This window comes from Cinclus cinclus, chromosome 30 (assembly GCF_963662255.1).
Source record: "Cinclus cinclus chromosome 30, bCinCin1.1, whole genome shotgun sequence".
Taxonomy (NCBI): Eukaryota; Metazoa; Chordata; class Aves; order Passeriformes; family Cinclidae; genus Cinclus; species Cinclus cinclus.
The window spans coordinates 2,564,519-2,844,473 of NC_085075.1; the positions used below are offsets into that span (position 1 = coordinate 2,564,519).

A 279,955-nucleotide genomic window follows, 5' to 3' on the forward strand; every position below is an offset into this window, starting at 1 on the left:
TCTGCTGGCCCTGTGTGCCCGCAGCAGCTGGAATTAAATCCGTCAAGCCGTGCCCGTGGCCCAAGTTCCCCAGCCCGGGATCCTCCTGCCTGTTTTAGCAGCAGCCCCAGGTCGTTATGGCAGCCCTGAGAGAGCCCAGGGAGGCTGGGCACAGAGCTGCAGGGTGCCGAGGGCAGATCCTGCAGAAGCAGAAAGGTGATTGATTGATTGATTGATTGATTGATTGATTGATTAATTAATTAATTACGGCCCTGCGGATGAGGGCTCCGTGTGTGCTGGGGTGATGCCCTGGGCTGGGGTGCTGGGGTGGGCCTGGAGTTTGGGGTGTTCTCCTGGAGTTTGGGGTGTTCACCCTGGAGTTTGGGGTGTCCCCAGACTGGAGTTTGGGGTGTTCACCCTGGAGTTTGGGGTGTTCATCCTGGAGTTTGGGGTGTTCTCCCTGGAATTTGGGGTGTTCTCCTTGGAGTTTGGGGTGTTCTCCTGGAGTTTGGGGTGTTCCCCCTGGAGTTTGGGGTGTTCTCCTGGAGTTTGGGGTGTTCACCCTGGAGTTTGGGGTGTCCCCAGACTGGAGTTTGGGGTGTTCACCCTGGAGTTTGCGGTGTTCTCCTGGAGTTTGCGGTGTTCTCCTGGAGTTTGGGGTGTTCACCCTGGAGTTTGCGGTGTTCTCCTGGAGTTTGGGGTGTTCTCCTGGAATTTGGGGTGTTCACCCTGGAATTTGGGGTGTTCTCCTGGAGTTTGGGGTGTTCACCCTGGAGTTTGGGGTGTTCTCCTTGGAGTTTGGGGTGTTCACCCTGGAGTTTGGGGTGTTCATCCTGGAGTTTAGGGTGTTCACCCCGGAGTTTGGGGTGTTCACCCTGGAGTTTGGGGTGTTCTCCTGGAATTTGGGGTGTTCACCCTGGAATTTGGGGTGTTCTCCTGGAGTTTGGGGTGTTCACCCTGGAGTTTGGGGTGTTCTCCTTGGAGTTTGGGGTGTTCACCCTGGAGTTTGGGGTGTTCATCCTGGAGTTTGGGGTGTTCACCCCGGAGTTTGGGGTGTTCACCCTGGAGTTTGGGGTGTTCTCCTGGAGTTTGGGGTGTTCATCCTGGAGTTTGGGGTGTTCCCCCTGGAGTTTGGGGTGTTCACCCAGGAGTTTGGGGTGTCCCCAGACTGGAGTTTGGGGTGTTCTCCTTGGAGTTTGGGGTGTTCACCCTGGAATTTGGGGTGTTCACCCTGGAATTTGGGGTGTTCTCCTTGGAGTTTGGGGTGTTCACCCTGGAGTTTGGGGTGTTCTCCTGGAGTTTGGGGTGTTCCCCCTGGAGTTTGGGGTGTCCCCAGACTGGAGTTTGGGGTGTTCTCCCTGGAGTTTAGGATGTTCTCCTGGAGTTTGGGGTGTCCCCCTGGAGTTTGGGGTGTTCTCCCTGAACCTGGATTTTGGGGTGTCCCCCTGGATTTTGGGGTGCCCTCTCCGGTCAGGATTTTGGGGTGTCCCCCTGTACCTGGACCTGGATTTTGGGATGAGATGCTGACATTTCCTCCCTGGATGGAAATCTGGAGATTTTCTACCTGGTCAGGGATTTGAGGTGTCCTCCCTGCTCTGGGGGCTCAGATTTCCACCCTGGAAGGAGATCCTGGGGTTAGGCACTGAATAACTGCAGGGTTAGAAATAGAATAAAAATAAAAATAAAATAAAAATAAAAATAAAAATAAAAATAAAAATAAAAATAAAAATAAAAATAACATCCTGAGGGCTGGACAAGAATTGGTGTCAGTACCATAATATAATATAATATAATATAATATAATATAATATAATATAATATAATAATATATAATATAATATAATATAATATAATGTAATATAATATAATAATATGATGATATGATATAATAATGGGACAGTAGCAGTGACACTGGGTGTGGGGTTTAGAGTTCTACACTGAATAACTGCAGGGATAGAAATAATAGAAATAATAGAAAAAATACAAATAATGTAAATAGTAGAAATAATACAAATAATACAAATAATATAAATAACACAAATAATACAAATAACACAAATAATGCAAATAATATAAATAACATAAAATCCCAAATCCTGAGGCACCAAACCCCAAAGGGCAGCAGAACCTTTGCGTGCAGATTTTCCCCCAGACGTTTTTCAAAAATAATATTGTTGAAGAATAATATTATTTAAAAATAAATAATACTGTTAAAGAAAAATATTATTAAAAATAATATTTTTTTAAAATAATATTACTAAAAATTTCCTGTTATTCTTTAACATTTTGTGTTTTATTGGGCAGAAACTCCGTGGTGGCAGGCTGAGGTGTGTAAAACCCCTGGATACAATATTTGAATATTTATAGGAATATAAGCGTCAACTGTGTGGTAGAGATGTAAAATATAAGGAGAGGTGAATAGACAGATGTAAATAGAAATTGAAACAGAAATTGAAATAAATAAATATAGGTGTAAATGATTGTGTATTTATATAGATAGTGATGTGTATTATAATTGTTTTATAATCTGGGCAATCCCAGGGTGTAGAAGGTGGGTGCTGCTCCATCCCCAAAATCTATCCCCAAAATCCATCTCAAAATCCATCCCCAAACCCATCCCCAAATCCATCCCCAAACCCATCCCCAAATCCATCCCCAAATCCATCCCCAAAATCCATCCCCAAATCCATCCCCAAACCCATCCCCAAATCCATCCCTTCAAATCCATCCCCAAATCCATCCCCAAATCCATCCCCATATTCATCCCCAAATCCATCCTCAAAGTCCATCAATCCATCCCCCAAAATCCATCCCCCAAAATCCATCCCCCAAAATCCATCCCTCCATGCCACCACAGGTATCCACAACCTGGGGTGTGGGTGAACCCAGCAGTGTGAGCAAAGAACGAAGCCAAAAAAGAAAAAAAAAAAAAAAAAAGGAACTTCTGGAAAATCCATTAGTGAATGGAGTGCGGGAGGGAGCTGGGCTTTTCAGAGTGGGGTGGTGTTTGAAAAAAGGAATCCCAGAGTCAAAAGGCTTGTGAAAACAAGAGGAGAGGAGAGGAGAGGAGAGGAGAGGAGAGGAGAGGAGAGGAGAGGAGAGGAGAGGAGAGGAGAGGAGAGGAGAGGAGAGGAGAGGAGAGGAGAGGAGAGAAGAGGAGAGGAGAGGAGAGGAGAGGAGAGGAGAGGAGAGGAGAGGAGAGGAGAGGAGAGGAGAGGAGAGGAGAGGAGAGGAGAGGAGAGGGATAAACCTCCGGCACGGTTTGGTGGGGCTGGGATGGGTCCCCCAGGGGTGGGAGCGGGATCCATCATCCTGGGGGGCTGCGGATGCTCGGAGAGGAGAGCAGAGATCACGGGAATGATGGAAAAGAGCGGGATTAGCTCAGCCCTTTCCCGAGAAGGCTGCGAGGTAGAAAACACAACAGGGCTGGGAGGTTCCCCAGCATCAGCTTTAATTAATATTAATACATGGATGGGCCTGGGAAGTTCCCCAATATCAGCTTTAATTAATATTCATTCCTGGATGGGGCCGGGAGGCTCCCCAGTACCAGAGTGAATTAATATTAATTTGTGGATTGTGCTGGGAGGTTCCACAGTACCAGCATTAATTTAAATTAATGATTTATATTAATGAGGACAGGCTGGGATGTCCCCCAGGGTGGGTTGTGACATTCCCGGTTGTCATGGTCAGGTTGTGACATTCCCAGTGTCACAGGTGGTTGTGACATTCCTGGTGTCATGGACAGGTTGTGACACCCCTGGTGAGTTGTGACATCCCTGGTGTCACATCCCAAACCACGGTCAGGACTGGCGGTGTCACGGTCGGGTTGTGACGGCCCTGGCAGGTTGTGACACCCCCGGTGTCACGAGTGAAGCGCTGAAGGCTGCACAAGGAGGCACCAGACTCCCTTGTGCCGTTTCCTCACCCGAAATTCGCAGAGCAGAGTTCATCCCTCATAGGGGAGTTCATCCCTCATAGCGGAGTTCATCCCCTCATAGGGGAGTTCATCCCTCATAGGGGAGTTCATCCCCTCATAGCGGAGTTCATCCCTCATAGCGGAGTTCATCCCTCATGGCGGAGTTCATCCCTCAGAGCGGAGTTCATCCCTCATAGCGGAGTTCATCCCTCATAGCGGAGTTCATCCCTCATAGCGGAGTTCATCCCTCATAGGGGAGTTCATCCCTCATAGGGGAGTTCATCCCCTCATAGCGGAGTTCATCCCCTCATAGCGGAGTTCATCCCCTCAGAGCGGAGTTCATCCCTCATAGCGGAGTTCATCCCCTCATAGCGGAGTTCATCCCCTCAGAGCGGAGTTCATCCCTCATAGCGGAGTTCATCCCCTCATAGCGGAGTTCATCCCTCATAGCGGAGTTCATCCCTCAGAGCGGAGTTCATCCCTCATAGCGGAGTTCATCCCTCATAGGGGAGTTCATCCCCTCATAGCGGAGTTCATCCCTCATAGCGGAGTTCATCCCTCATAGCAGAGTTCATCCCTCATAGCGGAGTTCATCCCCTCATAGCGGAGTTCATCCCTCAGAGCGGAGTTCATCCCTCATAGCGGAGTTCATCCCTCATAGCGGAGTTCATCCCCTCATAGCGGAGTTCATCCCTCATGGCGGAGTTCATCCCCTCATAGCGGAGTTCATCCCTCATAGCGGAGTTCATCCCCTCAGAGCGGAGTTCATCCCTCAGAGCGGAGTTCATCCCCTCATAGCGGAGTTCATCCCTCATAGGGGAGTTCATCCCCTCATAGCAGAGTTCATCCCTCATAGCGGAGTTCATCCCTCATAGCGGAGTTCATCCCCTCAGAGCGGAGTTCATCCCTCATAGCGGAGTTCATCCCCTCATAGCGGAGTTCATCCCCTCAGAGCGGAGTTCATCCCTCATAGCGGAGTTCATCCCCTCATAGCGGAGTTCATCCCTCATAGCGGAGTTCATCCCTCAGAGCGGAGTTCATCCCTCATAGCGGAGTTCATCCCTCATAGGGGAGTTCATCCCCTCATAGCAGAGTTCATCCCTCATAGCGGAGTTCATCCCTCATAGCAGAGTTCATCCCTCATAGCGGAGTTCATCCCCTCATAGCGGAGTTCATCCCTCAGAGCGGAGTTCATCCCTCATAGCGGAGTTCATCCCTCATAGCGGAGTTCATCCCCTCATAGCGGAGTTCATCCCTCATGGCGGAGTTCATCCCCTCATAGCGGAGTTCATCCCTCATAGCGGAGTTCATCCCCTCAGAGCGGAGTTCATCCCTCAGAGCGGAGTTCATCCCCTCATAGCGGAGTTCATCCCTCATGGCGGAGTTCATCCCCTCAGAGCGGAGTTCATCCCTCATAGGGGAGTTCATCCCTCATAGCGGAGTTCATCCCTCATAGCGGAGTTCATCCCCTCATAGCGGAGTTCATCCCCTCATAGCGGAGTTCATCCCTCATAGCGGAGTTCATCCCTCATAGCAGAGTTCATCCCTCAGAGCGGAGTTCATCCCTCATAGCGGAGTTCATCCCTCATAGCGGAGTTCATCCCTCATAGCGGAGTTCATCCCTCATAGCGGAGTTCATCCCTCATAGCGGAGTTCATCCCTCATGGCGGAGTTCATCCCTCATAGCGGAGTTCATCCCTCATAGCAGAGTTCATCCCCTCAGAGCGGAGTTCATCCCCTCATAGCGGAGTTCATCCCTCAGAGCGGAGTTCATCCCCTCATAGCGGAGTTCATCCCTCATAGGGGAGTTCATCCCTCATAGCGGAGTTCATCCCCTCATAGCGGAGTTCATCCCTCATAGCGGAGTTCATCCCCTCAGAGCGGAGTTCATCCCCTCATGGCGGAGTTCATCCCTCATAGCGGAGTTCATCCCCTCAGAGCGGAGTTCATCCCCTCATGGCGGAGTTCATCCCTCATAGCGGAGTTCATCCCTCATAGCGGAGTTCATCCCTCATAGCGGAGTTCATCCCCTCATAGCGGAGTTCATCCCCTCATAGCGGAGTTCATCCCTCATAGCGGAGTTCATCCCTCATAGCGGAGTTCATCCCTCATGGCGGAGTTCATCCCCTCATGGCGGAGTTCATCCCTCATAGCGGAGTTCATCCCCTCAGAGCGGAGTTCATCCCCTCATGGCGGAGTTCATCCCTCATAGCGGAGTTCATCCCCTCATAGCGGAGTTCATCCCTCATAGCGGAGTTCATCCCTCATAGCAGAGTTCATCCCTCAGAGCGGAGTTCATCCCTCATAGCGGAGTTCATCCCTCATAGCGGAGTTCATCCCTCATAGCGGAGTTCATCCCTCATAGCAGAGTTCATCCCTCATAGCGGAGTTCATCCCTCATGGTGGAGTTCATCCCTCATAGCGGAGTTCATCCCTCATAGCAGAGTTCATCCCCTCAGAGCGGAGTTCATCCCCTCATAGCGGAGTTCATCCCTCAGAGCGGAGTTCATCCCCTCATAGCGGAGTTCATCCCTCATAGGGGAGTTCATCCCTCATAGCGGAGTTCATCCCCTCATAGCGGAGTTCATCCCTCATAGCGGAGTTCATCCCCTCAGAGCGGAGTTCATCCCCTCATGGCGGAGTTCATCCCTCATAGCGGAGTTCATCCCCTCAGAGCGGAGTTCATCCCCTCATGGCGGAGTTCATCCCTCATAGCGGAGTTCATCCCTCATAGCGGAGTTCATCCCTCATAGCGGAGTTCATCCCCTCATAGCGGAGTTCATCCCCTCATAGCGGAGTTCATCCCTCATAGCGGAGTTCATCCCTCATAGCGGAGTTCATCCCTCATGGCGGAGTTCATCCCCTCATGGCGGAGTTCATCCCTCATAGCGGAGTTCATCCCCTCAGAGCGGAGTTCATCCCCTCATGGCGGAGTTCATCCCTCATAGCGGAGTTCATCCCTCATAGCGGAGTTCATCCCTCATAGCGGAGTTCATCCCTCAGAGCGGAGTTCATCCCTCATAGCGGAGTTCATCCCTCATAGCGGAGTTCATCCCTCAGAGCGGAGTTCATCCCCTCATGGCGGAGTTCATCCCTCAGAGCGGAGTTCATCCCCTCATAGCGGAGTTCATCCCCTCATAGCGGAGTTCATCCCTCAGAGCGGAGTTCATCCCCTCAGAGCGGAGTTCATCCCTCAGTGCGGAGTTCATCCCCTCAGTGCAGTGTCCGGCCTGGGCTGAGCTCCCGGCATGTCCAGGATGGTGGAGCTGAGAATGGATTTGGGAAAGGGCCTGGAGGCTCCAGGCTGACAGTTCAGCTCGGGCAGAGGGAGCAGCGCCTGACTCAGTGTGACAGCAGCCTGGTGGCCATGGAGCTGTGGTGACCATGGCTATGAATGACCACGGCTATGAATGAACATGGAGCTGTGGGTGACCACGGAGCCATGGATGACCACAGAGCCATGGATGACCATGGAGACTTGGATGACCACAGAGCCATGGATGACCACGGAGCCATGGATGACCACGGAGACTTGGATGACCACGGAGCCATGGATGAACACGGAGCCATGGATGACCACGGAGCTCTGGATGGCCATGGAGCCATGGATGAACACGGAGCTATGGATGGCCACAGAGCCGTGGATGACCACGGAGCCATGGATGACCACGGAGCCATGGATGACCACAGAGCCGTGGATGGCCACGGAGCCATGGATGACCACGGAGCTATGGATGGCCACAGAGCCGTGGATGGCCACAGAGCCATGGATGAACATGGAGCCTTGGATGACCACGGAGCCATGGATGACCACGAGCTGTGCCCTGGCAGCTCAGCCTGGCACCCAAGGCCTGGGATGCTCCCCGGGAATGCTCCAAGGACACTCCTTGGCCATGGGCTGCCCGAAGGGATGAGACCCACCCGCATCAGTCCCTCCATGAGCCAGCCCCTCTTCCTGGGGCTCGGGGGAATTGAGCTGCGTTTAAACCCCAGCTTTAGTGCACCCTCAGCCCAAGTGTGTTTGCTCTTCTCTCCAAACCCTTCGGAGCCCCTCTTGATCCCCCCAGGGATGCGGGGTGGGCACAGCCATCTGCAGATGCTGCCTGGGGCTCATTCCAGTGGGATTTTTTTTTTTTCCCGGAATTTTTATACACCACCACCAGCTCCGTGTGCTGGTGGCAGGGGATTGAGAACGTTTTACCCACGTGTGCGTGCACAAACGTGCTGAGGACGCTCTGTCCCTGCTCCAACAGAGCTCCGTGGTCATCCCACACCCCACAGCCTCATGGAAAACCTGGAGTTTTTCCCAGGGGGGAGGCAGCGCACCCCATCCCCACGCTGAGCCGTTGGACACCCTCAGCGCTTCGCCCGCTAAAAACCCCCCGAACAAAAGCCCAGTTCAGACTCGCTGCTGAATAGATTAACAAGATTTCCATAATTAGGGCGGGCGGGAACAATAGGATTCTCCCTGCCCAGCCCCCCCCTGCCCGCCTTTGTCTTGTGCTCGGGATAATGGGGCAGCAGCGAGGGTGGGAACCGGCCCGGCCATTTGGTCACTGGACAGTAATTTTCTCACACTGCCAAGGGGAGCATTGAAACATCTGTCCCGCTCCGCCACTCATTCACCAACCATTTCAACCCTGACAGCTCCTCCCTGCCCGCCGCCCTCCCCCTCCGAGGGTTTGCCAGCTTTTCCACGGCTTTGGGTTTTTCTTCTGTGTTGGAGATTGTGTCTGTGCATCCCCCAGCAGCTCTGGGATGCGGGGATGGAGGAGCTGGGCAGTGGCATTGGCCACCCTTGTCCAGGCTTTTAGCGAAGCAGTTCCATCACCAGGCCCGCCTCCAAATGCCATTTTTCAACTGGTTTCTGAGCACTGAGGGTCATCGTTGCTGTGGGCAGCTGCTCCCTGTCCTCAAAAGCCTGGGGATGCCTCTGGGATTTGCTGCTGTGGTCAGACATCTCTCCTGGTGTCCCCCAAATCCCCGAGTGCAGCCTGACATTCCCAGGGGTCAGAGCACTCTGCACCCACTGAGCAAGGAAAGAAACTCCTGGTGTTTTAATTCCTTTAAAAAATTACAACTATGAAGGGAAATGCTTTATTCATCACAGAACCAGCCAAATGCTGATTTTTCCCTGTAGAGTTTCTGGGTGCCTTTCTACCAGGAGCATCCCCTGTGGTTTTGTCCATGAGGAGCACTTTGACAGCGACTGTAAATGCAGGAGGAAGCGAGCTCAGCCCACACGGAGCCGCTGTCTGCATCCTCCTGCGGAAGTTTGACATCCAGAATGGAAACACAAGCGCCTCATAAGTCAATTAAAGCATTAAGTAATCTTATTGTGCAGAGTGGATGAAAGGCTGCGGGGCAGTGGGGAGTGGGGCGCGAGGTCCCTGCCTGGCTCTGGGTGTGGGGCTGAGGGGGGACAGTGGGGTGGGGAGGGGGGGACACTCCCAGCCACCACCGTGAGCAGCTTGAGGGCTGGATCAAGAGACAGAGACATCAACCTCAGCAGGAGGTGCCCATGGTCAGGGGGATTTTAGAGTGGAAGAATTCCTTCAGAGAAAGCGTTTTTGGGCTGGATTGGGCTGGGCAGGGATGTGGTGGAGTCACCGTGGCTGGAGGGACGGCTGGACGTGGAACTCGGCGCTCTGCTCTGGGGGGTGAGGTGAAAGCTTGGACTCAGTGATCTCAGAGGTCCTTCCCAACCTCGCCGATCCTGTGAATATCCAGAGTTAGGTGTTCACAGTCCGGGGGTGTGGTGGGGTACAGGACAGGGCAGTTTTTGGGGGTGCTCCTGTTTCGCTGCTCTGACTGCGCTGTCCTGCCCCCACAGCTCTGTCGAAGATGCACTGGTCACCAGAGCATGCCCAGTCCCTGAACCAGTGGCCGGAGCAGCACCTGGACGTGTCCTCCACGACCTCCTCGCCAGCCCACAAGTCCGACCTGTACCCCAGCACTCGCCAGCGCTTCAACTACGCCTGGGCCAACGATGACATCTCGGCTCTCACGGCCTCCAACCTCCTCAAGAGGTACGCCGAGAAGTACTCGGGGGTGCTGGACACGCCCTACGAGCGCCCCGCGCTCGGCGGATACGGGGACGGCGCCTTCGGCCCCGTGAACGGGCAGAAGGGGGACGGAGAGCCCTGGCCGGGGGCGCACGGCTCTGACGGCGCCTTCCCCCTGACCCCCATCCACGATGGGCTGGCCGGTGCCAAGGGCGTGGTGCCACCGGCCGTCCCTGCCGGCGGCGGGGCCATCGGGCTGGGCGGTTCCCCGGTGGTGTCGGCCAACCTCAGCGAGCCCGTGTACCCCGGGAATTCCTGCGGGGCTGCTGCTGCCGGCTCCGGGGGCCTCGGGGCATCTCAGGAGTACCCCTCAGGCTATGGTGGCACCTACTTGCCCTCCAGCTACTGCACCCAGCCCTCGGCGGCGCTGCCCCCTCCTCACCCTCCTGCCCTGCACAGCTCGGGGCTCCTGCAGCCCCCGCACCCCTCGCCCGCGCTGGTGCCGGGCTACGGCTCCTCGGGGCCCATGTACAACTATGCCAGCGGCAGCTACCCACCGCAGCCGGGCTACGGGGGCATCCACCCGCCTCACCCCTCTGCCTCCTACCTGCCCTCCGGCATCGCCGCGCCCACCCCCATCCCGGCCCCGCCGCCCACCGCCCGCCCGCCAGGGGTGCCCGGTTACGGCTACCAAGGTGCCGGGTTGGGCCCCCTGGCCGTGCCGCCGCTGGGCACCGAGGCGGCGGGCACGCTGAAGAGGAAGGCGTTCGACATCGGCGGGGAGGATGATGGGGAGGGCAGGTACAGGAAATACAGCTACGAGCAGCCAAAGTCTCCCTACCCCCTGTCGGACAGCGGCGAGTGCCGGGGCAACGGCTTCGGCAGCAGCGGCGAGTCCCCCCAGGTGGCCTTCAAACCTGGGAAGAGGCCGGCGGGCGCCGGGACCACCGAAGAACACACGGGCAAGTACGGCGGGCAGCAGATGAAGGGGATGGTGTCGCCGTCCTACGGCGCCAGGGACGCGCCCCTGCGGCCAGCGGAGCCCTTCGAGAAGTTCAGCCCTCCCATGGCCAACGGCGAGCGCACGGCCGAGCCGGGAGCCGCGTTCCCCCTGCGGTTGCCCCCCAAAGCTCTGGGGTTCGGCGGCGCCGCGCTGGAGGAGCAGCCCAAGAACGTCGACCCGCTGGTCCTGGAGCTGGTGAACACCAAGGTGGTGGAGCGGGGCCCGCCGGTGCAGTGGTCGGACATCGCCGGGCAGGCGTCGGTGAAGGCGGCCATCGAGGAGGAGCTGCTGTGGCCCATCCTGAGACCCGGCTCCTACAGCGGCACGAGCCACCCGCTGCGGACCCTGCTGCTCTTCGGGCCCCGCGGCACAGGGAAGACTCTGCTGAGCCGCTGCATCTCCACCCAGCTGGGCTCCACGCTGCTGAGGCTCAGCGGCACCGCCCTGCTGTCCACCTGGAAGGCCGAAGCCGAGAAGATCCTCCAGACCGTGTTCTTCGTGGCCAACTGCCGGCAGCCCTCCGTGGTGCTCATCACCGAGGCCGAATCCTTGCTGGCGGCGCGGGCGGGCGAGGACGGCGGCCAGGTGAGCAACCTCAAATCCCAGCTCCTCTCCTACCTGGACAACGTGGCTACCTCATCCGAGCAGAACGTGGTGGTCATCGGCACCACGGCGCGGCCGGGCAGCATCGACGAGGCGTCGCACCGGCGTTTCGGCACGCGGCTGTACATCGCTCCGCCCGACGGCGCCGCTCGGCGCCACATCCTGCGCCAGGCGCTGGCCCAGCAGAGCTGCTGCCTGAGCGAGCGGGAGCTGGCGGCGCTGGCGCAACGCACCGAGAGCTTCTCCGGCGCCGAGCTCCTGCGGCTCTGCCAGCACGCCGGGGCCGCGCGCCGAGCCCTGCCGGGACCCCCGACCTCCTACCAGGAGCTGGAAAAAGCGTTCTGCAAAGTTCGCCCCGCCGCGTCCCAAAAGGAGCTGGACTTGTTCCTGGAGTGGGATAAGATGTACGGAACCAGGCACTGATGGCGGCGGGGGATGGGGGAGTGGGGATGGATTTGGGGTGTGGATTGGGGTCCGCAGGGCCTCCAGGTCTGAGTGGGGTCAGATCCCCCTGTGGATTTGGGGTCCAGATCCCTCTGTGGATTTGGGGTCAGATCCCCCTGTGGATTTGGGGTCCAGATCCCTCTGTGGATTTGGGGTCCAGGGGGGCTCTGAGTCTCTGACTGGGGTCAGATCCCCCTGTGGATTTGGGGTCCACATCCCCCTGTGGATTTGGGGTCCAGATCCCTCTGTGGATTTGGGATCCAGGGGAGCTCTGAGTTTCTGACTGGGGTCAGATCCTCCTGTGGATTTGGGGTCCAGATCCCTCTGTGGATTTGGGGTCCACATCCCCCTGTGGATTTGGGGTCCAGATCCCTCCGTGGATTTGGGATCCAGGGGAGCTCTGAGTTTCTGACTGGGGTCAGATCCTCCTGTGGATTTGGGGTCCACATCCCCCTGTGGATTTGGGGTCCACATCCCCCTGTGGATTTGGGGTCCACATCCCTCTGTGGATTTGGGGTCCACATCCCCCTGTGGATTTGGGGTCCACATCCCTCTGTGGATTTGGGGTCCAGGGGGGCTCTGAGTCTCTGACTGGGGTCAGCTCCCTCCTGGCAGCCCTGCGTCCCTCACCTTTCCCATGGCATTTCCCCCGCTGGGGTTTTTGGGGAGTCTCACCCCCGACTCAGGATAACCTATTTATTATTTTCCCCACCCTCCGTCCCTGGAGCGGCGATGCCAGCGGGGCTGGAGGGGCCCTGGGAGATTTTTGGCATCGGGATCCGCTCCAGGCTCGGATCCAAGAGCTCCCCCCATCCACCCAAAAGCTTTATTGTTGGTTTTTGTAATTTTAATTGCTTTTGTTATTCCCAACAAAAATACCTCGGGTGTCTTTGGAGCCCCTTCTCACCTTGATCAGGGAAAGGGGGAGACGCCCAAAACCAGGGAATTTCACCCCAAAACAAGAAGGTTGCACCCCAAACCTGGGGGTTACACCCCAAAACCAGGGGGTTTTGGAGTAAAATGCTGTAGATTGTTGAATATCCTAGACTTGGGTTTTTATTTTTGTAAGGTCTGTAGTATTTTTGTTTGTTTGTTTGTTTTTTTTTCTTTTTAACTACTCAGGAAAAGAATTACCTCAGAAAAACTAAAGAATGTTTTTTTTAAAAACACTTTTTATCTTCTCAGAAAAGGAAAAATGAGATTTTTTAAAGAGTTTTCCCACCTGGGACAAAGCTGCCTCCTGCATTTGCTTCCAAAGGGGGTGAAGAAAGGAAGAAATAACAGGAAAAATAAACTTGAAGCTGTTACAAAGATGAAATTTGAATGTATTTCAGGTGCTTTCCACGTATATTATGCCATAATTTTATTTGAAATTTTGTTGTTGTTTTTTTTTTTTTTTAACATCGTTTATTGTAGCGTTTGGTGGAGTTTCGTGTCTTCAATGGAAACTTTAGTGCTGTAGGTTGGGAGCTGTCACTGGCACCACTTTTTGGAGCAGATTGGGCAAATCCCTTCCCCTCCCCTCCAAAAAATAAAATAAAATAAAATAAAACCCCAGCAGGGCTGAGTGAGGGGCTTTGCACAGAGCGTGAACCCCCAGCCCATCCCTCTTTACTTCACGGGGGGAGGTTTTCCCCTATTAAAAAATAATAATTTTAATTATTTTTAGTGCTCTAAAGGCCCCCCCTTAGAGCAGCCCCCCCAAACCTCAGGGTCTGCACGTGCAGAGAGAACAGATCCCTCACTGGGCTCCCCCCCAGAGGTGTCTGCCGGGTTTTTTCCCATTTTTTTCCTCATTTTTCCAGTTTCCTATTTCATCCAGGGCATTACCCTTTGCCTCCCACCTCCAAAAAGTTGTGCTGGGTTCCTGAAGACTTTATTATTAATTATTATTATTATTATTATCCTATTTGTACACTCTCTGTAACCATTTCTACCTCATTTTGCAACATATTGTACATGAAATTATTTAATTCATGTCTTATTGATGTCTGAGACAGACAAGCTCTAGGGCTGGGATGGTCTACCTCAAGAAATGCTGTATTTTAAAAAGAAAAAAAAAGGAAAAAAAAAAAAGTATTACACAGTATTAAAGAGATTACCTGAAGTGCTGCTCCCTTTGGGGTGCTGGGGGTGCTGAGGGGGGGGGAGGGGTCCAGGAGCTCTGGGGGGATGGGGATGGGGAGGGGGGCTGGGAATGATGTGGGGGGATGGGCAGGGGTCCAGGGGTGTGTGGGACCCCCGGGCTGGGAGAAAATTCTGGAACCGGGGTGTCCAGGACAACTCAGCTGCTTTTTTTTTTTTTTTTTTTTTTTTTTAATCAGAAGGTGAATAAATGATGTGAACTGAAATGGGAGGGAAGGCTCCTCCTTCCTCATCCTCATCCCCCCCTAAAGGGCGCCTCTGCCCCTCCCCGTTTGTGCCAGGATTTTTTGGGGGGGGGGCTCCGGGAGAAATCGGGATCTGTCATCGGTTACGGGGGCAGCTCTGGTGGCACCTCGGGGGCTCTGTCGCGACATCGGGGGCTCTGTCGCGACATCGGGGGCTCCGTGGCCACCTCGTGGCTCCCGAGCGGAGCCCCCCGGGCTCAGCCCCGCTCGGCTCCGTGCCTTTGGGGTGGGACAGGAGAGGGGGGTCCCAAGGGGTCCAGGGGGGTCCCAAGGGGTCCCGGGGGGTCCCGGGGGTCCAGGGGGGTCCCAAGGGGTCCCGGGGGGTCCCGGGGGTCCCGGGGATCCTGGTCTATCCCAGGGGGTCCCGGGGAGTCCCAAGGGGTCCAAGGGGGTCCCGGGGGTCCCAAGGGGTCCAGGGGGGTCCCAAGGGGTCCCGGGGGGTCCCGGGGGTCCCGGGGATCCTGGTCTATCCCAGGGGGTCCCGGGGAGTCCCAAGGGGTCCAAGGGGGTCCCGGGGGGTCCCGGGGGTCCCAAGGGGTCCAGGGGGGTCCCAAGGAGTCCAGGGGGGTCCCGGGGGTCCCAAGGAGTCCAGGGGGGTCCCGGGGATCCCAAGGGGTCCAGGGGGGTCCCAAGGAGTCCAGGGGGGTCCCGGGGGTCCCAAGGAGTCCAGGGGAGTCCCGGGGGTCCCGGGGATCCTGGTCTATCCCAGGGGGTCCCGTGGGTCCCAAGGGGCCCAGGGGGGTCCCGGGGGGTCCCGGGGGTCCCAAGGGGCCCAGGGGGGTCCCGGGGGGGGTGCTGGTGCTGCTCCCCTCGCCTCGGGGGGGACAGGGGAGCTGCTGCCGTGTGTTGGGGGGACAGGAGCGGGGTGGGGGGGGGGGGTCCCAAGGAGCGGAACCTTCCCCGCGCCGCTGCCGCGGGGGCTCTGGCAGGGAGGGGGACCCCGGATGCTGAGGCCGGGCGGTCCCAGCTCCGCCGAACCCCGCGGGTGAAGGGCAGGGAGCCCCAGGACCGGGATTTCGGGTTTGGGAAGCGAAGGCTGCGGTGCACGGACAGCAGGACAAATGTCGCCGCCGCTGCGGCTCCTCCTGGACAGCGGCAGAGGGCTCTGCTTTGTCCCTGCTGGTGATTAGGGACTCATTAGGGACACGCGTGGTCCGTGCCCAGATTTGGTGCCCCGATTCCCACGTTAGGGAACGGCAGGATGGCAGGAGGGTGGCCGGTCCTGGAATGTGACGGGGGACAACGGAGCCGGGGACAGGGAACGGGCCCCGGGACTCGCTGCTCTGTGAGGTCAGGGGGTTCCAGATCCCCGGGACACCCCGAAACCGAGAGCTGAGTCCACCCGAGCCGTGCTGGCGCTCCTGGGCCTCTCCCTGCTCTTGCTGGCCCTGCGTGGCCACTGCGATGACACGGTGGCCGCCACCGTGGGCCGGCACGCCATGGGCCGCATGGGCGAGCTGCTGGCCAGCTCCGAGTGCCAGCAGCTCCAGGCAGAGCTGAGCAGCCCCGACGAGGAGCTGGGGATGCTGGAGCCGGAGGAGCCCGGAGCCGTCCCCGAGGGGAGCAGCCCCGTCCGCCGCCGCCGGGGCACCCGCGGCCACCGGGGATGCTCAGAAGCCCTGCGGCACTGGCTGGTGACGGCAGGAGAGGCGACGACCTGGGACCGCCTGGTCCGTGCCCTCCATCAAATCGGGCGTTCTGACATCGCCCGGGAGCTGGGGAAAAACCTGAACCAAGACCGGAGCCTGGAGCTGCGGAGGAACGTGGAGGGGTACAGCCGGAGCGTGCGGCACCTCGGATCCGCTCAGCTGCAGCCGGCGGGGCCGCGGCCCCGGAGGGCTCCGCTCGCCGGGGAGCTGCTCTTGGAGCGGCACCGACCCCCCCAGTACAGCCGTGACCTCCTGGGCTGGGTCCGGCGAGTGTTTCTGGGCGTCCTGGGAGCCTTCCTCACCTGCGCGCTCCTCGCGATGTACTGCTGCCACTGGGGGAGGCTCCTGGGCGCCTGAGGCTGGGATGGCTCCGAACTGGAGCATCCCAAACTCCCAGCAGAGGTTTTATCCCAGTAAAGCCTCCTGGAGGGATTGACACCCGGAGAGGGACTCGGTGTGTTCTCGTCCCTGGCTCTTCCAGGCAGCACCAGCAGCCCCAGTGCTGCGCCGGAGATGTCCCAGTTTGGCGCTGGGCGCCAGAGCTCCCTGTGCTGGGGATGGAGCTGGCCAAAACTCCCTTGGTCGCCTCCTCACTGCAGCCTCGGCGTGGGTCCCCCCAGGACAGGAGCTGCCAGGGCTCCTGAGAGCACAGAGGAGCCAAAAAATCCCTGATTCCAGGTGAAAAAGAAAAAAAGAAAAAAAAAAAAAAAAAGGAGCAGAATGCCAGTACCAGAATTCTCTGCTGGGTTGTCAGGTTGAGCCAGTACCTGGGGCTAGCTGCTCATGGCGAGAGGTTGATTGTGACACCCATGACCCGAGCAAGGGCTGTGGCAGAAGCATTTTGTGCGGCTTGGGGTCATTTGGGATAAACAGCTTTCCTGAAGCCGGGGGCTTGGTGGGGCTCTGGGTTTGTCTTTTAGTGCGGGTCGAGGTTTTTGTCTTTTTTTTTTTTTTTTTTTTTTTTTTTGGCCCGGGGATTCCCATGAACCCCCCCAAATGTTACAGCGAGGCTCAGGTGGGAGGGCAGGACGGGACCCGTTGGAGAAAACTGCAGAGGGAAAACTCTGAATACCTGAATGTCTACACAAGGTGTTGAACCACCTGCACTTGTTGTGTGTGAGGATCCTAAACCCACGAAAGCAGGAGGACCCCAGGTGCAGCTACACCTGGCTGGGATCCATTGTTGGGGCTCTGGGGGCTCTCCTGGCTGCTGAAATCAAACCAAGGCGAAGGTCTTTAGGTGTGGCTGTCATTAGAATTAAGGCTGCATTTTGAATTAAGAAATGGTGAGCATCAATCCAACCAGTGCCCCGTGAGCCCTGGAGAAGGAAGGGAAGGACGAGGGAAGCACAAACAACCCTGAGTGCAGCTTTCAAAGACCAGCAGATCACTTTAAATGTATATAACTTACATAATGCTCTTCGCCCCCCTAAATAAAACATTCCCCGCGGAGTGGGCACCGGCAGGGCCAGCTCCTGGCACCGAGCTGTCCCCTTGTCCCCTGGCGTGGCTCTGCCCATCACCGAAGGGCAGGCACAGCGGCTGCTCTGGCTCCTCGGTGCTGCCAGGGCTCAGGGGCTGCTCTGCCATCTGTCCCCTCGCGTCCCCTCCCGTGTCGCAGCCCGAGCTCAGCCCCAGTGCCAGGGGATGGTGGCAAGAGGAGGATGATGCTGAATTGCTGCAACGGGAGCGACATTTTCTGCGTTAAATACTAAGTATTAAAAGGTAAATTTAAAATTTATTTGCGTTTAAAAGGTAAATCGGGCTGGGATATTGAGGATGTGGTCGGAGCCACCCAGGGAAGTCAAACAACACCTTTGTTGCAACCTTTAAAATTTAAATTGGGAAAAGACGGGGTGACCCAGCAGTTCCTGTGTACCCCAAAACAGATCAGGGGGTGTTGGATGGAGCGCTGACTCTCGTCCCCCATGAGCTCCAGGCAGCAGATGCCCCTGGAGCAGCCTGGGTGTGCAGAGCAGGGGTGGTGCTGGCAGGATGCGTCCCCCAAAGCAGCACTCGAGCTCCCCAGAGCAGGAGCCAGAACACCCCGGGATGGGGCTGGGATGAGCTTTGAGTCGTGCCTGGGTCGGGGGGGGGGTTCAAAGCCCTGAATGCCTCCCCAGCCCCCCAAAATAATTCCTGGATTCTCCTTCAGGGCAGGGACTGGGGTTGGATGCCCACATTTCAGACTCCACCACTGGAGTCCTGCCCTGCCCCAGGACCTGTCTGAGCCGAGGATTTTTGGGGGAGTGAAGGTAACAGAACGACAGGGCAGCCAGGAGAAGTTGTTAAAACAAGATGGACATAACTTCTTTATTGCAAATTCCAAAGTAAAAAGATGTACAGTACAAAGGAACTCAAAAGTTCAGCCATGGAACTCCCAGCCCGTCCCTCCACCGCCTTCCTCCACCCTCCCCCAGCTCCATCCTCCTCCTCTCCCCAGGTAGAACAGAACAGAGAGTAAAACCAGGGGGGGCGTGGGGGGCACGAACAGCACGGGGAGAACACCAGTGTGGCCTGAGCGGGTGTCAGAGGGAAGAACTGGGCCTGCCCCGCAGCTGGACACAGCTGGACACAGCTGGACACAGCTGGGCGGAGGGGACGGGACTTGGAGAGCAGCGTTTTGGTCACCCCCCAGTGCTCCAGCGCCCCACCGTGCCTGCACACAGCTCCCGGGACCCTCAGTGCAGCCCACGCGGTCGCCAAGCGAGCCTCACAACACCCCTGTGAGGTAGGGAACGAGCCACAGCATTCACAGACGGGGAGAACTGGGAATCCTCCATCCCTGCGCCCAGTTTAAAGCAGCGGTACCAGTGTGTGTGTGTGTGTGTGTGTGTGTGTGTGTGTGTGTGTGTGAGACACGGGGAGGTGCAGGACGGCACAACCGTGCTCTGGCTTTGCTTTAACCGGCCTCAACCGAGCGGCAAAATCCACATTTTGTTTGTTTAACCAGAATTCACAATTGCGTTTCCTGCGCAAAATGATTTCCCGAGCGATCAAAACTGAAACACGAAAAGCAATTCCAAGGTGAAGCCTCGGCCACTGAGCTCTGGATTAAATCCATTAAATCATGCCCAGCACGGTCAGGAGTGGGAGCGGGCGCCAGGCTGGTGCTGGGGGGCAGCTGGGGGGTCACAGCCGCAGTTCAGGGCCCTTCAGGAATCGCCACTGGGGCCCAGTGCCCCAGTCCCTGTCGCTGCAGGGGGATCCCCCAGGCCCTACAAGGGAAGGGAAGCCCAGAGCAGGGGTGGGAGGCAGGGTCTGACAGCGCTGGGAGCACTGGGGGGGCAGCAGGAGCCCCCAGACCAGCCCCGCACGGAGCTGCTGCCCCAAAACCCCCAGGGAAGGACTCAGGGGGGCTCTGGGTCCTTTCCTGGGGTTTTTAGTGCAAGTGATGGGGGCTGTGGGTGAGGGGCTGAGGGGTGAGGGGGAACAGGTAAGAGGATAGAGGATGAAGTGGCACAGGTGAGGGGTTCCAGGTGAGGGATTACAGGTGAGGAATTACAGGTGAGGGGTTTCAGGATTTGGGGTTCCAGGATTTGGGGGTACAGGTGAGCAGTTTCAGGCTGAGCCATCACACAACAACGTCCTCCCCTGTCAGAGCAGATCCAGCACAGAGCATCCCAAACTGCCTGGAGCTCACCTTTCGGGGATCCCCACCTTTTGGGGATCCTCACCTTTCGGGGATCCCCACCTTTAGGATCCTCACCTGCCTAGAGCTCACCTTTTGGGGATCCCCACCTTTCAGGATCCTCACCTGCCTAGAGCTCACCTTTTGGGGATCCCCACCTTTCAGGATCCTCACCTGCCTAGAGCTCACCTTTTGGGGGATCCCCACCTTTCAGGATCCTCACCTGCCTAGAGCTCACCTTTTGGGGGATCCCCACCTTTCAGGATCCTCACCTGCCTGGAGCTCACCTTTTAGGGGATCCCCACCTTTCAGGATCCTCACCTGCCTGGAGCTCACCCTTTGGGGGATCCCCACCTTTCAGGATCCTCACCTGCCTGGAGCTCACCTTTTGGGGATCCCCACCTTTCAGGATCCTCACCTGCCTGGAGCTCACCTTTTAGTGGATCCCCACCTTTCAGGATCCTCACCTGCCTGGAGCTCACCTTTTGGGGGATCCCCACCTTTCGGGATCCTCACCTGCCTGGAGCTCACCCTTTGGGGGATCCCCACCTTTTGGGGATCCCCACCTTTCAGGATCCTCACCTGCCTGGAGCTCACCCTTTGGGGGATCCCCACCTTTTGGGGATCCCCACCTTTCAGGATCCTCACCTGCCTAGAGCTCACCTTTTGGGGGATCCCCACCTTTCAGGATCCTCACCTGCCTGGAGCTCACCTTTTGGGGGATCCCCACCTTTTGGGGGATCCCCACCTTTCGGGATCCCCCACCTGCAGGCACGGAGCCCCAGGGGCTGAGCCGCCCGGACAGGTGAGCCCTGCAGAGCTCCTCCCGCAGCTCCTCCGCTCCGCCGGGCAGCACAGAGAACACAACCAGGGAAAGAACTGGGACACCGAGACAACCTTCCCTTGTACCGTGAAAAGGGTAACTTTTATTTCCGTTTTCTTTTGCCTTATAGTAATTGTTAATCATGTTGGGTAAGACCGGTATGAGCCACCATGCAATTCCTAATACACGAATCTTCACTATTGAGCTTTTACAGCTTGAACACTTGGGTGGGTTTGGGATTTTTTATTTCTTTTTTTTTTTTTTCTTTTTTTTTTTTTTTTTGCAGCAGAAAAAAAAAAAAATCACTCAAACTCAGGTGTGGCCTCTAAAGAACACCATGGGGTTACCTGAATTTTTATTTTTTTTTTTTTCCCCAATGTTGGTTTCTGTATTTTAAGAAAAGGTGAAGAGGAAAGTGAATAAAGCAGCTTGGACTGGGTATTTCATTAACACCCTCCCCTCTGCATTTCTGGAGTCACAAATTAACTCAAAAAGGAGATTTTAGAGGTGGGGGAGGGAACTCCTTGTGGTCGGGAATTTTGGCTACACCTTTCTAACAACTCCCCCCCCCCCGCCCCCCTTAACTTGGCTCCCAAAACCCCAAATCCAGAACAGGAATTCCGTGCTGGGATTTACAGATTTGGGAGGGGGACACAAAAGTCCCTGAGACTTTTTACCCAAAATTTCCTCCAATTTTGGCTTCACTCAGTGAAGACCCCGAGGGGAGAAACATCTGCCCTGGGGAGGAAACCAAAAAAAAAAAAAAAAATTAAATTAAAAATAAAACAACCCCCAAACACCCTTGAACTTTTTTTTTTATTTTTAGCAGAAAAACCAACTCCAGCCAAGATCCAACTCCTCCCTCCCCTTCCTGCTCAGGAACCTTGTGTCCCATAACGATAAAAACCTTAAAAAAAATTAATATGCATACAGAGTTTGAAGAGATTTTTTTTTTTTTTTTTTTTTAAATTTTAAAAGTCGTGGAGCAGCTTCATGAGTTGCCAACGCACCAAGACTCAGCCCAGCCTAAGAAAAATTTAAATTTTAGCCAAATCTTGCATAGAAGTGGTCGACTTATTGCACATTGGAACCCAAAAATGGACACTTTTGCTGCTGCAAAACATCACTTGCAATAAAGCTTTTGTTAAAACCTATTTGGAGGGGATTGGGTTTTCGTTTGGAATTTTTTTGTTCTTGTAGTTTCTTTTTTTCTTTTATTCTTCGGGGGATATTTCCTGGCTATCTAAAATCTAAGGACAACAGAAAAATCTTAAAAAAATAAAAATAACCATGGACAATGGCATAAGCCAGAAGCCATTCTATAATTTTTGTAGTTCTTTGTATTTACAAAAAAGGCATGCCAATAAAATAAAATGATATATTACAGTATTTATAATATTCTCTTAAAAAGTTCAACCACACTTTTGAGCTATTTTTTTTTTCCTTTTTTTTTTTGTGTTTGTTTCTTTTTTTTTTTTTGTGCTGTTTACAACGTAGCCTGTACATATGTATGTAGATTTTTTGTTGTTGTTGTTGTTTGTTATATTATTATTATTATTATTATTATTATTATTATTATTATTATTATTATTATACATCCCATCCTAGGAGCAAGAGGGGCAGGGCAGGGCAGGTCCCTGCTGTGGAGCAGAGCTCTCCCCTGCCACGGCAGCCCCGAGGATGCCAAGGTGGCACAGATGGCTGCTGGATGGCTTCCTGCTTGGGTTTGGTTCATTTTAGGTGATTTCTGGCATTTTCTGGGTTTATGGGATTGTGCAAACTGAGATTCATCATCGAGCTCTGGCGTCTTGGGTTTTTGGTTTGGTTTTTTTGGGTTTTTTTGTTGTTTTTTTTTTTTTTCCCACTAGTTTGGGTGATTTTTTTTTTTGTTGTTGTTGTCTGTTTTTTTTTTAATGTTGTCCCTTGTGTGAATTTTGGTTTCACCTTGGTGGTGTCACCACCCTGGTCCTGAAGGGACACCCCAGCCTGAGGGGGGCTGGCCTGAGAAGAGGCTGGGGACACCCAGGACTGAGGTGGGGACACCCAGGACACATCTGGGACCCCCCAGGACACATCTGGGACCCCCCAGGACAGAACTGGGGACACCCAGGACAGAACTGGGACCCCCCAGGACAGAACTGGGGACACCCAGGACACATCTGGGACCCCCAGGACACATCTGGGACCCCCCAGGACAGAACTGGGGACCCCCAGGACACATCTGGGACCCCCCAGGACACATCTGGGACCCCCCAGGACAGAACTGGGGACACCCAGGACACATCTGGGACCCCCCAGGACACATCTGGGGGTCAGGAACCTGCTGCCCGTGGCTCGTGCTCCTTCTGCTGCAGTGGGGCCACCCCAGGGCCAGCTCTGCTTGCCCCCAGCCCCTGGGCTGGCAGATGGGGGGGAAGCTGAGGGCACCTGGACCCTCCTGGGCTGTACCCCCCAAAATCCCCTCCTGGCTGCAGCCCAGCACCCCCAGGTCCATCCCCCCAGCCCCACCTTCCACCCCAGGACTGGGGGTGAGCTCCCCAAATTCCTACCAGCAGAGGGAATGTGCTGCTTTTGGGTTTTTTTCTTTTTTGTTTTGTGTTATTTTGTTGGTTTTTTTTTTTTTTTTTTTTTCTTTTTTTTTACCATTCATCTCTACCAAAAGAAGCGTCCACACTGCAGGATGGAGGCTGAACAATAATTAATATTAATGCTGAATATTGCAGGATACGACTGACCTTGCTTGGCTGGTTGAAGCCCTAGGGTTTGGATTTACAGTGACATGGATAACAAGCCATTCCCACATTTATCCTCTCCCCTTTGGCGAGGTCCAGAGCAGCATTTTGAATTTTGTACTGTTTCAGGGCGCACAAAAAAAAACTAAAAAAAAAAAAATAAAAAATAAAAAACCAAAAAAAAACCCCCATGGCTGTATGGAAAAGAAAGTCAAAGTCCTTAAACAGACACACACAATTCATTCACCAGCTTCTTGGGTTTTTTTTTAACGTTGGGGATTTTTTTTTTTTTTTTTTTCCTTCAACTGGCAGGTTCATGGAAGATTTTTTTTTTTATGAACTGGGACTGGTGGTGGGCAGGAGCATCACTAAGATTTCTCTCCAAATCAAGTGTGCAGTACTCAGTGGAGTGCCTGGAATTTATGGCTTAACACACCTGTGTGCACAGGTGAGTGTGTGTGCCCTGGGTGTGGTTCCTCATGCATGGTTCCTGGTCATGCCATCATGCAAAATTCGCTTCTACGTTAACGAGCACTTTTTGTTTTTTTTGGTTTTTTTTTTTTAATTTGTTTTTGATTTTGGTTTGTTGGTTTTTTTTTTGGGTTTTTTTTTTTTTTTGGGGGGGGAGGGTGATCAGCCCGAGCTGGCTCCAGGCTGAAGGTACCCGACTGCCCCATCTCCCAAACCAATAAAGCCCATGAAGAAAGTAAAATGCAAATAAGAAACCTCAAATAAACCGTGATAACTCGGTGGGCTTAATGGGTGCTCTGGTTTTCTTTTTTTGTTCTACTTGTTTTAACTCTTTTTCAATTTTTTTTTTTTCACTTTTTTTTTTTTAATTTATATATTTTTTTTTTGCTGCTTAACTAAATGCAAATCTAGTTTTGCATGAACAAACCCATTACCATTGTGACTTCTGGGTTTTCCTTCTGAGAATAATCAACAAAATGGGAAAATAAAATCCATTTGGGGCTGCTTTGGAAAATACATGAATCCCAGCAGCAGGTTTTGTTTCTCTCTGTGTGTGTGTGTGTGTTTATTTTGCTTGTTTGTCCTAAGTTGCATTGACTGATGTGGAACATGCAGTATCCACCTGCCCAAACAATAGAAAATCCTTTTTTTTTTTTTTTTTTTTTTCCTTTTTTTTTTTTTTGTGTTTAAATGTTTGTTTACAGGGTCCTTTAAACAGGTGGTAGGTCACTGCTTTAGATGCAACGCTGTCACACAGTAAGCAGACTATGTTTGGTATAAGATCTTCAGGTAAGTGTCTCCACAGCTCTTCTGTATTGATATAATTCAGGAAAAGTTTGTAAACAATCTTTTTTTGTTTGTTTGTTTGCTTTTTTTTTTTTTTCCCCGCTTGCAAATATTTTAATAATTCATACAATTCTACTATTTTTCTTTTCAATTCTGTGTGCGCGCGTGTGTGTTTTGTGTGTGTGTTTGTGTGTGTCTCAACACTTGTGTTCCCTGGCGTCTTTTTGTCTCTTTGCCTTTTCTCTCCTCCCCTCCTCGGCCCGTTGTTGTTTTTCCTTCTCGGGTTTGGTGACGCTGTCGTAGGAGGGCAGGGACGCCGTGGAGGGGGTTCCTTCTTTTTTCTCCCTGGTAGCTCCCCCGTTCTCCAGTTTGGTGGTGGCAGACCTTCGGCTGATGAAACCCCGCCGTGCCAAACGAGCCCTGTAAGCCCTCTGGATCACCACCGCCGACACCTCCTCCTGCTTGCGCCTCAGCGTGGTGGTGATGGGCTCGTAAGACACTTTGGAAGGGTTGGAAGCCACAAACCTCTCCTCCATTTGTTGTCTCAGGATATCCAGCTCCCCGCTGTCCCCCAGCACGCGTTTGGTGAAAGCGAACAGGATGTCCAAACAGTGAATCCTGTCTCCACTTACCATGGGCAGGTCCATGGCGATGAGTTCGATGGTGTTGGGTTTTGGCACGCGGAGGGGATGCTCCAAAGCGTCGGCGAAATCCGCCAGCTTGCTGTACTCGATGAACTGCGTGGCGTCGGGGTCGAACTTCTCCCAGATCTCGTAGAAAGTCTCGAAGTCGTCCTCGCTCAGCGGATCCGCGCTCTCCTCCGTGGCCACGCTGAAGTTCTCCAGGATGATGGCGATGTACATGTTGACCACGATCAGGAAGGAGATGATGATGTAGCTCACGAAGAAGAATATCCCCACCGAAGGGTTGCCGCAGTCCCCCTTGAAGCCGCTGCCCGGGTGCTCCTTGTCCAGGTCGCAGTCCGGCGGCCGGTTCAGGATGGGCAGCAGGAGCCCGTCCCAGCCTGCCGAGGTGGTGATCTGGAACAAGCAGATCATGCTGTTGCCAAAAGTCTCGAAGTTGAACATGTCGTCGATGCCGGCCTCGTGCTTGACGTAGGCGAAGTTGGACATGCCGAAGATGGAGAAGATGAACATGACCAAGAAGAGCAAGAGGCCGATGTTGAACAAGGCGGGCAGGGACATCATTAAGGCAAAAAGCAGCGTGCGGATCCCTTTGGCTCCCTTGATCAACCTCAGGATGCGGCCGATGCGAGCCAGGCGGATCACTCGGAACAGGGTGGGCGACACGAAGTACTTCTCAATGATTTCAGCCAGGAACATCCCTACAGGAGACAGGCAACAAGTGTGACAGGGGAGACGCTGCTTCCCGTGAGCCCCAGCGAGGGATGGGGCACGTGGAACGCCGCGGTTGGGTTTCCAGAAGGTGTTTGGGAACGAAGGGTCTCGTGCTCAGGCAGGGAAAACCTCCCGAGGGGCAGCTCCCATCTCTGCTCCCTGCGACGGGGACAGGACACGAGGGAAGGGCTGGAGCTGTGCCAGGGGAGGGTTAGCTGGGATATCAGGGAATGCTTCTTCCCCCAGAGGGTGCTGGGCACTGCCCCAAGGCTGCCAGAGCTCCAGGAGCGTTTGGAAACCACTCCCAGGGATGCCCAGGGTGGGATTTTGAGGTGTCTGTGCAGGGCCAGGGGTTGGACTGGATGATCCTGGTGGGTCCCTTTCCCGCTCAGGACACTCCATGATTCTGTGATTTTAGGTCTTAACGCTCTGGCTCCCAAAATAGTTCTGGACAGAGAGGGGAAGAGGTTCAGCTGCAGAAGGATTCATCCCTGCTGGGTAAGGAGCTGATTCTGGGAGCGTCTGCTCCCAGTGCCTGACCCTGCCGTGGGAGCCAGGCTACAGCCCCTGCTCTGACTCTGGTAAAACTGGGTGAGATAAACCTGATTTCAAGCAGCAGAACAAACTGGGGCTGACTTTTAGGCTGTGGGATGGTCTGAAGGCTGCTGGGTTGTCACTGTGCCTTGTGCCCTGCCAAGCTTTACTCCTGTTCATTCCTGAGGCTGGGCATTTTTTGGAGGTTAGATGCTTAAAAAAAAACCTCAAACCTGTTGGAGGAAACACGGATTTAACATTCAAAAAAAAAAAAAAAAACCCTGCAAACTGTGGTAGGAAGCCCAGCAGGGCAATTTTCAGGGGTTACCGAGCATTGAAATGATCAGAGTGTTAGTGTGGAAACACAATCACAGGATGATTACATGCAGGTGCTTTTACTGAGAGCTCTGGGAGTCGGGGTAAAAACCCAAATCTGACTCCGACATGGATTTGAGATGAACATGTTTTTATACCCTTTTCATTATATAACTATCTATTAATTCTTAAACCCATCTTGTTCTATTGTATACACCTGTCCTGTAATTTTCATCAGGTGCCCCAAACACCTTTTCTCATGATTCTTATTACAATTAAACAATAACTATATTCAACTACCAAACAATCGTATCATTTATCAATATGATGATTACACAGGTGCAGTTTCACCTGATCTAATTCATTCCCAGTTCCAGATCCCCTTCCCAGTTCCCATTCCCAGTTCCAGTTCCCTTTCCCAGGCCTAGCTCCCATTCCCATTCCCAGTTCCAGTTCCAGTTCCCATTCCCAGTTCCCATTCCCAGTTCCAGTTCCCTCTCCCAGTTCCAATTCCCTTTCCCAGGCCTAGCTCCCATTCCCAGTTCCAGTTCCAGTTCCCATTCCCAGTTCCAGTTCCCATTCCCAGTTCCCATTCCCAGTTCCAGTTCCCTCTCCCAGTTCCAATTCCCTTTCCCAGGCCTAGCTCCCATTCCCAGTTCCAGTTCCCATTCCCAGTTCCCATTCCTAGTTCCAGTTCCCTTTCCCAGCCCTACCAGCCCCAACCTTTCCTACCACCCCCTAAATCTAAAATTCCCAGGATTTTAGAAACATTTTAACCCTATGCTATCAAGACGGGGCAGATAAAAACTTCAATTTTTACAAGACAGATAAACTTTGAAGTGATTTGCTCCACACAACTGGAAAGGAATTTCAGAACAGAAGGGGGAAAAGGACATCAGGAAAAATTCTTCCATGGTGCCTTCCTAAAGAAGCTCCAAGAAAACCTTGAGATTTTGTACCCTCTGGATACCAAACCAGCCTGGCACTGAAGACCCCAGTGCTGCCCTCACTTACCCACGATGGACAGAATGACAACCACGAAGTCGAAGATGTTCCAGCCGATGGTGAAGTAATAATGGCGCAGGGCGAACATCTTGAGCACGCACTCGCAGGTGAAGAAGATGACGAACACGAAGTTGATCCAGTAGAGGATGTCCTCCATCTGCTTGCTTTGAGTGTCTGTCTCCACCATCATGGTCACCATGTTGAGGCAGATGAGCATCATGATGACGATGTCGAAGGCTTGCTGGGTGACGAAGTCGAACACGGCGCCTTGGACGCGGTTCTGCGGCACAGCGGGGACAGGGAACAGAGGTTGGGAATGGGAAGATCCCCCAAGATTGCTGTTGGTTTGGAATGGGAAGATCCCCCAAGAGCACGGTGGGTTGGGAATGGGAAGATCCCCCAAGAGCGCCGTGGGTTGGGAATGGGAAGATCCCCCAAGAGCGCCGTGGGTTGGGAATGGGAAGATCCCCCAAGAGCGCCGTGGGTTGGGAATGGGAAGATCCCCCAAGAGCGCCGTGGGTTGGGAATGGGAAGATCCCCCAAGAGCGCCGTGGGTTGGGAATGGGAAGATCCCCCAGGAGCGCCGTGGGTTGGGAATGGGAAGATCCCCCAAGAGCGCCGTGGGTTGGGAATGGGAAGATCCCCCAAGTTGGTTGGGAATGGGAAGATCCCCCAGGAGCGCCGTGGGTTGGGTTGGAGATGCCCTCAAAAGGGTCTCAGGTCACGCAGCCCCTGTCCTGTCCAGCCCGGCTCTGGCGCAGACTCCGGGCCCAGGGTGGAATTCCCCCCTGATTTATCAGCAATCAGTGAATTATTTCAGCACTGCTGGAGGGAGGGATGAGGTCTGGCAGTACTGAACGAAGCCCTCACGGCAAACCGGGCACGAGTCAGCCTGGCCAGGGCACAGGCAGGAAAATGTCATTAATGGCACCCCAGTGTGCTACTCCGGCCCCTAACAGAACAGCTTCCTCTATATTTATATATTTATATATTTATATATTTATATATTTATATATTTATATATTTATATATTTATATATCATTAATGGCACCCCAGTGTGCTACTCCGGCCCCTAACGGAACAGCTTCCTCTATATTTATATATTTATATATTTATATATTTATATATTTATATATTTATATATTTATATATCATTAATGGCACCCCAGTGTGCTACTCCGGCCCCTAACGGAACAGCTTCCTCTATATTTATATATTTATATATTTATATATTTATATATTTATATATTTATATATCATTAATGGCACCCCAGTGTGCTACTCCGGCCCCTAACGGAACAGCTTCCTCTATATTTATATATTTATATATTTATATATTTATATATTTATATATTTATATATTTATATATCATTAATGGCACCCCAGTGTGCTACTCCGGCCCCTAACGGAACAGCTTCCTCTATATTTATATATTTATATATTTATAATATTTATATATTTATATATTTATATATCATTAATGGCACCCCAGTGTGCTACTCTGGCCCCTAACAGCACAGCTTCCTATTTACATTTATTTATATTTATATTTATATTTATATTTATATTTATATTTATATTTATAGTTACAATTATATTTGTATTTACATTTACAATTATATTTGCATTTATATTTATGTTTATATTTCTATTTACAATTACATTTACATGCCATTATTCACAGCCCTCCTAACAGCACAATTTCCTTTGTTTTATATTTTTACATTTACAATTACATTTACATTTACATTTATATTTATATTTATATTTATATTTATATTTATATTTATATTTATATTTATATTTACAATTATATTTACATTTCTATTTATATTTATATTTACAATTATATTTACATTTCTATTTATGTTTATATTTCTATTTATGTTTATATTTCTATTTACAATTACATTTACATGCCATTATTCACAGCCCTCCTAACAGCACAATTTCCTCTTTTTGAGCCTCTCCAGCCACAGCTGGGGAAAGATGTTTTATCCAGAAATCATCTCAGGGACTGAAGCCAAATCCATCTTTGCTTTTGTGAGAGATGGAGACTTTGACAGAGCAGGGGAACGAGCTCAGCCCAGAATGGAGAATCCCCAAACACCCACTGCTCCCACCCCAGTCACATCTGGGGATTATTTTCTACATCCCACTGATGAATTAATGAACACCAAACCCAGCACAAATATCTGAATTTTTTTTTTTGATTTTTTTTTTTTTTTCCCCCCAAGAGCGAGGTGGAGTCCAACAAGAGCTGCAACAAGGGATGGTTTTGGAGAAAAAAGCTCCTTTGAAATCTACTCCAGTTTGGTTTTTTATTTTTTTTTTTCTCTAATGTACTCACCAGAGGTCGGGGAATGGGTTTTTGAGGCTTCTTTGAGCCCAGTTTTTTCATGGCATTGTAATACTTCTTTTGTTCTTCTGTCATGAAAATATCTTGACCTCCAAAGTAAAGGGGCGAAAAAAAAGTAAAAAAAAAATAAATTGTTACAACCAGTTCATAAAGCAGAACAAAAAAAAAAAAAAAAAAAAAAAGGAGCAAACCCCAGCTCAGACAAGAAAGAAATAATTCACATTAATTCCCACTGGTCTTTCTTTAAAAATGAATTTTTTTTCCTATAAATGATGTTTCACTGCAGTGCCTCCTTCCCCATCCCTCTCTGTGAGGTGTGAGGGAATTTACAGGAGCCAAAATTTCAGCTGGAATGGGAAAAAACAAACAAACAAAAATAAAAAGGATATGGGAGGGAGAGGTAAGGAGGATGTCTTGTTTCCAATTTATATTTTAGTCAAGGCATAAAAAAAACCCACAATGCATGAAAATGGAATCTAAGGAAATGATCCAATCTGTATTTTAGTCAAGGTATTAAAAAACAAACAAACAAAAAAAGCATGAAAATGTAATTTAAGGAAAATGTTTAATGTTTATCCAATCTATATTTTAATCAAGGCATTATAAAACCTGAAAATGGAATCTAAGGGAATTATCCAATCTGTATTTTAGTCAAGGCATAAAACATAAAAATGCAATTTAAGGAAAATATTTAATGTTTATTGAATCTGTATTTTAGTCAAGGAACAAAAAATCTCACCCAAAATGCATGAAAATGCAATTTAAGGAAAATATTTAATGTTTATCCAACCTGTATTTTAGTCAAGGAATAAAGCATGAAAATGCAATTTAAGGAAAATATTTAGTGTTTATCCAATCTGTATTTTAGTCAAGGAATAAAACAAAAAAATGGAATTTAAGGAAAATATTTAATGTTTATCCAATCTGTATTTTAGTCAAGGAATAAAGCATGAAAATGCAATTTAAGGAGAATATTTCACCTGGCTGCAGTTTAACCAAACCTGTTGTGCTCAGCAATTCCTGCGAGGCACCAAGAGCCCCACAGCTCTGATTAAAAAAAAAAAAAGAGATTTGTGCCCTAAAATATTTTTATTTTCAGAGAAACGCAGCTGGAGCAGCTCAGAACCAGCAAACAAAGATCACTTATCTTTTTCTTTTGTTGATTGAAGTTGTCGATGATGACACCAATGAACAAGTTCAGGGTGAAGAAGGACCCGAAGATGATGAAGATAACAAAATAAATGTACATGTAAATGTTGTCCTCGTACTTGGGTTGTTCTTCTTGCTGAAGAAAAGCAACAAATGACATTTCAAAGATAGCAAAAGTACTGGCAAAATGAGATTGCTTGTGTTTGCAAATGATTTCTCTTTGAAAATGTAAGACCAAAAAGATGAGAAAACAGAATATTTTCATTTTTTCCTGGCACAGAAATATTTGTTTCAAATCCGTATTCAGTGCAGGACAAGAAAATCCATTTTAAAACCAGAACTTTTCTGTTTCATGTAGAACCAAGAGAATACAAAGGGGGGAATAAAATCAAAAGCAAAAAGGAAGTTGGGTATTTTCATGATTCCAGCATGCAAGAACCAGACAAGTGCCTGAGGATTAAACTCCAAGCCAGACAAAATTCCACAGCTGGATTCACAATAATGCTCAGACATAAAAAATTCACGGGGGATCTTCTGGTTAATTCCTCCCCATAATTTATTCTAATTATTAAATCTGTAACTTCAGTGTATTCTTTCCTTCACTGTGTTTTTACTTCAGTCGGAGTAGAAAAAAGAAACAAAAAAACCCAAACGACAATAAAACAAAACAATTAAAAATAAATTTAAAATTAATTTTAAGAAAATAATCAAAAAAGAAAGAACAAGCTGCTTTTTTTGGGATTTTCTTCAGCATTTCCTCTCGATTTTGCCAAAGTAAAAGAGCATGGATTTTGTGGTTTTGCATTTTACCTTTCTGGAATCTACAGCTGCATACATGATGTCCATCCAGCCCTTGAACGTGGCCTGGCAAAGAAAACACAGAGACAAAATTCACCCCAAACACAAAACCAACAGAGCCGTGCCAGCTCTGCCAAGGCACCCTTCATGGCCCCGTATCATGAATTTTAATATCACTTCAATGCTTCTCTTTTCATTTAATTTAAATTACAGAAATCAAATGGGAACCTCATGAGTTCCAAGGGAAAAGTGGAAAGACCTTGGGCCCCTCGCTGTGCTGGGAGGAAAAGGGAGGAAAGAGAAGAAATAGAAAATGATAAATCCACTCCAGCCCCAACCCCAGTGGGGCTGTATTTCAGACACAGGGAAGCATGTAAAATATATTGCTTTTTAAACATATATATATTTTTTTTTTCCTTCTTGCCAGGGTTGGGATTAAAGGTGTGAAAGACGGAATTCTGTGTTTGGAGTCAGATGTTTATTAATTCTTATCTGTGCTACGGTGAGTGCTGCAGCTGAAAAAAAAAAAAAATAAATGCAACTACTTCTAGCTAAAAAAAGCTAAAAATGGTGAAGTGGCCATCAATCTCTCTCATTACAAGGCCTTTTAATTGTCCAATTAAGAACTAAATTATTTTTACTTTTGACCCAGTGACCAAACACCCGCAGTGTTTGGAATTTTCTATCCAATTAAAAAGCACCACCATGAAGAAGAAAGTGAAGAAGAAAGAAACCTCCACCCTAAACTTCCATCTTGCTTTCCACCTGTTACTCTATCCCAAAACCCCCAATTTCAAATCCTCCACCATGTGGTACTACACACTTCTATTCAAACCACACACCAGTGATTCTAGCTCCATCACTCAATTTTAAAAACCCTTCTCCAAAACCAATTCTTCCTCGAAGGGCAGAGAAAACCCAAAAGTCTTCAATATCCAAGTTTCCACCAAAAAAAAAAAAAAAAAAAAAACAAAAACAAAAACAACAAAAAACCACAAAAAAAGAAGAAAACAAACCGGGAACATTTTACATTTCCCACTACCAAAACGATAAAAAAAACCCCCAAAACTTACAACTTGCAGAAGAGCCAGATATCCCGCCCCAACGTTGTCGAAGTTAATTTTCACATTCTTCCATCGGATCTCCGTGGAGTTGGGAGGCATCAGAGCTTCGCAGTCTGTCTTGTTGTTAACAACATCTATCTCAAAGCGATGCTCAGCTGTTTCATTAAAGCAGTAATGATATTTCCCGGCAAACAGGTTAACCCCCATAATGCTGAAAATCAGCCAGAAGATAAGGCAGACCAACAAGACATTCATAATGGAAGGGATAGCGCCAACCAAGGCGTTGACAACCACCTGTGTTGGAAGGGGTGGGAAAAAAATTCAGTATAAAACACGAGGCAGGAGACAGCAAGCATCAGTACAGCTGGTTTTTTTTGGTTTTTTTTTTATTATTTTGGGGAATAGGGGATCGGGCCGCCCAGATGTTGGAATTGGTTGTTTCATCAGAAGTTGTTCCGAGTTTTAAATTCTGTTTCAAAGAAGCTCTGGTTTTCAAAAGAAAACAGGCTCACGTCGTTGGGTTTGCAGAGTTTGGATTGTTCGTTCTTCAATAAAGTCATTCTTTAATATCAATTCTTTAATTTAATTCTTTAACGTCAATTCTTTTAATTGCCCAGAGGCAGAGTGAGGGCTCAGACTCTGTTGTAACAAACAGGGCTCCTGGATGGGATTTTCTGAGCCAAGTGTGAATTTAGGAGTTTGTGAATTTAGGAGTTTGTGACTTTGGGAGTTTGTGACTTTGGGAGTTTGTGACTTTGGGAGTTTTCCAGAGGCAGCCCCTCCAGCCATTCCCCACATTCAAACAGAGCTGTTTCTGCACTGCAGGGCCTGCTCCTGCTCCCACCCAGGGCCCCAGCAGCGGGGTCAGGACCAAGCCCAGCACCACCGAGGTCACACAAAGCACCAACACCAAGATCATCCCGTGGACCAGGCAAGGCCGCTCACGCAGTCCCAGGCACAGAGCTGAGCATGCAGCCTGGCAAGCTCCAGAGGACACAAAAGCCATGTTCCCTCCTCCAAACAGCCCCAAAAACCTCAGGAACGGGATGGGTTCGGGCAGAGATCATCTCTTCCTAATTTTAGCCTTTCACAGTTTGGGAGCGCTGTGTCCCTGAGCATCCCTGGCCAAACGTAAGCTTTTATTAGAGGCAGGTCAGCAGGATATTAAATCTTTTATTACCATCTCCTGATTTAGATTCCTTTAATAGATGAACAAAACCTCAACTGTTGTTGCCCTCCCTTCGCCTTGGTTTTGAAAGATAACTCGACCACGGCAGGACTGGGGAGGTCCCAAGGGTGGAGCAGGAGCCACAGCTTGTCCTGGTCCCTGCACCTCCACAGCAGCCCTTGCTGGAAGCCACCACCACACACACGGCCCGTGGCCACCACAGCAGCTCAGGGGGCTCGTGGCCACCACGGCAGCTCAAGGGGCCACAGCAGCTCAGGGGGCTCGTGGCCATCACGGCAGCTCGGGGGGCTCGTGGCCATCACGGCAGCTTGGGGTGGCCACAGCAGCTCAGGGGCTTGTGGCCACCACAGCAACTCGGGGGGCTCGTGGCCACCACGGCAGCTCAGGGGGCCCGTGGCCACCATGGCAGCTCAGGGGGCTCATGGCCACCACAGCAGCTCAGGGGGCTTGTGGCCACAACCACATCCATAGCCTGTGTCCACCATGGCAGCTTGGGGGGCTTGTGGCCACCACATCCAGCTCAGGGGCTTGTGGCCACCACAGCAGCTCAGGGGGCTCGTGGCCACCACGGCTCAGGTGAGAGCCCCAGGCTGCAGCTCTGCTCTCCCTCTCTCCCTTCATCCCAACAACTGCTGGACACCAGCACCACATCAGCAGCACTTTTCTGGGTCACATCCTCCTAGGAATACATTGATTTATTCCAGCTACCACATGAAGAAAAAAAGGAAAAAAAAAAAAAGTAATATGTTGATATGCTCCTGAAATATGATAATTTATGGTTCATTAAATCTACAGAGCTTTCCAAAAGGAGTGAAAGGAGGAACATGGCTTTTGTGACAAGAACACATGCATGTCTCACAGCATCACTGTCAAACTCCCTGACCCAGCTCAGAGCAGAGCAAGCTCCTGGAAATGCAGATTGCTATGGAGGAGAGAAAAGCAAAGAACCACACTTTCAGTCTCCTTTGCAAAGACATTTCAGGTCTCTGTTCCCTGGCTCACAGGAATTGGTTTGCTTGGATGGGGCAGTTCTTGTTCTCCAAGTCAAAACAAAAGAGAAATAAATGGGTTTAGGTAGCTGACAGGTCTAAATATCAATCTTCCCCTGGTGAAAATCCCCCACTTTAAGCATGAGAATTTCCTGATTCTACATCAGAAATCTTCTCCCCTGTGTGGCTTAAAAACAGCTTGGAGTTTGTCCAGGTTTAGTGCTAGGCCTGTTCTTTGAGACCAAACTTCTGGGTGGGACCCAAACCCAGCCCAGCAAAAGCTCCACCTTTTTGAGAATGGAAATTTTTCTCCCTTTGTGCCTCCGCTGTGGATTCAAATCTAGAATTAAACTACAGACACAAAGAAGTAACAGCAGGAGAAGAAACACCTCCTTTGGATTTGGAGCTCACAAATTTTATTTCTTCCCAGGGAATGTGAGGTCCCCTGCTCCTCTTGTGCTGGATTTTGGGTTCAGTTTACACTGCAGCAAATCCAGAGAACAGGAGGATCCAGGTGGAACTGCTCCAGAAGGATCCACGTGGAATTGCTCCACTCAAACCCTGAAGTAAAACTGTGACTGCTATTCCCTTCTGTTATTATTTAAAATACATGATTTTCTCTCTTGCACTATCTCTGGTTATCTAACTGGGATTTAGCACAAAACCCCACGTTCCTGTTCTAACAGCACCTGGAAAATCCATTCATGCCAAATACCCTTCATTTCAATTTTTGTACTAGACAATTTTTTTTTTTTAATGTTCTTAGGAGACTATTTCAATCCCAAATGGGGGAAAAAAAAAAGCACCAAAATGACAGAATATTAGTGACAAAGCAGTGAGACACTGCAATAATTGAAACACCCAAGGCAGTGGTGCCAGCACCAATTTTCAAGGAAAGCTTTTGTTCAGTTCAGTGCTTTGCTTGTGCTTTGTTCTGGTTCCACAGCGACAGGACAGGGACCAAAAAAGCATGGAAAAAAAAGGAAAAGGGACAGAAAGGAAAAGCTTCACTACCAGACAAGGCTGCCAGTCACCACCAGACTGGACTGAGAACAACAAGGTGCAACAAGAGGAATGAAACCAAAGTTTTCAAATCCCCCCAGTCCCTTCCTGCAGTGACCCATGGGAGGCAGCAGCTTTTTCCCCCCCCTCCCCAGTTACTTATTTTTTTTTAAAAAACCCCCTCAGACAGAATCTTTCAATCCAATTCCACCAACAGCCAACACCTGGAGAGAACCCTGAGGTGGTTCCAATTCTGCTTCTTTGCACCTGGTGATTCTCCCTAGATTAAAAAAAAAAAAAATGAAAAATAATAACAAAAAAAAAAAATTAAAAATAAAAAATAAAAAAAGTTCCAGCTGAAGAAGCCCCTCGGATGCTCGAGGTCAAAGCCAGGCCAAATGAGAACAGCCAAGTGTGCTACGAATGGCAGGTGGTTTGGGCCATTAATTAATGTAATGAGGCAGCTTAATGCATCTCCCTTTGTTAGAGGGGAGGGTGCAGCGGTGGGCAGGGTGAGGGGTACATCCACGTAGAGAGGTGATCAAGTCAGCAGCTGCATCATGATTCTGTTTGGAATTTTCTTTCCACCGGTTTTGATCAGTTCTAGCATGCTTTTTTAAAATTTTTTTTTATTATTATTATTATTATTTTTTTTTTATTTTTTTTTTTAATTAAAAAAAAAACAAAAAACCGCTCCACGGGCATGCAGAAGGATCAGCTGCTAATGGCATCTTACCCTCATCCCCTCAAATCGGGACAACGCTCTTAAAGGCCTCAAGGCTCTTAGTGTCCTAAGGGATTTTATGGCACCTAGTTCCGAGTAGCCCAGGGCATTAGCTATAAGGCTGACTAAAGAGACCTACACAGAAAATAGAAAAAAAATAGAAAAAAGAACCAGAAAAAAATAGGAGAAAAAAAAAATTAAATTAAAAAAAAAAAAAAGGCACAAAAAAGAAATTAAAAAAAAAAAAAAAAAAGAAAAAAAGAAAAAAAAAATGTTCCAGACTGTTAGATTGGATCCCCTAACCCTGATTGCCCAGCCCAGGAGCCACCTGGGCCGCCCCAAATACCGAAGCCATGACACCAGCTGCCTACTTCACTTGACTGAACCGACCTGGAAGGAAATAATGCAATTGAGAAAAGAACAGAGGGGAAGAGATCAGTGAGAGAAGAGAGAAAAAGAGAGGAAGAGGCAGAGACACACACGGAGAAGGGGCTGTTGGAAGGAGGAGCCCAAACAAAAACCTTACCCTCGCCCTGTACCGGCTGCGGGATCCCGGCGGCGCTCATGAAATTTAAGCCAGACAAATGTTAAAGGTACCTAAGAGAAAGAATACAGATAAATACACACACTGCACACCTGGGCCAAGCTCTTCTCTCTTTCACTCTGGGAATTCTCAGCTTGATTCCAGCTCTTCCTGCTCCAGCCAAGCACTGGGGGTGGCTTTTTCTGCCTGGCGTGTTTTCATTTTCTGCCTGTTCCAGGTAGCGATGCTCGGGGTTGATTTTGTTCTGTGGTTTTATTGGATTTGTGTCTTGGAACTCCAGGATTTGTGATCCGCTTCCCAAAGGGTTTCTGATCAAGGAAACGACTGGCCCAGTACAGCCCAGTATAACCCAGTATAACCCAGTACTTCATTCACTGCACGCTCCTGCGGCTGCTCAAGTTGGGATTTGGGGAAAACCAGGGGGAAAAAAAAAAAACAAAAACAAAAACAAACAAACAAGAAAAACTGGGGAAATTTGGGATCAGATGGGATGGGGGAAATGGGATAAAATAGGATTGGGATGGGGGAAAATGGGGAAAATGGTCACCATGCCTGGGGATTCCCAGGAATTGCTTTTCCCAAGGTTGTTTTCCACATCCCAAAACCAGAATTTTCCCCATTTTTTTCCCAATCCCAGCTCTAGCATCCTCCATTCTCCTCCATTCCAGGTGTCTTCCCTTTTTTCCCCCCATCCCAATCCCAGCTCCATTTCTCCCCATTTTCCCTCATCCCAATCCTGTTTTATCCCATTTCCCTCCATCCCATCCCCATTTCCCCCCTGTTTTTCCCCCAGTCCAGACCTCAGGAGCGTGCTGTGAGGTACTGGGATGTACTGGGTTATACTGGGCAACCTGTTGAACCTGGAGTCAGGCTGTAAACCTGAATTATCAGAGATTTTTAATTTTTAAACTCACCAAGCCACAGACACAACCTGGCCACGTGTAAACAATTACAGACACATTAATTCCCATTTTTTGCTGCCATCACACTTCAGACAAGATAAAAAAAGAGACATAAAACCCTCTTTTAAGGGAAAAAAAAAAAAAAAGACATCCATATACAACAACAAACAAAAAAACACAGGACCTCCTCCTGGAACAGGAGGTTTCAGCTGAATTCTCAGAATAGGACACTTCCTATTTATCATTCTTTTATATATCTTTTTTTTAATATTAGAATAATAATGTAGAATTAACTATAAGGATGATTCGTATTCCACACGTATTTAAGGGAAATATCAGCTCTAGATTTCAAATCATAAACGTGTGGGGAAAAATTGAGGTTTCATCTTATTTGGGCATGTGGCTCATGGGGTTTTTTTTTTCCATCTTCATATGGAAGGTGGCCCTGTCCACAGCAGGGGACTTGGAATGAGATGATTTTAAGGTTCCTTCCAACTCAAATCATTCCACAGTTCTATGGTATCTTCCCCAAAAATGAGTGGCCACCAACAGTGCTTTGGTTTTTCCATCCCCATTTTAGAATTCCACTAATTTGAACCACGCCAGGGGTGTCCCAAAGTTTCCACAAAATCCCAGGGCTGTTCCCAAAAGGTTCCAACAAAACCTTTGGGAGGCAAAACCAGCTCAGCCAAGCCAGGACCGATTCCTTGGCATAAATCTAAATAAAATTAAATATAGAAATCTGATGGATTTGGAGATGAGGTTTATTTACCCTGTAAATAAAACACTGGAAGTGCCCCATCCCTGGAAACTGTCCCTGGATCCCTGGAAGTATCCAAGGAGTTTGGAGCAGCCTGGGATGGTGGAAGTGTCCTCCCTGCAGGGGTGGAACAGGATGAGCTTTAAGGTCCCTTCCAGCCCAAACCATTCCATGAACAAAGAATCCTCCTTTTTACAGCTTCTTCCCCTCAGGATTAACATCTTACTCCTGAGCAGGACACCAAGACCATGACAGAAAAAGCAGTTTTGAGCTTTTAGGGACCTTTGAGGATTTTTTGTTTGTTTGTTTGTTTGTTTTCCCTGAGGATATTCCAACAGAAGACACAGCAGGCACCGAGGTCGGACAAAGGGAATCCCAGAATGACTGAAAAGCAGAATCCTTCATTATTACCCAGTAAAAGTCTTCACAAACACACCCAGGAAGCTTTGGGGATGAGGAGGAGGGGAATTGGACAATGCTTATAGCAAACCTGCAAAATAACATCCAAGAGTGTTGTTAGGATGCAAAGGTTCATTCCCTGCTGCCCTGGCTCACTCCAGCCCCTTCCAAGAACACGCCACCAAATTTGGGTTAAAAAAAAAGTGATTTAACAGATACAGGACACAAAGCATTGCTGAGATTTTGCTGAGGCATCTCAAAAGTCATATTTCAGATTTGTTGTTGTTCAACTCCTCTGTGATACCAAGAGAAAACAGGAATTCCTCTTAAAGCCCTGGGAATTCCAAATCCTTCTACACTTGGTTCCCTTCCTGCCTGGGAAGTTCTTGATCTTTACTCCACTCCCAGATAATGGGAAAGAAATTAAAGCTTGTACCACCTCTGCCCATTAAACTGCATTTCATTCAAAACCAACTGGAATTAAACTTCAGGCAGTGAGAGAGATCCAGGGTTACTGTCAGAAAATAAAACTTTGAACGTGCAGGTTGAGTCCAAGGAAAGATGTTGACGGGATCAGAGAGGACTTTTTTTTTTTTTAAATAAAATTTCAATTTCCAATTTTTCTACAGGAAACACAGAGTTTGAGTCACTTCTGCCCCTGAATTCCAAGCATAGTTCCTTCCACCTACTCAGGAATATTTCCAGAGTGATAATGGTGCTGAACAGCAACTGAATCACACACAGAGTGTTCCAAAGGAGAAGCTTGGAAAAATTGGGAATTCTTTTTTAACATACTTGCTCTTGGGGCAGTCACCACTGAATCCCAGATGGATGTGATGAAACACTTTAAAATAATCCAAACGGATTTTAAATTTCATGGTTCAAACATTTTCTATTGAATTACACCATTTTCTACCACTGTGGACAGCACAAATTCCATTTGTTTTAAATTCCCTCTCTGTGCTTCAGAGCCAAATTAATTGCTGAAACTTCCCTCTGTTTTTTTGGTATGTTTCTTTTTTTTCCTTTAATCCTACAATTTATTATCTTTTTTTTTTTTTTTTTTTTATTTCTCAGATTTATCCTCCCTCCCAAGATGTTCTGCAGGTGAATTCCAGATCTCACTCTCTGCTGAGCTTTCTTGTTTGAGGTGATCCTGCTTCTTCTTTCCCGTTTCTTTTGAACACAAGATGGATGATGCTGGATTTCACTGTGCACAATGAGATTTCCAAGGATTGAGATTCCCACAAATCCAGCATGGGGGTGGTGGGATGGGGAGGTTTTGCTGCTTCATCACCCCCTCATCATTAATAATGCAAGAAAATGCTTACAGAGAATGTAACTCCTTGAAATATCACCAAGAAATGCCACATCTTTCCCCCTGGAAACACTTCCCAGTGGCTCCAGACACGGGCAGGTCTCCTAAAATTCTATTTTCAACAGAGCAAAACAAGGCTGGAAAATCCTCTTTGATCCCTGCAGGGCAGAAATCCCACAGCTGCACAGGAAAACCCAAAAGGCTTGAAGGTTTTATCCTCGATTTGGGAATTCACAGATATCTGGGATTGTTAAATCTGTGATGCACACTTAGGATTTGAGGAGGAAACATTGATTTCCCAAGCAGAAAAAAAATTAAAAAGGAGAGGAAATAAAAAAAAAAAAAAAAAAGAAAAAAGAGGATACATACAGCCACGATGAGAAAATCCAGCCAGCACCAGGCATTGGTGAAGAATTTCACAAATCCATAAGCACACCACTTGAGCAGCATCTCCAGGATGAAAATGTAGGTGAAGACCTTGTCTGCATATTCCAGGATGGTCCTGATGGTTTTCCTCTGCTCGATGTAAATGTCCTCAAAAGCCTGGGGAATAACCAGGGGTCATTCTTAGGGATTGACTGATTTATTTATTCCATGGTGTTATCCAGGAGCTTCAAATGATACTGAGGTGGCTTCAGTACACAGATTTATATATATATCTATCATCTAAATATATAGATTTATATTAAACATATAAATAAATCACAGAAAATTGATTTTGTTGCAGTCACAGGTTGGAGTTTATGGTGTTGGAGGGATTTTCCAATTTCAGTGATTCTGGGATTTTGGTGGTTCTGTGAGATCAGGCTGACTTTTCCCCAAATCCTCACATTTCCAGGATCTGAACCCAGCTTTGGAGTTTTTGTTCTTCATTTAAACTAAACTAAAACCATTAATAAAAGCTTTTCCAATTTCAGAGATTCTGGTAAATCAGGCTGACTTTTCCCCAAATCCTCACATTTCCAGGATCTGAACCCAGCTTTGGAGTTTTTGTTCTTCATTTAAACTAAACTAAAACCATTAATAAAAGCTTTTCCAATTTCAGAGATTCTGGTAAATCAGGCTGACTTTTCCCCAAATCCTCACATTTCCAGGATCTGAACCCAGCTTTGGAGTTTTTGTTCTTCATTTAAACTAAACTAAAACCATTAATAAAAGCTTTTCCAATTTCAGAGATTCTGGTAAATCAGGCTGACTTTTCCCCAAATCCTCACATTTCCAGGATCTGAACCCAGCTTTGGAGTTTTTGTTCTTCATTTAAACTAAACTAAAACCATTAATAAAAGCTTTTCCAATTTCAGTGATTCTGGTAAATCAGGCTGACTTTTCCCCAAATCTTCACATTTCCAGGATCTGAACCCAGCTTTGAACACTCTGTTCTTCATTTAAACTAAACTAAAACCATTAATAAAAAACTTTTCTACACTTCCACGATGGGAGTTATGATATTTAATTCCCACACTTTGCTTTTTTTTTTTTTTTCCCCCCCCAAAATTTCCTGTCTACAATTAGACATCCCCAAGCCCAAACACATTTTTTACTCACCAGAGCACCGCTGCTCAGGAGGATCATAAAGATGATGAAAGTCTCAAACCAATTATGCTCCACAATTAAGAAACAAGTTTTCCTCAAGGTCCACCAGGACTTTCCCAGCCCCTCCTCAATATTGACCTGACAACACTTGCAGCGCTGCATACAACCTGCAACAGGGACAGGTGACACCTTCACTCAGGAAAAAAAAAACCACCAGGATTTAAAGGAAAAAAAAAAACAGGATTTAAAGTAAAAAAAAAAAAAAAATTCCTTTATTTTATATTTGTTATTTTATAAATATTTATTTCTATTCGATTCTCGGTGTCTAGAAGCGGTTTTGGTGTCACCAATATCTGAGTGAGTTTTAAGATGAGTTAAAACTTTTGCTTTCTGGAGGATTTTGGGATTGTTTTGCCACTTCTGTGCCAGAATTAACATCAATATGGGAACAGATCAGCTCGTTCTATTTGGTGAGGGCCACGCTCTTGAGGAGACAAATGCAAATAAAATAACCTTGAACCATTTAAAGCAGCTTTGCCATGGGAATTCCTGTAACAGATCAGATCTCCAAAGATTTTGAGGCCAGTTACAGGAAAGGAAAAATACTTAAAGCATCAGCTGTACAAAAATCATCTAGTTCTACTACAGGTGGTGTTTAATTCTTTAAAAATTCTCCCTGTGAGGGTGGAATGGGTAACCCAGAGATCCCTGGAAGTGCCCAAGGCCAGGCTGGATGAGCTTGGAGCAGCCTGGGAGGTGTCCCTGTAATGGCAGGGGGATAAATCAGGATGAGTTTTAAAGTTCTTTCCAACACAAATTATTGAAGGATTGTGTGATTTACATCCTAGCAAGGGTAGCTGCATCTCTGAGAGCTTCACTTTATAAATTGCTCTGAATTAGTTCACCAGCTCTGGTGTCCCACAAATCCAAACCAGCTCTGGTGTCCCACAAATCCAAACCAGCTCTGCTGTCCCACAGATCCAAACCAGCTCTGGTGTCCCACAGATCCAAACCAGCTCTGGTGTCCCACAAATCCAAACCAGTTCTGCTGTCCCACAGATCCAAACCAGTTCTGGTGTCCCACAGATCCAAACCAGTTCTGGTGTCCCACAAATCCAAACCAGCTCTGCTGTCCCACAGATCCAAACCAGTTCTGGTGTCCCACAGATCCAAACCAGTTCTGGTGTCCCACAGATCCAAACCAGCTCTGCTGTCCCACAAATCCAAACCAGCTCTGGTGTCCCACAAATCCAAACCAGCTCTGGTATCCCACAGATCCAAACCAGTTCTGGTGTCCCACAGATCCAAACCAGCTCTGGTGTCCCACAGATCCAAACCAGCTCTGCTGTCCCACAAATCCAAACCAGCTCTGCTGTCCCACAAATCCAAACCAGCTCTGGTGTCCCACAAATCCAAACCAGCTCTGGTGTCCCATAAATCCAAACCAGTTCTGGTGTCCCACAAATCCAAACCAGTTCTGGTGTCCCACAAATCCAAACCAGCTCTGGTGTCCCATAAATTCAAAACCATAAATTCAAAACCATAAATTCAAACCCATAAATTCTTCATGAAAGAAGGGTTTTGAGATAAATCAAAAGCCAGCCCTGCTGCAGGCTGGCCTAACGTTGAGCTGAGCTCAGAGCAGTCCCAGAACATCCCAAAATTCTCCTCCTTCCCTCCCTGCTGACCTTCTGTGAAGCAGGCATCGGGGTCCAGGTACTCCTCCGGGGCCTCCACAGGGACTTCTTCCACTTCAGGCTTGATGTCAATGGTGCTGCCCTCGGAGGAGCTGCTCTCATCCAGCTTCTGCATCACAAAGCCCAACCCAAAATCAGCTCCTAAGAAATTCCAGAGTTCACCAAGACCCAGCCTTTTGTCCACCACCTCTCTGTTCATGGGAAGTTGGTTCCTCAATTTAATTGCTGAGATCCTGACCCGTGGTCTTTAGGTCTCATGGCAGCAGGAGACACAGCATGAAGTATTTATTGTTATTTATCAGCATTTATTAGCATTACTTTTAATTATTATCATGTATTATCATTTATTATTATTCTTATTATTATTATTATTTAACATGAAAGGTGGTTTATTAGCATTTCTCATTTATTACTATTTATTATTAAAGGTGTCCCTGTCCACAGCACAGGGGTTGGAACCAAATGATCTTTAAGGTTCCTTTCAACCCAGGCCATTCTGTAATTAAATCTATTTTACATTATATTTATGTCATTTGTGGCTTTCTACACATAAAAATATAGAAAGCATCTGTGTACATATATATATATACATATATATATATAAAACATAAAAATTACTATAATACTATAATATCATATATAGAAAATTACTATAATACTATATGTATTTTATATAATTACTATATATATTAATATAGAAAATATATATTTATAGAAAAATATATTTATAGAATAATATATTCATAGAATAATATATTTAACATATATAAAATAAATATATCATTACAATATTATATATTATATAGTACTATGTAATAATAATATAGCAAAATAATACAGTATAATTTAATAATTAATAAATGAATATTCTATATAAAATAATTTTGTGCTAATTAAAATTATATTAATTATATTAGTATATTGCTACATTATATGTAATATATAATAAATAGTAATTGGAATATTATTATATTGTTACTTAATTATTAATTATAATTATTTTAACATAATTTATCTATATATAAAGTATTTGTGGCTTTCTATGGAGCTACAAGCACAAGAAACTTCTGAGTGCAAAGAAAACAGCACAACATAAACTTAAGTTTAGTGCTGGAACTGAATTTAAAAGAGGTTTCCAGGCACTCACAGTTGGGTTAAACTTCTCAAATTAATTTTTAGCACTAAAATTTTCTCCCTGCCAAGAGAGGAGTCCACTGACAGAGGTCAAAACTTCTCAAATTAATTTTTAGCACTAAAAAGTTCTCCCTGCTAAGACTGGAGACAACTCAACAGTGGTCTAAATTTCTGGAATTTAATTTTAACACCAAACTTAAAATTTCTCCCTGCTAAGACTGGAGACCACTCACAGTGGTCTGAGCTTCTCAAATTAATTTTTAGCACTAAAAATTTCTCCCTGCCAAGAGAGGAGACCACTCAAAATGGTCTAAACTTCGGGAATTTATGTTTTAACACTAAAAAGTTCTCCCTGCTAAGACTGGAGACCACTCACAACGGTCTAAACTTCTCAAAGTAATTTTTAGCACTAAAAAGTTCTCCCTGCCAAGAGAGGAGACCACGGACAGTGGTCTGAACTTCTGGAATGGACTTCAGCCCCAGCCCACCTCCTTGCTGCCATCGGGATCCGTGTCGCTGCTGAAATCCTCCGTGTTGAGGTTCTCGAAGTCGGACTCCCCCACGGCGATGGGGACGCGCACGGTGAGGTTGGGGTTGTTGATGAAGGACATGTGGTCCTCGTCGATGATGTACTTCTCCACGCTGCTGCCGATGCCGCTGGTGGTGCCGTTGCCGTTCTTCTGGAAGTCGATGTCCCTGTTGATGTCGGCCCCGGTGTGGTTGGCGATGCAGTTCACCTTCTTGTCGTAGAGCTCGTCCAAGGGTTTCACCTCGTCGGCCTCTCTCTGCTTGAAGTGAGCCTGCATGAACTCCCTGACCTTGGCCTTGGTCCAGGCGATGCCTTTCTTGATGCGGATCACCGAGATCTGCAGGTTGTTCATCTCGCCGTCGTCGTCCGTGGCCGCCAGGTTGTCGGCGCTGAAGGAGCTCAGCAGCAAGGCCAAGAACAGGTTCAGTACCTGGAAGGGAAGAGGAGATGCTGGACGGGCACACGAGGGGGGATTCCCAAAGACCAGAGTGAGTACTCGGTGCCCAAAGCCCTGCTGATGGCCTGGAGCTGTCTCCAAACACCACTGAAAAACCAGCTCTGGTGTCCCACAAATCCAAACCAGCTCTGCTGTCCCACAGATCCAAACCAGTTCTGCTGTCCCACAAATCCAAACCAGCTCTGCTGTCCCACAGATCCAAACCAGCTCTGGTGTCCCACAAATCCAAACCAGCTCTGCTGTCCCACAAATCCAAACCAGTTCTGGTGTCCCACAAATCCAAACCAGCTCTGCTGTCCCACAAATCCAAACCAGCTCTGCTGTCCCACAAATCCAAACCAGTTCTGGTGTCCCACAAATCCAAACCAGTTCTGGTGTCCCACAAATCCAAACCAGCTCTGGTGTCCCACAGATCCAAACCAGCTCTGGTGTCCCACAGATCCAAACCAGCTCTGCTGTCCCACAAATCCAAACCAGTTCTGGTGTCCCACAGATCCAAACCAGTTCTGGTGTCCCACAGATCCAAACCAGTTCTGGTGTCCCACAGATCCAAACCAGTTCTGGTGTCCCACAGATCCAAACCAGCTCTGGTGTCCACAAATCCAAACCAGCTCTGCTGTCCCACAAATCCAAACCAGCTCTGGTGTCCCACAAATCCAAACCAGCTCTGGTGTCCCACAAATCCAAACCAGCTCTGCTGTCCCACAAATCCAAACCAGCTCTGCTGTCCCACAAATCCAAACCAGCTCTGCTGTCCCACAAATCCAAACCAGCTCTGGTGTCCCACAAATCCAAACCAGCTCTGGTGTCCCACAAATCCAAACCAGTTCTGCTGTCCCACAGATCCAAACCAGTTCTGGTGTCCCACAGATCCAAACCAGCTCTGGTGTCCCACAGATCCAAACCAGTTCTGGTGTCCCACAAATCCAAACCAGCTCTGCTGTCCCACAGATCCAAACCAGCTCTGGTGTCCCACAGATCCAAACCAGCTCTGGTGTCCCACAAATCCAAACCAGCTCTGGTGTCCCACAGATCCAAACCAGCTCTGGTGTCCCACAAATCCAAACCAGTTCTGGTGTCCCACAAATCCAAACCAGTTCTGGTGTCATACAAACTCAAAACCAACACACAGGATTTAAACTCAGCCTTCCTGATTTAGTCCCGGCTCTGCCTCAAACAAAATGGGGAAAATCTTGGCATTTTGAGTGATCAGTCCCAGCTCTATTTCCTCATCCACATTTAGTGACCATCCCCAAAACTCATTTTATCAAAACCCTTTGGCAAGACAGGACCTCTCAGAGAGAGCTCACAACTACTTTGAAGAACTGAGACTGTTCATGTGATTTTGTTCTTGCTCACATTTTCCTCCACAGACTTTTCTGCATGGAATTCAGGGCCAGAAGGAACCATCCTGATGGAGTCCAGCCTCCCACACAAGAGGCTGTGCCGTTCCACAGCAGCTCCTGCACACAGCAGCACCTCATGACTGAGCCCTGAGTGGGCTCAGGTTTTAGAAGAAACCTCCATCCTCATTTTAACACTTCAGGACCTTCCCCTGTGCACTAAATTGTTGAATTTTTTGGCTGTTAAAACGCCAGGTTTTGCTTCTTTTAGCTTCTTTATCCCCTCAGCTCAGGTGTAGGTCTGTCCTTACTTTAATACCTTCAGCTTTTACTGCAAAATGTTTTATTTACAGGTGACTGTTTAAGGTCTTCATCAAGGAAAAAAAAAACCAAAAAAAAAAAAAAAAAAACCAGAATTTACCATTGTGCTACCAAAATCTGTGGGACTCAAAGGCCAAGAGGGACCTCTCAAACCATCACTCCCTCATCCTGGCCTCTCCCCAAATCCTACCCCACCCACAAACAACCAAGAAATCCCATCAGTAACCATTTACTGACCACTAAATTTCCGATGACCATGACCATCATGAAGACAATCAAGCACATGGCCTGTCCTGCCACTTCCATACAATCCCACATGGTCTCAATCCACTCCCCACACAACACACGGAAGACAATAAGGAAGGAGTGGAAGAAATCGTGCATGTGCCAGCGGGGCAGCTCACACTCCGGATTGATCTTGCACACACATTCCTTGTAGCTTTTGCCAAAGAGCTGCATTCCCACCACGGCGAAGATAAACACGATGATGGCCAGCACCAAGGTCAAATTCCCCAAGGCACCCACTGAGTTACCGATGATTTTTATCAGCATGTTCAGAGTGGGCCAGGATTTGGCCAGTTTGAAGACTCTCAGCTATAAAAAGAGAAAAAAAAAAAAAAAAACAAGACAAAAAGAACCAAAACACATAAATCTTAAAGAGGAAAATAAAGCAGAACTTCCTAAACAACAAGCATCTTGTATTTTACATCAAGGTAAATTGATGCTTCTGTTACTGAGGTTACGGGGAACAAAGAATGCTTCATCTTTCTGGAAATTTGGGTATTTTGTACTTAGTTATTTTCCCTTCCCAAAGGAAAAGTCTCCCTTCCCTGCCCAAATGCAACAAGGGGCTCTCAGATCTCATAAAGAGCAGTCGTGAGAAAAGAAAATGGCACCACTCAATCTCTGTCCTCCCCAAAGCCAGAAAAAAAGTGGATCTTCCCTTGCCCTGTGTAAACGGGAAAAATTCCTTATGTGAGGGGAACAGCAGGAACTGTGTCGGGAGGGACAGGCTGGATATTGGGGAAAGGTTTTTTTTCCCTGGGTGGGCACTGAACAGGCTCCCAGGGAATGGGAACAGCCCCAAGGCTGCCAGAACTCAAAGGACATTTAGGCAACGCTCTCAGGGTGGGATTTTGGGGTCTCTGTGCAGGGCCAGGAGCTGGACTGGATGTCCCTTGTGGGTCCCTTCCAACTCAATTCTCTGATTCTAAGCTCTCTAGTAGCTCCATGACAGTAACAGAGAAAAAGAGCTGGAATATTGGAATATTGGAACATGGAATACCAGTCTGAAAGATCGCAGCACGGAAAGTCCTTCCACATCTGCCAAACTCAGCTCCATTAAACTGAGGGAAACAATAAACCCATCAAAGATGTTCCAGCCTTCTTGAAAATAATAGTATGGATCCATTGCAATGAGCTTCAGGAACATTTCTGCTGTGAAAATCCCAGTGAAAACCTGGAGTGGGGAGAAGAGACAAAGAACAGGCAAAGAGTCATTTTTGGTTTAATTTCTGATCTTCAGGCTAAGTCTCAACAGATTCTGAGTCCAAGTCCATACCAAGAATCCAAACATTCCACCAAGTCCACATCCAGAATCCAGAAATCCCACCAAATCCACACCAAGAATCCAGAAATCCCACCAAATCCACACCAAGAATCCAGAAATCCCACCAAATCCACACCAAGAATCCAGAAATCCCACCAAGCCCCAAGAATCCAGAAATCCCACCAAGCCCCAAGAATCCAGAAATCCCACCAAGCCCCAAGAATCCAGAAATCCCACCAAGCCCCAAGAATCCAGAAATCCCACCAAGCCCCAAGAATCCAGAAATCCCACCAAGCCCCAAGAATCCAGAAATCCCACCAAGCCCCAAGAATCCAGGCATTCCCAGCAGGAGATCTGTGAGGAACATTCAGCTCTGCTCTCTTCTCTTACCAGATTTCCTACGGAGAGCACGTGCTCGAACTCGGGGGTCATGGGGTGGTGCTCCATGGCCATGAACAACGTGTTCAGCACGATGCAGATGGTGATGGCCAAGTCAACAAAAGGATCCATCACAATTAAATTCACGATCTCCTTCAGCTTCATCCAGTAGGGGTGGCATTCCCAGATCAGGAACGTGTTGGCAAATTTGTACCAGCAAGGGGGACACTTCCTCTGGGACTCTTCCAGCTCTGAAGATACAAAACAAAACAAAACAAAAAACGAAACAAAACAAAGAGTTCAGGCTTCATCTCCGAGGCTGAAGAATTACAGACCTGTGAACTTTGTGAAAATGGCCACGGAGGTGACACGAGAGAAGAGCTGGGACAAGTTTGTGGGCAGGCTGGCCATCAGGAAGGAATTCTTCATGGGAAGGGTGGTCAGGCTTTGGAAGGGGCACCCAGGGAGGTTTGGAGTCCCCATCCCTGGAGGTGTCCAGGGAGGGACAGGAGGTGACACTCAGTGCTCTGGGCTGGCTGACAAGGTGGGGATCAATCCCAGGTTAGTCCCAACGACCTTGGAGCTCTTTTTCAACCTCAGGGGTTCTTGGATTCTGGGATTTCATTTTATTGAGCTTCTCCTTTGTCCCTACACAACACCTGCACCACATCACCCCAAGTTCTAACCCTGTGCTTCAACCCCACCAGGATGATTCAACGCAAATTATTCCCAATGAAGAGCTATATTTAACTGAGAACTGATCAAGGTAAAGCAGTTAAAACCAAAGTTACAGATTCCAAACTGCCTTTGGTGCCAGTTTTTAAATAACTGAGATGAATTCTGTGCTGAACACAGACAGGGTCTAAAAGAGGAAAGAGATGACATAACGCTGCGAAAGATCTTCAACAGGAATAACCTGATTAAGACTAACTACATCCATTTACAGAAATCAAACATAGAAATGCTGTGTCCATTTTTTGATTTTTTTACACTGGCTTATCTCAAAAAAAAAACCAACAAAACAAAACAAAACAAAAAAAAAAAAAAAAAACCTACAAATGAGGAGTTGCCCCCATTTGTTGACTTGCTGGTTCCAGTCAGGTTGTGCAGCTGTGCACCCTCACCTTTTATTTTTTTATGGGAAGGGAAAGGACCACTGTGCTCCCCTTCCCATTGGTTCCCTGGTTGCTTAGTATTTAGTTGCCTTGGAATTTCTGAAGTTAAAAAGAGACCCGTGGCACTGGAGCCCGTAGGCGTTTGCGCAGGAGGGGAGCGGCAGCGAAACCCTGCTCTGTTTCTAAGTATATTTAGTTTTCCTACAATTTTATTGCAGGAGACAGCAGGAATTTGAGATCATCAACTGCATGTGGCTGCTGTTCATGAATTCCTGCTGGCTCCTGCTCTAACACGTTGGGAAATCTCAGCTCTGAGTGCTGTCCATTCCAGAATTGCCACCATCCAGCAGCTCCTGTTTTATTTTTTTCTGGCAGCTGTCACGTTGCAGCTCTCAGTGCAGCTCCAATCCTTCTCTCTCTGCAGCAAAGGAAGGTTCTCTCCAGTGCTCGGCAGAGATGCAGAAGACACAACACCCGTACCTGGCACTGCCTGGCTCCTCTGATCTCCACTCTGCGTTCTCTTTATTGCCAAGTCACAACTCTTTGTTGCCTTTACCTCCATCTCTATGCAATTTCCAAGTAAAATAAAGTCCAATAAATATTTCTTTATCGATATTGACCCAAAAGAAGCAGATTTTGGCAAAACCATGTGTGAATATGCACTGCTCTAAAGCAGGGGGAGCTGAATTCCACTGGGCCAGGCTGCTCCAAGCCTTGCCCAACCTGACCCTGGACACTTCCAGGAATGGGGCATTTCCTCTGGGCAACCCCACAGGGGTTGAAGGGTTTGGTTGAGGGTTTCTTTTCCCTCACAGGGAAGAATTCGTTCCCAGTATCCCACCCATCCCTGCCCTCTGGCAGTGGGAAACCATTCCCTGTGTCCTGTCCCTCCAGCCCTTTGTCCCCAGTCCCTCTCCAGCTCTCCTGGAGCCCCTTTGGGGCTGGAAGGGGCTCTGAGTTCTCCCTGGAGCCCCATCCTGCGATCCCCAAATCCACCTACCCTCAACAAGGGTGTTGGTCAACCCAGTCATGACACTGTTGGTCCGGTCCTTCCTTCCATAGGATGCATTCACCTGATCCATGGAGACCAAGAGAGACCCGCCAGGCTTCTTCCTGATTTCAATTTCAGTGGTACCCTGAAAAGTTCACACGGTGATTAATAACACTCGAGTCTTCTCTGAGCCCAGAAATGCAGCACTTGGTCTGCATTTCCATATTCTGTATTTTCTATGTTCTGTGTGTCCCTCTGTCCTTTCCCACCTTCCTACAACATTTACGTGTTCAAACCAAAACTCAATCTCTTCTTTTTTTCTGTTGGACCAGTGCTTTGCAGCCTTAGACAAATTACAGGCTGTATTTCAGAGAATATTTCTAATTACATACAATGTAATTAATTCTCTGTACCACAACCAAACAGATGGGCAGCTTTGGTCAGAGTGACAACTCCACACCAACCTCACCTGAGCCACACAAATTAGTGAGGTTTATAAACTGACGGTATCGACATTTATTTCAAAATCCCCATCTGAAAATCAGACTAAAAGAAGCTCAGCCACAACAAGGAGAACTCATAGGGATTTCTCCCAGTCCAGCCCAGGATGGAGCCAGTTTTGTGCCACGACAGGGATGGAAATTCCCATTGTTCCACCTTGGGAAGGGTCACCTTGCTCCCCTTTTTTCAGAGCTGGCACTTCCAAAGGAACCTCAGTTTCCCTCTGAGGATTGCTCTGGATTGCCAGGCAGGGAAAATCCTGGGTACTAACAGATAACTGAGCTTTTTTTGTCTCTCTACACAGAGTTAGTATAATAAGTGCTAATTACTAATTTCTCTCTACACATGCACTGTGCTGGTCACCACATCCATGTTGTGTTAGAAAAAGAATAAAAAAAAAAAAAAAAGAAAATACTGCATTAACGTGCTGACTAAGGAAGAACAAAACCAGGTAGGTAACTGATGCTTAACATGATTAATTAGGGTCAAACAAGTTGCAAGAATTCCAATAACTAAAAATCAGCTTGGAATTTATAGGCTTGGTAACCAGGTTTTCTCAGAAATAATTGATTTAGGTCTCTCTCAAATGATGTTGTCTTCAATTGGATTCACATTTTTCTGTGCCCTACTAAAGTGATATTCTGTGTTTAGAGCTTTGCTTCTCTCCTGCACTCTGAAACGCTGATCCACTAAAAGGTTTTCTCAATGCCAATTCATTCAACTAATTAGAAAAAGCCACGAGAGAATTCAACAATTAAAAAAGGAGTATTTCACAAACTCATTATTTTACTAACAGCCGCCCCTTGATTTTAGTGAGAGCAAAAAGATTGCTTGCATTTCCCTTTAACCCTCAAATATTTTCTTATAATCAAGAATATTCACAACTACCTTTAAAAACTGGGTTGTTTTTCCCATTCCCATGATTTAAATAGCTCGGTACAAATCACCCCAACACACACCAAGGCTCCTACTATTAATAGTCCTTTAATTAAAGACTCAATTCCAACCTTTTTTTGTTTTGTTTAGGCTTTTTTTCTAGCAAGCTAGAAGGGAAGGAGGTGAATTGTTGAATTTGAGAAGGAAAAAAGAAATGGGTGCTGGAAGCTCAGGGTGTTTATCAGCAGAGATTAACCCATCCTGCTCTGCTTGGAAAGAAGGAGGATGATGAGGATGAAGAGTTTTGGAGTCTGAAAAACAGAGGCCTCTCTGAATTCTTCAGAGAGAAATGAGAGTGCGGGAATTGAGTTAAAAATCCAAAGGACTGAAGTTTATTAAGCCACTCATACATGAAAGAGAGGCGTAGGCTTCAGGTTTTAGTAAGTTTAAGTAAGTAAGAATATGTCTTAAGTGCTTCAAAAAGTAAAAGCCCCAGACACGAGTGCAGAAAACAAATCTTAAAAACAAGTGTCAGTGAGAAGTGAAAAATGTAGTCCTAGATATCAGTGTAGAAAACAAGTGTCAGTGAGAAGTGAAAAAATAGTTTCAGACATAACAAAACGCAGCGTAAAGAACTTTGCTTGCGTGTTTCACAAGAACAACACAGGCCACGTGTGCAGTTTGGGTGGAAACTTTTGTACTAGAAAAGTGCAGTTCTAACAGCTTAAGGATAAATGGTTTGGGTTTGTGCTTTAGCTCACTGGGTAATTAGTAATTAAGAATCTGGGCACTGGGGAGAGGTGATCTCTGCTCTCTCTTCTCTCACCATCATCATCATCATCATCATCATCACCCAGAAGAAGACAGGAGCTGCAGCTCCAACTTTGGCCTCTCAGGGCCTTGCACCAGGAGCTGCTTCTGCTTCTAAGTGAGATTTTTCTTTTATTTTGGGACTCTGAAATCTTTTAGCACTTTAACACTTGGGACTCTTTGCCTTTCCAGACTGATGTGGCTTAACGCAAGTTAAAAATTACTTAAAAATACTTATTTAATAAAACTATTTCTAAATAAATAAATAAATGTATATTTTTTGTTTTAATTTTATATATTTATTTTATATTTCTATATAAACCTTATATTTGATGTTTCTGTATAAATTTCATATCTATATATAAATCTTATCATTTATAAGTAATATATTAATATTGATATATAAACCTTATATTTTATATTTATAGATAAATTTTATCTTTTATGATTCTATATAAATCTCATATTTCTATATAAATAATGTATTTTATATTCCTATAAAATCTTATATTCTATATACATATTTGATTTTATACACAAAATTTATATTTTATATTATATAATTCAAGATTTATTGTCTATTTACATATAAATTTAGTACTTATATTTTCAGATTATATTTCTATATATATAATATTTTTACATAAATTTTCTATTGGTATTTTATATTATATTTATAAAGATTTATATATTTTTATATTTATATATTACATGTTTACTTTAATTTTTATATAAATTATATATATTATTAAATTTCTATATTTATATTTATATATACATTTCATATTTATATTTTCTATCACCTCCCTCCATTTATTTTATATTTTATATTAGATCCCTACATTTATTTTATATTTATATAAAAATTTCATATTTATATTCTCTATCACCTCCCTCCATTTATTTCCACCCCCACATCACCCTCCCCATTCACACCTCTCTGCCAAACCCCAAATCCCTCACCAAACCCCAAAACCCAACAACGCACACACCCGTCCCCAAATCCCTCACCAAACCCCAAAACCCAACAACGCACACACCCTTCCCCAAATCCCTACCAAACCCCAAAACCCAACAACGCACACACCCGTCCCCAAATCCCTACCAAACCCCAAAACCCAACAACGCACACACCCTTCCCCGATCCCTACCAAACCCCAAAACCCAACAACGCACACACCCGTCCCCAAATCCCTCACCAAACCCCAAAACCCAACAACGCACACACCTGTCCCCAAATCCCTACCAAACCCCAAAACCCAACAACGCACACACCCTTCCCCAAATCCCTACCAAACCCCAAAACCCAACAACGCACACACCCGTCCCCAAATCCCTACCAAACCCCAAAACCCAACAACGCACACACCCTTCCCCGATCCCTACCAAACCCCAAAACCCAACAACGCACACACCCGTCCCCAAATCCCTCACCAAACCCCAAAACCCAACAACGCACACACCTGTCCCCAAATCCCTACCAAACCCCAAAACCCAACAACGCACACACCCTTCCCCAAATCCCTACCAAACCCCAAAACCCAACAACGCACACACCCGTCCCCAAATCCCTACCAAACCCCAAAACCCAACAACGCACACACCCTTCCCCGATCCCTACCAAACCCCAAAACCCAACAACGCACACACCCTTCCCCGAATCCCTACCAAACCCCAAAACCCAACAATGCACACACCCTTCCCAAATCCCTCACCAAACCCCAAAACCCAACAACGCACACACCCTTCCCCAAATCCCTCACCAAACCCCAAAACCCAACAACGCACACACCCTTCTCCAATCCCTACCAAACCCCAAAACCCAACAACGCGCACACCCGTCCCCATATCCCTCACCAAACCCCAAAACCCAACAACGCACACACCCTTCCCCAATCCCTACCAAACCCCAAAACCCAACAACGCACACACCCTTCCCCGATCCCCTACCAAACCCCAAAACCCAACAACGCACACACCCTTCCCCGATCCCCTACCAAACTCCAAAACCCAACAACGCACACACCCTTCCCCGATCCCCTACCAAACCCCAAAACCCAACAACGCACACACCCGTCCCCAAATCCCTACCAAACCCCAAAACCCAACAACGCACACACCCTTCCCCAAATCCCTACCAAACCCCAAAACCCAACAACGCACACACCCTTCCCCGAATCCCTACCAAACCCCAAAACCCAACAATGCACACACCCTTCCCAAATCCCTCACCAAACCCCAAAACCCAACAACGCACACACCCTTCCCCAAATCCCTCACCAAACCCCAAAACCCAACAACGCACACACCCTTCTCCAATCCCTACCAAACCCCAAAACCCAACAACGCGCACACCCGTCCCCATATCCCTCACCAAACCCCAAAACCCAACAACGCACACACCCTTCCCCAATCCCTACCAAACCCCAAAACCCAACAACGCACACACCCTTCCCCGATCCCCTACCAAACCCCAAAACCCAACAACGCACACACCCTTCCCCGATCCCCTACCAAACTCCAAAACCCAACAACGCACACACCCTTCCCCGATCCCCTACCAAACCCCAAAACCCAACAACGCACACACCCGTCCCCAAATCCCTACCAAACCCCAAAACCCAACAACGCACACACCCTTCCCCAAATCCCTACCAAACCCCAAAACCCAACAACGCACACACCCTTCCCCGATCCCCTACCAAACCCCAAAACCCAACAACGCACACACCCTTCCCCGATCCCCTACCAAACCCCAAAACCCAACAACGCACACACCCTTCCCCGATCCCCTACCAAAACCCCGCGGGCCGGGCTCGGCGCCTCTACCTCGGGCAGGATGCGCCCCCCGTGCAGGCTGGAGGGGGGACCCCCGATGAGGGACACGACGCCGTTGCAGTCCACGGTGCTGTTCCTCTTGAGGCTGCGGCGCAGCGCGGGGAAGACGCGCGAGGAGCGGCTGGCCTGGCTGTAGCCGCTGTAGCCGCTGTAGCTGCTGCGCCGGTCGCGGCCGCGGATGGGGATGAAGAGCGAGTCCCTCCTTCCCTCGCTCTCCTCCACCGTGCTGTGCTCGTCGTCGGCGAATTCGTTCTCCGAGGCCGGCTCGCGGAAGCGACCCTTGTAGCTGAAGATGCTGCTCTTGCTGTTGTGGCGGGAGAGGAACGGGGAGCCCGGGATGCTGAGGAGAGACTGGAGAGAAGGGGAAGGATGGAGGGAGGAGGGTGGGCAGCGAGCACTGCCAGGGGGTGTCCTACAACCACAAATGGTTGGGTTTGGTTTGGGAAGGACCTTGGTGCTGTCTTAGAATCACAAATGGTTTGGTTTGGTTTGGGAAGGACCTTGGTGCTCTTCTACAGTCACAAATGGTTTGGTTTGGGAAGGATCTCAGTGCTCTCCTACAGTCACAAATGGTTTGGTTTTGCTTCGGAGGGACCTTAGTTCTTTCCTAGAATCATAAATGGTTTGGTTTGGGAAGGACCTCGGTGCTTTCCTAGAGTCACAAATAGTTTGGTTTGGTTTAGATTGGTTTGGACCTTGGAGTTTGTCCAGTTCCACTCCCTGCCATTGGGGTGGAAGGTTCCACCCGGATGCCTTGGGTTTTAGCTTTTATCCTTTTCAGATTCTCTGCTGCTTGGTGTGTAACTCTGAAACTTCCTGTTAGGTGTTAGTAAGTTCTCTGCACAGAGGAGTTTGACAGAAAATTCCTTTCTAGCTAGAGAATCAAGGACACCCAGTACCCAAAAAGCAGGAAAAAAATGGGAAGGGAAGGGAAGGGAAGGGAAGGGAAGGGAAGGGAAGGGAAGGGAAGGGAAGGGAAGGGAAGGGAAGGGAAGGGAAGGGAAGGGAAGGGAAGGGAAGGGAAGGGAAGGGAAGGGGGCTGAGACTTCATAGCCTGGGGTTGTGGTTGGACAATTGACCCCAAGATGAACCAAAATTACAAAAGTGCACAACTCATGACCGGGATCCATCTGGGATTTGATTTGGGTGCAGCCCTGGCTGGGCTCTTGCACTGCCCAAAGTTCATCCTTTCAATAAATCTCTATTTTATCCCTTTTGCTCTGCCTAGTCTCTGTTCCAGGCATCAGAACCATCGCCTCAAGCTGCTCCAAGCCCTGTCCAACCTGCCCTTGGACACTCCCAGGAATAGAGCTTCTTTGGGAAACCTGTACCAGGGCTTCCTCACCCTCACAGGGAGGAATTTCCTCCCAGCATTCCCCCTGTCCTGGCACTCCAGGTCCTTGTAAATGGTCTCTCTCCATTCTCCCTCCCTCTCCAGGCCTGCACAGACCACTGAGAGCTGCTCACTCCTGGCTGGCTGAGCTGCCTCAGTGCAGGAATTACCTGGATTCCTCAGGAACAATTCCAGCCAGGGGAAATGTGTGTGAGAGTCAAACTTGGGCCCTAAATCTTCTCCTGACCCAACACAGTTTAGGACAGCGGGCAGAACCCTTGAGGTACCTTGAGGAATCTAAAGTAGAATATTATCCTAACCTCAAGCAACCACAAACGTTAGTGAAGGAACAGAAATCTACCTGGTTCATGATGGAAAATTTCCTTCCCAGCCTGTTATCCGGCAGCCTGAAGGCTTTCCTCCTCATGCCATCCTCAGACTCTGACTTGAACACCTTCTCATTGTCACACTTCTCATCTCCTTCCGACAGCTCCTTGTCCTTCCGCTTCTTCCTCCTGTTGCGACGCTCCTTGGCACTCTTGGAACTGAGTTTGGAAATCTCTGAGGAGCTCCTGGACATCCTCCCCCCACCATCATCTTCCACAGCCTCTTCAGAGACCGTCCCTGCCGAGGTGACCATGGCAGCAGCCTGAGGGTGCAGGCAAGGGAAGGAAAAATCAATCACATCTTTCCACGATTAATGCTCCATTTGCTGCTTTAAGAAAGAGTTTACTCTTTCTTACTTACAAAGATCAAATACCTTGAGCTCTCCATCCACATCTTGGCTTTCTCCTGCTCAACTAAACTGTCTCAGCACTTCCCTTCCCTTGCAGGAGCAGAATTTTCCCTTTTCATGCACCCTTAATGCACCTGAGTAGAGAACTTCAGGGCAGGACTGAAATGTTTATTCCCTCCTTGGAAGAAACTTGCAGCCAGAATTTATTAAGAGTGTTTATCATCTGCTTGTGCAGGTGGTAAAATCAGTTTCTCTGACTACCTGGATCACCACCCTCACAGTGAGGAATTTCTCTTTTTCTCACCTGTGCTTCTTCCTGTTGCTTTTTCAATTGCTCCAACATGGCCTTGAATTCTGCCTCCTTCTGCTCTGCCTCCTCCAGGGTCGCCTGGTTCTGCTCCTCGTAGGCCATGGCCACCACAGCCAAAATCAGGTTCACCAGGTAGAAGGATCCCACAAAGATCACCAGCACAAAGAAGATCATGTAGGTTTTTCCTGCCGCTCGTAAAGTCTGGAAGTGGAAAAGAATGGCAGAGGGATTGGAAAAAAGGAAAGGGAAGCAACTTCAGGCTTCCCTGACATGAGAGATGCACGAACCAATCCCAAGTTTCTTGACCTGAATGTTTCTAAGAAAATCCAGCAGTGCTGAATATTCCACAGCTCAGCATTTTCCCTGCTGAGACACTGCACGTTCCTTAGGCATGAACACAAAAGGTGACATCCACCTTCCTCCCTTTAAGGGAACATCCAAGGGATACAAACTGAAAAGAATTCAGAGGCATAGTGTGAAACCCAATGCTCAGACTCCCTTAAAAACCAAATCAAGAAAAAGCTGCTTCAGCAAGGTCCCCAAAGCACCCTCAGGTCATGAGAAAACTGTCTGCCCTCCAAAGAGCTGAGCACCCTCTGTGAGCAGAGCCGAATGCCCACAGCCGGTGCTAAGGCTCCTCCTGAATTAATTCACAGCTCAGCTGGACCCACCATCCCTTCTGGACTTCAACACCTGCTGACAGGTAATGTCCCTTTCCTCCCCCCCCCAAAAAAAAAAATCCCACTGTGAAGCTTTACTTGCACTCACTCTTTTCACGAGAAGGAATAAAAAAAGCTTCTCCCATTTCCCTTTCCTGTTTTATCCCCAAATCCTCACCACGTCCAACAACAAAGCCAAGTGTTGACTTACCAACTGATACAAATTTTCCCAGAAGTCCTGAGTCATGAGGCGAAACAAAGCCAGGAAAGCCCAGCTGAAGGTGTCGAAGCTCGTGTAGCCGTAGTTGGGGTTCCGTCCTGCCTTCATGCACGTGTATCCCTCTGGGCATTGCCTGGGGAGGGACAGCAGCCAGGTCAGGGCTCTCTCCCCACGTCGAGGAAGGGCAGACAAGGAGACTGAGAGGCAGGATTTCAGGGAAGCCCTGCTACGCTACAGAAATGAGAGCTGCAAGGTGCAGCTTTACCCTCAGAGCGCACCCAAAGCAGGAGCTTGGGTCAGAAGTGTCTTCAGAGCTGAAGGTTGGGGTGGAAAACCAACAGCACGTGGCAAGTTCCCAATTCTGAGCCTCCATCCACCCTCCTCTGATGATCCCCAAGATTGGATTCAGATGGAAATGATGCCACCAGTAATTGGTGGCCAGACCTGCCTCCTGACAGGGAAAATGTTCCTTACTTGCATCAGCAGTGGATTCATAATTACATTAAAAAAATCTGAAACCTGGTGAATTAACACCAGAACCAACAGAGGAAACGACCGGGAATATTCCAAAGGTTTTGTATCAGCATCAGTGATAACTGATTGGTAATGAAGCTCAACACTCACCCTGCATCTGAGCTGTTACCACAGAGCAAAGGGTCAGGGGCGCCAGGAATGATGTAAAAATTTGCTGAAGATGAAAAAGAGATTACATTCACACACATGGGGAGTTAAGAGGATTTAATAGACTATATCATTATTAAAACCTTCAGTTAAAAGCCCCCCAAAGGCACTGCTGAGAAATTTTATCAGTAAAAATACATTCTGGACAAATTATTTAGCTAAAAGAGCACATCCAAACCCTTCTTAAGGATGAACTCAACTAGGAACATCTCAACAAGGTCAGATTAAAAAAACCACAACCTGAAAAACTTGTGCACATGGGGTTTTTTACTGTGAAAACCAGACACAGCACAGCATGAACCACGTTGGAATTCCTGGGCAGCTGCACGGAGCCAAGCCAGGAGGTTTTAGGGAGCCTCACTGCAGAAATACCTACACATATTGTTGGTGTATTCCTCCCAGTCAAAGCCCCTGGAGCCATTATCCAGGAAGGTTTCGTTGACATTAATTGGCCAGATCACACACTTGTTCCTTAAATTGCCCATGAACAGCTGGAGCCCAATGAGGGCAAAGACACTGAGACAGAAAACTGTCAGGATCATCACATCTGACAGCTTCTTCACAGACTGGATGAGGGCACCCACGATGGTCTTCAAGCCTGAGGAGAAGGAAACAAGACTAGAAATCACTCCTGTAAAAGGAAAACCCACTGAAAATCCAAATTAATACAGTACCTTAGGATGGTGGGAAAGGCTGTGGCTATAAATTGTGTAGGCTCCTGGCAACAACCGTGTGTGGTCAGGTTTTCCAGCCACTACAACACTGGGACTGGGGGTAAGGAATGGTCAGAAGAAACCAAAATCCCAGTGCTGGTCCCTGAGAATGCCTGAGCAGGACTGTGGAATGTGGGGAATCACGTCCCCCACACAAACAAGGATCAAACTGGGATTTGCTGCCACAAAACCCCTCTGGACACGTTCAGCTGGGTTTGAGCTGAGCTCACCGGCACAGGTTACAACAACTTCCAGAGATCAGATACCTGGAACTCTCCACATCTTGGGTTTCTCCTGCTCAGCTGAACTGTCTCAGCGCTTCCCTCCCCTTGCAGGAGCAGAATTTTCCCTTTCAGTGGTGGGTTTGGTTACAGCCAGGGCAGAGTTCCACCCAGAGCTTTGGGATTTACTGCGACCACCGGGATCATCAACAGGCTCAGGACCAAAAGTAAAATATTCCAAAAGGAATCCTGCTGGTTTCCCACACCAGTCTGGTCTGTGAAAGGCAGAACTCGTGAGTGGGGAAGAACTCAGCAATAATTTTTAGGTGACAGATCTAAACTAGGTAGAATTTTGGATGCAGAAACACCAACGAATGAAGCCCCTTTAACCAGACTTTCTGGTGTTAAGTGGGATGATTCTAAGGTTTATTAATGAGCAGTGAAGGGAGGAAGGAGGAAAAAAAAATATCACAGCAGGATTTGGGGTCAGTCAGATCCAAGGTTCCATCTGGGACCACATGAACATTTTGGACCAGAAACCTTGATCCCTTCCAACCTCCTCCTACAAAACCCTCGCAGACCAACAGAGGTTAGACCCACACCAGGAACACGAAGATTCCAGAACAAACAGCTGCAGATGCATTCCTTAGAAAGGAATTCTATTCTGAAGCATCATTTCCTTCCACTATCCAAACTTCTCACATTTTCTGACACAGAGCATCACCCCCAGCACCTCTTGCCATGCTCACCCCACGGCTTTGCTCTGCACATGCACCCACAAACATCAGCTTTGGGTTCCTGCTCTGGGTGCTGCTCTCTCTCCCAGCTGTGCCAGGAGAAGGAGCTTTGGAACCAGGGTAAAACTGGAGAGATCCCAGTCCAGGAACACTTCAACAAACACCACTCCAAAAACTTCCAGCTGCAGCCACCAGCCCCCCCCAGCTCTGCCTCCTGGAATCCAGGTGTGACCCAGGTGTGTCCCCATGTGGCATCAGATAATTCAAACAAAAGAACTCAAGTGCCAAAATAGAAAATTTCTGGAGAACATCACGGTTTCATCACCAAAAAGAAAAAGAAAAAAAAAAGACCAAAGGGATATTTTGGTGGTTTAGCTCATGGGTGTCACAGTTTGCTCCTGTCACACAGATCCACAGAGACCACGGAATTTTGTCCATGGCATGGCAAATTCTGGTAATATTTCCTATTTTTATCTTGTCGCCAACACACCTTAATTCAAGTTATTGACAGAAGGTGTAGATGGCACTCAAAACACTAAAACAAGCTGCTCAGTAGCTCAGCACAGAGTTAAAATTCCCATTCCATGTGCTGAAGCAGAAGGAAAACCCCTTTAGATTTTAACATTCAGCATATTCTAAAAAAAAAAAAAAAATCACCTTTTCCTTGCAAAATTATAGTGGTAAAACCCATGAAGAGCACTTCATGCTTTCATATTAAATAACCCAAAAGGCCAATTATTCAAATGTTTTACATTCCTCCTGCTGTCACAAAATGGAGGGGGCCAAGATTTGTGCTGCAGAAACACACCTGGACAATCCTCCCCCCAAAAACAGATATAAAACCCCAAAGTTTTGCCATTTCAGGCATGTTCAGTGCCCCCCAACACCCAAACAGGATCCCCTTGGCCGTGTGTGGCAAATCACTCCTTTTATTCAATCAAAATATGCAGCAAATTATCCCTCCAGTAAAAATTACAGTAAAAATGTGCTGAACTTAGCACAGCTCTCAGCCTCAACCCCTGCTATTTGAAATAAAACTCTGTTAAGTCTTGAATTGTACGGAGAGAATGATCCAAAACTGAGCTGTTCTGCTCCCTGCAGATCACAAGGCATGCTGTCACACAGCCACTAACCAGCTCCTTAAAGCTGCATCAGCTCCACTCTGCTACAATTAAAAAGAAAGCAAAACACAGGCAAAACTGGTTTTAACATGGATGCTTCTCCTCTGAGCAAGCCAGTTACTCTCTGGAGCAGGCTGAGAGAATGACAACTGCTAACAGCATTTACCAAAGGTTTGTGGTTTGTTTTGCTCTTAAATATCATCAGACATGAAGGAAGGCTCAGCAGGAACCAGCATGTTCTCAGTGGGTGCAAGGAAAGCAGGTGCCATGTAGGAGCATCATCATCATCATCATCATCATCAACAACATCATCATGCACAACAGGCAGGTACAGCTGATGGGGTTGGCAGTCTGGGATGGGACAAAAGGGATTTGCCCTACAATTCCACAGGCTAAGAAAGCAGAACACAACTCCAGTACCAGGGAATGCATGAGGGAACAAATCACAAAGGAACTGAGACCAAAACTCATCGAGGAGTTCTTCTGAAACAGCTGGAAATCACAAAGCTGGAGATGTCTGAGTGCCTGGGAGACCTGAGCCTTGAGCCTGACCTCAGAATTAGAGGCACTTTTGAGAAAGCACGTGCATGAAGCTTTTCTGCACAAGAATTCAGGATCAGGAAGTGTTCCAGGCCAGGCTGGACAGAGCTGTGATTTAAACTGGTCCAGTGAAGGTGTTCCTGCCCATGGCAGGAGGTGGAACAAGATGAGCTTGAAGGTCCCTCCCAACCCAAACCAGACTGCAATTCTGTGATTCTCAAGGTGTTTCATAATAAAGGAAGGGCCACTGCTCAACCTGTGACACCCAGCTGAGTTACAAGTCCAGAAGAAGCTTTGGGGAGGGTGGTCTGACCAATCCAGTTCTGGGGTGGCACAGGAAATGGGCAAAAAGGTTTTAATTTTAATCTTGGTTGGGTTTTGCTCTGCTGCTTTACAAAATTATTCCTAAAACAAAATTATTTCAAAACCACTGATAATAACAGGGCAAATCCCTGAGCCAAAAACTGTTCAGCCTGGGGAGGAGCCTGATCCTTTTCATCTGGAATTAAACTTTGAAGCCTGGCTTTAGTTTCAGAGATCAGTATGAAACGTTCATACAAAGGGACAGAAAAGCAAAGGGACAGAAGAGCCCGTTCATCCCATCATTTGATGGCCCAGCAGCTTGGATTTCAAACTGCTTTGTTACACAGACTGCAAATCCCATCCAAAAAAATCCCAGTGCCATTTCTGAGGAAGGAGCAGTGCAGGAGGGGAGGGGAAACACTGGGAGGGGACACACACAAGCCCAGCCTTTAATGCTGAATGGTTCTCACCTGGAATTACAGAGATAGTTTTCAAAGCTCGGAGAACTCTGAAAGTTCTCAATGCTGAGACATTCCCAAGGTCCACAAACTCTGTGACATATCTGCAATGAGGGAGGTCACACACAAAAAAACACCATGACAATACACACACCAAAAATAAAACAACAACTACAGACAAAGCAATACATCACTCACAGGGGCCTGTACCCGACAGCTAAACACCAACCGGGGCCTTACCTGGAATTACAGAAATAGTTTTCAAAGCTCTCAGAACCCTGAAAGTGCGCAGAGCTGAAACATTGCCTAGGTTTACAAACTCTGTTATATACCTGCAGAATTAAACCAGAGTTAATAGCACCGTTGGGGTCACCTTCCTTTGCATAAATTGTCTGCTTGTAGGAAACAGCTCGTGATTTAAAACGCTTCAGAATTGCCATTGAAAGGAGAGAGAGAGAGACAAAGTTGCAGAGGCAAAACAAGGTTTAAGTCTCTCAGCTCCTCAAGCAGCTTTGCCCAGGTACGTGGGTCAGGTACCCATCCTCACCTGGAATCATGGAGTGTCCTGAGCAGGAAGGGACCCACCAGGATCATCCAGTCCAACCCCTGGCCCTGCACAGACACCTCAAAATCCCACCCTGGGCATCCCTGGGAGTGGTTTCCAAACGCTCCTGGAGCTCTGGCAGCCTTGGGGCAGTGCCCAGCACCCTCTGGGGGAAGAAGCATTCCCTGATATCCCAGCTAACCCTCCCCTGGCACAGCTCCAGCCCTTCCCTCGTGTCCTGTCCCCGTCGCAGGGAGCAGAGATGGGAGCTGCCCCTCGGGATGAAGCTGCAGCCCCCAGTGAGTCTCCCCTCAGTCTCCTCTCCAGCTGAGCAGAGCCAGAGCCCTCAGCCACTCCTCCAGACCTTCCCCCATCCCCTTGTCCCTGCTCTGGGCCCTCTCCAACAGCTTCAGATGGTTTTGATTATCGTGCTGCCCCAAACTTCGCACAATCCTACGGAGAATTTGAAACTCTGCCAATCTCTGCAGAAGAAGGAAATTGTAAAAGTGCCAAATATTTGGAGATTTGGTGCCATCACCCTGGTCCAGTGGGAGGTGGAACTGGAGGAGCTTTAAGGTCCCTCCCAATGCAAACCAATCCATGATTCCATGACTGCACCATCACCTCAGATCAGGGGTTTCAGGTACATTCGCTTCACCTCGTGTTTTTAAGAAAACATAATCATCTTCTGCTTTTGATTAACATCCTTCAATTTAATTAGCAGCCTTCATTTTAATTAGCAACCTCCACTTTTAATCCTTTATGCTTCAATGTCCGTGAGCCACAGGAAGGTTTGATTCTCCTCTTTTTCCAAGAGGATAAACCCAGGATAGGCGGGGGAGAAGAGGCTTAGTGCAAAGTACCAGAGTTGGATTTTACCCCAGCTCAGAGAATATTCCCTCTGTGCTGCGTGGGGAGAAACTTGGTATGAGAAAGCAAAAAAATACTCAACATTCAAGATTTTTTTTCCTGGTGCAGAAAGGTTTCAAGGGCTTCCAAAAACTCTTAGTGCTGCTTAAATAATGCCCTTGACACAAAAAAGTAAATAATAAATTAAAAAAAAAAAAAAATAAATAAAAGGTTGTACCAGAGCCTACAGGCAAAGCCTGGCCTCTGGAAAGGAGAGGTTTAGGGACACCAGTGAGGGATTTAGGAGATTCCTTTCAGACCAGTGCCCTGAGCCCTTTAAAGGTGGTGGGATGATATCGGGTGATTTCTGGAGAAATTAAGGAACTGCCAATTCCCAGGTGGGATTTGATTTGAACACTGGGTGTTCACACTGGATCCCTGACTGCTCTGAAGTAAAACTCAGGTGTTGGGAAGCTGCTGGTTATTGCATTTTCATGGGTAATGTTCAGCTCTTCGAGTAGAATTTAAATAAACAGCTAAAAGGCAGAAAAAGAGCACAAAGTCAGGAACCTCAAACTGGGGTGCAGAATCCAGTAAAATATGATTAAAGTGAACCCTTAGAAATGCAGCTCCTGAGGCTTCCCCTGTGCTCTCTGCTCCATCAGACACTGGTGAACATAGCAGCCCAACCATTCCACATGCAAAAATACTCCAAAAATAACTGTAAAAGGGCAAAAATATTTCTTCCAGCAGCAGCTCGGAATACCAGTGACAAAAACCAGGTTTCCATCAGCAGGACTAAGTCTGAGGCAGGGTCAGCTTAGGGTAATATGGGAAAAAAAAGCCCAGGAATTTAGGGTGGATCTCCTGATGTGACTCAGACATGCCCATGATCCTCAGTATCAGCCCAATCCAGCACAAAAAGAAAAAAAAAAAAAACAAAAACAACCAAGAATGAGGAAGGAAAATCAAATATCTCCTTTCTGACACTGAAATGGGTTAATAACCACTGCTTATGAACAGGTAATTACTGGGTTAATCACTGTCCAACCTCCACTCACAGCCCAAGGGGGAAGGAGTGGAATAGAATGGAATTTAAAGAGATTTGGTTCCTACACTGATCTGCCCCTCTGGTGCATGAACCACCTCCAATCTTGCACGAATCAAGGTGGTTTTCAGAAAATCCTGGTTTTTTTTCCCTTGACAGCAGCAGCTCCACTGGCTCCACACTGTTACAGTTTAGAGCTGAAATCCCATCAGGCTAAAGGGGATTAATTGAAGTTTGCCTTGATTTTCTTTTTTCCTTCCAAACCCTCTTCCTAAGGCCTCCCCATCCTCAAAAATACCTGGAATAAATCAAACTTACGCCATCATGATCACGCTGAAATCCAGCCAGTTCCAGGGATCCCTCAGGAAGGTGAATCCATCTATACAGAAACCCCTGGCAATGATTTTCACCAGTGATTCAAATGTATAAATCCCAGTGAATGTGTACCTGCCACGAGGAAAAACCCTTTTAGTCGTGGGGAAATTAAAAAAAAAAAAGGGTGAGCCACGAAGATTTAATTAAAAGGGTGTAAAGGATAATGAGTTGGTGCTAAAAAAGAACAGGGAGGAGCAGGGTCCTCAAGGGAACAAGCTCAGTTTTGGGAGGGGTTTTTACAAACATAAATTGGTTTTTAAATGCAAATAATGTAAATAATTTGTACTTACTCCACATTCTTTGACCATTCTGGCGGGTTACTAAAAGTCATGAATACACAGTTGGTCAAAATAGTGCACATAATGATCATGCTAAATACTGTGGGACAAAGTCAAGGAGCAAAGGGACACTCTTCACATTCCCCAAAAGTCCCCAAAATCACTGCCTGAAGGAAAATTCAACCTTTGCCAGGCTATTCTCTGTGGGCTGCTAAGGGCTGAGATGCTTGCACAGTCATGGGAAATAAGATTTTTTTTTTATCTTTTTAATTTACTCTAGTTATATTTTTAATTTACTCTATTTATGTTTTTGATTTACCCTATTTGTATTTTTATATACTGTATTATATATAACATCTACATGCTATATACACTGTATTGTATACAATATTTATATACTATATACCTTTAATAAACTGCATTACATACACCTATATGCTACAGACACTAAATTATATATATTTATGTACTATATATCTTTAATAAACTGTATTGCATATATCTATATGCTATAGACACTATATTATATATATCTATATATTATATACAATTATAATAAATATATTATTATCTATTACATATAATTATATATGTTCTATATCTTGAATATATTGTTTGCATACATCTATATGCTATAAACACTATATTAAATATATTTATATATGATATATAAAATTATAATATTATACAATATTATATATAATATATATTATAATATATATCTTTAATATTCAGTATTACATACATCTGTGTTATATACACTGTATTATATATAACATATATATCTTTAATAAACTGCATTGCATACATCTATATGCTATATACACTATATTACATGTATTTCTATACCATATATCTTTAATATGCTGTATTAAATGTACTATTTAGATATTACACAAGATATTATATGCTATGTAACATATATAACTACATAAATAATATTTTCTGTCACCATTCAATGCATTCTGTTTTATATAAATTTAATATACTTTTCAGATTAATTCAATTTAAAATTATATTTTCTATATTTAATTCAGAGTCCTAAATGAAAATGTGTCCCCAAATCCATCCGTTCAGTAAAAAAAAAATCTTTTTTTGTTGTTAAAGTTCATGGGAAAGCAGTGCTGAAATCCAAATTCACCAGGATTTAACTTGGAGAAAATCAATATATTATATATGGATATATTCCATCTCATATTTTAGTATTTATTTCATTATGTTTGAATAGACAAGGTGGCTGTGGCTTGTTCTCCAGATAATAATTCTGTTTATTTCTAGACAATATTTTAGTATTCATTTCAATATATTTTAATTCAATTTAATCATTTCAGTAGCTCTTAAATCCTAGCTCCCTTCACATGAAATCACATCTGTTCCAAAATTCATCCACATGTGTGCACTGAGGGAAGAACAGGGAAAATAAAGGAGAATTTCCCTTCATTGGATGTGGCTAAATAACTGTGTAAATAATAAACATAATATATAAAATATATAATCAAATCATTTTTAATCCTGGATTTTGTGGATGTTCTGAGGCCAACCCACACCTGCAGGTGCAGGACTGGCATTGATATTTGTGAACTGAGCAAAAATCACCAGGAAAAGAGAATTTCAGTGACTACACAAAGGAAACTCAGTAATAAAAAGGATATGAATGTATCAAAATTTTAATAGCTATTCTTCTAAACAGATTAAAAGGACTTAAAATGTACAAGGCAGGTGTGGCACTAAATCTGAAGAGTGTTTTCCCTCTGTTTAGTACTACAAAGGTCTGCAGAGAAAAACAGAGAGAGAGAGAGAGAGAGAGAGAGAGAGAGAGAGAGAGAGTTAATGCAGGGAAACCACAGCAGGAACTGGAAAAAACAGACAAACAGGGTTAAAAATGGCATTTTCTGACTGGTTTTTAAAATAATCTCATTTATGAAGCTCCCATCATGGACATCACACACACACTGTGGATAATTCTCCAAATATCCATTTCTCACTGGAGATCTCAGACAAAACTTCCAGGGTAAAAAATGGTATTTTCTGTTTGTTCTTTTTAAAATAAACTCCTTTATAAAGCTCCCATTAGGGTACAACACACAACATCATGGGCACCACACACACACTGTGGATAATTCATTTTCTGTTTTGTTTTTTTTGGGATTTTTTGGTGTTTTGTTTTTTTTTTTTTTTTTGTTATATCTAATTGATGAGGTTCCCATTAGGGTACAACACATCTGTGCATTGTGGGCATCACCCACCCACCCACCATTAATAATCCTTTTCCAAACATCCATTTCTCACTGGAGATCTCAGGCAAAACTTCCAGGGTAAAAAATGGTATTTTCTGTTTGTTCTTTTTTAAATAAATTCCTTTATAAAGCTCCCATTAGGGTACAACACACATCATCATGGACATCACACACACATTGTGGATAATTCCTTTTCTGATTTTTTTTTTAGTATCTCCTTTATAAAGCTCCCTTTAGGGTACAACACACAACATCATGGGCACCACACACGAGGTTCATGATTTTATTAAGAACCTGTGGAATAATATTTTTTATTTTATTAAGAATTGTGTAAAAGTGGTGCAGAATTCTGCTGCTCCATCTCCCTGGAGCACCACAGGCAAACTGGGTTTGTGGGTGCTTTACACCAGCACACCCAAAGCACCCACCACAGGGGAAAAAAAGCAATTTATGCGCACTAGAGAAGCCAAAGCCCTTTCCCTGGCACCATTATTGTCATTTTTATCCTCTCCAGGATGGCCCCAGAGCACAGCTGGACTCACTGACATCTCCAAAGCTCGGCTGGCACAGCCCTGAGCTCACAGAGCCCAACCCAAGGGAATCCAGCAGGGCTCTGTGCCAGCACAGCCTTCCCCAGGAGGCTCCTAGAAAATCTGTCATTTCCATCCTTGTCAACCAAACAACAAATGAGACCGTTGAGCAGGAAATTATTTGCAAAGGAAATCAAAATCAGGTTGTGGTTCAGCACTGAGAGAGGGTCGTTAGCAGAACCACTAATGCATCCCCACCAAAAGCACTTTAAAGACAACCCTGGACAGCTCTTCAATTGCAGCATCAAGAATTAATGACCATATCACCCTGGCATGGACAAACCTTCTAAAAGGCCCCAAGTTTTGCAAACTTGCCATTACAGAGTGCTCAGGGGACACCCAATTCTAGGAATCAGCTCTCCCCCCCTTCCCTGACACCACACACTTTCCAGGACTCGCATCCCCTTCCTTTTTTAAATTTCTTTTTGCTCTGGAGCAAGACACTCATCCCACCAGGATTGTCCCAGGCTGTGCTGCCCCAGCACAGCACAGATCTCCCAACTCACCCACACTTTTTGGAGTAATGAAACCTCCAGCACGACTGGGCTGAACATTATCTGGGACAAGGTGAGCTGGAAGAAAACAGGAATTTCCCAAACCCCATTGAGCAGTTCCAAGATGTGGCTCAGTTTCACAAATCCCCGTGCAGGAGGCTGTGGCTGGTTCAGGCAAAGTCAGCAAACCAGGATTAAAACCATCCTTCCCTTGGAGACACAGGAACATGAGAACAGGAACAAAACCCAGAGCCAGTTAAACTCACCTGGGCAGGTGGATGGAAAATGGAAACAGCCCCAGATAAAGGTGGGAGCCCTTTTGTCCTGGCACATGGGAGGCATCACATGGAAAACTCACTTCCAACAGCTTTTTCACAATTTCAGGAAATTTGGCACCGCCTGCTGTAATCTCACAGAATCCCAGAATCTTTGAGGTTGAGAAAGCACTCCAAGATCATTTGTGACCAATCACCCAGCCCAGAGGGCTGAGTGCTTTCATAAAAAGAAGGGAAGTCCCAAAAGATCAATTCTCTAAATCGATCTGCAAAATGATGACTGTGCTTGGGAGAGCAACAGAAGCAACTGAGGGATGGCAAGAATCCTTCCAGCTCCAGTCATTCCCTGGATACCTGCAGGGATGGGGACCCCAAACCTCCCTGGGCAGCTCCCTCAATGCCTGACCACCCTTTTTTCCATGGAGAAATCAAGATTTCTTCCCACTGCCAACCCAACATGAGCTCCACTCTCTCCTTGCTCTCCCCACCTGTTACATGACTGCACCTAAGGCAGTTCCTTGTTTTGTCTCTGTGCTCTGCCCAGATTTCTCCTTTTAGACCACAAAACTTGTAGAATTTTTCCTGCCTGTGAAGCCCATCATCCCTGGGCCCTTCAGCACAGCCCTGACACCAAGAAGGTGTCACAATTCCAGTCTGCTCATCGATTACAACAGTTCCCAGATCCACCATTCCCCTGCGTACCCCATAAAACCCTGAGTAAATCTCCACTTGGTCTCATCAATAAAAAAAAAAAAAAAAAAAAAAAAAGCCCAAAAGTCAAGAAGTGTTTGGCAAAACCCTCTTTTAGTTTTTCCCTTCTGCTGATGACATATTAAAACTCCATTTCAAAATGGCTGCAAGCTCTTAAAACATTTTCTGGATCTGGGCCAAGAACATCCTTAAGAGCTTTTAAGACGTGCTGAAGCAAAGCCCAAAACTCAGAGGAAGGTGATACCTGGAAAAAGGTATTTTGCAGTGAGTTTAAGAGATGGCTGTGTCTGCTTGGACTTCCCAAAGCCTCCATTTGTTGTTAGAACTGTGAAAAAATTCCACCAGCTTTAGTTTCCATCAAGTCATCGGGATCCACCAAAACCTTGGAAACAGGTCTCATAAAAAGAAGGGAATAAATTCTCTAAATCAATCTGCAAAATGATGACTGTGCTTGGGAGAGCAACAGAACTGACTGAGGGATGGCAAGAATCCTTCCAGCTCCAGGAAGATTTAAAATATTCCTGCTTCCTGCAGGTTTTCCACTGAGCAGTTCTGTAATGGCTGAGGAGTGAGGGGGAGTGGGCAGGAGATTTCAGAAGAAAACAGCTTTAGGAACAGCCTGGGAACATATGGAAGCACATTCCTGCAGCAGTGCCACGATGACGCTCAGTGCTGAGCAGGGAGCGCGATGATTTCCTGGCGACACCCTGAGCTGCTGGAAAAGGAATTTACAGGAAACTCGGGCACCCTGTGGGCTGAAGAATTACAGACACAATCAGACCCTGAGAGCAGCCCTGAGGAGAAGGGGTTTAGGTGCTGGACATGCCCCAGGAACCCCCTGAGCCTGGGCCGAGTTCCCATCCTGTCCCCCTGTCTCAGGTGAGATCCCACCTCCAGCCCTGGGAGGATGTGGAGCTGCTGGAGAGAGTCCTGATTTTTAAGTTTGATTTTTAAGTTTTAATGACCTCACAATCCGCCTGTGCAAGGAAATCCACTCTGCCTCCAGGCCAGAAATAACTCCCCACCCTTTTCCCCATCACGAGGGGGCTGCAGTTATTGAGGAGATGGGAGCAGAGGTTCCAGCCCTGGCATTCCCTGATGCCAGCTCTGCATGCCTGGATCCACAGCACCAACAACCACACACAGCCAACAGCTCCATCACACTCTGCCTCCCCTCCAACACCTGGAGAGCACTGGAGGCAGCCACAGCCAGGGAATCCAATCTCCCTTCTTCACTCTTTCCCTTTCACACTCACTTTTCCTGCTCCTTTGAAGCCAACTGGACAGACAGAGCAGAAGAAAAAACACCACGAAGTGATCAAGACCTGGAAAAGGCAATGAGACTCTGGACATAAGAATAAAAAGCTGATTTTTTTAGATGGCTCTGACTCTTTCCTCTGTTTTGGTGGCTTCGCTGAAATGCAAACCCAGGAATGGTGCCGTGACCTTGCAGAGTCACCAGCTCTCCCTGCAGGCACCACAGGCACATCCCAGAGCCAGACGTGCCTCCTGCAGCTGGTCCCTCACATCCCTGTGATTTTCCTGGGCCAAGGTGACATTCTGGACCCACAGGGCCCGTTTCCAAACCTGGCATGTGACTTGACAAAGCTGCAAGTCACTCCCTTGGCACAAAGGCTCTGGAGAGATCCTCAGGTGCTTCCCTGGCAGCCATGGGTGACCTCAGACATCCCAGGCCAGCCTCAGACCTCACTCAGGTGTGGACATTCTTCCTCTTCCCATTGAAATCCATCCACCTCAACTTATCTACAGTCTCAGGTCTCAGAAAATCCAGGGATCTTCTGCTGCCTCAGAACTGGAAGAAGCATGAGCACCTCATTGTGCTGAAATTCCTGCCGAGGGAAATGGAAGGAGCTTGAGGAAAACAGCCACAACCTGGCAAACATCATGTTCAGAGGGGAAGAATGGGGTGAGATGTTTAGTAGGAGGGATGGGCTGGGCCACAAATGGATCAGAAGGAAAGAGAGGTGTAGAAGATGGAAAAACATTAAAAATGGAAATCCTGATAAGGCTGTGGAATGAAAGAGGAAGGTCCTGATGTCTTGCTCAATAAATACTGAAGGATTTTAAGGCTGTGAGGTTGCTCTGCTCCCATTGCTGGGGCTGCCCACACAGGGGATTTTCCCGAATTTTGTTTGCACATGTGAACAAGGAAGTTCATGTACCTGCTTTCTGGAAATATTAGTAGAAATGTTTTTGGTTTACATAATAAAAATGGGCAATTATCGTTCCCACCTCGTGCTTCAGGCTAGGAACTGGAAGGCCATTAAAAGTTGAAAAACAAGAAATTATGAAAAAATTCTTCCCGGTCCTTACACAGACACAAAAAGGAGCTAAAGCAGCTCCCAAAGCTGCTACCTGTGAGCAAAGGGATTCCAGATTTTCCTCAGAGTCATCACCTACCCCTCACCTCAAGACACTGAGGGGCTAGAATGTGCTCAGAGCTGGGAACCTGGAGCACAAGAAGTGGCTGAGGGAGCTGGGAAAAGGGTTCAGCCTGGAGAAAAGGGGATCAGGGGAGAGCTGCTGGCTCTGCACAACTCCCTGACAGCAGGGAACAGCCAGTGGGAGGATTTGGGATCTTATCCCAGGGAACAGGGACAGGAGGAGAGGGAACAGCCTCAGGCTGGGCCAGGGGAGGCTCAGGCTGGACATCAGCAGGAATTTCTCCATGGGAAGGGTGGTCAGGCACTGGAAGGGGCTGCCCAGGGCAGTGGTGGAGCTCCCACCCCTGGAGGTGTCACTCAGTGCTCTGGTGGGGATCTGTCACAGGTTGGACTTCCTGATCCCGGAGGTCTTCTCCAGCTTCAAGGATTCTGGGATTTTGGAATTCGCCATTTTGCAAAATGAAACTGAGCAGAGAAAAGAGCAGCACCTTGGACAAAACCATTGCTGGGCTACAGAGCCAGGACTTGTGACTCCCTGTGGCACGGTTCTGTTTCCAGGTCACACTGTTTCTCCTTTAAATATCAGTTTACAGGCACTGGGAGCTTCAGCTGCTCTGTTTAAATGCAGTTTCAGTTTCCTTAGACAAACCAAGATCACCGTGTCCTCCTGCAGGGAAAAGCAACCAGCTGATTCGTCCCTGTGCACGCTGCAAAAGCAAAGACCTGTGATGCAAAGTCTTCTGGAGAGTGGGGAGGAAAAAAAAAAAATCTTGGAAAACTTCCCATGATTCAAGCAGATTCACAATTCCTGATGATTCAGGGAAGGGCCTTTTTTAATGGCCTTAAAAAAAAAATAATTCTTTGTGGAAAGTCACTGAGTTTTGGAAGCAGTGAGGAGCACCTAAAGCATGGCCACGCTGAGATGGACACAAGAGGAAGGGAGCAGTGGGTTCAGGGGTTGTGGGGGGATTCAGGGATTGTTGGGAGCCCCCGTGGGGTCAGCAGGGCTGGGGGGATTTGCCTTCCATCTCCAGAACCTTCCCTGCATCTCAGCCTGCCAAGGATTCCACAAGGAACGCACGGCGCTCCCAGAGATGTGACAGATGCCTTCAGAGAGGGGAATGCAGCTCCTCTTTTTTTTTTTTTTTCCTTTTTTTTTTTTCCTCTAGAAATGAAAGGCTTATTAATAGCCTTGTGTTGGGAGGCAAATATGGAGAGGGATGCAGCAGGAGGGGTAAGGGGGTTCCCTGTGCCTCCTGCTCGTGGTGCAATGTTGAGAAGCACGGAGCTCTGCCCACTGCCCCTTCAGCACTGCCACCTACCTGAGCTAGAAAAATCAGGAATCAGCCCAATTGTCCCACTGACACCTCCCCTTCAGCTACACGGGCACAAAGAGGATTCAAAACTCGCCCAGACATTTCCTGACACCTCTGTGGTGGGTGCAAGGGGTCCAGAGATCTCGGGAGTTCTCTTGTGAGGGTGGGCAGGCCCTGGCACAGGGTGCCCAGAGAAGCTGTGGCTGCCCCTGGATCCCTGGAAGTGCCCAAGGCCAGGCTGGACAGGGCTTGGAGCAGCCCTGGGATAGTGGAAGGTGTCCCTGCCATGGCAGGGGTGGGACTGGATGGACTTTAAGGTCCCTCCAAACCCACCCTGTAATTCCATGACCTGCTCTCACCAGAAGCTGATTGGTTTAACAGAGAGAAAGTATTTGTTGAATAAATAAAAAGCATTCCTGAGTATTCTTCCCACAGCAGCTCCCCGTAACAAAGGATCACATCAGCTGGGCACCATGTTGCAACACACAGACCCCCAAATTTCACAGCCCTGAGTCAGCACTCAGCACTCTGGACACAAGAAACCACATTAAATTAATCTGTGAACACAGTAAAGAAGGGTCAGTTACACTCATCACTCCCCAAACTCAGCTGACTTCATGTGAGCAATGCCCTGCCAGTCCCAGAGTCACTTCTGAGCGTGGCACAAATGTCTGTCCCAACAAAAACTCATCCAACACTGGCTCCCCATGACACGGATTTCACATGTAGCCAGCTCTGCCCGAGCTCTGAACAGCCACATCACAGCTCCTGTCACCCACACAGCTCAATCTGCAGCTCCCCCAGAGGCACAGCTGAGCCTCACTCGAGCTGGTGACTGTCTCAGCTGCCTCTTGGATCAAAGAAAGCAACGAAATTAAACACTAAAGAACCTCAGTTTTAGCCTTCTAAACAAACCAGTGACCATGCTCCTCATTCCATCACCAGTGGATCCCTCCCCTTCACCCCCAGAAGAACTTGCCAACCACTCCCTTCATGACACCTCAAACACCTCAGCACCCTTAAATGCCTCCTGCCACAACACCTTTTCCAAATAAATAAAAATAAAGATGAAAGCGAGTTAATTTGTCTCCTTTTTTGCCATGATTCTGTGTCCCCGTGCTTCATAACCATCAGCTTCAGACTGAATTCCATGAATTCCACACTGAAACACTTACTGTTACCCCTCAATTAAATTCTTCTTATTGCCCTGATGGTTAAAATTGGCACATTAGCACAACTTGAACTATTTTTAGTTTCCAGAGCTTGTTCTCCTAACTCCATCCTTAAAGACCAATCGCATCATCTCTATTAAACCTCACAGAAAAATACATAAGAAAGCAAAACAACCAAACCAGCCCCATCCAAGACCCCCTTTTTCTTTGTCTTCTGTTCAAACCATACCCAAACCTGTAATTTCCCAAGGGAAGAAAAAAAAAAAAAAAAAAAAAAAAAAAAGCTCTTTAACAACTCCTTTCTTGCAGACTCACTTTCTGGGTCATATAATAAGGGTCAAAGTCCTCCAGTGGCACAGCAACCAGCCCTTTAGGGATGTCCCCGTAGATGAAAGGCAAATTCTTCCCTGCCTCAAGGTCACTGTTTGGTTTTGGTTTGCTGTCTTCATCGTCGTCCCGGTGGCTGCTGTCCTGCTTGGAGCGTTGCTTCTTCTTCAGCTCTGCAATGTGTTTCTCAATGTTGGCCAGAGACTCCGGAGTGAAGGGTTTAAAACTCTCGGGGCCTGGTGGTGCGAGCAGCCGTGCTGCCATCTTTTCATCCTGCAGCAGCTTCTTTAGAGATGTTGCACCCCGGGCAGGTCAGCTCTGTGGGGAGTGAAACACAGGCACGAGGTCAGAACTGCCACTTCTTGGAGGTCCTTAATTACATGCATTGGGTCACTGATCACGCTCTCAGGATTTCTGAGTTGTTGGCGACAGAACCCACTGTCTCTTGGTTGTTATCAGAGTTAATTGTTGCAATAAATGTGGAGTATTGAGATGGCCCCAGGTGTGCCAGATTCCACATCTGCACCTGACCTTGTTGGGGTCATTGTCATGCTGTCCATCCCTCCAGTACTGCCACTTCTCTCAGCTGCTGGATCCCCTCCTCAAGGGTTTTCCAGCACATTCTATGGTGGTGCTCCTGCATTCTCTCTCTGTGGACAAACCTCTCTCTTACACTCATTAAAAGCCACTCCCAGAGGGACAGGAGGCCTGGCTCCCTCACAAATACCTGATCCACACCTGAGTCCTGGGTCAGGGGTCCCAAATTCCTTGCCTCAGCGCCATCCAGTGTCACATCTGTACCCACAAGGTCCCAGACCCGCAGTAACCAAGCTGTAAAGCCTCACACCCCCATCACACAATGTCTTTTCACAGATTACAGAGAGTTTCACACGACAGGGACTCAGTGATGATCTCAACATCTGGCTCTCCTGCTGCTTGTGATCCTTTCTGATCCTTATTAACTGGGTGCTTTGATTGCATCCTAGATTTCTTAGTTTCCACAGGGGCAGCTGCTGCTGGCTGTGAGTGCCCTTGTGGTTCAGCTGGAACCTGGGCAGATATAACACCTGTGGGTTCCACTGCTGCACCATCAGACTGTCCCTCTTCAAGGCAGAGCCATGGGGAGCCCTGTCACTCCTCAAATCCCCAGAGTAATCCCCAAAACCAGCTCCAGGTATGTCCACAACAAGGCTGGATGCAGCTGAGCCCACTTGTCACTGGGATGCCTGGAAAGGCTGACCTGGAACAGAGACTAGGCAGAGCAAAAGGGATAAAATAGAGATTTATTGAAAGGATGAACTTTGGGCAGTGCAAGAGCCCAGCCAGGGCTGCACCCAAATCAAATCTCAGATGGATCCCAGTCATGAAGCTTTTTTTTTTTTTTTTTGTTCATCTACATCTTGGGATCAATTATCCAACCACAACCCCAGGCTATGAAGTCTCAGCCCCCTGGCTACCTTCCCTTCCCATTTTTTTCCTGCTTTTTGGGTACTGGGTGTCCTTGATTCTCTAGCTAGAAAGGAATTTTCTGTCAAACTCCCCTGTGCAGAGAACTTACTAACACCTAACAGGAAGTTTCAGAGTTACACACCAAGCAGCAGAGAATCTGAAAAGGATAAGAGCTAAAACCCAAGGTGCAACTTCAACGAGTTCTATGGCACAAGCAAGACCAGCCCCACTGGTGGCCACCCCAACTTGGCCCTTCCTGAACACAAACTACTCTAGAAAAAATATTCTGAAAAGCAACTTCATCTCAAAGCCACTATTTTCCTGCAAGAACAGTTTGACCGGTCACTGCTCTCAGCCAAAGTGATTCTTAGACAAAATTCCAAGCCAGCTCAAGTTGGACCAGGTGTTCAGCCAGGTAGGGCTGGGTACCAGCACATTCCTCCCTCTGCTAACAAGGTGAAGTTTAGTAAAGTACTCCCTGCTACACACAGGAGTAACTTGGGGCTGGGTTTATGACAGCACCAGTACCCACGTGAGCTGAGTACGCTGAGCAGTCCCAAAAAATGCTCCTTGGTGCTCTAGCAGGTGTGACTGCAGCTCTGAGAGCTCTTAATGACTTCAGCCCTGGAACAAGTGTGCAAGGAGAATTCTGAAAGCTCTTTTGGTAGGGCCAAGCCCTCACCTGCCTCGGAGCACATCACAGCTCTGGAAGTCAAATCGCACCCTTTCATTTTACAGATCTAGAAATTTATAAAGAAATTCCTCCCTTTGAGGGTGGTGAGGCCCTGGCACAGGGTGCCCAGAGAAGCTGTGGCTGCCCCTGGATCCCTGGAAGCGCCCAAGGCCAGGCTGGGCAGGGCTTGGAGAAGCCTGGGACAGTGGAAGGTGTCCTGGTGGGACTGGACAATCTTTAAGGTCCCTCCCAACCCAACCCATTCCATGATTCTATCAATTTTCAGTATTTCTACTAATCTGAGGCCATAAAAATTAAATGATTTTAAAATACAACCATCAGGCACAACAGTAATTTCTGAATTTCAATTTCTCTGATTATTTGGGTTAGACACAGGGTCCTGTTTGCATCGGACACACCACAAACGACAAAGCAAAGAGAGGGCACAGCTGAGGACAAGCTCCCAGAGCCTCCAGCCTCCCCTGGTTGGGTTTGCCCCATCCCTCCACCCACTGCCACGAGAAGCAGAGCTGGGAAGAAGTTGGTTGCCCCAAATGCAGCCACCCACAAATGCCCTGCAGCTCCTGCTCCTCGTGCCAGGCTCTGGCTCCAGAACCAGCAGCAGCAATCTTGCATTTCTGAGCTGCTGCTGCTGCTGCCTCGTCAGGCTGTTCTCACTCCGGGAGGAGGCCAAGGCAGGAGAGGGATGACAGAAACCCTGCACTGATGCAACAGCACTGCAGTGCTGCAGGCTGGAAGAGAACCCAGCCCTGCCACCGTGCTCGGGGAGGGACCCAAACACCAAACCCAAGAGGAGAGGCACAAAAACCGCGAGGATACGGCACAGATGAATCCCAAAGCTGCCCGGGATAAGGTCCCTCAAGCAAGGAAAAAGATAACCAGTAAGGTCAGATCTTTTACAGCAACACAGACACAGCATCCAAATAAATATTAAAGATCTGGAGAAAAGAATGAGTTTCAGATTCCTTGGAAACTCTGACATGGGGCTGAATTGTTAAAATTCAGCTATTTCAGCATGAGGTCAAGCACCCACAGCCTGCCCAGGCCACGAGGATTGTGCTCTACTCACGTGGGAAGCCAGAGCCATCACCAAAACAGAACCACAACTCTCTGGAGTGCAGTGGGCTTCAGGAATAAACACCCAATAAATAAATCCTTCCTTGGTCAGAATACCTGGAGATCCCAGCCCTGAACACAGCATTCCCAAAGCTGCAACCCAGGGAGGGATCTCAGGTTATCCCCTGCAGCTGCTGGGACAGAACCTTTTACACCCTCCCATCCACACACAAATCTGAAGCTGCACCACACACATAGGGCTTAGATGCTGTTTCCAGCCCAGGTTTTATTTGAGAGATCCAAAGAAGTCTGGAGTACAGATCTCCCTCCTTATGTAATTCCAGAGTGCAGCAGGGCCAGGATTTTCTTCCTGTAAACCTGACTGGGTATTTCCAGAGCAATAATAGTAAAGACTTAAAAAAAAGATGGCAAGAAGGGGAGAGAAGAGCCAGTATCTTGGTCACATTATCTGTGAGACATTACCAAATGGCCTGCTGATATTAAGGAAAATTAATTTATTCTATTCTTGCAGCATTTGCATGCATTTAATTACCAAATTTCCCACATACTGTGAAACTATAGAGCAGCATTGGGGATGTGGTCTAATTGAACGGCACAGATAAATATGTAAGGCCTGAATTTAGAAACCAAAGTAGCTCAGGGACACAGCATAAAAAAAAAAGGAAAAAATGAAGGCATGAAAGAATTTGTGCAAAATTACACAACCCACAACGGGAGGCACCGACTCAGCTGATTGGCAATTTAAAGGAAAAAGCACAACCAAACCCAACAAACCATCACCATTCCCCCAGTCTGGTTCACAGCTGCACACCACAGAAATTTCTCCACGTTTTGGCATTTTGGAATTACTTACATGGCTGTTTTTTGTGTACTATCAACACATGATTGTGACCTGAGGGCCTCACTCCTTGGGAAGCTTTTCCCTGTCCTGACTTCATTTCTTTTCCCAGTAAATTATCCCACATTAAGGTAATGCACAAAGTAAGATGTGTGGCTCCACCTCATCTTCACCAAGGAAGAACTTCCACAGCTGCTCTGGTCTGGCACTGCCTGGCAAAGCTTCTGGAAGCTAAAAAAACCTCATAAATGACATTTTCCAACCAGGATATGGATATATCCTAGCATTTATTTCAGCCATTCCCACATCAGGTTTTTCAGCCACTAACAAGAGAAATGTTCTAGAAATTGTGACACAGGCTCCAGGTGAGTTAGGGAAGAGGGTGTGTGGGTTATCCACGGATACCTGTACTGGGAATGACACTGCACTGCTGCTCCCAGCCAGGAATTCATCCTGGGAACTTGGATTTGGGTGCACACACACACACGCTGCTCAAATGCCAAAGATTTTCCACCAGAAACTGCTGCATTGAAGTGCCCAGTTGCTAAGACTTAATTATTTTTTCTAAATGTTCCCAGCAGTCCATTTACTGGTACATTATGAAATATTCCAATAAAATATTCAAGCCGATCATCAAAATAAATTTAAAAACACTTTTGAGGCAATTTCCTTGCTTTAATGCACTTCTTCCTTTATTAATTACCAAGAGTCAGCCATTCACTGCGTGTCTTTGAGAGAAAGAAACCTTCTGTGTGAATTCTTCTATAACCCACATGGACACACATGCCTTTTCATTCCAACATGAGCATTGAGGCAAGGAGGAAAACACGGTGTAGATGAGCAGCACCCTGAAATCCTGCTGCAGGAGAGCCTAAAAAGCTTCAAGCAAACCCAAAATATCCATCCACGGGGAAATCCATGGCTGGAAGTGGCCCCCAGTCCCCATCTGCAGTGAATCCTGAGTCTAGAACAGGCCAATTTTATCAATGAGAAGGGTCAGTGTTGTCACCAGCAGCAGGGAAGGAGGGACCTTCCCTTTAGGAAAGCTCTCATGGCACGTTGGATGCTATAAAGTGGAAGGAAAAGGAAATATTTCCACTTTTCTAGCAGCATTTATCACTTGGTGTTGGGTGTTTCCCCACCCTATGTAAAACCTAGTGGAAGTTCCCAGGTGCTTGGATCAACATGGGAGGTCAAGGGCAGAGCTGGGACAGGGCAGGGAGGTGCTCGTGGTCTTGAAATGACCATGCAAGATCTGAACTGGGACAGACACACCTCTAAAGGTAAAAAAAAAAAAAAAAAAATGAACAGAAATGTACAGAAGAGAAGAAGCAACCAACAGCAACAGAGAAATATCAGAATCATTGAATGGTTTGGGTTTGGAGGGACTTTAAAGCTCATTTTGTTCCATCTCCTGCCATGGGCAGAGGCACCTTCCACCACCCCAGGCTGCTCCAAGCCCCGTCTAAAGATGTGGCCACACAGAAAACATAATTATTTAACAACACTCTAATGAAAACCAACTAAAGACCAGTTCATGCAGGGTCCTCACTCCCTCCCAGTAGTTGTGTGGCTTCAGTAACATCCCTCAGTAAATCACAAGAATCAGAACTAGTTAATCCCAGTTAATTAATTAATCCCCAGCTCCCTATTCTGTCCTTACTCAAGGCTGATTCATGTTTATCTCCAAACTCACACAGAACCTGGAGGCTGACAAACTAAACAACCTGAAGTGCTTTGACTTCCCCCTTTTAAATTCAAACTTCTGAACAAAGAACTGTTCAAAATAGCTTTGGTGCAAGAGTTCAGCCACTAACCCAAATTTAATTCCTTGTTCGGTTCATTCAGCCCATCCATGACCCATAAAACAGGAGTCAGGGAATGGTTATTTTACACTGTAATTTTGGGGGAATTAATTTCTTGTTGTGGAGCACTCTGATGGTTTGAGTACAAAGGGGACAAACACGAAAGGGGGGGAGAATAAACAACCCTCTTCTAGTGCTCTGTTAAAAATTTCTGACGTGCTGGAACACAACCCAGGTTTCCCTGTGCAGTGACACTTTTCTTCCCTCCTAATCACTCCCTGAGTATCTGATCAAACATCTTCTCCTAATGTCAGTTATTCCTGGTTGTCTTGACATCCCCATCCTGCAACTGATTTCACTTAACAGATGATAAGAAGTTCCTCTCCCACTGGAAACCCCACTGGAATGGCTACATTTGTCATCCAAGCTCACGTTTCCAAAGCATTTTCCCAGCTGGGTGACAGAGATCTCACACTGAAGGGAAGCAGAGGAGGCTCAGCCTGAAGGAAATCCCCCCTTGAGCCTCCTTTTCTCACTCTCCACAACTCATTGCTCCCTTCTCCTGCAATCAAGGGTTTATTCCCACAACTTTAGGACCACCTGTATAGTTACTCCTGTAACTTTAATACCACTCCCTGGATAATTCAGCAGTGTTATGCAGTATTCAACAAACATTCCTCCCCATATCATCTCTCAGCAGATTTCATTATAAACTCACACTTTCCAGCTGGGGCAGAACTACAAGAAGCATGGAATGGGACTTGTAGAGGGTAGCAAGATCTCTGAATTTTTAATGGCTCTGAAGGAGCAAAGTCCCAGCTTTGCTACAGCCCAAGCTGTTTCTCCTCAAAATCTCCCATCTGCTGGAGTGCTCCACTGGGCAGGACATGGCTGAGGGAAGGGAAAGCAGAAGTTGCTCTAAATTTGGAACAGGATTTCACAACAGAACCCCAGGATCACTGCAGTTGGAGAAGCCCTCCAAATTCATCGAGTCCAATCTGTGACAATCCCCCTCCTTGTCACCCAGCCCAGAGCACTGAGTGCCATGTCCAGTCATTCTCTGGACTCCACCAGCCTCTGGACAGCCCCTTCCAATGCCTGACCACTCTTTGTGTGAAGAAACCCCTCCTGAAAAGGAGACAGTTCTTCCTAAGCCAGAAGAATATGTGAAGTGTTAAAAGCCAGACTGGAACCCGAGCTCATGGCAGGGAGGCTTTGTCATACACTCCTGCAGCAGGAAGCCACTTCTTTCCTATTTGTATTCTCCACCTCTGCACAAAAGGATAATGAGGCACAAGAGGGACAGTCCAAGCAGTCCTGAACCCCACAAGATTCCAGCCAAGGGTCCCACAATGACCAGCTCTCCACCCCACCATCACCCTGAGCCATCACACGGTTTCCTCTCTGTGGCTCCTGAAATTACTCCCCCTGTGCTTGTTCCCGACCTGTTCTGCTGTTTTACTGCTCCTGCTCTAAGCCAGCCCATTGCTCTGAACCCAACAATAAATTATCGATCCCAGTGTATTTGTCCATGTCAATGGAGTGGCAGCTGCTTCGGGGGAAGGCGATCGATACCCAAGGGTCACCATGTGACAGCAGGAGCCCCCACAGCCTGAGCCACTGGAAACCAGCAACTCTCCATCGAGATGGAAATCCAAATCAGCTCATTTTACTGAAAAAACACACCTGGGCAACCCCACCAGCACGCACAGACACGGCAACGAACAGGAGGAAGGTGATACCGTGATTTATGTTTTGAAGCTACTTCATTTCCATTCAATGCTGACTTTGTTTCTGCTTTATTTAACAGAATGAAGGCACGGCCACGCTCCATTTCCTGAGGCACGTGATCGCTCACCCTCCTGCCTATTAGAAACCTCCCACCCAACAGCCACAGGATTATACTTGTTCCACTGAGCACTACAGTATCTATACCATGATCTACATCCAAGCCATACATACAAGCTTATATAACTGATTAAATTATCTGTGATGGGTCCAGGTACTCCATCCTGGCTGACCAACACTGCAGAAGCACCCAAAAGCATCAAAATGATCAAAGAACCCATCTGTCACGTTGGTAGTTTTATATAAAACACCAAAGTGAAGAACAGGGACTTTCTAAGCACACAAAGGATGGAAAACCCGAGCACTGGAGCTCTGGGAGGCCTCAGGATGGATCCATCAGGGAAGAGTCCCAGCAGAGTGCAGGGGTTTGTTACTCCTAAAGGCACCAGCTCTCCAAGCCCAGGGCTATTTAGAGATCCTAAAGAGCTTCACCAACTTTATGTGATGGCACCTGTCCGTCGGGAGGGTGGGGATGGGACAGTAATGGGCACAGGGAGTGCCCCATGGGCCCCTCCAGCCTCGCCCACACCTTCTGCCCTGGAGCATCCACCGACCCCAGAGCTTCCCAGAAGCTCCATCATCCAAACAGGAAAACGGGACCATTTGCAGGCCCCATCCCTCCAAACCAGGACTGCTCGGGAAAACCACCACGGCCACGCTTTCCTCTCTTTCCACCTCTAAAGACAGCAGCAAGAGGGGGACAGGGACCCCGCCAGCCCCCCCACCCCCGCCCCGTTCCTCACAATTAAAGCTTCCCGGTGTGAAAAGAGGACGTCCCGGTCACGGCTCCCGGTGCGGGTGGAATGCTGCAGTGCTCCAGGGCCGGGTTCCGCGTCCACAAACACGGCACCGACACGACCGGAGCCGCCAAACCCGCCCCACCTGCGCGGCCCCTCGGGGGGCTCCCGCCGACCGCTGCGACACGGCACGGAGGGGACAAGAATGATCCTCCCACACCTGGGATCACCCTCCAAAATCCAGCTCAGGACCCCGAGGGTCAGGACGAAGCTGCTGCCCCTTGCACACGCTGCCCCTTCCCAGACTTTCCGACTTCACCCCGGATCATCCGCAGCCGCTGCCGTGGAGCATCTCCCGGCGTCCCCACCCCCACATCAGCTGGGCATCAGTTTGCACCAGAACGCAGGGGGAGGGGAGGAAGACACCCAGATTTTTTAATAGAAAAACCTCGTGAATGTGCAATTCCCTCCCAGCAGGAAGGCAAAAAATAATATAAACCAAATCTGCCCTCACCATCCCCCCCCCCCAAAAAAAAAAATCTGTGGCGGAAGGAAAGAGGGAAGGAAGAACCACAACCACGATGCTGACCGAACATCTGGGTCAGCTGGAACAGCAAAGCTGCCCCAAGCATCCCCCTGCCCGCCTCCCCACCCAAAAAATAAAGCCACCCCCTGTCCCCCAAGATCCCCCCTCCCTCCCCGGGCAGGGGAAGCTCTGCGTGCCGAGCGGTGGGAGCAGGGGGTGCTGGAGGGACAGGGCAGCGCTGCAGCGAGGGCCGAGGGGGAAGGGACAGCGAGGAGAACTCGGGCTCTCCCTTCCTACAATGCAAAGAGCACGGCCCCCAATTTGGGGCGTGGGAGGAGGGTCCCGTGGGCCCCCCAGTTTGTGGGGTGGAGGGGGGAATGGAGACAGGGATGCAGGAATAGACGGAAGGATGGAAAGACCCAAAAGGGCTCCAGGTCGAGGGTGGGAGCAGGGGGAGGTCGCCCCTTCCCAGACCCAGCTCGGGGGACGCCGGTACCGGGCCCGGCACCGTCCCCGTCCCCCCCAATTCCCCTCAGGGCCGGGGGCCTGGGGCTGCAGCGGACGGAGCCTCCCCGGCCTGGGCAGCGCCGAGCGGGCAGAGAGCCCGGCCCCCCGACCCCTTCCCCGGGTGCGGGATGACCGGGCATCCACCCGAGAGGGGGGCTGAGAAGGGACAAGGCTCCGGGACCCTCCTCAACGCGGCGGATTTTGGGGCTGGGGGCTCCCCAGGCCCTCCCCCCCCCCACCACCACCCCACAACCCAAGCCCGGGGTCCCCGGGGCGCTCCGGGCCGCGCTCTGCGGCAGAGCCCCCGGGGAAAGGGAGCGAAGGGCTCCGGGGAGGGGGGGGACGGATCCGGCAGCACGGCAAGAGAGGGGAGCCGCGGGTGGAGCCCGCGGGGGTCTCGGGGGCTGCGACTCACCGTGTCGGGCGGGCTCAGCGCGGCCCCGGCGCGGCGCTGCCGGACTGCGGCGCGGGGGGAGCTGCGGGAGGGACTGCGGGTGTCGCCATCTTGGTGCGCTCCCGGCGCTCCCCCCGCCCGGCCCGGCCCGGCCCGGCCCCCGCCCGCCCCGCGCCCGCCGCAGGGGGCGCTGCGGAGACACCGGGACGGGAGAGGGAGAGGGAGAGGGAGAGGGAGAGGAGAATCCCCCCACCCCCGGGCCATTATCATTATTATCATTATCAACCCTGTGTCCACCATCATCATCCCTGTGTCCATTGTCATCATCACCAACATCATGCTTGTGTCCATTGTCATCATCATCCCCGTGTCCATCACCATCCGTGTCCATCATCATCATCATCATCATCTTCATCATCCCTGTGTCCATCACCACCATCATCTTCATCATCCCTGTGTCCATCACCACCATCATCTTCACCATCCCTGGGTCCATCATCATCATCATCTTCACCATCCCTGGGTCCATCATCATCATCATCTTCTTCATCATCCCTGTGTCCATCACCATCATCATCACCATCCTTGTGTCCATCATCATCATCACCATCCTCATCCCTGTGTCCATCACCATTGTCATCCATCACCATCCTCATCCCTGTGAATTTCAGGAGCACCTCGGGATCCACCTGGGACAGCCCAGGAGTGCTGGAGCTGTGGAACAGAAACACTTCAAGGACACACTGGGTTCGGTTTGTGTGAGGAATCCCTGAGCCAGCAGCTTAAGGAATAAACAGCTCAACACCCAAGGGGGTGAGTAGGGATAAGAAACCACACAACAATTCCTTAAGGACCCCACTGATCCCATCAGACCCAGAGCAATCCCAGGGAAACACAAAGTCCTGCACAACACTGACACTTCCATCAGGACCATCCAGCTCATTTTCCCACTCGAGGTGAAGTGGAATGCCTGAAAAATGCACATGTTTAGAGTCTGTGTTTTGATTTTCCTCATCTGAGAAATGTGAATATAGAATCTCCTTCCCCACATATCAGTGAGAAAATGTTTATAAAGCATGAGATCTCCTCAGCAATGAGTGTCCCTGGGTCAGACACCAAGATATTGAAGAATGACAATATATTGAAGTATGTTTATATTAGAATCATGGAATGGTTTGGGTTGGAAGGGACTTGAAAGATCATTCTGTTCTTCCCCCCACCATGGCAGGGACACCTTCCCCTGTCCCAGGCTGCTCCAAGCCCTGTCCAGCCTGGCCTTGGGCACTTCCAGTGATCCAGGGGCAGCCACAGCTTCTCTGGGCACCCTGTGCCAGGGCCTCACACTCTCTGAGTATTGTACTGAAATACCAAAGTAACAGAAGAGTGAAATACTGAAGTGTTTGAAGTCTTTATCTGCCTTGTAAAGCAGATATGTATTACAACTCCAGTTATTAACTGGTTGGTTTTTTTGCATTTTTTTTTTGACCTGGAATCAGAACAGTAAATTAATAAATAACAAAGTTCTCCTCGAGTTAAAATAACAGAAATTCCCAGGGCATAGGCAGTAGAACTGGAATTCTGGAGCTGAGCTCTGTCCTGGCTCTGTAAGGAGCACAGAGCTGCTCAGGAATAAAACACAATTAAAATTGCTTCATAAGGATCCTGCTTTTTCCTTTTATCCCAAAAGCCCTCATATCTCCTTCCCCTTCAGTGCAGTGACCTCTACTAACATGTTACACCTGTGCTTAAACTGCATTTTCTACTCCAACCTCCATCACACCTTTTAAACACAGGCGTTTCATTAGGAATGATTTCCAGGAAAACTCCTCCAGGATACCAGGAGCGAGTGCTATTTCCTTGGCCAATTTAACCATTTCCATGACTCCCCGCAGTGCAGCAGCTAGGGTTTATAACCAGATTATAATAAAATAATCCATTAATGCCTGTATTTTGTGCAACACAGAGTAATCAAAGGTTGAACTCGATCTTGGAGGTCTTTTCCAACCTAAATCTTTCAGTGATTCCCACTGCTCCGTTTGTAGCTGCCACAAGGTGGAGGCATGAAGATACAACAGAAGTCATTAATGAAGCGCCTAATTGCTCCTGGGTTTAATTTGCTTTATTGCCACCAGAGGGAAGAGGAGACACACTGGTGGCTTTCCCCGGAAAACAAAACTCCCTGCACCCTCCAACAGAACTGCTCCGAGGTTTTTAGGGACCTCGGTTCCTCCCCACCTGGAGCAGAGGTGTCACCTGTTAATGGCTGATCCACGCTGCCTCCAAATCCTTTGGAAAACTCTGTCGACTGCAAAGCTGACAAAGTCTTCCAGAACGTCTTCGTGGAGTGGTCAGTGTTGATTCGATCCAAATGAAAACCCGAACTCCACATGCTGCGTGTAGAACTAACGAATGCATATTGTTTTATCTCTGTCCACGAATCCCATCAGTCTGGAAGATCACTGGGAGCCCGTTCTCGCCCACCAAAGGATTTAAGGTGTCCTCGAACTGCAAAGACTCAAAACTGCTGTTCAGAAAGAGCACAGAACTGCTAAGCAAACCCAGCGGCTGGAAAAAATCAACTCCCTAACAACTCTTGGAACCAAAACGTTAATCAAACCCCAACGAAATTCCTGCAGAGATCCAGAGCTCGGCTGAGCTTCCGAGGGCAGCACAGGCCGCTTTAAGAGACGAGCCTGCAGCCGGAACCGAAAGAGGGCATTTGGAGAACTTTGCCTGGGGTGACACACGAAGTTGTGCTGCCCAGCTTGGGAACAAAGTGGCAGCTCCTCCCCGGGCTCTGGCCGCCGCTTGGCTGCACCTGCACCGCTCAGCCCTGCCTGTGACCGGACTGAGAAATCCGCTGGAGAAAAGCGTCCACCGGAACAACCCAAGCACCTGGATGTGCTCTGAGAAGAAACGGCGAGTACATGAATACAGCCCCGAGCGAGCTTCCAGATCTCTGTCCAACGCCCGGGAGCAGCAGTTCTGCTCCCCGCGGATCCTCTGAAAATGCCAGAGCCCGGTGCGAGCGTCCTCCTGCTCCGTGCTTGCCTGGCCCTGCTGGCCTGGCCCATCTACCTGCTGTCCTTCCTGGGCATGTGGGAGCCTTTCTGCAGGAAGGTCTTTTTTCCTTTCTTCTTAGAAAAGATTGGTGCAGCTCACGAGAAGAAATCCAAGAAGCACAAGCAGGAGCTGTTCCGTAATTTACCCGATTTTAGGGGCCCCTCCGGGGAGCTGAGGCTGCTGGAGATCGGCACCGGCGGCGGCACCAACTTCCAGTTCTACCCAGCGGGCTGCAGAGTCACTTGTACCGATATCAACCCTCACTTCCAGGAGAGCCTCACCAAAAACATGAAGAAGAACCAGCACCTCCACTACGAGCAGTTCCTGGTGGCCGCGGGAGAAGACCTGCACCAGGTGCCCAGTGGCTCTGTGGATGCTGTGGTTTGCACCTTGGTGCTGTGCTCCGTGCAGAGTGTCAGCAGCACCCTGAGGGAAGTGCTCCGGGTGCTCCGGCCGGTGAGTACCTGCAAAAAACACTCCTTTCCTCCCTTCAGCATCTTCTCTAGAGGTACCAAGCCATGAGGAAAGGGGGGGGGGGGGGGGGGGGGGAAATAAAACAAAAAAACAAGTGAAAAATAGCTGGTTTGAGCTTAAAACCACACCAAAAAACGAAGTGAAAAGGAGTTGGTTTGAGCTTAAAATGCAGACCTAGGTTGGCTCCATGCAACTCTGTATGGCTGAGTGCTGCAGAGGGTACTGGGCAGGTAGTGTTGGTAAAGCTGGTACTGGTATAGTTTAGACTTAGAATCCTAAGAGCAATATTCTGCTGACTAAAAGTACTTACAAAGTTAGCAGCAATCATAGCCCAACATTTGAAGCAGAATGTGGTGCTGTCCCTCCCCACTCACCTGATTTCCCTTGGGTGGGAAGCTCTGATCAAGGATTAAAGCCTCGTTTTGTTTTAAATCGACTGCTTCAGTCTCTGTGAAGTGGAGCTGCTCTGTCTGTAGGGCCAGACCAGTCTAATTAAACACCTTATTGCCTTGGAGTTACTAATGAGCTGCAGATTAAAACCAGATTGTTTGGGTATTTTTTAAGTGGACTTTAAGCCTTTAAAGTGGCATTTTCATTGAACCGTGGAATGGTTTGGGTTGAGAGGGACCTTAAAGATCATTTCATTCCACCCCTGCCAGGGGCAGGGACACTTTCTACTGTCCCAGGCTGTTCCAAGCCCTGTCCAGCCTGGTCTTGGGCACTGCCAGGGATTCAGGAGCACCCACAGCTTCTCTGGGCACCCTGTGCCAGGGCCTGCCCACCCTCACAGGGAGGAATTCCTTCCCAATATCTTCCCAACCCTGCTCTCTGTGAAAAACTGATGTGTTGGAGCAGAATTTACACATTTATCTTAGTTTCCTTTGGAAAAAAAAAACAGTCGTGTTAGCAACTAATTGAAACAAAACCACAATTGCTGGAGTAAAAGAGGGATTAAATAAACCAGTCCTTTGTGCTTTTTGAATGGGCACTTTGGGCACTTCTTCCATTAATTCCAACTAACAGAGGGAAGGGAAAAGGGAAGGGAGGGGCCAGTGGGAGCCACTTGGCATGACCCCCACACCCACTGTAAGGAGACTCTGTGTTCCTAGGGAGGAGCTTTCTATTTTTTGGAGCACGTGGCCGCTGAGCATTCCAGCTGGAGGTATTTTTGGCAGCGGGTCTGTTACCCGACTTGGAAGCTCATCTTTGCTGGATGCTGCCTCACGAGAGAGCTGTGGAAGAATCTGGAAGAGGCCAAGTTCTCAGAGCTGAAGATACAGCACATCAGCGTGGCCATGCCCTGGATGCCCATTGAGCCACACATCGTGGGGTATGGGGTGAAGTAACCCCTGTCCTGCCCCCAAAATTCCTCATCGTCACCAACACACCTGCAGGGCACAGGCTCCTTCACATGTGCCCATGTCAGTAATGCAGTGAAGGACTTAAATCAGAACCCAAATTGTCAGCTGAGAGCAAAGGGTCAATTTTCTTTGTGTCTCTTGAATCACAAAATCAACAAAGTTGGAAAAGCTGTTTTGGATCAGAGTCCAACAGCTAACTCAGCACCAGCACCATGTTCACCACTAAACCATATCCCCAAGTGCCACATCCACACGTTTTTTAACACTTCCAGGGATGGGGATTCCACCACTGCCCTGGGCAGCCTGTGCCAGGGCCTGGCAGCCCTTTCCCTGAAGAAATTCTTCCTCTTCTCTAATTAAACTTTCCCCTGCTCTAACTTGAGGCCATTTCTTTCCTGATGCCCTGATACTGCTGACTCTGCCTTCCTAGAGCCCAGTGCAGCCAGGGAGGAGCCCAGAACAACAAAAACCAGCCTGGGAAGCAGAAAATAAATGTACTAATGGAAGGGGACTGCTGTCTGTGCCTGGTTAACTCTGGGACAGGGTTTTCAGGTGCTGCCCAGCTGGCACGGCACTGGGGTTCCTGCTGCTCTCTCCCCATGCTCCCTCAGGGCTGTTCCACCTGATGGAACCTGAGCCCCCAAACCTGACCCTTGGCCCAGCTGAGGGTGGGACCCTCAGACCTGAACCTTTGCCCACATGAGGGTGGGAACCTTGACTCTTTGCAAAGGTGAGAGTGAGACCCCTGACCCTGCGCCAGGGTGAAGTTGAGACCTCTAACCCTCTGCCTAGGTGAAGGTGAGGCTCCCTGGACCTCTGCCCAGATGAATTTGAGCCCACTGACCCTCTGCCCTGTGAGGATGAACTCCTTGACCCTTTACCTGGGTGAGGCCGAAGCCCTTGACCCTTTACCCGGGTGAGGGTGAACCCCTTGACCAGGCTGAGGCCAAACCCTTTGACCCCTTACCCAGGTGAGGCCAGAGCCCTTGACCCTTTATGTGGGTGAGGGTGAACCCCTTGATCCTTTACCCGGGTGAGGGTGATCCCCTTGACCCTTTACCTGGCTGAGGCCAAACCCTTTGACCCATGTGAGGCCAAACCCTTTGATCCTTTACCCGGGTGAGGCTGAACCCCTTTGTCCCTTACCCAGGTGAGGCTGAACCCTTTGATCCTTTACCCGGCTGAGGCTGAACCCTTTGATCCTTTACCTGGGTGAGGGTGATCCCCTTTGTCCCTTACCCAGGTGAGGCCGAACCCTTTGATCCTTTACCCGGCTGAGGCCGAACCCTTTGATCCTTTACCTGGGTGAGGCTGAACCCCTTTGTCCCTTACCCAGGTGAGGCCGAACCCTTTGATCCTTTACCTGGGTGAGGCTGAACCCCTTTGTCCCTTACCCAGGTGAGGCCGAACCCTTTGATCCTTTACCCGGCTGAGGCCGAACCCTTTGATCCTTTACCTGGGTGAGGGTGATCCCCTTTGTCCCTTACCCAGGTGAGGCCGAACCCTTTGATCCTTTACCTGGGTGAGGCTGAACCCCTTTGTCCCTTACCCAGGTGAGGCTGAACCCTTTGATCCTTTACCCGGCTGAGGCTGAACCCTTTGATCCTTTACCTGGGTGAGTCTGAACCCCTTTGTCCCTTACCCAGGTGAGGCCGAACCCTTTGATCCTTTACCCGGCTGAGGCCGAACCCTTTGATCCTTTACCTGGGTGAGGGTGATCCCCTTTGTCCCTTACCCAGGTGAGGCCGAACCCTTTGATCCTTTACCTGGGTGAGGCTGAACCCCTTTGTCCCTTACCCAGGTGAGGCCGAACCCTTTGATCCTTTACCCGGCTGAGGCCGAACCCTTTGATCCTTTACCCGGCTGAGGGCAAACCCTTCGCCCCTTTACCCGGGCTAGGGTTCCCTGCCAGCAGTGACTGAGGGCACGGCGGCCCCTGCCGCCCCTCGCCGGCTCTCGGTCCGCGCTCCCGCCCGGCCCCTCAGGCCCCAACGTCCCCGTGGCGGTGGCGGCGCCGGCCGTTCCCCGCGGGCTCCCCTCAGGCCCCGCCGCCATCTTCGCCCCTCACCGGCGATGCAGCGGGCGCGGCCCGCGCTGCCGCTACCGCTGCTGCTGCTGCTGCTCGCGGGAGCCCTGCCCGGGGCAGCGGCTCCCAAGGACCCCGTCGACGGTAGCGGGACCCAGCGGGGCCGAGCCGGGGCGGAGGGGTCGGGGAAGGGGCTGCGAGCCTGAGCGGAGCGGCGTGGGAGGGGGGGGGGGGGGGGGGTGAGGAAAAACCTCTCGTTTGCACAGAAATCTGGGGAATTCGCAAAGCAGCAGCGACTGAGCGTGCTTAACCGCAAATCTGTACACAAGAAATACACCTTAGTGAGATAAATATGCCGTGGTTCACATCGGCTGAGCAAGTCCCGCGATCCCCAGATGCTGCGATCTGTGAGGCAGCGAGTCCTGCAGTACAGAGATCCTGGATTGGTTTTGGCTGGAAGGGAGGGACCTTAAATCCCATCCGGTGTCACCCCTGCCATGGCAGGGACACCTTCCACTATCCCAGGCTGCTCCAAGCCCTGTCCAGCCTGGCCTTGGGCACTTCCAGGGATCCAGGGGCAGCCACAGCTTCTCTGGGCACCCTGTGCCAGGGCCTCACCACCCTCACAGGGAACAATTCCTTCCCAATATTCCATCCAGCCCTGTCCTCTGGCAGTTTAAAGCCATGGTCCCTTGTCCTGGCACTCCAGGCCCTTGTAAATGATCTCTCTCCCATCTTTCCTGCAGCTCCTTTAGGTACTGGAAGGCCACACTTAAGTCAACCCTGGTTTCTTCTTCCAGGCTGAACAATTCTCTGAGCCTTTCCTCACAGCAGATCTGCTCCATCCCTCTAAACAACTCAGTGGCCTCATCTCCAACAGGCCCATGTCCTTCCTATGCTGTGGTGATGCTGGACATCCAAAAATCCAAAACCAAACCAAATTTTAAAAAACCCCCAAAACCACCACCAGCAACAAAAAAGACTCACCAAAACCCCCAAACACCCAACCAAACAAAAACCCTGAGACAAGAGCAAAAAAGATCAACCAATAAACACATAGGTGCCCCAAAAGCTGAGTTTTTCTCCCCAGGTGCTCTAAGGAGCCCATTTTCTTTCTTTTTTTTTTTTTAATTATGTATTTTGCAGAGTGTCATCAGCAGCTGCCGCTGGCCCGGAGCGCCGCGTCCTGGATCGTGGGTGGCCACGAGGCCCCAGAGGGAGCGTGGCCAGGGGTAGTGAGCCTGCAGGTGCTGCGTGGTGGTGTCCGGTTCATGCACCTGTGCGGAGGTGTGCTGCTGAGCCGCAAAGCCGTGCTCACCGCCGGCCACTGCGTGGACGGCCGGACGTACGTACCGGGGCTGACCCCTGGGTACCAGTGCTGAACACCGTGGGCACCACGGCTGAACCCTCTGGGTACCACGGCTGAACCCTCTGGGTACCAGTGCTGAACACCGTGGGTACCACGGCTGAACACTCTGGGTACCAGTGCTGAACACCGTGGGTACCACGGCTGAACCCTCTGGGTACCAGTGGTGAACACTGTGGGTACCACAGCTGAACACCATGGGTATCACAGCTGAACACCGTGGATACCATGGCTGAACACCGTGGGTACCACGGCTGAACACCATGGGTACCAGTGCTGAACACCGTGGGTACCACGGCTGAACCCTCTGGGTACCGGTGCTGAACACTCTGGGTACCGGTGCTGAACACTCTGGGTACCCGTGCTGAACATCATGGGCACCATGGTTGAACACTCTGGGTACCAGGCTGAACACCATGGGTATCACAGCTGAACACCGTGGGTACCAGTGCTGAACCCTCTGAGTACCAGTGCTGAACACTGTGGGTACCACGGCTGAACACTGTGGGTACCAGTGGTGAACACTCTGGGTACCAGTGCTGAAAGGGAGTGTTCACATAGGCAGAATGGTAATGAGGTAGATTTGTTCCAGGAAATATTTACTATGGAATTCCCAATGTATATTCCTAAAGGTGGATTAGCAAAAGCAGACAGGGATGGATGGAATATTGGGAACAAATTTCTCTCATCACCCTGTGAGGGTGCTGAGGCCCTGGCACAGGGTGCCCAGAGAAGCTGTGGCTGCCCCTGGATCCCTGGAAGTGCCCAAGGCCAGGCTGGGCAGGGTTTGGAGCAGCCTGGGACAGTGGAAGGTGTCCCTGCCATGGCAGGGATGGGATGAAATGAGCTTTAATGTACCTCCAGTCTAACCCATTGCTGGATTCCATGATTGTATGAAAACAAAGGGTTAAACCATTGTAAAAACTCCCGTGATTTCTCTCGTAGGGATCCGTGTTCTTGGCGAGCCGTCCTGGGCGTGCACAACCTTCAGAAGCACGGCGCGTACACAGCAAGGAGGAGGATCAGGAGGATCATGGTGCACTCGCAGTTCAAGAGGGAAACCTTAGAGAACGACGTGGCGATGTTCGAGCTGAAATCAGCGGTGCGCTACAGCCGGTCCATCCAGCCCATGTGCCTGCCCCCAGCTGCCCTGGTCCCGCCCCTGGAGAACAGCTCCGACTGCTACATCAGCGGCTGGGGACGCACGGCAGAGAAGGGTACGGGGCTCTGGCACGGCTGGGCACACCCTCACCCGCACACGGCGGGGTACTGCCCGCTCCAGCTCCCCAAAAATCACAAACTCGCTTTGGATCTTAGAGGCCTTTCCTGATCTTTCAAGGGGGAATGGCTCCAAACTGAAGGATAGGTTGAGATTAGGTATTGGGAAGAAATTCCTCCCTGTGAGGGTGGGGAGGGTCTGGCACAGATGGGCCAGTGCAGCTGTGGCTGCTCATCCCTGGAAGTGTCCAGGGCCAGGCTGGACAGGGCTTGGATTAACCTGGGACAGTGGGAGGTGTCGCTGCCCCGGGCAGGGGGTTGGAACTGGATGATCTTTAAGGTTCCTCCCAACCCAAACCATTCTGAGATTCTGACTGGCTTTGCTCAATTTATGGTCATCTCATACAACATTCAACTCTGCAGTGAGGATCTGCTTTCAGGGATTTTCAATCCCACACAGCTGTAACCACAGGAATACATTTCCCAGCCTTTCTTCCAAGTATGACATGGAAAAAAAAAAAAAGGAAAATAAACTCAGCTGATTTCAGATTTGTGGCACAGGTCAATGTGGGCTGCTGGAAACAGCTTTTATTGAAAAGCAACAATTCTGATGCCACATGTTGTGAGCTGAGGGGTTCCCATGGGATTTAAGAATGACTACACCCCCTCCAGTTCTCCTTTTACTCCCACTGGGCACAAATTCAATGCCAGCTGGTGTCGTGTGTGGGAGCTTTGGGGTCAGCTGGGATTGTATGAGCCTGTTTGATAAGGCAGGTGTATTATCACTGATTCTTCTGAGGAAGAATTTAAAAATCTACATCAAACCCAAGTGTTCAAACCTTTAACCCACTGCACTTTCCAATTCATTTGGAACAGGCAGGGTCTGTGTCATATCCATGTCTAAACATGTCTAGGAACACACATAGGCTGGTGAAACAAAAAACAAAAACAAACATGGTAAAACTGCTATACACCCCAGCGTTTTTCACCTTTCTAAATTCCTCATTCTTCATTCAAGGTAAAACCTCATCTGTGCTAAAAGAAGCCCAAGTGGGAATCCTCCCTCCCAGCCTGTGCAACAGCTCCCAAGGGTACGCGGGGCTCGTGGATGACAAAGTGCTCTGCGCCGGCGCCTGGGCCGGGGGCACCGACACCTGCCAGGTGAGAAGGGACCTGCTGCCCCCTGCCTCCCTGCAACTCCCAAGCCAGAGGCTCAGCAGCCATCGTGGTTTGTAGCATAATTAATTAAAACAGCAGAAATACTAACTGGAAAACGTGTCAAATGCAAAGAAATCGTAGAAGGGTGGGATGGTGATTGTAAAACAAAAATATACAGAGAGGATCTGGTGCTGTTGGGAAGATGGTAGGAATAGGTGAACGAAAAGGATGAAGAATGCAACATATTCATGCCACAGAGGTGTCAGTAAATGATAAAAACGTTGGACACTGTACCATGCAGTGTGTGAAGCAGGTATGTCTCACCTGTTCTTACTCTGGGGAACAGCACTGGACATAGATAAGGCTCAGGGATAGGGCTCTAGGAAGCGGCTCAGGGACGTGGCATGATTTTTGTTTAAATCCTGAGCAATCACCACCTCTTTCTTGGAAAAGCCAGTTCTCGGGTCCAAAGCACTGGCAGAAGCTGCAGCACCAGCTGGGACACAGAGACATTTTTAATTAAAGCCCATAATGTATCCTAAGTGCTTTGTCTGATACACTACCTGCTTCTCTCAGCAGTTTTCCCTGAGCAGGTGACAGGGCCAAGACACAGGATGTGTTTTCCTTACTGCGTCTCTTGGAGCTTCCAGGCCGTGTGGACAAATTCCCCAATTAAGTGAGGAGTGAAGGTTTAGGTTTAGGCATGAAAAGGTGCAGAGAGAAAACAACAGAAGCAGAGTTAAAAGACACTGAAGCAGTGCAAGGCCTGGGGCCGTGTTCAGTGCAGTGTCCTGACCAGAATCAGGAGGAATTTCTCCATGGAAGGGCTGCCCAGGGAGGTTTGGAGTCCCCATCCCTGGAGGTGTCCAAGGAATGACTGGAGGTGGCACTCGGTGCTCTGAGCTGGTGACAAGGTGGGGATCAGGCAGAGGTTGGACTCGATGGTCTTGAAGGGCCTTTCCAACCTCAGGGATGCTCATTTTGTGTCTTTCAGCACCACCAGATTTTGAGTTTTCCACTCTACTGCCCCACACATTACCATCATTATAACTGTCCAGTTAACTGAGCTGCTTAAAATAAATCTAAAAAATAGACTGATCACTACCTGAATTATTCCCTGCAAGGAAACCCTTACAAGCTGCTGGTTTTTGTGGTGTTCATTTGTAGGGTGACAGCGGGGGCCCCTTGGTGTGTTACCACCCTGACAGTGACCAGTACTACCTCATTGGCATCGCCAGCTTCGGGGTGGGCTGTGGCCGCCCCAGGTACCCCGGGATCTACGTGCGCCTGTCCCAGTACAGAACGTGGATAAAAGCAAAACTTCTGCTGATTAACAAGACTCAGAACCCCGTGAGCACCGCACTCACCGTCCTCCTGCCTGTGGTACACACAGTGCTGGCACAGATTTTGTAAAGGGGTAAACCAACATCGTGTGGTCCTCGTGGAGGTCTGTCCTGCCTGAAAAAGCTTGGGAAAAACAAAAAAAACCAGCTCCCTCCTGACTCCCAATAAAACCAAGAGTCAAAGGATGTGCACTTACTTTTTAGGAGTTATGTTTGCCATTGTATTTTTTTGTTTCCTGCCTCTGATATCCACACTGACAGGAGACAGTAACAGCCTCGGCACTAATAAGGAAAATTGAACAGAGAAATGTCATCAACTGGAAACACTTTCTTGCCACCCTATTTCTGTGCTTTTTCCAGCCATCAGAGGGTTAAATACACTCAGTGACGCCACCAGGGTTTGGGGATGGCAGATGCTCCCTCTGCCGGGTAAAAACCAGCAGAGCACACGAAGGTTTTAATTAACCATTTAATTAACCAAACCTTAACTGTGGCTCAGCTTATTGAAAACTAAGAAGGTAAAAAAAACCCTGCAGGAAGTTAAAAGCTGCTCTGCACTCATGGTTTTTAGCACTGGCAGGTGTACACAAGTGCCATTTCATCCACTAAAACTGACTATTATTTATTCCTGGCTGTCGTATGACTCGATCCACACAGGTGTTCATACCTGGTTGCCACCACTGCAGCTCTAACTTCATTACAAATAAATAGGCACCATCAGAATTATAATATTTTAGCGACTTTATTTACCAAGATCAAAATTTGCAACCATTAATTGTTTCAACAAATATTTACAATTCATGGAAAGCACGGACTGTTTGGAACCAACCAGCAGAACAGCATCAGCTGCTGCATCTCTTACCCTCAGGAATGAGATTTTACTCTTTAAAATCGAGATTTGAAAGTAAATCCAAACTAAGAACTTGATAATCAGTGCTTGAAGAACAAACTCATGTTACTGTTTAATATTCCCATGATGAAAAACCAGCTGTTCTTTCCAGCACATGATTTTAAGAGTATAAAAATTGACTCCTGGTGTGTCTGGCAGGACAGGTGCTTCCCTTGCTGGATACAAGAAGAATTGGCCACCAGGTTTTTACAATCTTAACACTTGATAGTTTTTGTTTATTACTGTTCCATATTACAAAAGAAAAAAATAAGAGAACACAGTGAGGATCAGCTACCACAGAGTTCCCAAAGCAGTTCAGAACTGCAGGTCAAACCCTCTTCCACATGCCAGGTTACAAAGAGCTGAGGGAAGGTCCAGTTCTCTGAGGTGCACGTTCCAGGCTGTTCCATTCTCCTGGAATTCCTCCAAAGAACCAGGACACACCAACACCTCTCCAGGAGCAGCTCCCTCAGTTTAGGACTTTCCCAACCTTATTTCTGATGTACCACAAAGCTTTTTTTCTGACACGATGACGACCAGGAGTCACACTCTAGCCTGGCCTCAAGGAAACGCACTGGGACTCACGCCCACAACAATCAGAGACTTAGGAACTTCAGGGGAAAAAAATAAATCCTTTTCTAGCCCACTAACCAGGAGATTGTGGAATGCAGATTCCTCATGGCAAAGAGCTCTGCTTGCTACAAGTCCATTAATTTCCAAAGGAATCACAAATACTGATTGACCATGGGATAAGCATTACACATCCAGGGAGGGAGCACAGCTTGGAATTCCATCCAGATGTGAGCTAGCACGACACACACGGAGCTCTCACAGTCCATCGTGCAATTCCCGTTGACAGAACTGGAAGCAGGATTCAATCCCAGCATTGGAAATGGTTTTTTACTCATGCAAGAAGCACTGCAGTCACCTACAGCACCTGCCCAGGACCACAGCCTGACCACCAGGACCACGGCCTGACCACCAGGACCACATCCTGACCATCAGGACCACATCTTGACCATCAGGATCACGGCCTGACCACCAGGACCACGGCCTGACCACCAGGACCACATCCTGGCCACCAGGACCACGGCCTGACCACCAGGACCACATCCTGGCCACCAGGACCACGGCCTGACCACCAGGACCACGGCCTGACCACCAGGACCACATCCTGACCACCAGGACCACATCCTGACCACCAGGACCACAGCCTGACCATCAGGACCACATCCTGGCCACCAGGACCACATCCTGACCACCAGGACCACATCCTGGCCACCAGGACCACATCCTGGCCACCAGGACCACGGCCTGACCACCAGGACCACGGCCTGACCATCAGGACCACATCCTGACCACCTGGACCACATCCTGGCCACCAGGACCACATCCTGGCCACCAGGACCACATCCTGGCCACCAGGACCACGGCCTGACCATCAGGACCACAGCCTGACCACCAGGACCACGGCCTGACCACCAGGACCACGGCCTGACCACCAGGACCACATGCTGACCACCAGGACCACATCCTGGCCACCAGGACCACAGCCTGACCACCAGGACCACGGCCTGACCATCAGGACCACGGCCTGACCACCAGGACCACGGCCTGACCACCAGGACCACGGCCTGACCACCAGGACCACAGCCTGACCACCAGGACCACGGCCTGACCACCAGGACCACGGCCTGACCATCAGGACCACATCCTGACCACCAGGACCACATCCTGACCACCAGGACCACATCCTGGCCACCAGGACCACAGCCTGACCACCAGGACCACAGCCTGACCACCAGGACCACATCCTGGCCACCAGGACCACATCCTGGCCACCAGGACCACATCCTGCCCAGGACTGTGTCCTCACCAGGACCATGTCCTGCCCACCAGGCCCACAGCCAGACAGCTCTGGGGATCTCCAAAAGTGGAGATTCCCCAGGTAAAGGAGTTCTGATCATGTCAAACTTTTGATTTTCACCCAAAACGAATTAAAATTGTACAAACTGGACTCTTTGACACAATGAGATCTAATGTGCAGATATTTACTCTGGGGAGTAAAAAGCCCTAATTTTTTTTTCTCTTTTTTTTTCCCCCCAATATTCTTTAGGATCCATTTTTTCTGCAAGTTGCCTACAGACATACAAAATTAATTCAAGTATCTCCTACACCAAAGAGGATCTCATTTGACTTTGTACTGTCCATAAAAATATATCCTTGAAAATCTGGTTCACAAAATATTTCATTTGGTTACTAAAATGAAAGATATAAACTGTCAAAATAGGTATAGAAACTCAATTTCAGGTTTTGTAAAGATCACAATTTAGCTACAAAATATACCAACCATCTCCCTGTTTGCAATATAGAATTTGCTTACAAAGACACCATTACTTTGCAAAATAGCTCCTACCTTACAAAATTAGGCTGGAAATTGTAATTTTCTACTTCCAGCAATAAACCAGAGATTAGAACTTCATAACCCTTTGGTATAGATCTTCCATTTTTTACTACATCATTTTTCTTCTATTTGGTTTCACGTTCCAAAACCTGGGAGAATCCCTGGCCAGGACAAGCACTGAGTGTTTAAATATGATCAGCACACAGTTTAATTTTCAATGATTGATGTTTCTCATGCCCAGAACTAAGAACAAACTCTTGCAAAAATAAAAACTTTCAGAAGTTTAATCTCAGAAATTCTTGAGAACTTTTGTTACCAGTCCTTGTCCCTCCCACTGTGCTTTAAAATCACGGATGTGTTGAATTGTCTAAGAAAATCAACACAGTTTTCTAAGAAAATCAACACAGTTTTCTAAGAAAATCAACACAATTTTCCCTGCCTCAGTCATTTCCAGGACCAAGCCTCTTGCTGCCTTCTGCAGATCCTTCCCCAATCTGATAAACACAGCAAACATGGAAAAAAAATCATCCCAACTTTTTCAATTGTCATCTGAGAAAGAGTAAAAACATAATTTATATCTCGAGCAAAGTATCAGCTTTTTTATCATCTGTACCTGTAAATACCAACTTACAGGTTAAAATAAAAATATTTACAGACAAATAACTGAAGGGAAAAGGCTTGAAAAAGAGTAAGAAATCAAAACATACACTGGTTATAAACGTTACTAATAATGTCAGCTATGGCAAGGATTCTGTTTCATTCATGTTTTCTTTGCAACCAAATTTTACCTCCCTTATCAGAGGTATTCATAGGAATTTTCAAAGAAACTCTCATCACCTGCCTCGCCACATGTCCTTCCACTGTAGCTGCAATCTTGAATTTATCAGTTTCCAGTTGTGCCAGCAGGAATTTTGGTGAGGTTTTCTTGTTTCCTGTTTGTACTTTGTCACCAACATGTTGTAAAGAAAATCTATAGAGTCTTTGAGCTGTGAAATCTAGGTAGAAAAGTTTCATTTTTTGACCTTTCATCTAGTTTAAAAAATTCAGTATAAAAAAAAAAAATCTCCTCTGATATTTCACCAGTCCCCAAAGGTTTTTACCTTCTCTTCTTACACACTTTTATGACAGTAAAGATCTTTCAAAGTTTTTAGCTCTTCAATTAGAGTTTTGTTCTGATTTTCCAGGACTGCCACTCGATTTTCCAGACATTTCACATATTCCTTCTTCTTCCTACGGCATTCCCGGGCAGCTTCTCTGCAACAGAGAAGCAGAGTTCTTGACTTTAGCTGTGAGATCTATTTCCTAAACACGACAATATTGACCAACATGAGAGAGCTGGAAGTGCAGTGAGGAACAAAACCAAGGCAAAAGTGCCTGAGGAGAGCAGGGAGTTCTGCAGGATTTGGTAACACCCAAGGCAGCCAATCTGCAGGGGAAACCCACTTTTGGTTTCTCCACACTGTGAGACTCAAGGGAGCATGTTTGGGTCACCATCTCCCACGACTGGGTCACAGTCTCCCACAAGCCCAGGTGTGTTCAGGTGGGGAAGGAGGCCAAGCACACCTGGGCTGTACCAGCCATGGTGTGGCACAGGACCAGGGCAGGGATTGCCCCCTGTGCTGGACGCTGCTGAGACCCCTCCCTCACTGCAACACAAATATGGATGGGCTGGAGCGTATCCAGAGCTGGGAATGGAGCTGGGGAAGGGGCTGGAGAACTCCTGAAGGAGCTGGGAAAGGGGCTCAAGCCTGGAGAAAAGAAGGATCAGGGGGAACCTTCTCCCTCCTCACAACTCCCTGAAATGAGGGGCAGGGGGGTTGGGCTCTGTTCCCAGGGAACAGGGACAGGAGGAGAGGGAACAGCCTCAGGCTGGGCCAGGGGAGGCTCAGGCTGGACATCAGCAGGAATTTCTCCATGGGAAGGGTGGTCAGGCACTGGAAGGGGCTGCCCAGGGCAGTGGTGGAGCTCCCACCCCTGGAGGTGTCACTCAGTGCTCTGGTGGGGATCTGTCACAGGTTGGACTTCCTGATCCCGGAGGTCTTTTCCAAGCTCAGTGACTGCATGACCCCAGCACAGTAAACTCAGCACCCCCAGCAGCTCAGGTGCACTCACTCACCTGTTCTTCATCAGCCTGATCTCTCGTTTCAGCTGGGGATCATCTGTCTTGCTCGTCTGCGATGTCAGAGTGACAGGGGATGTCATCACCACGGTCTGGGGCAGGGAGGAGGTGGTGGGCGTGGTTCGGATCTGGTAGGTCTGCATGTCCCCGGAGGCAGCTAGGGCACACAAAGGGGCAGCATTAGCAGGTGGCACTCAGGCGACAGGGGTGTAACCGGGTCCCCAGGTGTACTCACTCTGCACCACCACCTGGTTGCTGGGCACCAGGATCTGCTGTCCATCCGAGGTCTGGGCGTACTGCAGGATGGTGGTCCCAGGCTGGGAGCTGCTGGTGTTGGCCATGGTCAGAGTCTGCAGCCCCTGCACCCCGTCTGCCCCCGGCCCTGCCAGCTGGAGCCCGTTGGCTGCGATGGCAACTGGGAGGGAAGGCACATGGACAGGAGGGTTTGTAGGTGTGCAGTGTAAAATACAGGTGAACACAGGATCCTAGAATGGGCTGGCTTGGGAGGGACCTTAAAGCTCATCCAGTGCCACCCCTGCCATGGCAGGGACACCTTTTCCTCTGTCCCAGGGCTGCTCCAAGCCCTGTCCAGCCTGGCCTTGGCCACTGCCAGGGATCCAGGGCCTGCCCACCCTCACAGGGAGGGGAGGAGCACCATGAACACCAAGTGGGAACATCAAAGGAACAATTCCTAATTTTTGTACCTCTCTGATACCACAGGAGCCTTTTAGTGCAGCCTGTGATATATATATATATATATACACACACATACATACATACATCACTGACATGTTGGATTAAATCCAGCCAAGAACCACTGTGTGCTCCATACCAACACCCCTAAATGTCTTAAATGTGCAATAAATTAAAATTACAAAGCACTGAGTTTATCTGAAGTCTGTAGATACCAGTCACTTCCGCGTACCAACTTTATTGACTGCTAAATAATAACCAACTTCCATCCTTCATATTACTCAAATATTTAATGAAACCTGTATTCTGAGGCAAGTTGAAGGAAAAAAGTGAGGAAATTTTGGGTCACGTACTGTACTGTCCAGTGCTTGTCTGGTAGATGGGAGTGGGAACAGACATGGAGGTGACAGTGGAGACCCCAGGACTTTCCTCATCTCCTTTTCTATCCCGTGTGTCTTCAGAAGAAAGATCCTTCAAAATTTTTCTGTGAAAAAAGGAGTTTGACATTTGACTGCACTCCTCACTTCATTAAAATGATACAACTGATTAAAAATTACAGCTGGTGAACATTCTGCCCTGTACAAAATCCTGCTGAGGTCAATCTCCAGTTAGCGGAGTCAAAGTTTCCTCACAGCAATGACAGCTCAGAACGTTCAGTGCATGAATACAGATTCACTGAGTGTTTCAAGGGAAAGGAAACAACCTGGAGGGCAGCAGAATGCTGAGAACCATGGGAAGAGGCTGCTGTTTTGGTTCCAAATAAAAACACCAAGTTTGTGTCACACCATTACCGGTAGGATGGACGACGAGCCAAGATGCCTCGAGCCTTCTGTGAGGAGCCAATGCTGTCTGAGGAATCCTGAGAATCCTCACTCTCAGATAAAGAAGAGACCTGGTGAGAAAGGGAACAGGAATACCAGTTCAAACACAGAAAGCACCTGGAATCTTTTATGTAGAAGAGGAGTAGTGGGGTTTGTTGGTGAGAATGTGAAAGTGCAATGAAAATCATATTTAAGGTAGCAGCATATCAGGGAGTAAATATGCAAAGTACTATCTACAATTTTCTTTATTCCACTGTGTGCTCATCCAGTTCAAAGTCTTATTTTGTCTCTGATGCTCCTTATTAGTGAACAAAACATTTATTTGTTCTTATCCGTGTGCCAGTAACTGAGTGCAGAGGAATGCACAGAGCTCTGGGAAAAGCCTCTCACTGAACTGCAGAGACAGAGCAGCCTATGATCAGCAGGGAAAAAAAACCTGCTTGCGTTGTACTTTTTTTTCCCCCCAACAAGGCCACAATGTTCATAAATTACAGAAAAGGAATGAATCCAGTCAGTGCAGACTGTGCAACCAGGGGGAAGGAAAAGGAAAGAGATTTAACAGGCACGAGCACCAAGCACCAGCCCATGCAGATGCTTGAGTGCTTTCAGCAGTGACACATTCTCCTCTCCCTGCCCTGATGGTTTTGTCAGCACTGACAGCTGGCAATCCCTGCCAGCTCTGCTTCTCATGGCTTATCGAGGGGTGTGGGACAAGGCTCAGGGACAAACTGCTGGGTTTTAGGGCAGTCAGGGCAGCCACTTCCCAGAGAACCTCCAGGTCCCCAAGGGTTCTGCAGCAGGGATTGAGTGGAGCAGGAACAGACTCACTGAACTCCCTGGGTACCTCTTGGAAGGGACTCTTACAAAAATCACATGGGAGGTGAGTAAGAGACACAAGCAGAGAGCTGGGTACCACCAGAAGGGAGTTAGAGCACGAGAGAGCACCCAGCAGCTCATTCCCCTTCAGGCAGCTCCACCTTTCCCAAACACTCATTTTAATCCACTGAATTATTCTCTTATTCCCCACTCCCCTCCTCTGAGTGTCAGACCCCACCTGACTGCCAAGGCACCAGCTACAGAGCTGTGGACTGGATGTTTTATTAAAGGGAGGTGACATCAAATGGTTTCATTTTGACTCCAAAGGAAGGATGAGGGATCCCCCAGGGCTGTCCCAGGATTGCTCACTGTCCCTTACAGCAGGGCACAGAGGCAGCTGGGTCAGAGAAGCCTCTGCACACCTTCTCACCTACATAACTGCAGATGTGGGGAACTGGAAGCCATTCTGGAGTTACCTGCACGGTTTGCACCTGAGGGGAGTGGATCACAGAGGAGGATTGAGCTGTCTGAATGACTCCCTGGACCTGGACTTGCTCTCCAGGAAGCTGAACCACTGTGAGGGGAGCAGAACCTCTGAGAGACATCTACAACAGACCAAAAAACATCAGTAAAACCTCTGAAACCATCAGTAAAATCTTTGTGCCACAGGATTGAGGAAGTGCAACACGTGTAGGAAAACTGGTGGAGAACCTGCATTAGCAGCTTATTTTAATTCTAATTAAGTCACCGAAGTACCTTTAAAGATGCACGTTTTTTAGACATTATTTGCATAAGAAAAAGGCTGAAACAGTTCATTATTTCCTTCGGTTGGAGAAAAATCAAATGTAGTATGGTGTCACATAATCAAATATGTGATATTATGTAATATATTAAAAACAGGAAAATGCTTCAGCTTCCTAGAGGGTTTGTAGTTCTGATGTTGAACTCGCACAAGTCTTTGCATTTAAATTCAATTTATATTGTTCACATTTCCATGTGTTCACAAAACAAAAATAATTCAAGTTGTAGATGTAGACTGTAAGTAAATAACCACCTCTGCCATGAAATTTCTTCACTACTTTTATTAATCTGAAATACATGAGAAGATGAAGGGATCATTAAAATACACACAGCTGAATTCCCATTTACTGCTACTTTTGTATCATAACTCACAATATTAAGAGACAATCTGAACTTTATATAAAAACAGATCAGGAAACCAGCCTGGAAACAAACATCAGGATAAACCTGCTGATATTTTCCCCTCTCCTATATCTACATTTTGCATCAAAATCCCAGTTGCTTCCACAGGATAAACAGTGGATGAGCTGCAAAACGTTGCTTTTCCTGGGGAAAAGCCTCCTGAAAGAATTCACTCTTTCACCAGTTCTAAGGGATTCAGGTTGAAGCTCTGACAGGGATGTTACCTTGGAGGAAGAATCTCAAATATTCAAGTTGATATGGTTTATTAAATATATTCATGTTGGGCTGAAATCCAAGTGTTTCCATGGTGCTGAGTACCCAGGATTGCTGCTACTACAAAAAGAGTTGGAAATGCTTTTTCTAAGGAAAAAAATTAAAGCAGACCCTCATTTTATTCCTGAGCAGCTCCTGTTGTTGACTACCCCTAAATCTGGGCTGCACTTCTGCACTGTACAAACAAAAACATTAGCTTTTTAACACTTTTGAATTAATTTTATGTCATCCACCATCAAACAAACCCATTTTTCTTAGCCTCTTTTCTGCTTTTTCTTCTCTGAGCGCTTCTAAAAACGTTTGTAGCACATAAAAACTGGCTCTGAACTCCCTGAAATGTTTGCTGAGATCCAGCCCAGGCTTTTTACCTGTTGAGCAATATGAGAGAGCTGAGCTGCCTGGAGGGTTGTACCTTGTACAGCTGAGGGCTGGGACGTAACAGAGCTGCTGCTGCTGCCACCCTTGTGCACCTCTTCCATCATCAGCTAGGAGAAAACCAGTTAAATCCAGTTAGAGATCAATTTGGACAGCAGACAGGTGCCCAGTTCCACCAGTGTTTTATACCCCAGTGCCTGATGATTCTGGGCTCACTGGGACATGATGAATGAGCTTTTTGCTCTCCAATGTCACCATTATTAAGGCACAGCCTGGATTTTTATCACTTCCCATCGACACCCCCAGTGCTTCTGTGCCTCCTCAAGGGGGCACTGGGGAGGGACCTTGCCCTGCTCCACAGGTGAAGCCCCACACCTGGGGTCACCTCCCGAGGCCTGGGAACAGCAGGAGTGCCAGGCAGGCATACAACAGGGCTGGTCTGTGCTGTACAGGACACACAGAACCGTGGAATCATGGACTGGTTTGGGTTGGGAGGGACCTTAAATCCCATCCAGTGCCATCCCCTGCCATGGTAGGGACACCTTTTCCTGTCCCAGGGCTGCTCCAAGCCCTGTCCAGCCTGGCCTTGGGCACTGCCAGGGATCCAGGGGAAGCCCTGGCCCCTGTGCCAGGGCCTCACCATCCTATTAATATCCCATTAATGTCCAATTCTTAATATCCCATCTAACCCTGCTCTCTTTCAGTTTGAAGAAAACCAAGATTCTTTACACTAAAGAATATCTTTAAGTAAGATAATTTCCAAAAATGTTTTAGCCAAGCTACCAGCCAAACCTATTTTAAACTATCTGAAGGTGTATAAAAACAAACCAGGGACTCAAATCAAAGTGAAGAGAACACAGTTTTGAATTTTAAGAGTCACTCTGTCTTGATGTAATGCAATCAGCAACACTTCTCTCATGTCTAAGGTTTTATATTTAACTGTTCAACGTCTTGCCAGCATCCCCCCTCGGGTTCTGGGGAATTCAGGGATGCACAAATGCAGGTTTCAGCTGGGGGGAGTGGGTGGACCAGCCTGGAGCATTAAAAGCTGATGGGTGAGTGTTAAACATTTTGTCACAGAAGGTTTGAAAGTGTTGAAAGGACAGTTGCTATGAGACTGGAAATTACATTTCTTTCTGTGGAAATGTGAGTCATTGATTTTTCCCTGCTGAGCTGAACCACAGCACGGCAGCCCAATGAACACTCCCGGGGGAAGAGTCAACCAAGAGCAGAGTCCTGCTCCTGCTCTGAGGGGTCCTGCTGCAGGACTCCAAAAAAAAAAAAAAATTACTAAAGAAGGGCTTTGTGAGGACAAAATTGGTGATAAAAGAAACTGTGACTGATGGAGCAGCTCTGCTGTGAGAATTGGGATTGTTCAGCCTGGAAAAGAGAAGTTCAGGGTAACCTAATTGTGCCTTTGCAGTACCTGAAGGAGCTGCAGGGAAGATGGACAGAGATCATTTACAAGGCCTGGAGTGACGAGAAAAGGGGGAATGGCTTCCCACTGCCAGAGGGCAGGGCTGGATGGGATACTGGGAAGGAACTCCTCCCCGGGAGGGTGGGCAGGCCCTGGCACAGGGTGCCCAGAGCAGCTGGGGCTGCCCCGGATCCCTGGCAGTGCCCAAGGCCAGGCTGGGCAGGGCTTGGAGCAACCTGGAATACGGGAAGGTGATCCAGGCAGGAGGTTGGAATGAAATTCCTTTAAGGTTTTCTCCCAGCCCAAATAAACCCATGGCTCCATGTGTCCTTTACAGCACAGACCAAACCTCCAGCCAATGATGCAGCTTCCCAACACCCTCACGGCTGCAAACATCAACCACTTCAACATCAGGAGCAGAATTCATGACAAACCTGCAACGGACACGACTTGGTCTGTACTCAAAAGCAGTTTTAACTTTTATTAAAAAAAGAAATCTACGTTTTGCACCTTGCAAAGTGTCCCAGGTAACCAGGGCCCCTCAAATCGAAATCCAGGCAGCAACAAAAATGACAATACATTTCCAGTGCTACAGAAACTCCATTCATTTCTGTAGTGCTAAACCACAGCCCGCCCTCCCTGCTCTCTGCTTTTAGTTTCTCTACCTTTCTTTCCCATAAAAGACTCAAAACAGCCTGCAAGAAACAGTGAAATCAATAAAACCCCCCCAGATAAACACCCCAGAGGGGTTTGCTGACCTTTCTCTCACTGGTGTGAAGTTGTGCTTACAGGAATAAAAGATAAAGTATTTCCCACTGGAAGTAGGAGTTCTGAGTTTAATTCATCGCTGCTTGCTCTGGAATATCTAATTTTTCATCCAACATCAATCCATAAAAAGATTTAGCACAAGGATTGCAACAAGACAGAAATTAGTCCTGCAACTCACAGCCTCTGGGGATGTGAGTGTCACACAAGATTCCCATGCTTTTATTTAACTCTATTTAGCTGGAAAACCAGGAATTTCCCCTGGAATTGCCACCTGCGAGACAGAGATTGGTATCTACCTGTCTGAAAGAGAGAAGTTCCAAGGAAAAACCTCAGCCTGCAGGTCTCGAGCTCTGACAAGAAGCACCAAAAAGGTTAATACCTGAGCACAGCCACCCCCAGGTAAAACTGCTCTGACAGCTGAACTGAATTTATTTAGCTGAAAGCAGATGCTCTCTTTGGGGTGAAGGAAGAATTTTGCTGTCACACAGCACTGACAACAGGAGCAACACCCAAGGTTTTAGTGTCCCAATCTGTACAAACACCACTTTTTTTTATAACCAGACAGGTAAGGGTGATGATTCTCACAGTAAACCCAAAGTCTCCATGCAGCTCCACCTCAAGTCATTTAATTGAAAGGATTTTGCAAAGGCAGCTCATAAAATTTGCTTTAAGGACTCCTAAAATTCTGGGCATCATCTCCCTCCAGCCAAGAAAACTCATCCTACTTCAAACCTGAGCCTCAAAACCACCTTCCTTTGAAACATAAACAGGAATGTCACGGTTCATCGGGGCACATTTCATTTCTCAAAGTTCACAGCCACCCTCCAAATGCCACGGGCCTCAGTGTGCATGCAGCACCACACAAACCCACCAGAAACACATTAATTAAAAAAGAGAAAACATTCTCACAACTTCCACTGATTCCCTAATTCTGTAAATCCCCCAAAATGCTACACAGAGCCCCAGAGGAAAAAAAAAACAAGCTCTGTTTTGCCCATGCAAACTGAGTAGAGGAAGGGTTTGAATGATGTTTCATCACTGAAATATCGTAAGAGCCAACTGATTATGTTTTTTATAATGTCAGAAATCAAGGAATATTTGACACAGAATTTTATTCTCAAATAGTGACAGGAATCAAATTCTGACATTTACAATTGTACAATGGGCTTTCAAAACGTTTTCTTAAATGACATTTAAGTAATCTGGAGGAATTTGGGGTCCTCAAAATCAGCTGCTCTCAGCAGTGAAAATATTATTTACCTAATCTTGCCATTAAGACACTTGGAGAAAATTTGCTCACCCAGAAAACTGACAGAATTCCATTCCCCTCCCCCCCCCCCAGAAATCAGTAAAAGACAGAGCAAAGGGCAGCACATCCCACCAGATGTGCCAGAGAACAAGTGAGCTGTCCCGAGTCAACGTGCCCGCTCCAGATTCCAGTCCACAAACACACGAAGTTATTCCTTAAAACTTAAACTGAGGTGCACTTTCCTCACAGCATTTCTCCCGCTCCCCACTCCCCCCCACACCCAGCACCAACCTGTGCAGGAACATCCCCTGACAGGACCTTCAGAAGTTAACACTGCAGCCTAAAAATGTCAATATTCTATCCGCGTCAGGGATCGCATGGTTGTGAGATAAAAACAGCCCAGAAATCATTTCTATCCCGCCGCCCTGGATCCACCCGACCCTCACCGAGCACTGCAAGCCAAGGCTCAGACAGGGGTCTGGGGCAAAATTCATAGAGGACAGGTAAGGACGCCCATTACCGGCGGTCCAGGTACGATAAAGCCGAGTTTGTCACCGGCAGGACTCGGGGATCAGCCACCGCTGGCCGGGACCGGCTGGAGCCGCTCCTCAGCCCCAGACCCCCCATTCCCGAGGGGAGCGGGACACGGGACACGAGGCGCCCCAGCTCACCCCCCAGAACCCTTTTATGAGGGGGAATACGGGACCGGGATGGGCCCCATCACCCCTAGGCCTCCATTTCTCCCCCCCATCCCTGAGGCGAGCGGGACACGGGGGGAGCGGGCGCGGGCCCGGCAGCAGCTCCAGGCCGCAGAGCAGCGCCTCGGGCCCGGCTGCGCTGGGAACTCCCCGCGGTTTCCGCAGCGGCCGCCGGGCCGAGGCCGCGGCCTGTGCCCGTCCCCTCACGGCCCGCGGGGGCGGACGGGGAAAGCAGCGGGCGGGCCGAAGGGGACGGGGCGGCCTCCCCAGCCCGCGCTTACCTCAGAGCCCCGCGGGGCCGCGCGTGGGGAGCGCCGGAGCCGCCGCCGGGTCCCGGCCCCGGTCCCGGCCCGGTTCCGCCTCAGGGAAGCGGCGCCGGCGGGGGGGGCGGGCCGCGACCATAGAGTGCGCGCCCAGGGGCCCCCGCCATAGAGCCCCAGCGGCGCGGAGCGCGCGGGCGCCGGGCTAGAGCGGCCGCCTGGAGCCGGCCCCGCCCGGCCGTACCATAGAGAGGAGGCGGCAGAGCGCCGCTCGCGGGCCCGGCGCGGAGACGGCGCCCCCCGCAGGTGGGAGGCCCGCGCTCTCCGCAATCGGGATCGCGCTCGCCGCCGAAAAAATCACGATATTGCCGATATTGCCGATATTGAGGGCCCCGCGCGGGGAACAGGGTAAAGCGCAGTGCGGCCGGGTGTTAGCGAACGCGGCCGGGACGGGCCGGGGCTGTGGGCGCGATTCCTTCGCGGGTGGGCCTGAGGGGGTTTATTTGGCCCCTCTCGGGTTTATTCCACAGCGGGTTTTAGGATCGCAGTAAGGGTTCGGCATCCAGTCGGCGGCCCCTTCTATCACGGGACGGTTCCTCAGCCATCCCTGGGAGCACAGGAAATTCGGTGTTCCCTGCAAAGCACGAACTGCAGCCAAGCACCTCCAGGAGCAGCGACCTTGCCCTTGATTTGCAAGGAATTCCTGAGACTGAAAAACCGCTCCGAGACCATCGAGTCCAACCGAGTGCCACATCCAGGAATTCCTTGGACACCCCTGGGCAGCTCCAGTGCCTGACCAGCCTTTCCATGGGGAAATTCCTGCCGGTGTCCAGCCTGAGCCTCCCCCTGGCCCAGCCTTCAGTTCCCTGGGATAAAATCCCAAATCCCCTCCTGTCAGGGAGTTGTGCAGAGCCAGCAGGTTCCCCCCGATCCCCCTTTTCTCCAGGCTGAGCCCCTTTCCCAGCTCCATCGGGAGTTTTCCAGCCCCTTCTCCCGCTGCTCCAACCCTTTCCTTAGCTCCACGCTCTGCTCTGAACCCCAAAAACCCAAATTCCCAAAGCTACACTGCCCAGCCCAGCTCCTTCACTTCTCGAAAATATAAGATACTTAAAAGTCTCCCTCTGCCCAGGATCAATTTTAACTCATGTTTTCTTCCTTAAAAATAAAATTCCTTCATGGAAACAGCGCTGGAAGGACTAAACAAGCAACCAGGCATCGATATTTATTAACACAAGACAAAGGAAACACAATCAATGCGTTAATGAGACACTGTCCAGCCAGGTGTTAAATTTAAAAATGAAACTAATCTAATTTTAAATAAATAAAACCTTTATACATAATTACAGAATGCCAGAGTCTGGATTGGACAATGGGAAAGAGGTTGACAGAAATAAAAGCGAAAAAAAAATGCATCTAGGGCTAAAATTGATCTGGTTTTTATAACCTTATTTTAGGACAGTTAGTAGGACACAGCTGAATTGATTTAAACCAGAAATGAAGTGCAAATTCTAACAAAACAGGACAAAACTGTCCTGTTCCCACAGCGTTTGCTCAGAGAAGATTCAGAAACAGTGAGAGACACACACAATGCTTTAGTCCAGTGGGAAGAATTCCCAGTTTTTCAGTTTCACTGCAGTTGTTCAGTTGTAACCTGAAGGGAGTAATGTGCCCTTTGCAGCCCCAGCAGCTGTTGTCACACCAGGGAGAGAGATTTCTTTGGGAAAAGCACCCAGCCCTGCCTACCTGCAGTGAAGGATCTTGCTTTGTTCCCCAAAAAAAATTATGGAAAGATCATCCCCAGCTACAGAGGAAGGAGTGGAATGAGCTGTGGAAGGCTCGTGGCAGAGCTGGGGGTGGAATTTGGGGATTCCAGAGCCTCAGCTCCATCCTTCCTGCTCTGCAGCACTGTGCCAAAACATGGACAAAAGCACTTGGGGAATGCCAGGGAATTCAGGGAAGCCAAACTGAGGAGCTTCTCCTTGTCCCTGGAATGTTCTCTCAATCCCATGGGCAGGGCTGTGTCCTGCAGCTCTCCAGCACACAGAAATGGAATGTGCTGGAAGATTTGGAGCACACAGGAAGCTTGCAAGATAAAACCTCAAACCGTAGGAAGCTATCAGTACCTATCCAAACCAAAAAATAAGGAGAACAAAAAATGATCAATCCAGTCACATTCAAAAATGCCATTTCAGGAATTCCATCTGCCACATTTGATGGAATTCATACACACGTTGTTTTATTTGTGAAAAATCATTAATAAAAGATAATCCTGGAATTGGACTTAAAATCTACTTCAGTGGACAAAAAGTGTTTGTTGAAACAATTAATGTAAAGCTTTGAGTAAAGAAAAAGGTTTAAGACCACCTGTTTTCCCTGGAAAAGTCACACTGGAATGAAGCTGCTTGGCCAGGCCTGAGCTGTGCAGGAAACACAAAAATGGTGACAAAGAACATGGAATAACAGGAATTTTCTGGTTGAAAGGGGAGAAGAACCTTTGTGCACTTCACACCCAAAATAAGCTGCAGGACCAACTGTTTTAGTCACAGCCTGACCTGCCACTGTCCCCACTTTGTGTTCAATTTGTTAAAACTAAATACATTGAAGATTTTGTGCATATTCTGCAGTGTTGGCTGATACTGTGGAAAACACAGACACGGTTCCAAAACGTGCCCCTGAAACACAAAGTGTCTTAAGCCCAGACCTGCCACAAAACTTCCAGTTCCTATTCCCCCACCAAGTATTTTTTAAAAATATCATTTGAAACTTCTTATCCCAGTTTTAGAGCTCCTGTTTTCAGTGAGGAACCACCAGGATGCAGCAGGAGCTTTTCAAGGACACAGCTGGGCTTTGCTCGTGGATCCACTGGACTCTGTTCCAGTAACTGCCACAGGATCTTCTAAGTCCACACCATAAACCTTTTAAAAACTGCCTAAAAACTTTGTGTGAGGTAATCTGGAACATTTGAAAAGTTTATTTACACTGTATACCACATCTGACTCAAAAAACCCTGTTGCAGGATCTGGTAGCAGCTCCCAAGGCTTCAAAAAAAATCATATATTAGCACCCAGAGAAGTGTAATTGTTTTTAAAAGATGAAGAATTAAATTAAAAAAAAGAAGATAATTCTGAGTCAAAGCTCAACCACCAGCTCTCCCCCAACCCGTGTGGAAATGCTTCCCAGCAGGAAGAGCTTGTACCTGCTGCTGCTTTAAGGCTTCTCTGTCTTCCCATTCCCTAAAGTTGGAGCTGACACATGATGTGGAAGGCTGGGACAGCAATTTTCACAATGTTAATTTAACAATGTGTTTGCCAGAATTCCTGTCTCCTCTTGGAAAAGAAAAAACTCTGTCCGACTTAAACCTGGAATTCTCCTGTTCTTTCAGGGAATGCTTTGAGGAGAGCATTTTTGTTTGCTCCCAGATTCCACTAAAGCCTTTTCACAACAGCTCTTGCTCTGTCTGCAGGAACCCAAAGCAATGGCACAAGCAGGGAATTCACCTGCGTGCCAGCCTCAGGAATGTTTTTCCTTTCCACACCTTGGTGCCACAGGACGAGGCAGAGGCTGTCCCTCAGCTCCTTCTGGGACTTGCACTGCCATTTCTACCCAATTCCATGCTGAATTCAGCCTCTTGGAGAAAAGATGTGCCTTAAAACCAAAGGGTTCTACACAATTCTGGCCAGAATAAAGATAAAAATGAAATCAGAAACCTGGGGAACGTGGGAGCATCTCACATTGTGTCTAAGCCAATGCCAGGATGCTGAGGACCACAAAAGTCACCTGTCCTTAAAAGCATCAACCTTCAGCTGTCCTCACTAGCCAAGTTAATTTTCTATCTAAGTGAATTATGTATAGTAATATTTACATATTTAAAATATAGGCAAAATTCTTTTTAAATTCCAGAAATCTCTATATGAATAAGTAACTCTGATTCTGTAAGTTATTGATTTGGTCATGGCACAATTGTCAATAAGTTGTGTGATCCATGTGGGGTATGAACAGCTCCAGATGCAAAGGAGATCATGGAGTAGGGAACTGCAGAACTCTGATGACCCTTTTCTTAATAGTTTATTATCTTAACTAAATAAACCCTCCCCTTATAGAATCCTAACTCGGGATTAGATAAAAATACAAATATGTACAACGGGTGAAAAAGTAACACTACTGTAAAGGCCTTGGGGATTTCATAGCTCACACAATTTCCCACTTTGCAGTTCTCTAAAGCTCATGGTTCAGTAAACTGTTACAAACGTTTGCTGCTGCTTCCCACATTTCCTTTTCCACCAGGACTAAAAACCCCAGCATGGGAAGGAGGGAATGTGGCAGCAACTTCAAACTTTAGATCAAGTATTAGTAAATTTTCACCAGCTTCACTTCCATAAGCACCCTCATCACTCTGTGGTCCCATCACATGTTGTAGGCCACGTAAATGGGGTCCAGCTGATCTGCCAGGAAACTGTCCCGGAGGTGCATCCGTTGTTTCTCGCCTCGGGAATTGATGGGGATGACTCCAGGATCCACCACCACCACCACACCCACAATCAAGTAATGTTCCTCCAGGACCACGTTGGTAACCAGAGGAACCAAATCCAGAGCCTCCTGCTCACAGCCACACAGCTCCACCACCACCACCAGCAGGTTGGTCCAGGTGAACACAGCACTGAAATGATAAAGGGAAAACAACACAACATCTGGTTATTGCCACAAAGATCCAAAGTTGCCAGTTCTTTATCCTTAGATGGAGGTTCCCTCCTGCTGTGGGCTACATTTCAAACCTAACTCCAACATGACTTGGTCCTGACATGATTAAAATCAGACTTAATCTCAGCACTACCTGTGTGAGACAGGAACCCAACGCCGCTGTCACTGACTGAGAAATGGCTCTTTACACCTCGGAGAAGGAATCATCATTTCTGTGTTGAACTAAGGCTTGTGACAAAACACTGAGTCTGTTCTCATCTGCAGATGGGAAACTGGGTGCATGACTTGCTAATGGCAACACAAAAAAACCCCGAATTTCTCTATTTTTTTTTTTTCCCAGATAGAATTCCGCATCCTTTTCCCAATTTATTTTTCAGATAAAACCCTGCGTTTTTGCCTCAACTGCTATATTTCAGCTGGGCTAGGATGGCTGCACTCCTCAGGACAGCTTTACCATTCAGCAATGCTCCTGTGGGTTCGGGACACCGAGGTCTCGATGTCGATGGGGTGGTAGCGCAGCCCCCGCAGCTCCAAAGTCTCATCCAGGGCTCCCACAACGTACAGGGCATCGTGGCGCTCTGGGGAGAGAGGGCAGGTGTCAGAAATGGGATTTGGGAAAAACAAGTTGTCTCTTGTGTAAGATAAAGAATCCCTGAATGGTTTGTACTAGAAGGGATCTTAAAGCCCATCCAGTCCCACCCCTGCCTTGGCAGGGACACCTTCCACTATCCCAGGGCTGCTCCAAGTCCTGTCCAGCCTGGCCTTGGGCACTGCCAGGGATCCAGGGGCAGCCACAGCTTCTCTGGGCACCCTGTGCCAGGGCCTGCCCACCCTCACAGAGAGGAATTCCTTCCCAATATCCCCTCTAACTCTGCTCTCTGACAGTTTGAATCCACTGCCTCTTTTTCTTGTCACTCCAGGTCTCTCCATCTTTCCTGCAGCTCCTTCAGGCACTGGAAGGCCACAGTAAGATCACCCAAAGCTCTTCTCCAGCCTGAAGGCAGCTCTGCAGGTGAGGTCTCACCTGAGCAGGGCAGAGGGGCAGATCCCCCTCCTCTCCTGCAGCCCATGCAAGGGTCTCAGCCCAGGCTCGGGGGGGGGGGGGTTCCTGGGGCATGTCCAGCACTGAAAACCCTTCTCCTTAGGGCTGCTCCCCCTGCTCATCCCCAGCCTGAATCAAACCAGGTGCAGCCTTGGTTAAACCATGAGATTCCCATGGGAATGTCCAGGCTGCCCAGGTCCCTGCCAGGTGTGCCCAGGTGCAGCCTTGGTTAAACCAGACAAGATTCCCATGGCAATGTCCAGGCTGCCCATGCCCCTGCCAGCTGTGCCCAGGTTCCCCTGCCAGCTGTAACCCTTGGTTAAATGGCACAAGATTCCCATGGCAATGTCCAGGCTGCCCATGTTCCTTCCACCTGTGCTCATGCCCCTGCCAGCTGTGCAGCCTTGGTTAAACGAACACAAGATTCCCATGGGAATGTCCAGGCTGCCCAGACCCCACCAGCTGTGCCCAGATCCCTCCCAGACGTACCCAGATCCTTCCCAGATGTACCCAGACCCCCACGAGCCGTGCCCAGACTCCACCAGCTGTACCCAGACCCCCACCAGCTGTACCCAGACCCCTCCCAGCTCTGCCCAGACCCCCACCAGCTGTACCCAGACCCCTCCCAGCTCTGCCCAGACCCCCACCAGCTGTACCCAGACCCCCACCAGCCGTGCCCAGACTCCACCAGCTGTACCCAGACCCCTCCCAGCTCTGCCCAGACCCCCACCAGCTGTACCCAGACCCCTCCCAGCCGTGCCCAGACCCCACCAGCCGTGCCCAGGTGCCCCCACCTCCGCTGGCCGCCGTGAGCTCCGTGCGCCGCACGAAGCCCAGGTAACCGGTGCGGGCCCAGAGCGTCTGCGCCGCGTCCCCGAAGCTCAGGCGGGTGTTGAAGTGGTCGGCCTGGAGGGTCTCGTTGTCGTAGATGGTGTAATAACCACTGGCTGTGTGGGGGCTGTTCACCCAGATCTGTGCAGGGAGGGGGGAGAGGGTCAGATCCTGGCTCTGCCCACCTGCAGCATTAGCCCAGTGGAGTGGGTAAAGGAACTGTAATGAAGTTCTGGTTTTCAGCTCAAACTTCCAAATACCCTGCAATGCATCTTGAGATCCTCCTGTGAGGATTCACCAAGTAAATAGTGGATTTTTAACATGTCAAGTTCAAAATTGGGTAATAATCCATCGACACAGGTCAATATACTGGTGTGTCGCTAAGATAATGAAAGCCAAATGTCAATTATACTATTTGGGAGCCAGTTTGCAAGATTTAGGGTGGAACAAGCTTCTTTTCAAGTGGGTTTTCTTTAAACTTGACAGTCAAATAATACCCAAATTCTAAATACTCCAGCAATAATTCATCTTACAGAGACCTGCATCACAGCTCCAAACTGTCCCCCAGCAGAGAAAAGCCCAAGGAGCAGCAGAAAAAGGTCCCCAAGGAGCAAAACCTGCACTTACCTCCCCAAGGTGAGAATCTCCCAGAGGTCCTTTTGTCTCTGGATTCACAATGACCACTTTGACTCCAGGCAGGATCTAAAGAGCACAAGAAGGAAATGTGCAATCCCTGTTGGATTATCTTCAGCATAATAAACCACCCAGGTTGTTCAATCAGGGCAGGATTTCACTAATGGACATCACAAGCAGGAATAAAACAGGCCAGGACAGCTACAGCAAGGCAAGATTAGGGTATAGGTGTAGTCTGTGGCTCCAGGGCCATACAGGTAAGATATTCTTGGCCTGTACATGTTGCTAGACCTTGATTTTGAAGAATTCAGCTAAAAAACTACAGGAAAACCTCTTTCTGTTAAGATATGAGGGAGTAAGAGCTACAGTAAATCTTAAATACAGGCTGATTTCAGGAATACCAGAGCCCACACTTCTGATATGGTTCATTTACTATAAAATGGAATAATTTCCCCAACAGTTCCAGCAAAACACACTCCCAAATCAAAGGGGAAATTCCTTATAAACCAAACTGACCTTCCAGAGGGACAGTCACAGGACTGTCCTTCCCAGCTACAGCACAAGGGAAGAGGGGACACATGAATTACCTTCCCAGACTCAGAAAGCAGCAGACTCTGTGGAGCTCCTCGTTCCACCAGACGGACTCTGAAGAAAAAGAAAAAATAGTCAGGAAAAAGAAAAAAAAAAAAAAGAAAAAAAAAAAAAAAAAAAAAAAAAAAAGAAGAGCTGTAGTGTCAGGAGTGATATGAAAACTCAGCACCACTACATGGTTTTATAAAGTTAATAAATTGGTTTTAAGTGAACTTACAGTACCTGTCATGTCTCAAGGATTTCAGGTCTACATACACCGTGGTGGGATCGGGCCCCGATGTTCCCTGAGGAGTTAATATTTAAAAATCATTAATGAATTCAGAGCAGTCAGGGTAACTTCTGCCTGAGCCCAGAAACATTTCCAGGGGTTTCTTGGGGCAAAATTCCCACTCATATTCTCCCACCTAAGAGAAACCCTTCAGTAAGCAGGTGACTTTCTGGAACACCTGTGTGGGAAGGAGGAGACACCCCAAGCCCTGAAAGCCACCAGGCACTGTTTATGTGGAAATAAACAGCTCAGATTCATGTTTCACCTGTTTGGAGCATCTGTGATACGATTTGGCAGCTGAAAATGACAGAAGCTGCTTAAATCTTGTGCCAGCTGTTCTCTACAGGGCAGATGTTGGGCTTCAGAAATGCGTGCAGACGGGGAGCGCGGAATAAAACCGAGCGTGGCATCTGGAATGTGGTACCAGTGACAACCAAAAGCCCTGGGAAGCCTTACCTGTAAACAGATGGCCACGTTGACCCGTGAGCCAAAGGTGGTGCTCACAGCTCGGGAGGAGAGCCCGATGTCCTTGAAGAGTTTGGAGAAGGAATGAGTGAGGGCAACGCGCGGCCGTTCCTCGGCCACCACCACGCAGGTCCTCACACAGGACAGGTTAATGCCTCGAGCCTGCACACAAACCAGAGCCAAAGGGCTGCATGTAAAGGTGGCACCTGCACCACTTCATTAGTGGCTTGTCTTGGTTTTCTTTTGTCTTTGCTCAGAGTCAGGATTAAAACACGAAGGAGATGATTTTTCTCGTGTTCGGGTTTGGTTGTTTATTAAAACTTATCTAAAATACAAAGAGTTCTGCAACACTTCTAGCTACCTGTTAAAAGCGAGCAAAATGGAGGTGAATCTAGCTAGCTAAAAGAGCTTGTAAAGCTGAACAGTCCAATAAAGAACTAACACCTATATTATTTATACTTTGGACCCAATATCCAAACTCCTGTGACCCAAAGTGCAGCACTATCTGTCCAACCAAAAACTACTACCTGAAAGCATGAAGAAGGAAGAACACAGAAAGAAACAACACCCAAAAATCCTCCATATTGTCCCATACCTATTACCACATTCTAAAAAGCCCAATCACACACTCCTATTTTAACTACACACCCATGATTTTAACTCCATCCCTCAAATTTGGAATCCTTCTCCAAGGCCTCAGGTCAAAAGCAGTGTTCTCCAGGGGGTCAGTGCCAGAAAGCACAGAAAGTTCAAAAATCCCAGGTTTCTGGGATCCAACAGCTGGAGGTGTTCATCTGTCCCCTCTCAAGAAGTTATGCTTGCTTCTTATCCCTTGAAATTACTCAGGAAATGCAGGACAAACTCAGTGCTTGTGTTACTTTCTCTTTTTCTGATTCTATTTGGAAGTATAAACCGTGTCTGAGCAGAGCCTGGAAATGCAGCCAGAAGAAGACATGGACTGACAGTGCTCCCTCCTCTGCCCCAGCTCTGAGCAGAGCTGCTCAGCTGAGACTGCACCTCTGAGTCACTGCTCAGACAGAGGGAAACCAAAGCCAGGCAGAATCAAGTCATCCACTGACTCCTCAACAACACTGGGACCTGAATCCATTTTGATTTCTGTGGTGAATGCTCTGGCCAGCACCAGGCAGGAGCTGCCACGTGCTGCTCACCTGGTGACACAGCCCAGGCACCTGCAGAGCTCTGTGCCACCCAGAGAACAGGGCAGAGCCTTGATCTCACAGAGCCACTATTCCAGGAAATCCCAGAGAAAAAGCCACCTCAGGCATGGCATGGAGCTATTTTTTGCCTTCTCTCATCTCCAAGGAGAAAACACCTCCATTGAGCAGCTCTCCTGACATGTGCTTTCCATCATGTGCTGGTCTGAGCCTCCACTGCAGACTGTTACATAAGGAATGTGCTGCAGAGCAGTGCTGGGATCCTCCCTGCTCAGGGACATTCCCTGACAGGTACTCCCTGCTCCTTCCCAACCCTCTCCTCTCCTGGGGCTGCAGCTTTTGGAGATTTGCTTTTGCAGCAACTCTAGCCTGGAGATTTGTGCAACAGGAAAATCTGTATTTAATGACTGTATCACTTTGCTTTACAAGAGCTTCCTTAATTTATGTAACATAAATTTCAGGAAACATTTCTTACCTTCAACATTTCAACTTGGTTTCCAAGTCCCTTTGTACACAGTTCCATGACTGAATAGGAACAGAAAGTGTCCCTTATTTTATACTGGCTGACAGTAGATAACCAGAGAAAAAGATTGGATTCCAGCTCCATAGGAGGAATTAAAATTGACTGATGTCCAGAATACACACTGTGAAGAACATTAAGGGAGAAAACATTTTAGTGAAGCTTGTAGTTATGTTTAATGTAATATTTACTGTATTTGCACATTACATTCCTGCTAGTCCAAAGGCAGGTTGTGGGACTGCAGCTGAGGCAAACTGGAGCAGCAGCATTTTAAAAATTCAACTTACTGTACAAGAATAACAATTTATCTACACACAAACACACACTGACAGTGAAGGAAGAGAACTGGCTCAACCCCACACAGAACAAGAACTTCCTCATTGTAACATGTAATCAAGGAAGAAAGGGAAGAGAAACATTCTGAAGCCAGGAATATTTGGCAGCACAAACACACATAATCAAGATGGGATAACATCTTGCTAATCTGCAGCAAAAGAACATGCTGTTGTCAGTTCAAAGACAAATTTCCCCTTATTGTAAATTAAGTCGCTCTGCAATGTCAGCATGTCTGTAATTACACCCAGAAGGGCCCATTTCCCATTTCCAACCAGCCAAGAGTTCATCTGCCCCTTTCCCCCCCCTAGAAAATCCTACCTGCAAAGGCACCAGAGCACAAATCCCAGCCCGCAGTAGGGGTCCAGACAAATGGCAATCTGCCGTGAGGAGTAGAGCTCACACTGCAGCTTGATGGCCCTGCACAGGCCACTGACAGCAGCATGGGACATCTGCAACACAGGGGACACTGCTGGAAGCCCAGGACACCACCCAGGGATCCCCCAGCACAGGCAGCTGAGAGCAAAGGCAGTTTATGGAGAGCTGGTGTGAAGGCAAAGCTGTGGTTTGGCTCCTGAGGTTCCACAGCAGATGCAGAAACTGCAGAGCCCGGACACCAACAGGGACAGCAACAGTTAAACCTGAAGCTGCAGTTGTTGGAATTCCACCTCAACGTGAGGAAGAACTTTCCCTGGAGGTGGCAGAGCACTGGAACACTGCCCGGAGTGGTCCTGGAGTCTTCCTCTCTGGAGACATTCCAAACCCACCTGGACATGTTCCTGTGTCACCTGTGCCTTGGACTGGGGGATCTCCAGAGGTCCCTTCCAACCCTGCCTATCCTGTGACTGCCACTCCAAACACACATGAGCATTAACAACAGTCTAAAGCTTTTCTTTTCAGTTTGTTATCCTCTTTTTTTTTCTGACTGCATCCCTATTCTACTCTTGATGGAGCCCAGCAGAGCTCAGGTGGCTCTCCAGTGGGAGGCAGCAGCAGAATTCCTGATCCCACTGTGGACACCTCTTTTCCTCCACAGCAGAACTAACCCAGTGAACTAAAAGCCCACAGTGCTGTTAGAAGAAAATCAGGGTCTTTGTTTGAGCTACAGGTTGGAGGTGGAGGTCAAGGGGAGGGGGCTCAGAGGGTCAGGCAAAAAACAGACACAATCTCCCAACCCCTTACTATACCTTTACTCCTGTGAGCATGCCTGTTGTGGAAACACTAAAATCTAGATATGCCAACATTTCGGGTGTGGGTGGTTTATAGATCTGGGCCAGTCGCTTCCTGGGCAAGTCATCTGTGCAAGAGAGAAACAAATGGGTTAATTTGGGTTTCTCTACTGCTATTTGAAAGGAGAACACAACTTTCAAAACACCAGAGATGGAATATAAAGGTTTCTATTAATTTTCTTTCCAGAAGAGACAAGCTAGTGGATGGCAAAACTCTTGCCAAAGCTGCTCTCACATAAAAAAATATTTTTTCTCAGGAAAAGGGAGAAAAGACCAATTCTTAAGCACATTAAAGTTGTCTCCAGCAGTCACTGCTGTCACTGCAATCATTTCCCATGCACAGCTCAATACAGAAGAGTTCTCAGTGAACAAGGGCACAACTTAGAGAGCTTTTGTACATATTCAAACAAATTTTCAAGAGCCACTCAGTGAAATGGGGGACAGCCCCTTTGCAAGTCACCAGTCACCCCTCCAGAGAACTTCAAGGAGCCTCCTGGCCCAGGGAGCTCACCTGTGTCGATGATGGTTGGCCAGGTTTTCACATCCACAGCACCAGCTGCCTCTCTGGACTTGAGCAGCCTCATCAAGGTCTGGGTTGTGAGGATGCAGGCAGCTTTGCTGACCTGCAAAGATGAACACTCACTGAAACAAAGAGGCAGGAGCCCATCCCAGCAGCACTGCCACTGCAAGAGCAGAACTTCAGAGACTCTTTCATCATCTGCAGCCAATTGCTTTCAGCAAACCTGAATTCCTTTCTCTGGCTTTTGCACACTCTGCTCTGCTTCCCCTTCACTAAAGCCCTAGCGCAGCCCAGCCTGCACAGACCCTGTCAGAACCTCTAGAGCAGGTGAGGTGTCACAGCAAGGTCCAGCTTTCTGCCCCACGGTGTCTCCAGGTTACTGGGCTTGGGAAGTGATTTAACTGCAGGATTTGGGACTTCCCCAGCGATAAGGAGCATCCAGGTGAAATTTTGGATGGCAACATCATGTTGGTGTTCTCAGAAAGCACCTGCACTCTGTCTGTGAGGAGCTGGTTCTCTCTGGCATTCCATGAATGAGAACACTGTCCCCTCACTCCAAGATGTGCCTCCATCCCTCTCACACAGACAGCACGAGGTTGGTCAGCTGTGACACCCCCGGAGCACGAGGCTGAAGCAGCAAGGCTCAGTGTGACTCCTGGGTCACTCTGGAGCCCACGAGTGCTGCAGCCCCACTCCAGCCACAGTCCCTGGGACACATGTGTCACCCCTGGAGCCTGAGGCTCCATCCCTGTCACTCACCTCCACGATCATCCTCACTGTGGGCAGGGTTGCCACCAGGCTCTGGGCGTGGGGAGGGCGCACGGTGACAGGGACACAGCCCGAGTACAGGCAGCCATAGAAGGCTGTGATGAGCTCGATGCCTGCAAGGACACGACAGGGGGACACTGGGGAGGGACACCCTGGGCACAGCAGGGCACTGCTGCTCCTCCCCTGGGATAAAGGAAACACTTCCACTGCCCACGTGGGCAACATCAGCAGCCCAGCACTAAAGGCAGCACAAGGAAGCTGAGAAAAATTGGGATGGGAAATGGGGAAAGTAAAGGAACCACAAAGGAAACCATCTCCATCATACAGGAGAAGAACATCCTGAGTGCTAGATGACTCAAAAGTCAGTCAGGAACCACCAGTGAGCACCCCTCCTAAGCACTGAGTGCCTTTCCTGTATTTCCAGATCCCAGTGAGATTCCAAAGAAAGCCCAGGCTGTATTTCCCCAGTGGGACTCACTCACCAGGAGGATAAAGAAGCACCACATTGTCTCCTGCATTGAGATGGCCTTTGTCACACAGCACTGATGCAATTCTCTCAGCCTTTTTGTGCAGCTGAAGGCAGGTGGCCGTGCACACAGTGGTTCCCTTGAAAGGAGACAAAAATGCTCTGAAAACAGGGGCTAAACAACACAAACTGGCTGCTGTGAAATAAACCCAAGCTTGCTGGCTAGCAGGAGGCTACAGCTACGAGTTATCTCTACCTAAAGGCTGCTGGCACCACTCATCCACTACAGTACCAAAGGACAGAGATGGAGTTAGGTCTGCTCTAGAAAATTCTACCTTCCAGGGAGTCAGTTCAGGTCTTCTTGCACCAGAACCTTGCCAGAATATACTCAACACCATTGATAGGGATGGTGGCACCAAGGGACACACCATTAACTGATACAGGAACCAGTGGGACCTACAAACATGCTCAGTTTTAAAATGAAGTGTTGAAAACCGTGAGAGTCATTTGCTGAAAGGACCTAGAGGGTCAAAGGATCAAATTTTAAGTTACAAATCCATGGGCAAAATCTGATATAGAGGCTAAAGAGAGGCACTGCAGAGGGCAAAAGATTTGAAAGACTTTCTAACTGGCAGTGGATAACACGTGGACCTAAAAACCCAACAGCTCAGCACTGACTGTACCTTGGCATTCAATAAAAGGAAGAGTGGGTGGTCAGGAGTCGCTTGAGCTCTCCACTGCAACACTTCAGTCAGGAACTGGTGCTGGAAGAGACAGGCAGGAATTCAACACCAGCTTCTCCTTCAGTGCTTCCCACTCCTTCCCATTCCTCAGTTATCACAAACACTGATTTACCTTTTTAACTAAATCATTGTCTTCTATTTGACCCAGATCTCTCCCAGAGGCTTGAGCGATTCTCTTCCCAGCAACCAGGTTCCCCACCATCACAGAGGCAGGGCCCACACCTATGGAGAGACATCAGCACTTTGGGAAGGGGCAGAGCAAAGGTACAGAGGGTCTCTGCAGGATCCCACTGCCCCAGCAATGAAGCAATGGAGCTCAGCAGGCATTGCTGGTCTCTACTCATCAGGAGAGTGCACATCACCCCAGTGAGTTCAAAGGTAGGAATCAAAATTCCTGACTAACACATGCAAAGAGAGACCTGGAACACATCCCAGCCACGGGGCACAAGACAGGCTCTGGTCCCCAGCTCGTGGGACAGGGACTGGGCCATCACCCGGGGCACCGAGCCCCAGTTTAACAACACCAAACAGAAGGGGTTCAGGTTACCTGGCTGTTTCTGCCTGGGCTTTGGCAAGTTTGTCACACAAGTGTGTGGGCACATGAGGATGTTGCAGGGGTGCAGAGAGCCCTCCAGAAAGTGCTGTTTGGTTTGGGAGATGTGGATCCCTCCCAGCGGAGTTTTTGGCAATGTGTTGGCTGGCACCAGAGCAAGGCAGTAAACACCCACTTGGTGAATGCTGTCAATTGCCTAGAGAAAGGAGAGGTGGTCACTGGCATTCCTGGCACTGCTGGACACAGCCTGCTGTTGCTGATGCACTGACACACTGCAAGACAAATCCCTGGACTTGTGAGGTGCCAGAGGAGTGAGTCAATCACCGACATCCCATTTGATTCTGTGCCACCAGCGAGTCCTGCAGTGAGCCTGAAGAGCTGGGTACATCCCTGCCTGTATAGCCCACTTCCCAGACACCAAATCCATTTTTAAATCTTTCATGACCAGAATCCCAAAATATCCACAGTTGCCTGATGAATCACACGATTGTGATCTCGGGATTGTATCCATCTGTCTCCTCTGAACCATCACACTCTGTTCCCTCCTGCCCATCTCAGCATTCAGGCATCTGATCCATTATTCAGAGCACCAGGTACTTCCCTGATTTTCCACCCCAGTCTGCACACTTCACTCCCTGAATGTCATTCCTGGAACGACACGCATGCAGTGCAGGCAGCTCTCAAAGGAAGTCCTTGCTACTCATTCTTTTAGGACCACACTCATTCAGCTGTTCTGGACTTTCCCTGCCTACTTGGTTCCTGCTAAAAATGCATCTCCAAAGAAAAGGGCAGCTTTAAAGGCAAGCTCAGAGCTCCACATGATCCAGACTAAAAGCAGAACTCCAAAGCTGGAGCACAGATCTGCTCTGCAATTCTGAGGAGAGACTGCCAGAGCCCCTCTGTACTCCCAGGACCTTCACAGAACCCCAGATTGCTTGAGGAATTTCTTCCCAGAAATTAACTTAAATTTCTCCTCTTTCAGTTTGAAGCCACCCCCCTTGTCCTGTCACTCCAGCTCCCTCAGGACACAACAGAACAGCTTGGACACAGCAGATGCACCCAGCCTGTGACCCTGCACAAAGCCCTTGTGCCAAGAGGGATGCAAAGCCTGTGGTGCCTCCATCCCTGGGCTCTCTCCAGCCCTGGGTTCTCTCCATCAGGGCTATGCCAGCGGCCTCTGCTCTGCCCACACCCCAAGAGCAGCAGGATTTCCCTGGCTGTACCTGCAGCACCCGACTCATCCACTGGAAGCTGTCCTCCTCAGATGCATCTGGCCTCTGCTCTGCCACCACCACAATCCTCTCGTCGTAGAACACAGACACAGAGAACACAGCAATCCTAAGGAAAAGGGCAGAGCCACACTCCACTCTCACTCCTTGGAAGCCAAGGAGAGATTAAAGACACAGCTTGTTCAAATAAATAAAAACGAGAGGAAAAAGCATCAGACAATTAACATTGAGTCAAAATTAAAGACTGTGAGGTATTTAAGGGGTTAATTCCACTTTCTGATGAAATTTCCACATGGCACAGTCCCCCATTCTCCCAGCCTGCTGTCACATTCCTGTTCCAACTTCTGGCAAAGCACAAATGAAAGGAGATTTAAAGGCACCTACATGACGGTTTAAAATCTCTCACTAAGTCTCAGAGATATGAGCTCCAGCCCTGCCTGAAGATCTAGAAAATTATATCCAGCACTGCTAAATAAAAATCAAATATCTTTGGACATTAATGAAACTCTTCCTTGCTGCACCAGCCAGCAGCTAACAACTTCAACTCTGCAGAGACAAGAGAATTAATTTCTCCATGTGGCTGACTTATCTTGTTGTTACTTGATTGCTTTCCCTAAAGCACAGACTTGATGAAAAGCCAGGCTGGATAGTGGGAAAAAGATCTGTGCTGGACAGAGTCAGGGCAGCTACTACCTAAATCAAAAATATGTTTACTTTAACTGAGCTACCCAAAGAGAAATCCAAGAAAGCAGTAGAGCTTCTGCTTTGCTTTATTCCATGGGGAGGGACAAGGTTTCTTGTGCTGACCTTCCTCTGTAAACTGTTTTGATTGACTCCACAGCCAGCCCAGTGGCCACGATGTCATCGGCGTTGTGCCTCCTCCCACTCACTGTCAGCAATCCATCCATCTTCCCAACCACAAACACCAAACTGCCCTGCAAGACACGAAGGTAACGGTGAGGAGCTCTTCTCACACATCCTCCCTCCCCCAAAAAGCACTGAAGGGTCAGAGCAGTGCAGGCTCTGAGCTGTCCCACGTACAGGTCCAACAAATCCCAGCAAGCCGGAACGCACGAAGGGAACTTCCCCCACTGGAGAGCCAGAGGAGTTCACAGGGATCACCTGCAACACAGGGGAGGGATTGGAGCCAAAGCAGCCTGAGGAGAGGAAAACCTTCCCCACCCCAAGAACTGCACTTCAAGTGAGTGAGGGAAAAGGAGAAGAGGAGGGAACCTTCCCCTTGTTTTGGCAGGGTGGGAGATGTTTAAGGAGGGGATTCTGAGTATCTCTAGCTGCAAGGAGTTTTCCAGTGCATGTTTTTAAAAAACAACATTAATACTTCAGTTACAAACCCAAGGGGTTATACAAGACTGCCAGTTTTACACAGAAAATGGGGCAGGAAAGATGCATTCTGCTAGACATACCTCAAAAGTATTCTTTGTCACCCCTGCCAGCCCATAGTACATCATTCCTCCTGCTCTGGAGCTCACACAGATTTCACCAATCTCATCTGTTTTACAGAGTTGGGGTGGCCCATCTGGTTTCACTATACACATCATGCCTAGGACAAATCAGGCTTTGTTAAAAACAGCTCCAAACTTTGCCCTGCGTGAGAAGCGACACATTTCATCGTGACAGAAATGGCTGAGTCTGGCACTGTCCCACCTCTCCCACTCCAAGGCTGATATGGGAGAGAACATTGACCCCTTCTGCTCCTAAAACATCCCCAAAAACATCTCACACGAGCCTCCTGCTTGTTTTTACCTCCTGGCATCACGTGCCCGACGTCCTGGACAGTGAGAGCAGAGTTTTTATCTTCAGTGTTGACCCGAATCACACCGAAACTCAGCCCGTTCATGGACAGGATGGCTCTGCCTGGCAAAGGGGCCCCGGGGATTCCAGGCCTGGGAAGGACACAGAATTAATAAATACACTCAAATCAGGCACCCAGGCTCGGTGTCAGACTCAGATGGAGATGGCACAGCAACAAAAATGGGTGTACTCAGTGTCTCTGCTTTGCACAATCATTTCAAACTGTGATCCCCACCCAAAGGAGCCATGTTTTTGCTCCCTAAGGAATTGTGTCCCTGGGCACTGCAGCTCCTTATCTCACCCCATGGCAAACCCCAGCTCCCAGGCCACATGACTGCAGGGCTGCTTCTTACACAAGGCAGCAATGGACAGAAACAGAGGATGACAATGTGCAATGGATCTCAAGTCTCATCTCAGATCCAGAAAATCTCCCAGACTGAGGAAATCAGGAGGAGGAAAAGCAGCACTCAGGCACTGCTGAGCTGTCACACACCTCAGAAATCACCTGGATCTCGGGAGGGAGGTTTAACAGCTCAGCGACTTGAGTGCCCGAGCACACACAGTAAATGTCAGAGGAGTTTATTACATGCTTAAATCAACTACTACCAACCCAAGTGTGAACAAAGCCCAGCCTGAATGACTCAATCTGTTACCTCCGGATTGCCACGGTCATCGCTTCGGGGGAGGTGGCACAGGGACAAATTGCTTCTGGTTTGAGCCCGTGGCTCTGAAACAAGCTCAGGAAGGCATCACAGGAGGAAACAGACCCTGCGAAGAAAGAAAAGATGTCACTAGGACTTCACAGATTTTGATTTCATGCCCATCTACAGGAAGGGTCAGGAGGAGGATCTGGGAAACCACAGGAGGAAGCAGCCTCAAGTTGTGCTGGGGAGATTTAGGTTGGTATTAAGGAAAATCTCCTCACTCAAAGGATGGTCAGGCATTGGAAGAAGCCCAGACTGGATGTTCAGACATTGGATTCTGCCCAGAGCAGCGGTGGAATCACAACCCATGGAGGGATTTTAAGGATGTGTGGATGTGGCACTTGGGGACAGGGTTTAGTGGTGAACACGGTGCTGGGTTAACGGCTGGATTCCATGATCTTAAAAGTCTTTTCCAGCCTGAACAATTCTCTGATTCTATAAACACTGCCCCCATCCAACTCCCCCTTTTGCTCACAGCCCAAAGGATGGCAACACAGAAACCCCTCATCCTTTGCCCAAGCACCACGAGCCAGAGCTCTTCCCCAAATCAGAGCACCTCAGAAGCAGCTCCCAAGGGAGCTGATGCTGATCTCAGGGGCCTGGTATCCCAGAGAGAGGCCTGGGAGAGGGGGGGGGGACACTCACAGGGGTTGGCTCCGTCGGTGACGATCAGCATGCGCAGGGAGCTCAGGCTCACATCTCTTTGGTCCCGATGGGCCATCATGGCCCAGTGCAAGTCCCGACACTTCACCAGAGCAACTTTTGCTGCAACCAACACAAAAACACCACCTCAGGACAAATCAAGGCTTTCCAAGAGTTATTTTCGTAGAATTCACATGGTCTGAGACTCCCAAATGAGGGAATTCTCACCTAAGCAAGGAAGCTTTAAATAATTGAGACTGCGGTAACAGCAAACCCAACACACAATGGCATCTGCTGTGGCACTGCCACCACCTGAGCCAGGGTCTGTCATCATCACAGCTCCTCCTCCAAAGGCCCTAAGTCATTATGAAACCCTCTGGAAGCTCTCAGGGAGGCCAGGGATCAAGGGCTCCTGCTGCACTTTTACCATTTTTTTGGTTTCATAAAAGAAACTGGTTCCAAGTCACAAGATCTATCATGTTCTCCATCACTGACATGGCATTAGGACTGTGTGCACAGAAATAAATGGCCAAGTCCCCTGCCTTCCCAAGCTGTCACATTCCTGTTCCAACCTCTGGCAAGTTCCCAATGCAAGGAGTTTTACAAGGATCTACATGACTGGGAGTTTAAAATCTCCCACTGAGTCTTAGCCTTGAGCTCCTGCCCTGCCTGAGGATCTAGAAAATCAGATCTACAACTGCAAAATAACATCAACTGTCTTTTGGACATTAGGGAAACTCTCGGCCTTCCAGATTTGTCATGGAAGAGCAAGAAGGATTTAAGGCATTTTAATGCCCCTCACTCATGGATCCTGAGAGCTCCAAGCTGAAGCTGTGGATCACCCCAAGTTACCTTTGTGGGCATGAACCCTCTGCACCCACGAGAGAGGACAGGTTTTCATCACAGAATAGGGCACGCTGATAGTGTGCAGCTTGTTCATTACATTCTGCAAAGCAAGAAAAAAGATTGTTAGGAAAAGGATCACAACCCTTACATCGAGTTATCAGAGATAAGAGTCACCCTCAGCACCATCAACTTCCACCCCATCATGAATTCACAGAGGTTTAGTCAGGATGGTTCTGTTGTTCCCCCAGGGAACTGCAGATCTGGCAGGGACAGAAATGGTTGTTTTAACAGGTAATGGACTCAAATGCTACTGTTATCACAGAATCATGGAATTCTGGAATGGGTCGGGTTGGGAGACACCTTAAAGCTCACCCCTGCCATGAGCAGGGAGCTCTTCCCCTGTCCCAGGGTGTTCCAAGCCCTGTCCAGCCTGACCATGGACATTTCCAGGGATCCAGGAGCACCCACAGCTTCTCTGAGTAACCTGTGCCAGGGCCTGCCCACCCTCACAGGGAAGAAATTTTTCCTAATATCCCATCTAATGAATAATCTCTGATTACAGAGAGTTCTGGAACACTTCAACTCACCGTTAGGATGCCATGCCACAGCCCTGCATCCTTCTTAAAATCCAACACATTCACTATGGTTTCACCTGGGAAAAGAAAGGTGAAGTTGTCAAGTGCAACGTGCCAGCACAGCTGTGCCCATCATTTCTGCTGGAATCTGCACAGGGATGAAGCTGTCACTGATCTGTCAGAGCTGATCTGTCAGACAAGCCCTGTGTGATGACAAGTGTTACACATCAGAGCTCCCTGCATGTCCATTCCTGAGCAGGAACACATCCAGGAAGCTGCAAGGAAATCACAGTTCAGCCTGAAATGTCCATCAGCACGACAGGAAGGGTCTGAGGTTCATTATTCATGAGCAGTGCAGGGAAGGGGAGCCTGAGAACATCATTCCAACCCTGACTCTCAGCAGTGATGGGAGCTCAGGTGATGGATTCTGAAAGGCAAACTTTGCATTTTAAAGCTCTGTGACCTACAGCTCTATAAATAGTTTCACTCATGGGTGTAGGAATTAGCTTGATGTACAAGGCAGACCAGAATAAACCACAACCTACAGCAAAACCCTCTGGACTTCCACCAGCACCTTCCAATCTCCATTTCTGGGTTACCCAAAAAAAACCTCACAGGACCAGAACAGCCCCAGCCCCAGAAGATTTGGTATTTACACACTATCAGCAATGAAACTTTGGGAAGACATTTCTATGGGCCATCAGTGCAGTGACAGGGGACTGTAGCTGGTTGGAAAATGCTTCATTTTTCATTCATTGCTCCTCTTTTGGTTCACCAGAACAAACTCAGTAACTTGACAGACATGATATAAATCCCACTTTTTCTTCCTCTTCATCATGGCAGTGAAAACAATGCAGTTTTGGATGGAAAGACATCACAGCTAATTTTCACTTCTAGAGAGAGAACTGATGTGCACTTTTACATTTTATTTATTTTTTGAAGTAAATACTGGTTACTCAGAGACAGCTATTCAAGACATGAGAGGCAACCACTTAAAACAATGTTGTCAACCCTTCATTGCCGTGATGTTCTGTGCCTTCACCCACCTTCAGAGTAGTTGCAGGCCTGAGACAAGGCTTGGCAGTGAGCCAGCATGGCCACACGGGACACGGTGACACCCATGACACTGCCCTCTTTGCTGGTCTTGTACTGCACAGGAGAGAAAAGAGTCAGGGGGGCCTCTGGATCCCACGGAGGAAGGAAGTAAAACCACAGAATCCACGTGAAAATAAAGTTTTCACTAAAGCTGATGGTTATTGTGGTGGCACACATGGAAATTCTCCATGGAGATGGGAGAAAAAAAAAGAATGTGTTTGCGTTTATTCCACTCTTACTGCTGCTCACGACATCTCTTCCTGCTCCTGGAACAAACTGAAAAGCCAATCTGTGATTTCAGAGTGGCTGAACCAGCACTGAAACCATTGCAATCCCTACAAGTTACCTTCTGGCATTTCCAGAATCAGCATTACCAGCAAGAACAGAGAATTCAAACTGCTGCTGGCTCATGAATTGTCAGAAATGGGTGTTAACAAGCATCTCAGAGCTCAGCTGTCTCCATCCCTCACTTTTTGGAACAAAAACAATTCTCCAACTTATTCCAAGCAGTGCTCAAGGCCACAAAGGGATTCAAACCTAAAATGAGCTTCACAGCAGGATGTCCACAGTGAAAGGAAAGTGGGAAGTTGAAGGGAGTGAGGTGGAACTATTCTCTCTCTGGTGATTAGAACATTAAATTCAGCTCACAGAAGGAATTTTCTATTCCCCATTCACCACTTACCTCAATATATGCTGGCTCAGTTCCTGCTGCTGAGATGTTGGGCTGCCAGTCCTTGGGAGATTTGGAGAGATATTTTGAATCTGTCACAACCCATTTGAGCCTGGGCCAACCTGGAGCCAAAATTAAACAGTACATTAATATCAGTTTATTTATTGAGGGATTTATATTCTGCAAGAACACACTAAACCCCATCATTTGTCCAAGTTCAATTACACAAGTAAAATTCCAAGCCAAGCCCAGCTACCAGCCAGAATCTCCTTTCTCATCAGGGACTTCAGTGGGCAACAAGGTAACTCCTCCTCAGGGAAGATCCCTGCAGCATTCCTAAATAAAGTTTGGGAATAAAACTGCCCTGGAACCTGCCAAATGCCACTGTAGGGACCTGAGCACAACCCTGGCTTGGGAGGTGGCTCCTTGTGACCCCAGAGCAGCTGTGTCACACACAAGGGTCGATCTCACCACAAACACAAACCCTGCAACATTTTGGAGGTGGGATCAGGAGCTGCCCCTTTATCCCCCTAGGTGCCTTCAGAGTCCTGACAGCTCCTTTCAGATGGCTCAGCTGCATCAAAAGCACAATCAAAAGCCAATCTATAACCAGCTCACCTTTAAACTGCACAATTTCTCCATTCTGGGTTTTTGGGAGCCCTTTCAGACACACTTCAGTGGTGAGGGCCAGAGCAATCCCACAGCTCCCCAGCAGGAAACCAATCTGCTGCCCACCAGCATCCTGAGGGAAGAGGGAAAAGTCACTCCTGTTCAAAGATGACAAAATCAGCTTTCCCTTTATCAAAATCCAAGGTCTGATAATGCTTTGGGGACTGGGGGAAGGAATGGCAAGGAAAAGAAGGAAACAATTCCCACAAACACTCAATACCACAGAATCACAACTGGAGCAGCTTGGGCTAGTGGAAGGTGTCCCTGTCCATGGCAAAGGATGGAACTGGATGGTCCCTAAGGCCCCTTCCAACTCAAACCCATCCTGTGACCCCATGAAATATGGCATTGGCAAGATTAAAATGCACTGAATGTGAAATCCAGGGAAAATAAATGCTCCTGCCCAGCACCCAGGCATGGAGCACACCCCATCTACAGCATTAATGGAAACCCAGATGCTGCAAAGAGGAATCAAGAGGCAAAAAAAAAAAAAAAGCAAAAAAAAAGGCAAAACATGTAATTACACTGGAATAACAAGACCTCTGTATCTCCTGGAGCCAATTTCTGTTGCACAATGACAAAATGAGGAGGGCTCACTCAGAAACAGATTGGGCAAATACTGGAGAAGTTTTAATTTTGCATTTGGTTGCTATAGCAGTCTGTCTCAGTGCAGAGAATGAAATGAAAGCTCTGGGAGTCCCTGAGTGCTCCCAGCTCATTGCCACCTCTCCTGCCATGTTTGTCATGAGCCTCTTGGTTTTGTTTCCTCTTCTGAAATCCTATAGCTTCACACAGTTCTTGACATGGCAGGAATATGGCAACAGTGCAAAAATTCTGGTAAGGGTTTAAAAAACACTTTTTTTAGCAAATAATTTACAAAACGTGCCTCCAAGTCTTCAGGAACACTAAGCACCTCCATCTCCAGCAAAATCAGAGCCTGGCAGAGCTCAGCAAGGCTGGATTGAGCCCCCTCCCATCAGCCAGGGGGCAGATCCACACTATAATCTGTTCTGTATAAATTATTTGCAATAAGGAAGTGAAGACTGCATCATTTAGGAGAATTGACCATCTCCAGCTGCTCAGCACAGCTCTGGTCAATATGTTTTTCCATTTTTAAATGCCATTGCAGGCTCCCAAAGGTCCTTGCTGGTGCAGAGCTGCATGGCCTGGCTTGGTTTCCATCCCACACGGCTCCTCCAAGTTCCATCAACGTTACCTTTCTGGTAAGAGGTACCTCTATAGGCACTGGGATCACTTCTGCCAGGAGACAGCCATAAAATGCCACCATGAACATCACAGGGTCGTTGTTGGGATACACAAGGGCTACCTGCAACCCACAAAATTCAAAATTCAGACCTAGAGTGATTAAAACTCAGAAAAGTTGGTGTTATTTCACACTTTTCCTCTCAGAGAATGTGCCTGAGCTCCTCACACAGTGCCTGGGCACAGGGAGGTTCACACACAGCCAAGATCAAACCCTGCATTTCCCTCAGAGCTCTTCCTCACATGTATTTCAAAGCCCTGAGCCAAGAAGCTTCTTGCTCACAGAGGAGCCAGGACTCCTGAAAAATCACACCAGTTTCTGTCCCAAGCAGGAATTGCTTTTGTCCCTGGGGTTAGAGTCTCTCTATGGGGTCTGTGGTAAGTTCCAGCCCCCAAACCCATTGTTTTACTCCAGAGGGAGAAACAGAGAGTCCCAAAGTCATTACCCTGTCTCCAGGTTTTAACACGGGTTCGTTTTTGGTCCCCAGTTTATTAAGCAGGGTGTAGGCCAGCTTGAGACTTCTGCTCCACAGTTTGCCTGGAAGACAGAGAACAGAGACTTGCAGAGCTCTGGATAGAGCAGCACAAGAGAACAGCTCCCACCTTGGCTGTTTTCACCACCTAACTTACACTGCTCTGTCTACTGATGCCTTAAGTTTTAGCTTTTGTATTTTCCAGATTGTGTACTGCATTAGTAAATAACTCTGAACTCCATAAAAAGTGTTACAAATTCTCCTCACAGTTTTATTAGACAAAACAATCCTTTTCCAACCCCAGAACCAAGGGCACTGCTGCAGCTTCAGCCCCAGAAAGTGCAAACAGCAGAGAACTGAGGAGAGAATCTGGGAAGATGTGACTGCAGACCCTGGAGCTGGAATTGGACAATTAACCCCAATATGTGAATGGGCAAAAACTTATAAAAGTGTGGAAAATTCATGACCAAGAATCCATCTTGGGTGTAGCCACAGACAGGCTCTTGCACTGCCCAAGGTGAATCCTTGGAAGGCCCTTTTAATAAATCCCTATTTTATTCCTTTAACTCTGCCCAGCCTCTGTTCCAGGCATCACCACAACACCCACAAAGACCAGGAAAGTTTTTTTTCAACCCCTCTAAACCCACGAGCCCTGTGCTCTCCCCACTGCTGCTCTTTGGGAGCAGCTGAGCAGGGGAAGGAGGCTGAACTCACCATATGTGAGGGTATAAACTGGTTTTCCTGTCACATCCAGTGCTGTCAGACAGGGACATTTGGCCTGGGTGGTTCCCCAGCGTTGCAGAGCTGCTTCCAGGGCAGGAGGCCAATTACAAACCACTCCCAGGGGCTCTCCCTTCACTGGGGTCATCTGGCGGCCCTCGGGCTTGGGCTGGTTTGGGTCAGGCTGGGGAACTAAGAAAATTCAAGAATATTTCCAGTATCTATTGCTATATCTCTAATATAATCCAAGTAAAATAATATTGCTTGTCTTTGCCCATTTGTCACCTGACAGTTCAGCTTGAAATAAATTGAAAATAAAAGTAAAGGAAATGAGGAAAAGCATTTAAGAATCCATTCCATCCCATTTCCTGAGAAGTCTCACACAAAACAAGACAACATGAGCAGAGTCTTCTCACAGGATGTTGTTCAAAGGTGTTTCAACACATCAGTAAAGAAATGAACACAGAACTGCAGAAAAGAAAACCTTAGAAAATAATGCTGGGATGAAATGACCAGTGAGGACAATCCCCTTTGGAAAATTAATTAAAATAACCTAAGCAAACAAAGGGGGTTGAAAAATCTATTTAAAATATTTTTTAAAGAAGTTTAGTGTTGGAGGTCCCCCCAAAGCTCAGCAGAACAGTGAATTAACTGATTTTGAGTCCGACTTCATGGAGGCTGCTGCAAATAGCAGAACAGAATCTGAGTCAACCTTGAGAGCACAAACTCAGTTCTAAAAAATGTGCATAAAACCATTATTTGTGCTATTACCTTCCACAATTTCTTCAAAATCATCCACAAAGAATTCTTTCAGGGGTGGTCTTTTAGGTCTTTTCAAGGTGTTCAGCAACTGCTGAATTTTTGTGGAGACTCTGCTGCTCACAGGAACACCTGGAAGGAAAGACCAGAGCGCTGAGTGCCACATCCCTGGCATTTGGGAAAGTCATTCCCTGGCCACCTCCAGGGATTTGGGACTCCAAACCTCCCTGGCCAGTTCCAATTCCTGAGCACCCTATCCATGAAGAAATTCCCCCCAAATCCCAACACCACAACTGCAGCACAGAAGAAACATCTTCAAACCAACACCAAAACCGTTCCAATTTTGTGAAGTGCTCCAAGGAGATCAACAGGAGTTGGGAGAATAAATGGTGTGATTTTAGGTGTCTCTGAACACTGCTGCAGCTCCTGGGGCCCCCAAGGTTTCGTACCATCTGCAGTGTCCATGAGACTGGAGCGGTTGGATCCCTTGTGCATCCCCTTGACAATTCCAGAGGGAGGGAGGTCGATGGCTGCTGGCCGTGCTGAGGGGGTGGAGGTAGTTGCTGTGACATCTGGGGGGACTGAGAAACTTTCTAAAAAAAGAAGAAAGCTGCTAAATACACCTTTTATTATCCCCCCAACCAGCAAAGTGTCACCTGTTACCAATAATCCTAAGGACTGAATGAGTTGGATGGATGGGAACCCTCATTAATGCTAAAAACACTGAGGCACAGCATTTGTTCTGGAAACCAAAAAACCAAAGGCACAAGGTCTTGTCCGTGTCAGGAAAGTGCTTCAGCACAAACAGACTTCCTGTTCTTGGCTTCTAACCTTGAAGCTCAATCTCTTGACTTTTAGTACTGGAAGAAAGATAAGTTTGAGATTCACACGAGCTCTGAAACACCCAAAGTCCAGAACAAATCCCTCCCTTACCTATGCATTGATCTCTCTTGCTAGAATTCTACTATTTAGCTTTTTTGTGAGTGAGGGCTTTTGAAAACAAAACACATGGGAATTTGACCAAAGCAGATCAGCGAAAACTGTGTTGGGTTCCAATCCCTTCCAGCTGGGTGGTTACAGAGCCTGTCCAGCAGCTACAGAACAAATCCAATGAATAGTGTGAGCTGGGTCTCACTTCTGTTTCAAGTTGCAAGACACTGTCCTGCCTTTCAGCCAAGGCTGCAACTGCATCCTGCAGGAATTCTCCATTGAGCTGTCTCTTAAACAAGGGATTTTTACTTATGTGGGGTTTCTTTACACAACCCAGCAGGTTCAATCACCTGATAGGGCAGGAATATTCTATTCTGGCTTAACTGTTGCTTACAAAGGAAAAACCCAACAGTCTAAAACTATGGGTTGGGTTTTACAGTCAGTCTGAAGTCAAATTCCAAATAATTCCCACTGACAGGATTTTGTGATTGATTCTGTGTTGAGTTCCCTTTTTCTAATGAGAAAAAATAACCCATTTCTGCATCCCTTTGGAGACACAGTGGCAAGGAACATTTTCACGTACTGAACTTCTAAAATCACTGCAAAGGATGTGGATTTGTACAATCCAAACATCTGCAGGACTTTTTATTGCTCTCAAGAGAGAGATGTACAGAACTGTGTATGTGAGAGCTCTATTCATTTAAACCAGGTGTTAACACGGGATCAATGTGGCAAAATAGAATTCTGACCAGGATTCAAAGCTTCTGTTTTGCATAAGACACTAATTAGTGTGACACTAATTAGATTAGAAAGTAGATATACTGGAGGTAAAAAAGCTGTATTACCTTTAATTCACTGCAAAAGGTAATGTGGCATTCTGCATGCTCCAGCTAAAAACAGCCTCACTGCTTCAGTGACATTAATTATATTGACTACATTTTATGGGCAATCGCCTCAGTTTTCCATTTCAGGAAACAATTTGCATCCCAGCAAATAAACAAACAAAAATAACAGCATTAAAAAGATAAATAAGTGAAAGATAAAATCACCAGCACTTCTATGCACTGCTTGCCCCAACCCAGTTAAGCAGAAGCAGAGAGCACATGAAATACAGACAATGTCCTAAGGTGCAGGAATTTCCTCACCAGCAGCTAAAAAGAACAAACATACACAGAGCAAAAACAAACTTGGCCATTTCATACAGAAGCATCAGCAGCAAGGAGCACCTCAGAGCCTCAGAAAACTGAGCCCGGGGTATCCAGACCTGTAGATTTTGCTCCATCTCCTGAGTACCTGGATGCTCTGGTTATCCCTCAGACAGCCATGGAAGAGCTGGGCTAAAGCTTTGCTCCTCTAACCCTGTTTTTTAATGACAGGATCATTTGTTCATACACACAGCTGGATTTGGTTCTTTTCCTTTCCTGATCTAACACAAACAATAAACCATCAGGGCTCAGAGCAAAATGAGGATGTTAAACACAGCATTTCCCCACTCCACAGGCACAGACACCCCTAGGGGATTTGTCAGGACACAGATGAAGATGCCACTTGCACTGGGCAGCTTTGTGCCCACAGGAGCTCCCAAGAGCTGGAGACATTAAAGCAACACAGGACACAGAGAGCTGTGTCTCCTGCTCTGTCCACACTGTCCCTGGAGTCTTCCCTGCTTCCAGAAGCTCCTGCTCCCCACTCTCCCTTTTACAACCACCTCAATCTTCTGAAAGTCTTCAGGAAAACAACAGCGTGATGGTGCAACTCCAACCAACCCTAGCAAGTTCCATCAACCAGCTACACTCTTGCTCTCCAAATTTCCCTTCTGCAATGGACAACTCCAGCTTTTATCAACACAGTCTGAACTCGAAGCGACCGTTCTGTTCGTACCCAGCTCCTACCTATTCGAGTATTGGCAAATACATCAGCTAGTGACCCACTGGTCCCTTTGCCTTCTCCATGGGAAAGTGTAGAGGATGCTGATGAGGATGTGGATGACCCCTGAACAGATCGGTTGATCCAAGACTCAGCATTCTGTAAGCTCTGGTGCAATGCAGCAGAGAGAGCAGCTTGGCGCCTGAGCGAGCCCTCGTCCTCGGAGGCGGAAGACGTGTCTGTGTGGAAGCAGAAAGAAAATCTAGCTGCTTAGGGAAAAGCACATGGCACTGAACATGCTCTTTCCAATCACATATCAACAGCACAGGCTTTCACAGGAAGATCTGGGGTTTTTTCCCACAGGCTGTCACATCAGCCAAACCAGAGGTTAAAGCAGCAGAGTTGTCAGTGGGAACGCACTCACCCCTGTTTGATTCACCTCCTCAGACAACATCCTTCCCCTGGGGTCTCCAAGCCTAGAACTTAACTCTCATTACTCTTCCATTCACATTCCATAATACCAGATGCTGTTTTGCCTAACTCTGGTCATTCTGAACTGGAAAGTGAGGGGTCAGGGTCGTTGTCAAAACTGCAAAGTCCCAGGAACAAAGAAAACGCAGGAAACAACTGTGCCAAGGCCACAGCAGAAAATGCTTTTGTCTAGGGCTCTAAATGGGGCCCTTTCAATTGCAGAAAACAAACAGAGAGCCCAACCCCAAAACAAAACAGAAATCTACAGCAAGGAACTGCTTCCTGTGTGTCCCAGAGCACAGATACCTCAGCTATCACAAAACTGTGAACTAAATATTTAATTACCACGAAGCAAGCACTCAGTTCTTGAGATGTTGAGCTGTACAGTGCTAAATACAAACATAACAGGTGGCTCTGGCCTAAAATTTAGGTATTCTTCAAAGTGATTTTCTGCCTTTACATTCAAGTGGTAAATTAAACTACTGAATCATGTTCTATCCACTTGCCTGAGTGGAACAGAGTTACGAGCTGAGGCAAAAGGAACTGACTCCAACCATGCTGGAAGTGCTGACCTGGATTTGTGTGACTCCCCCAGCACAGGATGTGCTGCAGTCCTGGACAAGTGAGCACAGAGCTGAGACCCAAGCAGACACCAGGAACATGCATCAGCCCCCCAGAGAAAGGAAGGGAAAAAGGAAGTGTGATAAAGCAGGAAGTAAGGAGGAGGAGGAGTGACATGGCCTAGCAGAGCAGTTTCAAAGCTATGAATTCACCAGATGTGGATTCATAACATTCGGATGACTCTGTCAATCCAAATGGCTGCGATGCTTCTGCACAATGGGACACAACATAGAAGTCACTGCCAAAAATCACACGGACTCATTTGTCAGTCAGTGCATCCAGCTGCTGGAAAACAGAGGGTTATTGAGATCTGCTGCACATGCATCGTGACACACACCATGTCACCCAGGGATTCTGCTGCAGCCAGTACATGACAGGGGTGAGAGAAGTCCTGCAAGTTGTGGAATCTCACCGGACCCCTCTGAGGGTCAGAAACAAACATTGCTGCAAACCCTCCTCCTGTGTGCTGAGCATTAACCATTGACAAAATCAAGACGCGAATTATCCATCAGAAACAGGTGTGAGGGAAGAAGAAGTGGCCTCAATCCAGACCTGCTCAGCTCTGGCCAATGTGAACCACAGAATACCCCGAGCTGGACCCACAAGGACCATCCAAATCCAACTCCTCGCACAGGACATCCCCAAAATCCCACCACGTGGTTCTTTAAGAACTCCTGGAAGAGAGCTCGCTTCCCAGCACTGAGAGAAGAACGAGGAGCTGTGTGAAGAGCTGGAGCACTGCAGGTTTGGAAGGTGCAGCCCTCACCTGGGGGAGTGCAGGCGTCTGCGGGGGACTGGACGAAGGTGGAGCGGCGCTTGGTGGGCATGGGCAGTGCCATCTTCTGCTCCTTGTGCTTGGCCAGTGCCGCCTGCACGGCTTCCGTGTGGATGTCTGCGAGAGGGAAGGGCACACGCTGCCATCAGCAACAGCACAGCAGCAAGGTGATCCTCTGAGATCTTAGATTTTCAGGTTTTTCAAATCCTTTAGTGCATTTTGTAGCTCTAAACTCCATATGAAGTGTTAACTGTCTTCACATTTTAGTTAGATAAATCCCTCTGGGGCTGGGATCCAAGGACACCCTACAGCCTCAGGACCCAAAAAGTATCAGCAAAAGTGAACTGCCGGGGAGCAAACTGGGGGAATGTGACTTCATTACCTAAAGCTGTAATTGGAGAATCAACCCCCTGATATGTAAATGGATCAAACTTATAATTGTCTGAAAAACTCGTGGCCTTTGTCTATCTTGGGTGTAGCCTCTGGGAGGGTTTTGGCTGCCCAAGGTGTATCTACTGAAGGCCTTTAATAAATCCCCACTTTATTCTCTTAACCTTGTCTAGCCTCTGTTCTAGGCAGCCACTCCAAGGCATCAAAGGAAGGAGTAAACCCAAACTGCAAACACCCCCATCTGCCTGTTCATGACATTTTTCCCATTTTCAGTGCCTGCCCAATGACCCTTTTCTGCCATCCCAGGAGCAGCATCACCTTTTATTCTCTTTTTTAAACAAGGAAACTAACTGAGGTTCCTGAAGTTAGCAAGCTGAATGCAGGGCCAGGTTTGTTACCCTGGAAAATTCTGGATTAAACTCATTATATCCTCGTGTCTCTGGCAAATTTTACAGAAACCTCAACCCTGGCAGACTGTTCTCCTCAACCAAAGATTATCCTAAAATCTGCCTGTGCACCATTTAAATATGCACATAGTGTGTGCAGCCTCAGGTGCAACTCAGTCTATAAAGTGGCAGTTGTCTGATTTGGGAAAAACCTTCTGCTCCCAAATGGATGCAGATTACATGTAAATCTTAGGAGTTTAACTGTGGCTGTAAATGCAGGCTGATTAGGGACTGAAACAGGCTGGGATGGGAGTTTTCCATGCATCTACAACCCTCAGAGCTCTTTGAAGGAAGACACATCACTGGTGAGGAGAAATCAACATCATAAAAACCAGCTATGATCAGGGAGAGCATCCATTTCTACATCTACATTCATTTCTCAGATTAATGCATTTTAATTCTGCTTCTGCAAAACCCAAACCAGGATCTCCTACCACTCCATGAAACGGTGGGATATGACAGTGTCACTGGAGAAGGAAGACTGAACAAACTTTATTTGCCTGTGTTGAGAAGAAAACTTAATTCTTGCTACCGTACGGTGAAAAACAAAACCAGGGAACAAAAAATAGGTGCCAACACTTTCTCCTCTCCTGAAGCAGAGCAGGAGCTCAGCAGGTGCTGGGCAGCCCTTCCTGCTGTTCCAAGCTCCCAGAGCTCAGCAATCCCTGAAACTGATATTACCTGTCACCTCACTGAATGTCATCACCTACAGATGTGGTTAAATTTTTTTTTTTTTTCCATTCTGTGAAAAAAAAAAAGCACTGAACAATTTGCATCCAGCCAGAAAAATCAGGGTGACATTATTTTTTTTTTCTACTAGAAGTGGTTTTGATTCAGCAGTTGCACCCCACAGTGATGTTTCATTAGAGAGAGCCACCAAGGCAGAGTGATGATAATTTTGTTTCCCTGAGAGGAAATCCAGGGGACTCTTGTCCCTGCCCTTACCAGATCGATAACGTTCATCTCTGGCTCCCCCTGAGCGAGCTCGGTGGAATTTGGATGAGGATGATGAGGATGATGATGCTGAGGCTGGAGCTGCAGATGGAACGGGCATCTGAGGTCTGGATTCCTTCTGTAATGCTGGATCAACCCCTGGAAAACAGGGAAATAAAAGGAGCTTTTTTTGGACCACACTCTTCCCTTCTCAGTGTCCCAGTGACCAGTGCTTGTTATTGACTGGAAAACCAATAATAAACCAGCAGCAAGAGCCTTTGTTGTTCCCATTAATCACAAACCCAAGGAGACCTCCACTTGTCCAGTTCTGGCTTTCAGCGTGTCCAGTGCGTGGCTTTATCATCCAGGAAAAGTTTGTTTTTCCCATTAAAACAGGAAGCAAAATAGACAATCTGATGAACATTACAATTTAGCAAGAGCAACTCGGAATTGTTGCTGCTGGAGGTTGAATTCTAAAATGAATCTGTGTGGCAGAGGGAAGTTTTGAAAACTAAAACCCAGAGGCCACCCAGTTGTAATTTCTTCCAGACTGTCACCTGGAGTCATGCAAAAATCCAAGAGCAACTATATCATCTAAGTATGTGCTACTTCAGAATTCTCACAAACTACCAAAGGATCAGAGAAATGGAGAGAAAAACCACAAATCCTGGGCTTCCATTCCAGTTATGCCACTTTTGAGGTGTGTGGTTGTAGGTAAACAACTTCAGGTGAGTGCCTTGAGCTCAGGGACTCACAATAACAGCAAATCCCCCTGAACCAGCTGCAGGAATCTCCATGGGATTGCAGAATTCTTGAAAAGAATGCTGGAAAATTCTGGAAAAGCTCAGTATCTCTCTTGTATAAAGACATTTTTTTAAATTTTTCATCTTCCTTCATCCATCTCCTGTCCCATCTAAAATCCCAAAGAGCAAAATATTATTGGAATAGTAATGAATATTAGAGCAAGTCAACAATCCACTTAGTTGTGGGTTGTTAATGATTCTTTAAACTACCATGCCAAAAACTGAGAACCTTTATTTGTAGTTAAAGAAGAGATCTCCTGCTAGCCAGAAATCTTCAAACCACATTAGGGAGACAAACAATTATTCCCCTTTTCCACTGGTGTTTTTTTGGATATAGTAACATATATCAGAGTCCTGTATTTGCTTATCAAAACACATTCATCCCTTGTGCAAATGTGAGAGTGGCACAAAAAGCTGAATGGAAAAGGAAAAGAGATTTCTGTGGTTCAGGTGCAGGACCTGTGCTCCAGAGCAAGATTATGAATTCAAAATCTCAGCTCAGCCCAGATCCAAAAGCATCAATCTGTGTCCCTTCCTGTCACTCTGGCACACATTCCATTGATAACCAGTTTAACATCTTTGTAGCATTTATTTGCCTTCATCAAACCCAGCAGAGTTTTATTTTGATCCAAAGACAACACAGCTTCACAGACCAAACAGAAAAGCTTCATGTTTTCTGAGCACTGAATATTTACGAATTCAGGCACCCACTAGATGTCAGCAGCAGATTTAACACTATTTAAAATGAATTATTAAATTCATATTCAGCTCTCTTTCATAAGTCTTGTAAAAGCATCACAGGGCAAACATGACATTCCAGTTAGGAAGGGATCAGAGGTGGCTGTAAGTGACATGACACACACAGAACAAGCTCTCTTCAATATTTTGCTCTGACATAATAACATGTTCCAGTGGCCTCACAAAGCATTCAGACACAGAGGAGGAAAGAGTGTAAATCACTGATGGTTACACAACAAAGCAGCACTAGTGAGCCAAGCCTGGCAGGTGACAGGTGATTTATTTAGTGCTCCCTTCAGAATAATCCTGCTACAGCTGCACTTTCTGCTGGCAGAAACATGACAAATATGACAGAGAGATGAAAAATGAATTATTTGAGATTGGCTTTGAAGGATGCCATGGATTTGCTGGCTGTCTTTAGTTTCTAATGAGAATTGACTGCTCGGTGATTCCTGCGTTTTGGTGAAGGGCCAATGATTTAGAGATTCAGAGACTGAACCATTAGAAGATCAACAAGGATAAATGTTTGCATGAACAACAAGGAGAGCAAGTGCCCCATGCACAAGGAAGCAGCTGCAAACCTGTCACTCCACTTTCTGCAAACAGAATGAAACAGCAGAGCTGGGACTGGACTGGCTATTCCTTGATTTTTTAAATTTTTTTTCAAGCTATATACCCATAAACACATGGAAATAACCAACTTGAGCCTCCAGGTTTTCCAGGAGAGCCTGAACACACTCCCAGAAACCAGGGACACCTGGCTCAGCTGCAGGCACAGCTCCATGTGCTGCTTTTGCTGCTGACCCCCATCATGGAGAACTCCCTGGAATGAGGGACTTCAGATTTTGGGATCTGCATATTGCAGAGACCTTTCAGGAGTTAGCAGCTAGATGGATCTTAGTGGATACTGCAGCAGGAAAAAAATGCATCTTTAGGTAATTAACAGCGCTGCCTTAACTCCTGAATAAAGAGGCAAGCTCCCAGAGGCCATGTGAATGGAGCACAGATCGAGCTGTAAGAATTCCTAAATGATCCTGCTGACATGCCCTGACATGTCACCTTCCCTCCCTTCCCTCTCACTTCACATCCACGAAATGGAGACACTCCATCAGCCAACATCAGGCACAAAATGCCAGCACTAAGTATTTTGTTGTTGTTGTTGTTGTTGTTGTTGTTGTGGACTAAATTAATTTTCTTCTCATTACCAAGGTGACCTGATTCTGAATCCCTCACGCATGACTTCCACTGGTTTTTTACAGCAGGAGATTCCCAGACACTGGGGCAGCTGGGTGTGAGAAGCATAAAAAGCTGGAGAGCTGGGCCAGAAGGGCAATCAAACCTCTGGGTTAATTGGTGACCTCCATCATCCCACCCAGGCCTCTGCCTGGACTTCAGCTCCACTGGCAGCTCTCAAAGCCCCCACAATTAACAGAGCAGAGCCCAGTCTTGCCAAACACTTCCCCCCTCCCCCCCCAATTAAACATTTGCTGAGACAAATCAAACGTGCACAGTGCCAGGGTTGGGGCCAGGACTGTATCATCTTCAGCCTCCAGAAAACTCGGGACAAAAGCAGGGCTGCCAAGAGCTCTGAACCACCCAAGGATTCCCCATTTCCTCCTCAGGCTCCAGATCTCCAGTGGCACAAATGCTAGCCTGAGGAGTGCAAAACCTGCTCAACAAATACCTACTTATCAAGAGGGATTAGTCATGTGTGTATTAGTTTTTGGTTTCTTTAACTAACAGAAATAGACTTGATACATAGGCAGCAACCAAGTGGCTGAGAATCCCATCATATCCTGCTCCAGGGAGTTCTCAGCACTTGGAGAGCTGTTTGGAACAAAATCTCCATTTTCAAGGCTAAATTACACTTTTTGCTTGCCTTGCTCCCTCCAGCATGTGATTCAGAGAGAATACACTGTATAAAACCCAATCTCAAATAAGGGAATGAGCCCCACCTTGAGAGGAACAAACCAAATCCAAACTGAGAACCAGCTGGAGAGCAGGAACGGGGCAGTGGCTTGAGGTGGGAGAGACTGGAAGCTGCCACATGACAACTTTATGTTCACCCATCAAGTGCCTGAAGGGAACTGCTGTCATTTCCCTCCAGTCATGTGGTGTTGATGGGCAATAAATGCACTTTGAGCTTTTACTCTTTATCAATTTTTTTTGGCACTAGACCAAGCTCATTAAATTCCAGTAGGTCCATTCAGGACTCCCTGTCACATCCAGTCACTGCCTGAAATCAGAACCAGACACATCAGTTTTTAATGGCTGAACATCTCAGCATATCATTAGCAATTATTCTGGGTAAGCCCCAAAATAATGATTAAACACACATGCAGCCACGTCCTTCAGTTCACAATTACATATAATAATTATCCCACATGCAACCAGCTGAGCTGCTCTGGATCTCTGAACCAAAGGAAACAATTGTGCCCAAAGGATCTGACTTCAGCTACTCTGGCAAAATAAAGCAAGAAATTATAAAAATCCTTATGCTTCTCCAGCAAGGAATTAAGGTGGATGAAGGGCATGGCACAGACCAACACTACAGTTCAGACATTTCTGAGAATATTTCCAGAATGATTCTTGAGGATGATTGATCCAGAACCCTTGAGGCTCTACAGCTCTACAAAATCCTGATTACCAGCCAAAACAAGGACCTACCTTGGGTTTGTGGAACATATGGAGCCAGCAGCTTTGCTCTCTTCTTCTCATACCCCTTCTGTGTGATGTCCCCTAAAAACAAGCAGAGAAAAATAATTTAATCCCATTGGAATTTTGCATTTTGAGGTCTGCTTGCCTTTTTTTTTTTTTTCAGTGCCATGAAGGTTTCACCAGAACACATCTGTAGAAAACCTGAAACTCAATAAATCCAAGCACATTAGGATTTCAAAGCTCCATATTACAGAACTTCTGCAGTTTCCCTTGGGATCAGAGACCTACACTATCCACTATTTAAATGCAATAACTTGGATCACAGCAGCTATCTAAATGGAATATCAAAGCAGTGAAAAACTAAAAAGGGAAACTGGGAGTGCATGAAAATATTCTGTAACCACAAAACAATTTAGGCGAACAAAGTGGGATAATTCCCAACCAAAAGCGTGAAGGGGAAGTGCACATTCAGAGCCTCATCTTCAACTGATCAAACAGCAAACAAAGTGACTCCACTTCAGCAGCTGCTCTGGGTTCTCCAAAAACTGAGGCAACCATGGACAGACAATTTCCAGACTCCTGTCCAGCAAGCACAGCTCGTGATCCAGGTGCCAGGGCCTCACCATCCTCACAAGGAGGAATTTCTTCCACACATCCAACTTAAAATTCCCCTCTTTCTTTGAAGCCATTCCTCCTGTCCTGCCACTGATGAAATGTCCTTCTCCAGTTTGCCTGTGGCCCTTTCAGACCCTGGAAGGTGCTGTGAAGTCTCCACACAACCTTCTCTTCTCCATCTGAACGTTCCCAGCTCTCCCAGCTGTCTCCATAAGGGAGGTGCCCCAGTCCCTTTATGAACTCTGCGGCCTCCTCTGGACTCGCTCCAAGATCTCCACATCCTTCTTATGGTGGGGACAGAAGATTCCAGGTGGGCTGTCACAAGAACACAGCAGAGGGGGAAAATCCCCTCTGGAGTGATTATTATTAGAGTCATTACTCTAGAGACCAGAATAAGCATTTGTAAACTTTTCCCTCTTTTAAAAAAAAACCTAATCTGTCTGATCCTGGAGATGCACCATCTGGCTGCTGTCTTTTGTTTTAATTTCTCACATTACATCAGAACCACAAGAAAGACTGGAACCTTGGAGGGATTAAAACAAACAGCCCTGCAGCATTTCAAGGCTCTTCGTAGCCTGCCCGGCACTTACAGCCTCCCACCTCCTGGAGATGGGGAGAGATCAAACACACAGCACTAAGAAAAACAGAATTATTTGGTATCAAGCTAAAATCAAGCCACAGTTCCACGATGACAAGAAGTGAGTGATCACAAACAGGATGTTTTCTTTGCTGTCAGCCTCAACTGAGAGAGAACAGCCAGAGCAGCTCTGGCTGCAGGGTTTGTTCAGAACAGGATCCTCCTGCCACACCACAAAAGGGGATTACAGGCTTCAGGCTCTAAGCCTCCCAACACCACCAACTTCTCAGCTAAAACATTCCAGCTCAGTGCCCAGTTTGGTTCCAAAGGTGATTTGTGAAATGCCTGAAAAGGGAATGGACTCCATTCCTTGGCTCCACTCAAATGCCAGTGACACTTGAAACACCTCGGAGAGCGGGAGTTTCAGAGCTGGAGTGGGACCTAATGGCTTCAGACTGACAGAAGTTTATGATAAGATATTGGGTAGAAACTTCTCCCTGTGAGGGTGCTGAGGACCTGGTACAGGTTACCCAGAGATCCCTGGATCCCTGGCAGTGCCCAAGGCCAGGCTGGACAGGGCATTGAGCAGCCTGGGACAGTGGAAGGTGTCCTTGCCATGGCAGGGGTGGAACAGGATGAGGTTTAAGATCTCTTCCAACCCAAATCATTCCATGATTCCATCCTTCTCTGACTCTTGCTGCTCAGAGCAGGGTGTGCATCTGAACACAGAATTTTTATCTTGCTCCTCTAGCACCACGTTTGAGTCAGGGCCCAGCAAGTCCAAACAAATCCAGCAGCTGAAAAGGAGAATATCCACGACGCACTGAAATGGCAAGCAAAGCAGGAATTTCAGTGCCTGACTGCAATGCAGAGCCCAGGTGACACTCATCCCGTACAGACAGGTATGTGCAGGGACAGGGACACGTCCAGCTGAGCTCCCACATGCCCAAGGACGACGTGCTGAGGGACCACAGGAGCTTCAAAACCCACCAGCTTTGCCCTAGGTCTGCCTCCACTTTCAGTTTACAGAGAATTGTGGAGTGTCCTGAGCGGGAAGGGACCCACCAGGATCATCCAGTCCAACCCCTGGCCCTGCACAGACACCTCAAAATCCCACCCTGGGCATCCCTGGGAGTGGTTTCCAAACGCTCCTGGAGCTCTGGCAGCCTTGGGGCAGTGCCCAGCACCCTCTGGGGGAAGAAGCATTCCCTGATATCCCAGCTAACCCTCCCCTGGCACAGCTCCAGCCCTTCCCTCGTGTCCTGTCCCCGTCGCAGGGAGCAGAGATGGGAGCTGCCCCTCGGGATGAAGCTGCAGCCCCCAGTGAGTCTCCCCTCAGTCTCCTCTCCAGCTGAGCAGAGCCAGAGCCCTCAGCCACTCCTCCAGACCTTCCCCCATCCCCTTGTCCCTGCTCTGGGCCCTCTCCAACAGCTTCAGATGGTTTTGATATCGTGGGACTGCAGGTGAGGCTGCCCCAGAGCAGAGTGTGACAATCCCCTCCCTCACCTGGCCAGTGACACTGGACCTAGTAGCCCCCAGGACAAGGTGACCCTTTGGGCTACCAGAATATTCATGTCCATTTGGGAGGCACACGGAGCCAGGGGATGGACACTGCAGGAAAAAACAGAAAGGGGAGGGATTTCTCCTTATAAGCCAGCCCCCAGGTTTGTTCAGAGCTTGTTATTCTGTGATTAATTTCTCCACAAGATTTAATTGTACTCTTGACATTGGTGGTTACACGCTATATATAATGAAACGTACTGGAAAGAAGAAAATTGTTGGAATTACTAAGGAATACAACATACACAAATAACGTAAGTACATTATGAACAAACACCAGAATTTTAAGTTGTAGTAGCAACCCATTCTGTTTCACATGCTGGGAAGCAGAGAATTCTCTCTAATTACTTGTTCCACACTAATATCCCACCAATAAAATAAACCCATCCACACTGTTATGGAAGCAATATGGTTTTCAGGCTCACATTTGGAAATCTGAAGCTAAGATGAGATATTACTGAGAAACAAGAAGGGAACTCGGGCCACAACACTGCAACCTCAGCTGCCATGTGCTGCACATCATTGATATTATTGTTGTAAAAAGGATTCTCTGCGCATAATCCAATAACAAAATAAAAGCCTAATGCTATTTGGCAAAAGCAGGGAAGTTCCAAGGAGAAAAATTCAAGCAATAAATATAATAAAACTGATAGGTTCCTGGGACTCCCCAGCAGTGCTCCATCTTCCTGTTGAATTTCCAATTCCATCTGAATTTTTATTTTGTTGTAGCATAAAAATAAATAGATCAACCATTATTTTGATAAACAGATTGACAGTCTCAATCCTGCACAGGATTAGAAAATGTGAAGCCTCAATTTTGAGACCAGCCCCACTGATCTGGAACTGGGCAGTGGGGACTAAAAGGTTTGGGGTAGGAGATAAATCCGAGCTCTTTCTGGAGCATGCAGGTGTGAACCAAACCACAATTATCTGAAATCAAGCTCCAGCAAAACACAAGGATTGTCCTCTCGGGAAAAATCTCATGTGCAGGCATGGGTGGCAGGTATAGAGTCATTTCATGGAGGTGATGATTTGACTTCTGCAACCACAACTGTCCCAACCAAACTGGCATGTCCAGCCTTGGGAACAAATGTGCTTTTGACACATGGCACAGGTGAGATGAAATTACTGACTAAAACCACTTTTCTGGTCATGCCGAATCCAAAATTGGTACCAATCTACTGACACACACAAAAAGAAGCCCTAAGAGAGAAGTTTTCTTTCACCCTATTTCTTTTTTGCTGATCTACAGGAAATGGAAATGGCAAGATCTGGACACAAACGTGAACTTCCTCTATAGAATATCATAAATTACAGCCACAGGAAGAGCACCAGGACAACAGGGCTGCAAACTCTGGAACCATTTACTCCTCTGACATAAACCTCGTCAATCATTAACCACCTTCCACAAATAAAACACTCTGTGACACTTGGGGTGATAAATTCTCACAGAGAACTCACCTGAGAACCACAACCCCTCTCCAGGTACATGCAAGACAGGACACCACAAAGAAAACACCAGCAAAGCAAATGAGAGCTGATAATTTGGCTATAAAATGGTGTTTCATCCCCAAGGAAGAAATTAAAACAAGAACAGCGCTGAGACTCTCCTGGCTCCCTCCCAGCCACCACCCATTTCTGTTCCGTTCACTTTGTATTTATCCACATCCGCTGTGAGCTGAGGCTGAGCCTCCCCAGGGCTGAGGCCCTGCCCAGGAAATGGGGTTCAGCTCAAAGGGAAGCAGCTTTAGGGATTTTAGAGGAGAGATGAGAGTGAGCTGAGCTGCTGCTGTGGTGGAGGAAGAGGCTCTTCTTCCTTCCTGCCACCTCTGCTGCAGCCGCAGCTCCGGTGCAGCTCCATCTTCAGCTTGCACAGGTGATGCCCTGGAACAGACAAGGTGTAGACACAGCTCCCCACCACTACAATCATCACCTGATCCTCCTGATTTTTTGGAAGAAAATATAGAATCGATTCTCATGGCATAGATCCAATTGGAAAGTTCTGATCATTGGGAGTGTAACAGAAAGGATGGACTTGCAAGGACGGAGCCCAGGGGAGCCCGGAGCCCACCTGAGCAGCCTGGATGTCACACCTGTATTCAAATCCTGCCCCAGAGAAGCCCCGGGAGCCTCGCTCCCCACCCGGTGACGCCAGGCTGCTTTTCAGCAATTAGCACTGATGATCTGTTCTAACCAGTGGTGCTCAATCAGTGCAAGGTGGTAACACCCGCTAATCCTGCTAGCTCAGACAATGCCGCTCTTTCAACATCCCTGCTCCCCTTCCCCCATGGAATGAGAACACTGAATCATTTACTGTCTAACAAAACCATAATTACTACAGTGGAGAAATTAAGGAAAATGATCACGTAGGGCACAGCATCTCCCCAACAAAGCCTCCAAACACTGGGCTGCAGCAAGGAAAAGATTCCAATTGGAAAGCAGTTTGTGTGCGTTTAAAAAAATGTTTGTATGCTTTTAAAAAAAAAAAAAAAAAAATCTGTTGATGTTTCCAACAGTTTGTGCTACCAGAGAATCCTGGTGGTGCTTCTGGTACTCCCATTAGCCCCAAAACACAGACTAAAGGCAAACACGACAAAAAGACTGTAACAAAAATAACTAAATTATTCTATTATTGCTGATGCATCTGGATTTCAGGTCTCACCCCTATAAATGACCTGATGACTTGGCCTTTCTCACCCACTCCCCTGCTGATGTCCAGGCACAGGACAGGCAACATCTCCCCGTGGTTTTATCATCTCAAACTTGCTCTAAAAGAGCAAAACACAAAGTCTGGATCTGCAGGGCTTGAGTCTGGAGCACCAACATCAAGACAAGGAAGAGCAGAAGTGATGCTGAAAGTCCAAAATGTTCTTTTGCTGCACGTCCAGATAAGGCCTTTGAAGTGTGACTGGAGTGGCTGGTGCCACATCTGAGAAACCCAAAGTGAGGATTAAATGCACTTGAGGGCAAAAAATGGGCACAACATCGGGCCAGCACTTAGTAAGGAATGCTGTCATCACTTATTTACGTACTTAGAGCTGGGTCCCACCTTTCTTGAAGAAGAAATTCCTCCCTGTGAGGACAGGGAGTGCCTGGCACAGGGGGTATCCAGAGGAGCTGAGGCAGCTCCATCCCTGGAAGTGCCCAAGGCCAGGTTGGACAAGGCTTGGAGCAACCTGGGATAATGGAAGGTGTCCCTGCCCACAGCAGGGGGTGGCACTGGATGGGCTTTAAGTTCCCTTCCAACTCAAGCCAGTCTGGGATTCTGTGATTTTCCTGGAGAACTGGCAACTTCTAGACATCCCACACTCTTCCCAGTGGTTTTATCAAGGGTTAAAACTGAGACATCCTCAGTCCCAGGGCTTCAGCAAGCCAAAACACAACATTTAAACCTTTTTTTCTAGGCTGTGTGCTCAAATTGACTGTACCTATGCAATGGCCTTAAACTCCTCCTACCACTCTTAGCTACAACTGCAGCACAAAAACTACATTTGAAACAAGTTTAGACAATTGCCTTGCTCTGTTTGAGGCCAAATGATGATGCAGCTTCAAAGATTCCCTCCTCCCTCCTTTGGGTGAAGCTGTATATCAGGTTTCTTTCTTGGAGACAACAGCAAGGTCTATTATGAACTAACAGTCTTCCAGAAAAAGTCTGATTTCTTGAGAGAAATAACACCTTACTCACTGCACTCGTCACCAAAAAACCCAACCCAGCCCAGGTCTGGGCTCTGTAGTTCCCCTTTAACAGCACCATTGTATTCCCAGCAGGAGCATGAATAGGGCACTGAAAACCCAGCCGGGCTCACAAAGCTGTGTTTGTTGGGCACAAGCATTAAACTGCTCCAGCTTCGGTGTTAAAAGTTTCACAGACAGATCAGCTCCAGATTAATTTACACACACAGAACAAGCCGACTTGGCTGCAGCACTGTGGGGGCTCTGTTCTGCAGCTCCAAAACCCTTTTCTAAAGGCTTAGGAGTGTTGCTTTACCGAATTAAAACTATTTTAATCTCAACATTTATTATTTCAAAAGAATTCCATTCAAGATGAGGTTCTGCCCTGTGTTCAAGGGCTGGGTCATTCCAGGTCACAAGGTGCTCTTCACCCCAGGTCACTCACCGGGTGCCACAAACCTTAAGGGTTTTTTGTTGTTGTTTTAACTTTAGGCAGTAAATCCAACTTCTGAAACTGTACTGAAGAATCTCTTTATCTTCCAGCAGCATTTCTGAGTTGCAGCAGATCCAGTGTCCTCGATTCACCCGTCTGGGCTGTGTATTTCCAGCTGTAATCTTCGAGGCCATATGTGATGCATCACCAAGTGGGTGAGCTAAGGACAGGGCTCAGTCCCTCCTGTACACCTGGGCTGGGGGGCATCAGCGACAAAAAGGTGTCACCAGCTCAGTCTCAACCACAAAGGCACATCTGGTAATTTATCATGGGCATTTCTGCTGAAAATAGCACTATCCAAGGTGTGCAAAATGAGTTCTCAGGGGATTTGGGAACTAGGGCTGGGAGTACAACAGCCTCTGGTGGGTGTGACTGTGCTCTGGTTGATTCTTCTCTCACAGCAGACATGAGAACGTGCTCACCGTGACTATGTGTGGCTCACACACAGCATCACTGAGTCCTGGTATCTATATTTAAAGTTTATTCAAAGGACTTCCTCAGATACATTGGTCAAACCATCTCCTCTTCACCTCTTGTAAGAACTAAAGAGCCAAAATGAGTTTGCTTTTCAGATGCTCAGCTGGGAGAATGGGATGTAAAATGCACTTGTGCATCAGGAGGAATTTCTTCATGGAAAGAGCAGTTAAACATTGGAAGGGGCTGCCCAGGGAGGTTTGGAGTCCAGATCCCTGGAGATATCCAAAAACTGACTGGAGCTGGCACTCGGTGATCTGGGCTGATGACAAGGTGGGATCAGTCACAGGTTGGATTCCATGGAGGGCCTTTCCAGCCTCGAGGATTCTATGATTCTGTGATCAGCCACACAAATCAAGCTGTCAATGCACAGCTAACATCTATCTTTCCAAAAGATAAAATGCTTTTCAAAAGGCTCCAAAGACTCTTGAAGATAAACTCCTAAAACCTTCAACTCTATCAGTTAATTGTGTTAGCCCTGATAACCTAAAACACAGGCTCTGCTCAATTACCTCCAACCAAGAAAATCCAATCACCAAAGTAAACTTTAGATGAGATATTCTATTGTGAAGATTCTATTGCAGTCATAAAAATTTTACATTACCCATAAAATCTATGTACAGCACATGTACATAAACAGTTGAATCTCATATACAAATAAAAAATCTTGCACGTAACCCCATCCTAGGGATAAAAAATAAAAATCCTTTAAATAGCTACAACTTGTCATTGGGGGAAAATGCATTTTCCCTCCTGAATGTAACAAACTCAAGGCTTTCTTTTTCACAAACAGGATTTTACAAAATCTGTTCAGGAGCAATGTTTTCATCTAATTTTAATATGCAGTCAGTGAGAACCGTGTGAGGTGAGAGGCAGGAGCACTGAAGGGTTTTAACACCAGTCCTGCATCAGAACAATCTGCAGGAGGGGACACAGAATGCCACCCAAGAACTGAGCTGAGTAAAGCAAGACAAATTCCAAAGCATTAAATAACCCAGCTGAAGTGATTCTGCCCTGAATAATTCTTTTTGCTGACTAACCTGCTGCTCACAGCCACCAGCAGAAATTCCCAAATATTCAACCCCAGCAGACCTCACACTCTCCCACCAGACTGAAAAGCAAAGTTCCCCAGGAAATGACTAAACTGTGACAGGCCTGTGACTCAGCACTTGATTCAGGCAGGTAGAGCATTGCCATCCTCCAGGTACACACTGAATTATGTGAGCTGTGAGTGCTGATAACACTCTCCCAGGAGTTGCCCGTCCAGCCCAATAACAAGAGATTACACACAAACTCTGCCTGTTCTGGCAGTCTCAATCTTCTACAAGGGATAGACAAGTGTGGACAGATGATTTTCCAAATCAATTCTGGTTTTAGCCCAGGAATTAAAGCAAAGACAAAACCATGCTGGCAGCCAAAGAGACTAAAACAGAAGTTACTGTGGGTTTTAATTCTGTGTGTGACTCCTGTCAGCCACCCTTTTTTGGCTCTCTCGTGTAAATATTTAATAATTTTCTTGACTTCAATTTTTAACATAAGCCAAGTTCCACAGGGACTCCTTGCTGGTAACTCTCCTCCCATCTTGACAACACAGCAACACCTCTTCCAACCAATACCAAAGAGCAGTTTGGATACACAGCCCACTCCAGTCCAGCTGGAGCTACTTTTCCTAAGTAAATCCTAGATCCGTGAATAAGATGCAGGAAGAGGAGAAGAAAGAAATTAAGATCAATTACTGCCCTATCTAGCGATCAAACACAGCTGCTCACACCAAATGTTCAGCAACTCCGACCTGCCCTTAAACACAGCACAGAACCTAACCCAGTTGGCACTTCACCCAGCACAGTAATTATGTATTTCCAGATGGGATAATGCTATTCCAAGTCACAGAGATGAGGTCGATGGTTATGCATGACGAAACAAAGAAAGAGAACTTGATGGAGGCACTGGCACTTAAAAAAATCCCTCCTCAAACAAAACCCAACTAAAAAATAGAACCAACCAAACACACTGAAAATCAATTGTAGGAATTAATCTTTCAAAAATCCAGAGGTGGGACACATATCCCACACCCCTCCTGCCCTGGTTTTCCTAAGGAGCCAGTACCAAGTGTGTATTCATAAGGAAGTTACTCCCATTCCATAGAAAAGCAGCAGAGAAAGTAGTGGCTGCTTAAGAAAGCAAAATACATTTTCTCCCAAAGCACTGAAATCTGGAACACAGCCCCGAGTCACTGCACACCCAAGTGCTCACTCGAGGACAGTCACCATTAAACAGGATTAGTCACCAGAGCAGGATCCCACTACTTAAAGGCAAAGCAATACAATTATTAAACTTTTACCAGCCTCCAATTAGTGTGTGACACCTGTAATTTGACTGGCGGAGCCTCCCACCAAATTCCCGACGAGTCCCTGATGGAGGCAGCAGCAGCTCCAGGAGCAGCACAGAGGTTTCCTACTCAATCCTTTCAAACCTGGCTGGTGGGAACCAAAACGCCTCGTTCAGTCCCCTCAGACCTGCTCTGCACACCCCATCCCAAACACAATTCCGTATCCCAGGAATGGATATCCCGGGCCAGCTTTGCTGCATTCAACACCACAACCCATTCAAGTCAGCTGCAAGCCTGGGAAACCAGATTTAAATAGACAGAGCAGAAGAAAAATGTCCTGCACAGCGTGGCATGAGCAGCAGATTCCAGGCTCTGCCATCAGCCCGGGCTGTGTGAAGCTTTCAGTTGTGTTTACATCAGCATCCACTGCTCCTTAAAGAATGGCACTGCTAAGGAAACCCTGCTGGCATGTCACCAGCAGGCCTAAAAAACCCCATTATCCTGTCAGCTGCAAGGCTCTTTACAAGAAGGATCACACGAGGAGCCACTTCTGTTCAGGGCTCTTTGGGCAGAGTCAACGTCTGCTCCAGCAGAGCTCTGTTCCAGCTGAGGAGCAGGATGTGGCAAGATCCTTCTCATGTGAAAGTCTCTAAACTGCGTGGAAGATCAAAATAATGAGCCAAGAGCACCCAACAACCCACCCTAGAGTCACTGAACTCGGCTACTGCAGGGCAGAAGAGACTTTTCTCCCAGCACACCCATTCCTCCTAATTAGTAAAGCATATTAATAGCTCTTTAAAAATAATGACATTCAGGTTTGGGTGAAAAGTGGCCTTTTTAAATAGAAAAAAAAAACCATCCTTTTACCATAAAGAGACAGAACAGTCAATTTACTGCCCTTGTTATGCAGGATGTTGTGATACCACCCTGGTATTTCTGTTGTTCCAACCACTAACATCCTCACACACGGAATTTTCTTGCCTTCTATCAGTATATCACCATCAAAAAGTATTTTCACAAAACTGGGAGGACATATATTCCTTTCACATCAACACCAGTGCACACTGAACCAAAATAAACAGGCCTAAAAATTAAAAAAAGACCTTATTCACCAGCCATCTCCAAATCCACAACTACTTCTGACAGAGAATTTTCCTCCTGCTGCCTCTCTCAGGGTGCAATATCTCCTCTTCCAATTTAAATAAACTGATTTCTCAAATGTCTCGCTCGTACAGGGAAGGAAGTATGGAGAAATCAGCAGGATTATTTAAGAGCACACAGTCAGCAACTTGACAAAAACTAAAAGAATGCAAACAAAAGGGGCTCTCGTGCTGAAAGGGAACCACACCTGCCCTCATGTCCTGCACTGTTCACTTGACCAGAATGTCTTGAATTTGGAAAAAAAAGAACTTTATGTCTAGTAACAGGCAAAAATTCCATGGTGTACTTGCACTAACAAGGTGCAATCTCTCCAAGATCAAACTTACTGTAAAAACAAGTCCAAAATGATGAAACATTTATCTAAACTTCTAACCACATAACAGCAGTATGAACAGATTTCAGCCCCAACCAAGTAAAAGCTGGACATTGTCACCAAAACACAGCTTGGAACTGGAAAAGTAAGAACTGCTGGTTCTGTTTTCTGGTTAAGATTATGGGGAAGTTACTCACAGAACAAGATGAGCTTCTCAAAAGTATTCCAGTAATAAATCAAAACAAATAAACCCTACTTCCATACCGTAAGTGAATCCAAATGCTCTCTTCAGTTGTCCTCACATACACCACCACAGGAAGGAGCCTGAAAAATCTGCTAAAAGCCTTAAGAAGCCTGAATTAAATATTCATACTTTGAAAATGGTGAAGCCAGCACAAAACCCCAAGCAAGAGATGAAAGATTTCCTGCAATTGGTGATGCTGAGCTGGAATCTCCATGAGGGAGGAGGACACTGGTAGCTCTGCCTTCAGGAGTTCAGAGCTGAATCTGCCACTTGGGCATTTTCCTGAGATGCTCTCTTACCTCTCTGTTACCTAATTTCCCCCATTTCCTCCAATTTAATGATCCCTGGTTGGTCAGGTTTTAATAACAATCCAAGGAGATTTGTCGAAAGCGCCTAAAAAATAATTGAATGATGACATCAATTACTTAATTTTAATGAGAGTGAGATCATATTTTAATTTTCCATTCTGCATTAAACTTCAAGCAAAGGTGACTGTGCAGTTTCTCTCAGCAATAGCCAGTGTCCCTCCAAGGTGGAAGCAGAATTACTTTCAATAACAAACTAAATTTTATTACCTTATTTCTCATTAGCAGTTAATTCCACAGAATTAGCTTGGGTTTATTACTATGCAAAAAGACAGGTAGATCCTCCAACTTACTCATTGAAAACAGAAGCCCAGCTCTGAACTCTCTGCTTCTCACAACAGGAAAAAATCCTGCCAGCTAAATTCTCTCTAAGCATGGACAGAGCACAGTTTAATACAGAACTCTTAAAAAAGCTACAAAAAGAGAGACAAAACGAATGCACGACCTGAAAAAGCAAGGTAAGAACTGCAGAGGGTGTGCAAGGAGTCATTTGTGGGGACCCCGAGGTGTTCAGTTCCACATCACCCCATGAAGCAGGCAGGATGGAGGCCTTGGATGGACAGAGGTGCACCAGGTAGAGTGCCTGGATATCTGTGGCCCAATTCCACCTCTCTGTAGGCTGGGCAGGGACTTTGCAGATCCCTCCTCTTGTAAACCTGGAAATCCTACAGAACACCGTGGTTTGCCCATCTGAGCATCATCCTAATTGCAGCCTTGCTCCGCTGACCTACAACCCACTCCAGCATCCATGTGCTCCTCCCTGCTCCAATCTATTTATTGCACATTATTCCCCACCCCTGAAGTGTTCAAGGCCAGTCTGGAAAGGGCTGGGAGCAACCATGGACAGTGGAAGGTGTCCATGGCAGCAGGGTGGAACCAGAGGAGCTTTAAGGCCACTTCTAACCCAAACCATTCCATGATTCCACAGATTAGTTCACTTCCCACTTGGTCTCTCAACCTCACTTTAACACAAGTTCCTCCACCACAGCCTGTGTGACCTTTGCAGCCTCACCACTGAAGGGATGAAAATTCAACATTCCCTTTTATTCCTGCTAGAAATGACAAGAGAAAAAGTACTTGGACAGGAACCATCTGTTCCTGTGCCTAACGGAGCCATAATCACTGGATAACAACCATTCCACAGAACATTCCACTGTTCATAAAACCAGGGTGTCAGTGTAATAATATTAATGGGGAGCTGCTTGTGTCTTTTGGATAAAATATGATATTCACAGCAGGCTTTGCTTTCAGCTGCAAACACCACGGCCTTTTACAGCAAAGCAAAGCACCACAGACAGCACTCACAATTAGGGGGTGGAGGGGCAGGAAGGGCTAAGGATGTGTTGACAGTAATAATTTAAGATGAGATATTCTGCCAAGAAAGAGAAACTAAAGGATTAACATCCAAATAGAAAATCTGCAATTAAGCAAAAAAAAAACAAAAAAAAAACCAAAAAAAAAAACAACTCTGAAAGAAAAGGACTGTGGACACAGCTCTGGGTTGGATCCTTGCCCTCCAATTTGTTCTCCAAGACTTCTCTGCTGACTCCGTGTGTTTCACAGAAGTAAAACTCATGCCACGCCATGTAACACTCTCTCAAGAGAAATGATGATGTTTGGGAAATAATACAACCACTTCTCTCCAACATCTCTTGCACAATAGGATTATTTCTTTTTTAGCACTGGGATCCTACAAGCACAACACAGAACTGTATAACAAAACAAAGAAATAAAATTAATTCCTTGGGGAATCCCAGCTGAGATCTTCCTACTGAACACGGCTCTGACCTGCAGTGACAGCCAGCCTGAGCATCCATAAAAACACCTGCAGGTGTTTTTCCATAAAAACCTGGTTTTTTTCCATAAAAACACCTGAGGCTGTAGTACCTCATTTGTACCCAGGAAACTCTGGAGAGCTCTTTCCTCTAGCCCTAATTCTGCTGGAAGAAGACACACCAAAATTCCTTCTAGGACCACCAGGTCAAATGCAGGTGGCCCCAAACTACATGAAAATACTCAACCACACAGAAGTCACAACTGCAGGATGTGCTCATGACCCAACACTGTGCTCACAGCTCTCTGAAGTGTGATACCTGAATCAGTTGTGCTGTGCACAGGCAGGATTGAATATTTCATGTTAAAAGCTTTAAAAGGAGGAACAAAAAAAACCCAAAAAACCCTGGCCCAGAAGTGCAGCCTGTCAAAATCAACCACTCACTGACAGACAGTGCTGTACCCCTCAGTGCTGAGAAGCCTGGCATGACAGCCATAAATCACTCCAAAATCTTTTCACACAGAGGAAAAGGAACGGTAAAGATCCAAACATGAAAACTTGCCCATTTTTAATTTGCTTGGTTGCACTTGTTTAAAAACTGACGTTTATTTTGATACTTGAGCTTGTCTCTCCTTTTTATTTCTCCATGCAGCAAGCTGAGAATGAGAAATTTATCACATGGAGAAACCAGTATATCCCAGAGCCACCTTCCCCAGAGCCTGACCACAGGAGAGATGTCCTGCCCAGAGAGCAGAGGGAAGTCACACACAGTCCCCAGATGGTCTGTAAAGAACCAGTTCCACACAGAACATCCTTCCCCATGGTCTGGTTACAAGAGATGGGGTCAGTGCTCTCCTGACAGACCCACAGGAAAATCCTGAGAGTTCAACACAAGATCTTTGAATTCCAACACCAACAGCACCTCGAGAGCTAATGGACACTGATGTGCAGAAGTGTGTGATCACTTCCACGCCACTGCCTTCACCTCCCTCCCAGAGAGGCCAAGGAAGGCTCTGGGGATGCACCAGTGCCTAAATGGACACAGGTTTCCTTTAGTCTCCAACAAAGGCTTGGAGAGATTGGCACAGTGCCCAGCCTCACTGCCTTCTTCCTCTTCAGATGTGCTTCCATCCACAGATAACGCAGGGCAGCTTTGAATTCACACCCTGCACAATCAGAGGCAAAGGACAGCACAGGAAACCCAAGTCAGCTTTTCCCCTCGGCCAGGGAACTCCCTGGGACAGCCAGCACAGTCCTTTTCGTTGACATGCCCAACACAATGGCACAGGAGACAGCAGACAATGTGCTCAGAGCTCCACCATTAACTGGTTTAGTGAGTTAAGACACAGATCTGTCTGCAACTGCTTGAGGCAGAATGTGCTGAAGAAGCAGAAATGCACCTTTCAACTAAGAATCCATGAAACAGCTTCAAACAACCTCTTTGAATGGTGGAAACAATCCAACAACTGCAAGCTTACCCCCATGTGACAGTACCTCTTGGGGACTTCTTGTCACACTTCACCCACAGAAAACTATTCTGAAACAGCTCTTCCTGACAGCAGAATTACAGAAAAACCAGCTCTGACATTTCCCAGGTCTCTCCACTTCGCTACTTCCTTTCCTTCTCCCTTTCTTGGACTATTTTACAGACTCCTCTCATGGTGTCAAGGATTCCACTGCAATACTGTGAATTTCTTTGTGCCTGTGAGGTCCTGCATCCAAAGCCAGGAGCAGCTGTGCCAGAAGAGCCCCAAGGTTGCCACTCTGCAGGGTGGGAGCACCAGAAATCCACTCACACGCTTCCAGCTGCGTCAGGGTCAGATCCTCCAGAACCTGAAGCCAAACTCAGCTCTCAGAGAAGACTATTTTCTCCTTCTCCAGTTCTCCTGCCAACTCTTTCCTTTTATCCTTCTGCCCAAATCATCGTGTCTCTGCTGGAAGAGGAGCCTGCGGTGCCGTACAACACCTCTGTGTTCACACCATTACACTTGGTCTGGCATTTTAAACCTTCCCAGGAAGGTCTTCTGCCATTTTCAACAAGAGAACATAAGCAAGAAATTACTTTTCTAGGAGAAGAGGCCAAGTTCTGCCATGCTGGAGAACTTTTATGACCATCATCCCCTTATTTTGTGTCTCCCTCCCTTGTGCTTTGCTGAATCCAATATCTGGAAAGTGAGAAAGAGAAAACATCACCTTTGCCACAGTCTCAGCCTTCATAAATATATCCCTGAGATCTCCCAGTGCACGAACCTTGATTTCCATTTGCCTTTTCCCATCAGGTTCAACCCCAGGAATCACCTTCAGATCCCACAGGGAAGTGAACAGGTTGAACACCATGAACGGTGCCGCTGCACACGGAGAGCTGAGTAGGATCCCCACAGGAATAGGAATCCTGCAGGAAAGGATCAGGGTGTGCAGGACAAATCTCTGCAGCTCTCTTGAGCCAGAGGATCCCATTTCACAGGACAAAGCCCAAAGGTGAGCAGGCAGTACAGGAGAACAGTGCAAAGCAAACAGAACGCGTTTGGACAAGAACCAAAATCCAAACCCCTCGGAATCAGCAACAGACACAGGTAACAAGGGAGATTTCAGAAGCTACAACAGAAAAATTACAATCAGAGGAGGCAGGGAAGAGAAAGGTCCAATTTTTTTTTTTTCTTAAAGTCACACATGGAAAAATGGCTTTGTTCAGATTTATTAAAAATCAGCTTATTCACCATGAAAGAGAGGAGACCCACAGCATGAGGTGAGTAATTACCCCCTAAGACACAGGACAGGAATCACAGGAACATCAGGTATGACTTAGCTGGATCCAAATGCTTTTCCTTACAGCTCCCATGCTACAAACAGCCACTTCTAAAAGTGTTTTACCAAAGCTCTGTCCAATGCACAAGGATTTGGTACACAAAAGGCAGAGGGTAATTACATCTTCCTGTTTGCTCTTCTTGCCAGAGATTTTTTTGAAGGCCTACTGCAAAAAGAACTGCCTTGAAAGCCTTCCAAGGCAACAGCAGCTCCAGGGTTATAGATTTTTCTGATTTTGGGGAAATATGAGAGCAAATTAACTCAGGTCTCTGTGCTTCTGATGAAAATGACTAAAACAATGTTCCCAAATCCTTAAAACTAATGGAAACTGGCCCTACACAATTTTTACATGCTGCAATTTTAAAACAGGACTTAACAAGTAAAGTGTATCAAACACAGGAATAACTACACAGAAATGTTTGCTCAAGGTTTCTAGGTGTGGCTGAAGCCAAGACACAGTAGGATTATTTCTACCTGACTCATTTGCTTCGCCTTCATCCACAATTCTCCCTATTTGGGATTCAGTAATTGACTTCTTTCTGCACCACACGGCTTTTTAAAATCAGGACATCTTCAAGGAGGACTTGAAAATTTAAAGCAGAGAGGAGAAATCCCAGAAATGCAGTGGGTTTATATCACATTCAACCAAACCTGACCACCACCATCCTCATCATCATGGAGAAGCTTCCTGAAGGTGCAGCACGGTGAGACATCCACTCACTGCTAATCAGACTGCACGGGTCACAGTGTGAGTGACAACACCATGGAGGGCCTGATGTCCCCTGCTCTGTGTCTGAGCTGCTCACCTCACCCCTGTGCATCTCCCCCCCTTCCTGCTCGGGAGCTCAAAATAACAATACTTCCCCCTTTTCACTTCCAACCCTAAACTGCGTAAGAATGGAGGTTTTCATTCCAATTACAATAAGAATTGTTCTTTTTTTTTAATCCACAAGGGATCACTTAAAGTTTCTGCCCTAAGAATAAACACAGGTCTCAGTCTCAAAAAAAACATTTACATGAGCACTTGGCCAAGTGAGAGATCTCCTTTTTGTAACACAAGGGGCTTCAGTCTCACCTTCAGTATTTTGTCAGGACTGACACAAAAGCCCAAAAAAACTGTCTCGAAATAATTTATAATTTGGTTCTTTCACTGCTCATGAAATCCAAAAGCAGTGAAAGGTTTGGTATTTTCTTAAGAAACACAACTTAGATTCCTAAAAGTTTCATCCTGTGCCCTCTGCAGTTTGCCAAAGTTCACGGCTTTCCGTGGAGCTCCCCGAGATGGAAAGAGTGAGGTGCCAAGAGGTGAGAGCAGCCTGAGCCAAACCTGCTGCCAAGGCTTTGTTATGAAACCTGGGATGCAGCTCCTGAGGACACACAATGGAACAGAGGTGCTTTTTTCCAGCCTGGAGATGCAGCACAGAGTTTCTCCCCTTCCTCATCACACACTATGAGCAGACCTGCAAATGCCATCAGGATCTTGCTCCAGCACCCCATGGGACACACAGCAATCTCCTAAATGCCAGAAATGGAGCACCTTTAATAGACAATTTTCCACTTGTATTCAATTAAAGGGGAAAAAAAAGGCAGCACAGTTTAATAAGTGCAGATCTGTTTATTCTCTACCAGCACTGCTGAGGATCAGAGACTTTTATCTCTTGCTCTGATCTGACTCCTGACTCCACTCTCCATCACAGAGTGAATAATCACAGCCTGGAATTTGCCATGTCACTTCCCAGCTCCTTGGAGGAACTCTCCTTGTCCTCACCCCAGTGACAATGCACATTGTGAGCAGGAATGTGAGAGCAGGAATAGCCAGCACTCCTCACACCATGGCCCAGAGTGAACTTGTAAAACTCTTAACTCTGCTCTCACTTCTTGCTAGAAAAAACTTCAAAGCCTCCTTTCCCTCCTCAGGGCTTCTTCTGACTGGTCAGCTCCTCTCTGGGATCACTGTTTCCAGAGAAGTGCACAATTAAAATTAGCAAAGCAAGCAGGTGTATCAGGCCACCCCTGATGTACTCTGCTGCTGCTGCTGCTCTCAGGGAGCAAAATCACAGCATTTCCAGAAAAGGTGCTTCAAACTGAAATGGCTCCTGGTAGGTTAAAATTAGCACCCCAAATGAAGAGCTGATGCATTAAAGGTGCAGGTAGGACAACAGGAAACACAAAACCTCCTTCAAGCACGTCCTCACCTGACAGCCCTTTCTGGAATCACACACAAGGACAGGGCCTGAAACCAAATCTTTCAGACCTTTTCTGCTGTATCACTCCTGCTTTCATCACATCCTTCCAACTTATGGCCAACCAAGTGTCCCATGAGAACTTACTCTGCTCGTACATTCCAAAGCTAACACTTCCAAAATCTCCCTTGGCTTGTCCCAGCACCGGGTGTGTGTCGGGTGCTCCCCTCTGTGCAGGAGGGAAGGGGATAAAGCAGAAATTCCTCCAAAGGTTACCTGTGCTACTCTCAGATAAATGAATTATAAACCTGTATTAGAGGAACCAGTGTTGCTATTCCCAAGCAATTTCCTTAATGCAGCAAGCCAAAATCCAGGAATACAAACACTGACTCATCTTTGCAGTTTACCTTTATCTCCAATAAAAGGCTCACTCGTCCAACTCCTGTAGGACTAAGCCATAGGAACAACATCCCTCCTAAGAGCAAAATAGAGGAAAAACATCCCAAACAATTCTTTTCCACTGCTGCACTTTAGACCTGATGTTTGACATTAGTCCTGATCCCAGAGGCAAAATGGGAGCTCTGCATGCATTCAGTCACCCAGCTCCCACGGCTACAGCCATCCTAAATGGAATGCATTATTCCTGCATTAAAACATATGTTTTTCAAGGCAGCCAGCCATCCGGCTGTGCAGAGGGAGATTACAGAAGACCTAATTTTATCAGGCAGGGATACAATTTTCCTGGGTTTTTTTTTTTTTTTTTTTTTTGCTCCCTAGGGACATGGAGCTGGGGAAAGCAGGTTGCCTGACTGCTGGGGAACAATTCCGAGAGGCTCCGTTGCTGATCGCTCAGGCAGGAATTGGAATCCTGGGTCCACAAAATGTATTAATGGATGCCCTGTAGGCTCTGTGGGCTCCCATCCCTGTGGAATTCCAGAGGCCAGGAAGACCTAGTTTGCATCAGCAATTCTGAAGACAACAAGAATTAAGAAAGAGTTTATGTTGGCAGAGAAGTGCTAAAACTTTTAAGTGTTTTTTTCTTTTTTCTTTTTTATCAGCTTAAGTTACATGAAATAAGAGAAGGTGATTGCTCACAGCAAGGAAAGTTATGTTACTATTACATTACTATCTTTAGTATAAACTCAGTGTAACTTAAACTTAGGTCCCGCCTATGTTTACTTCAAGTAGTGTTTCACAAACTCTTGGCTTTGAAGTTGGAAAAGAACACAAACTGATGGAAAGAGGCATTTCACTCCAAATATCAGGCAAGAGTAACAAGATGAGAAATACAGGTGTGAGGCTTTTCCAAGGCATTGCATGAAATGCAATGGGAAAATTCGTGTAGCAGATGGAATGCTGCTGCCTGCAGAGCATCCGTTAGCTATAAATCATTATTTCCTCACCCATGATACAAATGTAGGAGTCTTCCATTCTAATTAATGAACGAGACATCCTGGCCTGATGACTTGTCCCTGATTTCACAAGCTCTCCAAAAAAATTTCGGATTAAATCAGCCCCAAAGGAGAAAAATGTTTCAATTCCTCTCTCTGTGAATCCATGTCCAAAAAAGCAACTGGAGCAACTCATGGAGAGATCCAGGAAATGCTTTTTATAACTGAGGCACAGGGTTTAAAGAAAACCATCCTAAGGAATTATCTGCACATTGTATTTGAAAGAAATGCAAACAGGAACTCTCCAGCTTCTGCCCATCCCTCGGGAATACTCACCATGAGTTCACTCTTTGGCTCCTGAAACTTGCCACTGAATAAACATGATAAATCCAACATAACAGAAAACTTCATGACAAACACTAATCAGAGAGAGGGAACCAGGAAGGAACCATCACCCTTTCCACATCACCAATGAACCAGAAGCACGGGGGGTGCTCTGTGTGCATTTCCCTGTGGAGCTCCAAGGATTGCTGCACGTTGGGAAAAGCAGCAGCTCTGTGCAGCTCCTCTGCCACCCATCACATTTCCTACTCAATATTTCATGCTACAGAATTTAAAATAGCAAACTGGAGATCAGTTATCTAGGACACCACAGCAAACTCCAAATGTGGCTTTAGCAGCAGCTCTGGTAAACATTCCCAGCCAGAAAATGCAAAATTCCCAGCTGAAATGGCAAATATCACCTGGAAGTACCAGCAGTCATAAAATCCACACTGGGAATCACTGCTACCAGATGTCCCCTCCACCCAGCTGAGGAAACTGGTTCTAACTCCAGCAAAGCTTCACAGAAGCAGCCAGGGAGGAGGTGCAGGACTCTCTTTAAAGCCTCTCATTTCCTCCTCTCCCCAAGGCAAAGGGTCAGAGCTGCAGCTTTTTTAAAGAACCCCAAACTCGCTCCTCACTTCCTAAGTATAAAAAGGACAACGCAAAAATATGCATTCTTTAACCTTCCTGGTTATTTTTTACTCTTCCAGTCTGGATGCTCCAAAAAAACCTTCCTTCTCTCCCCCATGCTTACATGCTTCAGTCATGTAGCAACAGCAAACCTGACTCCCACTCACAGTAGGCAAAATATTTCTCCCAGTATTTGTGTTTAACTCCCTCTCTCCAAACCATTAATCACTTAAATCATTCTGCCCTGACCATCTGCAGAGCAGAAATCTGTAATCATCTTGTGGACCTTCTGTTTGCTGCACTGGTGACAGATCTGGCATTCTGCTCCTCTTGGTCACGACTGGAGCTGGATTTCCTTTTCCTGTGACACAGACATTGCACAGAATCCATGTGCTCCATGCTTACATCACTTTTTCCTGGGCTCTGAAGCTAAAGAAAATACAACTTCACCCACAATGAAAGCAGGTGAGGGATCTTTACTGGGATCTTTGTAGAGCCAACCAAGGCTGGATGATCCCTGGATGAGCACAGCCAGCTCCCTGTGACAGCTCCAGGAGGGTTTCAGGCATTTCAAAGCTCTCAAACTCTACCTGCACACAGACACTGTGTCAAAGCCTTGCACAGATCTCTCAGCAGATCTGGGACCCATCTGCTGCCAGTCCTGCAGGTGAATTAAGGAAGCAACATTAAAGCTTTCCCAGTGCTGGTTTTGCCTAATGCAAGACTTGTGGGTGAGATGCTGCATAAATGCACAAAAACCACCTGTAAGTCCTGTTAGCTACAGGCTGATCAGATCCAACTTGCTTATGTTTGTAAAGCTCTTCTTCAACCTTTTCTGTGCTTTGCCCACAGTTCCTCTCTGAGTGGGGGAAGAGACTGAAGTGAAACCTTTCTGCTCACTCAGCACAATCCATGCAGCCAGTCCCTACTCAGACAATTACTTCCTTTGACTCTGTAATTTAAATTCTGTGCTTCAGCTGCTTAATCTATAAAAAAGGTCCTCACCTCCTTTGACAGGCGCCTGGCAATCAGAGATTGCAACCTGAAACACACAATTTTTAAAAGATCAGAGAAATACCCTGATTCCATAAGAAATTTTCAAGCCAAACAAAATAAAGACTCTACCCACTTGCTTGAGTCAACATGTTTTCTGCCAGTAAGGTTCTATCCTATTTGGCTGGCCTTCAGTCCTGAGTTTCCAGTTTTTTTGCTGATATTCCTTTTTCCATACATGCCACCATCATTCTGTTTCCTCAGCTTCTGAAAATCCTCACACAAAGCTCTGCTCTGCAGACAACCTCAGCCCTCCAGTGAGAGACAATCAGCTTTAAAAGGAACAAACCCAGGTGCAGGGAGCCATTCACAGAAACACCCAGCCAGAATCACAAACCAGACAGCAAATGTGTGTTTAGCTAGGAAAGCAAACAGAAACCAACTCCTTCTGCCCACTAGGCAGGAGGGGGACGTGGTCACCCTGTCACAGAACCCACAGGTGGCTGAAATGATGTCCAAGGGCTGAGCTGCTCACAGGAGCTCCTCCTTACTAAGAGCTGGAATCCCTCTGCCCTTCCCTGGACATTTGGGTATCTCCAGCTGCCTTTTACTCCACTGACACCCCTTTACTACTCAGAAACATCAGGCAAGACAGAAACCACGGTGGCACAAACCCCAGCAGCCAAATAAGCTCTTTATGTGGGTGTTTAACCCCTGCAGAGCCAGGATGGGCCAGAGCTCTCACCTCCAGGAGAACACACTTCCCCACACAGGCAGGACAACAGTCAGAGAACGTGCCCTGGATGAAACAAATCCTCTGAACGTGCCTAATTAGAGCCTTTGAGTCTGGATATTCCAGAGTTTCCCAGCTCCATTAACAGCTGGGATGAGGTTGATGTGAGAGGAGCTGCTGGAATGTTTCACCCAGGGTGTAAAAACACCCAGGCCCAGTGGTGAAGTGCTTTAATAGTAACATTTTCCACCGAACATGGGATGAATTCAGACATCTACCTTGCTCTGTGCAGCCTTCAGCACAGAGTGAGAACATTCCAAGGAACAGCATCATGTGGTGGATCTGAAGTCACCTTCACTCAGTGCTGCAGCTCAACCCAAAGGTGAGACTGAGCTCCCACACTCACAGACGTGTGAAAACGGGGGAAAAGTCTTCTTTAAAGTTAATATCCCTGGCACTTTCACTCATCAAACAGAAACAGATGCAAATACAAAGACAGCCCTTCCCATCATTAGTGATGCATAATGTGGGTGTTACTGACAGATGAAGAAAAGCACCAGAAGGAAAAATATCCCAAAAGTGAGAAAAGAAGGAAAATGTGAGTAATGAGCAGGTTCCAGGTCTCCCACAGCTCCATGACCCAATTCTCAGCTGATACATTCTATTGTTACTTGAATATTCTTCCTCAGAGAATCAACACTGATCCTTTCTTTGAGGGAATGGGAAGTCTCCCTAAGTTTAATTTCAGGTATTAATGCTCTTCACATTGACAGAACACAACAAATTCTTATGCACGCTCAGAAATGAATGAGCTGGTCTCAAATCCATCACCAAAACATAGAGCAAGATGCAATTTCTGTTGATTAATGAACAATTAATGCTTCCTGAAACACGTCCCATTCCTCTGCTCAGCCATTTTCACTGCACTCAGGGATGAGATGACTGTTACTGACCACAAGGCTCAGTAAGGAATAATCCAGAGGTATAATTAGTCCTGTTGCTCCGTCTGCACAGATTGTTCCTTAAGAAACTCTCATGGCTCATCATAGCAAACTCTGATTTCTATTTCCAGCATACATTAAAGTAATCCTGGCTCCACTTTGCATCCTGCCTGCTGATGCAGCACCTTTCACAACCACAACGTCAGATAAGGTTTTAATATTATATTTTCCCCCGTTTTGTTTTTAATTCTCTACTCTGTGGTGGTTAGTAGTAGCAAATGCCTGGGTGAAACTCACTGCAAGGCTCAGCACACAAGTGTTTGTGCTCCCAGCCCCTGGAGCCAGGTTCTCCCCACTGTCACAATGTCCATCAAGGACAGAGCCACCTCCAGCTCCTGCTGTCAGGGACCCTCTGGGCTACCCCCAGCAGCTGCAGCTCCTCTCTTCTCCCAGAAAATGAGGTGTTCCCATGCAAAAAACCCGACAGAAATACTCACACACTCAACCCTCAAGAAGCCCGGAGACAAAGCTGCAACAAGGGATTGGGAAAAAAAAATCAAAAACCATCAAGTGTTCTTATCTGAGCAACAACTGAGTAGTTGCACATGGAGCCCTGCTGCCATTTTTAATAAAATGCTTCTATTCAATATTGTTTACTGTCAACAGCCCATGGTTATATTCAGCTGAACAATGCACACACAGGCCTCAAAATCCCTCAGCTTAAGCCTCAAACTAGGGCGGATTTTTCAAGAACTTCACAATGACATTACCTCACTCCCTGTTCCCACAGCTCAGTTATCTCAGCAACAACGTCCCCTGAAATATGTTCCCAAGAGTTTGGGAGCACAGCCACCCAAAATTCTCCGTACTCGTGGGATTTTTGGCAGAAAAAGTGATTTGCACAAACAAATCCTTGATATGCACATTAAGAAATCCAAGTATTAAACCCACAAAGGGGCAGTGGATTTAATATTCAGAGAATTACTTACATAACCCACAAAATTTCACTCTGTAGCACCAAAGTTGAAGCTTTTGGAGCAGCTTGTTAAAGATTAGTGGGATGTCACAGCAGCCAGTTCAGCAACAGACTTCACTTTAAGTTTGCAGTACAGGGTCAAATCGTAACAGGCTTTTGGTGCCACAAGAAACAAACTTCAGAAAAACCAAACAAACCCTTAAAACATTTAACAAATCCTTCTCAAAACCTATTGAATGCTACACTCTGAGCAACACCACCATTCCTCATTCTTTGTTATCACCGAGTCCCCAAAACCAAACACTAAAGTTTTATCACTTTAGTTCAATGTCTGCAGAAAGTTTATCTGGAAAAGAATTAACAAAAGCCCCAAGCAGCCAAGATCAGGGGTTGAGCTACGACCCAGCTGTGTTAGGAAAGCAGTGCCATGGCCTTTTCTGCTGGCAAAGCCTTGAGTGCCAGTGTGGGCAGCAGGGGCTGACAGCCCCCAGCTCACCCCTGGGAGTGAATTCTTGATGTCCAAAGAGTCAAAAAGTCTCTTTTATGCACTGTGGGCTCTGGGATAAACAGAGCAAGGAAAGATGTGCTTGGAACTCGATTTTTTCTGAATTTTTAATGCTAAGAGAGGCATCGATGATCCTTGTAGGGTTCCTTGCAACTCAGGGTATTCTGATTCTCTGGTTATTCCAGCCATGCAGTGAACCCTCCTGAGAAGCCACTGACTTTGGCATCAAGTTCAGTATACCCTGGCGGAGGGAGGAAAATTAGAATTATGCAAATCTGAGCTACCTGCTTTGCAACCTTCCCCCTCCGCCTCAGCTTCATCCCTCACCCTCTGGCTTCACAAGGGAGATCCACAACAAAGCTGTACCGAGAGCAGCATTTTAAACGCTGGGGAACAAAGACAAAACCATGAAAAAAAAAAAAAACAAAAAAAAAAAAAAAAGGAAACAACAACAACGAAAAAAAATAATAAACCAGCAAAAAGCGCATGCTCTAAACCGATTATGGCAAAAGAACTTATTCAGAAAGCGCGAATAACACAAGGTTCGCCGTCATTATTGTGCCCAAAGTTGCTGCGACTCCCCCGCCCCAGAACTGGCTGTCCCGGGGTCTCTCACTCCCACTCCGCATCCTCAGCTCGGCAGCTGCAGAAAAGAGGCCACAAGGGAAAAAACAAACAAACAAACAAACAAACAAACAAAACAAAACAATCCCGAGGGAGGAAGAGGGGGCTCGGGTCACTCAGCCCGGCAGGGGAGGGGTTACCCGGGGGTCCCCCCCCTCACGGACGATGCTCCCAGCGCTCCTTCGGCTCACGCACAACCCCAGCCCGGGCCGGGGTTTTCCTTCCCGCCCCGCCCCGCTCCTCTCACCCAGACCGCGGAGCGTCCTTCACGGCACCCCCGGCACTCCCGACCCCTCACACGGAGGTTCCGCGGGCAGGGCCGGGCCGGGCTGCCGGCGCTCCTCACTCACCTTCCGAGAGCTCCAGCTCCAGCTCGGCCAGCTGCTCGCGGACCTCGCGGGGCAGCGAGGACACGGCGGCGGGCTCGGCCATGGCGCGGGCGGGGTCCGGGCGCGGGTCCGGCGGGGCTCAGCGGCCGCGGGGCGCGGGGGGAGCGGGAGCGGCCGCAGCCTCCGCCATGGCTGAGCCCGGCGCCGCCGGCACGTGACCGCGCGGCGCGCGCGCCCCCGGGCCCCGCTGCGCCCCCGCGCGGCCCCGCCCCGCGATGCAGCCGCTGCGCGCCCGGGCCCGATCTCCGCGCCCATCTCCATCTCCATCTCCATCCTCATCTCCATCTCCGTCCTCATCTCCATCTCCATCCTCATCTCCATCTCCGTCCTCATCTCCATCTCCGTCCCCATCTCCATCTCCATCCTCATCTCCATCCTCATCTCCATCCTCATCTCCATCTCCGTCCTCATCTCCGTCTCCATCTCCGTCCCCATCTCCATCTCCGTCCCCATCCCCATCTCCGTCCCCATCCCCATCTCCGTCCCCATCCCCATCTCCATCCTCATCCCCATCTCCGTCCTCATCCCCATCTCTGCGCCCATCTCCATCTCTGTCCCCACCTCCATCCTCATCCTGATCTCCATCCCAATCTCCTTCCCCATGCCCGTCTCCATCCCCATCTCCATCCCAATCTCCATCTCCATCTCTGTCCCCATCTCCATCCTCATCCTGAGCTCCATCCCCATCCCAGTCTCCATTCCCATCTCCATGCCCATCCCGATCTCCGTCCCCATGCCCATCTCCATCCTCATCCCCATCTCCATCCCCCACTCCCAGCCCTGGGCTTGATCCCAATTCTACTCCTGCTCCTGGCCCTGCTCTTGCTCCCCACTCCCAGGCCCGGTTCTGCCCCCGGGCCCCATCTCCGGTCCCAGTTCCGCTCCCGTTCCCATCCCGGGCTCCGCTCTGGGCTCCTCCCGCTGCGGGTGAAGCCGTGTTGGGTTCTGGGCTCCTCGGGCCGGATGGACCCGGAGCTCCTGGAGCAGCTCAGGCTCAGGGGAGCGGGAGGCGAAGGGACGGGAGAAGTTCTTGGGGCACAAGGCTGAGCTCAGGCTCTGACCTGGGGCCGGTCGGTGTCCAGAGGAAACAACGTGGACAGGACCTCACCCAAGGGTACAAAAACCTACACTGGGGAGAGGAGGACCAGTGAGTTCCACCCAAAAACCGGCAAGAACGGCGCTGGGAGCACTGGGAGCAGAGCAGGAGCGGTGTCTCCTTCCCTGGCATCTTCCAGAACCCACCCTGGGCTAAGGCTGCTGGAGCAGGGAGTGGGACCCAGTGGGAGCCACCGTGTTCCCTCCAGCCTGAGCCTGGAATTGTGTCACAGAGCCCTGAGCAGCCCCCTGAAGGTCTCACTTCACCCCCATTCTCAGGACACCCCCCCCAAACTGCACTGAAAACATTTCAACCTCCACAGACAACAAGGAAGAGCTCAGGCAGTTGTGGTTTAAGGTGTTTTTTTTTTCTTTTTTTTTTTGTTTCTTTTTTTTTATGGGTTTTTTTATCTTTTAAATCAGCTTTATTTTTCTAACTGTTATTTCAATTTCCCATAGCACCTTGGCAATGTCAAAAACAAATACAAATACATGTATTATCATTTGAACACTTAAAGCATGAACCTACTTTACACAAATTTTGTTTTGGACATTTTGACAACAGGAATAAACCAGAACAGACAGTCTAAAAGCCAGATAAGTTGCTTTTTTCTCCTTTCCTACCACTTTGAAGAGAGATCGTCAATGCCAAGGGGAAGCTGGATTCATCTGGGAGGAACAAGATGTCTGTAGTAACTCGAGCTCAATATATTATCTGAATATTTTGTATTCTATAAAAATTAGAACAAAACCCATTTATGCACAGTCTGTTTACATTTGAAGTTGCATTTTTTTTTTTTTTGGAAACTGTATCCATAACTGAAGTTCCATAAAAATAAACATCTGGTTCTTAAATATAAAATTTTAAAGTTGTTACAGGTTAGTTTGCAGATGGATTTTTTTTTTCAGAAATAAGTTGCTTTAACTCCATTTCAAGTCCTCCCAACTGTACATTAAAAACAGACTCAATGAACCTCTTGAAGTGCCTGAGCTAAAGGCACTAAGAGAAGAGCCAACTAAAATACTACAACAACCCAGAATTATGTACCATCCTAAAGGAAGCTCAGACTATATGGAATATATACACGCAAAGAAGAGCATGATAAATCATTCAGATTAATGGCAACAATCTTACGTTTCAGAAGGAAATATCAAAATTAGAAACAAAAACTCTATTGCATATCTGTAGTAATCAAGGATTTACAAAAAAACTCATCAGAAGCCATTTCCCCCCGAAGTGCATTTCTGTTGCATCGTCTGTAATACAATGGTGCATTTTACAAATTTAAAATATCATCTGTACATACCAGATATCTCAGCCCAGGTAAACTCACCTGGGAACAGTAAAAATTGCAGACAGTTTCAAGACAATTAAGCTGATATTGACAAAGTAGTAAGGCCATAGCTATTTAACTACAGTAAAGCATTGATTAAGTCACTTATTTGCTACTGATCTGCCACAGTATCATCTTCCTCTTCTGGTTAATAGTGGGTTACTTTTTTTTTTTTTTTCCTACAGCTAAAACTGCACCATCATACTGTGCCAGGCTAATTAAAAAAAAAAAAAACAAAAAAAACCAACAAACAAACAACAAAACAACAAGAGCAGGAATGTAAGATACTATAAAACTAACTTAATGTTAGAAAACAAAAGAAACAAAACTTTTTGCACTTTTAATTTTACTATCACATGCAAAGAATTTCTTCTTTTCACTCCCCAGCTGAAGCACGAGAGAGTGCCCCAATCTTTTCCACACACAGCAATCTGGAAAAGAACCAAACTGGGAAGGGTATTTCTGTCCCCAACGTAAGTCAACAACTCTGAAAACAAATCACAGTTCCTAAAACTGCAAGTTAGGTGTGGTTTACACCTCCTGGTATCTAATATCAGCAGAGCAGGACAGTTTGGATCCCGTGAGGGTAAACCCAGAGGGAACCAGGGAGAGCTGTGGTGTCAGGGACTGCTGACACACAAATGCAGCTCCCATGAATCCAGGAGTGGGTCTGGCTCCAAACCACTCCTCAGTCCCAGTTTCCCCAGTTTGCCCAACTGGTGGGGATAGACACGAGATCCTTCCCCAGCCCAGCACAGGGAGGAAAAGGCAAAGCCAGTCCCTGCCAGGTCCCAGTGCTGAGGAGAACTCCAACCCCACTACAGTTTCACAGCCTCTGTATCCAACTGGGAATTTCCCCCTGCACAGAAAAGAATACAAAGAAAAAAAAAAAAAAGCACACAAAAAGAAAACCAACCCCCAAACCACAGCTGGAAATAGTGGAAGGGAAATGCTCACATGAAACCCTTGCAGGCGTGAAATAAATCACTGCAAGTGCCATAAGCTGAGAGAAGTTTGGATGTGCTGGGAAAAGCCAAGTTAGAGCCTGAGCTACATCCACTGCACTGGGAACAGCCCCAGGACTCCCAGAGCACCCCTTCCCCACGGCCTCACAAGGAACATGGAGCCACAGCTGGCTGGGTTTTCCCACATCTGATCAATGACAAAGTTCCACTTCACCGTTCAGGTCCTCTCAGCACGAGTCACTGACACTGGATCAGGGAATTCTGAGCAACATCTGCATCATCTTCCCCTCTCGATTCCTCCTCGAAACAGCCAACAGCTGTTGGCACCCCAATGCTTCCTCAACATCCCAGAACACATCTCCCCTAAACACCCATGAACCATCCCACAGGCTTGTTTTGTTCCAGTTTGGCTGCAGGAATTGTTTAGAGTCTTCAAAACGAATTAAACTTTGTATTCGTTGTATTTTGGGACTTTTGGACACTAAATATTTAAATTTCTTTATCATTCCAACAAGAGTAGCATTATCAAAATAAATGGAGAAGGGTAAGAATCCCTAAACTGTGGATGTGATCAACGATTTTTTTTACTAAATTAAAAAAAACCTCCCAAACCCAGTACAGGTAGTTTCAAAGTGAATAGTGATTTTTGGATTTATACATCTAGAAATATATCTATATATATCTAGATATATAAATATATATATATGTATACATACTTCAGGACCCAAGGAAATGGCAGGAAGCTGAGTTGGGGGGAGGTTGAGGTGGGAAATCAGGAAAAGATCCTTCCCCAGAGTGGGGGTCTGGGAACTGAACAGGTTCCCCAGGGAAGGGGTCACAGCTCCAAGCCTCTCTGATTTCAAGGAGCATTTAGACAACGCTCTCAGGCACAGGGTGGGATTTTTGGGGTGTCTGTGCAGGGCCAGGAGTTGGACTCCATGATCCTGATGGGTCCCTTCCAACTCAGCCCATTCCATGATTTTCTGACTCTCTCTTTATAACATGCTTAGAAATGAACAGTTAACTGCATAAATACATTATATTGTGTTATGAAATCAACTCAAAGCAATTGCCAAGCTGAATAATAAGTTAGAGAAATGACAACTCTGGCTTTATATATATATTTATAAAAATAGATATGAGTGTTCTCCAAGCAGTTGATAGAGAATTCCTACTGAGGCCCAAGTCGCCAAGGGTTATCTGGCTAAGAAATCAGAAGATGAAAAATTTCACAGTTATTTTAACTGCCACTTACATTCATTCTATGGCAACACGAGCATATATTACTAAGATGGTTACGGAATATATCACAATTGAGTTTTCCAGTGTTCACAACTTACAACTTTAAATTTGTACACTTGCTATTCACTAAAAAAAAAAAAAAAAAAAAAAAACAAAACAAAAAACCAAAAAAACTAAAAGGAGGAAAAAAATAAAAGTGTGATTCTTACTGCTGGAAGCTACTTTTCCCTAACGCTTTATACAGAACTTTGAACCCTGGTATGCTGATTTTGGCAGATTAATGCACTCAATGTTCCTATTTCGGTCATTAATCACCCTGAAACTTAACCACTTACTGCACAATAGTGTTGCAAATTCAGTCAGCACACAGCTGGCAAGGAGCCACCACTCCAGTAGCTTCTCTGAACACAAGGGGATTTCTATAACTCTGCATCTTTAGTTCCACTTGAAACAATTAAAAACGAGTCAGTTGCTATGACATCAGCTGTAAACAACAAGTTCCCAGGAGTCTAAACCCTGATTTCTGGCAATACAGCAGCCAACAGCCTACTCCAGAGTCAGCACAGAGAAAACCCAGCCACAGCTCTGGTTTGCTGCCCAGTCATCCAGAGATGACAGTGAGTGCCCAGAGTTCCCACCTGCAAGGCAGAATTCCACATCTGCAGCTGGAATTCCAGGCTCTTTACCTGTGCAGGTAACACCAGGTGCTGTGTAGCCACTTGCCCGTCCTACCCTGGGGCTGCCTCAGGAAAACACACCAAGAAAAAAAATGCACTGAAGTCTATAAAAAAGAAATTAGAGAAAGTAACAAGAGAGGGAAAAAGCAAACAAACAAAACCCCAAACCTAAGGAGTTGCCCTCAAAAGGAGGTGAGGAAAAAGGACAAAATAAAGATTCTCACATGCTCCTTTTGCCTCCTTCCACCGCGTCTACGAGACAATTTCTGCTGTCCACACACTCTCATCTACAACCCGGTATCCTGCAGAACTTATACCTTAAAAAGCTTGCTGAATGAAATATTAATAAGGTCAAGAGACTCTACCTCAAGCTGGAAACACATGGGTTACTACAGTAGTACATTCAGTTTTCATCATCAGTGACTAAGTGATGACAACAGTTCTGGCTGCACTCACTCTGCTCATGCTGCTGCAGAGGCCTCTGCAATGCCAGGCCATCCATGGCAGACACACCAGCCCACAAGCCAAACGTTAAATAGATTAAAAAAAGTTCTAATTTTACAGAAATGCTCATTTTTCCAAAAATAATATTCTCTTATCCTCTTCCTCCTACACCGAGGGACAGGTTAATTTGTCAACTCGTATCCTTTCACTTTGTCAAAACGCTACTTTCACAATCCCAAAGCTGATTTCAAGCAGGAAACCCTCTGCAAATTAAAAACAGAAAATACAAAAATTATAATCTCTATATTTATAGTGATTGGAATCCTCCAGCATTTGTGAAATCACTTTCAAGAGATGAATTTTGGGACCCTCCACAACTTCTCCACACAAAACCACGCTCCAGTTCAGTATTCCCCTTCCTGAATCCTTCCCTCCTCAGTCTCTCTGCTGCTCTTTAGTCCACAGCTCAAGTTGAACAGAGAATCATTGGCTGGCCCAGCATTACTTTGGTGACCGGGGTGGCACGAACTGCTCCTTGCCCACGAACTGCTCCTTGCCCACGAACTGCTCCTTGCCCACGAACTGCTCCTTGCCCACGAACTGCTCCTTGCCCACGAACTGCTCCTTGCCCACGCGGCGTGGCGCTCCCTGAGGAGAAGATCTGCGTCCAAACTGGCGCCTCTGTTCCCTGATTTTTCCAGCGGCTCCCCTGGGAGCTCCGCTGCCGCGGAACCCGGAGAAATCCTTCATTCGACCTTCGGCCCTCTCGTGAGGAGCCTTCTCTGGAGCCTTCTCCGCTGTGCCGTTCTCCTCGTTTTTGGCAGGGGGAACGACGTTGGTGCGATGTTCCCTCAGAGGTTGGATAGGGGCTGGAGGCGGCTCCTTTGGGGGCTTCTGGCAAACTTCAGCGTAACTGAGCTTGCGAGGCTCCTTTGGGAGCAAGGAGAAGAGCGAGGTTTATGCACCACAAGCACCTGCCAGCCTATCCCAGGCACGAAGCCGTGACGGCAACAACACGCACAGCGAGCGGAGGGAAGATCCCAGGCGCGCCATCGGCACGTCCTGGACAAAGCTCCCTGTGTCACTCCCATTCCCTGTGTCACGCCCATTCCCTGCTCTGGGCCTTACCTGTGTTGACAGAGCAGGAGCTGCACTAGCTTGAGCAGAAGGTGAGGAGGTGTTTGTCCTGGGAGGCTTTGCAGCACTGACGGGACACACGGACGCCGGCGGAGAAGCCGGGCTGGCCACGTCTTTCGGAGCAGACGCTTCTTCTGGTTTGCTCTCTGGCTGAACCATGCTGATAAACCAACAACAATTCAAATTAAAACCTACCAACGCTTGTGTTTCAGAGATTATTTCCTTTCTCTGAAGTCACAAGTGCAGTGCAGAACAGAACAGCACAGCCATTCCCACCACGATCTGTTCTTTCCATCTGGTGGAGAAGATAGCACCCAACATTACTTTGCTAGAACATGCAAGTGAGTCAGCAGTGCCTTGGGAACCCAAAGGGTCACCAGGTTCTGGGGGCATCAGGTCCAGCACTGCCAGACAGGTGAGGGAGGGGATTGTCCCACTCTTCTGCACTGGGGTGGCCTCACCTCCAGTCCTGGGGGCAGTTTGGGGCACCACAATATGGAAAAACTTCTAAAAAAAGCTGTTGGAGAGGGCCCAGAGCAGGGACAAGGGGACGGGGGAAGGTCTGGAGGAGTGGCTGAGGGCTCTGGCTCTGCTCAGCTGGAGAGGAGACTGAGGGGAGACTCACTGGGGGCTGCAGCTTCATCCCGAGGGGCAGCTCCCATCTCTGCTCCCTGCGACGGGGACAGGACACGAGGGAAGGGCTGGAGCTGTGCCAGGGGAGGGTTAGCTGGGATATCAGGGAATGCTTCTTCCCCCAGAGGGTGCTGGGCACTGCCCCAAGGCTGCCAGAGCTCCAGGAGCGTTTGGAAACCACTCCCAGGGATGCCCAGGGTGGGATTTTGAGGTGTCTGTGCAGGGCCAGGGGTTGGACTGGATGATCCTGGTGGGTCCCTTCCCGCTCAGGACACTCCATGATTCCATGGCATGTCCATGCTTTCTGCATACCTCAGCACCACAGGCTCAGTCTGGCTCGGGGAGCTCACGCTGGGCACGGGTGGTTGGGCAGTGCTGGTCTGGGTTTGTTCATCCAGAGCAGGAGCAGGGCAGGGGGACAGGGAGTCTTTGCTTTCCTGCACACAGAGCAAAAAGTTTAAAAATACAGAACAATACTCAAATTGCTCCACAATATGGCACTGCAAAACATCTGAGAAGTTGGGTAGTCCCAAAGTCTGCTCAAGTCCTGATGATACAGAAATTTTACTTCTTTTGGATCATCACCTTTAAAGCAGTACCTCTTGAAATGGGCAAAACCAGAACTAAGGCTGGATCACCCGAAATATCAGCGCTTAGTCCCACTAGCTCAAAGAACAAATCCATCTGGAAAGATCCCTTGCCCACACTCCACCAAACTGTTCCTACTCCAACAGCCAACATTCCTCCTTTGCCTGTTTGATTCCTAAATATCACTGAACTTACAACAGCATAACTGCATGAGCCCTAGCTGCATTCCCACAAAAAACCTAGGAAAATGCACTAATCTATGAACAAACCAGTATGAAGTCTGGGATTAAAGCAGATTATGTGGGTCTAACAAACCAACCCTTTAAGAGGAAAAAGGGAGTCAGGGCACCCAGACAGGACCATGAGACAAACCAGGCACCTTCTCTTTGCAGACTCCTTTAACAATGTCAGACATCCTGCTCTCCAGCACAGGCTCTCCCAGAATTTTTGCTGTGCTGCCAGGCAAAGGTGGGAAATTGGATGCAAGCAAGTCAAACTTTGGTGTCTGAGTCTTTGTTTCTGCTGAAGACTGAGGTCTCTGGAGAGGGAAAACACAAGTTACAAGAGTTGGAACACCAAGCAGTGAAAGCCCTGAGCAAGTGTCAGGGAACTTCCCAGGAAAACTGTAAACCCCCAATATAATCTGAGGATTTAAGGACCCTGCCATTCCTCTGATAACAGGGAAGCCAACACTCTGCACTTTGTGTGACTCCCTGCAAAAAGAGAAGCAGAACTTACTGAAACTCGGTCGTCCTCCCGTCTCCTCCGACCTCTGAACACGTTCCTCCTTTAAAGACAAGGACAGCAGTCAGGGCATGCAGCCAGCTGCAGTGGGCACTGCTCTGCACCAGGGGATGCACAGCTGCCTGCTGAGCCTTCCCCACACACAGCTCTGGGATGTTCTCCCTCCTCAGAAAGGAGAAAGTTCCAACTTTGGAAGAAGTTGGAACAGAGACAATGTGGGAACAGCTTCTCTTTCTCAGCTCCCTGCATGAGCATCTGACCAAACATAAGGATAATTATTCTATAGTTATGAATTTGCTAGTCTGATAGTTCTCACTGATCTGCCTTTTCAAGTGTCTAAACTCTGAATTAAAAGAAAAAGAGATAAAACCAGTTAATTTTAAAACACTGAGGAACATCAAATTCCCAGCCAAGGATTTACTTATTATTTACAGCAATACAGATGCCCACTTTACTTCAGCATCTGTTTTAATTCTGGGGACAAATTAAAATAAAGACACCTCCCTGTTTTACTGCCAGCTGTTTGTCAGAGAGTGAAGCTGGAACCATTCCTGCTCCCACGTCAACATTTACTGCTCCTGCTCTACTTAAGCACCAGTTTTCTCACAGAAATATCTTATGTGCTGATGGTTGGTAAGCTCTGGCTCACACCAGCTGCTGGGTGACAGCAAACACAGGACACAGCTCTTTACCTGCCCCTGCCGACGCCGTAATCGCCGTTCTGCTCCAGCTGCGCCGTGGGACAATCCTTCTGGGAATATCCTTGCTCTTGGTGCCCACTTAAGGAGCTGTTGTGTCTCTCCATGACAAAATTCCTTGAGCTGGTTCTGCTCAGGTCTCCCATGGGCAGGGCCCCAGCACCAGGGGGCCCCTCTGGGTGCTCTGAGCTGCTGGAGGAGCGGAAATGGGGCTTCACCCTGCAGGCACACAGAACAGGAGCTGAGGAACCACACCACAACCACCAGCTGCAGCTGAGAAAAGCAGGTCAGCAAACACCAGAACTCCTGTTTGAGACTGCTGCCCAAAAGATACCTGGGAGGGGAAGAAAGCCCCCAAATCTCAAACAACTTTAAAAATAATAAATCCCAAAACCAGGGGTCGCAGAAGAACCCAAAGAGGAATTTTTCCTTTGTCTGGGCCTGCAGCACTGGCACAGGGCATTGGAAATGGAGCTGGAGAAATAAGCCAAGGCCAAGGAACACACTGATCTGACCACAGGCAAACAAACTGAACTGAGACACAAGGCCAGGGGTGACTGAACATGGCAGATCAGGCCAGGGCAGCTGAGCCCTACCATGCATGGCCAGGCTCAGCCTGGCTGCTCCCATTCCCCAACTCCCAGCACTGACTCTGCAGTTCCCAACCCCCAAATGTTTCACCCCATTATTGATTATTCAGCATTAAAGCTGTGGTTCATTTGAGCTCAGACACAGCTCTGCGCACTCAGTGCTGCTGCAAGTTCAGGCTCTGGGTCTTAAATGCAGAATTCTCCAGAAGACCTCAGATCCAGCACAATATTGAACAGCTTTCTGGAGCAGCATTTAGGTGTTTTCAACTGTTTTCTACTTTTGCCCCTCACTGGCTTTTCATGCAGCACTGATCAAAGAGAAGAACCCTAAATTCTCTCTCCCTTGGTAAACTCCACACATCTCATAATTTAAGGACAGCAGGAGGATTCTGCACACTCGCTGTTTTTAAACAATCACATTATAGCATTCCATGAAATCAGAAGAAACTCTCCTACTGCCAGCCAAAGTATGATTCCTCCATCTCCCTTTCCCACAAGGATGTTGCAACAAATCAGCACAAAATAAATACGAGCGGCTTAAACAAATGTTTAGCTACAGAGAAAACTCCAGCACTTAACTGTTAACTGTCTGTACCACAAAACAAATCAGGTTTAATGGGCCAGGACAGAAACCAAAAAGCAGCAGCTGGATGAACTCTCCAAACAAGCTGTTCCACAGTTCAAGAGGAGATTTGCTCAACAGAGATGAATTCACACTTCCCAGCTTCAAGAAGCATCAAGAACCAGTTTTAAGGGCCCATTAAAGTTTAAGTTTCCCATCAGCAAAAACCAGAGGGAGGAGGTGGAACAAAATCAACTAAATTCTTCCATTTTGTCCAAGTTGTTCTCAAAATGGCATTTTTCTCAATTCACTGTTCAGCCCTCAGATCTCATAATCTTACCCGTCATCGAGAAGGCCACAGTCTTGTCTGGGCAGAAGAGCAAAGCAGAAAAGACAAGAAAAGATAAAAGAGGGGGGGAAAAAAGAGTAGAGAGAAGGAGAAATGATGTGAGAGCAGAAAGAAGAGCAGGAGGAAGGAGAAGCAGGGAGCACAGGCTGCCCAGTCCCCAACTGTGACCTGTTCTCTCTTAGCGCGATACTTGATCATCACTGGGCTGGCAGGACCTGCACACTCTGACCCTAAAGCTGCAACTTTGAGCACCCAACTTTTACAAATTGAAGTCTTTTAAATAACCAGGATTTTAAAAGCAGACAAGGAGGCATTTCAAGGTGCTAATATTTGGATACACACAGTTCTTGCACAGTTGAAGCATCTGTATTTCCATGAGGGTTCACATAACTAAGAGCTTGATAGGTTTTAAGTTTGTGGAGAATTTAAAGCAAAACAAAAAAAAAAAAAAAGCCAAACCACCTTTGCCAAGATGTGAGCTGGGAGCTGAGCAGCTGCAAGTGGAGCAGCTGCTCCATGTTCCAGGCACAGTCACACTCCCAGTTCTACAGTCTGTGTTAAGACTCTGCTGAGTCACCACAGACCAAAGCCTGAAGTTCCCCTTCTGCCAAAAGCCACAGACCTGAACTGCACCACGAACCCACTCACAGCCCTGGCAGCTGTTGACTGATTTCTCCAACAATTCCCATGGTCCCAGCCCTGTGCTGCACACAAACAACTCCCACCCCCACACACAGGTTACTACTCCACTGTATTCACAGAGCAATTGCTCCAGCAATACAAAGTGTTTCCTACTCCCCAGTGTTTATATCTAAGTCCTTACAGCTCTCAGGAAAGATGGGGATAAAGCAAATAAATTACAGGAACAGCCCCAGTTGGACACAGCAGTCAGGACAAGCAACTCCCACTGCAGGAACCAGCAGCTCCACAAGCCTGATCCCAGCAGGAAAGGCTTATGTTGTGCTGCAGGAGTTTATAATCACAAACATAATTACAAGTATGACCTTAGGAGGAAGTTATTTATTTGTCTGCAAAAATTCCTCTGAGGCTTTTAAAGGAGTTTCCCTCGCTTTCTCCAGCACTGTGTCCATTATTTTAGGATTTTAAGCTGCCATTTTCCTTCTCATTTTTTAAATTAAATTCAAAAACATCACACATTTGATTTAAAAAAGTAAATAATGTGGTCCCATCAGAAAGCACTGCACATGACATGCAAGGAACACTTGAAGATCTCAGCACTGTAAGTTTTACACCTGGCAGAACTCTCTTACCGATTCCTGTGGAATGGGCGACCTATACTCAGAGAAGCAGCATTTGTTTTATATGATCCTGGTGTATTAAAGCCATTCACAAATCCACCGTTGGGAAACGGGGCCTGCAACACACAGAACAGTCTCAGTGGCTGAGCTACAAAAAAAAAACGTTTGCAGATTAATGATCAGCTTCAGCAGTTACTCATGGTTGTAATTTCACACTAGGCTACAACATCTACTGTGGAGTGAACTCACTACTCCAGCCAAATCCCCACAGCTTCACAGTCTGCATCTGCTTTAGCAGAGCTAAATTCCATTCCTGGAAAAGCTATGGGTTCTTTCAGTAATACAAGCTGCAGGATAATGGAATTTCACACCAAAATTCCTTGAAATACCAGTGGTGAGGCTGGCAGCTCCTCTGACGGTGTTGCTATATCAGGGCCATGACAGAAGTGTCATAAAACAGAAGGATCTGACCAAGAAACCTGGAACCCCCACTCACACCAGTGATTAACAAATTATCCCTGATGGGCTGGGCTGCTCCTCCCCTTCTCACCAGCTGTTACTCACCAGTGGTGTCTCAAAGTAAGGTGCAGGATTTGGAGACCACGTCTGAGGCACGATGCTGTAAATGGAGTACTGCTGAGGGCTATATACAGGCTGCATAAACAGGGGGGAGGCAAACTGGGCTTGGGTCTGCACAGGCTGGGGATACACACTGGAATCCACCACCCGGTATCCATTCTTTGCAAAAAATGTGTTGATGGCTTTTATCCTGGCCTGCAAGACATCGAATCACAGCACGTGTTAAGCTGGGAGAAAAGGAGAATGTAGAATGTTCCTTGCCTGCTGGAGGGACGTGAAGGTTGATTACTGCTTATGAATAAAAACTGGTAAAATCAGTCCAGCTCATATTCCCACAGCATGATAAGGGGAAGGGCACATGTTGCTTTTGTAGATCACATGGGTGATCTGTAAAACTGAAGATAAATGCTGCTTTCTACAGCAGAAACTGTCCAGACTCCAATTGTGACAGTTCCTCTTATTGCACTTTGCTCCAGCCTGCTTTGTGCAGCAGCCAACTCAAAGACTCACAGTGGCAGGAATCCCTCTCCTGAGCTCTGCAAACCCAGATTCTGAGGCAAGTGGAGAAGGGAAGTCAGTACAGGAATGTATTTCACCCCCCCTGGGAAGCAGCACTGTGAGCAACCAGCAGGCACTGAACTGTAATTTGTCAGAGCTCCCCATGACCTCGTTCACATTTCAGCCTCCAGAATCAGAGTTATGGACTATCCCACTGCTAGGTCCTTGCTTCACCCCCCACAAATGGTCACCCTCATCCAAACAGAAACAACACAACTCAGTCCCAACACAAACAGCAGCTAAAGCAGCCTCACCATTACTGGCTTGCCCTGAAAGGTTTTCACTTCTTCCCTTAAGTATTTGAACGCCTGCAGATACAAAAAAAAAGATCAACATTAGAATATCCTGATGAAGTTGTACCTCCCAAAGGATGTTCCATGATTTAACACAAATGTGCAGTCATGTGCTTCCCTGTCAGCCCAGCTAAATTCATTAACACTTCAAATTCAGGATTCTAGTGCCAGACACGGCCAGCAAGCACAGAGGCAAGAGCCTCGTGAATTATAAACCCACAACCTCTCAACTTGAGTCTTATTAACCAGAATCTGCCAGTAATCTCTTAGAACAACAAAGAGGGGATCAGTAAATAAATATTTCTCTTAGCTACAGGAAGCACTTTCCTTGAGCAGGGGAAGGATTAAGGCTGGGGTGTCAGAGGAGCAGGACCTTACCTGTTGCGCGTCTGTGTCGGACTGGAATGTAACGTACCAGTTGTTGTTGTGAGCAAACTCACAGCTTATCACCTTGGGGCAGTTCTCATTCTTGAACAGAGCCTTCACCTCCTGGGGAGACAAGTTCAGGGCTCTTGTACATTAATGTGAACATTCAAGTGACCCAAGTTTATGCTCCAGCTCCTCAGCTGCTGCTCTCCCATGACCAGGGATGTTTTTTTGTTCCCTCTACCAGTTTCTTAACCCACGAATCCTAGTTCAGCCTCCTGGGCTCCCAAAGATAAAACAGAGCAAGTCCAGCTGGTAAGAAAATCAAGTTCTGTGCAGACCTGGTGATATTTTCATATGAAACAGGTAGGAAAAGTGTGGCTTTAGATCAGCAGAGTCACGGACACAACAATGATTCCATGAAATATTTCTAAGTCAAGGCAACCTGACAACTTTGCAATAATCAGATTGTAAAGAAAAGGACAAGCAGCTGCTCAGTGTTTGCATTAAAAGAACTCATTAAAAATACTGGTAGACAAACACTCTGTGTTAGAACCTTAAAAAACAAAGAACTAAATCATTCTGTTTGCCAAGTATCAGGAGGAATTTTATTATCCTCCCTCCTCAGGCATAATGAGCTCAGCTCATGCTGGGGCTCAATGAATGAGAAATGTTTAGTAACATTTCTTGCTGCCAAAACAACCGTCTGACTTCAAGTAAAGTTATTGCAGTGACAAAAATTCAGCCTGAATTCCAAGCTATGCCCTGGACTGATTTATTTTTGGATCTGAAAAGAAACCAGTTCAAACTCCCTTCCAGAAAAGCCGAGCTAGCTCAGCTTTGGTGAAAAAAAAAGTTTATTTAAGAAGGTTTAAATATAGTAGTAAATAATGGGAAGGGACAATGGCATTAAGTTTTTGTCTTGGTTATTTTGACAACGCACCCAGGTGGAAAAAGTTACTGATGCGGTCTAGAAGAAAAATATCAGTGTTTAATCCAATTAAACAACAGCTGACCTTCTCCTGGTGCTGTTTGAAGCCCTACTGAAGACACCTTCCAAAACCAGTAACAGAGTTATTTATTTAATTTCTCTTTCTTTACCTCTATAGGTGTTGTTTCAGGGATCTCACGGAGAATGATAATACATCGTTTGTGGTTTGGTCTGACTTTCTCCCCCCTTTCATCCACTTGTACCATTGGAGAAGCTGAAAATAAAGTATAAAATTTGGACACTGTGCACATCTCAGGAGCAGCAGACTCTCTCATGGAACTTGGAACAAAGAATGAGAATTCAGGAGTTTGGAACAGCCTTTACTCAGTAAAATTCTTGTCACCATTTACCAGAACAACAAACTACAACATCCCTCTGAAGCATGGAAGGATTCTTTGTCTACTGATACAGATAGCAAAGCCCCAGACTTACATCTCAAAACTTCAAGAATAAGGTCCATATCTGTTGTCAGCTTCTTAATCCCTTCCATGTTGGCAATTGTCCATATTGGAACAAATTGATCACTGTCCATCTGAGACATCAAGTACAGATCCTTTGAAAGATTCTCTCTAAAGAGACATAGAATTATTATTTAATAAAGATCCTGAACCCAACTTACACAAAATTTTTAAAAAGAGGATAACTACAGGCTTAAATAAATATTCACTAGTACCAAAACACGCTCAGATTTTCTCTCCTGGAGCAATTCCCAGTAAATCGACATTAAGCAGAGTTAAGGTAATTTTAAAAATTTAATGAACTTCCAGTGCCCTATACGTTGATCTGCAAACAAGATCTACCAAAAAGACTTCTGGTGCCACACAATAAATTATCTCAACGTCTCATGACTGTGGAGCACAGAAGTCATCCTCATCCAAGGACACAGATTCACAGGACTGAAACAGCTGGAAGGTGCCATGGGGCTTCTACAGCACATCAGCAAATCTTGGTTTGTGTTTGTATCAAAATGATGGTACATATCTAAGAGGAGGGATATTTGCCAAGAATTTTAATAAAGGGTTTATACCAAGCTGAGTTAACTGCACCTACCGTGAGAAGCAGAATTCAAGCTGTTTTCTCAAACATTCTCTTATGTCTTCTGTGGACACAGTGGAGCTGCCATCACCTGGAAAGGACCACATCCACCATCAGCTCCCCACATTCATGGCAACAAGACCAGGCAAGGACACATCTCATTGCAGAATACAAGAATTAATCCCTCTGGGTAGGACTGAGAGGAAAAGCTCAGCTGAGGTGCCTGAAGACCCCCAGACCTCACACTCTCAAAATGACTCTGATCCCACTTTGCACCTGTTTGGCCACATGTTGAGGCCATACTGGAGCTTCCTGGATACATATGGACATATCAGAGTTCCAGCTTGGTCACAGCACACTTAGAGCAGCTCCAGGGGGGTTACAGACATTGACAGCAGCATTTGAACTCCACTCACCAGACACTTCGTAGATTTGGTATCCCAGGTCTTCAGTCGCCAGGACAATTCCATTTGCTGATGCCTCATCAACTCCTGTGCCATTCCTTGTGGCTTCACAGGATGGGGAATACATCACTTCATACTGCTTGCAGCTGTCCTCTGAGATCTCTATGTTACCTGGCAAAGGAACACAGCAGCAGCAGGAAAACTCCTGTCAGCTTCAGCGTATTCCCCATTGGAAAAATTCTGGCTACCAACATTAAAATAGATACTCAAGAAAGCTGTACCTCAGAATGTTTAACCTTAGCCTGTATTTCTTAGACTTTGTGTTGGATAGAACTTACACCTCCTCAACTTCAAGATCTGGTTTGCACCAGGCTCTCAGAGAAAAGTAAATGAAAGTAAATAAAGAATCCTGAAACTGATCCCCAAAGTGGCAGAGAATCTAAAAACCAGTCTTTCCACACAAGATTTAAAATATTTAAGTGAGGTTCCTAAAAACAAGGGATGAAAATTGCTTACACCGCCTCAATTGCCTCACTTTGTTACGAAGAGACAAATGAGTTTCTGTCAGGCAAAGCACAAACCCAGCACTCTCTCCTCACTTCTGCTGACTTACCAGAAACCTTTGACAAGGCCATGCAAGCTGAATATTCCCTTCTTTATCCCTAACTTTCACTAAACCATTTTGCAGGGAATCTTCTTCATCCTCTGCCATGCTTTGAATTACCTCAGCTACACCCTGGATCAAATCTGAGCCAAACAAGTGAAACCAGTTGAATTTTTAGTTCTGGATGCTGCTTGTGTGGTAAGGATGGGAATGGGACTGCAATGGAGCAGCCTGAATGGAAAGGAGTTTAACCATGGATACTGCTCCAGAACAAATGCTCCTGGACAGTTCTGAGCAGCATCTCAATCCCCCAGGATTGCAGGTGGCCCTCAGATCTCATTGTCCTGTTCACAGGGTCCAGTGGATGCTCAAGTGCAGCAATGTCATGAATCCATTTCTACACGTTCAGCACCCTGCTCCCCTCTTAGCGCGTTACTTGGTCATCACCGGGCCCCTGGAATCCTGCAGAGCTCAGACACCTCCCTGAAGCAAATCCCACTGCTGAGCACCACCCTTAGAAACCACCAGCTGCTTTCTCATATTCTTTTCATACTCGTTGCCCCATCAGCACTGACAACCTCAAGGACAAGAGCCAGAGGTTGCTCCTCACAGCTGAATTCCCCGAGTGTCCCCCAGGAAGGGCCAAATCATCACCCCTGTCCCAACATCTCACCCTCAGCTGGAGTCCCCTGGGCTGCTGCTGTCTCCTGCCACGTGTGCTCTGTGCCATTGGTGGGGGGCACGGCCTCACCACTGCCCTGGGGCACTTCTTGCCACACTTTTGCGTTGGGGTTCAAGCCAGCACCTTTGGATGTTACCTGCTGAAGAGACCAGAACACTTTGGTTAGTGAGAGCAACCCAGAGAAGCCTCAGAATTCAAGCCAGAAAATACAGGCGAATTTAGTGATTGTCTCTAGAGTTCCACATCTCAAGTGTCTACCCAGCTATTAAGCACCTATGTGATTTTTTTTTATTAATGAAAACAGGAAAATCCTTGGTATTTTCCAAGTATTTCGTTTCTACCTCCATTAGAAGTGTTGCCTTCAACCTCTCTTTATTGACATCCGACAACATCAGCGGAGGCAGCGGCTACTCGGCAAGGACTCTGGGAACTCATAAGCTTTTAAAGACTTGACTGTCATAATGCTCCAGTCCCCTTTCACCAGAAAGGGAAATTTTCCCTCCTCCAGACCCCTTCCTAGAAAGGAAGGTAAAAAAACATATGTCAAGGAGAAGAAACTGTATAACTTAACGGAATTAGTGACATCTGTACTAACCAAGCATCATCTGTGCTGTGCCAGGATTTCTCCTGAACTTACCCCAAGTCCTATCCCATCCCCCAGGAATCTTACACACATCAACAGACACTAATGATTTCCTTAAACTTGCAACCAAGGAGATTAAAGGTTTTGAATTGCCAAAACAAACTTACACTCCATCCCAGCCTGCTGGGGAGAGAACAGGATCTTCTCACTTTGGGTCTGAGCAACAAGGACCATAGTTAGAGTGAGAGGGTTACACACGAGACAGAAAAAGAGCTCCAGCCTGGCACCTGACACAGAGAAATGCTCATTCCCACAGCATAAGATAAGAGTTCTTCAAGGTCCCTCTCCCAGAGCTGCTCAGAGGCATTTGGGTGAGGAGTCCAACAATCCAGCAGCAGCACGGAGGCTTTTGCCCCTTTCACGTAGTGAAATAATAACTCCAGTTATAGGACAGTGAATAAAACTACCCTTTTGTGAAATTTCTCCCCCCAAGATACCCCAACACCCCACAAGCAGCTAAAACAGTTCCTCCAACCACGGAACGATGCTCCGCTTCACTGCTGCAATTTGCTGGACTTTAAAAGGTGAAAGCCATTAATCCAGCTCATATCCACAAAAGCACAGATAAGCAAGCTGGGTATGTTGGAGGCCAGGCTCCTGGATTCTGAAGTTAAGGAGTGGCTCACCACCAGGCCTCAAACACAGAGCACAAGGATAAGGAAGCAGTTGCAATAGCTTTAGAGATAATTCCTCTGCCAAGGTCACACCTCGTGCCAGAGCTGCTTGCTGCAAGGACAAGCCCCAGTTCAGTAACAAGAAGCCTCCAAACACTGGAGAGGTTCAAGACAACCATGTGAGAAGCAAAACAAAGACCATAGTTTTTGCAAAGCTCTGAGATTCAAACCCCCCCACGCACAACTGATTTAATCCACATAGCAACAGAGTCTTCCCCTCTCGCTAATCTTTGCCCAGGAGCAGAGCTGGAAACTGGAAATAGTTCAGGGTGAGAGGACACACGTGTATTCCCCTTTGCAGATTACAGAGTAGTTGTTCCCCAACAAAACAACCTGCAAAGCAAAACCCAGAAACGTGCTGCACCCACAGGCTCTGTCACTGCAGTTCAGCAGCTCCAAACTAAGCTGTGCTCAACTCCTGGTCACTCCTGGGGCAGCATCACCTGCCCACAATGGGCTCCTGCTCATGGACCCAGAGCCAGCAGGTCCCAGTTCCTTGAATTTACTTTTCAACAAAGCAAAAAGAGACAAGACACATTCAAGAGATGATTCATTATTTTCTAAAAATAAACTATGCCTCGCTACCTACATCTCTGAGGGTAGCACTGAGCTCAGGCTTAAAAGTAATTTGAAGGAACAAGTGTGAAAAAGTGAAACTGAAACACTTCAGGGTGGTTACTGCATTTCTGGAGGTGACTGGGACTAAAACCAACTCTGATGAATGGATCAGGAACACAATGGGACACACACCTGGAACAGAGCGTGGGCCACTTCCCCTTGTGCTAGAAACAGTGAGCTGTAACAGGATCCAGCCCTGCTCTCACTCATCTCAACAGCAAAACCCCACGGCCTGGAGAGGATAAAAAGTCCCTAATTTACATCAGCTTTTGGGAAATTCATGCTGCGTTCCCTGAGCAAAACCGCTCCATCCTGGCCAGCGGCTCTTCAGGAGAGAAGGCCAAAATATCAATTCTTGCTTATTTAACTGAGGCTACAAACACCGAGCCTGTGGGATTGGCTGCAGCACGATCCTCCCAGCTGCTATCGGGAACTTTCATGACGAGGTTAAAGCTTTACAGAGTGACAAAGGTTGGGAACACTCGCTGGGATCCACGAGCTGACAAAGCTCTCCTCCTCAGCACAGATTCCCCTCTTGCTCACACGACTTCCAGCAAATGTGGATCAAAGATTCTCCTCCAGCAACTCCTAAAAATTGGCCACTGAAAAAAATTCTCATTCTGAAACATGGCAAAGGATATTTTTCTTATTGTAATTACATTGAAATTGCACTTAACCAGATTCAATTAAGCTAACAAAAATGCAGGCACTCAAGAGTTTTAAAGCATTTGATTTTAATATTAACTCAAATTATTCTGCAACCAAAATTCTAACCCAGAGCTTTTGACAGGTTTCCTGGACTAGACAAGCTCTCTGAAACAGAATCAAAGCAAAAAAAATCCAGAAAATAACTGAAACAAACTTGCGAGGGGAGAAACTAACCCTTTTCCAGAAATGGAAACGTAAGCAGATGGAAAAACCCCAAGGTCAGCAAAGCTATGGGAGGCAGCCAAGAAAAGCCTTGTGCTGGCTGGGGGACAGGCAGGTAGGGACCCTGAAGGGCTCAGACACAGTCTGAACACCTTCTCTGAGTTTCACCATCACCTCCTCAGAGATGAAGCAGACTCAAGAGGCTGGATAAGGAGAAGTTGTTGTCAAACCAACACGCAGAACCCCTTCAGAGCTGCTGGCAGGTTTCAGGTAACAGTTCAGTGCTCTCAGTGTCCCGGGTAACTCTCAAACTCACGGTGACTTCAGTGGTCACAGGAGCATGGCTCCCACCAGGAGCTGCAGGATTTTCCACGGGCTGCTCCGAGCCCCCTGTGCCCAGGGGAGCCTCCTCCACCCCTTGGAAAAGCCAAGGCACAGTTGTGGTGTCTGAAGGTGGTACCTGTGTCAGAGAAGGGCGAACAGGGGCAGTGTGGGGTCTCAGGAAGCCTCACCTGCTCCAGAGGGCCAACAACACTCAGTGCTTCCCACAATCCTGGATCTCTAACCAAGAAACATCATGGGCAGCATCTCGCCCACTTGAAACACCCCAACTCCCATTTCCACAATAAATAACAAATACATGGAATTAGGAGCACATACCCAGATGAGGGGAGCCCAGCAGCCATTTTCAATTCCATCTCCCTTGATGCATTTATTAATATCCCCAATGCACCTAATTATTAATTGTTAACAGCACACAGATCCTGGCTTAGAGGGAGAAAAAAGGCCTGCCCCAAACAGAAACATATGAAACAGCACAAGCATTATACAGCCCTTACACAGCCATCACTGCAGAGATTTGGAACTAAAGGACGTTGAAGGAAACCCAATTCCCCTGCACTGTGAAGGGCTCAGCACAATCATCAGTTTTATACCCCAAGTCGGTCTAAAACAAACACTGACAGCTACAGCAACTCAGCCAATCCCCCTGAAAACCTCGGGACTTCCACCCATCCTGTGCCTTATGTCCCAGGCATCCCCAAAGATCCCCAGATAAAGCTGCTGTCTGCTCCCAAGCATCCAACTGCAGCATTCCAGGACACCTAGCTCTGAACTCCAGTTCTCTGTCCTGGCAGTGAAAAGACACCTTCAGAATGTTCAGATGGTACTCAGGAACTCAGAATTAAATATTACTAAGGCTTCCAGAATAAATATCACACAAACTCCCAACACTATCAGAGGAAGATCAGAGTTGAGTTTGTGCTTTAGGTCTCCCTAAAAATCCTGAAGTGCTGATGAGCTCCAGCTCCCATCCACACCATCAGCAGCAGCCATGTGCTCCCTGATATGCTCCAGCTCCCATCCACATCCACATCCCCATCCCCGCATTCCAGAACCTGCCTCGTGCACCCGCGCTCACAGGGGCCTCTCACCAGCTCAGCCTGGGATGAGGCAGCTGCTCATGCCTCCCATCAGCCCCAGCAGTTCCTCTTCCAGCAGAACACTGCCAGCCCTAATTCTCCAGACCTGTCACCGCGCTCATGACAACTTTTATTCCTCTCCGCGAAGCCATGGAACATTCAGCTCCATTCAGCTCGGAACTGAGGTGATTCATGTAAGAAAGAGAACGTTTCCTGAAGTACTTTATTTAAGGGTTCCTAACCACGGAGCACATGTTGGTGGTGTTTGTGTGTGAGCCCACCAGCACCACCTCACCCATCACCCGAACAAAACCCCCGAGCAGAGCCCCCCTGAGCTGAACCCTCTCGGGCAGAGCCCCCAGCGCCCTCCCGGCTCCCTCCGGGCCTTCCCCCGGCCCCGGCAGCTCTTTGCTCCGTCCACGTTTTGGGACAAAACTCGGTGCAAAGTTTATAGCGACCAGCCGGGTTCGTTCAGCAAAGGCTGAAACCGCTTCGCCGAACCCGTGGAACGCCGTGAGCAGGTGAAACCCCATCCCGGGCCACAGCGGACACGGCGCCCGCCCTCCCCGGTGACCTCCAGGGCCGGGCCAGGCCGCGCTCCTCGTCCCGCCTGGACCCGGCGCGCCGGAGAACGGCAGAACCCACCGCCCTCCCGCGCCATAAACCGCTCCCAGTGCTTAATTAACGCAATTAACGAGGCACCGCGCTCGGGGCCGCCGCCGCGTGTCGAGGAGCCGGGCCGGGCCCGCTCCCGGGAGGCCTCGAGGAGGCCCCGCGTGTCCCGCGTCACCTTCACGGCCGGGCCGCGGCGGCACCCGAAGGTCACGGCGGCGCCCCCCCCCGCCCCCTGCCCCGGCGGAACCTTCCAGAGCGCCCACCGACCCCCCCCCTACCCGCCCGCGGCCGCCGCCCCCGGATCTGCTGTGTCAGCCCCGTTCCCTCCCCCGGCGCGGCGTGCGCGGCCTCCCGCCGCCGCCTGCCCGCCACATGGCCCGGCGCCGTCACCTCACCTCCACGAACAGCAGCATCGTGCCGCCGCGGCCGGCGGGCCCGCGCTCCCCGGTGCCCGGAGCGGCGATCGGGACACGCGGGCTCCGCCTCCGGCCGCGCCGCCCGGCCCGGCCCGTCCCGCCCGCTCCCCGCCCGCCGCCGCCGCCTCTTCCGGGCGCACCGAGCGCATCCGGGGCACGGCCGGGACGGACCATTCCCGAGCGGAGGGGGGTACGGCCTCTCCGCCTGGCTCCGCTAGAGGGCGTGGTGGCTGCAGCGCCGCGCGGGGGAAGCGGCGTCCCCCCCCGCGAAGGGAGTGGAAGGGCCCCGAGGCGCGTTGTGGAAAATTCTCGGATTTGGGATTTTTGGGGGATGTTCTTGGTTGGCTCTTTTTTTTTTTTTTTTTTTTCCCTAATTGCAGAGCTCAAAATCCTTTATGCTTCAAACAAACGTATGCAGCCGCACACACCGCCACGGTCAGACACCGCTGTGACCCCACCGCCCTCCCCGGACCCTTATTTTTTTTTTTTTCCGCCGACTTTCGCAGATTTCGGGCCAGCGCCGCAGATTCCCGCAGGGACACAGCTGAAACGGCCAGCGCCGGCACTGCGATCCCGCATGTCCCGCTTCCCTGTGCCCCTGCCCGGTGACACCCTCGGGGGGTGCCGAGGGATTGTCCCCGCATCCCTGTCCCCGCATCCCTGTCTCCCCCATCCTGCCGGGTACACCCACGTCCACCCTGCCCGGCATCCCGGCCGCAGATGGGGAAGGGGCCGGAGCGGCTGCCAGGGCTCGTCCCAGCCAGGAACGGGTGGGGAAGTGCTGGGAAGGGGCCGTGGCTCCGGTGGGAATGTCACAGGATCAGGATTTCCTCCAGACAGCACCGATTTAGACAGGGCACGAACCCACGGCAGTGTCCTGGAGAAGTCGGGCCTTGGTGTGGCTCATCTTTTCGGGAAGGGCTTGGCTGGGTTCCACTGGAGCCCAAATTGTCCCTTCTGTGCCTTGCTCAGGTAACGCTCCCACCTGAGCTCAGACATCAGAAGGGCTCAGCAAGGCCCAAACTGCCCCCCTGAAAGTCCTGAGAATGAAATCTTGTTATACACCCCGACTTGGGTGTCTTCCCCAGACCCACGGGGGGAGCAGCAGGAATGATGCTCTCAGGGGATTCCTGCCAGGAAAACACAACTTGAAACCCCTTTGCTTTAGAGAAAGATCCACAAAATTTATTATAGAGCATTGAGGGCTAACCTGTTGGTTTTGGTAGGAGAATTAAAATCCTCCGGTGTGGGTGGAGGATGGAGATTCCAGCCCTCAGGTTCCCTGCCACAAATCAGTACCCTGTAAGGGACCCCACCAACACCATCACCTGCAATTAGGGCTGGGCAGATCCGTGTGGATAAGTCAGAGCCAGGGAATAATCAGGGTCCATTGAGGAGATTAGACATGGAGCACAAGCTGCCCAGCAAACACAGCCCAGCTGGCAGCCCTGGGGTGTTCTGTGAGCAGCAGCTCCAAGACACAGAGGAGTGAAAGAAAAGAAACGGCATAGAAGTTGAATAAATAAGTTGGAGCAGGATAAGTGGGAGGGGACTGTTCGCACACTGCAGAACCCATTCTGGAATCCTCTTGCTGCCAAGAGCTGCCCGACCTCAGTCCCCAGGGACAGCATGGAGAAAACCCTGGCGTTTTCAAAAAACCCCCTGTCATATCAGTGTTTGTCACATCAGGCACTGGTCTCTGCTCTCTGGGACCAGGGACAGGACTCGAGGGAATGGCTGGAGCTGTGTCAGGGGAGGGTTAAGTTGGATATCAGGGAAAGGCTCTTTTCCTCCTGAGGGGTGCTGGGCACTGCCCAGGCTCCCCAGGAATGGGCACAGCCCCAAGGCTGCCAGAGCTCCAGGAGCATTTGAACAACACTCCCAGGCACAGGGGGGGATTGTTGGGGTGTCTGTGCAGGGTCAGGAGCCAGACTGATGATCCTTGTGGGTCTCTTCCAGTTCAGGATATTCCATAATTCTGTGATGTAGTGAGACCTCATAGGTCCACTGTAGGAGTGGGAACTTCTTTCTCATCCCCTTTCCAGGTAAGAAGCCATCAGACTGAGCATTTGTCATCTCCAAAGCACTTTGCAACCATTAACTCCTTAGCCCTCACACCCCCAGGAAGAGTAAGCATCACCCTGGCTCACAAACCTCCTGAGCTCCAATGCTGCTCTTTAGTTTTGAATGTGCCCAAATGGAGCTCCCAAAGCAATGGAGGGATCGCAGCATGGAACAATTCTTAGCCCCATTTCCAGACCTGCCAAGCACCTGAGACCCCACAGGAGCTGAGGATTCCTGAAGCCAGGCTTTGCTGGGATGCCAATTATGCCACTAATGCTCAGATTAGAGCATTTCCCAGCAGTTGGTTCTGCCCACTCCATGGAAACGCCCGGCTGGTGAAGGGCTCAGTGTCACCAGGACACTTCCAGCTCGGGAACATTCCCAGCCTTGCTGGCTGGGGTGGAAAACCAGGCCTGATCCTTAGAGCGAGAAAAGAATTCCTGCTGGGTGACAACAATTCAGTGTCATCCAAGGGAGAAATGCAGAAGCGACACCACTCAAGCCAGGACATGACCAGGTCCCGTTGCCACCTGTTGGGAGGTGAAAAAACCAGTTTTCTGTTTACATTTGGGAAAGTTCTTCCCTGTTAGTCACCAGCTGTGATTGAGGCACAGGCAGTTCCCCTTGAGCCCCATCCAGGGCAGCCCAGGAGCTCCCAAAGGCTTCTCCCAATACCTGGGTTTGGAATCATGGCAGAAACAATTGCTCCTCCTGCCCAGGATGTTCAGGAGCAGAGTGAACTGCTGGACACACAAATGAGACATCCCAGTCTGAGAACAAGCAAAAGGCAAGGCAAGAAAGCTCCTTTCCTACAGCAGTCCCTCACCCAGCTCCATGGAATCAGAATATGGAGCGATTTCTTTCTTGTTTTAGTCATATTATCTGATGTGAGTCGATGCCAGTAAAAACTGGGATTTCCTGTCACCAACCTCCCTCTGCTCTATTGATTTTTCCTTGCTTTGGGCGCACCTTATGGATTTATCCCTCATTCTCCAGCAGAAGGGATCCAGCTGTATTCAAGGGCATCTCCCCTGCTCCTCTAGAGCAGGAACATCCCAACACTCAGGATGGGGCAGGAGGAAGATGAAGACCATGACACAGAGACCTGAACAGTGAGCAGAGCCTTTCCCAGCCTTCAGAGCCAACAGGGTTGTGCTGATTTTGCAAGAGGAAACTCCACCTCAGGGTAGCACAGAGGGCACCAGGAATTTGGCCTTAGGAAGCCAGAAGTGAATGTCACAACCACGAGACAGAATGCGAAGGAGCAATGGGAGAGTGCTGGGAGAGATTTATGGCTCCTGGGTGTGAGCTGGGACCTCCCACTGGCAGCCCCGAGGTCTGGTCTCTCTCTCTTGCAGTGCAAAGTGCTGCTCCCTCCACAATTGTGCTGAGTGAGCTTCCCTTTTCCTGGTATTTCACCCGTGTTACATCCACTCTGGAATGGGTGCTTGCTTCAGTCCCAGCTGAATACAAACACCACAAGAAAGGCAGGAATTGTTTATTGTCCCTGACTCTGATGAGGTCCCTGCACAGCAGATTTATATTTTGGTTACCTGGGCATCAACCTGTCTGAGAGGTCCAGTCCCTGCCTCAGGGACTGTTCTGTCCCTGTTCCCCACATCTTGCTCTGTGCCTGCAGAGCTGATGCCAGCATGGCTCAGCCACCTCTTGGCCCCAGTGTTTTGTCCAAAGGTGCTAAATTTGGTTATTACACCTCTGCTGCCGTCCCCACTATCAGCAAGGAATAAACATTTTTAGACATGGAATAAATATTGAGCTGGCTTTACTATCTCTGCCTCAGCTCTTGTCTCCTCCCAGACAGCCAGGGAGCCTCCAGCACCGTGGCAGAGCCTTCAGGATTACAGGGTGTTCCCACCATGGAGCTGTGCAAATGCTGCCAGGGCCTCCTTGGTGGCTCCGACACAAAAGGCTGGGCTCAGCAGCTGCTGGAAACATCTGGCTTTAATTCTTCCTTAAAGCCACGACTTTCATTTGGCCACCAAACCACTTCCCTTTCATCTCTCCAGAGGAGCAACCCTGTGGCAGAGCTGACTCTGCTTGTCCTTACCCTGCATTATCCCGCAGGAAGAAGGTCCCAGAAAATCCAGGGTTGTGCTGCTCACAGGGGAGAGATCTTGGAGAGGACAGCAGCTCCCAGCTGACAGGTTCCTGCTCTTCTCTCTCCCTGGAGTTCCTTTAAAGTCAATTTGAGGCACACATTTCTCCATCAACATGGTTCAGAGGGGCTCAGAGTCCTGCTAAGACCTAATTGCCCCTAAATTCCCTGGGCTGAGAACCCAAACTTGAAGAATCAACAGATGTGTCATGTTGTGCTGAGCAGGCCAAAGCATGTCCTTGGGCTGGAGGGAGAAACTGTGTCTGTTTGGAAATCCCTTTAACTGGGGGTGCTGAAGGTTTGTGGCTGGGCTGGCAGCCTAGGAACAGGGCTGGGAAAGGGATCAGAAACATCAGCAGTGGCAGTTTTCTCAACAACACTTGGCTGATAACTCTGCTATCAATAAATGATTACCCGAGCAAGGAGACGATGTTTTGAACACTCAGGGTGTTTTTGTGCAGCAGAAGAGGCCTGGAGTGAGAATGTTGGAGGTTGGAGAGATCAGCTGCCATCACATGATCCCATGATGCTGGTAACCACAGCAAAGTTTTATCCAAAGCCAGGGAGACTCTTGGCTCTGCTTCTGGGCCTGAGCTCAGCAGAGATCGTGCCATTGTATTTTCACAAACTTCCATCGGTGCTGAAGTAAATGATTGGCTTTTCCAGGCAAAGCTGAGTCCCAGTGTGGGAGAGGTGCCTCGGGCAGCTCAGAGCCATCACAGGGTCTGATCCCAACCATCAGACAAACCCATGGAGCTCCAGCCCCAGGGGCAGCCAGCCCTGAGCAATCCATCTCCTGTGGCAGACTCTGGCTACACCCAAAGCCTTGGCAGGACTGGAGTGTAGAAACTGTGCATTTCAAATCATTTCAAATAAACCAGCTCTTCCCATCTGCCTCCTGCCCTGCTGCTAGGTCACACTCTCCAAATGGCCACAGGGAAAAGGTTTTACCCTTTTATTTAACATGATCAAATAGAACAATCCATGCAGGGGACAGCAGGACAATAACAGGCTCACATGGATTCACAGCTGCCTGCCAGGAGCACGGATCTTCCATGGAGCACCAGGTTGGTGCTGCTAATTTTCCTGTAGCTCAGGTGGGTCTTCTGGTACCCAGGATTTTTCCCTTCTTGCTACGCTGTATTCCAGCCAGGAAGCCAGCAGGAGCAGATCTCCAGCATATATTCAGGAGAGCTCAGGTGTCCCTGTTCCACCTCGTCACTGCTCCATCCAGTCAAGACATCCTGGCAGGGAGGAGGAGCAAGTGAATCACCAGGAAAGGGCAGGAGGAGGAAGTGCAGCTGCCAGGCTGACCCAGCATGGTTCCTCCTGGACCTTGGACAGATGGAGTTACCCAGGAGTTAATGTTTAACTCCCTCCAAAGGCCTCGGCTCAGCAAAGGGCCCTGGAGACAGCAGGGACATCCTGCTTGGCCAGGAGCTGTGCTGGGATGGTCCCACAGGGCTGCACTTGCGCCTCAAAGGCAGTTAAGTCAAAAGGCAAAAAAAGTCCAAAGGGCCTCACAACGTCTGGTAAGTGCCACAAAAGAGATGGATAAAGACAATGGCATGAATGAGTTCATCTGGGCAGCCCTGCCCTGGGCACACCAGTTCCCACACCATCCATTAAGGACAAGCTCATGGGTTGTTTGCGATGTGTTGTTACGCACGATCTTGGCAAAGCCACAGATCTCCTTTCGTGCTCTCCTTTCTCCATGTCTCATTCCTCTTCCCAAGGGCATTTAAATCCAAGCATGACAGTCTTGGCTAAAAAGGAGCATATAGTGCCCCAGGGGATAGGGCAGGACCTAAGATGTTAATCCCATCTCAGGTTGCTCAACAGCAGTTTGGGATTCCTTGTTCCTCACTTCACCCTTGTAAAGTGGGAATGGTGCTTCCTGAATTCCCAACGCTGCCAGCCTCATGTCTGAGGGCTGATTAGGAAGATCCAAAACCACTGGATGAGTGGCTGTGAGACGCTCCTTTGCTGAGGACCAGGAACTCAGATTTTCCTGCTCCTCCAGCCAGGAGCTGCCAAGAAAGGGCTCAGCAGTTCTGCCTCTGTCCCACAGGGAACACACATCCTGCAGGGAATCCATCCATCCTGTTCATTTGTGGCCTCTGCAATAACCTGACGTGGGTGTGAAGGAATCAACCGTGTTCAGCAGGTGGATCCAATGTCTCTCCCAGTCCCCAAGGCTGAGGAAGAAAGGATTCTGTAACCCAAGAAGAAGCAGCAGCTCTGTCCAGGAATAAAAGAGTTTCAGTGAGCAGCTCCTGGCTAAAGTTACCTGCAGGCAGAAAGGGGAGAGCTCAGGGAAGAGCTCAGGCTGTCTCATCAGGTGTGCAGCCCTGCCTCAGCAAAGCTATGGCACAAAAGTTTCATGATGCTGTTTTTCTCTTACCTTGGCTTTATCACAAAGCAAAAAGGGAATGTACAGACTGACAGAGTATGTTTGGAAATGGAAATAAAATTCCAGTTTAATCACTGATTAAACAAACCAGTGGTGCTGTTGGGAGGGGTCACTTGAGTTTACGGATTGGGTGGGGACCTCAAAACCAAAAAATGCCATGAGGGTGTCCCAGGCTTTTCTGGGGGTTCCTTCAGCTGCTGTCTCACCTTGTCTGCTGGTACTGGGCCTGGGCTGTGGGAAGCTCAGAAGCCCCAACACTTAGAGTCAGTGCCAGCTCCTTGGGAAATGCTGTGATGCCTTGAGTGAGACTCAGGTGAAACATCAGAAAGGGAGGGGTGAAGACAGAAAATGTTTCTTTAGATTCTCCCTTCTGGTATAAACCTACCAGAGTGATCCCATTTTGCAGCTCCAAAAGTGACTCCAGGAAAGATGTCCCTGGAAAGCAAGAGGCACTACCAACATATCAACAATTACACTGGAGTTGTTTCTTGGAGGAGAATTGTTTGTATCTCATTGACTCATCAACCTGCAATTCACCACCTCTCACCAAAGCACCAGAAACCCCATTTTAGATCAGTGCTGAGCTCAGAGCCCTCAGCTGCAACTGGGGAATGAGCTCAGAGCCCTCAGCTGCAACTGGGGAATGAGATCACAGCACTGTCACTGCCAGTTCTCTGCAGCCGCAGGCTGGTGAGTCCCTTCCAACACAGGAGATTCCAGGATCCTGTGACACGTTCCCTGCCCAAACACCATCTCCTGCTGCCACCTGAGGTGGGTCCCTGTGCTGGAGATGTCGTGGTCATCCCAGGAGGATGTTTGTAACACCCTAAATTAAACCCTGGAAACTTCACACACAATTAATTAAGGCAAGGCAGCATCTCCTAAGTGCTGCTCTCTTCCTCCTCACAGCCCATCCCACGGCTCTGTGAGGTGCCTCATGTTCTGGCATGGCCTCATTTGGACACTGATCCCACAGCAGATCCCTCTGGCACATGGAGTCTCACAGCTGAGCCAGCCTGGGCACAGAGGCTGAGGCTTTACACTGTCTTTGATTCACAGTCTGTCTTTTTATCCATGTTATTCTTCCTCCCTGATTCCAATCAGCAGTTCGTGGGCTGCTGTAATGCAAACATTGAGATCCATTCTTTTATCCTTCATATTTGGATAATTAAACTTCCAGGCACTACTGCAGTGTATCCTGTATTCCCAACATTTCCAAAGAACTGCTCCATCCTATGTAACCTAAAAATTCCCTCTCTGTCTATATCCATTTCTCATTTTGAAAAGCTTTAAGTCTGTTGGAATACTGAGGTTTTCCATAAAACCCTGAGTCAAAGCACATCACTGCAGCATTCTGGCTGAGGCTGCACATTGGAAAAGCAGGAGTGGTTTGCCAAAAGTGCCTCAACATTGATATCTGGTGTCATTTGAGGTGCTCTGTGGTGTTCCTGTCACCAGAAAAACAGGTGAAAGACTGGGGATGCCAGTCCAGAAGGTGCAAGTATTCCTGTGCTGTACTGGCCAACTGTGTGCTGGCCCACTGAATCCTGGAATGGTTTGGGTTGGAAGTGACCTTAAAGCCCACCTCATTCCAGCCTTGTCATGGCAGGGACACCTTCACTATCCCAGGTCAGGTTAGGTGGTCCAGCCTCCATTCCACCAGGATCCAACCACGGGAGCTGTAATTTACAGTATGTGAATTTTCTGGGCTATAATTCAGACTTTTTACTGGAATTACTAAATTTCACATATCACTGCTGACACTGTCATAAAAGTAACACCAACATATTAATTTAATTAGTCACTTCCTGTCTTAATGGCCTCTGCTCTGCAAGCAGCTCCCAGGGAATTTGGGACAGCCCAGAATTTGGGACAACGTCAACATCCATGACCTGCAGTTGGGAAATGAGCTGGAGCACCAAATATATACTTTTTTTTTTTTTTAACTCAGGAATTTGGTTCTTGTCACATTAGGAAGAATAACAAGGAAATAAATAGAAACACCTAAAGAAACACAATTCATTTTCAGATGAATCCCTGGAGGAGCTGCAGGGCTGGCCAGAAGCAGCACTAGTGTCCTGCTAAGGAACACAGGAATGTTTTAAATCTCAGGAATGCTGGTTGTCTCATTTGGCTGCTGAAGCCATTTTTTCTTGTTTCCAAACAAATCAAGGCTACAGGAGAACCAAACACCTGGCACAGGCACAGCTTCCCCCAGCACAGTCCCTCCTGAGCCCTCGGGAGCCACAGCAGGGCTGAGCCCCAGCTCTGAGACCCCTCATTCCAGTCTCCCTTTGCCAGGTTTGGGGAGCACCTATGGCCAAAGGTGAGGGGGGGACAGAGCCAGGCCAGGGGGACAGAGCCAGCCCACGGGGACAGAACCGAGCGAGGGGACAAAACCAGGCGAGGGGACAGAATCAAGCCAAGGGGACAGAGCCAGGCAGGGGGACAGAACCAGGCAGAACCGAGTGAGGGGGACAGAGCCAGGCCACGGGGACAGAGCCAAGTGAGGGGGACAGAGCCAGGCCACGGGGACAGAGCCGAGTGAGGGGGACAGAGCCAGGCCAGGGGGACAGAGCCGAGTGAGGGGGACAGAGCCAGGCCAGGGGGACAGAGCCGAGTGAGGGGGACAGAGCCAGGCCATGGGGACAGAACCGAGTGAGGGGGACAGAGCCAGGCCACGGGGACAGAACCGAGTGAGGGGGACAGAACCAGGCGAGGGGACAGAACCGAGTGAGGGGGACAGAGCCAGGCCAGGGGGACAGAGCCGAGTGAGGGGGACAGAGCCGAGTGAGGGGGACAGAGCCAGGCCACGGGGACAGAACCGAGCAAGAGGGACAGAGCCAGGCCACGGGGACAGAACCGAGTGAGGGCGACAGAGCCAGGCCAGGGGGACAGAACCGAGTGAGGGGGACAGAGCCAGGCCAGGGGGACAGAACCGAGCAAGAGGGACAGAGCCAGGCCAGGGGGACAGAACCGAGTGAGGGGGACAGAACCAGGCGAGGGGACAGAATCAAGCCAAGGGGACGGAGCCACGCCAGGGGGTCAGAGCCAGGCCAGGGGCGTGTCCCGATGGACCGGGGCGTGGCCGGGGGCGTGACCGTGTGCTGGGGCCATGGCCAATGGGGCCGGGGGCGTGGCCGGGGCGTGGCCGGAGCCGCTGCCCGTTGCTGCGGCGGGCGCTGAGGTGCAGTCGCCGCTTCGGCCGGGACAGGTGCGTTGCGACCCGTTGTTCCAGCTGTGCTTGGGTCTCCCTGCTTCCGCCGGGACAGGTACGTGGGGTGGGGAGATGGCACCCAGGTGCGGTACGATGTGCCGGGCTGGGATGGGTGCGGTGGGACATTTCCGCCCCCCTCCCCCCCTGATTCGGCTGGAACAAGAGCGTGGAGCGGGGGTCGGGACCGGTGGGATTCCTCCCTGACAGCGGAGCCGCTGCTGGGTCCGAGCTGTGCGGGACGACCCCGGGCTCCTCTCCGCTCATCCCGGCCCGTGGGGTACCGGAGCTCCGCCTTTGTCAGCGGCAGAGCCCCGTCCTGCCGCCCGGACCTACTCGCGGCCGGTGACCGTCCGGAAAAGCTGGGCTGGGGGCTCGTGGCTCCTGGGGGTAATGAGGGGCGGGGGATCGCGCCCTCGCTGCCCGCAGCCTTCGGCTCTCGGTGGGTTCGTGCCCGGGGCTGGAGCGTGGTGCCTGTGGGTGGCCCGTTCCTTGTAATGAATAGGCTACTTCCACCTCCGGCAAGTGTTAGTTGGTTTTTCTTTCAGGATCTTTACAGCTAGAGGGATTTGTATTCTGCTGTTAAACTCTTGGGTAAAGCTATTTGAGGTAGATTTGGTGTGCTGTGCTAGACTGTGGGTTAATCACAGTCCTTCCCTAACATCTGGTGCACCTCTGGCATCTCTGTCTCCCTCTCCATCTCTCCTGAACTGTGCTACGTTCCACAGAACCTGCCTCCATTGCAGCAGGCAGAATGTTCATAGTTTTGTTTAAATCTTAATACATATTTTCTGAAATTGCTCTGAGTAAACCATTCAGGAGGACCAGTAAAGAAAGCCTAGAGATACTTGAACATGACAAAGCTGTAAATGAATGAGAAAGGGCTAAGAATGTGGAATAGCATAAAAATGTGGGACCACAAGTTTCCAGGAATGCCAGGGTTCTGTTTTGTGTCATTTCTAGCGGCTGAGATTCCAGATAGGCTGCTTCTCTTTCCAGCTGAATGTCCCAGCAGCAGGTACTGACTTTATGACGAGATTTTTTTGCCTAAACAGGCCAGATTAACTCACTCTACCTGTGGCTTTGATGGAGAACAGCAAGGAAAAAGAAAAACTCAATAGGGAGAAGATTCTGCCCTGAATAGGGCTCGTTGGAGATGTAGTGAGATGCTCAGGCATCTAAACCAGGGTTATTTTCCTGAACAATTACATTCATTTTTGTTTCTCAGTGTTTTGCTGAACTGTTCCTTCCGTGTGTCAATGAGCACCTGTTCCTTGTGCCAGGGGAAGCTCTGATGAATGCCCCGCTCCTGTTTCCTGGGCACAGCTGACTCTGCTCTGTGAAAGGCCATTTAAGCTGCAGCAGGGCCTCAGGTGAGCTCCCTTTGGCTCAAGATTAGTCATAAAACAAAGTTCAAACTGTGGCATGACACGGCTCATTCAGTGTTGGTCTTTAACAAGGATAGAATTCTTTTTGTGGGATTTTCCAGAAGTAAATTGTATCTGTGATCTCTCTGTGTGTATTCTGAGGCTCCTGGGGGATGCATTCTGCAGTCACAGAAATACTGGCTTTATTTGTGTATGCAGTATGATTTTTAAAAAGGGAGAAGATGGAAATGAGATCCTTTGTCTTTGTGGATGGTGATTTGTGCTGTTGTCAAATGCAGAGCACTCTCCTCTCAGTGCAGCCTGGATGGAGGTTTACAGGGGACTTGGTGATGCAGGAATTTCAGAAACTAACTCCAGTTTAGGTTTCTCTTGCTGGTTGGAAGGGGCTCTGTGTGCTTTTCAGAGGCTGAGGCTGCAGGTAGCTGCACCTGGAAAGGCAACATTGATAAGTGGTTTCAGTGTGTTTCAACATCCCCACAAAACCAGCGTCACTTGTTTGCAGCAATAGCTCAACCTGTGAGTCTGAAAACTCCACCAAAATCCCTGTTCTGATAAAACATGTCCTGTCAAGGCGCGCTGTTCTCTCCAGGACATCAGAGGAATTATGGAATGTGGGAGAAAAGCTCATTCTTCCTGACTGTTCCTGCAGGGAACAGCAGTGGAGAGGCTTCTCTGCTCCCAGGGCTCCCATTCCAGCACTAGGAGCTGCCAGACTCTGCCTGTGCCTGAATTCTCCTGGACTGAGGTGTTGCAGAATCCCCTATCTCTGTCATTTCTGAGCAGGTGCATTCCATACCTGTGAGGATTTCAGAAATGTTGTCTTTTCTCCCTTTGATTAACTGTTGCTGCCACCTTGTCTGAAGGTGTTTGTGTGCCCAGTTGTCCAGCAGACCTGGACTCACACTGGATCCAGGGTTCCGTGACTGTGCAAATCCCTTAAAGGAATTAATGGAAAATACAAGGAAGAGCTCAGCCTGCCTGGAGTTGGCATTGCAGGGTCATTTTGTGCCCTTGCCACAGGCATTGTGTGACATGGGACTAGGGATAAAAGAAAAGAGGAAAAAAGGAAAGGCGTTTCCCTACAGGCTTTATTTTTGTCTTATCAGAGAGCTCTTTAAATTAATCTCCCCTCCTTTCCTCCTCTACAAAAGAAAACTGTGTAAAAAATAAATCTGATATACTCTTGTTGGCTTCTGTGGTGAAAAGCTGGACAAAAATCTCTTCCCCTTTCCAGGAGGATGGGGTGGCTGGAGCTGTTCTTTAAGTAATTAATACTATTTAACTGATATTATGGTAACTATTGCAACAGGAGGGGCACAGCTGCCTCCATGAACATGAAACTTGTTGGAGCTCACAGAGGAAACACTGCGCTGAGAGTGAACACAAGAGTGAATGAAAAATGTTTGTATAGTAATTACATCCTCTTAGTTTCGTAACTCAAACCTTCTTACATAAATGCCAGCACATTTGGTTTGAAACCGGAACAAGCGAGAGCACTTTGGGGCTTCCTGGAGCTCCTGTGTGTGTTTGTGACACAGCACTGTCACTCTGGCATCCTCTGGTCACAGCTCTGTGTCCCCATTGTGCCCCTGGCTTTATCAGGGCACCATCTCAATGGCATCTGCAGAGGAAATGATAACTGTCATCTGCTGCCTTTTTAAAGTCAGTTGATGGACGAGATCCTGAGGGATTGGGATGCTGGGAGCACCTGAATAGGGATGCAGGGGCAAATCACTTTGTGGAATTTCTTTTCTGCTCATAATTCCTATTGCTGACACTGTTCCTTCCTCCTGAGCAGGGACTTGGGGAGATAAGATGGAGCCTTCCCCATTCAATAGAAGGCAATGGACCTCCCAGTCTTTGAAAATCACTGCAAAAGAGCTTTCCCTGGTCAACAAGAACAAGTCCTCGGCGCTGGCGGAGAGGTTCTCCAAGTAAGTGCTGTAGCTGTGTGTGTAGGTGACAGCTGGCACCTTGGGCAGGGACTGCTGCTCTCACACTTGCTGTGCCCTGCACAGACACCCCAACAATCCCACCTTGTGCCTGAGAGTGTTGTTCAAATGGTTCTGAAGCTCTGGCAGCCTTGGGACCGTGACCATTCCCTGAGGAGCCTGCTCAGTGCCTGACCACTCTCTGGGGGAAGAACTTTTCCTGATATCCAGCCTCAACCTCTCCTGACTTAGGTAGCAAAGGAATATTAAGCTTCCCTTTTCTCTGAGAGATGGATAAAAGGTTACACTCAAACAATAAATATTGTATACCCTGACAAAGCTGAGTGCTAGTAACCAATGCATTCCCTGGAAAAGCTTCTATTTCCTTTAGGAATTACATAGGCTACAGCTGGGGTTTTCAATGGGATTTGGGGAACGGAGTCTCTGAGGATCTTGCATTAATAGTGTAACAAAGTTTTGTAGTATTTGGATCTTGAGTTTGGGGCAAACTTTAAGGAATCTGTAGGAGAGGGATAGTTACTGATCCACAGCTCCTCTGTGGATCTCTGGCCCTGGGAGAAGCTTTTTGCTGTCACTACCTTGTTAAGGTAATTTATTCACTTGCTGAAGCTTGATTACAGAACCTGGTCATCTTGCTAAATGTTGATAATCCCTTGAAAAAAGGCTTACTGAAAGTAATCCAAACTGCTATTCCTTAATCAAGTAGTGTTCCTCTACATAGGTGGGGTCAGTGCCTTGGAAAAACACAATCCTGCTCTCTGGCTTTGCCACCCTGATGCTCACAGGGAAGTGGGTGACTTTTAAGCGCTGTTAGTTAAATATTTGTACATGAAAACATTTTTATCCATCCCATATAATCAGTTTTATCAGGTCAGGGACACAAAAGGCAACAGCAGAGATTTAAAAAGTGCCCTATGCTGGGCTGACTCACGGAGTGATGGCTGGGACTCCTCATTCATAGTCTGTTTTCCAGGTGCTACTTGACTTTCATCTGTGTTCCTCTTTGTTCTTCCAGTATTGATACCTCTTCCTCCAGCATCACTTTCTCAGCATGTTGTGTTCAAATTTGGGCCCCTAATAGTGCAGAGATGTGGGTTAGTGTCTTTGCATGGATTAAAGAGGAGCAACAGCCTGTAACACGCTTTTATTATGTCAAAAGCAGAATTCCACAGATAAGGAAAACAGAAACACCCTTTGCCCAAGCAGGTGCTGGATTCCTTCTCTCTGAAAGGCAGAACCCTCCTTGAAGAGGAAGAACTTGTCACTAATTTTCATATTTCAAAGGCCAAGCACAATCACCTTGTGCAGCAGAGTAACCAGTGAGGACTGTGGAGGGATTCACACCCAGCGGAGTGCAGATTGCTGAGAGTTTCTTACAGCTCCTTAAAGGACTTTGATTCATGATCCAGGGTGGCTTATCTCCAGAGGGCTGTGATGGCTCAGCTGCCCAGGAGGCAAGTGCTGAATGGGGGCAGTTCCCAGCCCAGAGAGTAAAATCCACTGGCACTTATGGAGATTTTTGGCATGTGCCAAGCTGGAATTTGTTCTGGTTCAGCAGCTGCTGTATAAAGAGCTGAGTTATTCCTGCAAGGGGGCATAGCAGACAGCTGGGTGGAAACAATGCAGCTATTCCAAGGTAAACTGTCTCTATTTGGGAATCAGAGTGCTTAGGGAATGAAAGTATTAATGGATATTATTATTGCAAACTGGATGACTGAAAATGTGTCTGTCACTTGGCTTTGTGTTATTTTTCTGCTGTTTGTCTAGCCTCTAGTTTTAGTTGATCTGGGGAGTGCACAGAACCCTTGGTGGGGGAAGAAACATCTCAGCTGTCTTCAGGAGTATTCAGTATTCTCATTAAAACTTGGTTTTTGTTTGTTTTTCACTTCTCAAAGGTATCAGAAAGCTGCTGAAGAAGCCACTGCAGAGAAGAAGAGAAATGTAAGTGTTTTGTAGAAGTGTTTGTTTCCTTGGGAATAAGCACAGCCTGCAATCAGGATGGATCACCTGCATGAACATTGCTGTGACAGTTGATTTTTGAATACCAAAATTGCTGCTGTGTGTCCTACAGAAAACCTGGCTTAGACACAGTGTTTGCTTTTGTTTCACACTCCATGCTTTTTCCCAGTGTGGAGGAAAGGAAATGAAGTTTCTTGCCCGAAGCTGTGCTGAATCACCAATCCTCTCCTAACCAAAAGGCAAAATGAGTTAACCACAAGCCAGGAATACCCACCTCCTGTTCTTAGCTGGAGGCACTTGTGTGGTGCCTCTTCCTTTCTTAACTAAATTTAAAAGTGCTTAAAAGGAGCCTCCAAGCCTCCTTGAAATCCAACACGTGTCTTTGAGAGCTGTAGGATCTTCTCTGAAGTGAGGGGTTGCAAATGCACCTGGATGAGGCAGCCCCAACCTTCTTGGCTGTTACAGCCCCACATTTCCTCCTGTAACCTCCATTGTGTTCAGGTGTTCAGGTTCAGGGGTCAGGGAACTTTGGCTGAAGAAGGTTGCAGAGCTTTGTCCTGGTCCTTGGAGTAATTTGTATTTTAAAGCACTGCCAATATTTTCAAGATCTATAGCAAAGTTGCTGCTTTGATTTCTGTAATGCTTGAGGAGCCACTCTTTGCTGTCTGGGATATAGGTGGGATAAAATAAGCTTACTTATTAAATTACTTTTCAGTCTTAAATTTTCTTCACTGCTTCTGTCTGTCAATCTTCCTCTGGTCAGGGAGCAGGCAAGGATGGACTTGTGTTGGGAAGCGTGCTGAGATTCTGGAGGTGTTCCCTCAGAAACCTGCTGCACAATTTTCAATATTTATATTCCATTACAGCACTTCCCTTATAATTTTAATACTTTCTTTTCAATCCAGTCAGCAAACACACTTTTTTTTTTTTTTTGGGATTGTCAGTGGATTCAAGTCAATTTGCAAAGCAGCATTCAAAATGTGACCAGAAGAGTAATAGGGTGAGAGACTTAAATCCTAATATAGCCACTAATGCCAGTTAATTCCTGTAAGCCTGGCAGCCCTGCTCCACTTGCAATGAGTTTGGAGTGGTCTCCCTGAGGGACAGACAGGAAACATGCAATGGTGGCAGGTATTGGGTTTGAATGGCTCAGACATGGGCTGGGCTGTGGCTCTGGGGAGAGGGAACTGCTGGGGAGCAGCTGGATGTGAGGTGATGTTCATACTGGGAGCAGGACTGGGAACTGCTGGCAAGTATCTGGATGTGAGGTGATGCTGCTCCTGCTTGGAGCAGAACTGGGAACTGCTGGGGAGCAGCTGAATGTGAGGTGATGCTGCTCCAGGTGTTCCCTTGGAGGTGAGAGGCAGCGCCAGTGACTCCTCTGTGTGTCCCCAGTAGTGTTTTCAATGGGTTGAGTGAAATAGGACAAAAATCCCAGCAAGTTACTGGTAAACTGGAGCAGAAGGGTGTTTGTTGTGGGTGCTTGGCTTGAGCTTTGGCTGTGTGGTGTAAAATTCTGAAGTGTTGCTGTTACCTGAGAGCAGAAGCAGGTAACTCCAAGGATTTAGTGGTTTCTTAGAGCTAATTTTTAGTTTTTGGAAGGCCTGATAGCTGTTGTCTTCTGACGACACTGCAGCTTTTGACACACCAGCCATCTCCTATGGCCGCTTGTGCTCCTGTTTCCTTGTTGTGGGACTGGAGACCCTCCTTGTGTGGATTCGAGTCCCATTTCCTTTATATGTGGATTCAGGTCTTTTGTGTGGCATTTAACTCCTGGGGTTTTGACTCCTTTTTGCCTTATAAGGCCATTCCTGTTTGCTCACTTCCTGCCTTACTCCTGACTTTTCTCTTCTCCCCCCTCCTTCCTTCCCTATCCTGGATGCTTTCTCCATGTGGCACAGCTGTAACTATTCACAGCTGGCCGGGAGCGGGGATCGGTGCTGAGCTTCCTCCTGCATGGAAAGGAAGTGCTTTGGAGAGCTGCAATTAACTCCTCGTTCTTTGCAGAACGCAGAAAACCTACCCGTTCATTTTACGAGAGGGAATCTGAGCGTGCTGAAGAAGAAGTGGGAGAATCCGGTGCTGGGAGCGGAGTCTGGGAAGGAAACGATCCGGAGCAGCTGCGCTGAGGTGAGGCACAAGGTTGGGACCGGCCGCGCCCCATCGCCATCCCCGGGGGCTGGAGCTGCCCCTGGCCATCCGCAGTGTCCCGCTGGTGTCAGCACAGAGCCCCAGAGCCGCTGCCGAGAGGGTGGCAGCATGGAAAACTGTGTGAGAGAGCCCCGTGAAATGGAAAAACCCGAAGCCGGCGAAAGGTCGGAGTCTCCGGGGCGGATCGAGAAGTACAACGTGCCTCTGACCAAACTCAAGATGATGTTCGAGAAGGGTGAAGCCACTCAGCCCAAGGTAAGGATCTGTCCCTCCCAGTCTTGGAGAAACTAAAGCTGCTGCCTCCTCGGCATCAGGAAAATCCCCGGAGGGAGTGGCTCCGACTATTGACTCTGCAAATATTGTGTTCATTGTTTTAGTGGAAACAGAACATCGTGGTGTTAGTAACTTACTCGAGCTACACAAGTATGTGCAGGGTGCTCGGAGTTGTGGCTGCTCGTGATTGCTCCTTGGAGTAAAGTGAATTTGCTTTTGATGGGGTTCAGTGGAAGAGGGGAAAAAAAGTATGGAATTCATGAAGTTTTGTACAGTAGGTTGGGATTGTTTGTGTCTCGTGTGAAGATTACAATGAGTTATGCAAATGTGAATTGTATAAAATGAGTATGTAGGTATTTCTGTATTTTTTTAGTATATGAAAGAGTAAGGAGCTGTTTGAAGTGAGCTCAGCAATCAGGACTGTTGCAGTCGAGATGAAGCACTAAGGAGTGAGAGTTTTTGATGTCTGTATCACTATGAGTCGCACAAACACACACACACATACAATGAAATACTCCCATCCTTTCCTCGCTCTTCCCTCATCTGTGCGTCTTACAAAATATTTCTTATCGGGGGGAAAAAAAAAAATCCTCACTGAGGGAAAACGAAGCCGAGATGGCCAGAGCAGCTCCTGCCCTCACAAGTTTTGACTTGCAAATGCTCAGGGCTCGCATTTTTCTTCCAACTGCTCATGAAATCTGATCCCGCATGTGGACTGCAGCCGGCGTGTCCCGAGGGGAATTGCTTAACTCCAAAATGAGTTGCATATGCTGGGGACTTGCAACACAGTCCCGAGGCCTCGATGCTGGTGGATTTTCCAGTTTTCTCATAGTTTCCTCTCCTCCTGGCTTTGTTTTACTGCGGGTGGTTTTCTTGAAGTATTGACTAAAACAAATGTATTTTGGACAAAAGTTGTTTCAGTGTGTAACAATTCAGGGCTCAGAGGAGCAGCTTGGTGTTAAAGGGAATTTTTGGGTCTGTGTGAAGTCATTTCACAACTTGAATTTTTCGAGTCTTTGTCATGATCTGAGAGCTGCCCATGACAGACCTTCCCTGAACTCTTGCTGAAGGATTAATCACTCAGGATTCCCCAGAAATTCTGCAGGTGGGCTGTGAGTAACTTTATCTCAGCCTAGGGAAAAAATTATTTTGGAGCTGAGTGAATCTGAAACTGATGGTTTGTCAAGTTTAGCAATTCAAACGCTGTTAAAAACCAACTAAACCTGGTAAACACCATGCAGGAGGCACAAAACTGCTCGGGTTCGGTTCAAAATCCCTATTCCAAGTTAATCTGTCACTCATACGGCAGAAGGGAAAACGAGCATTCTGAAGTTTAGATGTGTGGGGGAGAGAGGGCGTGTTTGGAATTCCATTGCTCGTTCTGGGAATCGATCTGTGGATGGGAGGTTTGGGTCAGTCAGTGCAGAGAAGGGAGCTGGGTGCTGTGGGGACCCAGGTGTGACTCAGTGAGGTGAGAGCCACGACAGCACTGCAGCTCTGCGTTGCCTTTCCCTCTTATTTCCTGTGCTTTTTCCTGAGTGAGGCTTCATGGAACCGTTTTGGTGGAAAATTCCTTTCTATCATTGAGTCCAACTGTCAATTCAGCTGAGAGATGGCAGTTTGCTTTAGATTTTACTGAAGACTTGGTGTGTTGGTGCTGTCAGAGCTTTGCTGACAAAACCTGTGTGTGAACTAAGCAGCACCATGGCTGGAGGCTCGTGGCAGTGCTGAGAAATCAACTTCCATGGTTGCTGGGCAGGTCTGGGGCAGAGATCCCAGTTAGTGCCTGGATTTCCTGATTCCATCTCCCCCTCAAACACATACCTGCTCTCATTTTTAGGATTATAAGTAAAATCTCGTCATTTATTCATTTGTTCGCTCAGATCTTGCTCTGTCTTCTGCAATAGATAAGAGGCAGATCTTTTCTTGCATTTTCATGGAAACAAACTGCTCTAATCCCATCGGGGCAGGCACGAAGCCTGGATTGGTTCAGCACTAAGCAAAGACTGGAACTGATAAAAGACCTGATGTTCACAAAGGGTTCTTCTTGCAAGTAATTGTGAAAGCACACCCCGGGGGAGGAGAATCAGAGCTGCAACATTTCTGAAAAAGTTGTCTTCAGGCTGGTTTGTGTTTTACTTTAAAGGCAAAACCTGGCTGCGGTGTGTAGGTGACCTCGTGGCTGACACAGGTGGTTTGTCATGAAATAGGTGTAATTTTGATTTGGGTTTTTGCCCAACTCTGTGCCTCAGGCAAAGCTTTACCTGTGCTCACGGTGCTTCTGCACTTGCCCAAGTCTGAGAACTCAGGGCTTTACACACACGAGGAATTTTTAATCTTCTTTCCAAAACAGCAGAAGCTGTGCCCTGGGAATGGTGGCCACAGAGTGACAAATCCCCAAGGGGGCTTTCTCCTTGTGAGAGGAGTTGCCTTCCATGAGCCATGATTTGCTGATTCCCTGCAGTTGGTCAGTCCATCAGTTGTGATGGGGAAAGTCCCTCATCTTCCCTCTGTTAAACTTTTTTTTTTTCCTTCCCCCCCCCCAAGATAAAACTGTTGATATAAAACCTACACATAACTGTAGGATATCTGTAAATTTACTGAATATTTATAGGTTTCCTGAAATATCCCTGACCTCTAAAGCTTTTGTATTCTGGTGGTTGGGATTTTTAGTCTGTGTTCTGCAGCTCACCCACAGAAAAGCTCTTCAGGTGAAGTTGTAACTGCAGGTGTGAGGTGGCAAAGGACAGGAGGAGGAGCTGGAGTGGTGCTGTTGAGCATTCTTTAGCTGCTTCTGCCCATTGAACTTCTCCTGATGGACACTTTGGATCCCAAATTTCTGAGCTGCAAGAACCCTAGACTTGTGAGCTTGGGGTGATGTTAAAGGGGACATTGACTGAATAAGAATCATCTAAGAATAGTTTTCATTGGACCTGCAAGTCTTTACAAGTGTGCAGGCACTTCCAGACCTGAGGCTGTTGGTCAGTAAAAGACTAGTCAGAGCTAAAGCTCTTTTCCAGTAAGAAAAGTTACCAAAGTCTTAAACCACAGAAATAGAAACTATTTCCCGTGCTAATGGAAAAAGAGGTTTTTCAGCTGCATTTTCCTTTCCTGGTGAAGTTACTGTTTGTATGGAAAGCAGCCTGATTTTTCACAGTGATTATCTTACACTGCAGTTCACAAAAATAAAACTTTGGAATTTCCTTCAGTTTGGTGATCAGCAAATAAGAAAGTTGCTGGAACTGAGGGGGAATGTGTGGTTGGAGCATCTTGCCAAACCTTCCTTTTTCTCTATGTTAGCCTCAATCTGAATTTCCAACTGTGATTTAACTCCTCCTAAAGAGGGAACAAAGGTCCAGCACCTTGTAGGATTTTATAGGCTGAATTTCAGCTGTGAATACATCCTACCTTGATGGAGTCCAGTTTAACTCTGTGCTCACTAACTTTTATCAAAGCTGTGGAAGTTTCTTTTTGTGCTTTCTTTTGTTGAGATTTAGATTCTGGGGAGTTGGTCTCAACAAATGAGAATAAAATCTGATTGAGACAGCCAAAGAATCTGTGTGGTGTTACAGGACACCCTGTCTAGCTCTGCAGTAGAGAGTGATTATCCTGGAGATCTGAGAATATTTATCTCTAACACTCTCCTGCTTAAGCTTCAGCCTTATCAGATTGAATTAGGGAATTATTTGATACCAAATGCATGAACTGTCCAAATCAAAACAAATAACTCTAGATAACTTTTATTAAAAATACTATTAATTCCTATTTCCATGGCTGAAAATGGATGCAGATTTTGGATAAGTGGTTCCTTACAGCAATTTTCTGATTTTAAGTCATTGTACAATGACCGTGACTATTGGCTTCAACAGAAATTGCATGAAGTGCAAAAATCTAGACTGAAGTGTTATATATGCAGTGGGAATGACCTAAAAATCTGATTTTGGTGGTCCTTTTCAACCAAGAGAACTTCCAAAGGGCACCGACTGACCTCTTCAAGAAAGTGTTTCCCAGGTGACAGAGGGCCAGGTACTCTGTGATCAAACTTTAAATTGGTTAAATAAGATGTCACCTGCCAGACTTGTTTATTCCAGTAAAGCAGATTTGCTAGTGACACCTGTACCTCTTAAAGGATTACCCAGAGCAATCCCTGTGTGTCCAAGCAGCTGATGGGAGGGTCTGTCCCCAGCAGGGCCCCCGGGAGCCACGGAGGGCAGCTGTGGGCAGGAGGATTTCGGAGAACAGCCTCTCCTTGGACGACTGCGATGCTGCCCGAGGAGAAAGGAGCCACAGCACAGCAGGTCAGGAATCCTCAGGGCTGGGGTTTTTGGGTGGGTTGGGTTGGTTTTTGTTTAGGAGATAAATCTACTTGATAGAATTGAACAGAAATTTACCTTGGAGGTGTCCAAGGAACAGCTGGAGGTGGCACTCAGTGCTCAGGTCTGGGTGATAAGGTGGGGATCAGTTGGACTCACTGGTCTTGGAGGGCTTTTCCAGTCTCAAGGATTTTATGAAATAACTTTTGCCTTTCCAGAATGGAAGAAGTCCATCAGCATCCCATTTAATTAGTGAAGCCTTGCTGGGAATTTTCAACCATTCCATTCTTAAGCACGGGAAACCAAGGCACAGGGAATAACCAAGAAATTAAGGAATGCAACCCATTCCTTCCTGTGTCTCAATCCTAGAACTAGTTTTAATAGTCAAGGTAATTTAGGAAGCAGTGAACAATCAATGTTCCTTCTGCCTCCTTGCTCCAATCCTCATCCCTCCTATCCTGGCCAGACACAGGGAGATATTGTGAGCTTTGACTTGAACAAAATTATGTATTTTTTATCTGTTTGCAGACTTTTTTCTAGCAAACCATTTGCAATCTTTTGGGGTTTCCAACAATGGCTGATATTATACTTACTCATAGAATATCCTAAGCTGAAAAGGACCCACAAGGATCATCCAGCCCAATTCCTGATCCTGCACAGACACCCCAACAATCCCACCCTGTGCCTGAGAGCGTTGTCCAAATGTTCCTGGAGCTCTAGCAGCCTTGGGGCTCTCAAGCCCATCTTTAGTAAGTGTTCTGAGAATTATCTGTTATTCATGGGGTTTTGTTTGTTTGTTTTTTACCAGGGTATCTCGAAGAGACCAGTCCAGGACTCAGCCCAGACAAGGCAGAGACCAGGAAGAACATGGACATGCCTCGTTTATCAGAGACATCAATAAAGGACAGGCTGGCCAAGTACCAGGCAGCTGTGTCCAAGCAGGGCAGCTCCTCGGGCATCATTCCTATGGTAAGTCTTGGTTTGTGTTGAAGTGAATTTTTGTCCCAGCCTGAGACTGGCAAGATGATCTTATGGAAACCAGGCTGCCTGAGGGTAATGCCATTCTTTTTGGAAAATAACTCTGTGCCCATAGGGGTAATTTCTGATGAAAAGTTGCCTCTACGTGCTGCTGGAATAAATCAGTATATTTGCATCTTCCTGGAATAATGTTGAAAGTTTTGCTATGAATTAATTGCTGGCACCCTGACTGAGATCCTTCTGAAGCATAGCTGACATTCTTTTTCTTTGAGTGTCTGTAGCTCTTTACATGTTTGTTGTTTTTGTTTAATAAAGAAAGCTCAATTCAATTTCATATTGTCCATCAGCTCTAAGCTGTGGGAAACTGAGGCACAGTGAGATCAAGTGACTTTGTGTCACACAGTGCTCAGAACTTGGATCTCTTGGCCTGCAGCTTTGGGATCTCCAGTTGGTTTTTTTTTTTTTTTCATCTCCCTTCAGGATTTCTCACCACTCTCTGAATCCAATTAGACCCTTGCAGTGAATGAACCTCTGCCTGTTTTGCAAATATTTGACCAGGAACTGAACAATTAATGAAGTGTTACAGCTGAGGAAGTTCCAGGAATCTCAGCTTTTGTTAAAAACTGCTTAGGTACATTTGTTGCTGGAAGTTTCTGATACTTTTACTGGATGATAGGAACTTATATTGCTCAAGCATTACTTTTATTAACCAGAGTAATAGATTTAGAGAGGAAAGACCTTTTTAAGTTGGGAATCTTGCCCTGGAAATGAGAGCCTGAAGTGCTGGTTCTCCCTCAGAGGAAAGTCTGCTTCCCAGGAATCTCTGTGGAGAGCCAAGGCCTCTTCCCAGCTCAAATGGTTCCTGAATTTCATCTGCACGTGGGTCAGGTTCCCCAGCTATGGGAGGAGGGTCAGTAAAACCTCTCTGCATGAATGGAAAGTCCTTGCAGCCACTGCAACAAATCTTATTAACCTAATTGCCCATTTCTGCCTCCTGTGCCTTGCTTGGGCTCGTTTCCTGATGCCTTTTTCAGTTTGGGGCTCAGAGTGGTGGCTGAGTCACTAAATTCTCTCCTGATAGCAAGAGATTTGCCATTTTTCCAGAGGCTCCTCTTTGCATCCCCCCAGTGCTCTTGGTTTAGTGTCAGTCCAGTCTGATGCTGTCAGGATGCCCCATTTGGGCACAATCTCTTCCCATTTCAACCTGACACATGGATGAGTGCAGCATGAGCTGGAGCAGACAGGGGTTCCTGAGGCCAGTGTTTGCAGTGCCACTGTTCCAACAGCAGCCCTAACCTTGGGATCTTCTCCTTCCCTGCTGGCAAAGCAACCAGGGACATTTTTGCATTGGAAATGTGGTGTTTGTGCTGCCCTTCTCACACCTGGGCTAAAAAGGAACAACTATTTTAGGGCATTGTGGTGTAATAAGGCCTGGATTAAACCTGATGGGAACTTGGTTCAAGTAGGGGTGAGGAACAATCAGTTCTATGTGTTGGGAAGGGAGGGAAAGGTGCTGGACAGCAGATTCAGAGATCTAAGCATTAAAATTCCAGCATTTAGTACAAACCTCTTGGATGTGGTTGGTTTTGTGGAGATTTGTTTCCAAATGCAGGAAGGTGCTGGTGCTGGCATGTGGCTCTTCCTCTTCCATGTCACAGAGAAGATGCCTTGTGAAAAGCACGAGGCTTCCAGTGGTCTTGTGTCCTGTGGCAATGAAAGAAACACGAGGTTTCACTGGGTTTTATTGGTTTTAAAGTCTGAAAGATCCTTCTGTGAAAGTCTTAAGCCTATCAAGAACAAAAATCTCAGGAAAGCAGAGACAGGGTTTTGACTAGAATTGAAGCAAATGTGGGATTTGCTTTTATGTCAAATTGTATTTAGCAATTATGCTGTACTTTAGGCAGTGCTTGTCTGGAAATACTTGTCATTCCAAGTGAAAAATTAACCTTTCTTGACAAGGAAGGTGTGAATTAAGCAGGGAATATTTAGGAATTGATTTTAAACAGGAATTTGGAAGAAAAGGGTTGCTCAGGAAAACACTGGCATTACCTCCTTAGAGCACAGTAAAGTTTTACAGCCCAATCCTGTTCCCTCATTAGAATATGTCACTTAAGAAGTGTCTGTACATTCTTATGGCCTTTCCTTCAATTATCACTCCACATACTAGAAAAAGAGTTTTAAAAACATTTCAAGAAAAATGGAAAGCAACTATTTTCTTAGGGGAAAAGAACCTGTCACCTTTCCAGTGCTTTGTCCTATAGAATGAGATTCAAGCCAGTGAGAGTGAACTCAAGAATTACAAATCTGGGCAGAAGGAGAATATGGCACCAATTGAGGACTCCAGTTCCTGTCAGGATGGGGAGAAGGTAAGATGTCCATGCTGGTGGAGATCAAGGGCTTCTTTTGAAGTGGAACTGGTTGTGGAAGAACAGCTGATACAGTGCTTCCATGTTCCATGTGCCATCTGGGAATTGAACATGAGCAGCTGATGCAGATTAGTTACAGGCTGCAAAATTCCTGGGTTTTTTTAATTATTCTTTTTACACTGTCTCTGAATTATAAGACAGCAAGTGTCTGTGGAAAGGAATGTCTAGAGATAAGATTTCTGGGAGAGTTTTTCTGTCTTGGTAGGTTTGTTTTATGGTGGGTTTTTTATAAATAAACAAACAAACTCCATACCAATTTAAAAAAATCCCATGAGCATCCTTGTATGATTCAAGGAGTCTGTTTCTTCTGCATTTAGTGACTAAATTTTAGGGTAACTGAGAATGGCAGTTTGGGTTTGTTCCTGGTTTTGAGCTCCAGCTCTATAAATTGGACTCGAGCATTTGTTCTCTGAACCGGGGACAGCAGATGGGATAAAAGTAGCTGAATAATAATTGGGGTACTGTGTATTCCATCCAGGCTGAACACGTGGCAGCTTAATGCCAGGAGGGCTTTTAGAGCTTTTCAGCCTTCCTTGGGCAAGGGGCCAAATCTTTGCTTTCAGCTGTTCCTCAGAGACAGCTGAGCAGCTTCGTGTCTGACTGGTCGAAGCTGCTTCCTGCTCCTAGGTGAGTTAATTAAAAGAGCACCTGTTAAATCAGTATATCTCCCTTTTGTGAATGGAAGATTTGAATAAAATGTCTTGTATTCAGCTGTAATTGCAGAGTTACTTGTTGAGGTGTCCAGGTGCAATGAGAACCTGAATAGAACATTGTTTGGGAGCTAGGATTGTCCTTTGGAAGGGATGTGGTGAACTTGGAAATGAGCCTAATTAAAACTGCTTGTCGTTCATGTCAGAAATGGGAATCCTCTGGCAAAAAGGAGACAAAAGACACTTCACTCTGTCATTTTTCACACTGCACCCATAGCACATTCAGTAGCCAGACGTGTGTGACTTTAGCAGCCTCAGAACATGTTTGTGCTCTGCCCAGGACAGTGGGCCACAGCTCTGGTTTCAGCACACCAGAGGATGTTAATACATGTAACTTGCCTCCTCATTACCTCATTAATTTACAAATTTCAGTTGCTTGCAATGGACTCTACAATCATTAAAGTGAATTACTGATGATCTGCAGTTAATCTTGTTACGGTACTTTAGTTCCTCAGTGTAGCTACTTAAAGCTATTTGATTTAATAGCAATAGTGCCAAGTTTAATAAAGAGTTATACATCAAGAGCTTTGTTTGTAGCAGGTTTTGTTCATGGTTGCACTTGATGATCTTAAAGGTCTTTTGCAAACTAAACAATGCTATGATTCTGTTTAGTATTTGAAACTGGTTTAGATAAAACTCCTCTAGTTTTTTTGTTTTGTTTTTTTTTTTAATTACTTATTTGTTTCTAATTTGAAGGAGGATCTAGCATATTTGTCCCAACCTTGGAAAAGGCTTCTGGGTTGACAATTTCTTTTTTATTTTGTTCTTCCCTCCCCGCCCCCCCCCCCCCCCCCCAAGAGCAAGGTCTCTGGGAGCCATGAGATTTCCAGTCAATGTGCTGCTTGGGGTCAAGAGATTTGTAATTGAGAAAACCTGGCAGGAACCTCAGCAAATCAACGATTTCTAGGGGTTAATAAAGGTGTACAAGGAAACAGAAATCTGATGTTTGTATGTGTGAGCCCTGTGAAGGTTCTGCCTTGTAGCAAGGACTCTCTTGACATTCAGCTGGACTCTTTTGTGCCTCAAAACCAGCTCCTTTCCTGAGCCCCTCAGATCTCTCCCTCTCTTGGTGCTCAAACTGCCTGGTTCCTTCCTGGGGCCATGACTGCTCAGATCTCAGGAGCTCAGAGGTTCTCATTGTCTCCTTTTCTCTTGCAGGTTTCTGTAGGTGAGAACAGCTTGTCTTTGCACTCTGGTCTGCTGGAGGATGGCCATGGTGAGCCCTATCAAATGATTAATTATATAAAAACTGGCTTGTACTAAAAATCTGTCCTGTGCCTAACACAGACTTTATACAAATTTCTTTCATGTTTAGAAGCTAATTTTCAGCTGTGATTTTAAGCCATTTGTAACTGCTTTTGCCCTGATTGAACACTTTTAAGTGTAGCTCCCTCACCATTTAACTGGAGCTGATATTCTGGTGGCTCTGGCCATAAGCTGCCCACAGTTTAAAGCCATTGTAATCGTCTTTTCTCCCTCCTCTGCTCCCTCAGCTGGACAGTCAGAGAGTGAGGCAGAAGCTCAGAGAGCTGTCAGCTCGAAGCAGCAGAACCTTGGTGCTAAAGCAGCTGGGCAGACAGAGGCCTCCCCACCGAAAGGCGTGAAGGTAACACGGCTCTTTAGTCTCAAACCTAAAGGTTAAAACCAACTGATGGACCACTTTAATGCTGAAAATGTGCTTAAGCATAAAGGTCTGGCAGTAACTGGATCAGTACCTGCTCTGTTCTCATCAGAGTGTGATTTTTGAGGGCATTTTAATTCAGTATGGAAAAGCATCTCAAAGCAGTCAGGTTTTTTTCAGAGACTGGGGGGGAGTTGCTTATCTCTGTTACACCCCTGTGACAGAGAGGCTGCTTCCCTTCAGTGTGCACAGGGACTCGAGCTGGGAATGGTCTCAGGGCTCGTCTGTGCTCCTGGAGATGTGCCTTGAGGTCCTGGTGCTGATCTCCAGAGCCTTGAGCAGGCTGGGACTTGGCTTTGCTCCTGTTCCCAAGGTAGCTGTAACTGGTAGTAACTTTATAATGAGGGCGCTGTGGTGCCTGACTCTCTAAAATCAGGTTTGGCTTTCTGAGTAATGAGTCCTTGTTACAGTTTCTTTAGGGAGCAATAAAGCAGCTTGGAGAACTTTGGGACAGGGATGTATTTGCTAATTTGATTAGATGGCACTGGAAGTTTTGGTCAGGCTGTACTTGCTCATCACGTGTGTTGTCTGGGGTTAGGATGCTGATTCCCTAGGCTGCCACACACTTCCTGGCTCGCTCCTGAGGAAACAACTGGGCTTTTGTTGTTTTCCACATCTTTGGGAGGAACAGCCCTGAGCTCTCAGACTGGGGAGATCTGGCTTCCCAGTGTGCAAGGGAGAAATGCCAGTATGGGAAATTTGAGCTGCCAGTGAGAGTTGTGTGATCGTAGACTGTGACACAAGAGCTGCATGTCCTGCTGCTCTCTGTTCTCTCTTGATATTATCAAAACCATTTTAGCCTTTTGCCCAGTTACTGCTTTAGATGCTGAACTGTGTGAGATAGAAGCTTCTGTTTATTCATGCAAGGTTCCTATTTGTCTCTTCCAGCTTCTGTCTCCTGTTCTTGGTTCCTAATCTCTCCTCCTGCCTTCTGCTTCCCTCCTAATGTGAGCTCAACTCTCAGCTCTCTCTCAAGTCCTTTTTATACTTACTGGGCCTCATCTTCCTCCTGTAGCTCCTATTTGTAGTATCCTGGAAAGGAATTTCTGTCTCTTCACAGCCCAAAATGCCTCTCCACAGACATAGGGCTCATTGTATGCAAGTAAGTCCCTCTCCTTGGATGGGGTTGTGATTGCAGAAGCACGTGCCAGCACTCTTGTCTCACCATGCAAAACTGAGCTTTCAGGGAGAAAATGTTTTCAAATTGTTGCTGCCTTGCTTTACATGGCAAGCACCGGTGATTAGATTTTTGTTTGCACCAGTAAATCTCTCTTTTTTTTTTTTTTTTTTTTTTTTGAGATTCAGAGTTTTGGCAGCACCTAGAAATCGTGAATTCTTTTGCAAAAGGAATTCTGAATTTTGTTAGTGATGCTGTCATCATTGGAACTTTAATCTACTGTAATTTCAAGTAATGCCTGGAAACCCTGAAATACATATTAAAATGGAATTAAATTGACAGCAAACTTTATGGTTGTGACAAAGTGACTTGAGCTGGCTCCATCTTCAGCAATCTGCCCTTACACACTGGAACTTTCATTCCTAACCATTGTTTCTAGCCTGTTATAAATAAATTTCTGTGATTATGTCTTCCTGTGACCTTCCTGTTTTTTCTTTAGCCATTAGATTTTTTCCTTAGAGCTTTTTGTAAGTTTGTAGCAGGTAATTCTTTGCCAAGGAAAAGCCACACTATAAGTATGTCTGTGCAGACCCTGGAGTGGAGGCTGGGCTGCTAAATCACTGGTAATCAACAGGCAGCCTCAAAATGCCAATGTTGTGTTATTTAATTTAACCTCTAAAGTGTCCTCCCCATTGGCCAGTTTTAATAGATTTCAAGAATTAAATGGCATCCAGTGACCTTTTCTCATGGATAATGTTCTTGCTTCCTTGATGCTGTCTGAAAACAAACCTACCATCATTTCTGCTCAGCAGTGACACTCAACTCCTCAGTGCTCAAGTTTATCCTTGCACTAAACCCTCAGGAAATTCAGTAAGCACATAAGGATTTTAGCTGTTCAACCTCAAAGCTCTGCTCACTCTGAACCTTGAACAAGTTTGGGGGGCTGTGAGTGCTGAAACCTCAGTGTGGTTTCTTTGGGATAGAGCTGGAATTGTTTACAAGTGAAGTTAGGAGTGTTTCCTGCTGTTTTATTGGTGCTGAGACTATTTCCTCCTCTTTGAGAGAAAAGATTTAGCAGAAATGGATCATTTCAAACCACTGGGCAGCCTATTTCACTCCTTTCCTCTCCCACCCTGCACCTTTTGAGGTTATTTCAACTCTTCTGGTGGACAGTGTCCCTAACCATGGCAGGGGATTGGAACTAGATGATCTTCAAGGTCCTTTCCAACCCAAACCATTTCAAGGTTCTCTTTTTCTGCACTATTTTTCTTATTTTGGTAAGTCTCACACCGATTGTAATCAACTGTAATGTTTCATCATTCTCCTATCAACAAAAACTGAGGTTGCAGGAAAGCATGAGAGAGCTTTGGGTGTAATGGTTTTAGTGCTCTCATTGTTCTTTCCCAAACACTGCTCAGCACGTGATGCTTCAGCTGTGGGATTCACAGGGGTGAAATCTTGGCTCCCTATCGAGCCACAGCAATCCTGTGGGCCTTGCCCACCACAATTAGAGAAAGTGACTCTCTGCAGTTCTGAGAGCTCAGGAAGCTGTGCATGAACCCAGGCCAAGTCCCCAGCAGCTGATGTGTTTTCCAGTTAACAAACTTTCTCTTCCCCCTGTAGAAGTTCCAGTTGCCAATGAAGGAAACCTGTGTTGGGTGTCAGAAGACCGTGTACCCCATGGAAAGGCTCTTTGCCAACCAGCAGGTGTTTCACATCAGCTGCTTCCGCTGCTCCTATTGCAACAGCAAACTCAGGTATGCACACTGCTCCCTTGGCTGCCCTCTGGGAAGTGAATTTTCCTTTTCTAGCTGAGGAAGGTGCTGCTCAGGCCTAACTGAGCTGGAATAATAATCCAGTGATTTGTGTAGGAGAGGTAGCACAGGCCTACTTCTGCCAGTGCTGGTGCACTTGATACCCATTTTTAAACTCTTAATGTAATTTTTTGTGGGATAAAATATAATGTCCAGCTTTGTAAAGAATTCCTAGGAAGAGCCATACAAACCCTGAGGGCTGTAAGCTTGTCTTTTGAATGTGTGAAGACTGAAATTGAATCTCCTCTATAACAGATCTAAAACAGACACCCGTGTTGGTGGCCCTGAGCTCTAACGTTTGATCTGTGTTTCCTGAGCAGCCTCGGGACGTACGCGTCTCTGCGTGGGAACATCTACTGCAAGCCTCACTTCAATCAGCTCTTCAAGTCCAAAGGCAATTATGATGAGGGCTTTGGACATAAGCAGCATAAGGAATTGTGGGCAGGTAAAACTGAATGTGAAGAATCCCCAGAGAAAACAGTCCATGGTGTGAATGCACCAGAAACTCCACAAAGCCCAGGAGTAGAGGATGCCCCAATTGCAAAAGTGGGAGTTCTGGCAGCAAGTATGGAAGCAAAAGCTTCAGCTGTGCCTGAAAGAGAAGAAAGACCAGCAGAAACAAAAAAGCTCAGGATCGCCTGGCCACCTCCATCTGACCAAAGTATCCAAGGAAGTGCCTTAGATGAGGGCATCAGAGTACTCAAACCCAAGTGGCCTCCAGAAGAAGAGATTTCCAAGGCAGATGTGCAGGAGGATGTGGATCTGGATCTCAAAAAGTTAAGAAGATCTTCCTCGCTGAAGGAGCGAAGTCGCCCCTTTACAGTTGCAGCCTCATTTAGAACAATGTCTGTTAAAGGCCATAAAGCAGAGAATTCACTGTCTCCTAAGGAAGAGAGAGACACGTTGAAAAGGAATGAGGAACTGGAGAGAGAGGTTGTCATAGAGAAAAAGCAAAAGGAAAAGAAGGTTGAGCGTAGGAACATCCAGAACACCGGGGAGAAAAATGTGGATGAAGAACAGGAATTGTCTGGTATCAAAACAGTGGAGCATAATGTTGTAGAGAACGGCCAGATGAATGCAGACACAGATGAGGAAGAACACCCTACGGAGGAGCCAGAAATTGCAAAGGAAGAACTCCTTGAACCAAATTCTCCTAAACATTCCAGCTTAGCCAATGTTGTGACCGCCAAGGAATCATCTCCAAACCAGAATCGCAAATCCCAAGACGTTGGTTTTTGGGAGGGTGAAGACATGGAAGATCTATCTGTGGAAGAGCAGATCAAAAGGAATCGCTACTATGATGATGATGATGATGAATAAATTGGCCTTTTACTAGGAAACTTGCTGCAAGGTGCTGGGCCTTTTGAAATGGGTATTTTTAGCTTTAACAAACAGCTGTCCTGGATGAAGTGATGCTGCACTGCACATTGGCGTTAAGGGAATCTACGTACAAATTATCTCAGCTAGGAAACTCTGGAAGCCTGCAAATTCTTTAGGCGCATGGAACACGTGTCTGGCTGTGGGATGGCTTCAGCAGGTAGTGTCTGTCCCCCAGCATGAGAACAGAGCTGTTCTCTACTGTCTTATCCCTTTGAGCTTCAATAGGTATTTCACTAACAATTTCTGGAATTCTGCTGTACTCGCCGTGCTGGTGTGGGACAGGGCCTCTGGAACACACCACCCCTACCACTACAAATGCTTCTGCATTGCTTAGGGACCAACTGCAAAGGGACTTTCTGGCCTGCTTTAAAACGGTCACTTAATGCACTTTAATACATGGAAAGGGCACAACTGGGCTTTTTTTTTTTTTAATAATAAAAGCATCTGTGTGTGTAGTGTCCAACAACTAAAGCATCCTAAGCTGAGTGCAATGTGAATTTCTGTCTCAAACCTGCCTGTGATCATTTGAGGAGTCCCTGCACAACTGGAATGGTGCCCGTTGCTGGACCAAGTGTATTTCAGTGCTATCCCAGGAGCTGTGCTGGCTGCCAGGTCTCTGCAAAAGACAAGTGAACACTTTGGAGCAGCCTGCAGGGCATTACTTCTGCATTTCATGTGCATTTGAAGTGGAATCTTTTTGTTTGTTGTAGTTTCTTTTTTTTTTATTTGGAGTTCGTCATCATGTTAAACTGCAGATAAGATTTTTAAGGCCTTTTGTCAACTCTGAAATCCTACTTTTATCAAGCTGCCATAAATCTTTTCCTTACAGCTGTGAAATTGTGCTACATTGCAAAGATCTCTGGAATCAGTGACACTTTCCGATTGCCAGTGTTGAAGATCAGAACATTTTTTAACTTGACTTCATTTATTTTACAAATAATAAAATCTTGAATTGGGGGAGGAGGAGGCCCTTTTTTATTAGCTTTTATTTGTACTGTATTCTCAAGAGAATTAGATCTTAACGATTCTTGAGGTGTAAAATATTCTGCTTTCTTAACAGTTCTGCTACAATAAAGTTTGGGTCATTTCCATTATAACTGAAATCTGGATTCATCTTGTTTCACAAAGAGGCAATGTTTAAAGGGTTATAGAATTGTCATGGGGAATCATGGAATGGTTTGGGTTGGTTTGGAGGGCACCTTAAATCTTATCCCGTTCTGCTCCCTGCCATGGCAGGGACACCTTCCACTGTTCCAGGTTGCTCCAAGCCCTGACTAACCTAGCCTTGGACACTTCTAGGGATGAGGCATCCTCTGGGAAATCCATTCCAATGACCTATCACCCTTACAGGGAGGAATTCCTTCCCAATATTCCCTCTAACCCTGGCAGCTTAAAGCTGCTTGAGAGACCATCCAGGTCTCTCTCCATCTTTCCTGCAGCTCCTTCAGGCAGTGGAAGGCCACAATGAGGTCACCCCAAATCGTTTCTTTTCCAGGCTGAACAATCCCAATTCTCCCAACAGAGCTGCTCCATCCCTCTGATCATCCTGGTGCTAATGCTGGACTCTCTGCAGCAGCTCCACGTCTTCCCTGTGCTGGGCTGGAGGCAGCTCTGCAGGTGTGGGGTCACACCTGAGAGAGGTGGGCAGGAAGGGAACTCAGCCCAGGCTCGGGGGCTTCCTTGGGCATCTCCCCCACCAGCACCTAAAATCCTTCTCTCCGGGGCTGCTCTCCACCTGTAAAAATGGAGAGAAAAGGGGTGTGAATTCCCAGTGCTCCTACTGGAAGGCAGCCCGGGCTGGCTGTGGTGCCCCACTAGGTGACACTGTGTGTTCGTTCTTTGCTGCTAGACTCAACTGAGCAGTTGTGGAAGAGGGATTAGAATAGGACTGGCAAAAGGAATAAGGACATGCAGGGATTTTTCACTTCCATTTCTGGCTCCAGGTGGCTCTCGAGGGCAGCTGAGGACAACTTAGGGTTTTTTCCCCTCTTCCTATCAGCTGATTTTTACTTAAGATATTGTCACTTGAGCCTGAGATGGGTTTGGTTGGTAGAGAGTGGGATAAAAGCCAGAAGCAATGCAGTGAATGTTCTGCAGCAGCATGAGGAAATGCTCATGTGGATGATACAGATATTGTGAAGAAGGGAAAAGCCTGCTGCCTAGTTGGAAGGTGTTAGCAGTGCCACAACCTACTGCTCGTTTTCCTTTATTTTAAATGGAGAACTACTTGCTTTGTACAGAGAAAAATCTAAAAAACCTGATGTGCAAACCCAAGCTGCTTTCTGTCACCTTTCTCCGTTCCTAACAAAATCCATTTAGTATCAGATTTCCTCAAATTGCTAAGCAACCAGAGATCTCTCTGACTGGAAATTGTGCTATTCGAAAAGGGAGGGAAGACTATTTGTCGTGGACTTGGATTTATGGAATATGCCAACTGGTTGTTTCTAAGGAAACGCAATTGAATTTTACAGTGTCTTCCCGGTTATGTGATACTGAAGCAATGCTGGCTGCACTTACCGGAGACTTTAATCAGAAAATCATTAATTCTAGTTAAATCTGAGGCATCTGTGAGTCTCTGACATACACGGGCCTGCCTCTGGTCACTCACATCAACTTAACATCTTCAAGGAGAAATTAGCGCATGGGGCACTTCTAAATGAAGTAATTGATTTAAAAAAAAAAAAAGGTGAATAGATCATAAATTATTATATCCTTGAAGCTATTAGTTATCGCAGCATATGAGTGCTTAATGGGCCATTTAATCTATTCTCCATTGGACAGATGCCAAAAGAGACATTACACTAGCGATGGATGGTTTGCTGCCTTGAGGACTTTTACCGGTTAGACGTTTTCTCTGCTTGTGGAAACCCCGAGGGCCCCGCAGTGTGTGAAGCATCTGGATCTGGAACATCACCGCCGTGACACGGTGGGATTGTTGGAGTGCCCTTTGCAGGGCTAGGAGTCGGACTTTGATGATCCTCGTGGGCCCCTTTCAACTCTGTGACCCTGTATTTCTGTCACTTCTTGCCTCTGTGACCCAGCGGTTCCGACTCTCTTTTCCTTCACTCCCCGTTCCCTCAGGGAGCGCTGAGGCGGTGCCGCGGCCGTGCGCGCGCTCCTCCCCTCACGAACCCGCGCGCGTCCGCACGGGCGGCAACGCGGGGACGCCGCACCGCGCATGCTCCGAACTAACGGGCCGCGCATGGGGCGCGGCGGAACCCCCGCGAGCGACAGCCCCGCCCCCGCGAGCGACGGCCCCGCCCCCACGAGCGACGGCCGCACTGAGGGGCGGGCGAGGCCATGAAAGGGCGCGGTCGTCCCAGCCCCGCACCGCCTGGGGGCTGTAGCGGGCGACGCGCTGAGGGGAGCGGCGATGCAAAAAAGAAAGGCGCGGTCTATCCCAAGCCCGCCTCTTACGGGTCGTGGCCGCGCGGTGAGAGGCGCGGCCTCCTCCGGGCCCGCCCGCCCGTGTGGCGGCGGCGGCGGGAGGGCCGGGGCGGGGATAGAGGCGATGAGGGGCGCGGTCTCTCCGAGCACCGCTCCCTCAGGGCCGTGGCTGTCGCCCGATTCGCTGCCGCCGTGAGGGGCGGGGTGAAGGGCGGGACGGGGCTGGCGCTCGGCCGCGCCCCCGTGTCTGTGGCGGCCGCCCGAGCGCGGCGGCGGCGGCAGCAGGCGGAAGATGGCGGCGGCCGCGGCGGCGGCGCTGCGGGCCTGGTTCTGGAACGAGCGGTTCTGGCTCCCGCACAACGTGACGTGGGCGGACCTGGCCGGTGAGCCGGGTCCGCCGGGCAGCGGGCTGCAGTACCCGCGGGCCGCTCACGTTCTCTCCGCTTTCCCGCTGGCGCTCGGCATCTTCGCCGTGCGGTTGCTCTTCGAGAGGTGAGCGCGGGGCCGCCCCCTGGGCGGCGGGGCCGGGAGGCGCCGGGGTCTGTGAGCGCCGGGCCGGGCCGGGGGACGGCCCGGCGGGGACTCCCCTGCAGCCTTCGGGGCCTCCGCGAGGCCTTTCGTGCGTGGAAAAGGGACATTGTGTAATCCCGGGAATCTGTCGCGGGAGTCGTGTCTGTCGCGATATGCACAAGCCCGTGGGACTCTACTGCTCTCGGTCTGGATAACGAGAGGCCCCTCCAGTCCGCCGGTAGTGCCAAGAAAAATCCTATATTTATATAGGAATTCACTTTTATTTCTGCTCCTGCCCAGGAGAAGCTCGCTGGGGTGACGGACAGAGCTGGCGGCTGCTGCTGCTCCTCACTTGGCTTCCGTGTGTGCTTTATTGTACTTTCCCTGAGTTCCTGGATGAGGAAATAGGGCTCGTTCACATGGCCCGATGTGTTATTGAAGGCTTGGTGGCTCTCCCTCATCTCAGGCACGATGGGTGTGAGTGCGGATCGTCATCTCTGCCCATAAGCAGGTGTAATACGGGATTCCTCACTTACCTGGGCATCCATAAACATGTGAACTCAGCCCTGGGGCAGAGGTAGATCCGTGTGTGGTGTGGATCTGCCGCAGCCACACGCAGTGTGTGGGTGGCAGAGATATTAATTAGTAAAGCGGCTTACTTAGGAAGCCCTTAGGTGAAACGGACCAAGACAGCCTGTATTGCTGCTCAGGTAGTTCATTAAACATTGATTTAATCTTAAATTTCTGTCTCGGAAGGGCAGAAGTTGGCCAGATTGAATGGACTTCGAGCAACTTGGATTAGTGGAAAGTGTCTCTACCCATGGCAGGGGGTGGGACTGGGTGAGCTTTAAGGTCATTTCCAACCCAAACCATTCCATGATTCCAAAAGCATTTCCAAGCATGAAAAGGGCTGCAGGAATAAAGTGAGTGGGAACTGAGTCGGTTTTTTTTTCTGTGAGTTTTCTTTAGGAAATGTGAATTTTCCTGAGCTTTCAGAAATTAAGAAGAGGTGGTTGACGTGAAGTAAAATGATGGCAAATACAGAGGAGAATGAAGCAGGTCAGCAGAGATGTGAGAAACTTGAGAGGCTATATTTTCTCCATGCTGTCTTTCTGCCCTTAGGAAAAAAAGGCTTCAGAAAGCCAGTGCAGAGAGCCCAGGAATATACGTGGCACTGCCAAAATCTCATCTCACTTGGTGTGCTGCTGGTTCTGGCCATACCTTGGTACTTGCCACGACATCAGGAAAGGAGGTTGTGAGACATAATGATAGCCATGAAAAAAAAAAATACTGTAGGGAGGTCCCTTGTCCAGGTGTCAGTCTGGGGAAGAGGTGCAGAAAATTCTCTTTTCCTGGAGTTGTTGGGGAAGATGCAATCTGATGGCACAGTGCTCCAGGCAGCATTTATTGTGTCCTGATAATGTCTCCCTGGTTTATGAAATTTCTTTTGTGGTGTTAATTTATGGTGGAGTCAGATGACAATTTAACTCCTGAGCCTGCAGAGCAAACCTCAGAGGCCGAGGTCTGCTCCTGAGGGGGTTTTTCCTGATGTCAGCTGTGTCTTGGTGGTGTCCAAAAGTGAAAGCAGATTGTGACAGCCCATTTCAGGCAGTTTCTAGTGTGTTTATTTTAAAAGTACATATCTTTGGATAAACTCCTTTCTGTTTCCTCCAGCCACTTCGAACATGTCATAAAAGTTCAGCTTTATCTCAATAAACTCCTGTGGTGCATTTATCCCAATTCAGGCTTTGATTGTGTCAAATGTCTTTCTTGTCACACATTTCACAGTTGGACTTGGTGACTCAGAATGTGAATTACAGACTCGTGCAGCTCTTTTGGTTGAGCTGCTTCTTTTCTCTTTCCTTTTGTAGCTCCTCGGTGGGAGGAAGTGCTTAGTGCTACACCACTTGTAACACTGACACATTTCTGTTAGAATTCCACTAAAACATGTATTTTACACCATGACATTGATGAAATAATCATTCGTTTGACTGTGGGCAGTTTGTGACTCCAGGGATGAGGCAGGACTTGTAGAGGAAGGTAAAGACAGTGGAAAGGTGAAGATTTTTGTCCAGTCAGCAAAAAGAAAGACGTCTGCCCATAAATTTGGGTCTGTATTTTTTATCTTTGTTTATCCTTTTCAATATTTCTCCTTGCACATCTTGTCCCACTGCAGGCAAAAAAAAAAAAAAAATCCCAGGTATCTGCAAAAACCTGGATGTGATGTGTTTCTAGCTCCACTGGAGTGCTCTTTGGAACCAGGTGTGGGTGTTCCTGGACAGATCTGAAGAAGGATCTGCAGCTTGTGCTCCAGCTGGGGAGGGGGAGATGAGATGTTAGCTTAATCAGGTCTCTTATGGAATGAGGTGGTTTCATTTTAACATAGCAAAATTGAGAGGTTATGGAAATACAAACTCAAAGAGTGCATATTCAATAAATCTCTCTTGGGAGATTGTTCTTCCTTTAAGAGCTGTAGTAGGGAGTCACCAGCCAAACTGGAATGTTCATAAAGAAACATTCTGCCTTTTTGTGAAGCACAACATGTCTGAGAACTATTTGTTGTAACATATGATTTGTGGACTTGAAAATTGGTGTTGGTTTTAAAATCAGTGTCAAAGAGGGGGCTGAGGTGGCTCAGGTGTGAACTGATCACTGTTGATAAAGGTTTAATAGAAGTTTTTATGTGATGACAATTTCTTGCTGGAAGGTGTGGCAATAAGTTGACCTTGGGTATAGTTAGTTGCCGTTGAGATTTCTGTAAGATCATAAAATCATTTAGATTAAAAGGGACCTTTCAAGGCCACCTCATCCCATTCTCTCCTCAAAGCAAGGCCAGTGTTCAAGCAGCTCAGATCACCCGTGGTCTTCTGCTGTTCAGTTTGAATATCCCCAAGAATGGAAATTCTACTCTCTGGGCAGTATTTTTTTTTCCTATTTTGGGGGTTGTGCAGAACTTTTTCACTGTGGGATTCAAAACACAACTGAAAACCTGCTCTGGGACCAAATTTTTGAAGTGCCACAGCAGTTTGAAGTATAAATTTACCTTTCTGAGTTTACCTAAATAGGAGGTCAGCTTGGGATTTTGCCTGACTGAGCACAGGATTGACCACTCACATAATATTACCTCTTCAAGTTCACGTGTGAACTTCTGTGCTGCACTTGTGGTATATCCTATAGGAAAGCAGAATATAAAGACAAGGGATACTTAATATTTTTACATTTTTGTGGGGGGTGTCTTGCCAAATGTTTCATAACATCAGGACACCGTTTCTGGCTGGTGGTCTGGATTATGGCGGAAGCTGTGAGCCTTTGGAGCCAAGCTCAAAGGAAATCACTCTTTCCTTTTTTTTTTTTTTTTTTTAAAGCTGTGGGTGTTGAAATGTAGTTTAGCATGTCTAGAGACGGGAGCAGAGCTGGGAAGGGTCTGGAGAACAAGGAGAGGATGAGGGAGTGGAGGGACTCAGCCTGGAGAAAAGGAGGCTCAGGGGGAAAACTTCTGGCTCTGCACAATTCCCTGACAGGAGGCTCAGGTTGGGCATCAGGAGGAATTTCTCCATGGAAAGGGTGGCCCAGGGAGATTTGGATCCCCATCCCTGGAGGTGTCCAAGGAAGGCCTGGAGGTGGCACTCGGTGCTCTGGACTGGGGACAAGGTGAGGATTGGGCATAGCTGGAACTCGATGATCCTGGAGGGATTTTTCAACTTCAGGGATCCTGGATGGAGACAGGAAGAGCTGGGGCAGGCAGGGAAGCCTGGGCCTGCAGTGTCTATGATTTGTTTTGTGTTTTCTGAGAGCTGAGTGTTCCTTTGGGATCAGTCACAAGCTGATCTGTAATTCCTCAAGGGAATACTCCACAACCTGGGACTGTTCTTAAGCACAGCCACAGATATTTGTTCCTGAAGCATTGAGTATTCCTGAGAATAATTACTGTTGGAGCACTTAGGGCCATTATTCTCCTGAATTTTAATCTTTCCTTTTAAACACAAGGAGAAATTGTAACAATTGTGGTTGGAAAAAGCAGCATTTTCTGTTTGGTGGCACTGGGAGGCTCCTAAATATGTGTAATTTTGGCTTAGCTCTCTCTGAAACAATCTCTCTGTGAAAGCAGAATGGCTTTAGTGGTACAAATGTGTCCTTCTCAAAATCTGTTTGAGGAACAGGTTCTGCCTCAAAATAACTGATTAAAAATACTAAATATTGCTCCTTTAACCCCCCCTTTTGCCCACCAACAGGAGAGGAACGTTCAAGTCACGTGTCAGGTAATGCAGACTTTTCCCTTGGAACCCTGAGCCCATTCTGACATGAACGTGCAGCAAAACCTGGTAATTTTGAACATGTTTGTATTCGTTTTAGTTGCAAACCCAGGCTTGTTTCCAGAGTCTGTACTATAAAATCCAGGAAGAATTAAATCAGTTTGGAATACACAGAACACATGGGATGGATGAGATCCCAAGATCAGGGATGTTTCAGACTGGAGACTTGCATATTCCTCTCTGTCCTGAAGGAAACGAGCCACATCATTTTTCCAAAAAAAAAAAAAAAAAAGTTACTTTTGGGAGCTTTGTTGCTTGAACTTCCTTTTTTTTTTTTTTTGTGAGCTGTGTGACACCAAGGCTATTTTGGAAACAAGATGCTTTGTTTTAGGGCTTCATCTCCAGCATTTCTGTTCACAGCACACTGCTATCAGTCTGTTGTTTTATTGCTGAGGAATGAGAATCCCCCTGGGGAGCACATTCAGATCCTTACAAGCCAAGGGCATTAAGATTTAATTTTTCATTCTGGTGTGCGCAGTGTGTGCTGTCTGCAGTTGCCATATGGACTAACAAAAGAAATTTCTTCACCTGGGAATTGGTGGAATGGAGATTTCAAAACCTTTTTTCACCAGGTTTTGCAATTGGTGACAAATCCAGATCCTTGTGATTCAGGCAGAGGAGGGAAATAAAAATCTTGTTTTAATCCAGCTCTTTCTGGGGAATTCTTGCAGGTTTATTGCCAAGCCATGTGCCATAAACCTTGGCATTCAGGACAGTGGACCTCACAGAGCCCAGCCCAATGCAATTTTAGAGAAAGTGTTTACATCCATCACTAAGGTGAGTCACACTTCAAATTCCTCTTCCATTCCAACAGGAATGGAGGCCTGGAGGTGTCACAGGGAGGGCTTTTTGCTTCTACTTTTCTGGATTGAGATGCACATTTCACATTCTCCATCCACAAGTGGGCTTGTTCTGGTTTTACTTTACCTCTGTGGTGTCCTTCTGGTAGCAAAGTAAATTCCCTGTGGCTGAACCATGGTTTTGTGCATGGAATAATCTTTGGAACACCCTGATAGACAGGCCTGAACTGCTTCCTTTAGTTCCCTGCCTTTGCTCCAAGTTGAATGGTGGGGGTTTTTGATTTAACAAGAGATTTCCCAGCATTCTTCCACTTTTATTGGGAAAGTGTTCCTCTTTTTCTTGAGCTCAGTTCCTTTTCTGATTTTATTTGTTTTATCGTGAATGTCCTACTCTCATTTTTGCCATTTAGTATAAACCTGGACAGCAGTTGTCAGTGGAAGTGGATTATTCAGGGAGGTCTTCAGTCAGTGAAGGATGTCCTGATGAAGGGCAGGACATTTAATGGTGACAGAAGCTGTTTCTTTGGGTTGTTTCCTTCTTTCCCTCAATAAGCTCACAGACCTACACCACTACAGAATTACAGAATCCCACTGTATTTTATCCCACGTTGCATAAGTGCAATAGATTTTCATTAAAGATAACAAAATGGAAGGTTTTCTGTTGAGATTTGGTGATGCTGATCTTCATCTGCTGGAGCAGATAAAAGGAAATTATATAAAAACCTCAAAAAACTTGCCTCGTGGGAACATTAAAGTTTTGAGGCATTTGGAATGATGTGTGAACTGAAAAATCCCCAGAATCTGATGCACTTTGTTGGGAGAACTTTAATACAGAGGATGTCCTTGAAATTAATGTTTAGAAAACCTGGGAGGTCACAGTCTGTGCAGAATTTGTGAAATCTTTATGAAATCTTTATCTGTCCCAGTGTGCTGTGGCTGCTGTTGTGTTTGGAGAGTCAGGCTGGGCGTGATCCTGGTGCAGGGGAAGGATTTCACTGCTGCTCTGAGCTGGGAGCTCTGAATTCCCCTTGGCCAGGTGCTTTCCCAGCCATGAAATCCTGGTAAAGTGCTGAGAGATGTGGTGTGATGGAATGACAGGACATGGTCTCAACTCTGAAAATCAAATTACTCTGATTTTAGTTTTCAGTTGGGCAGACTGATGATTTTATATTAAATCAGTATACTGCATAGCTTTTGTGGTTTGTATATAATCCAGATAAGTAAAATGTGTTTATCATATTTCAGTGGTAGAGTCCCTGGCAGAACTGGTCTGAATTATCTCACTCCTGGGCCCTTGTAGAGGGAGTTACGAGGTTTGGTTCACTTTGATAAATCCATTTGTGTTCATTCAGACACAGTAGAGTTCCCAGGTGGAGAACAGGGATATGTTATATCTATATTTGTCATGGAAGTATCTCAGTCTTCAAATATATTTTAATTTATAAACTTTGATAACAGAAATAACACAATTTCTGCAGTGCCCTTATGGAATATACAAATACCCACTTTGTTAAACAAACTCTTTAAAGTTTCCCTGTCCTTGCTGTGAGTAGCAAACCTTAAACATCTTTAGCTTTGCTGCTCCTGAGCTCTGGGCTGTTTGAATTGATGTGCAGCTTTAGCTGGTAGGACAGGACACTTTCACAGCTCCTCCCCCCAAATTAACAGACAGAGTAGTCACATTATTTGTCTTAATGTGCTGTCAACTGATGAAATAGGTGAGGGACTGCTCAACCAAAACCATTCTGAGTAATTAGGTAATTAGTGGTTTATGAAGGTTAAAACTGAATGACCATTTGTGGCAATGGCTTCTTGCTTCCAGATCCTGTGGTCCCTCCCTGGTGTGTGTTTTTTTGTGCATTATTTCAGTCATAGTGCAGGACTGAAAGCAGCTTGAGGAGTGGGAGAAATGACATTTGTTTCATTTTTCTTCAGTCTCCAGATGGAAAAAGGTTAGAAGGCTTGTCCAAGCAGCTGGACTGGGATGTCCGAAAGATCCAGCGCTGGTTTCGGCATCGGAGGAACCAGGACAAACCCACCACCCTCACTAAATTTTGTGAGAGCATGTATGTTTGTGCAGAGGGGCTTCACCTTAGAGCTCTAGCTGTGTTCTCCTCTGGCTGGGCCTGGGGCAGCTGCTCTGCCTGACCAGGGCCAAAATTCCTGTACAAGCAAATGAGGGCAGTTAAAGGAGGTTTTAGATTCGAAAATAATTTGTGGGCGTGGCTGAGAGACCAGAACGGGGTACAGGAGTCAGTGCAGAGTGGCTTCAGACACTGGGCAGGCCCTTCATGGCACTTGAGAGTGTCCGTGTGTCCGCGTCTGTGTCCACGTTCATGTCTGTCCATGTGTCCCTGTTACTGTCTGTGTGTCCATGTGACTGTCTGTCCGTGTGTCCTCGTCCCTGTGTGTCCTCGTCCCTGTGTGTCCACGTCCCTGTGTGCCCACATCCCTGTGTGTCCTCATCCCTGTGTGTCATTGTCCCTGTGTCCGTGTGTCCCTGTTACTGTCTGTGTGTCCATGTGACTGTCTGTCCGTGTGTCCACGTCCCTGTGTGCCCGCATCCCTGTGTGTCCTCATCCCTGTGTGTCATTGTCCCTGTGTCCGCGTGTCCCTGTTACTGTCTGTGTGTCCATGTGACTGTCTGTCCGTGTGTCCACGTCCCTGTGTGCCCGCATCCCTGTGTGTCCTCATCCCTGTGTGTCATTGTCCCTGTGTCCGCGTGTTCCTGTGTCCGCGTGTCCCTGTCCCCCTGTCCGTGTGTCCCTGTCCGTGTGTCCCTGTGTCCCTGTTACTCTCTGTGTGTCCATGTGACTGTCTGTCTGTGTGTCCACGTCCCTGTGTGCCCGCATCCCTGTGTGTCATTGTTCCTGTGTCCGCGTCCCCCTGTCCCCCTGTCCGTGTGTCTGTGTGTCCGCGTGTCCCTGTCCCCCTGTCCCCCTGTCCGTGTGTCCCTGTCGTGTGTGTGCACGTGCCCACTCTGGGTGTGAATCCCCCGGGACGCTCCTGCCCAGAGCTCGTTCCCATTCCTGCAGGAATGTCCTTCTCCCTTTCCCACTTACAGACACTCCTTGCCTTCCTTTTCTTCTTTCTTCAGTCCATTCTTTGTTCCCCATTCCCCCCGAGCTCCTGCAGTTTTCTCTGTAGTGCAGTAGAACCTCAGTATTTTTTCCTGACTTGTTTCTCCTCTGCTGGTTTCTTTCCTTTCCAGTAACTTTCAATTCTTCCCCCAGTATGGTTTTGTCTACCTAAAGCCACAAGGTAAGAGGGAAAAATTAAATATTAGGATGCCTCTGGGTGACAACAACTTTGCTTGTTGTTATCTTGTTGTCTCTTAAAGCATATGAATGATGCATGTTCACCCTGAATTTCAAACTTGGCTGTTGATGCAAACTCATGTGTGGTGTGAAAACTCTTCAGTAGGTTTATGTTAGCTGAAATGTTTAGAAATGAAGGTGGGTAAAATCTTTTCAGTTGTCAGGTTTGGGGGGTTTTCCCATGTATTTCAATTAATTTTACAAATGCTAACCAGAAGCTGATTCTATGTCCTAAGTTTACTTTTTGCTTCTTTTTTCCAGGTGGAGATTTACATTTTATTTAAGTATATTTTTTTATGGAATCAGGTTTCTCTGGACGGTGAGTTGCTCTGTCACCCACATTGTTGTTCTGTGTGCTTGCAGTTGAATGATCCTTGATTTGGGATCCTGGGGGTTCTGTTAAAGTCCTTCTTTACACTACAGGGAAGCTTCTATACAGATTTGTCCTTTGGAAATAATTTTCTATTATTTGATGTGTTGTCCCAGAATGTTGGAAAGAATAAGGTGGGTTTTGGGTTTGTTTTTTTTTTTGCTGCTCCTTTTTTTCTCCTCTCCCTCTTGAAGGGATGCAGGTTCATTTCCTTGGGTCTTTATTATTATTAGAGGTGTATAATTATTCTAGAAATTTCCATTGTAGCAGAACTGTCACACTGACAGCACAAATCAGACTTTAAATCACTAGGGTTTTTACAGTAAATGTAGTTTGATTGACAGAATGAAGGCAAAATTTCAGTGAAGCAGTGCTGTAATGTCAGGTGTCTTTCAGTGCTGGGGAGGAAAACATCCAGTAAAAACTGGGGATTTATATAATTTCTTATTTCTAAATAATTAAAACCTACCTATTCCTTTTAGGCACCCTGGTTTTGGGACACACGACAGTGCTGGTACAACTACCCTTTCCAGGTATGAGAGAAACACCTAAATTCCAACTTTTTGGACAATTCTAGTTTTTATTTTTGTTATTGCTGCTGGATTAAAACTCTGCCATTTGCTCTTTGTGCCTTTACATCCTGGTTAGGTTTGGCATCAGCAGGGTTTCCTTGGGTACATTTGACTCAGTCACTTGATGTTTATTTGCTGCTGAGATTATTAAAAGTGGGAGAAAAAGGCATAAAATCATAGTGGTTATTTATTTATTTATTATATAGAGACCAACAGTCTGTTCCAGAGCTTGGTTTTCCTACTCCAAGAGGCTTCAGCAGGAGTTGTAAATATTGACAAGGGAATTTACTCCTTTGGAAAAAAGCTCAAGCACACAATTATATTGGTGTGACTAAGCCTGGAGTAAGATGTCTGTTGCTTAAGCTTTTGTTAAACCTGAATGATTTAATTTATGCCTCAGCAATTCTGGAGGAGCAAAGTGGGATGGAAAAGGAAGAAGGAAAAAAATATTTTAATGTAAATTTTGAATTATTTTGTCTCGTAACTGTGCTATCTCTGTCTTTTTTCCAGCCTTTAACATCCAGGCTTTATTATTACTATATCTTGGAGCTGGCCTTCTACTGGTCCCTCATGTTTTCTCAGTTTACAGACATTAAACGGAAGGTGAGATGAACCAGAATTGCATTAACTACTCAATAGCTAAATAAAAATAATAATAAATAGGTAGGACTAACAAAAAATGGGAGTGTGCCTGGCCAGGAAAGCCAAAATTTAGTGATAGTTATGTTTTCTTCCTCATTTACACCTTTGTGAGCCTCCCTTCTCCTGTAAGCAGTGTGCAGTCCTGAAAAAGGGAGAAGCAAGGCTGACCTGGTGTAACCTTGAGTTCCTTTCACCTTCCAGGGGACAGAACAGTTTCACTCAATACCTCCCAATCAAAAGTTAACAAATCATTGCCTAAAAATAGATTTAACTGGAAGGCTTGCAAGAAAATGAGCTGCTCAAAGCAGTACCTTGCTGAAGCTGCTGAGGAAATGACAAACACTAAAGCAATAATAAATAGGGCTTTGAAAGGAATTTCTCAATGTGTGAGGGGCAGATGATGAGTGGTTGCAGTTGCTCAAATCTAATTCTGTCACGCTGCACTCCAGGATTTGGTTATTGTTGCTGTTAGAGAACAGTCCTCAGTAAATCCTGGTTTATTGCTGCCTTTCCATGAGCTGCAAAGCAGCAAATTATCTCATTCTTTGCATTGGCTGTTAAAATAAACAAGTTTAGCCAGGCTTTTTGCTGAAATATTAGCAGGTGGGGCACTGTGGAATAGAGTGGAGCTGCAGACAGGCAGTGATGAACAACTCCTGGGGCTCTGTAATGGTTCATATTGACTTTAACAAGTGCATGACATTCCCCACTGCAGCAGGCTGAGGTACAGGAAGCTGAGGGCTGAAGTGCAATCCAGCCCTGAATATTGTGCATTGTAAACACTTTTTGTTCTTCCTGCTGAGCTACCTGGTGTTCTGTGCCTGCTCTGGCCTGGCAGGGTTTGGTCACTGACAGCAGTAACAGCACGTAAATGTGTGCCAGGAACAAAGGGCACGAGCAGCATGTGTGAAAATCCAGAAAGAGCCAAATGTAAGGGTCATCATGACCTTTGAATCATATCTGTGGGGTCTGCAGCTACAGCTGTGTGTGTGTCAGAGGGACTGTGCTGATCCTTGAGCAGGCACAGCTCTGACTTCAGCAGCACCAAAGCTGAGAGACATTTCTGGAAGCTTTTGTGGAGATGGTTGGAGTGTGATGAGCTGCGCTTGGTGTGGAGTCAGAGCCTGAACCAGAGGAATCCTGTGACCCTGGTGACTCAGTTGGGTGGCTCTGGTCCAAACTTTAGCATTTGTGTGACAGCCAAAGAGTCTTCATTCATGGTTTTCCTGTTTCCAGGACTTCCTGATCATGTTTGTCCATCACTTGGCCACGATTGGACTCATCACATTCTCGTACATGAATAACATGGTGCGGGTTGGAACTCTGGTGCTGTGCCTCCATGATGCTTCAGATTTCCTCCTGGAGGTGAATTTCCTTTCAAATCTTTGCTAATTAGGAATTTTCAAATCCCTAATGCTGGTGTGATCTCAAGGGAACAGGCTGACATTCCCATTCTTGATAAACTCCTTTAAATGTGCCATGGATTCATACTGCTGAAAATGCTTTGTCAGCTTTTCCTCCAAACTGCTTGAGTGGTGAAAGTCACAAAACCATGGAATGGTTTGGGTTGGAAGGAACTTAAAGATCATCCAGTTCCACTATCCCAGGTTCTCCAAGTCCCATCCAACCTTGGACACTTCCAGGGATGGGGCAGCCACAGCTTCTCTGGATAACCTGTGCAGGGGCCTCACCACACTCTCAGAGAGGGTGATTTTATTCTCTGGCAGTTTGAAGCCATTCCTCCTTGTCCTGTCACTCCAGGCCCTTGTAAACTGTCTCTCCCATTGTTCTTGTAGGACCATATAAAAATAGTACTACAATATAATAATCCCTCTTTGTTCCAAACTGTACAAATGTGATTGAGAGTTTTTTACAGCTCTCCAGCCGGGTAATTACAGGAGTACACAAAGGGAATAATATTTGCATGTTTATTGTCTCTTATAGGCTGCAAAACTGGCCAATTATGCCAAGTACCAACGTCTGTGTGATGCTTTCTTCATGCTCTTTGGGGTTGTGTTCATTGTGACCCGGCTGGGCATTTACCCTTTCTGGTAAGCACCTGCAGCTGGGAGGTCTTGGTTGTTCTCCCAATCCTTTCAGCAGAGTCTTTGTTTTTAGACTTTTCCCAAGCATTCCAGCTGTCCCTCGAGGCAGCCTGAAGCAGCACGTGGCCCAAATGCTGTTTGGGGCAGGAGGTTTGAGTAGGCACATGAAGAAATCTCTCCCCAGTCAGCTGAGGGACTGGGAGAAGAGTCCAGAATCCCATTCACAGCTGCCCCTCCCCTGCTGCAGTGATGACAGAGTCAGCCAGAATCTGCTTGGAGAGGCTTGAAGGATTCTCTGCTTCTCTGAAGAAGTTCTAGAAGTAATTACTAGTGAGGCACAGTCTCTTGAGGTAACTCTGTTTGTATCTGGCTTAGTCATCACTGCATTTCTGATTCTTACGACACTTCTGTCGTGTCCTTGTGTTGTGACTATTCAGAGCCTGAAGTAGGTCTGAGGTTTCTTGGGAGGCAAAACCCTGGATAAATGGCTTAGAGAGAATCATCCTATAATGAGATTCCCTCTCACCTCAGCAGGTCAGACCTGGAGCAGTGCTTTGGTTAATGAGCTGTTGTTCACTTATTGTGTGTGGTGACAATTTGGTTACATTATTTTACTGCATGCATTTATTTCCTAGGCCGTGGACACCTGGCATTCCCATTGGTTTTGGGTGCCTTGTAGGCAGCAGCAGTCTTTAGGATCAGGGTTGCAGTTAAAGCTCTTGCTTATTTTCCAGTAAATGCACTAAAGGATTCTGGATGAAGAAGAGCTTTAATTCCTGTTTCTTTGTAGGCTCCTTCCAGGGACAGATGAGAGAGTTGTTTTTGCAGCTGCTGTCTGTCGTGAGGGGATGCTCTTGCCTCACACCAGTGGTCAGCATCCTGTAAATCTTTAATGTGTTTTCCACTGACTGTAATGTCACTCCTCAGCTTTGTAGAGGAATCTGGCAAGCTGCAGCAGCACTGCAGACCCTGTGCTGTTTCACTGCACGTGTGTTCCCTTCCCTAATTAGTAATATAAAACCAGAAGATCTCTGGAACTGCATTTAATTCTTTCATAAACCTGCTATGAGTTAAATACTTCTGGAGCTGCCCTTTGGGGCATTTTGGTTCTTGTTTGAAAGGTTTGTTTTGCTTTTCTTGTGAAATGTTAAAAGCTGTGTGAAATTAATGCAGTTGTTAAAGGTTTCTCCATACCCCTCTGCATCATAAAATCTGAAGTGTTTATTAAATTGCTGAAGGACTGGCAATAACTCCCAGCAACAAGAACAGCAAAACAGTAATGAAAGAAACACAAAGCTTGAGCCATAAAGCAGTTTTGAGTCTTCCAGCTTGGCTGGAGGAATCTGTAAAACTCTGAGGGAAGAGAAGAGCACCCAGGGAGGGAGGGAGGACTTCTGGGGAGAAAATTCTTTCCTGATCCCAGAATCCTTGAGATTGGAAAAGCCCTCCAAGACCACTGAGTCCAGCCTGTGACCAGTCCCCACCAGAGCAGTGAGTGCCACATCCAGTTCCTCAGGCACCTCCAGAGGTAGGGACTCCACCACCTCCCTGGGCAGCTCCAGTGCCTGACCACTCTTTCCATAAAAAAATTCCTCCTGATGTCCAGCCTGAACCTTTCCTGGCACATCCTGAGGCTTATCAGGATGTTCCCTCTTATCCTGTTGTTGCCTGGGAGCAGAGCCTGGCACAGCTGCCCCCTCCTGTAAGGGAGTTGTGCAGAGCCAGAAGGTCCCCCCTGATCCTCCTTTTTCCCAGTTCTGGACACACTCCAGCCCCTTAATATCTCCCTTGCCATGAGGGCCCAGAACAGCCTCAAAGTGCCCAGCACAGGGGAACAATCCCTGCTCTGCTCCTGTGCCCACACTATTTTTGATAAGATTTTTGATCTTTAAATCTGGGTGAAAGCTGCCCAAGCAGGAAGGTGTTAAAGGTTGTTTTGGTAACCAGAGCAGCCTGACATCACTTCCTGTGAAGTTGTTATAAATAAATGCTTGTGCTTCGGAGAAGAAAATTGGCAGCAGATCCGTGTGTGTAACCAAATTACAGCACATTCACATGTTCTGTTTTGTTGCTCAGTTCAAATGAGCTTTACTCAGTCTCCTGACTGGCAGGAGCAGAGCAGCAGATGCTCAGTGAGACACAAACTGTCGTGCATCTGGTCTGGCACCTCCACTCAAGAGCTGGGCACAGCTGATCTGAAATGTATTTCTGGATCTCTTGAAGGATTTTGAACACAACCCTGTTTGAAAGCTGGGAGTTGATCGGTCCCTACCCTTCCTGGTGGCTGTTCAATGGGCTCCTGCTGACCTTGCAGGTCTTGCACGTCATCTGGTCTTACCTCATCGTCCGCACGGCCTCCAAGGCCCTGGTGCGGGGCAAGGTAAGGCTGGGGGAGGCTTCTGGGTTCTTCTTCCTGCAAGCCCCATGAAGGAATCATGAGAAATTGAGCTTTTCAATTGTTGGTTCTTGCATCAAGAGTTCACAAAAATGGTGGTTTTTTTACCTTGATTGCTTTGTACTTGTGAGTTCTCAGGTGTGTACAAAGGCAGGGAGTCTCTCATGGGTATGCAGGGAAATAACTCGATTTTCCAGTACATTCAAATGTCCTAAAATGGTGACTATGACACTTGTTGTGCACTCTGGAGTTTAAGGTGGTAGCAGGCTCTCTTTTGGACAACAGGAAGAACATAAAGGATGTTTCCCAACTTCAGCTGGTCTTTGGGATGTACTGGGGATTGTGCATCTTCACTGGCTTCTGTCTGCCAGTGCAGGTACTGAGCTCTAGCACTCAGGGAAAAGGTTCTCAGGGATGCAGTGGGGTTTGCTAGTTGTCAAAAATCACAGAATGACCTGGGTTGGAAGGGACCTTAAAGATCATCCAGTTCAAGGCCAGGCTGGACAGAGCTTGGATCAACCTGGGATAGTGGAAGGTGTCCCTGCCCATGGCAGGGGGTGAAACAAGGTGAGCTTTGAGGTCCTTCCAACCCAAACCATTCCATGATTCTATGAAACCAGAAAAAAAGCTGATTTAGTAGCACAAATGCTTTTTTTCCTATCAGATACTGATATTCTGATCTGGGTTTCTCTGATGGCTCTGCATTATTTTGTATTTGACTTCAGCTGCTCCTACACATGGAATGTGGCTTTGAAAAATATAAATACTGTGGGGGCAAGCAGGTCTCAGGGTAGGAGCTCTTCATCTGTTCCCCACAGCTGCTACTACAAATGCCTGATTTTCATTCTCTGCAGCTGTTTCTGTATCCTGAGTTCTACACCTTTTCCCTTTCCTTGGTTCTCTCCTGTCCAGGTGACCTAGCCAGAGAAAGGACTCTAAGCTCTGTCTTCTTCATTCTTTTCTCCTTTTCTCTGTGCCAGATTGGAGCTGGACAGTTTCACCCTGTGCATGTAAGTGTGACCTGTGGTTCTGTTTGTTCACTGAAACACATCTGTGTCGAGGCCAAGACAAAAGCAGAGCCCTGGTCTTGGGGCTTTGGTGCCTTCTCCTTCTCTCCTTGGTCCTGACAGAGTGCTAAAATACTGTTTTTTCCAAAGGTCAGAGCAGTGTCCTGGGGTCTGTTCTTACCTGCTGTCACCTGCCTGCACAACCTTCACTTTCTGCTTTTACACACCCACACATTCCAATTTCTGTCTTTGCTCCTCATCATCCCTGCACTGAGGGGGAGAGGACAGGAGGAATTTACTCCTTTTTGTGAAAGGGAGTGAAACAGTCATTTCTGCCCCAAGAATGGAAAAAACGTCAAGGGATTTCTGCTTCCTTCCAGCGAGCCTTTGAATTTCCAATATAGCAGGAGATTGGGGAAAGATAGCAAAAATTCTGGCAACAGGTAGAAGCCAGGACATCCAAAAAGTTCCTGGAGATCATTAACTTCACCTGGCTTCCAGCCAGATCTTCCCTGGAGTTCAACCACTTCCTGCTGCTGGAGAGCCCTAACCCTGACTCCAGGAGAGTGAAATCCTGGAATCCTTGGAAAGCTGCAAGCCAGAGTGCTGGCACCTGGAGATACTGAGGGCTTGTGGCTGCACAGGGAGGGGAGTGAGGAGAGTGAGGAGCTGCCTTGGGCAGAGCAGGGGCTGCTCTCCATGCCTGGCTCATGCTGGGGAGGTTTGGCTCTGGATTTGCCAGCATCCAAGGTGTGTGTTTGCAGTTGGGGATGGGTTTATGGGCTATTCCCTTCCCCTTCTGGCTCTGCAGGGCTGCCCTGTGGTGGCTCTTGGAGCAGCTGGCACCACATTCCTCCTGGGAAGGTTCAAAATCCCATATGCAAGTCAAATGGAGCAGCTGGATTTGCAATGAAACTAAGGCACACTCTTACAAGCAGATCTGGATCCCTGCTGAGGGTCCTGCAGTTCTGAGCAGGTGTTTGCTGGATCAGACACTGCTTTTGTTTTCCATCCCCTGTCCAAACAGGCTCCTGCTCCTAAATGGGATCTCCCAGATGAAGCACAGGCCGTGGAAATAGAGGTTTTTTGTCCAAGCAGTGATGTGATAATTAAAGCTGGTTAATTTTTAAAATAGCAAAACTGTTCCCTGTAGGGCAAAATGTTCTCTCTCAGACTGACACATTCCTGTTTTTTGGTTGTGTTGGACCCACTTGTGATTGTGGCATGAGAAATTTTTGATTCATTGTTTAGAAAAATGGCCTTTAACTGATCTAGAGAGGAGCTCTTGAAAGACAAGAACACTAGATCTGTAATAGCATCTGATCTAGTGAGAACAAAAGTGAAGTGCTTTCACAGATAGAATATTTGCAAAATAGAGCTCATCTTTCAAAACTGTCTTTTTCAGTGTCTGTGTGTTGTTCCTAACGTGATGACAGGCTCCTTCTTGGGAGCTTGAACTGAGCCAGACTCAAATGTGGGAGGTAGATGTGAGTGAAGGAGGTTCATCACACGGACACAACCTTCTAACTGCTTTCTGTCAATTTTTCAACTCCCCCTCTCCTCTCCCACTACTCAATTCCATTGGCAATGTTTAGGTATCCAAGGATGACCGCAGTGACGTGGAGAGCAGCTCTGAGGAGGAGGATGTGACTTCCAACAGCACAAAAGGAATTTTCAGCACTTCCAGTAACGGTTCCAACCGCCTCAATGGCCACGTGGCTGGCGGCCAGTGGACAGGAGAGGAGTAAGGGCCTGGGCTGGCCTTGAGCAAACACGAACTTCTCTTTCAATATCTAGTTGTGTTGAGCTCCACATTCCCGAGTGATCTTTATTCAAAAACCCCTTCCCCAGAAACCTCCAGCAGACCTGAAACAGGCACAACCCTGACCAGTCAGAGGCTTTGCACGGCACAAGGGATGAAGCCAACGACCGGGGGCAAAAACAAAGCTGCAGATTTCACTTCAAGCCATTTTGTACTTCAAAAGTGCAAGAAAACACCCCCAGCGTCCTGTTGATATTTGCAGAGGTGTCTGTCTTTGTGACAAACTGGCTTTTACTGGGATCAGCTCAAGGCAGAGCAGGTTTGGACCGTGGGGTTGGGTGCCACTCAGTGACGGTTCAGTCCCAGCAGGTGCAGCAGCTCTTGATGCACTCCAGAAGCCACTTGAGAGCACAGAGAACACAGGTTCTGTGTCCTAACTGCCCTGCGGGAGGCAGACACTGCTCCCAGCCGAGTTTTGAACTGTGCTAACCCAGAACCACTGCTCTGCCTCACCCCAGGGTGCTGGGAAAGTCCCAGCTGCTCATCTCTGCTGTCACCGGGGACCAGACCAGCATCTGCTGCCTCTTTTGGTGCTGCAAACCCCTCTGCAGTCTTGACCAAAGCCTTCTGCAAGGGGGTTGGGGGGGTGGTTTATTGCCCCTGAGACAACCAGCATAATCCAGGCCTTTTAAATTGTTTTCTTCCTGTTGCAAATTGTGGTTTTGAAGACTTCTCTAGACCTACTGGATTCAGTTAGCTAAGCTGGGATCAGAGGGAGGATCAGAACTGGTGGGTTTAACTCTCCAAAAAATGAGATGTTTTGGTTCTGTACTCTGAGACAAGTGATTGTTGCTGCTCTGATGTTAGAGCTGTGGAGGAACCCGGGGCTGGAAGAGCAGCCACACTGTGGGCTTTGCTTCTCTTTTTTTACTCAATGGTACTTGGGGGCAATGGAATGGTCAATCAGGAGCAGAATTTTGGAAACTTCTCAAGTTTGTTACCATTTTATACTGTTGTTTACTCTTATCTCCAATTAAAAACTGCTTCAGAAACTTTTGGTGATGTCTTTTGTGTTGAGTAGATACAACAGAGGACAGCGTGTGTCCCTTGGCTGTCCCTGAGCACCTGGGCTGCTTCCAGGAGCAGAGGAGGAACAGCTTTTTCTAAGAACAAGACAGAAGTAATGGACTCGTGGAAGGGAGTTGGAACTGGGTAACCTTTAAGATCCCTCCCACCCCAAGCCAGTCTGTGATTTGGAGGACACCACATTCCAACACACCAGCAACTTTCACACAGGTTTTATTGTTCTCCATCGGCTTCCCCCAACCTGGGGGGGACTGGGAAGGTGGGGCTGGTCCAGTGTTGGCTCAGCTCCTAGGGCTGATTCCAGCTCCCAGGGCCGGTCCCAGCTCCCAGGGCTGGTCCCAGCACAGGCTCAGCTCTCAGGGCCGGGCGTGTTCTCCCTCTCACGGCGGTGCTGGAGCATCCTCTGCACACGGACACTGCACAGGTACCCGGCGTACACCGTCAGCAGCATCATGGAGCCCGAGAACGCCTTGTAGCCAAAGTCTGCCAGCTGCTTTCTGGACACCATGGCTGCACCTGTGAGACAGACACACAATCCCAGGATAGTCAGGGTTGGAAGGGACCGACCTACAGAGATCATCCAGTCCAGCAAGGCCCCCAGAGCAGGTGACACTGGAACACGTCCAGGTGGGTTGGGGTGTCTCTAGAAAAGGACATGCCCATGACTCTGTTCCAGTGCTCTGCCCCCCTCCATGAAAAGTTCTTCCTCATACTGAAGTGAAGCTTCTTGTGGTTTAGTTTATGGCTTCTGGCTTCTCGTCCTGTTTCTGGGCATCACCAAAAAGAGTCTGGCATCATCCTCTGACCCCTTGGAGATATATTTATATGTATTAAGATCCCCTCTGTCTTCTCTCCACACTAACCAGGCACAGGTCCCACAGTCTCTCCAGATCCCTCAACATCTGTGGCCTGCACTGGACCATCTCCAGCAGCTCCTTGACTGTCCTGTCATGAGGAGCCCAGAACTGGACAGATCACTTTGGATGTGCCTCTCTAAGGCCAAGGAGCAGGATCCCCTCCCTGACATGCTGGTCACGCTCTTCCCCATGCATCCCAGGATCCCACTGGCACTTGAGGCTATTTCTCTGCAGGTGCTGGATCCTACATTTGCTCTTGTTGAGCCACTTTAGGTTATTCTAATAAATCATTAGGTTTCTCTCTGCCCAGTTCTCCAGCTGAGAGAGGCCTTGCTGAACTGCAGCACAGCCCTGGGATGGATCAGCCACTGCCACACATTTTGTATCATCACCAGACCCGCTCAGGGTACATTCGATCCTTTCATCCAGGTCAGTGATGAACACGGTGAATGAGACTGGACCCAGCAGCGGTCCCTGGTGAACTCACTGACTACCTCTGGATTCATCACTCTCCCATCCCATCCCATCCCATCCCATCCCATCCCATCCCATCCCATCCCATCCCATCCCATCCCCACTCACTACTCCCATCCTGTCCCATCCCTCTGGAGTCCCTGCTCCCGTCCCGTCCCATCCATTACACCACCCATTAACCCATTTATTATCCTATTCCCGTCCCGTCCTATTCATTATCCTATTTCTTATTCCATCCATTACCCCATTCCCGTCCCGTCCCTCCGCTCTCACCGCTCCCGTCCCATCCATTATCCCATCCATTATCCCATTTATTATCCCATTCCCGTCCCTCCGCTCTCACCGCTCCCGTCCCATCCATTATCCCATTTATTATTCCATTTATTATCCCATTTATTATCCCATTCCCGTCCCTCCGCTCTCACCGCTCCCGTCCCATCCATTATCCCATCCATTATCCCATTTATTATCCCATTCCCGTCCCTCCGCTCTCACCGCTCCTGTCCCATCCATTATCCCATTTATTATTCCATTTATTATCCCATTTATTATCCCATTCCCGTCCCTCCGCTCTCACCGCTCCCGTCCCGCTCCGCCGCGCTCCCGTCCCGCGTCACGTGGCCAGGGGGCGGTCACGTGCCTATCAACGTCACGTGTGACGCTGTCACGTGACAGCGGCGGGCGCGGGAAGGGCGCGCGGTGCCCGCAGCGCCCCCTGGCGGCGAGCCCGCCGCAGTGTCCCCCTCAGGGGCCGCTCCCGTCGCCATCGCCGCCGCTCCGGCCTCCCCCGGCCGGCACAGCCCTCAGGGGCCTCCCTGCACCACGCAACACACGGGTCTCCCTGTCTGAGGTGCGGTGGCGGTGATATAGGGAACTTGGACTCTGTAAGGAACAGCCCTTGGCCGCACATGGATGGAGCCGAGCTCTCCGGGGCCTGCTGCACCCTAAGGCTCAGAGGCACGATGCTATTCCGATGGTCACGGTGGCATCACAAGGGCTCTGGTGCCATCCCGAGGGTTCCAGTGCATTCCCGAGGATCCCAGTACTTTCTTGAGGGTCCCAGTGCCATTCCACGGGCCCTGGTGTCTGCTCAGTGTCCCAGTGTGCCCCCAGCCCAGAGCCTCCTTCCCCACGGGCCGTGTTCCCCCAAGTCCCCTCCTGTCCCCCCCTCCCCGAGCTCCTTTGCAGCATTTGAACTCCGCTGGCCCAGCTCTGCTCTATCCGGGGCTGCCTCGAGCTCTGAAGCTGCCAGGGTCGCTCTTTCCCTCCTCCTCCTCCTTCTTTCCCCCAGCAGCAGCTCCCAGGGCTGCGGCACTGAGTTATGCTGAGCTTGCAGAACATAATTCCAAATGGCAAAGGGAAGACTTTTTATAGCTCAGGAAATCCAGCTCCAGTGTGGTGTGTTTAAAAGCGAGAGATTGGTGCTCTGGTCTTCCCACATGAGACCAGGATCCTCAGCAAGAGTCTGCAGGGACTTGGGGACTTCCAGGGTCAAAGAAACACGGACAAGGAGGATGCACAAAGCATTTCCATGGCAGAGGAGCTCCCAGCTAAACACAAATCCCCGCTTGATTCTGCTGCAGCTACAAGCAGGTGCTGACAGGAGTTTGTGTGAGGGAGCAGAGGGAATCCAAACACGAAGCCCTTGAAGACAAAGAGAACTACAAGTCGTGCCAGCCCTGCAGGAACATGCTGGACTTCCTTTATCCTCCCTCCAAGCTCAATAAAGCTCCTCAGCAGAGGAAGCCGTGTTGGCTCCCCCCACACGACAGTTCTGCTGAATTTAAAGGTCGTGGAGTGCCTGCTGAGAAAACGTGGCTAATAAAAGGCACAGAAACAAGTGCAGTGCCAGCAGATTAAATTCCCCTTGTAAGACACCGAGCAGAGGGTTCAGAGCCTTGGAAAGGTCACTCAGTATGGGGCTCCTTTGAAGACACACGAGGCAAGGCGAGTCTGGGAAAAGCAGCTGGGAAGTGATGAATAAAATCCCACAGAGTGTCCTGGGAAGCCCAAACATGAGAGGAGGGGAGGCCTGGGGTGTGTGGGGCACAGTGGGGTCCCTGTCTCCTGCAGGCCCCAGGTGAAGACTCTGGACCTGGCTCAGTGTTACAATCCCAACCCACCACAGTCCTGCAGCCAAATTTTAATCCTGGAACCATTGCTGAGACAAAGCAAGTGGGACACTGTGTGACGTTGTGGCTAAACAGGGACCTACAGGGACATTCTTGCTGTTTCTGGGACAGCACAGGAGGGTGCAGAGCCAGGAGAGAACGGGCAGTGCCCTGTTCTGAGCACTCACCAAGTCCAGCAGGCACCAACCCAGCGACAGCGATGGATTACAGCCACAGAACAAGGAGAGCATCTCCTCTCCATGTTTATTGTTATTTTAAAGGTACACTGCTAGTCAGAGACCCCTTAGCTCTGGGACTTGACTGGGAGAGAACAGGGAGCCCTGCAGCATTCCAGAATTCCAGCCCAGGTAGGATCAGTGACCGCTGCACACGCTGGCCTGAGCAAACAGCACCAGCTTCAGAGGAGCAGAGGGACATGTGGCACCTGGCCAGACAAGTGAAGCCCCAGACCTCTGTCCTGTCCTGGGATGCTGGACATCTCCTTGTACCTGTTGTGGATCATATGCCCATTCCTCTGCCCCTGTGCCAATGGGCAGCTTGCAGCATCCCCACATGAGGTAAAGTGTGAGACCTCCTTCCTCAGCTTCTGGACAGCCACACATGGAAGCACAGAGAGGTCTAAAGCGCAGGCTGAAGCAAGCCAGAGGAAGGCAAAGTGTGGCTGTGGAGCATTTACTTAACAGCAGCATGACTCAGGAACCTTGTGGTGACCCACCTGCCTGCTGTGCAGGTACAAGGCAGGGGTCAAATGCTGCTCACGAAGACTCAGGGGCTGTTGGTCCCTGCAGTGCCAAGCCCCAGAGGACAAACTGAGACAGGGAGAGAAGTCAGCAGGCATGGAATTAGCACAGGCGAACCTGTGACAACAGGGGAGCTCCCCAGGGTTGATAGAGAGAGCAAAAGCTCCAGAGTGTCCCTGGGTCAGCAGGAGCAGCTGGGGGAAAGCAGCACATGGCTGGGTGGCAAGGAATGCCATTGTCTGTGCTGGTGCTGCTCTAGAAAGATCCTCGGTGCCATTGGAAGTCCTGAGAGCTCCACTCACCAGGTGGAGCCTGGCAGGGGACTGCGCCCCCTCCACCAGACAGGGAATGCAAAAGCAGCAGCAGGTAGGGAAGAGCTGGTGTCACCCAGAGTGGCCCCGTGGGGCTAAGAGGGAGGACTTGGGACGCTCTTTTCACTCCCAGGCAGTGCCCAGCCCTTATCTATCATGATGGCCTGGCAGAGTCCTTCTCAGAGTTGAATCCACTGTGAGGAAGTGGAAGGAGGAAGATGCTCAGCCCTGCTCAGGGCACACCTTAGACAGCAGCAGCAATTAAATGAGCCCTTCAAAGAGAGAGAGAGAGGTCAGCAGGTACCTCTGTGCCAGGCTCAGTGTCCAGGGCAGTGTCTGGGGCTGGGGAAGGAAACCTCTGCTCTTCCAGCAGTCTGCAGAGGCTCCCAGGAGACCCGGACTCCTTCCAAGGCTGTGGCAGCAGATCAGGTTGGTGTGGGCAGGAGCTCTCAGCACATCTTGGCAGGGCCTGTGGTCTGCAGGCAGAGCCCCTTACATGTGCTCAGGGTGGTTCTGGAGACACGTGATGAAGTCAGTGACAGGTTTTCCCTCGTAGCAGATGCGATACACAGCAGTGAAGAGGGGGAACCTGTGGGCAGACAGAGAAAGTCACCACGGATGGCAGAGTCAGAGCACCTCGACTGCTGTCATGGCATGCAGGACCAGGTGGGCCAGTGGCACTGTGCCCCATCCAAAAGGCCACTCCTGCCCAGCTGGTGTGATGTGGGCAGTGCAGAAAAGGGGACTTTCCCCTCCTGCTGCTCCTGAAAAGGTCCCAGCCCCACCCCAATGAAGCACAGAGATTTCAGCACTCACTTCTCCACTGCATTCTTGCTCTTGAGGATTCGATGCAGCTCAGCAGATGTCTGGGGACCCTGCAGCTTCTGCCCATTCAGCATCTCCTTCTCCAGCTGCTCAATGGACTGAAAGAATCCAGCAGTGAGGAGCTGGACCTGCAAGCCTGCAGCTGGGCTGCAGTACTAGCCAAGCACAGACAGATCCCACACTGCTAACTGGGATCCCCTCCCTGCTCACCAGGTTGATGCAGGCATCATAGAATCATGGAATATCCTGAGTTAAAAGCACCCACAAGGATCATCCAGTAAAACTCCTGGCCCCACACAGGCACCCCAACAATCCCTCCCTGGGACTGGGAGTGTTGTCCAAACACCCCTTGAGCTCTGGCAGCCTTGGGGAGCCAGTTCAGTGCCTGGGTGAAGAACCTTTTCCCGATATCCAACCTAAACCTCCCCTGACACAGTTCCATCCACACGCATCTCAGCGTCAGCCACTTCCAGCTCTGCTCACCTTCCCAGTCTTGGCAAAAGCCTCGGCGACCTTGCGGTTGCGGCCCCCATAGCAGGTGGTGATGAGGTCGGCAATGCCGCAGCTCTCCAGGAAGGTGGTGGGGGTGACAGGGCCCTTACAGAAGAGTTTGGCAAAGCCAATCATCTCCATCAGGCCCAGGCGGATCACAGCAGCCTTTGTGTTGTCACCGTAGCCAAGCCCATCACAGAAACCAGCTCCAACAGCCACCACATTCTGGAAAACAACGGCAGCGTGGAGGGATCTCTTCCCAACAGAGCTTGGGGCTTGGCTGCTTCCATGAGCAGCCTGTGTGATCCCAAGTACTGGATGGACTGTGCCAGTGCCCATCATTCCTCCTCCCTGCAGAGCCTCAGGCTCTGCTCACCAAGCCCTGCACACCCACCTTGAGAGCCCCACAGATCTCTACAGTGTCAGCTTCCTGCACCACTGACACACGGAAGTTGAGTGTCTGCATCAGGTCCTTCAGAATCTGCCCGTGCTTCATGTTCTTGCAGCCTGAGGTGACAAAGGGACGAGGAAGAAGATGATGGGGAAGGATGGACCCTGAGGTAAGTTCATGCTCTCCTGAAGGTCATCCAGTGAAAGGAACATATTGCCCAACCAATGGATGTTGCAAAACATGTGCAGATCCACACAGAGCCATGCACACATTGCCTGACAGATAAGCAATGTTCAACTTTGGCATTCCCAGAACACAGGGCCAATCCCTGCAGCTGTGTCAAGCAAGACAGAAATGATTTTCTGAATGTTCAGTAGGTTAAAGGCATCTTCAAAGTTCGGGGTTGGAGCTTTCTGTCCTGCTTGTCTCTGCAGGGTCCTGCGTGCTTGCAGGGGTTGTGGGCTCTGCTCCACCTCCCCAGCCTCCTGCCCAGTGTGTTTGCTGTTGTTTAATAAAACAGACACTTTGAGTGCCACAACTTCTGACCAAGCAAACAGTTCTGTTTGTTTTGGCTCTGTGCAGAGTCCCCAGCAGTGTGGAGGATGTTGGAACAGTCACCCGATGAACTTCCAAGCAGCTCTGGCTGGCAATAACATGAGATCCAGGTGGGCATCCTGTGAAGCCCAAGGAAATCAAGGATAGAACTTATTCCTAAAGGGCCTCTTGGAGCCCACCCCTTTAATTTGTGCCAGGCAGCTGCCTGGTGCTGGGTCCATGATGGCAGGAACTTTTAGCTACACAACTCCATTGTTAATGAAGCAAGTGATCCTATCACAAACCCTGGGAATGAGCTCAGCCAGCTCCTATGGAGTCTCCTGTCTTCCCAGGGAACAGGGCAGCAGAAATTGAGCTGCACCAGACTCCACCCTTTGCCTCTTCCTGCTCATCACAAATGAAAGCTGCTTGCTAATGAGGGGGGATGTTGGCTCCTTACCGATGGTGGTTTCACAGAACTTCTCTTCTGCCACTTCCTTGGCAATATTGGCCCCCATGAGCACGTTCATTTCTATTCCCAGTTTCTCATGGATGATGTCTGAGATCAGCCTCAGCCCATCTGGTCCTTCATCCACGCCCTGGGAGACAGCCAGAGATCACAAAATCAATTAGACTGGAAAAGATCTCTAAGCAGTGAATCCAACCTTTGACTGAACACCACCTTGCCAAATAGGCCATGAACCTGCCCCTCCTGGATACCTGCCCTCCACCCCAATCCCACCATTCCCTGTGCTACGGGGCTCTGACTGATTCTGACGTGCAGAGCTGTGCCCTGCTCCCCTCAGCACCTGAGATCCCCCATATGCCCTCACCCTTCTCCACCAACACCTCCAAACCCCCACGAACACTCTGCCCCCACTTCCCTTCTTCCCTCCACTGCCCATTTCTGTTCCAAAACCCCCAGATTCCCTTAGCAGCCACTCCAAGCCAGGCTGTTTCCATCTCCCCTGCCTTGGCCTGGCACTCTGGCGAGTGCCGCTCCTGCTCACACCTTGATGAGTGACATCCCAACAGCCTCTTTCTTCACGTGGCCCTTGAGCTGGTCACAGACTTTGCCAATGAACTGGTGGGGCACCACGAACAGGAGGACATCAGCACCTGCACAGGCTTTGAGCAGGTCTGGCTCTGCCACCTGAATAAAGCATGATTACTGTTAGGGACTGAGAAGCTGGAAGGGAAGGAAGGGCCCAAAGTCACAATGCTGATGTCCCTGCCAGAGCTGGCAGGGCAGAGGGGCTGGAGCAGAGTGGGATGATGCCAGCTCAGAGGCAGCCATATGGCCTCCAGCCCAGCCTGTGGGATGCCAGAGCAGGGGCAAAGGTGGGTTGTGAGAGCAGCCAGGGTTGCAGCTCATCCAAGCACAGATGAAGGTCAGCGGGAGGGCGTAACTGAACCCCACACAGCCCGGTGCATCCTCTGCCTTCACACACCGGCGTTCCAGCAGCCCCCCAGAGCTTCTGGCCTCTCCCCAGAGCCCGGCCATCAGCTCTGCCCCTCCGAGAGACTGCTGGCAGCCCACACTCACCACGTTGGGGGGCAGCTTGTGCCCTGGCAGGTACTTGACGTTCTCGTGCTCCGTGTTGATGATGTCCGTGAGCCGCCGGCCGTCCACCTCCTCCTCCAGCACCCACATGTTCACCTGGCTCTCGAAGGTGCTCAGCCGAGCTGCGTTGCTACCGGCGATCTTGGCGATGGCCGAGCCCCTGCGAGGGTAGAGGGAAGCCGTGGCAGTGGGCACTGGGGAGCCCAGGGCACCACTGCGACCTGCAGGAATGGGGACGGCTGGCACCGGTTACCGGGGGTGCCGAGGGGGGACAGGGACCCGTGTGCCCGGCGCTCACCAGTTGCCAGAGCCCACGATGCAAACCTTCTTGCCACCCATGGTGCCAGGAGCGGGGCGCTGCGGGTTTGGAACCCGTCTCTGCTATTTCAAGGCTGCCCGGAGCAGGGGCGGCCCCGGCCCGCCCCCGGCCCCGCCTCGCCCCGGGGGCAGCGGGCACCCGCTCCGGACACTGGCGGTGCTCGGTGCTCCGCAGGTGCAGAGCGCTGCCCTGGAGCAGCTCAGATCCCGCAGAGCCAGGGCTCACGGAATAACAGAATCATGCAATATATCCTGGGCTGGAAGGGACCCACAAAGATTAGCGAGTCCAAGTCCTGGCTCTGCACAGGACACCCCAACAATCCCACCCTGTGCCTGACAGCGTTGTCCAAACGCCCCTTGAGATCTGGCAGGGTCAGGGTTGTGACCATTCCCTGGGGAGCCTGTTCAGTGCCTGAGCACCCTCTGGGGAAAAATACCTAATATTTTCCTAATATCCATCCCAACCTCCCCGACACAGCTCCAGCCGTTCCCCCCGGGTCCTGCATGTCCCAGAGAGCAGCAGGGATCAGAGCTGCCCCTCGTGAGGAAGCCGCAGACCCCGTGAAGCCTGGGACGGTGACTGCTGAGCCTTTCTGTATAAAAGCATTTCATTGTCCCCCTCTTGCTAAAAGGTGCCATTTCCCCCCCTCCCGTGAAGGAGCAGGAACTGCCCGGTGCAGCCCCAGGACTCCTGCCCCCACCACAGCCCCTTGTCCCAGGGGCTCCCAGGTCGTCAGCGAAGCATTAAGGTCCTACAAACAAGCAGGGTGAAGAGAGTAAATCCCCTTTTCCATAATTTTAAACCCTTGAATGTAAACTATACTACATTTTCCTTCAAATTCTGCCCTACTCCCCTGGGATGTCTAACAGGCTACCACAGTCCAGCTAAGTGGACACAGGGCAGTTCAGGATTTATTAGCACTGGCCACTGGATTTGCAGTTTTGCTCAAGTTACTTTGTTTACCACAAAAGCACTTTGCAAAGGGTTAGCAGAGTCTACAAGCTGGGAGATCCCTCCATGAAGGGCTCGCTATAAAAGGCCAAAATATGAAGAACATTTTCTCTCCAGTCACTTAACCCTGGTGGCTTTGAAAAGAAAAAGAAAGCAGAGATAATAAATCCTGTCCCTTCCCTGGGAGTTACCAGGCTCATCCCCCATGGCAGCTGGGAGAGTGCAAGCTGTCAGCATGGAAGGAGGAGGACAGCTTCCTTCACAGGAGTCTTTTATTAAAACTGGGTGACGTCTACAAGGATACAGTACAAAAAAAAAAAATTTGGTCCATGGAAAAAACCGTAATATTTAGTTAAGAAAAGCAGTTACTCTGCAACAGCTACGTTTGTCTACGTAGGACTCAGCATCCCTCCTGTGGGAATACCCTGAGGAGTCAGGGGCTGCTTCTCCAGCACCAAGTACCCCAGTACCACAGAGGAGCATTTCAGAAGGGCAAAGGAGAGGGGAAGTCGAGAGTCTATTACTCACAGACATAGTAACACAGACACAAGGAGTAGTAGGGCCACCCAGGTGCTCCAACTCACAGCAGCCTCCCCAGCCACACTGAACTGGGTGAGGGCTCATCAGTAACATGATCCTGCAGCTATTCCAAGAGTCAGACCGACTTTTGAGTCCATTTGCATTATAGTCCCGAGCAGAAACACTGGGATCGGGGTGAAGTGGAGCCATTTCATTCTCCTAAGCCTGACCACCAGTTACTCATTCCAGGAGTCATTGGGGCTGCTACTCCTCACAGTGGAGAAAATCTATTTGTACATTCCTGAACCATGCTGGGCCCTGTGGCAGCCCCACAGCCTAAAAAGCACAGGAGCTTCAGCATGGAAACACCTGCTAACTCACACATGCTTGGAAAAATGTCCACTTCCAAGGACTGTCCTGTTCCACCCTTGGACCCACACGAAGGAGCCTCTGGTCCCCACAGCAAGTGACACAGGACAACTGCCTCAAAGGAATGAGCCTGCAACACCATCCCTGCAGAATTCCAGGCAGCTGCTGCATCCCCTCTCCTTGCTCCAGGGAAAACAAGCAGCCACGTGGTTTGCTGGAACCCATTTGGAGGTGTTTGAAGTGCAGAGTGCTGCACCACTCCAAGGCTTCCACAGCCCTGAAGGAAGCCAACACCTGTCTCCCTGTGATCCCAGCCTAGGACAGTCCATCATGGAACATGAAGGGAACGGGGCAGGGGAGAAGGGAAGAAGCAATTCTCTAGAGTTCAGTAACTTCCTCAAGGAGGAGAGTGACCTATGAGGCATCCCAGTGCAGCAGCACCCTCCGAGGAGGGGGTGAGGGCAGGGAGGTATGTCAGCTCACGGCATCCTGCCCACAACAGCGCCTGGCATGGGCTGTAAAACGTGGCAGGGAAGAGCCCAGCCACACCTTAAAGCAGAGCCAGGCTTCAGAGCCAGCTGTGAGTGCCCAACCAGATGCTGGCTGGGGAGGAATGGGCTGAGAGAAGGCTCTGTAGTCACTCTGGCTACCGGGGACACTACGGGCAGTGAGGAATCACGGGGACGCTCGTGGAAGCCTTGGGACTGACAAGGCAACAGTCAGGAAGAAAACCAGGTAGAAATGTGTGCTCATTGGAGCCTGTCTGCTTGCTCCAGGTGTCCTGGACTTGCCCCAGCAGGGACAATGCCAGGATGAATAACGTGGGCCTCGCTGCCGGAGTGGGATTCGGTGAGCTGGAACAGTTGAGCTCTGCAGCTCTGTTTCCACAAACAGCTGTGATGCTTCTGCCTGGGAAGGAGCAGAGCAGCCTATGTGTTCCGGATCCCCAGGGCCTGCTCCAATTCCTGCCGTCTCTGCTGCACCTGCAAGAGGAGCAGAGTTGCAGTATTAACACCCTCGGGTGCTGCAGCACCAGAGCACCCAGTTAACACAGGGGCCAGCTGGGAAAGGATGAGCTCAAACTGGGACCAAGGTGCAACTGCCACCTTCCCCCAGCACTGTGTGCCCCAAGGAGTCACAGGCACAGGGAAGGATCCCTGCTCAGGGACACTCACCTTGGAGTAGAAGTATCGGCACACGGCTTCCTGCGCCCAGGGCTGGAAGTAGAACTCGGCTCTGCGCTCCTCCTCGGGATTCCCAACCACATCAGTCATTGTCTGGGGAGCACAAAGGCAGCACAGCTCAGTGAGTGCTGAGCACACATCTGGTGTGCTGAGCAAACCCACCCCCTTCTCTTTCCTCACAGACATCTCGGTGTGCTCAGATCAGCTTCTTATGCTTGACTCAAATCTCAGCCTCCCTTTCCAAGGAGGAAATTACCTCCTTGTCTCAGTGGGAGCTCATTCTAATGAGGGAAGGGTGTGAACTGGACCACCTTCCACACAAGACAAAGCTTTTACCTTCAAATCCCGGCACTGGGACTGGAGCCAGTCGTTGATGAAGCCCTGAGGATCTCGGGCAAAGCTCAGCATGAACTCACGCTGTGTCTTCAGCTGGTTGATGGTCTCAATTGTTTCATGGATCTGAAGGAGACAGATACAGAATGGAACTGCTGAACAGGGGAGAAGTCAGACACATCAAGGGATCCAACACATGAAGGCAAAATCTTACGCTGTCTGGTTAACTTACCAGGATTTTCAGCTCCCAGTTTCCTGCTCTAAATATTAACAATTTTCCCACAGACCCTTTGCTTTAAAAATTACATTTCCAGGTATAGCCACATGTTTGTAAACACAGCTCATCCCACTGCAGCTTCCAAACAATACAGCACTCCTGTCCTGTCCAGAGACACATCCCTGCCCAGCAACCAGGAGACCAGACCTGAATGAACTTTTCCTACCTTGTTATCCAGAGCAGCAATTTCCTGTTGACTGGCTGTGGAGAGCAGAAAGGAATTCATCTGAGTTTTCAGGGTATCGTCCACCTCCACATCAATGTCATAGCAGGCTGTTTTCTTCTGGTCATTCGGGTCAACACTGGGGACATCCACAAGAAGCCAAAATCAGGGAGTAGCTCCAGAAACAAGGCAAAATTTATGACCAGTTCAAGAAAGCAGCAAATGCAGCTCCTCTGAGATGCTGCAGCAAACGGACTGCAGGCAGGGACAGGGACAAGCCATGCCACTGCCACCCTCAGCCCCAGAAGTAGCAAAAGCCCAGCGATGGCTTTGCAGCAAAAGAAATGAGAGATTGCTCCAAGAAGGTTTCTATGAACAGCAAAGGACAGCAGGGATGTGGGAGTGCCTTTGGAAGAGGGATGTGGTAATGAGAGAGGCGGCAGTTCTTGTACAAAGGAACGTAGGAACTGCTGCTGAAAACCAGGACATATCACATTGTCCTCCCGTGCCAGCCTCATCCATCCCTCCCACTCCTCCCTGGAAACAGGAACTCAGCGTGGAGCAGCCTCACCTGATCACATGATTGATGATGATCGGTTCTGGGGGCATCAGCAAGGCGTGAAGCCTTTGTGGGATTTCAGAGAACTTCATCCGCTGCGACTCAAATATCTGTGACAAAGACAGGGCTGAGGGAGGAGCAGGGGCTGGGTGCAGCCACCCCCAGCTGTCCACACAGAAAAACTGATCCACGTGCTGCTGTTCCAGCCCTGCCCTTGCTCACCTGCTGCAGGTACTTGTCACAGATGACAAACTCCCTCTCGTGGGGGTCCTGCAGCTTGTGGGTCTTGATGTACTGCCACAGGGCCTGGATGATCACGGGCCGGGTCTGGGTGTGGATGCCCAGGAGCCGAGCCAGGCGTGGATCCAGTTTGAACTGGGGAGGCTGAAAAAAAGAGCACGGAGGGGTGAGGCAACCCCAGACACAGATAATGGTGCATGCCCAGCATTGCTGCTCCCAGAATAGAATCATGGAATGGTTTGGGTTGGGAAGGACCTTAAAGAAATCTCATTTCACCCCCTGCCATGGGCAGGGGCACCTTCCACTATCCGAGGCTGCTCCAAGCCCTGTCCAACCTGGCCTTGGGCACTGCCAGAGATGGATGGGGCAGCCACAGCTTCTTTGGGCACCCTGTGCCAGGGTTTCCCCAACCCCACAAGGAGGAATTTTTCCCTACTTTGCTACCTGATAATCCAGCATCAGCAGGACAGTGCAGCGCACGTTTACATCCCCTGGCCTCTTCACCTGGAAGCCATCTGTCTCCTGAGTCGTAGCAGTCCTGTGCCACTGCAACATGAGAGGGAATTTAGAAGCCCTCCCACACACACGATTCCCTCTGCTCCTGCTGCTGGGCACCCCAAATCTTTGCCAGTAAATCCCATCCAACCAGAGAAAACTCCAATTCTTCCTACTGAAGCATCTGAAATACAAGTCAATACATTTGTTCTGACCTTCAGCAAGTGAGAGAAAAAGCCAAAGAGAATTCAAGAACTCCTGGCTCCCAGGAGCCTCAAGGATTCCCACCTCCCAAGTTACAAATGACACACTAATCCCATCTGCTGGAACACCAACCCACTTCTAGAGGAAACACAGCAAAAAGCAGCTCACCTCTACTAGGTGATTGTCAGGGCCATACAGGTCTTTATCAAGTTCAATGACCAGAGATTTAAAGAAGGACGAAAATTTCCGTTTCTGCTTGGTGGCATCATATTTGGACAGAGCAGACTGCAAGCAACACAGGGAGGAAGAGGGTTAGGGCAGCAAGTCTCAGCACTCAAGCACAGCCACCGTGCACGACAGCTCCTGTAAGTTCTGAACACCTGAATTCACCAATGTGTGCTCAAAAATCAAGTTTCCAAGTAAGAAAGGGAAAGACTGGAGTTAAAGATGAGCTCACAGGAGTTAAACCCCTCAGCAGTTACGTACAATGCCAGTGCCCTGGTTCTCAGAGCTGGGGACACAAGTGCCACTGAGCTGCTCTCACCAGTGATTCTCACAACTCTAAGAACTTTGGACAACTCATGTCCTGCCGTGGGGATACCCATCGGTCTCCAAGCTGGGCTCTCGGTCTCGTCATCATCAGACTCCTTGGAAAACAGAGATGAAGGAGGATATCAAGCCCCAGCTGTGCTCTCAGACACTAGGAAACTGGTTTCATTGCCCGTTCCAGATCCACAGTCTCCTCTGAGGTTGGGTACTTCCCACTTACATCCTCCAACAGCCGTCCTTCCACCCGAAGCTCCCAGGAGGCGACGGTTCCTTCGCCATCCTCTGCGTCTGACTTGGCTGGGTTGAAGGTGTTGGAGATAAAAATACGCAGCTTTCGCTTTTGCTACGAGAAAAAATGTCAGCTCAGCGTTAATTCTCCTGCACAGGGCTAACTGTCCTGCACAGGTTTTGCTAAAACTCAGCTCCATGTTTTCAGCTGCCTCATGCTCCCCCTCTCCTGGAGCAGACAGTGAGGACAGAAGTGTTGCTGGTCCCAATTCTTGGCTGTGTCCAGAGCACTGGGACCCCTGATATGCCACACTCACAGGACACAACCCTTCAGTGCCCTCCTGCTGCCTGAACTCAGGAGCCTCCAAAGCCTGGATACAACCCAGGGACTCCCCTACCTTGATGGGGCGTTTCAGAGCCTCCTGGATATCCAAGCGCTTCCTCATGATGGTCTGGTCCAGCTTCCTCTCAAAGGCCAACAAGTCCATGTAGGCCTGGGATTCGGGCACGAGCTCACGGATCTGTGGCCAAGCAAGGATGGGAATGTCCATCAGCCCCCCCAGAGTGCTCCAGGCTGCCCTCACCTCCCCCCGAGCCCCTCCCCGTGTCCCACTCACCCGCTGTGGGAGGATTTTATCTGCCATCTTCTTCTTCTTGGCACTGGCAGGGACAAGAGGCAAAGCAGAAGTGAAAATGAGAAAGGCTCTGGGCACTCACGAACCAGCATCACCCACTGGCCAGTGACTCCCCAGTTACCTGGGCCCTGCTCCAGTGTGGCTAACTAGTTTTCTCAATGTTTCCCACCCTCTGAGCCCTCGGGAAGGGAATTACATCTGTTGGAAAGTGGGTTCATCCCTTGGGAAGGAGGACCTGACACAATGCCCACATCAAGTAACCCTCCAGCCTCAATCAACTTTGGACTGGCTTTTCCAGGAACAGCATTTTAAATCCAGGATGAATTTCATTCTCACTGGGGCATCATACCAAGATGCAGGCATGTGACATAAATTCAGCCCTGCCCTGCCTTGTCCTCCAATGCCAGGGGAATGCACAAGGACCTGATGGGACCTTTCAGCTCCCCGAGTGCTGCAGGATGGCCAAGAACTCCAGAATCCTTGAGTATGGAAAAGCCCTTCCAGACCCTTCCAACCTGTGCCCAATCCCCACCTTGTCACCAACCCAGAGCACTGAGTGCCACATCCAGTCATTCAGGGATGGGAACTCCACCACCTTCCTGGGCAGCCCTTTCCAATGCCTGGCAATTTCCATGAAGAAATTCCTCCTGACAACCCCAAGACAGCCCAGGGGATGTCCCCTCTGCCCAAGGTTGTAGCTGCTGCCCCGAGATGCTCCCATTGTCTGGAAATGCCGGGATGTCCCCAGTAGCCTGAGATGTCCCCAACAGCCGGGATGCACCCTCTCCCCGTGCCTTACTTGTGGTTGCGGTTGGGCACCGCCTGCGGCTGCACCTGCTGAAGCTGCTGCGGCGCCGGCCGCTTGCGAGCCTGGTCCAGCCCGGCCTGCGCCAGCGCGGGCCGCACCGCGGGGCTTCCACCGTACCCGGGAGGACCCATGGCCGGGCCCTGCGGCGCCAGGCGGCCGCCCGGCAGCATCCCGGGGCGCTGCGGAGAGAAGAGAGCCGGTCAGCGCCCGCCGAGCCCGGCCCCGCGCCCCGCCCCGTGCCGCCCCGCCTCACCGGGTAGGCGGCTCCGGGCAGCGGCGAGCGATACAGGCCCTGCCCCGGCGCCGGGCCCATGCGCACCGCCCCGCCCGGCGCTCCCGGGCCCAGCGCGGCCCCGGGCGCGGTCCCGGCACCGCCGCCACTCGCAGGCCCCGACTGGAACCCGGCCCGCGCCGCCATCTTGTCTCGCACAAAGGGAACGGAAACGGAAGCGGCAGCGCACGGCGCGCGGAGCGCCGGGGAGGGGCCGCCCGCGCCCGCCGCCGGCAGCGCCCCCTGGCGGAGGGGAGGACCGAGCGGCGGGGATTGGGGGTGCGGGAAGGAAAACCGGGGTGGGAATGGGGGCGCGGGATGGTGCCATACGCTGGGAAGGGTTGGGGGCTGTCAGCCCTCGCTCCCGGGCTGTGATTACAGCCTCTGTTCCCTGGTCCTGGAGCCTCCCTTGCTCCGGGATGTGCTCGGAGGGAGGTGGGTTTGCCTCTCGCAGGGATGGAGAACTCGGATGTGCAGGTGTGGCAGTGACACCCCTCAGAAGAGCTTCCCCCTATACCATTCAGGAGGAATTACTTCACAGAAAGGGCATTGGAGCTGCCCTGGGAGGTGGTGGAGTCACCATCCCTGGAGATGTCCAGGGAATAACTGGACGTGGCACTCAGTGCTCTGGTGGGGATCAGTCACAATTTTGTGATCTTTTCCAACCTCTGGGATTCTGGGATTTTAGGGGTGAAGTTTATGGGGAAAACAAATGGCCATGGATGGGTCCAGTTTGTGCAGGTTCAGGCTGAGCACCAAGAAGAGGATTCCTGTCTCCCCGGGAGTTCCACAGAGAGCAGGAGGTTGGAGTTAAAGGCCACTTTCTGCAAGTATTAACATTAAGTTCCTTTTCCCTGAAGCAGTTTCCATAGAGAAAAGGGACACAAATCCAGCACTAATCCACGGGAAAAGCCAAATATGCAATCACACCATGAGTATTAATTAAACAATTAATGATGATCATCTGATGAGCACTGCCTCCAGCCTGGGGGTCCCAGCACAGGGAGGACGTGGAGCTGCTGGAGCCATTCCAGAGGATGCACCAGGATGATCAGAGGGATGGAGCAGCTCTGCTGTGAGAATTGGGATTGTTCAGCCTGGAGAGGCTCCGGGGTGACCTCACTGTGTCCTTCCTCTTTTCTCCTTCCCCGAGGGTTTGGTGGAACAGCTTTGGAAATTCCTCCCCTGCACCTTCTGGTGGCTCCATGAAAACTTTCCTGCCCAGCCAGCCTGGCTCTGGCTGCAGGACAGCAGCACCCAGGACTGTGGCATTGGCTCAGCGAGTGGGGACAGGAATTCTGGCCCAAGAGGGGAGGTGGTGGAATCTGGGGATCTCCACATACCCTGAGAGGGCTGGATGTCTCCGGATCCCAAATGGGCTGAGGCTCCCACACCTCAAATAAACTGAGGCTGCCCTGGAGCCTGATCAGGGTGAGACTGCCAGGATCCCAAACAGCTTCAGATCCTGAACAGACTGGAAGTCCCCAGACCCCAAACAGTCTGAAACCCCGGATCCCGACCAGTTTGATGTTCCCAGCCCACTCCTGCTGTCCCACGATGCTGCACGAGTCCTGTGCCTGGAAACAGCAGCTTTTGCACATCCCATCCACGAGCTGCTCCCGGTGGTACCTGCCCGGTTCCTGCTGCGTTCCTGCAGGAATTCCCAGGAGTTGGTGCTCGGACCCCTCCCTCGAGCCCTGGGGGGACAGATGGACGGGGTGACCTGTTCCCAGCACAGCCAGACGGGATTACAGCTCCCAGAGCCGGGGATGCCGCGGGGAGGGAGCGGGCACGGCCCCGGCTGTAATTAATCGCGTTCATTAACGCCCTCCTGGCACGGCCGTTCTCCTTCAAATCCCACCTCCCGGCATTTGGAGCTCCAGTCCTGGCCGGGAAGCACCAGAGCGGGGTGAGACTGTTCTCGTTGAGATGCGAAACACTCCTCTGCCATTTCCAGGAGCCAGGGGACGCGGCCAGAGCCAAGGCACCGGGGGAGGGTGGGGGTGTTGGCATTTCAGCCTTCCCTGCCCATTCCCATTCTCTATTACTCAGTCTCCACAGAGTCCTGAGGGCTCTTTTTGGATGCCCACTGTTGGACCTGCTCCGTTGTTACTTTTCTGTTCTTTGTAGCTGGAAATTTTTTAGGACAAAAGCAGTGTTTATATTTGGGCTGTGCTCCTAGGGCTCCTGCCAGGGTGAAATTCCACTTGGTGACTCCTGTTGGACCTCAGGTGTGTCCCAAACCACGGAGGTGTTGGGGTTTTTCAGGGATTAACAGCTCTGGGAGTGTTAATTATCTTTTTCCTGCTCGGGAGCAGAAATCAGCTCCCTCCTCCAGCCCTGTGTGCACTGGGGGGAGTTCCTTGGGAAGGCAGCGAGGCTGGAGCTCATCCCGGAGCTCCCAGGAAAGGGAGGCTCAGCTCTGACCCAAGACACACTCTGCACGTCCCAGGCTGCACTGAAGTCTGGCCCAAAGCTTTTTCCTCCCCCTCCTTTTCCTTCAGCTCCTTCGGGATGAGGCTGTCCCCACCTGCCTCCTCGGAGGAGCATTTCCAGCAGCTCAGCAAGAGAGAAAGGCTCGGCGTGGGGGAGTTATATAATTTATATCATTCTTTATATCATCGTTGTTAAGAGTAGCAGGTATTGATGTACAATGCATCTGTCATCTTATTGTGCTTCCTATGAAAATGTGTGTACATAGTACAGATACCGGAGAGAATTCCACACTTTATACACTTGAAGGCATTCAGAGATCAGTAACAGAAAAAAAAAATGGCACAAGAACAAGGCCTAAATGCTACTGGATGGGTATCTACACTGGCATGATGCATATAGATATATATATATATATGTACACATATATATATAGTCATATATATTATATATAAGAAATATAAAATGCCGATGACATAATAACAAAAAAGCATTTTCTTCAACAGGTGAGCCTCAAGGTCAAATCCCAGCCCCATCTTTAAAAGCTTGAATGGGAAAGAGAAAGAAAAAAAAATAAATAAATAAAACACGATGAAACATTAGGAGAAATCCATAAGAAAATTTATGGATGTGGCCGACCCGTCGTCTTTGGGTGATCGCTGGATACAAAGGACTGACCCCCAGTTCCTAATTTTGGTCAGGAAGCAAATCATAAGAATAAAAATGACAAGAATAAAAAAAACCAAAACTGCAGTTTAGATAAAAAAAAAATTACTAAAAAGACTTATTGCAAAAGCTCTTAAAGATAAGTAGCACTTGGGCCCGGGGAGGGCTCTGGCCTGGGGGCTGGGAGATGGGGCTGGGGGCCAAATGGAGACCCCAGATGGGAGTGGTGGGCACTGACAGGCCACGACCTGGTGGCCACAGACCCCAGCCAGGGCAGGGCTGTGCCAGGGAGGGGCAGAGGTGGCCCTGGGAACCCACAGACACCCCAAACCCCCCAGGGCAGCTGCAGTCAGGGCTCAGTGGGGCTGGAGTGGTGACCCCAGAGCCCCCTGTGACCCCCGGGGGGGGTTTGGGGCTCCGGTGCCTGCCCAGCCAAGGGGGTGTCCCCGGCTGGGCCGAGCTGGGGGCTGTGGCCAAATGGGACCAGCAGTTTCCTTCTGCCTTTGTCCCCGAGGCTGGCTGGGTTTGGGGAGTCCTGGGGACGGGAGGGACTGCGGGGCAGTGCTGGAACTGGAACCGCCCCGAGCCCAGGAGGGGTGGGCAGGGAGGGACAGTGCCCGGTGTCCTCAGAGCTGAGGTGACGCCTCCCAGCTGAGCTCCCTCCGGTGCTCCCGGGGCTGATCCCGGGGCAGGGGCCAAGGAAAACATTCTGGGCAGGTGAAGGTGCCGCATCTTCGCGCCGGGAGCGCCCGGGCGAGCCGGGGCTGCGGTCCCAGGGACAGAGGAGCTCTCTGGGGCCTCCCTCCCTGCTGCCCTGTGCTGGGCACGCCGGGGGCTCCCCAAGGATCCCCCCACCAGGCACAGGGGACCCGGCAGGCACGGCCAAGGCATTGGAGTAGGATGAGCATGGAGACGACGGAGGACAGACGGACAGGGCTGTGGATGGAGACTGCGGCCGAACGGCTGCTTCTTCTTGGCTTCTGGGTTTTAGTTAAAAAGGCCGAGGGGAGCCAAGGGGGAGTCGGGGCAGGCCCGTGCCCTGGCCCACTGTGCGTGTCGCTCCCGCTCCGCGGGACGGCCGGGCTGGAGCATCCTGGAGTCTCTGAAGGAGCAGGGCAGGCGCAGAGCAGCCGCCGCGGGGGCTGTGCCGGGGTCTGGCATTGCCCGACCCCCACTGCCCGCCCCAAAATCCGAGGCCGTCGCTCTTGTCCGTGTCCCACCGTGCCGAGGAGCAAAGGTCCCCTAGATGTGTCTCTCCGCTGGCACTGGAGGGGAGAAGGGCAGCTCTCGCAGGGCTTTGGTAGCTCAGGTTGTACATCCAGACGTCGGTTAGCAGGTGAAGTCCTCAAAGGTGCCCCGGGCCGGGTGGTGAGGTAGGATGTTGGCTGCGTACGTCATGCCTGCTGGGTGCCCCCGTATGCTTTCACAGGGATTCTGCAGGATAAACAGAGTGTTGGGGCTGCTGGTTTCATCATGCAGAGACCCGGCGCCATCCCCCCACAGCATCTCTGCCTGGGCCCTCTGCTCCTTTCCCAGGAACTCCCCAAAATGGTGACTCCCCACCCCATGGCACCTCTAGGGTCACCCTTGAGCTGTAGGAAGGGACAGGCAGGAGGGGACAGTGCTGTGCCCCACACTCACGTGGCGCTTCACGTCGTCCATGCTCAGCGCGACGCCCTTGTCTGTGTTGTTCCTCTTGTGGTTCTTGCGGCACTTGCCCCGCCGGCACAGCCGGTGCTTTATCACCTGCCAGAGCCACGTTTCAGCACCGTGGGGTTCATGGGTGGCCCCTTCCCCATGTCCCACACGAGCACAGCAGTGGGATGAAGGAGACACTCACCTCATAGGCGTAGTCAAACAGCTCCAGCACTGTGAGGATGCTGGCCCCAATGAACAGCCCCATCTGCCCTCCAATGTCACCTGCAGAGGAGACGGAAGCCATCAGGGTGGCCTGAGTCCAGACTCAGGTGTCAGAGGGAGCAGAGAAAGGGGCAGAACTTGTCACTGCTGCGACCGGTGCCTGGTCACAGCCGTGGGGTGCCCTGCTCCATATCTGTGCTGTTGGCACATCCCAGTGCCGTGGGAATGGGCTGTGGTGACAGGACCAGCACGAGACCACCTCGCTGGTGGGCTCTGGCTGGGGACTGTCCCAGGGCTCCCCCACAGCCACCGACACTCACCCAGCAAACCGGCCACTTCGTACGCCTTCTTCTGCTCGATCGTCTCGTAGTTCAGGGCTTCAAAGAAGATATCCAACACCAGGATGTTCTCTCTGTGCATCAGAAGGGGCATCAGGCCGAGGTTTGGGATGGAGGGACCAGACCCTGCCCTGCTGCCACTTCCACAGTGCCTTACCCGATGTACTGCTCTGATTTGTTGTACTTCTTGGCCAGGTATTTGGCCGAGGCCTTGCTGGGGATCTTGACCATGGAGAGCTCTTTGCCGTAGCGGGTCATGTTGCAGGGCATCTCGCAGATGCAGTACTCGTTGTCCTTCTCCACCAGGAAATCTGTGCAGGGAGAGAGGGGCATGGCGAGATGGAGAAACCCAACCCCACAGCTCCATCCCACGGGGCCGGGCAGCCTCACCTAAGGCCGGATCCGCGCACTCCTTGTACTGCTCCGGGGTGCAGTAAGGGGCATCGCCTGGGGAGACACAGAGCGGGTTTTCCAGGTGGGACCACACTGGAGGGCTGGGCACGGGGCCAGGCCAGGCACGGGGCTCACCTGGCATGTGCACCATGCGACAGTTGCAGTTCTCCACCAGGTAGCGTGTCTCGCAGTCGATCCGGCAGGCCGTGATGCTGTAGGTGTCATAGAACTCCGAGTCGCCCGCCACGGCCTTGCAGTCGCCCCAGGGAGGTGGCAGGTAGATGAGCTGGAAGGGGAGAGGAGCCAGGAGTGAGGAGAGAACCCCCCAAAGTGTGGCAGGGGACAGACACCCTCGTGGCATTGGTCCCCAGGACTGAGTCCTCCTCTCCATGCAGTGTGGGGACAGGGACACATCGAGGAGGCTGCCGCAGCACAGGGCGGGAGGGGACATCCCAGACCTGCCCAGTTCCTACCCGCTGCTCCTGGCAGGACACAAAGGTCTGGAAGCCGGGAGCCACCCCAAAGCCCAGCTGGTCGATCAGTGGAGGCTCATCCTGGCTGTGGATCTGCACCTTGATCCCGGCTTCGAACGAGGTCTCATCTGTGGCAGAGACAAATGGGGTGAGCACAGCACTGTCCCTGCTCCTAGGGGCTGTGCCCAGCCTGCTGTGAGAGGCACCGCAACTTCTGCCTCCCACGTTTCCCCTGTCATTCATCCACGTGTCCATCCATCTGTCCATCTGTTTGCTGCACCATGTCCTTGCCCCCTCCACCCTAACCCCCCTGCTCCACACCCAGGAGTGTGGCACGGAAAGTATTTGCCTCTATTTATAAATAAGTGACGGCTGCGTGTCTAAACAATGGGGAGTTGCCATGGCAAAGAGCAAAGACAAGGAGGAAAAGGGAAAGAAAAGACCAGAAGTGATGAGAAATGGGAGGAGGGAAGAGAAGGGAGCCTCAGGGGTGTGGATCTGTGGTCTGGGGAGCTGGGAAGGGGCTCGGCAGCACCCCAGGAGTGGCCTGCCGGGGCAGTGGGTTACCTGTTTCCCCCCACACTGGCAGGTACTCGTCCTGCTGGATGTCCAGCATGATCTCCAGGCCATTGCCAGTGCCCCCCTTCATAGTGATGAGCCGGGGCTTCCCGTCCTGCCCCGCATTGAAGGTGTAGCACTTCCCATAGCGAGTGAAGACCTGCAGGAGAGGACACAGGGAGGGCTGAGGCCCCTCTGTGTGGAACCACAGCACAGAGCCAGGAGAGCCTCCCCAGCCCCAAAACTCAACCATCCCAGCTTGGGCACGGTCTGACCCAGGCTCCTGACCCACGGGATCGCTCAGTATTGGAACTGCCCATCCTGGTCCTGGTGGAGGAGGAGATGTTCCCACAGGGATGGACTCAGAGGAGATACTGCAGATTTAGAGCACCTCGGCCCCAGAGAACCCACCACAGCTGTGGCTCCCCAAAGTGGTGGCACTCAGCCTGATGCCTGCACCGGTGCCTCCTCCAAACCCTCCTCTATCCCTGCAGAGGACGGAGCTGGACGGGATCCTGGACACCCCATCCCTCCTCAGCCGTTCCAGTTCTCGCCTCTAGCAGCCGGCACGGCCCCAACACCACGGAGCTGCTGCCAGCCTGGGCAAGGGACATGTGAGGGCAGTGGGCTCACACCACATGGTGCCCCACAAACCCTGATGGCACCAGCACGGAGGTGCCAGGCACCTCCTCAGCAAGCACAGCCCCGGGGATACGCTTCATGTCCCACCAGAGGATCTCCACAGCCGGTGCCATCCCCAGCTCTGGCAAATGGGGCTGAAATATCAGCCTGTCCCTGAGCAAGCAGCATCACCTGATCCGACACCGATCAGCTCCAGAGCTGCTCCCCGTGCTGGGCCACCCTGGGGCTACTCACCGGCGCAAAGTCCCCGGGGCCGCAGCGCTGGCCGCGGTAGCTGCAGCTCAGCAGCATGTCCTCCAGCTGGTGGCAGGTACGGTTAAAAAACCCATACAAATTTAGGGGCTCGTCCTCCTCCCAGGGGCCGGGCTGGGCTGGGGTGAAACCCAGCTCCATCCCAGGTTCATAATCCACCAGGGGTGCCAAGTAGAGCAAGTCCTCGTGGCTGAGCTGCGAGAGCCGCACACGGTTGATGTTGCAGAAGGTGACGGCGGGGAAGGTCATCTCGGGGCTCTCCTCCTCGCTGAGCAGCGTGACGTGGTGGTACTCCAGGTAGTAAGCGATGCGGTCGGCCACCTGGTAGAGGAAGATGGAGAGGGAGAGGAGGAAGGCCAGCGCCCACAGCGCCTGCCGGGCACCCAGGCTGCCTTCCACGAAGATGTGGCTCAGCCCGTGCAGGGTGCAGCTGCTGGCAAAGGCCACGAAGTCCGTGGTTGCCCCCGTGTCCTCCTCGTCCTCTTCATCCTCCTCCTGCCCATATAGGAACTCGTCTGCTCCATCTTCTCCCTTCCCAACAGCTGCAGCTTCTTCTGGTCCTTCCTCACTGGAGAAGGAGATGGTGCAGAATATCTGGAGAGGCATCCCAGCTGTAGTGTGGAGGTCCTGGCTTTGGTATGGGGGTCCTGGCCCGTGCCCTACCCCAGCCTGGGGGTCTTCAGTCAGTTTCCTCAGTGGAGAGGGGCTGGGAAGAGCAGGGGAGGGGGAAGGGGCAAGTTCAGAGAGGAGAAACGGAGAAGGGAAAAGGAGTGAGGCGAGCAGGAGTGAGGGAGAGGAGCAGAGGGATGCTCGGAGAGGCCGGAGCGAGGAGGGTATTTCAGGAGCAGAAGGAGGGGAGGAGGAGCAAGGGGCGGTTCCGGAGGCTCCCCAGGTCCCCTGGGACCGGCCAGCTCCGGCTGCCAGGATGGAGCAGAGACATCACCGGCTCCAGAAGCGCAGTGGGAACTCCCAGTGCTGCCCGGGGGCCCGAGGAGCTGCCAGGCTGGGGGCACACGGTGTGTGCAGGTGTGCAGGTACCCGGTGCTGCATCCCCACGCCCTGCTCTCAATCCTTGCGTGATCTGGCCCTGGCAGCCCAAGCTGCTGCTCCAGCCAGGCCCAGGCCCTCCCTGCTGGGTCCCCGCCTGTCTCCAGAGCTGCCCTGTGCCAGGCTCTCTGCACTCGTCCCCAGGGCAGCTGGACCCAGAGGTTTTCCCAGAATGTCTGTGATGCTGTGCTGGTTCAGTGGTGGTGCAGGTGGGGGAAGGATGCTGTGGTGTCCTCAGGCTCCTACGATGCTCCTCCTCCTGCCCTGGCAGTGCCCATCCCTGCAGGGGATCAATGTGTGCACACAAGAATCCAGCAAGTCCAACGTTCTGAGTGGTGTGAGATCCATCCTCCCCTGAGCAGGGCTGGTCTTGGCAGGGTTTGGGAGCTGTCCAGGCAATGAGTGCTTCTGCAGAACCCAGTCAGCGCCGGGCATGTCACCTCGAGCTTCAGATCCCAGTGGGGCACAGGGAGCCACCTCTTCCCTCGAGGAATGGCATCCAGGCCCTGAACTGGCTGGGCTGGGGGTCCTGGGGAGCAGCTCTGGTGCAGGATCCTGGGATGGAGCCGGCAGCACAGGCATCTCCTCTCTGCAGCAGTGCAGCCCCTTCTCGTGGTTTGCTCTTTTCCTGTACTCAGCACTTCATAAAAGCATCCAGAGACCACAGAGCAATCTCCAGCCCCATCCCGGCTCTGCCATCACCAACCCAGGGGGAGAATCTAAATCCAGCAGCACTTGGATGTGCAGGGGCTGGATGGGAGGTTTGGGCTGGTGCCTGGGTGGGAGAAGCTCACCCCAACCCCTCAGTTCAGCTGCTGCATGTCTTTCCCCATGCACCCTGCAAGGTTCCCAGTCCCTGAGCGCATCCCAGTTCACATGGACACCACAAACTGGGAGAAGAAATCAGTCAGGAATTCAGTAAAAATCTGATCTGATACCAGCACAGTTATCTGAGATTCCTGGGCAGGTGATGTCAGTGGAACAGGCACTGGGGATCCCTGCCAGGGGCAGTGATCCATGATGTGACAGTGGGTTGCCCCATCCTGGGGCTCCCCAAGCTCAATATTCCCTTCAATAGGGCCCTTGGGTGAGAGGGACACTGGCAGATGCCGCTTGGGGACCTGGGAGAAAGCATGGATGACCTTGGGGACGAGCACCAGAGCCACGGGATGAAATTTCATCAGGCCAAGATCAAGG

The 279,955-nt window shown here is 48.5% G+C and overlaps 14 protein-coding genes across 30 annotated transcripts in view; 5 read left to right on the forward strand and 9 right to left on the reverse strand.

Moving 5' to 3' along the window:
• Positions 1–9,736: 9,736 nt before the first annotated feature.
• FIGNL2 (fidgetin like 2) lies at positions 9,737–11,929 on the forward strand. Its single transcript, XM_062510945.1, has one exon. The coding sequence runs from the start codon at positions 9,740–9,742 to the stop codon at positions 11,927–11,929; it is 2,190 nt and encodes a 729-aa protein (XP_062366929.1). The 5' UTR covers positions 9,737–9,739.
• Positions 11,930–14,537: 2,608 nt separating this feature from the next.
• Positions 14,538–15,781, reverse strand: LOC134054858 (basic proline-rich protein-like). The gene is made up of 2 exons (XM_062510852.1): positions 15,667–15,781; positions 14,538–15,562 (listed from the first exon to the last, which is right to left on the reverse strand). Exons 1-2 carry the CDS (start codon positions 15,779–15,781, stop codon positions 14,538–14,540), a joined length of 1,140 nt encoding a protein of 379 aa, XP_062366836.1.
• Positions 15,782–24,095: 8,314 nt separating this feature from the next.
• On the reverse strand, positions 24,096–77,832 carry SCN8A (sodium voltage-gated channel alpha subunit 8). Of its 6 annotated transcripts, XM_062510863.1 has the most exons (28): positions 77,557–77,832; positions 69,694–69,812; positions 68,054–68,143; positions 67,707–67,835; positions 64,960–65,051; positions 61,231–61,452; positions 60,798–60,861; positions 60,165–60,306; positions 59,289–59,495; positions 58,610–58,897; positions 56,919–57,266; positions 53,004–53,087; positions 51,907–51,952; positions 50,471–50,476; positions 49,797–50,035; positions 49,143–49,316; positions 48,095–48,451; positions 45,696–46,166; positions 44,065–44,182; positions 42,389–42,543; positions 41,213–41,386; positions 36,933–37,055; positions 33,026–33,310; positions 31,965–32,018; positions 31,153–31,290; positions 29,997–30,101; positions 27,654–27,924; positions 24,096–25,777 (listed from the first exon to the last, which is right to left on the reverse strand). In XM_062510863.1, exons 1-28 carry the CDS (start codon positions 77,830–77,832, stop codon positions 24,630–24,632), a joined length of 5,925 nt encoding a protein of 1,974 aa, XP_062366847.1. In that variant the 3' UTR covers positions 24,096–24,629. The 6 variants fall into 6 exon arrangements, with proteins under 6 accessions (XP_062366847.1, XP_062366845.1, XP_062366844.1 ...); XM_062510861.1 differs by lacking the exons at positions 50,471–50,476; positions 53,004–53,087 and having other exon boundaries at positions 51,900–52,035; positions 56,907–57,266; XM_062510860.1 differs by lacking the exons at positions 50,471–50,476; positions 53,004–53,087 and having other exon boundaries at positions 51,900–52,035; positions 56,880–57,266.
• A 12,620-nt stretch (positions 77,833–90,452) lies between these two features.
• Positions 90,453–92,326, forward strand: LOC134054955 (N6-adenosine-methyltransferase TMT1A-like). Its single transcript, XM_062511036.1, has 2 exons — positions 90,453–90,962; positions 92,090–92,326. Exons 1-2 carry the CDS (start codon positions 90,453–90,455, stop codon positions 92,324–92,326), a joined length of 747 nt encoding a protein of 248 aa, XP_062367020.1.
• A 2,088-nt stretch (positions 92,327–94,414) lies between these two features.
• Positions 94,415–99,522, forward strand: TMPRSS12 (transmembrane serine protease 12). Its single transcript, XM_062511027.1, has 5 exons — positions 94,415–94,511; positions 95,514–95,712; positions 96,679–96,950; positions 97,970–98,112; positions 99,277–99,522. The coding sequence occupies exons 1-5, from the start codon at positions 94,415–94,417 to the stop codon at positions 99,520–99,522; spliced, it is 957 nt and encodes a 318-aa protein (XP_062367011.1).
• Positions 99,523–102,206: 2,684 nt separating this feature from the next.
• ATF1 (activating transcription factor 1) lies at positions 102,207–113,547 on the reverse strand. Its single transcript, XM_062511086.1, has 8 exons — positions 113,459–113,547; positions 109,039–109,155; positions 107,671–107,799; positions 106,349–106,449; positions 105,911–106,041; positions 105,100–105,279; positions 104,862–105,021; positions 102,207–103,999 (listed from the first exon to the last, which is right to left on the reverse strand). The coding sequence occupies exons 2-8, from the start codon at positions 109,150–109,152 to the stop codon at positions 103,855–103,857; spliced, it is 960 nt and encodes a 319-aa protein (XP_062367070.1). The 5' UTR covers positions 109,153–109,155; positions 113,459–113,547; the 3' UTR covers positions 102,207–103,854.
• Positions 113,548–114,644: 1,097 nt separating this feature from the next.
• DIP2B (disco interacting protein 2 homolog B) lies at positions 114,645–176,509 on the reverse strand. Its single transcript, XM_062510810.1, has 38 exons — positions 176,393–176,509; positions 150,370–150,441; positions 146,174–146,320; positions 144,384–144,509; positions 142,552–142,764; positions 140,179–140,322; positions 139,742–139,861; positions 138,965–139,162; positions 138,224–138,315; positions 137,731–137,841; positions 136,464–136,587; positions 135,858–135,967; positions 135,127–135,229; positions 134,093–134,157; positions 133,512–133,605; positions 132,663–132,782; positions 131,967–132,081; positions 131,266–131,405; positions 130,926–131,062; positions 130,543–130,623; positions 130,309–130,436; positions 129,496–129,610; positions 128,267–128,468; positions 127,832–127,941; positions 127,660–127,740; positions 126,993–127,116; positions 126,502–126,623; positions 125,734–125,845; positions 125,181–125,290; positions 124,315–124,445; positions 123,616–123,784; positions 121,957–122,127; positions 121,455–121,516; positions 121,229–121,286; positions 120,636–120,710; positions 119,972–120,149; positions 118,590–118,713; positions 114,645–118,094 (listed from the first exon to the last, which is right to left on the reverse strand). The coding sequence occupies exons 1-38, from the start codon at positions 176,472–176,474 to the stop codon at positions 117,842–117,844; spliced, it is 4,719 nt and encodes a 1,572-aa protein (XP_062366794.1). The 5' UTR covers positions 176,475–176,509; the 3' UTR covers positions 114,645–117,841.
• Positions 176,510–178,309: 1,800 nt separating this feature from the next.
• On the reverse strand, positions 178,310–200,119 carry LARP4 (La ribonucleoprotein 4). Of its 6 annotated transcripts, none has more exons than XM_062510805.1 (17): positions 199,497–200,119; positions 194,252–194,396; positions 192,987–193,145; positions 192,586–192,661; positions 191,968–192,104; positions 191,646–191,749; positions 190,557–190,667; positions 190,140–190,193; positions 189,313–189,522; positions 188,761–188,864; positions 185,983–186,207; positions 185,285–185,333; positions 184,926–185,084; positions 184,271–184,395; positions 183,317–183,485; positions 182,822–183,118; positions 178,310–182,734 (listed from the first exon to the last, which is right to left on the reverse strand). In XM_062510805.1, exons 1-17 carry the CDS (start codon positions 199,689–199,691, stop codon positions 182,690–182,692), a joined length of 2,364 nt encoding a protein of 787 aa, XP_062366789.1. In that variant the 5' UTR covers positions 199,692–200,119; the 3' UTR covers positions 178,310–182,689. The 6 variants fall into 6 exon arrangements, with proteins under 6 accessions (XP_062366789.1, XP_062366788.1, XP_062366792.1 ...); XM_062510804.1 differs by having other exon boundaries at positions 194,252–194,399; XM_062510808.1 differs by lacking the exon at positions 199,497–200,119 and adding an exon at positions 194,602–194,693 and having other exon boundaries at positions 194,252–194,399.
• Positions 200,120–212,527: 12,408 nt separating this feature from the next.
• On the forward strand, positions 212,528–231,406 carry LIMA1 (LIM domain and actin binding 1). The gene is made up of 10 exons (XM_062511080.1): positions 212,528–212,646; positions 214,560–214,605; positions 216,631–217,029; positions 221,237–221,345; positions 222,169–222,329; positions 224,600–224,704; positions 226,633–226,690; positions 226,968–227,080; positions 229,896–230,029; positions 230,407–231,406. Exons 1-10 carry the CDS (start codon positions 212,528–212,530, stop codon positions 231,404–231,406), a joined length of 2,244 nt encoding a protein of 747 aa, XP_062367064.1.
• A 3,736-nt stretch (positions 231,407–235,142) lies between these two features.
• CERS5 (ceramide synthase 5) lies at positions 235,143–253,639 on the forward strand. 2 transcript variants are annotated; one of them, XM_062511068.1, is made up of 11 exons: positions 235,146–235,345; positions 240,348–240,453; positions 242,412–242,542; positions 244,055–244,112; positions 244,646–244,696; positions 245,246–245,338; positions 246,614–246,742; positions 247,322–247,428; positions 249,646–249,802; positions 250,798–250,827; positions 252,420–253,639. In XM_062511068.1, the coding sequence occupies exons 1-11, from the start codon at positions 235,146–235,148 to the stop codon at positions 252,570–252,572; spliced, it is 1,215 nt and encodes a 404-aa protein (XP_062367052.1). In that variant the 3' UTR covers positions 252,573–253,639. The 2 variants fall into 2 exon arrangements, with proteins under 2 accessions (XP_062367053.1, XP_062367052.1); XM_062511069.1 differs by lacking the exon at positions 250,798–250,827 and having other exon boundaries at positions 235,143–235,345.
• Positions 253,640–253,868: 229 nt separating this feature from the next.
• On the reverse strand, positions 253,869–258,619 carry LOC134055040 (cytochrome c oxidase assembly protein COX14 homolog). 3 transcript variants are annotated; one of them, XM_062511159.1, is made up of 2 exons: positions 258,491–258,619; positions 253,869–254,188 (listed from the first exon to the last, which is right to left on the reverse strand). In XM_062511159.1, exon 2 carries the CDS (start codon positions 254,178–254,180, stop codon positions 254,022–254,024), a length of 159 nt encoding a protein of 52 aa, XP_062367143.1. In that variant the 5' UTR covers positions 254,181–254,188; positions 258,491–258,619; the 3' UTR covers positions 253,869–254,021. The 3 variants fall into 3 exon arrangements, with proteins under 3 accessions (XP_062367143.1, XP_062367142.1, XP_062367144.1); XM_062511158.1 differs by lacking the exon at positions 258,491–258,619 and adding an exon at positions 255,581–255,622; XM_062511160.1 differs by lacking the exon at positions 258,491–258,619 and adding an exon at positions 255,499–255,517.
• A 32-nt stretch (positions 258,620–258,651) lies between these two features.
• On the reverse strand, positions 258,652–262,343 carry GPD1 (glycerol-3-phosphate dehydrogenase 1). Of its 2 annotated transcripts, none has more exons than XM_062511157.1 (8): positions 262,291–262,343; positions 261,975–262,152; positions 261,441–261,512; positions 260,889–261,027; positions 259,898–260,010; positions 259,495–259,728; positions 259,003–259,109; positions 258,652–258,775 (listed from the first exon to the last, which is right to left on the reverse strand). In XM_062511157.1, the coding sequence occupies exons 1-8, from the start codon at positions 262,329–262,331 to the stop codon at positions 258,679–258,681; spliced, it is 981 nt and encodes a 326-aa protein (XP_062367141.1). In that variant the 5' UTR covers positions 262,332–262,343; the 3' UTR covers positions 258,652–258,678. The 2 variants fall into 2 exon arrangements, with proteins under 2 accessions (XP_062367141.1, XP_062367140.1); XM_062511156.1 differs by having other exon boundaries at positions 261,441–261,581.
• Positions 262,344–263,516: 1,173 nt separating this feature from the next.
• SMARCD1 (SWI/SNF related, matrix associated, actin dependent regulator of chromatin, subfamily d, member 1) lies at positions 263,517–270,243 on the reverse strand. 2 transcript variants are annotated; one of them, XM_062511153.1, is made up of 13 exons: positions 270,079–270,243; positions 269,817–270,004; positions 269,000–269,042; positions 268,781–268,903; positions 268,375–268,497; positions 267,774–267,890; positions 267,351–267,452; positions 266,889–267,050; positions 266,679–266,776; positions 266,111–266,246; positions 265,671–265,793; positions 265,326–265,427; positions 263,517–265,133 (listed from the first exon to the last, which is right to left on the reverse strand). In XM_062511153.1, exons 1-13 carry the CDS (start codon positions 270,241–270,243, stop codon positions 265,080–265,082), a joined length of 1,536 nt encoding a protein of 511 aa, XP_062367137.1. In that variant the 3' UTR covers positions 263,517–265,079. The 2 variants fall into 2 exon arrangements, with proteins under 2 accessions (XP_062367137.1, XP_062367138.1); XM_062511154.1 differs by lacking the exon at positions 265,671–265,793.
• A 4,281-nt stretch (positions 270,244–274,524) lies between these two features.
• The window catches only part of ASIC1 (acid sensing ion channel subunit 1), a 15,967-nt gene continuing 10,536 nt past the window's right edge, over positions 274,525–279,955 (reverse strand). The window contains exons 3-11 of one of the 2 annotated variants that reach the window (XM_062511097.1): positions 276,827–276,977; positions 276,260–276,387; positions 275,922–276,072; positions 275,784–275,840; positions 275,551–275,704; positions 275,376–275,467; positions 275,036–275,115; positions 274,837–274,941; positions 274,525–274,629 (exon numbers count right to left, since the gene is read on the reverse strand). In XM_062511097.1, the coding sequence (XP_062367081.1) occupies positions 274,525–274,629; positions 274,837–274,941; positions 275,036–275,115; positions 275,376–275,467; positions 275,551–275,704; positions 275,784–275,840; positions 275,922–276,072; positions 276,260–276,387; positions 276,827–276,977 (1,023 nt within the window). Of the gene's footprint in view, positions 274,630–274,836; positions 274,942–275,035; positions 275,116–275,375; positions 275,468–275,550; positions 275,705–275,783; positions 275,841–275,921; positions 276,073–276,244; positions 276,388–276,826; positions 276,978–279,955 lie in introns of those variants that run through there. The other variant, XM_062511098.1, reaches the window with a different exon arrangement.

Excerpts from the sequence above, each read along its gene's own strand:
- FIGNL2 (XM_062510945.1), top strand. The coding sequence starts at position 9,740 with ATGCACTGGTCACCAGAGCATGCCCAGTCCCTGAACCAGTGGCCGGAG.
- LOC134054858 (XM_062510852.1), bottom strand. The coding sequence starts at position 15,781 with ATGGCGTGCCGGCCCACGGTGGCGGCCACCGTGTCATCGCAGTGGCCA. Across the intron at positions 15,563-15,666 it reads TCGGGTGGACTCAGCTCTCG|GACCGGCCACCCTCCTGCCA; the intron begins GTTTCGGGGTGT and ends GTCACATTCCAG.
- SCN8A (XM_062510860.1), bottom strand. The coding sequence starts at position 77,832 with ATGGCAGCACGGCTGCTCGCACCACCAGGCCCCGAGAGTTTTAAACCC. Across the intron at positions 31,291-31,964 it reads CAGCTGTAGATTCCAGAAAG|CAAGAAGAACAACCCAAGTA; the intron begins GTAAAATGCAAA and ends GCTTTTCTTCAG. Across the intron at positions 27,925-29,996 it reads AACCCATTCCCCGACCTCTG|AACCGCGTCCAAGGCGCCGT; the intron begins GTGAGTACATTA and ends GCTGTGCCGCAG.
- LOC134054955 (XM_062511036.1), top strand. The coding sequence starts at position 90,453 with ATGCCAGAGCCCGGTGCGAGCGTCCTCCTGCTCCGTGCTTGCCTGGCC. Across the intron at positions 90,963-92,089 it reads TGCTCCGGGTGCTCCGGCCG|GGAGGAGCTTTCTATTTTTT; the intron begins GTGAGTACCTGC and ends CTGTGTTCCTAG.
- TMPRSS12 (XM_062511027.1), top strand. The coding sequence starts at position 94,415 with ATGCAGCGGGCGCGGCCCGCGCTGCCGCTACCGCTGCTGCTGCTGCTG. Across the intron at positions 94,512-95,513 it reads TCCCAAGGACCCCGTCGACG|AGTGTCATCAGCAGCTGCCG; the intron begins GTAGCGGGACCC and ends TGTATTTTGCAG. Across the intron at positions 95,713-96,678 it reads CACTGCGTGGACGGCCGGAC|GGATCCGTGTTCTTGGCGAG; the intron begins GTACGTACCGGG and ends TTTCTCTCGTAG.
- ATF1 (XM_062511086.1), bottom strand. The coding sequence starts at position 109,152 with ATGATGGAAGAGGTGCACAAGGGTGGCAGCAGCAGCAGCTCTGTTACG. Across the intron at positions 106,450-107,670 it reads CTCAGGTGCAAACCGTGCAG|GTCTCTTCTTTATCTGAGAG; the intron begins GTAACTCCAGAA and ends CTTTCTCACCAG. Across the intron at positions 105,280-105,910 it reads GACAAGCACTGGACAGTACA|TTGCCATCGCAGCCAACGGG; the intron begins GTACGTGACCCA and ends CTTCCCTCCCAG.
- DIP2B (XM_062510810.1), bottom strand. The coding sequence starts at position 176,474 with ATGGCCGAGCCCGCCGCCGTGTCCTCGCTGCCCCGCGAGGTCCGCGAG. Across the intron at positions 138,316-138,964 it reads AGTTTATACCCTCACATATG|GCAAACTGTGGAGCAGAAGT; the intron begins GTGAGTTCAGCC and ends TCTGTCTTCCAG. Across the intron at positions 124,446-125,180 it reads GCATGCTCACAGGAGTAAAG|ATGTCCCATGCTGCTGTCAG; the intron begins GTATAGTAAGGG and ends CCTGTGTTGCAG.
- LARP4 (XM_062510803.1), bottom strand. The coding sequence starts at position 199,691 with ATGGTCCGTCCCGGCCGTGCCCCGGATGCGCTCGGTGCGCCCGGAAGA. Across the intron at positions 193,146-194,251 it reads CCAGGGGACTCCAGCTGAGG|GTAACATAGAGATCTCAGAG; the intron begins GTGAGATGTTGG and ends TTCCTTTGCCAG. Across the intron at positions 185,334-185,982 it reads TACGGCGTCGGCAGGGGCAG|GAGGAACGTGTTCAGAGGTC; the intron begins GTAAAGAGCTGT and ends TTGTCTTTAAAG.
- LIMA1 (XM_062511080.1), top strand. The coding sequence starts at position 212,528 with ATGGAGCCTTCCCCATTCAATAGAAGGCAATGGACCTCCCAGTCTTTG. Across the intron at positions 217,030-221,236 it reads GTGAAGCCACTCAGCCCAAG|GGCCCCCGGGAGCCACGGAG; the intron begins GTAAGGATCTGT and ends TGTCCCCAGCAG. Across the intron at positions 221,346-222,168 it reads AAGGAGCCACAGCACAGCAG|GGTATCTCGAAGAGACCAGT; the intron begins GTCAGGAATCCT and ends GTTTTTTACCAG.
- CERS5 (XM_062511068.1), top strand. The coding sequence starts at position 235,146 with ATGGCGGCGGCCGCGGCGGCGGCGCTGCGGGCCTGGTTCTGGAACGAG. Across the intron at positions 244,113-244,645 it reads GAATCAGGTTTCTCTGGACG|GCACCCTGGTTTTGGGACAC; the intron begins GTGAGTTGCTCT and ends TATTCCTTTTAG. Across the intron at positions 244,697-245,245 it reads GGTACAACTACCCTTTCCAG|CCTTTAACATCCAGGCTTTA; the intron begins GTATGAGAGAAA and ends TCTTTTTTCCAG.
- LOC134055040 (XM_062511159.1), bottom strand. The coding sequence starts at position 254,180 with ATGGTGTCCAGAAAGCAGCTGGCAGACTTTGGCTACAAGGCGTTCTCG.
- GPD1 (XM_062511156.1), bottom strand. The coding sequence starts at position 262,331 with ATGGGTGGCAAGAAGGTTTGCATCGTGGGCTCTGGCAACTG. Across the intron at positions 260,011-260,888 it reads GTTCTGTGAAACCACCATCG|GCTGCAAGAACATGAAGCAC; the intron begins GTAAGGAGCCAA and ends TTGTCACCTCAG. Across the intron at positions 259,729-259,897 it reads AGATCTGTGGGGCTCTCAAG|AATGTGGTGGCTGTTGGAGC; the intron begins GTGGGTGTGCAG and ends GTTGTTTTCCAG.
- SMARCD1 (XM_062511153.1), bottom strand. The coding sequence starts at position 270,243 with ATGGCGGCGCGGGCCGGGTTCCAGTCGGGGCCTGCGAGTGGCGGCGGT. Across the intron at positions 268,498-268,780 it reads CTCTGAAACGCCCCATCAAG|CAAAAGCGAAAGCTGCGTAT; the intron begins GTAGGGGAGTCC and ends TTTTTCTCGTAG. Across the intron at positions 266,777-266,888 it reads GTGACAAGTACCTGCAGCAG|ATATTTGAGTCGCAGCGGAT; the intron begins GTGAGCAAGGGC and ends TCTTTGTCACAG.